This window comes from Peromyscus eremicus, chromosome X (genome assembly GCF_949786415.1).
Source record: "Peromyscus eremicus chromosome X, PerEre_H2_v1, whole genome shotgun sequence".
In the NCBI taxonomy this organism is placed as follows: Eukaryota; Metazoa; Chordata; class Mammalia; order Rodentia; family Cricetidae; genus Peromyscus; species Peromyscus eremicus.
The window spans coordinates 35,232,236-35,520,593 of NC_081439.1; the positions used below are offsets into that span (position 1 = coordinate 35,232,236).

The following is a 288,358-nucleotide window of genomic DNA, read 5'->3' on the forward strand; positions in this document are numbered from 1 at the left end:
TTTTTTCTGGATCAAGTTACTTATTTGATTATTTTTAACTTAGAGGCAGCACAGGTATGTCTTGAACTTTTTATTTTGCTTTGTTTTTCAAGACAGGGTTTCTCTGTGTAGCAGTCCTGTCTGTACTGGAACTCTCTTTGTAGACCACGCTGACCTACAGAGACCCACCTGCCTCTGCCTCCCGAGTGCTGGGATTAAAGGCGTGTGTCACCACCACCTGGATTGCACTTTTTTGCAACAAGACAGTAAATTGAGACATTTGTGGTACTCTTTACTTATTTATATTTATTTTCTGTTTTAATAAGGATCAATCTCTGATGCTTGATAACTAGTGGTTGCAAACTATTGTCCTATGCATTTCCCTCATTTTTGTTACATGAAATAAGAAATCTAGTCTGTTTTATTTGATTGTGCTGAGAAAAGGAATTGTAACTTACTTTTACCATTCTGTTACCACTAATTCAGTGAAGTTGCTTTGAAATGACTAAGATAACACCATCTTGTTCTGACTCTATTTTGTGTTTTCCTTGGACAGTTCTCAGCCCTAGTCCCCATCTCCAATGGTCATGGTCTGCTTTGACAACACATTTAGCATTTCCATGGTCTTAACCATGATCCGGATGTATTAACAAAAATAATTACAGTAAACTAAAATAACTAAAGAAGATATGAATAAAAAATAGTTGACATGTTTGTTGCATCTAAAATAATTGCTAAGTGTCAGGAAAGAAGATTTCAAGGTAACTCTGACTATCATCTAACTTTGAAGTAAATCATGGTCTTTGTGGGTTTTGCCTTAAAAACTCTGTATCATTGCCTAAGCCTGGGTACCAAGAGACTAATTTTTCAGAGACACAAGCCCCCTTTTTATCTGTCCATCAATAAAAAGGACTTAAATCGTTTGATTGGTGTAATCAGCATGGTTGTTAGTAATTATCTCACTTGCATTATTTCATTGGTGGTCCCAGAGAGATCTCAGACTCCATGAGACTCAGCCTTATTCCTAGCCTTCTCAACAAGGGAGAGGTTGCATGGGAGGTGCCTCCTGATAAATGTTCCAGGGCCCTACTCTTACTGAGTCCAGAGATGTCTGGAATGACAGCTGTGTTTTTTCTTTTTTTTTCAATGTTTAAATTTAATATTTTATTTAATTTTTCATATGTTTTTCTCTTTATAAAGAGAATTTTTATTAATTTTACGTATCAACCACAGATTGCCCTCTCATCCCTCCTCCAGCTCCCACCCAGCTTTCTCCACCCAACCAACCCCCACTCCCCTCCTCTGAAAAGGTAAGGCCTCCCATGTGGAGTCAGCAGAGCCTGGTACATTCAGTTGAGGCAGGTCCAAGTCCCTTTCCCCTGCATCAAGGCTGTGCAAGGTATCCCACTATAGGTAATGGGCTCCCAAAAGCCAGTTCATGTACCAGGGATAGATCCTGATCCCACTGCCAGGGGTCCATTAAGCAGATCAAGCTACACAACTGTCTGACTTATGCAGAGGGCCTAGTCCAGTCCCATGCAGGCTCCATAGCTGTTTATCTAAAGTTCATGAGTTCCTACTAGCTTGGTTCAGTTGTCTCTGAAGATTTCCCCATCACAATCTTGATGCCCCTTGCTCATAGAATCATTTTTGAGGTTAATGACATCTAGTTGGACCTAAGTCATCTATCCCATTTTAATATGCATAGAGATGACCAATGAGGAATATTTGCTGGATTGGATGGAAACTGACAAGAGACAGAAAGCATTTTCTTTTAGAATGCTGTGGAAGACAGAACACTTGATTTTAATGGGTCACCCTCTATTATCTTTAAATTTTATAAGGTCATGTATGTATGTATGTAAATCAGCATTTATGATTAAGCAAGATCAAGTTGACAGAGTTATCTGCCTTTACCAATGTCTAATTTGATATCTTCCCTGCCTGGACACAGGTTGACCAGTGTCTTGAAAGCGTATATCCATAGCTAGTTTATGTGTGCCTGCAGATCAGGGCACAAAAACTGAAAAACTTTACAAGCGTTTTCCTTCCTATAAAGAGATCAAGTTAGAGGATAATGCAATGATTCAATGATGAAGAGAGATTTTGAAGACTTCCATGGGAGAAAGAAACAGACCATCGTGCTAGTTAGGCCAATTAAGAGTATAAAAGGATCCCGCTCAGGCAGGTGCAAGCCACCCAAAGACCAGCCTGTGTCTTCAAGACCTGGGACGGTGGGTAGACATCCACAGGCTTACTGGCACCTTGTGGCACAGGGCTGGTGGGTCCCATTATAATGAGCAAGTATATGGTGGAGAAATGGGAGAGAAAGGGAAGTGGAATGGTTCATGTGTTGTGGAAATAGGTAGAATAGAAGAAGCAAAGGCAGTGAAGAATAGACTGAGGTGGGAGGCCTTCTTGCCACTCGGGGAAATGGTGACATCCAGGCCCTGGCTGCTGCCAAGGGCTTTATCTGGGTCTGCGGCTGTACAGGGGCCAGGGTCTGAGTTGATGTGTGTAGCTCCTGTTGCAACCAAGGGTTGTGTGGTTGCCTGGGATCTGATGGCCTACCTGGGACCAGGTTGATGTCCAGGGGCCATGCTGTATCTGGGGATATACAGTGGCACATACTGCTATACAGTATCATGGTGACATCCAGGCCAGGGGGTGACGTTCAGGCCATGGTGATGTCTGCAGCTGGGGGCCATGTCTGGGTCCACCACCTTACTGAAGCCAGGGTTTCTGTTGATGCCTGGGATCAGGTCAGCCACCTGAGTGCACGCTGGTGGCCAAGGGACATGCTGCAGCTGGGGTCATGAAGATCTAAGTGGCCTGCACTGCTACTCAATGCTATGGTGATATCCAAGCCAGAGCTGCAGCTAAGAGCCATGTCTGAGTCCATGGTCCCATTGCAGCCATGGTTTGTGTTGCCACCAAAGGTTACATGAAAGGTGAGATCAGGCCAGAACCTGTGACCTTGTTGGTGTCTGGGAGCCATGATATCACCAGAAACCTCTTGATCTAAGTGGTTTGTGCTTCCACCCAGAGCCAGGATGCTATATCTGGGCCCAAGCTGCTGCTAAGAGCCATGTCTGGGTTCCTTGTCCTGTTGCAGTTGGGGTCTGTGTTGATGTTTGTGGCCCTTGTTGCTTCTCAGGGCCATGCGAACCATGAATGATGGAATAAGAGGGCCATGCTGAGCTGGCCCTGATCTTCACTGGCCCTGAGATAGCTGACCCTGTCCCTCGCTGGATGTTGCAACAAGAGAGCTGGCCCTGACCTTCATGGGAGAGCTACCTTCTCCCCCCACACACTTGGGAGAGATATTTGCACCCCTCACCATTGGCAGGGGAGAGCAGACCCTGGTGGCATGGACATATAGGAGCCAACTGCACCTCTCACCTGAGGGGGAGTAGCCCCAGTGCCTGGACTGACCAGCTCAACTACCATCCAGGCCCACAGGCAGTCCTGGTGTTGGCCCATCCTAACATGTATCCTATCTAGGACCTTCTGGAGCTCTAGAAGGGACTGGTCCTGCAGGATCTCCATGACTAGAGGCAGCCAAGGGATATTCCAGAGGAGTTTCGATGAGGATCCAGTAATGATGATACACCAGAAACCAGAGACCTTGAACCAGACCAAGGACTCATGAACATTTTCAAGTAAAGCTGATTGGGCAAAGGGTATACTGTGTGACACACCTGCTCCCAATTGCATCAGGACAAATGAAGAGATGTTGGAAAAGTGAGAAAGATGAAGGAGGGAAGAGGTTTTTTGTTGTTGTTGTTTTGTTTTGTTTTGTTCATTTGGTTTTTTGTTTGCTTGTTTTGTTTTGATTTATTTTGTTTTGATTTTGTTTTAATTTTCATTTGGGGGACTGCTGCAGGGGGAAGGGAGAATATAGAGAGACTGGGAGGTGAGTGGAATTGGGGTACATGATTCTCAGATTAAATAAAGAAATAATGTTTTTAAAAAAAGAACATAGGAGTCCTTTAATTGGACTGTTGGGCTATAGAACTAAACAGAGAATTCTCAACAGAGGAAACTCAAACAGCTGAAAGACATTTAAGGAATTGCTCAACATCCCTAATCATCAGGGAAATGCAAATCAAAACAACTCTGAGATACCACCTTACACCTGTCAGAATGGCTAAGATCAAAAACACTGAAGACACCTTATGCTGGAGAGGATGTGGAGCTAGGGGAACTCTCCTCCACTGCTGGTGGGAATGCAAGCTTGTACAACCACTTTGGAAATCAATATGGCGCTTTCTTAGAAAACTGGGAATCAATCTCCCCCATGATCCAGCTATATCACTCTTGGGCATATACCCAAGGAATGCTCAATCATACCACAAGGGCACTTGCTCAGCTATGTTCATATCAGCATTGTTTGTAATAGCCAGAACCTGGAAACAACCTAGATGCCCTTCAACTGAAGAATGGATAAATAAAATGTGGTACATATACACAATGGAATACTACTCAGCAGAGAAAATCAATGACATCATGAGGTTTGCAGGCAAATGGATGGATCTAAAAAAAATCATCCTGAGTGAGGTAACCCAGACTCAGAAAGACAAACATGGTATGTACTCACTCATAGGAGGATACTAGATGTGGAACAAGGATGACTGGACTGCTACTCACATCACCAGAAAGGCTACCTGGAAAACAGGACCCCAAGAAAGACACGGGGATCGCCCAATGACGGAGAAATGGAAGAGATCTGCATAAACAGCCTGGACATGAGTGGGGGTAGTGAAGGGCGAGGGTCGAGGGAAAGAGAGCTTGGGGGAGCGGGAGATCCCAGCTGGATTAAGAACAGGGAGGGAGAACAAGGAATAGGAGACCATGGTAAATGAAGACCACATGAGAATAGGAAGAAGCAAAGTGCTAGAGAGGCCCACAGAAATCCACAAAGATACCCCCACAATAGACTGCTGGCAATGGTCGAGAGACAGCCCGAACTGACCTACTCTGATGATGGGATGGCCAAACACCCTAATTGTCGTGCTAGAAACCCCATTCAACGACTGAGGGATCTGGATGCAGAGATCCATGGCTAGGCCCAGGGTGGAGCTCCGCGAGTCTAATTATCGAGAAAGAGGAGGGTTTATATGAGCGAGAATTGTTGAGACCAAGGTTGGATAAAGCACAGGGACAAACAGCCAAACGAATGGAAACACATGAACTATGAACCAATGGTTGAGGGGCCCCCAACTGGATCAGGCCCTCTGAGTGGGTGAGACAGTTGATTGGCTTGATCTGTTTGGGAGGCACCCAGGCAGTGGGACCAGGTCCTGTGCTCATTGCATGAGTCGGCTGTTTGAAACCTGGGGCCTATGCAGGATTGCTTGACTCGGCCTGGGAGGAGGGGACTGGACCTGCCTAGATTGAGTCTACCAGGTTGATCTCAGTCCTCGGGGGAGGCTTTGCCCTGGAGAAGGTGGGAGTGGGGGGTGGGCTGGAGGGAAGGGGAGAGGGCGGGAGGGGGGAGAACAAGAGAATCCGTGGCTGATATGTAGAATTGAATTGTATTGTAAAATAAAATTTAAAAAAAAAAGAGTCCTTTAATTTTTTGCCAGCTACTAAGAGCAAGCTAATGCCTCACAAAGTTTATTGGTGTCAAAGCTCAAGGGTATATAATTTGTAAAGGCAAAAACCACAATTACATCAGTGTTAGATGGGTGTCAGAGTAACCTTGAAACATTTGTTTAGGCAGAACATAATAGTTATTTCAACACAACATGACAATTAGTTTTGACTTATATCTTCCGTTATTTTAGTTTATACTTAGTTTGTATAAACATTAATTATTTTGTTTAATACATCTAGATTATTATCAAGGTCATAGAAATCCTAAATGTGTTGCCGAAGTGGGTGTGGCTGTTGGGGATGGGTAGAGGATTGAGAAGCACCTAATCCAACACAAAATGGAGTCAGGACAAGATGACATTACCTTAGTCACTTCAATTTCAGTTACTTTGTGGGTGTAACCTCCAATATTCTTTAAATGTTTTATTTGACCCTTTTTCTCAGGCTGTAAGTCCATAGTACACTTTCCAGTCTAGATAGGAGGCAGACATGATAGCATTCAGGGTGAACTTTCTGCTTTAAGGAAAGTTATCAGTAAGGTTTCTGGGATTACAAAACAGAAGGAATACTGTTATTTACATCATACAGTCTTGGATTAAGTACCTGTATCCTGAAGAATAAAGAACTCAGAAAAAAAAGATGGTATCATTCTGTTTTTTCACTGAGTTTGTCTATGTTGTTGTAAGTGATAGCAGAAGTTAAAAAAAAAGAGTATCCAGGCTTGATGGTGCATAAGCAAAGGCAGATGGTGGTCGTAGTGCAAAGAAATCCCCAAAAGGAAGAGAATATAATCTATTTCAGTTAGAGAAAACAGGCTTGGAGATGCAAGCAGCAAGAGCAGGTATTAGTATCTTTATCCTCTCAAGTTTCGCACCCTAGCAGGAAAAACTAAGGATCTCTCCCTCATGAAGTGCCTGGCCTAGTTGGCAAGGCTGTTATCAAGGGCCAAGAGGGAGGCCTAAGGAGGACAGGCTACTCTGTTCTCTTAGATGTTCTGCAGGAACTGCATAAATTCCTTCCATAAAGACTGGGGTGAAGTAAGCACAGCCACCTCAGTGGAGCTGTCCCAGAAACCACCATGTCCCTGATGATGAGAGTTCCTCCAAGCTGCCGAGGTTTGGCAAATTAGACAGTGCCAGTCTGAAACTGCCAGGAATGTCTAAGCACCTAAGCTTCCAGCTCCCAATCCAGAGCAACCTCTCACTATTGGACCCTCTCTTCTGGCCTCCAGGGGTCTTTTTCTCTTTTGAGTGGATTTACATCTTTAATTATATAAAATACCTAAGTTTTCAGAGATAAAATTCTATTGTCTTTAAATTAGCACACTTGGGATACAAACTGTACTCATTTAGAACCCTCAGACTAACTGATGGACCAGAACTGTCTGATCAGGATTTAGTGCATCCTTAGGAGAAAGAAGTTCCAAATTTCAATTGAGGTTTCAGTACCAAAAAAAAAAAATAATAATAATAATTCTACACACCAGCAGGTTGTCCCTGGGGCACAGAGAGAATAATATTCAGGTGTAAAAAAAATTACAAACCATTAGATCAAGCTGAGCAAGTGGCTGATTTGCTACCAAAAAGTTCTTGTAACCCTGTAGGAAAAGGGCTCTTCGCAACACACATAGAGCTATCTGGCAGACCTTCTCAATGTTTCCTCCATGTGTTAGTGCTCAAGAGAGGGGAAAAAGTTCATTTATTCATTTATACATTCATTCAAATGTTAAAGCATTCCTTCCCATTTTTTCTCACCTTTTTGAAGATCCCTGACTGGTTGTCTTCCTTTGTGAAGACCCTTTAGGAGGCTATCTGTTGGGATCGCTACAACCACCAAGGTCAGCAGAGTGTCAATCCAAGGGAGGTAAGAAGAAAATCTGATTCAACATGACTCAGTAGCCAATGTTGATTCAAACTTCAAGAGTCTGATGTTGTGTAGTTTATTTCAGGTATATTTAAACACAGCACATTTTGGGAAAAAAAATTCCTGGTGATAATTAACTCAATGCTGTGTGTACAACAAAGCTTACAACATCATAATAATGTTAAAACTTCTTCCATAAAGATAGGTTTTGTAGATTAACTGGGAAATCAGGCTCAAGGTAAGCAATGCTCCTGATATGGGTCTTATGGAGAATAGTATTATAGATTGGCTGAGACAAACGTAAGAGTCTGGGATAGTCGGTGTGTCCTGGCCATACAGATAGCACAGAGGTAACCAGGTTATTAACCACATGGTTCTCAGTCTTCTGGGCAGAACAGGCTATACGTCTCTCCCTTTGAAGCAGCAAGCCTGCATGTTTAGCACTCCTGATTTCTCTAGTGAGCACAAGGACATACATACTTCCTACAGGGATCATTTTTCTCTTCTGTCCAATGGGAAGGGCCTGGAGAGCAAAATCCATGCCCAGGGCTTTATCTTGTCTTGTAGCCTTTATGGTGAGTTAGTCCTCTCTAGTGAGTCCATCCAGAGCTCAGCTGTCTAGAGGTTTGGAGCACCATTTCAATTAAGTACCTGAGAAACTGACAGATGGTGCCCTTTCTCACTTATCTTGGAGATCCTCCACCCCCTGTCCAACCAAGCTGTTGTTCCAGTGGTCCAGTGGGCTGGCATTGTTGGAATCTCATTGGGGGCCTCTGTATGTTGCAGAAAGCAGATCTTCAAGACGCCAAAGATGCATTTGGAGAGTTTGAGAAATCATCTTTTTTTTCCCTTAGTACATGTTTTCCTACAATACATTCCGATCATGGTTTATCCTCCCCATTCCTGCACAGATACTCCACACCTATCCAACTCCATGAATTCTGTCTCTTTCTTAAAAAATACAACAAAAAGCCCAGGTAAATTAAAAAATAGAATTTAAAAGAAAAAAGAAAAAGCTCCAAGCCTATAAAAGCACAAAATCAGAAACCATAATTTAAAAATATACAAGCAAATGAACAGTAAGATAAAAAAGATGTCGAACAAAGCATTATGAGACAAAAAATCTGCAAAAACACCACTGAGTTCATTTTGTGTTGGCCTCTTCTGCATATCTACCTGAGCCAAGAGGAGGGGTTTGATGAAGACTGGAGAAATTTTTATTATACTTGCAGGCCCAGCCACAGAACTAGTGAGCTGGAGAAAGACTGGGCACTAGTCTACCGTTACAGCATTTATAAGACATATAGCATGATTTTGCGGTTTGTGTATGTGGAATTTCATATAGCCAAGCAGAAAGTAACTGACAGAAGGAAATTATTATTATTATTATTATTTTGGTTTTTCAAGACAGGGTTTCTCTGTGTAGCTTTGCGCCTTTCCTGGAACTCACTTGGTAGCCCAGGCTGGCCTCGAACTCACAGAGATCCGCCTGCCTCTGCCTCCCGAGTGCTGGGATTAAAGGCGTGCTCCACCACCGCCCAGCGGAAATTATTTTTTCTAACAAACTGAAAAACAGTAGAGTCTCAGTGTACTATTTTCTTATAGAAATTTCTGTTCATAATTTCTTTGTATCCATTATGTTAAGATAGGGTAAAGGGGCCGGAAGACTTTAAAAGAGACTATCAGGCATGTGAAGAGATACTGTCACGAACCATCTGGCAGACATTTTGCCCCAGAATTTCTCATGAAGCACCCAATACTGCCACCAAGAAGTGCCAGAGAAAGCCACCCCAGGATTTGGAATTGTTTTGTTCAAAGTCAATGGATCAGCAAGGAAGCAGAAGGACCCAATACAAGCTGCATCATTTGTCTCAGATGAAAGATGATGCTGAAGAACATTTCATAAATTTGTTTCAGATGCCAAAACATGGCTGGAATCTGCATAAGTGGCCTCACTTGGGAAATCAAAGGGAAGCAAATAAGAAGAGCAAGCACGGGAAACACCTTCATAGAAAATTCAACCTGGGGAATCCAGAGAATTTCAGGTCATGTCAAAGAAATTTACTTCCTAGAAACACATCCACAAACAAGAATTTTATTGACTCTCTTAATTATAGATACACACAAAGAGGGAGTGACGGTATCTATGAATGGAATGAAGCACTGGGAAACTCGGATGCATTGCAAGAATTCGACATGGACCATGCTTACCAACCAACTTACAAGGACTCTGCAGACAAGAAAATCTGTCATCTTCCTTCCAAGCTCAAGTACTTCAGAGGGTTAAGCAAAGGAAAGGACAACATCAGATTCTCCAAACAGGCATCAATATTTGAGATGAAACTCCAAAATCTACATGATCCTTGTAAGTCCACCAAGGAGAAGTTTAAATATGGGTCACCATATCAGAAACCCAATCAGCTCAAAGCGCTAGCCAGTGAAGAGCCTATAACTGATCCCAAGAGTTTGCTTGAATTTCAAGGCAGAAGCTTTAGCAAGCCAGATGTACTTGAAATATCTATGGAATAATTGCCTTTAAGGACTTCATTATACACAAGGGCTATGATATGCCAGGCATACTCAGGAAGTTTTTTTATGAAGAAAGGATGGAACTACAACTCTGTTAATACTCCTCTACCAAGCATATTAAAAAATTATGAACTGATAATGCAAAAACAGGATGATGAAGATGATGAGGGAGAAATGGAGAAGGAACTTCACTAAAGGATTTTCCTATCGCCACCTACTTGACAGTGACACACTCTCAATTTTGCATTTGAGATATATTGGGGGGGCCACCCTCTGCCACCGCAAGCACAATTTAACACCTAACATTCAGAAACGTTCCCAATGAAGTTATGCTGTGCCTTCACCATTATTTTTGGTATCTTAGTGTGAAGCCAATGTTAAATATATTTTTTTTCACATATTTTTTCATTGACACTTTTATATCAGTCATTTGTAAAAACTACCTAAAACCATTAATTAAAAACAGGATTACTCTGAATAAAGAGACTCAGTGGTATTATTTTGCAGCATGGGTACATCTCAAAATACTGTAATTGTACTAACTGAAAGGAAACATGCGTAGCTCCCTCTAAGTTTCAATATTAATGAAATAATTATAGACATTCCTTTTCTCAACCAATCTTGAATTCTATAGCTAAAGTGATGGGCAGCTATTTTCATTCCTTGCACACCACAGCCTTTATTCTTCCAAATGGGAACTTTCCTCAATGATTTTAATGTCAAGTAACTCTAGTTCTTTTAAGATCAATTTACCAGTTGTGGGTAAAGCACATCTTCACAGAAATGCGTATTTTAATTTATTCTTTCAGCACGTGTATGCTGATAACATTTAATATTTAATACTTTCAAGAATAAACCTCTATCTCACATAGGGTCTGCAGATATTCTTTTTTTTTTCTTTTTAAAGCTTGAATTTTATTAAAAATGACTTTGAAACTTTAAACTCAATATTCCCATTTCCATAAGAAAGTATTCTTTATACTATCAATAATTAAATTATGTTTTTACAGTGTTTTAAATATATTTGTTGTGTAAATACGACACACAAACTGACAAAAAGTAATATACATTTAAAATTTTGATAGTTCTCTAAGTTTTAAGGGCCATGCTGTTTAGGAGTAAAAGATGTTAATAGAAAAGCCAGAAAAAGACCATCACTTTCACACAACCAGTGATAGATGATTAATCAGCATGTAAAAGGATGTTCAACAATAGACATAGAAAGCATGTTCTAAAATATGCTCTATTTACTGAAGGATAGCTAGCTTTCTTCCGAGTTTGAGGAATTACAAGTGTTATAAGTACCTACATGCAGGTTTTTGTATGGATGTAAGAGTTAAACATCAAGGAGATTCATCATATGCTCTTAAGACTTAACTTGGTGGTGCTGGGGACCTAAGCCAGGCCCACATAATGCTGCACAAATGCCCTACCACTGACATACATCCTTAGCGTTTGTTTTGAGACAGGGTCTTAACATGTAGCTCAGGCTATATTTGAATTTGTGATCCCCCTGCTTCAGTCTCCTATGCAACACAAAGTCAGCTACCAGGCTGTGTTTTGGTTGTATTACATTACTATATTGTATAGGGCTGGAGAGACGACTTAGCAGAACATACTGCTCTTCCAGGGGACCAGAGTTCAATTCCCAACACCCACATTGGGTAGCTCATTGCCCTTAAGTCTAGCTTCCAGGGAGATCTAAGAACGCTGGCCTACTTGGACACCCCCCAGACCACATTATTTTAAAAAGATATATATCTTTAAAAATTACTAAAAAAATAATACAAACTTCTATCACAAATCTATCTTTTATCCCAAGTGCTGGGCATGATGGTGAACACCTTTAATCCCAGCATTGCGGGGGGGGGGGGGGGGGGGGGGGGGAGGCTGAGGCAGAAGTAAAGATAAGCTAATTAAGAATTTATGAAAATATTGAAGATATGATGTAGATAACCAGTTACATCCCTCTTTTTTTTCTTTATTTTATTTTTTTTCAAGACAGGGTTTCTCTGTGTAGCTTTGGTGCCTTTCCTGGAACTCATTCTGTAGCCCAGGCTAGCCTCGAACTCACAGAGATCTGCCTGGCTCTACCTCCTGGGATTAAAGGCATGTGCCACCACCACCTGGCATATTTCTATTTGTTCATATTCTTTCTGTAGTGATAAGCCATATAACTGCATTTATCTTCTATAAATGGGAGAACTGAGTGGGTGGAGACAACGACTCTTCTATTTCAATCTGTATTTGGATATTAAAGCGACAGATACTACCCAAAGACAAATGACTGACCAAATATGTCATCATGGAGAAAGCCTAGACCAAATGTTCAAGTAATTCAGAGTATACAGGGTTTCAGATTTTAAATTTTTCCATAAGAATAAGACATCCTATATGCTTCCTCATTAAACTGAAAAGAATCTTTTTTTTTTTTAATTTTAACACGGAGCTAAGTGTTTAGGCACTGATCTCAGTATAGCCCTCAAATTATTTGGGAAAAGTACCCATGACCTCAACTTAATTTTCTTGTAAAGGCAGAAGAAAAAATAGGTTTCTTAGCTTATAAGCAACAGGACTGACTTTGCATGAAGGTTTTCAGTGTTTCAAAGAGCTGCATCTACTGCTCTTACACAGGTCTGTAGATATTCTTTATTTATGCCTTTTATTCCTTTGCTTCTTTTGTGCAGAACGTGTTATGCTGAATGCACTGACTTGTTTTTCTTTTGCCTTTAGCCTGTACTTGTTGTGGAATATTAGTTTAAGATGTGTTATGTTCATTTATGCTGTGGAATATTTGTTTAATGATGCAAAAATATGTTGCGTACTTGTATGTTGCATTTGTTTAACTCTGTAAAGCTGTGTTACTTTGCCTGTCCAAAACCTTGAATTGGTCTAATAAAGAGCTGAATGGCTACTAGCTAGGCACGAGAAAGGATAGGTGGGGCTGGCATGCAAAGAGAATAAATAGGAGGCGAAATCTAGGGAAGAGGGAGGAGGTAGAAAAGGAGAAGGAGAGGAGGACGCTAGGGGCCAGCCACCTAGCCAAAATGACCAGCCATGGAGTATGAAGGGAAGAAAGACATATAGAATAAAGAAAGGTCAAAGGCCTGGAGGCAAATGAGAAAAAAAAAGAGATTGGTTAATTTAAATTAGAAAAGCTGGCTAGAAACAAGCTAATAAGGTTGGGCATTCATAAGTAAGAATAAGTTACTGTGCAGTTACTTGGGAGCTAGGTGGCAAACCTACAAAGAGTAAAAACAAAAACACAACTACATGTACTTTTGATGTCATATCTAATAATTTGGTTGCCATTTGAATTTCAAATAGCTCTCTTTCTCTGCTCTTATTTTTTTTTAAATCTAGTGGTGATGTTATGGTTTAACACTTGTATTTAAGTCTTTGACCAATTTCAGTTTTAGTTTTTTTTCCCAAAAGTGTATCATGTTCTATACATTGAGCACACATATTAATAAATGGGAAAGGAGAACATACATGATGAAGGAAATAAGACAGTGTGAGTGTTTTAAAACCTGATGTTTACTGAGATTCTCCAGTCTTTCTCTCAGATTTAACAAATACAATTTCTACTTGCATCTTCACACTTTACACACATTGTGGTTCTGTGCCTGCCAGCAGTGATTTCTCCTTCCCCTAGAGCTCTTTTCCTAATTGAGCAGAAAGGATGACAGTTTCTTTCACTGCATTGCATAATTTTTATTTGAAATTTTTTTCAACACAATGTTTTTTTTAATCATATTCTGTCCTCTCCCAACCCCTCACAAGCCCTTCTCATTGCACAGCTGCTTCCAAAAACATTTAACAGTGGTTTTTCAACATGAACCATACCTGCAGAGACATTGATTTTTAAGGGTAAATTATAAGCAAAATGCCTCTTGTATGTTCCCCCTTCATGAAAGCCTAGCTAGTAGAATTTATGAAGCATCTGAGTTGTCAATTTCTTTTATACTTTGATTTTTTTCCATTTTATGCCTTTAGACCATGCTTTCTTCCATGTCAATTGCTCTTACATAAAATATAGCTTCCCTCTTCTGTATAGCGGTACCTCTCCAGCTATCTTCCATATTGCTCAGTAACCACAGAATTGGAGTCGTGGCCTCCCTGACAGTCAGTGAAGGTTGGGCCAGAGGGAACTCAAGTAACTATCTTGGTATTTAGACGTTAAGCATTTAAGGTTGACAGGGGCATGAAAATAACTATTTTTTAAATAATGAACAACAGTGCATGGTATACTGAATACTCCATTATTTCCATGAACTAAAACAATGTTGGTGTTACCAACTATAGAATTTTTCAAAATCTAGTGCAGAATAACACTAAAAGTATTTATTAGGCATGCATCCAATTCCCTAAATGTGTTAGGGTTCTTTATGCAATATAACATAATAGGTATCACATTGTTACTATAATATGTTATACAATATGAATCTTATAAGCTTAAAATAGGCCATTTCAACATCATGCTTTTTAAAGACACCAGTAGAAAAAGTTCTAGAAAAACAAAACTAAACAAAACAACAACCCAAATCCCAAACAAAGTGAAAATGCATACTTCACTTAATAAGCCAATTACTAAATTTCATGATCCTCAAAATTACAGTCTTTTTACGGACATGAGACAGGCATCCACAAACTTAAAAAGCAATGCAGCAGGGAAGAAAGATGGCTCAGTTCTTAAGAGAACTTGGTACTTTTATATTAGGCCTGGGTGGGGTTCCTATCACCCACACCAGACAACTCACAACTATCTGTAACTCCAGTTCCAGAGGATCCAACATACTCTCACGGCCCCACAAGGCACTTGCACCCATGTGGTGCACATGCACAGACTCGGACAAACATGTACATAGATGTAAACTAAATCTTTTCTTAGAAAGGCTATTTAGGATAACAATAGAAGAAATTCTATATAACTTCTTTATAGGCTACTATACTTTTCTTCCAGAATTAAAAAATAGTCTAAAGTAGACAAATGGAAATCACTCTTACATAATATAGAAAAAAACAGTTATACACAACGGACTTCTTCATCCATTTTAGTTGTGATATTAATGAATCCAGGTCAATGTTAGCCTCCTCTTAAGAAATTGCTCTAATGTTGCACATATATTCATTATGAAGACAAAACTACATTCCTAATGCTAATTTTAGTCACCTTCTGAATAATATTTGAATGATAAACAACAGAAGGCTACTTCATGGCCATGGAGCAACAAGAAGGTTGGATAGCGGTGAGTTCCCATGAATAATTGCACCACCCACAGCAATGGCATCAAAGTTTCTGTTTTTTAGGGACCCTCCTCATTCATTAAAACAAATCAAAACAGACAAAAAACAACAACTATCACTTGTCCTCCTGACAAAATACTTAACATCTTGTATTTAAAAGTCTGATATAGATGTGAAGTTCATGACACAGTGCCTGGATAACTGATGACCCTTCAACCTAGCTCTTGACCTTGTCCTCAGAGGGTCAAGTGAATGCTAGTTGAGGTCAGTAATGAGAGCTGTCATTCAAATAAAGCTTTCTGATACTAAATTTATCTAAAGAAAGCAAAGAGCAAAGAGTAGAACTTTAAAAGAAGTAAGATTTTGGCAATATTCAGCAAAACTGCTTTATAAAACCTCAAGAGGATTTAGTCTAACACTTTGGCTTTTATTTATACAGTCCTTTAAAATACATGGTGTAGGTCAGGTAGGTCCCAGTAGGTGGCCTTGCTATGGAAATCAGCACTCCTGTCCAGCTCTCTGCCCACTCTAAGTAAGCCCTGGCACTGAAATGATGTCATCATCAGGTGCCAACACTCATTTCTGGTGCTGCCTCAGAGCTGCCTGAGGCCTCTCTGCATTGCTCTGCTGAAGTTCTCCCTCTCTTCCAAGGGACTCCGGGACAGGGGTCCTTTCCCTTCCCACCCTGCCTGCCCCTCTAAGCATGTGCAGGAGCTGCTGAGACTGTCATGGTGTTCAAGTGCTCACCATGGCTGAAGCACCCTTGCTAGTGCTATGGAACCATGACCGCGACCTTGAGAATGCTGGTCAACACCCATATACAGCTGCAGCTCCAAGCCTCCTATGTGTCCTTGTCTATGGCCTTCTACTTTGACCGTGATGATGTGGTCCTGGGAAACTTCAAGCGCTTCTTCCTGAGCAAGTCACACAAATGCCAGTCCAGTGCCGAGATGTTCATGTTCCTGCAGAATAAGCATGAAGGCTGCATTGTCTTTTAGGGTCATCCAGACCATGGAATGCTCCTTCACATGGAGATGACCATAAGCCATATTGTGCTGAACCTTCATGAACTAGCCAAGGGAGAAGTGACATTCACCTCTGTGACTTCCTGTAGCAACACTGTCTAGTTGAGCAGGTCCAAGCTGTGAAGGAGGTGAGCAGCTACCTGACCAATATGTGCCAGATTGGGGCCCCAGAAGACCACTTGATTGAGTACATCTTTGACAAGCTCAGCCTGTCATAAAGTCCCCACTGGACTGTACTGGGATGTCTCAGTGCAGTGGGGTCTTCCTCTCCTTGTTTGCCTTATGTTCACATTGCTTTTGCAGCAAGTTCAGTCATTTTTTTTTGTTTAATGTTGTTTGTAATAACTTTGTTGTTACATAGCAAAATTAAAGTGTCGAGTTGATGTATGCAAAACTCTTACCAGTAGGGACTGGGCATGCAGCTTAGTTGTTAGCGTCCTTGTCTAGCATTCAGGAAACCCTGTAATGTATCCCAAGCATGACATTAAAACAGTGATGACACACACTTGAAATCATAGCACCATGGAGACGGGGGCAAGGAGACTGAATGTTCAAGCTCATTTACAACTTTATAGCAAAGTAGAGGACCTCCTGAGCTACATGAGACTCTCAAACAACAACAAAAACATCCTCTCACCTTGAAAAAACTAATGTGGATCTCACGAAAGTTTTAAAATTGATGTCCAGGAATATCTATCCATAGTCATCTCCCATTATTTTGCAGCTTTGTCTATCCAGGATGGAAGGGAAAGACAATCATTTAGCCTGTGGAAAAGTTCAAATTACCCCTTTGTCACTATTTATGTGTGCATGAGGCTTATAGTATATGGTTTTGTGTGATGGGTTGGGTAGTCAGGAGCACTTTTGTCTGTGCATGTTAACTATGTAAGCATTTGGTGCCAGTGGGACAAAAGATAAGAAAATGAGATGAGGAATCTAAGTAAGGCATAGTGAAACCACCAGACAAGACCACTCTGTAGGCAAAAACAATTCATTGGGGATAAAGTGTCCTATGTGAGTAGGAAGTACTAGTTCAGTGGGGAGGCAAGAAGATTTTGTACAATAATTAATGAGGTGGGGGTTCAGGTTGAAGCATGCTGTCAGTGTTAATCAGGAACTGGCTAAATGAACTTTACCTGCAGTAGTTGGCTGTTAGGGGCAGGTCAGGGAGATCACATATTTTGTTTCTTGCTTATTTTTATTTTTTCAAAATAAATGGAAGCTCACCTCATGTGGTTTCTGAAAAATGCTCAGTTTAGGTTTCTGTTTCCCAGCAAGAACTGGTTCCAGTGGGACCTATCTTAGGGCATTGTAACCAGCACTGCCATGTGGTGGCCTGCTTTATGACCTAACAGGGAAAATTTTAAAATGCAAGGTCTTAGGTAACTTATTTTTTTTTTTTCTTTTTTTTTTTTTTTTTCTTTTTTTTTTTTTTTTAATTTTTATTTTGCAATACAATTCAGTTCTACATATCAGCCACAGATTCCCTTGTTCTCCCCCCTCCCGCCCCCCTCACCTTCCCCCCAGCCCGCCCCCCATTCCAATCTCCTCCAGGGCAAAGCCTTCCCCACAGACTGAGATCAACCTGGTGGACTCAGTCCAGGTAGGTCCAGTCCCCTTATTGACAGAGTACTTTAGTAGCCTGTGAGTTCCATCATTCTATCCAAAGCTTTCCCCAGAATTTTTAAAAAAAGTATCTCAGATTTATCAGAAAACTTAGTAACATACATTAAAGTTAGTGTTTCTTCATTCCAGTTAGCAAAAAAAAAAAATTTGTAGACGTTATTATGACAGAGATCATACTGATTGGTTCTCTCTGGCCTGAAATGATAATAAAATGGGTCTTCAGCTTGGCTTCCCCATAGCCACACAGTGACTACTGTCACTGAAGACCAGGGAGAGAGACCCATATCCCCTTTATAACATATACTTTTCCAATTTTCCCAAATATGATATTTCAGCCACTGAAGTTACTTAATACTAAAATAATACATCAATCACGTAAAAAGAATGATAGAGCATGAGGCCATGAATACAAATCATATTTGAGATATAGAACATAAAGTTTTAAAAAGCCTCAAGTGTTAAAGTCCACAAGATACATACTTTGAATAAAGTAGATGTGGGTAGAGTTGAAGATTAAGATTAGTCATACAGTTATAAAAGGTGATATACTAGATTTGTTTATAGTATCAAAGGGGAAATACTGCTACAGTGGTCACCTGTAGGTTGAACAGCTAAGGGTATCAGTAGCTTTGCAGTAGTAGAAGGTGGAAGACAGAAACAAAAAAGCAACCTCAGCCCAAGGCTGAAGGCCTGGAAGCTTCTGTAATGTAAGTAGGAATTCAAAGATAAAAACAGAATATGAAGTCAAAGGCCCACCAGAGAGGCAGCTACAAATAACTCACCCTCTTGAGCAGAGTCCAAAATGTGTAGATGTTAGTTACAGTCTTCAGAGTTTTGTTTCATCTAAAGTTCCAGCCTATCTGATGGTGCTTTTCATACTCAAGGCAGTTCATTCCCACTAAGTGTGATTGCCCTCATGCTAACCTTCTTGGGAAAAGCCTCAAGACACACTAAATACGTGCTTACAGATTTTGCAGGTGATTCTCAATCCATGCCATTGACAGCCCAACTTTAACCATCAGAGAGTCATTGTATCCTATACAGCTGAGATACTGGAGTGGCTTGAAATATAATGTGGGATGTAGAAATAGAGATATGATATATTCCAAGTGCAATTCATACAAGGCGAAAAAGATTTGCTACATTAGGACAATAATGAACTGTGGTATGGGAAGTTAATATAGTTCTGGGGGTTCATCTGTATATGGCTTAGTAGTCAGGCTGTTGTTCATGACATTGAGAATGTTTGTAATAGAGCCCTGAGATGGTGAGAAGACCATGCCCTGTAAATCTGATGTTATTAAAACATAAAAATGGAACTGTAGTACAGAGGCTTGAAAAAAAGAATCAACAACAACTCTTTGCAGAAGTCTAGGTAGATTGTTAGTTTTGAAATAGACATATGGACATTTGAAACTGATACTACTGAAGTCATGTACTTGGACAAACTAACCAGAAAGATCCCATTGAGAAACTTCATCCCCAAGCCCAGGACTACCGATGTTTAGCAGAAGGTTCACATATTGGAACACTGTGAGAGCTGCTGCCCCAACCTTGGTCATTACCTTTTTACACTCTGAGTATCTAGTGTCTGCTCTAAGTTTATCTCAAAATCACCTGTTCATTTCAGGCTCAGAGTGGCCTCTGGCATCTCTTTTCAGTGTGTGGGGAGTGTCTTTCTTTTAATCTAAATGACAGTGGGTAGAAAAAAATAATTTCCCAGTAATAAAAAGGTGTTTCTCCAAGCTTTTTGTTTTGTTTTGTTTTGTTTTGGGTTTTTGTTGTTGTTGTTGTTGTTCTGCTCCTCTTCAAATACCTTCTCTACTCTCTAATCAAAGAAAGTAGATACACCTTCACCGGCCCAGGTAGGCATCATCCAATCTGTTGTCAGGATAGACAAAAATGATGGAGGTGGAAATTACTATTCATTCTTTCTTTGAGCTGGGGCAATCATTTTCTCTTGCCCTGAACATAGGAGGCCCTAGTTCTCATAACTCTAGAATGAGTTTGAATTATTCCAACAGTTTTCCTGGGTCTCCTGTTTATTAACAGCATATGGCAGGAATTCACAGTCTCTATATATGCATCCGGCACTTTCTGTCATCTACCTTATCATTTGTGACCTATTGTACTTGTTTCTCTGGAAAAGTCTCACCAAGGCAGGATTGAATGCATTTATTTTAAAGGTGAAAAGGAAATAAGTTTTTAGGTAGGCATGATAGAACATTTGTAACATTCTGACTCTCACCACATGAGTTGGAAGCCTACTACATACTAAATTAGTGGACAGTCTGATCTGCCTAGCAAGACCTTGAAAAGGAAAGAGACATCAAATTAGGGAGGCCATAGAGAGAATACTATAAAATTGTGTGGATTAAATGTACTGGTGATCAATTCTGACTCACCAATATTACATCAGTGTCTCATTAAGAATAAAAGGAAAAAAAAGCACAAGTCATTTAACCAAAAGCCAGTCAAGATTTGAATTCTCTACTTTGTGCTACTTTTGTCTTATGTTCTCTGTCTGTCTGTTGTATGAGTATAAATCTGTGCATGCCTGAAGGCTATCTTGTGAATCTGTCCCTGTATCTGGGTCTATTCCTGTATTTGACTCTCTCCCTCCCTCCCTCCCTCCCTCTTTCTCTCTGTCTCTCTCTGTCTCTCTGTCTCTCTCTGTCTGTCTTTCTCTCTCTGTCTCTCTGTCTCTCTCTCTCTCTCTCTCTCTCTCTCTCTCTCTCTCTCTCTCTCTCTCTCTCTCTCTCTCTGTGTGTGTGTGTGTGCGTGTGTGTTTCTTTTTGTGACTGTCCCTAACAAAGGTCTTTTCTGTGTATTTATTGAACAGCATAGAAGTCATTGAATAGGGAAGGAATGGGATACTATATAGAAATCTTTAACAGAGTTTTACAAGGGATTAAGTCCCTGGCTCCAACAGATCTCAAACAACCCTGATAACAAACAGTACTACAAACATCATGTTTTATTAACAAATATCCTTAAATGGATATTCACTTTTAATTTCTGTATTTATTGCTTTTAACAAATGATACACATGCATTGTTCTGAGTTGGGGGCATAGAAAAGTAAATAATTTAAGATTACAGCTATGTACTAGTTCAGGTTGTAAAAGTTGGTTATGTGGGAAATCCAAGACAAGTAAGTTTGACTGTTAATATAGTTCTCTTAAAGACAGATTAAACGAACAGGCTGAGTACACAGTAGGAGAGCAGTCTTAAGTCTTAAGTGACCTTGGAATGAATTATTAACTTTAGCTCTGAAGTTAAGCAAATGTTCCAGTCTCAGAACATACAAAATATTTTAATAATATTGCATTACAACATAATATGAACATTTCTGTCTCTTTCTCCTATGAAATTTCTTCACATTGTGATTATGATTGGAGATACCAGAATATCTGTTTGTCTTTCTTTCTTTATCTCTGTCCACACTCCCATATGTACAAGTTCTGTCAAAAAACCTTACTAGAAATGAACCATGTTGCTACCATGGTTTCTAGTTTCCAGCCCTGTGAGAGCTATTAGAAATACATTTCTATTGTTTTTGCTACTGAATCAATTGTATTTTCTTACGACTGTTAGAGAAGACTAAGAGAGCATGGATAAACAGGGAGCTGGAAAATACTGGTGGCTCCACTCCAAATCACTCAGTTGTAACTTCATATAACTATTGGAGCAGTCACAGTAGAAATTCACTGTCATTTCAACATTACTCAATTTTCAGATATTCAAAGAGACTTAGAAACTTATCACATTGACATGTACACACACTTTTGAAATTTTACCAATTTGTTTTATCAAACACTAATCTATCTGTTAAGATAGGCCCTGACAATGAGCTATTGATCTTCTCCATTAAAGAAAATGTGAAGGCTATTTCCAACTGAAAAAAATGTTACATGAAATTTAGAACTACAATTTAATGAAGACAGGTGCTACTCCATCCAGGGCACCAAAAATTGAAATGAACAACCTAAGATATAGTTTCTTGTCCATGGACAGAGACTTGACAGTTTTCTGGAGAAATCATTTGCTTACTCTTAAAATATGATGAAAAATCTCTGCTTGAAAACAATTCCATTCAGCTGAAAGAAGTGAGCACAGAGCCCATTCCTAGCCCAGAAGCTATCTCCAATTAATAACCACTTACAAATGAAAACTTGATTTTTTCTAAGGGAGTCTCACTGGGGAAGCAAACTACCCTGAAAGGGGCTGCATGCCCAGCAGTAGATGGTCACCAGCAACAATGACAATGAACTCAGAGGCATCTTTTGAGGTTCCTTGTTTTATGATGTCATATCAGGGCTTTTTTAAAAAATCAAAAACAAAAAAATATTCTTTTTTATTTTTGTTATTTTATTTTTTCTCTTCTTTTTTTCACCCTACAGGTCCTGTGAGTATATATTATGGCTTTCCATTTTTGCGTTTTTATGGGATTCCTGAGTGTGCAAAAGAGTGGGTGTCTATGTCTAAATTTGTTTCTTCTGCCTTTTCTTGGGCTCTTTTCCTTCTATTTGTTTTGTTTATTGTGATGTATTTGTTTTTTAAATCTTATATTTTATTTTATTATTATACCTTAGAAACCTGTTTGTTTTCTAATTAAAGACAGAAAGGGGGTAGATATGAATGGGAGGGTAGGTGGGGAAGAACTGGAAGGAGTAGCAGGATGAGAGACTGTGACCAGGATATATTATGTGAGAAAAAAAAATTATTTTCAGTAAAAGAAAAAAAATTCTATAATCTATCTAAGAGCTATCTGTTTTTTGTTAGGATCTTATGGAATTCCACTACTCCATGGGTATTAGATGACCTCACAAAATTACAAGTGCTGAAAACATATACTCCACTTGTGTCATAATGACAAAAAGATAAGGAGTTTCACAATCTTATGTGGTACAGTGAGGTTGTTCTTTCTTGTTACTTTGTGGATATCAAACTTACTAGCAAGTTTATTTAGCTACAGCTGAAAGCCTGTTTTTTCAGTCCATGTCCTATGCATCCTAGTGGCTTTAAAATGAGAAATTTAGCATAGTTTCACTTAATATTTGTAGGGTGTGGGTCTCTAAAGTTGAATACAAGTGATTGCTCAAAGGATAAAGAAACTTGGCTGTTTGTAGTGGGAATCTAGTAGAGTCACTGCATTTAGAGAAAACATTAGAATGTAACAGTTGTTTCTCACTGTGTCCAGAGTAATAGTAGAATGTACTAGTGTTTGTTGAAAGTACATAGACCTTGAAGAAATTATAGTAGAGAACAGTGATTGTTTTCTATGATTTGTAGAGCTGCTTTTTTGAAGGGGTTTTCCATGCATTGCATGACTTTAGTCTTAAGACTATCCAGGCACACTTGGAGGTCTTGAATTATTGGGTACTGCAAACAGTATGTAACAAAGACTGAAATAGCAGGGGTGTGATGATTTCCTTCTGAGAACATATAGAATAGATCGAAGGGGCTTTGGTATGAGGAATTTTTTGTACCCAAACACAACTTTATTGTACAATCAATAAATATGCTTCTGTGTGAAGGTTTGAGGATCAGTTCACAGAAACGGTTTCTTTCTCCTGCCAGAAAGCCTAAAATTACATTCTGAAGTTACACTCCTTCTTTGAACATCCCATGCAACAGAGAACACCCAGGATTTTGCACTCAACATCATGGGCTCCAAGAAGATACCCCATTACTCCTTTTCTGGAGGTAAAGTATGCTCAAATGTAGGTGAGACTCCAGGATAGGGGAGGGATATGGGGGTTCACCATCTCAGGAGCAGCAATACGTGATGTTACTAAAGTGTGGCGCATGCCTTTAGTCCCAGCACTCGGGAGGCAGAGGCAGGTGGATCTTTGCAAGTTCAAGGCCAGCCTGGTCTACAGAGCAAAATCCAGGAAAGGCACAAAGCTACACAGAGAAACCCTGTCTCAAAAAACAAAACCAAAACAAAACAAAACAAAAAAAGATGAAATGAAGTGAATGTGAAAGAAAAACATCTTACAGAGCGTTTGGTATTAGTCAAAAGACATTGTTATTGGTCTCAGACAACTCCTCCTGTTCAGTTAAAACTGAGAGTATGGGAGCAAGTGTTGAGAGCTTTAAGGAGAGCTTATCAGAGAGGGGAGCCTATAGCAAGATTTAATCTTTATGTAATTTGATCTCCAATGCTCTGGAGCTGAGGCAGAGTGAGGGGTCACAGAAGGTTCACTCCCATGTGGAACAGGGAAGTAAAAAGGAAAATATTCTGGCTGGAAATTGTCAGTCAGCAGAGGAGAATGTTTTTTCACAGAAAGATGGGAATGTTGTTTCAGAGCAAGAAGAAAGGTCAAGATAATGGAGATGAATCTCCTCCTCCTTCTTTAGATGAAACAGACTTAGAAATGAGAAAGGTTGAAACACTAGCTTCACCATTGCAATAATTAATGATACAAATGAAAAAACCTCCTGAGACAAAGAATAAGAGAAATTAAAAAGGGAAACTTCCTAATAGAAAAGAGGGAAGGAAAAGAAATTTAAAAAGAAAAATTTCCAGTAAAAATGGGGTGGCGGGGGGGGGGCATTTAATCAAAGACCTACAGTGCCACCTTATGGGGGAAATATAGAAATCATTGCCTAAGGTTATAAAGACACCTCCACAGGTGTTTCCAGTTACTATGCTCCAAAATCCTGCAAATAACCAATATCCTCAGGGCTGTGTTCAGATTGATTGGAGGCCTACAGACATGACAGATTTAACATGATTTAAAGAAGCAGTGGTGGCCTATGGAATGCATTCACATTATGTAAGACAGGTTTTAAATAATTGGTTACACAGAATACAATTATCCCACAGGATTGGACGGACCTAATGGCAGCTATACTAGAAGCTGATCCTCAATTGCAGTAGCTTACCTGGTGGAGAGAGGAAGTGGCAGCCGTGGAACAGTGTAATCAGGCTAGAGGGGTAAATATATTGCAGGCTCAATTTTTAGGTGAAGGTCCGTATGTTGATTTACAAAGACAGAGTTTGATGGTGCTACTATTGTGCAATGTCATTTAGTGGATTTAAGGTCCTGGGATAAGCTTAAGAAGCCAGGGAGAAGAACTACCTCATTTACAAAAATTACACTAAGTTCAGGAGAAGCTTATGCTGATTTTTTACAAAGATTAACTTCAGCAGTGCATAGAGCAATAGCCAATCCTGGTGTTAGGAAGGTTTTAGTTAAGTATTTGGCTTTTGAAAATGCAAATACAGAATTTCAGAAAGCCATAAGGCCTTTGAAAACTCAGGGAGCTCCTCTAGAGGAGTGGATTAGAGCCACTTCTGACATTGGATCTACCACTTACAGTGCCAATATTATTGGGCAGGCCTTGGCTTAAGGTCAAAATACCCAATGTTTTAACTGTGGAAAACTGAGACATTTAAAGAAAGAGTGGTGGCAAGCAATTTCAAAAAGAAATGTTTCTCTTGAACACAATCAAGGCAAAGGGCCTCAACCCCTAGGAGTTTGTAGGAGATGTGGAAAAGGCAGACATTAGACGAATGGATGCAGATCAGTCCGAGATGTACAAAGCAATCTTCTACAGTTGGAAAACCAGATGAAGAGCTTAGCTTGGGACCCAAGAATAAACAACACATGCCAACAATATCCTGTCAGCAATGAAATAGCTCATCAAAGAAGGAATTAGTTCAGGAACACTTAGATGCTAGACACATTGATGAAACTACACGTCCTTGGAATTCTCCTGTATTCTTTTTTTGGGAATTTTTTATTCATTTTACATACCAATCACAGATCCTCCTCTCTTCCCTTCTTCTGCCCCTCTAGCCTCCCTACCCAATGTACCCCCCCATTCCGTCCTCCAACAAGGGGAGTCAGCGGAGCTTGGCACATTCAGTAGAGGTAGATGCAAGCCTGTCCTCATATTTCAAGGCTGTGCAAGGTGTCCCACCATAGGGAATGGGCTCCAAAAAGCCAGCTCATGCACCAGGGATGGATCCTGATCCTACTGGCAGGGGGCCCCTTAACCTTTTTTTGTTTTTTCTTCTTTCTTATTATTATTAAGAGATTTTTTTATTCATTTTACATACCAACCACAGATTTAGGTCATCATACAAAGTACTGAGTTTCATAATGGCCTCTACACATAAACATATCATTATATTTACATATTATTATATTTTCTCATTCACTCCCCTCCCTCACTTTACTCTCCAACCTCTCCTACTCTTCTCTAGCTTGTTACCTTTTTCCTCCAAGTAAGTCACCCCTTCTGCTACCTGTTTACATGCAATCTAACACCCTCTTTACTTTCCACCTCCATTAAGATGTCTTCTTCTTTCCCTCTCATGATAGTCTTTCTAGTTTATGACCTGTAGACACATATTTCATATGTCTGCATGTATGTATAGCTTTAATAATTTTTAATTTATTTTGTATGTGTATAGTAGGGGTCAGAAGACAACTTGTTGGAGTACTAACTTTCAAAGAGGTTGTTAGCCTTGACATAAAGTGCCTTTATCCACTGAGCCATCTCTCCAGCCGTGTGTGTGTGTGTGTGTGTGTGTGTGTGTGTGTGTGTGTGTATTTAATTTAGGTTCTGTATATGAGAGAAAACACAGTACTTTGTTTTTCTGTAATTTAATTTAACATAATGATTTGTATCAATTTTCCTGAAAATAACACAATTTCATTTTTCTTTATAGGTGTAGAAAATTCCATTGTGTATATGCACTATATTTTTATTATCCAATCATCTGTTGATAGACAAGTTAGGCTGGTTCTAGCTGCTGGCTGTTTTGAATAGTATAGCTGTAAACATGTGTATAGAAGTATTTTGGCAAGATTGGGGAAAGATGAATACTTTTTTATTAAGAAGTTTTTTTATTCATTTTACATAACAATCACAGATCCCCCTCTCCTCCAGCCCCTCCAGCCTTCCCCTGCCAACCCATCCCCTATTCTCTCCTACAAGAAGTTAAGGCCTCCCATGTGGAGTCAGCAGAGCCTGGTATGTTCAGCAGAGGCAGGTCTAAGCCCCTCCTTATGCCTCAAGGCTGTTCGAGGTGTCCCACTATAGGTAGTGGGCTCCAAAAAGCCAGCTCATGCACTAGGGATGGGTCCTGATCCTACTACCAGGGGCCCTTTAAGCAGATCAAGCTACACAACTGTCTAGCTTATGCAGAGGCTCTAGTCCAGTCCCATGGAGGCTCCACAGGTGTTGATCTAAATTTCATGAGTTACCACTAGTTTGGTTTGGTTGTCTATGTAGGTTTTCCCATCATGATCTTGATGTCCCTTGCTCATAGAATCCCTCTTCTCTCTCTTCAACTGGACTCCTGGAGCTCAGTCTGGTATTTGGCTGTGGATCTCTGCGTCTGCTTCCATCCATTACTGAATGAAGGATCTATGATGACAGTTAGGGCATTCACTGATCTGATTACTGGGGTAAGCCAGTTCAGGCACCCTCTGCACTATTGGTAGTAGTTTAAGCTGGGGTCATCCTTGTGGATTCATGGGAACTTCCCTAGCACCGAGTTTCTCCCTATCCCCATGATGTCTCCCTCTATCATGGTGTCTCTTTCATTGCTTTCCCACTCCATAACTGTTCCAGCTCAGAAAGATGAATACTTATTCACTGCTGATAGGAATAAATTCAACAGCTATGAAGAAACTGACACCATGCTAAAAGAGCAAGTATTTTTCTTTTTTGTTTCCTTTTTTTTTTTAAATTTTTATTTTGCAATACAATTAAGTTCTACATACAGGCACAGATTCCCTTGTTCTCCCCCCTCCCGCCCCCCTCACCTTCCCCCTAGCCCGTCCCCCATTCCAATCTCCTCCAGGACAAAGCCTTCCCCACAGACTGAGATCAACCTGGTGGACTCAGTCCAGGTAGGTCCAGTCCCCTCCTCCCAGGCCGAGCCAAGTGACCCTGCATAGGCCCCAGGTTTCAAACAGCCGACTCATGCAGTGAGCACAGGACCCGGTGCCACTGCCTGGATGCCTCCCAAACAGATCAGGCCAATCAACTGTCTCACCCACTCAGAGGGCCTGATCCAGTTGGTGACCCCTCAGCCATTGGTTCATATTTCATGTGTTTCCGTTTGTTTGGCTATTTGTCTCTGTGCTTTATCCGACCTTGGTCTCAACAATTCTCTCTCATATAAACCCTCCTCATTCTCGCTAATTGGACTCCCAGAGATCCACCTGGGGCCTAGTCATGATCTCTGCATCCAGATCCCTCAGTAGTTGGATGAGGTTTCTAGCACGACAATTAGGGTGTTTGGCCATCCCATCACCAGAGTAGGTCAATTCGGACTGTCTCTCGACCATTGCCAGCAGTCTGTTGTGGGGGTATCTTTGTGGATTTCTGTGGACCTCTCTAGCACTTTGTTTCTTCCTATTCTCATGTGGTCTTCATTTACCATGGTCTCCTATTCCTTGTTCTCCCTCTCTGTTGTTGATCCAGCTGGAATCTCCCACTCACCCAAGCTCTCTTTCCCTCGACCCTCGCCCTTCACTACCCCCACTCATGTCCAGGCTGTTCATGTAGATCTCTTCCATTTCTCTGTCATTGGGCGATCCCTGTGTCTTTCTTGGGGTCCTGATTTCCAGGTAGCCTCCCTGGTGATGTGAGTAGCAGTCCAGTCATCCTTGTTCCACATCTAGTATCCTGTTATGAGTGAGTACATACCATGTTTGTCTTTCTGAGTCTGGGATACCTCACTCAGGATGATTTTTTCTAGGTCCATCCATTTGTCTGCAAACCTCATGATGTCATTGTTTTTCTCTGCTGAGTAGTATTCCATTGTGTATATGTACCACATTTTGTTTATCCATTCTTCAGTTGAAGGGCATCTAGGTTGTTTCCATGTTCTGGCTATTACAAACAATACTGATATGAACATAGCTGAACAAGTGCTCTTGTGGTGTGGTTGAGCATTCCTTGGGTATATGCCCAAGAGTGGTATAGCTGGATCTTGGGGGAGATGGATTCCCAATTTTCTAAGAAAGCGCCATATTGATTTCCAAAGTGGTTGTACAAGCTTGCATTCCCACCAGCAGTGGAGGAGAGTTCCCCTAGCTCCACATCCTCTCCAGCATAAGGTGTCTTCAGTGTTTTTGATCTTAGCCATTCTGACAGGCGTAAGGTGGTATCTCAGAGTTGTTTTGATTTGCATTTCCCTGATGATTAGGGATGTTGAGCAATTCCTTATATGTTTTCAGCCATTTGAGTTTCCTCTGTTGAGAATTCTCTGTTTAGTTCTATAGCCCATTTCTTAATTGGACTGTTGGGCATTTTGATGTCTAATTTCTTGAGTTCCTTATATATTCTGGATATCAGTCCTCTGTCAGATGTGGGATTGGTGAATATCTTTTCCCATTCTGTAGGCTGTCGCTTTGCCTTGTTGACAAGCTTTCATTCCCACCAGCAGTGGAGGAGAGTTCCCCTAGCTCCACATCCTACAAAAGCTTCTACAAAAGCCCTACAAAAGCTTCTCAGTTTCAAGAGGTCCCATTGATTGATTGTTTCTCTCAGTGTCTGTGCTACTGGTGTTCTATTTAGAAAGTGTTCTCCTATGCCAATGCGTTCAAGACTACTTCCTACTTTCTCTTCTAGCAGGTTCAGAGTAGCTGGGTTTATGTTGAGGTCCTTGATCCACTTGGACTTAAGTTTTGTGCACGGTGATAGATATGGATCTATTTGCAGCCTTCTACATGTTGATATCCAGTTTTGCCAGCACCATTTGTTGAAGATGCTTTCTTTTTTCCATTGTGCACTTTTGGCTTCTTTGTCAAAAATTATTTGTTCATAGGTGTGCGGATTAATGTCAGGGTCTTCCATTCGATTCCATTGGTCCACATGTCGGTTTTTATGCCAGTACCAAGCTGTTTTTATTACTGTAGCTCTATAGTACAGCTTGAAGTCAGGGATCGTGATGCCTCCAGAGGTTGTTTTATTGTACAGGATTCTTTTGGCTATCCTGGGTTTTTTGCTTTTCCATATGAAGTTGAGTATTATTCTTTCCAGGTCTGTGAAGAATTGTGTTGGTATTTTGATGGGGATTGCATTGAATCTGTAGATTGCTTTTGGTAAGATTGCCATTTTTACTATGTTAGTTCTGCCTATCCATGAGCATGGGAGATCTTTCCATTTTCTGACATCTTCAATTTCTTTTTTCAGGGACTTAAAGTTCTTGTCATATAGGTCCTTCACTTGCTTGGTTAGTGTTACCCCAAGGTATTTTATGTCATTTGTGGCTATAGTAAAGGGTGATGTATCTCTGATTTCCTTCTCCGCTTTTTTGTCCATTGTATATAGGAGGGCTACTGATTTTTTTGAGTTGATCTTGTATCCTGCTATGTTGCTGAAGGTGTTTATAAGTTGTATCAGTTCCTTGGTGGAATCTTTGGGGTTGCTCAAGTATACTATCATGTCATCTGCAAATAGGGAAAGCTTGACTTCTTCCTTTCCAATTTGTATCCCCTTAATCTCCTTATGTTGTCTTATTGCTCTGGCTAGAACTTCAAGTACTATATTGAATAAGTATGGGGAGAGCGGACAGCCTTGCCTCGTTCCTGATTTTAGTGGAATTGCTTTGAGTTTCTCTCCATTTAATTTGATGTTGGCTGTTGGCTTGCTGTAAACTGCCTTTATTATGTTTAGGTATGTTCCCTGTATTCCTGATCGCTCCAAGACCTTTATCATGAAGGGGTGTTGGATTTTGTCAAATGCCTTTTCAGCATCTAGTGAGATGATCATGTGGTTTTTTTCTTTGAGTTTGTTTATATGGTGTATCACATTGACAGACTTTCGTATGTTGAACCATCCTTGCATCCCTGGAATGAATCCTACTTGATCATGGTGGATAATTGTTTTGATGTGTTCTTGGAGTCTGTTTGCCAGTATTTTATTGAGTATTTTTGCATCAATGTTCATGAGGGAGATCGGTCTGTAGTTCTCTTTCTTTGTTGCATCCTTGTGTGGTTTGGGTATCAGGGTGACTGTGGGCTCATAAAACAAATTTGGCAATGTTTCTTCTGTTTCTATTTTGTGGAATAATTTGAGGAGTATTGGTATTAGCTCTTCTTTGAATGTCTCGTAGAATTCTGCACTACAACTGTTTGGCCCTGGAATTTTTCTTTCTTTTTTTCTTTTCTTTCTTTCTTTCTTTCTTTCTTTCTTTCTTTCTTTCTTTCTTTCTTTCTTTCTTTTTTTTGCTTGTGAGACTTTTAATGACTACTTCTATTCCCACAGGGTTTATAAGTCTATTTCAGTTGCTTATCTGATCTTGATTTAATTTTGGTAAGTGGTACCTAGCAAGAAAGCTGTCCATTTCTTACAGATTTTTCTAATTTTGTGGAGTACATGTCTTTGAAGTATGACCTAATGATTCTCTGGATTTCCTCAGAGTCTGCTGCTATATCCCCTTTTTGTTTCTAATTTCATTAACTTGGATATTCTCTCTATGTCTTTTAGTTTAGATAAGGCTTAGTGTATCTTGCTGATTTTCTTAAGGAACCAACTCTTTGTTTCACTGATTCTTTGTATTGTTCTCTATTTCTATTTTATTGATTTCAGCCCTCAGTTTGATTATTTCCTGCCATCGACTCCAGAGTTTTCAGCCATGTTGCTAAGTACCTAGAATAAGATCACTCCAAATTCTTTATGAAGGTTCCTAGGGCTGTGAACTTTCCTCTTAGTACTGCTTTAATTGTATGTCAAAGTTTGGGTACTTTGTGCATTTGTTTTCATTGAAATCTAGGAAGTCTTTAATTTCTTTATTTCTTCCTTGACCCAGTGGTAATTCAGTAGACAGCTAAATTAGTGTGTAGGCTTTCTGTTCTTTCTGTTTTTTGTTGAAATCCAGCCTTAATCCATAGTGGTCTAATAGGATGCAGGAGGTTCTTTCAATTTTCTTGTATTTGTTGAGACTTGCTTCAGTTTTGGAGAGTGACCCATGAGGCGCTGAGAAGAAAATGTATTCTTTTGTGTTTGGGTGTTCTGTAGATATCTATTGGTGAAATTATTAAGGCCACGCCACGTAGTTAAAAGGAGATTTATTTAATGGTGTAACTTACAAATTAAGGGATAGATAGGTTGCGGGGTCTGGGGAAGGTGTATCACAGTCCAACGGTGTTCTCTGGAGCTCTGCTTGGTCCACCTCCACTATCCAGGGTCCCGGAATCGCGAGAGCGCCAGCCGATCCAGATCTCCGGTCCTCAGGCGCCTCCCTTGGCCCCGCCTTGTAGGCGTGACAGTTGCCGAAGTCTCAATGGGGGTTGGAACTTCCAGATCAAAGCTGGAATGGCTACCCAGTACAGATATCTGTTAGGTCCATTTGAGTCATTATTTCTGTAAGCTCCAGTATTTCTCTGTTTAGTTTTTGTCTGGATGATCTGTCCATTGGTGAGAGTGGGGTATTGAAATCTACCACTATCAATGTATGAGGATCAATGTGAAATTTAAGCTTTAGTAGAGTTTCCTTTACAAACCTGGATGACCTTGTGTTTGGGGCCTAGATATTGAGCATTCAGACATCATCTTGGTGTATTTTTTCCTTTGAGGAGTATCAAATGTCCTTTCCCCTCTCTTTTGATTAATTTTGCTTTGAAGTCTATTTTGTTAGATATTAGAATAGCTACACCAGCATGCTTCTTGTGTACATTGACTTGCAAAATCTTTTTGATGCTGAGGTACATTTCTTGAATGCAGCAGGATTTTGAATCAATGCTGTTAGTCTGTATTTTTTTATTAGGGAATTGAGTCTATTGATATTGAGAGATATCAATGACCAATGATTGTTAATTCCTATTATTTTGTTGTAGTTGTTGATCATAGCTCGGGGTTTGTGTGTGTGTGTGTGTGTGTGTGTGTGTGTGTGTGTGTGTGTGTGTATGTGTTCCTTTTTTGGGCTTATGCTGGGGCAAGATTATTTTCCGCCAGTGTTTTTGTAGGTGTAGTTAGACTCCTTGGGATCGAGTTGTCCTAGTACCTTGTATAGAGCTGGATTTGTGGATAGATATTTTTCAATTTGACTTTGTCATAAAATATCTTATTTTCTCCGTCTACAGTGATTGAAAATGTTGCTGGATATAGTATTCTGGGCTGGATCTGTGATATCTTAGAGTCTTCAGCACATCTGTGCAGGCCCTTCTGGCTTTTAGAGTCTCTGTTGAGACATCAGGTGTAATTCTAATAGGTATGCCTTCATATGTTATTTGGACTTTTCCTCTTGCAGCTTTTAATATTCTTTCTTTTCTCTGTGCTGTTAATGTTTTGATTACTATGTAGCAGGGGCTCTTTCTTTTCTGGTCCAATCTATTTGGTGTTCTGTAAGCTTCTTGTACCTTTATAGGCATGTCCTTCTTTAGGTTAAGAAAATATTTTTCTATAATTTTGTTAAAAATGTTTTCTGAGCCTTTGAGCTGGGAATCATCTCCTTCTATTCCTGTTATTCTTAGGTTTTGTCTTTTCATTATGTCTCATATTTCTTGGATGTTTTGTGTCAAGAATTTTTTACATTTAACATTTTCTTTGACTGATACATCTATTTCTTCTATCATGTCTTTAACGCCTGAAATTCTCTCTTCCATCTCTTGTATTCTGTTGGTGATACTTGCATCTATAGCTCCTGTCAGCTTACTTAGATTTTCCATTTCCATAATTCCCTTCGTTTGTGTTTCCTTTATTGCTTCTATTTTCATTTTAAGGTCTTGAACAGTTTTATTCATTTCCATTCATTTGTTTGTTTGCTTTTCTTGGTATTCTTGATATTCATTAAGAGATTTGTTGATTTACTACAATATTTTATTGTCTTCTCCTTGATTTCTTTATTTTCATTTACTCTTCAAGGACATCTATCATCATCATAAAGTTGGTTTTAAGGCCATTTTCTTGTACTTCAGATGTCTTAGAATATTTAGGGCTTGTTGTAGTGGGATGTCTGGGCTCAGGTGGTGACATATTGCCCTGGCTGTTGTTTGTATTCTTACACTTATTGTCATTTGGATCTGGAGTGATTATAGGTCTAGGTGCCAATTTCTGGATTTGTCTTTGTTGGATAGGTGTTTTCTACTTGGTTTCTGTTTCCTCTCTGGTTTTCTGGCTGCTGTGTCCTGTGGATGAGTAGACAGTCTCCACCTACATTGGGGGCTGGACTTTTGATGGCCAGGGTAGCCTCTGGTCTAGCAGGTAGTTGCTACCCAACTTTATGGCTGGAGTTCTGGCTTGTGGTCTCTGATCTGGTAGGGGTTTCCTCTGGGGTTCAGGATCCAAGCCTGGCTTCTGGTGGGGTAGGAGGCTTCTGCCTGGTTTTCAGAGAGTTGTCCTGGTCTCCGGTGTACAGGACTTGGGCCTGGCCTCTGATTGTAGTTGGAGTCTTTGTCCCTCCTGGCCCACAGTTGGGACAAATCTCTCATACAAAGTCCCCAGATTTTTATAAAATAATCACACAGAGGCTTAATATTATTTATAACTGCTTGGCTATTAGCTCAGGCTTATTACTGACTAGCTCCTCCACTTAACCCATAATTCTTATCTATGTTTAGCCATGTGGCTTGGTACCTTTTTACATTTCTGCTTTTACATCTTGCTTCCTCTGTGTCTGGCTGGTGACTCCTGAGTCAGCCTTCCTCTTCCCAGAATTCTCCTTATCTGCTTATCCCACCTATACTTCCTGCCTCACTACTGGCCAATCGGCATTTTATTAAACCAGTGTACAAAAGCATTATTCCACAGCATCGTGGAAGGCTTCTGCCAAAGGTGTGGGCCATAATATTGTGATGAAGAAAGAGGGGAGAGCTGGAGTTATGATGGGTGAGAGCTGGCCTGGTGAGGGGTAGTCTGGCCTGGGTTTCAGGATGCTTCCCTAACCTCTGCTGGAGTAGGAGGCTTTTGCCAGAGGTGTAGGCCAGGATATGGTGACAAGGAGAGGAGAGACACAAGCAGGACAAGGGTTGGAGTGGGGAGTGGCTTAACTCATTTTCAGGAAGCTGCCCCGGCCTCTGATGGGGTGGAAAGCTTCTGTCAGAGGTGTGGGCCTGGATTTGGTGATGGGGAGAGGATGAGTGAGTGCAGGTGGGATAGGGGGCAATCTTAGCTGTGGTTCAAGATGCTGACCTAGCCTTTGCTAGAATAGGAGGCTTCTGCCAGAGGTGTGGCCAGGGATATGATGACAAGGAGAAGAGGGGCACTTGGGGTTCCCACTTTCTCCATTTCAAAATATACATTTAAAATATTATTTAATATTTTCAATGTCTTTGTGGGTAGACATGGCAGAGCATGACACTGCATACTCATGGAAGTCAGAGGACAACCCTCTGGAGTCAGGTCTCTCCTTCTGTCTTTACATGTGCTTCAGGGATTGAACTTAGCTCGTCTGGCTTGCAAAGCAAATGCTTTTACCTGCTGAGATATCTTACCAACTTAGCCAAGTTTTGAAGGTTTTGTGTGACTTGCAGTTTGGTGTTGAATTGGGCCCTTTGTGTTGGCCAATGCAAGCTGTAGACTTGACCCTTTTCAGTTTATTTCATCAATTTCCTGAGTATCCATCTCAGGTGTAATCGGTCACACAGATTCAGAAAACTCTAGTGGCTCAGATTGGCAACACACCACCGAACAATGACCATAGCCTGCTTTGGGTGCAAGTTGGAGCTTTAGAGCTTCTTTTTGTCGAACAGCTATCTCTTTCATGTTTATATTGCACATCACAGTGTGTTAGAGAAATGGTTCTTTGTTTGTAAGTAAAACCTGTCTAATTTTTTTTGTGTGTGTAACCAGATAGTAAGTTCTAAGAGAAGAATACCCGTATTTGTTTCTGTGATCAAATGTGATCAGCTATGTTTAGAGTGGTATGGCCAAAACAGAGGAGGCATATTTGTATTAAACTTAATGGAGTCGTCAACAATTACTTTATTACCAGCACAGAGCAGATGTTCTCTGTGTTTTATAGTCACCAGATTCCTTGTAGACCTTGAGAGTATGCTGTCTAAGAAAATTTGTGGGGATCAAAATTCAAAATGAAGTGTATTTTAAGATAATCATATTAGCACCCTGTCCCACTTGCTATAAGTCCTAACAGCTCATTGCAGAACATGTTCCTATTCTTTTCCATTTTATCTTCCCCTCCTGTATGCAATACAAGGACATAAAATAAACAAGTTCATTTTTTTTAATTTACCAAAAAAAAAAGTAAAACCTTCATCACTTAAAAAAGGGCAGTACAGCCCTCCAGTGGTGGCACACATCTTTAATCCCAGCACTTGAGAGACTGAGACAGGAAGAGTTCTGTGACTTTCAAGCTAGGCTGCCTACAGAGTGAGCTCCAGGATAGCCAAGGCTACACAGAGAAACCCTGTCTTGGAAAACTAAAAAAAAAAAAAAAAAAAAAAGGCATTATTTCCTTTCAGTGCTTGGGTTCCTGTGAGAGGCTCATATGAACCACCAGCAGATGTCAGTGTAGTACAGGACTTCAAGTAATTGAAGCAGTCGAATAAATGGCAAGACCGCAGCTGAATATGAATTTTCACATATACTGTTTATATTACTTCTCAGTAGTCTGCAGTAAAATTTAACAGGCCCTAAGGTGATGCTTTTAGTCTGTATCAGAATACTGATACCATGACTGCTTTTAGTATATGAAAATGCAGTGAGCTTATAGTTTTCTGATTGTTTTCCTTGTATTTACATTATATTTCAATAAGAAGTCAGAAGGCAAAAATCAAGTTTCATCAGTTTGGGCAGCTGTAAGATACCAACAAATGAGGAATGTATAAACAATAAAAAATGTTTTTATTACAGTTTTAGGGGGAATGAGGCACCAGATTGTATTAAAGGCAGAAACTTCACAGAAAGAAATTTTACTTAGCGTCCCAGAATCCCATGCAGATAGAGGGTATAATGAATAGGTTCTGTATTTTTTGGAGAGTCAGATAACTACAACTGTAGTTGCCTATGAAACAGACATAATAAGAATGGAGGGGACATGTAGACTTGATTCCTGGCTTAAGCATCCTTGCTTAAAAGTGGAATAGCATGCTACAGTGGCAAAATTCTCAGGAAGAACTTTGCTTGTGAGTAAAATAGTTGCTATCTGTAGAGTACTAAGCCTGCTTTTCAAGTCTCCTTCAATAATCTGCTTTTTCTGAAACAATCTAGACAATGTTATTCTGTTTATAGCCAACAACCCAGAGCCCCAGTCACTGTCCCTGTCCCTCAATCATTGGCCCTATCCTACAACACTGTTGTGTAACTATTTCTTTTGAGATTAAACCATTTCATCCAGCAGAGAAGCTTCTTAAGCAGGAAGTTAAACATATCAAAATAGCTTAAGGAAGTCACTAAAACTGACCAGATTCACTACTCCCTTTTCTCCCAGAGTAAGCAATAAAGCTGTTGAGCATCCCTCTCAGACAAATCAAGCTGCAAGGAAGACTGAGACCAGACTAACTGCCTGGAAATAGCATAAACAAGCCGAGCTGCCTGGAAGAGGTTTAGACCAACAGAGTCAATAGAAGGACACTCTCCACCATGCGGTGTCCTTCAGGTTCTGAGACTTGTGAGCTGTCACCCATGTTTGGGTGGGCCTTGTGATACAGCTGTCTTTGAGTCATTTCTGCTCCTGTAAGTAATCCCTCACCAATATTCCTGTAAGTAATCCCAGTAAAACTTATTGGTCCACCAAATTGGACTTTAGTGGTATCTATACTTTGAACTATCATGGGTTCCCTCTCTGGTATGTGTTGTAGCTCTCCAGGAAAAGTTTTGTCTTACAACAAACACACATAAAAGGCCCCACAAGGAACATGTTCAGAGACTACTGAATGAATGAATGCATCTCAGGGAAAACCTCACTGCATGATTTGCTCTCACTCAATTTGGTTAGCTGAACATACATGGCAGTTTGAAGTAGAAGACATTGTGGTCATTGTTCATGCCATGATAGCTCTTTATCATCCTGATGCAATTATGTTGTTGTGTGACTCTAAGGACTCTTGTGTTATGTTATTGATTAGGCATACCCATGTGTAATGTTCCACATTGCTCCCTACTACAACGGTGATTTCAGTTAGATGAGCTACATCAACGCTAGACAAGCAATAGTATCTCATTTACCAGGCAGGAAGTACAATCTTTGATCTCTTCTCTTAAGTCTTTTTATCATACTCCTGTTTGTCCAAGCATTCAAACAACTGATTAATGGACATATGAAGGTGGCACCAATTTAAGTCTTTAGACATTCCAGGTGTATGAACTAGTGAACATACTGACTTCTCAGATTGTAGCTAACTGAATGTGGCTTGTAAACTTAGTATTGCCTGTCCCAGAGTGCTCTCTCACTATGCAGGAAGTCCACCTGCCCCAATATAAGTGGAGCTGCAAGGAAGACACAGTTATAAATGTGTTCAGGTAGTAAAACCCCCAAAACTAGCACAGCTGATACTGGAAATGAAGATCAGTTGATAGAAGGGTTTCTTAACATACATGAAACCCTGAGTTTAATCCCAAGCACCTCACAAAATAGATGTGGTTATGTGCAACTGTAATCCCAGCACTAAGAAAGTGGAGGCAGAACAATCAGAAGTTTAGGTCATCCTTAACTATATAACAAGTTCTAGGCTGGCCTGTGCTACATGAGACCCTTTCTCCAAAAAAAAGAGGAGTGGGAGAAGAAACAACCAGACCGTGACTCACAGTGAAGCAAACTAGGACAGAGATTTTTGTAAAGTTGTGTGTATACTTATTTCCAAGACTACCATGGGTTTCTTTTCTGGGGTAAGTTGTGTGTATGTGTGTGTGTGTGTGTGTGTGTGTGTGTGTGTGTGTGTGTGTGTGTGTGTCTGGTGGTATTTTATTTGTACTGAAATGTGATTTTATTTGTATGTTAATAAATAAAGTTGCTTCGGGGTCAGAGCTAATAGCAAGCCATAGCAGAAGTCTGGCAGTGGTAGCACACGCCCTTAATCCTGATCACATGACAGGCAGATCTCTGTGTGTTCAAGGATACCACCAGCATGGAGACACACGCCTTTAATCTCAATACCAACCATAGAAGACCTGGAGGTCTGTATAGATGGGCAGTGAAGAGGAGGTCATGTGGTTGGGTTTACAACCAATGAGAAGGCAGAACAGAAAGTCAATAAAAAAGATAAACACACAGGAAGTAGGTCTCTTGCGGAGAGATAGGACAGCAGCGGCAGTGAAGGGTAAGGTTTTTAGTCTCATCTCTTAGCTATTGCTCTGACCTCTTGGCTTTTAACTCTGTATTTGGCTCTGTGTTTCTTATTTAACAAGACGGTTACATCTACATGTCTCTCTGTGTGTGATCTACATAGATATTGGTCCCCATGAAAAACACCTATGTGACCTGAAAGACTGGGAAAAGAGGAGTTCAGAGTGAACAAAAAAGAATAGTAAACTAGTTATGGAAATTCACACACTTGGAAAACATTTTATGGAGACTAAGCCTAGTATTTACATTTTCCCAGAAATATCAGAAAATTTGTCATGTAATAACTTATAATGATATACACTATACTACATATTCATTGTTATCTTCAAGTGCTTTTTGACATTTGATTTCCTATTTAATGTCTTGTCTTCCAAAAAAATGGTTTAATCCTTTGGAAATATAGCATATGAACTTTTATTTGGGTATCTTGTAGGTATTTTGATCATGTCACCTGTGAAACAGAAGGAATATGTAATCTTATTTGCGCTTTATGCTGCCATTTTAATGAGATTCAGTAAAATGTCAAAGGTCACACAGAGAAGCAAGTCAAGTACAGCCCAATCATAGGATTTGAAGTCATAGCTAGAACAATAGACAACTAAAGGAGATCAATGGAATACAAATTGTAAAAGAGTAAATCAAAGCATCATTTTTTGCTGATTATATGATAATATACATAAGCAACCCCAAAATTCTACCAGGGAACTCCTACAGCTGATACATACCTTCAGGAAAGTTGTTAGAAGCAAGATTAACTAAAAAAAATCTCACTAGTACTCTGTTGTGGAATATTATTTTAACTAGGCAAAGATGTGTTACATTTGTTTATGCTGTGGAATATTACCTTACTTGTGTAATGGTGTGTTACTTTTGTTTACGTTGCATTTGTTTAACGATGGAAGGATGTGTGTCTAATTATGTATGACATGTGGACCAAGGCAATCAAATTAAAGACATATACCTAGTCCATACACCTATGGATACTTGATTTTCAACAAACCTAAATTATAAAGTTTACAAAAGAAAGTGTCTTCAACAAATAGTGTTAGACCTAGATGTCTCACATGTAGAAAAATGTAAATATATCCATATATACCACCTTGTACAAAACTGAAGTTCAACTGGACCAAAGGCCTCAACATAAATTCAGATACATTGAACCTCTGATAGAAGAGAAAGTAGGAAATTTCTACAAACCCATTGACACAGAAGGCAACTTCCTGAACAGGACAATGATAGTGTGGGCATTAAGATCAACAGTTAATAAATGCAACCTCATGAAACTGAAAACCTTCTGTAAGGCAAAGAACACCATCAACAAGACAAAAATGGCAGCCTACAGAATTGGAAAAGATCTTCATCAACCTCACATCTGACAGAGGGATAATTTCCAAAATATATAAAGAACTCAAGAAAATTGACTTCAAAAAACCAAATAATCCAATTTAAAAATGGGGTACAGATCTAAACAGGGAATTCTCATAAGAAGATTCTCAAATAGCCAAGAAACACTTAAAGAAATGTTCAACATCTGTAGCTATCAGGAAAATGCAAATCAAAAACAACTTTGAGGGTCTATCCTACACATGTCAGAATGGTTAAGTTCAAAAACACAAGTGACAGCTCATGTTGGCAAGAATATGGAGCAAGGGGAACACTCCTCAATTCCTGGTAGGAGTGCAAACTTGTACAGCCACTTTGGAAAGCAATACTGTGGTTTCTCAGAACACTGGGAATCGATTTACTTCAAGACCCAGCTATACCACTTCTGGGCATATACCCAAAAAATACTCAATCATGACACAAGGCCACTTATGCAACTATATTCAAGCAACCTAGATGTCCTTTAACTGAAAAATGGATAAAGAAAATGTGGTACATTCACACAGTGGAGAATTATAGCTGGAGTTTTCTCCAGTCCCACCCAGGCCTGCAGCCGCTCAGACCCAAGTAAATACACAGACGCTTATATTAATTAAAACTGTTTGGCCTAATGGCTTAGGATTCTTGCTAGCTAGATCTTACACTTTAATTAACCCATAATTCTTATTTATGTTTAGCCATGTGGCTTGGTACCTTTTCCCAGTTCTTCTTTTATATCTTGCTTCTCATGGCAGCAGCATCTGGCAGCGTCTCCTGACTCAGTCTTCCTGTTCCCAGAATTCTCCTCTCTGCTTGTCCCACCTATACTATACTTCCTGCCTGGCTACTGGCCAATCAGCATTTTTATTTATCAACCAAATCAGAGCAACATATTCACATCATACAGAGTGATCAATATCCACAGCAGAGAATTTCTCAGCTGTTAAAAACAATGACATAATCATATTTGCAAGCAAATGGATGGAACTAGAAAAAAAATCATCTTGAGTGAGGTCATCTAGACTCTAAAACAAATATGGTATGTATTCATTTATAAGTGGATATTAGCTATAAAGTTAAGGATAACCATGCTACAATCCACAGACCAAGAGAAGCTAGGTAATAAGGGAGACTCAAGTGCAGACACTCAGATCTCACTGGGAAGGGAAATAGAAAAGATTTCATGGGTGGACTGGGGGCATGTAGGGTTAGGCACATGAGGGATCAGGTGGGGGATAGATGGAGAGAGCATGGATAGAGATGACTTTAAAGGGGGTGCATTTCAGGGCAATGTAGAAACCTGGTGAAAGGGAAACTCCCAGAATCTACAAGGATGATCCCAGCTAAGACTACAAGCAACAGGGGATATGTATGCTGAACTGGCCACCTCCTGTGATCGGGTGAGACTTCTAGTGGAGGGATTGGGAACCAACCCATCCATATAAACTTTGGCCTATAGTCTGTCCTACTTATGGGATATGCTGAGATAAAGGTGGCACAGAGATTGTGTACTTGGCCAGCCAATGACTGGTCCAGCCTCAGACCCATGCAATGAAACTTAGCCCATGCCTGACACTGCCTGAAGTACCAGGACCCACAGGCTGGATGGCCCAGAGACTGAGGATAGAACCAAACATGACTGAAGAAAAAAATATCAATGTAATGATGACATTCTGCTATACTCGCAGATTGGTGCCTAGCCTAATTGTCATCATACAGACTTCATCCAACAACTGATGGAAACAGATGCAAAGACCCACAGCCAAACATTAGGCCAAGCTCAGGGAATCCTGCTGAAGAAAGGGAGGAAGGATTGTAGGAGCCAGAGGGGTCAAATACATCACAAGAAAACCCACAGAATCAACTAACTTGGGCTCATAGGAGCTCAGAGAGTATTAACTGGCAACCTAGGAGCCTGCATGGGACTGACCTAGGCCTTCTGCATATATGTGACAGTTGGATAGCTTGATATTCTTTTAGGTCTCCTAACAGTGTGAGCAGGGGCTGTTTTGACTCTTTTGCTGGCTTTTGGGACCCTATTCCTCATATTGAATTGCTTTGCCCAACCTTAATACAAGGGGAGGTGCTTAGTCTTACTGCAATCTTGATATGCCATGTTTTGTTGACATCCATGGGAGACCTGACCTTTTCTGACTAGAAAAAGGAGGAGGAATGGATTGGAGGGCAAGCAGAGGGGAGGGGAAAGGGACTTGGAGGAGAGAATGGAGAAGAAATGGCAGCCTGGATGTAAAATAAAGAAATAAATTTTTAAAATAATAATCACAGCACATTTTTATAAATGTTACAAATTTTCAATTTATAACAATGTCAGTATAGAGAAGGAAACTAATGCTTTTAATCCAGCTTTAGGAGAAAGAATTAAAGCCAAAAGCTATAATATTAACTCAATAAATTAAAAAAAAAACAGAAAATTGAAAAAGAAAAACCAAATCCAAATAATAACAACCCCAAAAATAAGAACCCTGCAAAGATGCTTACTGAGTTGTCAATAATAGAAATGTCTGGGAGTAGGTAGGGGTAAGCAATGGATATTTTGATCTATTGAGGTGGCTCAGTGAGAAAAGGTACTTGCCACCAAGTCTGATGACCTGAGTTCTAATTCTAATTCCAGGACCCACAGGGTAGAAGGAAATAACCTACTCCTCTGACCTCCACACTCTTGGTGTAGCACCCATGCAGCCACCCCATGCCCATACACAAATACAAGTAAGTTTTAAAAACTTGAATGAATTGTTCAATGAAGTTTTACATTCTCCATTATTTTACCTGATTTCTTGCAAAGTGATTATCACTTATTCAAGTATCTACACAACCCTTTGCAGAGAAAATATCTCCTAAAACAGCAGAAAACAGAAAATACTTTACAAGAACTCATAAAATTCCAAAGCATGGATTTTTGTCCCATAGGAATAAGTGACTTTATTTCATATTGACAAAAAATGTTGATTTTAATGGATCCTCTTTTGATTGATAAGGATATGTTTGATCCTAGTTATTATAATTTAAAATTCGTAATCTAATAATCTAAAGCATTATTGGCAATTGGTGATTGCTGGATGATGGTGAGAGTCAGGTTTTTTTCCCCCAGGGATGTATTCCTTGAGAGAACTAGAGCCATACATGCTGTAGTAGATGATCCTACATTCATGTTCTAAGTGAATTCAGTGGTTTTTAAAAAAGGTAGCAAATAAAATTGGGAAGGAATAGTGTGGAGAAGATAGAGAAGGAGTTAGAAGGGAGGAAATAGAGGGTGGACTTTGTCAAAACACATTTTATGTATATCTGAGATTCTCAAACAATAAAACTTCAAAAATTCATATTCTAAAACTGCAGTTCTTTTTGCACCAACCTAATGTCATATGCATTAATTACCTATGTGGTAAAATTGGCTATTGTGATTGAGTATGTGATTTCTGAGACATAATGGCAACACTAGACTTGCATGAATTTAACTCATTAACATCTCATAATTTAATTCATGACAGTGTCTGGTGAGAACATTTTCATGTTGGGAAGCCTCTGCAGGCAACTTCTAACCAAGTAGACTATGGATACTAAAGTCCTCCGGGCTCTCCTATCTCTCCCAGAAATGCTAGAACTTGCACACCTTTGGAATTCAGTATTGTGGCAGAAGCCATGCTATAACCTCCAGCATCAGTGCATGAAAGTTTTGTGCATGAAACTCCTCATAGAAAAACCTTTGGCGATCCCCACCCACTTGACAAGTACCTGTAGATTTTGTGGACTCCTGAGCATCTCCATGGGAGTGCACATGCTTCATGTCCTCCAGGCTTTAGCTGTGTTTACCTTTATGGTAACTTTTAGTTTCACTTTGTCAATTATGATTGCGGGTGAGGTTACTGGGAACAAAGCCTCTCAGGTAAGTCTTAGTATTCCTAAAGTTTCTACAGGGGAATTAAGTCCTCTCTGTAGTTTATTGACGATTCAGGTATGATAATGAACCTGTTTTTTTTTTCTTCTTGGAACACAGAAACCAGTTCCCCTGGTATCCCTGGGTGCCTCTGCAGTCATCCTGAGTAGGCAGGAGGATGTCACTAAAGTTAATAATTCTTGTTTACTCAACTGCTATAGAGAAGAGAACATTTCAGGAACTTAGGAGGTGGCTTCTTAAGAGACGGCATTAAAAACTTATAGGAATATATAAGGAAAGGATAAAGGCATGAAAGTTCAGACATCTCTCTGGTGCCAGGGCAAGAAAGATTAGACATTTTTCCATTGACAAAATATCAACAAATGATTCTAAATCTCCTAGTCCCCTTGAAAGTAACATGCAAGTAGAAACTGGCAGGAAGAATAGAAACATAGTCCCAGCAGGTAAGAGTCAGGTATTTATCAATACCATTCTGGAAATGTATACAAAAGAACTGCTGTTGATAAAATTGATATGTAGATTATTTAGAAATTATTAGACTTATACCTGGAAAATATTATTCTAGGTATGGTATCCTGATGGGAATGTCATTCTGTATGCTGTGAATGTGTGTTGCTCTGATTGGTTGATAAATAAAATATTGATTGGCCAGTAGCCAGGCAGGAAGTATAGGCAGGATAAGCAGACAAGGAGAATTCTGCGAAGTGGAAGTCTGGGTCAGGAGATGCTAGCCTGCTGTCCAGGGAGCAGCATGTAACCACACACAGGTAAATCCACGGAATATGTGGCAACATATAGATTAACAGAAATGGGCTGAGTTTAAATATAAGAGCTAGTCAGTAGTTAGCCTGAGCTAATGACTGAGCAGTTTTAGTTAATATAAGCTTCTGAGTGATTATTATTTTTTTTTTTTTTGGTTTTTCGAGACAGGGTTTCTCTGTGTAGCTTTGTGCCTTTTCCTGGAACTCACTTGGTAGCCCAGGCTGGCCTCGAACTCACAGAGATCCTCCTGGCTCTGCCTCACGAGTGCTCACCACCACCTGGCCTGAATGATTATTTTATAAGTGGCTGCAGGGTCCGTGAGGCTGGGCAGGACCAGAGAAAACTTCAGCTACAGTATCATGCCCTCTGCTGACTACAAAAGTATAAGAGCACCATACTATCAAAGGCTAACTCAGGCTTGAATGTCTTTCCTTTTTTTGATTACATGTGCTGCCAGCCTGGGCACAATATGAATAGGATGTGCCTGGTTAGATATAATCATTTGGCTTGCAATATAAAAATCATACATACCAGGTAGGTCCAGTCCCCTCCTCCCAGGCCGAGCCAAGGGACCCTGCATAGGCCCCAGGTTTCAAACAGCCAACTCATGCAATGAGCACAGGACCCGGTCCCACTGCCTGGATGCCTCCCAAACAGATCAGGCCAATCAACTGTCTCACCCACTCAGAGGGCCTGATCCAGTTGGTGACCCCTCAGCTATTGGTTCATATTTCATGTGTTTCCGTTCGTTTGGCTATTTGTCTCTGTGCTTTATCCAACCTTGGTCTCAACAATTCTCGCTCATATAAACCCTCCTCATTCTCGCTAATTGGACTCCCAGAGATCCACCCGGGACCTAGTCATGGATCTCTGCATCCAGATCCCTCAGTAGTTGGATGAGGTTTCTAGCATGACAATTAGGGTGTTTGGACATCCCATCACCAGAGTAGGTCAGTTTTGACTGTCTCTCGACCATTGCCAGCAGTCTGTTGTGGGGGTATCTTTGTGGATTTCTGTGGGCCTCTCTAGCACTTTGCTTCTTCCTATTCTCATGTGGTCTTCATTTACCATGGTCTCCTATTCCTTGTTCTCCCTCTCTGTTGTTGATCCAGCTGGGATCTCCCACTCCCCCAAGCTCTCTTTCCCTCGACCCTCGCCCTTCACTACCACCACTCATGTCCAGGCTGTTCATGTAGATCTCATTCCATTTCTCTGTCATTGGGTGATCCCCGTGTCTTTCTTGGGGTCCTGTTTTCCAGGTAGCCTCCCTGGTGATGTGAGTAGCAGTCCAGTCATCCTTGTTCCACATCTAGTATCCTGTTATGAGTGAGTACATACCATGTTTGTCTTTCTGAGTCTGGGATACCTCACTCAGGATGATTTTTTCTAGATCCATCCATTTGTCTGCAAACCTCATGATGTCCTTGTTTTTCTCTGCTGAGTAGTATTCCATTGTGTATATGTACCACATTTTGTTTATCCATTCTTCAGTTGAAGGGCATTTAGGTTGTCTCCATGTTCTGGCTATTACAAACAATGCTGATATGAACATAGCTGAACAAGTGCTCTTGTGGTGTGGTTGAGCATTCCTTGGGTATATGCCCAAGAGTGGTATAGCTGGATCTTGGGGGAGATGGATTCCCAGTTTTCTAAGAAAGCACCATATTGGTTTCCAAAGTGGTTGTACAAGCTTGCATTCCCACCAGCAGTGGAGAAGAGTTCCCTTAGCTCCACATCCTCTCCAGCATAAGATGTCTTCAGTGTTTTTGATCTTAGCCATTCTGACAGGCGTAAGGTGGTATCTCAGAGTTGTTTTGATTTGCATTTCCCTGATGATTAGGGTTGTTGAGCAATTCCTTAAATGTCTTTCAGCCATTTGAGTTTCCTCTGTTGAGAATTCTGAGTCTACCAGGTTGATCTCAGTCTGTGGGGAAGGCTTTGCCCTGGAGGAGATGGGAATGGGGGGCGGGCTGGGGGGAACGGGAGGGGGGGCGGGAGGGGGGAGAACAAGGGAATCTGTGGCTGATATGTAGAACTGAATTGTATTGCAAAATAAAAATTAAAAAAAAGAAAAAAATCATACATAGATATGAGGTAAAGGTTAATTCATTCTTAGGTATGGGGTAAAGGTTAAAATGATACTAAGAGAGTGGGGGAGAGGAAAAAAACTAAAACGGATAAATGTTAATGATTCTTGGATAAGGATTAAAGAGAAATGAATTGAAACTGCTCATGCTTGGATGCTCTAGAACTTGTGTAAATAAAAACAGCTCAAGCTATTCAGGGCCACTTGCTTGAATGACAGCTAGTGGCCAGCGTCATCATTCTCACTGACTCCACACCTCTGTCTCACTGACTCCACACCTCTGTTCTGGAAGCCTGCTGGAACAGGACTATGGAAGTATTATTGATGTCCTCTAACCCAAGAAACTGCCATCTTAGAGTTTTCAGCTGTGTTCCTTTGTACAAGATCATGCTGTCTGGTCTTGCTGACAGTTTACACCCTCCCACAATACATACCCCAGTATGCAACAGCCCCTATCAGCTGGCAGCTCTGCACGTTGCTTGGGGAGGTACTTGAGTATATGTAGGCTGGTGAAGACTGGAGTGGGGTCTCCTCCTATACAGTCAGGGGAAGCCTCATGCCTTCTGGGTAAAGTTTTCTTGGTGTAACTGCTTTGCCGGAGAGTGCCCACACCCCTATAAGTTACCCTTTATCTATGCTCTGTAAGGAAGCCCAATAAAGTCATTGGTTCTCCAGAGTGAACTTAAGTGGGACCATGCCTCAGTTTGTCTTTCATATCTTAGGAGAAGGGATAGATATTGCTTATGTTTCCCCCTGGGAAGGAATTTTAGCAGCACTTGGCATAGCCAGCAGGATACAACAAAACTGAGACTGGGTTTTGGAAGAACAATGGTGTACTTGATATGGCAAATGATATAAGCAGATGAAGAGATGTTGTATGAGGAAGGCATGATTGGAGAGGAAATTTTGACATGGTGGTTTGTCCCTATAGTTCCCATGGGTAGTATAATGGCCAGGGCATAGACAGTGCAGAGAGTAGGGAGGTATGTAGCTAAGCTGAGGCCCCTGGGGCAGAAGTGGTCTGTCACTCAGGAAAATACCAGGATGGCAGTCTTCTTCTAGATGGTATGAAGTGGTGTTTCTGCTTAATGGGTAGGTGTGGGTGTGCCGAGCACATGTCGGGCTGCAAAAGCCAAAGATGGTGCTGAAAGGAAGTGAGCTGGTTGGGGACCTAACTTGTTTACCCAAAATTATGATTGGCTCTTGGGATCAGGAGAGATAATGAAGGTGCATGGCCTCCTCATGACCATCATGCTGAGTTATGCCCAGAGAGGCTCATGGATACCTGACCTTTGTGGTAACTGGTAGAAGGAAAGCTGGCTTGTGGTTTAGTTCTTTATAAAGGGTGTGCTGACGCTAAATAAATAAGTTCCTGCTTGACACAGCTCCCCACTGTGTCTGATTGTCTCTGGGTACCCGGAGGCTGGGTGACAGGCCGGTGGCTCACTACCCCTCCTCAGTCAAGGTCTGCTGCGGGCAGTGGGCCTAATTCTTCAGTGGGGTCAGGGGAACCCCACAGGTAGGGTCCACGCTGGGAATATGGAGATGCTTTGAGAACTCCCAAAGGTCTAGAGCAGACATTATGAGCCCTGGGAGAACAGCATCAAGGGCCAAGATACCAGCAATCAGGTTCAGAGGAGGCATGGCCACTGCTATGGGTAATCAGTGGTCTATCGAAGGCTGAGGGATAACCCAGAGGGAGACTGATATAAGACAGGAGATTACAGTGAAAAAGAAATATGAGATTGGTGGCTTCAGCCTTGGTCTCAGATAAACTGGACAAAAGACACTGAGAGTTGGAGGTGTTGCCTGTCATTTTTTTCAGCTAAGGGGCCTAAAAGGGCAAGCAGGCTCAGATTAGACTAGTATTACAGAGCCCCTCCAGAGATTCCTAAACCTGGAACCTCTGGTAGGAGTATGGAAATGAGGATGAGAGTAATCCAGAAGTGACAGAAGTCCAACTTTTGGTATAGAGAAAGGAAAAAATCCATGATCCAACATGCAGATAAGGGTCTTAGCAATAGTCTGGTGAAAGAGACGATTGTAATTAAGGAATATTTTACACTGGAATTGCTGGACTTAGAGGAAAACTTTAAATAAACAGCCTGGCTTGTGAGGTTATTAGATATAGGGCAGATGGTATCAGCTGGGGTGCTTCAGAAAACTGAGCAATACAACTGCATGCATGTCTATGAGATACAAGCTGCATAAACTGAGGCAGTACACAGGGAAATAAGTCCCCACTGGACTAGTTCACAGGAACCTTTGGAGATACTTGGTCCTCTCCAGTGGAAGTCCCCATGGATATCAGGGGCTGGAGAACAGTAGAGGTGTAGAGGCACACTAAGGGAACTGGGAATGAGGAAAGCAATGTATAATGGCTAACTCCCAGGGGCTGATAGGACTGTGCTCATTAGAGACATAATGAGGAAATGGATTCAGGAAGGACTTCTAGAATGGCATGGCTTTGCTGAGACCTGTGGTGAGGCAGGATCTTTATGCATCAGGATTTAAGTGACTTAAAGCATCAACGGGAAAGTGTCTGTAAAACACCAGCCTGCATTATCATGGGCAATTCAAAATAACTTGGAATGTATTATAGTTTCTATAATTTCTCCAGTTACAGTGGGTAATTACACTGTCATGGAAGCAATTATCCAGCCTTATAAAAATAAGAATAGAACCTAATCATGAATTCCTCATTACACAGAGAAAATTAGGAATCATAAAATTTCAAATCCTGAGAGAATGCAAACAGGTGCTCTCAGTCATTGGCGCCACCTAGTGCTGAACACGTTGTAATAGCAGCTTCTTAATAAAGCTCAGTTGCAAAGGAGGGCAACATGTAGAATACAGAGCCACCTAGTGACAATTTTAGCAGCTCAGCACTGTAACATCTGTTAAAATGGATGAAGAGTGCTAAATATCAGATGTTCCATAAATGCACAATATTTTCAGTTTATCCCATAAATCTTTACTTTCTAAAATATTTCTCAGAATTCACCAGAACCTGTAAACATTATTCAGTCTATCACATATTTTGGTACAATATCTGAATTAAAAATGTTTTACATTTTTGTGTGTGCATGTGTGCATGCATGCGTGTGTGAGTGTATGTGTGTGTATGCATATGTTTGTGACTGTGGAGGCTACAAGTCAACATTGGGTATCTTCTTCTATTTCTCTCTATTCTATTTTTTGAGATAGAGTTTCTCACTGAACCTGGAACTTGCCATTTCAGCTATACTGGTTGGACAGTGAGTCCTGTGGATCATCCTACATTAATTTCCCCAGATCTGGGTCCCAGGGTGACATTACCACACCCAGCCTTTCACATGGATGGTAGGAATCTTATGCAGGTTCTCATGCTTGCACAGCAAGCAATTTCTCCACTGAACCATCTCACTGACTCATGTTTTATATTTTTATAGGGTTAAAAAAAACCAAAAGAGGGATAGCATCCTGTGACATATGAAAACTGTATAAAGTTGCTATTTTATTGTCCATAAATAAAATTTAAACACAACCATGCCCATTTGTTTATATGCTGTGTGTATTTGCTGTAAGCCTGCAATGAAAAAGTTAAGTAGATGAAATTATATGGGCAGTGGAAACTCTGAATACTTTCCAATTGGCCCCTTAGAGAAAAAGCTTTGTTGACCTCCCTCTAAAATAGATTGCAATAGAAAATTGAAAGATATCTCATGAAAATAGTGTGTGGCTTTATTTACAATATATGATATGTGTTCATATATACCTATAACTGTAACTCTGGTTTCTTTAATATAGGTATTGTTTGTTTCATTTATTAATTTCCAATTAAACATCACATTCCGCAAGTATATATATGATTATTTACACAGCTTTACTCTGGAGCATTCTAGGGTACAGATTTCAAGTTTGGAATCCATTCTTATTTTTTTTCCCCCTTTCCCTGTGGGTGTGTCTCATGTCTGAGTGCACAAGGGCTCCATGAGATTCAGGCAATCTCCTGCATTGTGCTGTCCAAGAGTGCTTTATGCAATCTGAATATTGTTTTACAAAGACTCTGAAGTGACAAGAAGTGGTAAATCATTGCCTGGGATTTCCAGTGTGTCAGCAAAAGATATTGAGGATCTCTGAGTATTACATGAGGAGGTAAGGCCAACTCCAAATTCTGTTGTCTAGAGATTTCAATAACATGATGTTTCTGTAAAACAGAAACAGACTCAAAGAAGACAATGATGCTGGTGGTAAAGGCTAGAAAGTTCCTGTAAATTTACCCTGAGAAACAGAGTTAGTATGGCGGTTTTTTCCATGTGAAAAATGGAAAAACTAAAACTCCTAAGAGAGAGATGAAGTAAGGAATTACTGTTATAGACATTAACTAGGCTGCTGTGATTGTCACAAAAAGATCTTAAAATATTCTTATAACTTTACTAATACTGATACTATGAAAGTAATTCAAATAAGATATTACATAAACAGAAAGAAATTGTAGAAACTTCATAGAGTGCCCATATTGTAACCTATCTAGACCCATAGAATATTCTCCTCACCAATAGTTTTGGCAACACCTGTTAGGAAACAGAATGACTAGAGTTCTAATTTCTATACATACAAGAGATATCTTTTATTTAAAAAACAATAGCCATCTTAATAAGTGAGAGATGAAATATCATTTGTGGTGTTGATTTGCATTACCCTCATTGTTAGTGCAAACACACAAATTTAATCCCTGAAAAATGAAAAGTAGTACAATATTATCAGATAAGAAAATTAAAACAAGAATAATTAAATTATCTGCCCAACTTAAAAGAGCTTATAGATAGTGATACTGTATTCTGAATCAAGTCATCTTTTTAAGTTAATGAATACAGTGCTGAGTATCAGTTATTAAAATTTATTAAAATAAATATTAAATAAGTATAATTATTAAAATAAATTATTTATTAAAATAATATGTTACATTATGTTTATAGTTATTATGCATATAACAATTCAGGTACCTGTTATAAAAATAAATGAAAGAGCTAGGAATCCACTGGTGAATTGTCTTATGGTGGTGCTGAGCCAAGGACCAAGAATTACTTTTCTGGACTAGTAAGATCTTCCCTATCACCTTTCCAAGGACGATGCATAAAAAAATACAGAAAAGAATGACATCTTTATCACTCAAGAGGTTCTAGAGCTAAATATGAAAGTAGAGAACTGCAAGATGATCTAGGACATGGAGGTACAGGTCTATAATCCCTTGGTTTAAGAGAGAGAATACATAGAAGCTCAAACTCAAAGCAGGTTCAATAGTCTTCTGGCTTTCAGAGCACCACAAGCAAGTTTTTGTTGTTCTTCACTACTTTGATTAAACAAAAGGCTTTACCCAATTTTTATCTTAAATCTGGACTTTAGACTCAAATTTGATGAGCAATAAAGTAAAAAAAAAAATACAGAAGTAAAAAATTCTAACTACCTAGATATCGTGTGGCAACTTTTTCTGGGAATATACAACACATGTCTGCTAACACCATCTAGGGAGCCCATGACAGACTTGTATGGATATCACCAAAATCCATCTTGTTGAACTATGTATTTTATTGGGATTACTTACAGGAATATGGATGAGCTGCTATGGTACCAGAAAGGACTCAAAGACTGCTGCATCACCAAAGCCCACCCCAGCATGGTGACAGCTCACAAAAAGCTGGGAACCTGGAGCACACTGTAAATCCTTCAGGAAGTGCAACAGTTTGGAGAGTATCCTTTCCAAGTGATTCAGTTCCTCTAAACCTCTTCCAGGAAGCTGGTCATGCCTCAGGATCTTCTTTGCAGCTTGGTTTGTCTGAGAATCTTCTTTGCAGCCTCTTCCAGGCAGCCCAGCTGGTCTAGTCCAGGGTCTTCCTTGCTGATTGGCTCGTCTGAGAATGATTCTTAGTATTCTTTACTCCTTATATAGCCTTGGTAAAGAGGGGACCTTGAGACTCTTGTCAGTTTCAGGGGTCCCCTGAAGTTATTTGGAGTTGTTTGCTCTCTGTCTTGAGCTTCCCTGCAGGATTGAATGGTTGGATCTCAGAGGAAACTGCTTTACAACACCAGATGAGGCAAATCCTGTGGGTGGAAGGTAACAGAGTTCAAGGTAGGAAAAAATGCCAAATTCATTTCAGCAAGCCATTTAAGAACTTAGAACAGTGAAGGTAAAAAAAATAAATTAAATTAAAAAATAAAAAAGGCCTACTCCATGAGAACATTTGTGTACTGGTATTTTGTTGTTGTTTTATTTGCCTTAATTCAAACACCTTTTTGACAAAAAATTAATGAGGAAAAAGACATTGAGTGTTTCAAAGACAAATAGTAAACGCTAGTGGGTACATTGTCTTTTCACTCATCCGGACACTTAGGGGTTCTACTCTCACTGATTCAAATTCTGCTGTTTCCCTTATAATTTTCTCTCTGCCTTCTGTAAGGATATGGATAAAAATAACAGAACAAACAATTGTTCATAAGCTGCTGGATTTAAAAGATTTACTGTTGACCATCTGAGATGGAAAACTTGTTCAATACTCCTTCTTCATATGCATGTATGCAGAATGCAGAAGATAAAACTTCTGTTCATCACTAGAGGCATGGCCCTGAATTTAAATGAGTCTGATGTCACCAGGTCAGGCATGGGGTGCATGAGCAACAGAAACCCTAACTATGACAGCAATGCGTTTTTAATATTCATTTGATAGTTTTATTAACTTTTGTCATTCCTTTGTTTTTCTTAAAGGAGTCATCTACCTGCTGGGATTTGCTTTTCTAATTTTGGAAATTGTATTGATTTTAAGTACATCAATTCATATAACATAAGATTTATCACATTAATGACTTTAAACTATGCAATGCAATTGTTTATAGTGTACTTTAGAATTCTGCACAAAAATCATCAGTATCTTAATCAATAATATTTTCTTCATCCCCAAAAGAAACCCTGTACTCATGAAGCATTCATTTCCATTTCAACCCCTCACCACCATTAATCCACTTTCCATCTCTGCGAATTTGCCTATTGTTAGCATATTGAATGAAAGGGATATAATTCCTCCACTTAGCATAATGTTTTCAAGGATTGTCCATGTAATAGGATATATCAGCATTTCATTCTTTTTATGATTGAATAAAATTCTGTTGTATGGGTGTACTACATTTTGTTCATTTGTTCATCAGCAACTGGAGGGTATTTGAGTTGTTCACAATTTTGGCTACTATGAATAACATTAAAATTTATATAATAACATTTGTGTAAATATGTTTTCAATTCTCACTCATAGAGTTTACTCCATTACTAAAATTTTTTAAGGAACTGCCAAAATACTGTTTAAGAAACTGAGAAAATATTTCCCAGAGTGCTTTGCTTTATTTGATAATATCCTTGACTGTTTTTTATTAGCTACATGTTTGTCTTCTTGGGTGAAATATCTATGTCCTTTACAGTGATATTGTATTTGTGCTGAAGTGTGATTTTATTTGTATGTTAATAAAGTTGCCTGGGGATCAGAGCTAAGTGCAAACCATTAAGCAGCACACACCCTTAATCTGATCACATGGCAGGCAGAATCTCTGTGTGTTCAAGGACACAGCCAGCATGGTGACACATGCCTTTAATCTCAGTACCAACCATAGAGACCTGGAGGTCTGTATAGACAGGCAGTGACGAGGAAGTCATGTGGTTGGGTTTAGAGCCAATGAACAGGTAGAGCAGAAAGGCAGTATCAAGACAGGACACAGGAAGAAGGTCTCTCTCTCTCAGGGGAAGGACAGCAGCGAGTGGTAAGATAAGGTGGTCTTACCTCTTTGCTACTGCTTGTTCTCTGGGCTTTTAACTCTTTATTTGGCTCTGTGTTTCTTATTTAATGAGACTGTTTAGAATTATATCTACACTTCTAAAGTTCCAATTTGCAATTTTTGGTTTTAGCTGCCAAGTTCTTGTTAAGTCTATCCTTTGGAAACAGTTACTGGCTCATTATTAAATAAAGATTTCCTACTACCAGATGAAAAGTGCAGTTTTATACATTTATAATCACACTTCTCGTTGTGGTATATCAGAAAGCTTTCTCAGGATTTCCTTTAACTGTTCACTGATGAACCATATGAAATAATAGTTCTGTGCCAATAGTTCTAATGCACAGAATATTAATTCCATGATTCAAATGTAGTATATTCATATACTTCCTACAGAAGGAAGGTGCAAAATACATAGCAATAATTATTAATTGGATTTACAAGTCACTGTTTCTAAATGGAAAGTCATGATTTAAAAGAAAAAGCTTAGTTATTTAGATCACAATTTTTAAAATAATCCATCAATGTTAAAAATCTTTATTATGTAACTCTTGTATACTTGTATTGTACCAGAAATATGAAATTTCTGGAACCAGTCTTTCTGGGACACATATATGATTGAAACATTTTTTACAAGATGATTTATTATTCACAAATGAGAACTACAAGTTGTTTTCTTTTAACTAAATCAACAACATAAAACTGACTTGAGAAAGCAAATTGAAATCTCCTTGAATCCTGTCAACTCTGAAGATTGGTTCATACAGTTAGAAGGAAAAGGACACTTCGCTTTAGAGCTGTATTTTGTATTAAATGTCAATTTACTCAAAATGGTCTCTTAGGCATGATCACTCATATGGAGCAAAACACACTTTTGACAACAAAGTATTTTTTGAAGGTGACTACAGTTTCTTTCAATTTATAGAAGTTAAAAGAATATTAAAGGGATATTTTTGATGCATAAAATAATACAATGTCTTGTTTCTTCAAACGAAATGAAAAAATAGGAAAAGAATTATATCATCTTGAGATAATAGTTACTCATAGTGGGAAATATGAACATAAGAATTTACTATACTACTCTACCTACTTTTGTGTATATTAAAAATGACACCTATTCAATAAATAATTGAAGCATATTTAGGTAGACAACAACATTTGTATTATTCTGCCCAAGTATAGTATGTTTCAAAATGTAATAAAGAAAATAACTTCATTTTAGAATGATTATTTAGATCATTATATAACAGTGTTGTAAGGCCAAGAGTCTTATTCATCTTAATATCCATAATGGTTTAGCAGTGATTAATTGATTTTACCTGTTAAATATAATAGAAAACAAAAGTTTTTGAGTGTGCTGCAGGATAGGGGCAAGCTAGATAGTAACTTCAATACTGATTATAGAGGGCCATGGTGGTTTCCATTTTGGAGAAGTACTTGTTTGTTTAGGATGAATTAATTTATCTGACGTTTCCTAACATCGGATTCATGCCATGTAAAGGAAGGCAGTTCAGATTGGCTGATATACAGGTTTAGAAGGTTATTATGAGTTACTGTGTATGTAATTTGTATGCAAATGAGTGTTATGCAAATAAAAAATACAAATAAGGGCAGTCATGATCGATCAAAGTTAACCTAGGTCAAAGACTGGAAGTGGAGGGGATAATGTTGGGGAACTGCAGCTCTGTCGTTTCAGGTTATAACATTTTTGGTTGCAGTTTGGCTGGAGGAGAGGTTTTCCATTAGAGATTTCTGGACTAAGTTTACAAAAATTCTACAAAAAAAGTGGTTCCATTTTCTAGCCAATTATTAATGGCTTTCTCATCACAATATCAAGAACAATTTTAGAATACAGTCTAGATGCTTCTCTGTGATAACAAATGAAGAGTCCAATTTTATTTTATTTATTACAGTATATTCTAGTACCTTCTCTGGTAACATTTCCAAATATTTAAACATCACCTTCATTGGATAGCTTAATCATAGGAAGAATTTTACAACAATGACACCAATTTTTTATTGCATACAAAAATATACTAACATACAGATTTGAAAAAAGGGAAAATTAGTATTTTGGTTTAATGTACAAACACATATTGTTATGTTTCCCCTAAACTGTTGATTAATAATATGAAATATGTGATTAAGTATAACTTCCAAAAATGACCTTATTCATGCCAATTTTCTTTGACAAGTAGGAGTTCAAAAGTTGTAGAGAGGTAATGATTTGGCATCTCACTTTACAAATGTTGCTTTTCAGGTTCACTGCTCAATCATCCACTCTAATATGTAAGTCACAGTCATTTATATAATTTATCAGTTCTACAAAAGCAATATTTTTACTTTTTCTGGAAACTGATCTTGCCATACAGGGGCTCTGTCTTCCTTTTTTTCTTGTAAGTACTCATCTATGAAACTGTAATAAATTTTTTTTCTGAAACTGCCACTTTGTGGTCTGTGGATTTCACACTTTTAATTCATGATGCAAGAAGAACCCAGAGCTGCTGACTCAGTGAAAACTTTGTGTGATGGTATGTTTGCTGCACCCTGACTCCTAAGTTAAAGGTCATCTGAGGCAAGAGACAAAGCTTTTAAACACAAAGGCCCTTACTTTTCTCACTTTTACTGTAAAGGGAGTTTCTGGTGAGACTCAAGAAAGTCACAGGTTCACAGCTGAGGAGGGAGAAAGGCCTTTAGCAAATATTGTTAATTTGATTCTCAGCAAGCAAGAGAATTAAGCCAGACAGTGAGGTGACTTCCTTTCCTTCCTGTGTCCTCCTGCCTCATTCAAGACTTCTCCCAGCATCTGTGTATTCTCATTTCCTTCCTCTTGCTTCACAGATACAGCCACCTGACATTTTCTTGTCCAGCTGGTGTGGGCTCTTGGAATATAACAGAACCCTTCCTAGCTCCTAGTTTAACCAAGGGAGCTTGAGTAATGGATGAGGAAGAGTCATCAATGTGATCCTAGTCAATGGTTTCCCAGTTTGTTGACTTAAACCAAGAAGAAGAATAAAAATTGACTGGGAATGAGCAAAGCTAAACTTAGACTTATTAAGTAAAAGTGAAAGCAAATACGGAGTAGTAGGAGGCGTCTCAAAAGAGGGCTACTACAGTGCTGTTCTGTCCAGTGGAGACTGGGGTTATCTTTATTGAAATTGGTCATTCTTTGAGCACATCATGAGAAGAACCAGTTAAGAGTCCACACATTTTTTGCATGCCTACTTGATCCAACTGGAGAGGTGATCATATGCTGTTCATCTATCATGAGAGTAGTCACGTGTCAAGGGCATATTTGTCCTCTTTCTCTCAGCTCATTTCACCTATTCTATAAGCTATTGATCAAGTTCATTTTCTTTGGACTATGGGACTGGCTTTTAATTTATCACTGGCCCTTGTTCTTTCTCACTATGGGAAGCTACATCCTGTTTTACAACCAAAGACTAGGAATGAAAAATTATCTAGCATAGTTGAGTGATAGTGATTGAAGAGTGTGGAAGTAATGTCAAAGCTTTGGCCTATGGTGCTATAGTGTGACTCCTTTTCATATAGTAGATCCAAGGCTTATAGCAACTTTCACACATGGTATTAAATAATCTCATTCTTTATTCACTGTTCACAGCTCTTTATCATGACCACCAAAAGTGATATGGATCACTTAGGTCCATAAACCTACTGCCTCATTTCCTTTCCTTCTTTCCTTCTTTCTTTCCTTCTTTCTTTCTTTCTTTCTTTCTTTCTTTCTTTCTTTCTTTCTTTCCTTCCTTCCTTCCTTCCTTCCTTCTTTCTTTCTTTCTTTCTTTCTTTCTTTCTTTATTTATTTATTTATTTATTTATTTATTTATTTATTTTTTCTTTCCTTCTTTCTTTTTTTTGTTTTTTGAGACAGGATTTCTCTGTGTAACAGTTCTGGCTGTCATGGAACTCACTTAGTAAAAGACCAGGCTGGCCTTGAACTCACAGAGATCTTCCTGCCTCTGTCTCCCAAGTGCTGGGATTAAAGGAATATGAGACGATTCTCAGCTATTTCTATAAAATTAAGAAACAAAACTCAGTAAAGGAAAGTGCAATCATTTATAGCTTGGCCAAACCAGGTGAGAGGGATCCAATTTCTTACCCTGAACTCATGCCTGTGGCCGCATAATAATTCATAGAAAGCTCTTATATACAGGCTAGAAGACATATAAGTTTATCTGTGAGATAAATTTGCTGATTCTGACATGAGAAGATTTGGGTGTCTGAGAATTATGAAGTCTTATTGGTAAAGTTAGTTAGAATCACAGAAACTTTTTGACTCTCAAACCTGCCTGGTGTCAGTGGCTTTCAGGTTCTTGTCCTGTGACTCTAATGACTACAGAGAGGGAGTTTTAAAGAGAAGTATATTATAGACTCATAGGTGGGAGGGAGAGAAGGAGAGGCAGGACAGTGTGGTGTCTTGGGGTTTCTATTGCTGTGAAGAGACACCATAACTATGGTAGCTCTTACAAAGAAAACATTTAATTGTGGTGGCTTGCTTAGAGTTCAGAGGTTCACTCCATTATCATCATGATGGGGAGCATGGCAAGGTACAGGCAGACATGGTACTAGCTACATCTTCATCAGACTACAACAGGACTGTTGGACTTTGTCAGAAGACGACAGGACAACAATGAACTGTCTTACTATGGGTAGCTTGAGAATATATGAGACCTCAAAGCTTGCCTCCATAGTAACACACTTTCTCCAACAAGGCCATATCCACTCCAACAAAATCACACCTACCTTTGGGGGTCATTTTCTTTCATATATTATTGGGATGCTAGGCTAGGGGATTTTTTTAAGGACTTATGGTAAAAAGGGTGGTAAAGTATGGGGAGGGGCATGAGCTGGTGTCCAGGTACCACCTCTCAGTTTTGGTATAACCTAGGATACATATACCCTTTAGGCAGAGGTGCTAATTTAGGAAATAACGATGAAGTCATACCAGAATTTTCATTTGCCATTCCTGGACTTCATCGAGGATATTCTGCAAACTCTTTTATTTGGTGTTCAGAACTCGCTGCTGTAAGCCTGTTAAACACATTAGCTTTTTTAATTTAGAACTTTTTTTCATTTTAATTAAAATCTAATTACATCACTCTCTCCTTCCATTTTTTCCATCCAGCACCTCCATATCTACCCACTCTCCCTCAAATTGATGGCCTCTTTATCTTTGATTATTATTATTACATGTATGTGCATGATTATATAAATACAACTTGCTGAATTCATTTAGTGTTGCTTGTATATGATTTCAGGAATGACCATTTGATATTGAATAACCAATTAGGGGGTCTCATCCTTAGGAAAGACTAATTCTTTTTACCAACAGCTATTGTCTGTAATATGCTGTCTATGGATGGGACCCCATGAGATCTTCCCCCTTCCATGTTAGCATGTCTATGTATATTGTTATCATTCAGATCTTGTTTATGTAGTCTTACTGTTGATGTATTATGGGGATAGCTTTTCTGTCATTTCTAGGAGATGCAATTGTAGCTAGAATTTTCCTGCCTGGCCCACAGTCAGGACAAATCTCTCTCACCTGCCAGTCCCACAGCCTCTCAGACCCAACCAAGTAAACACAGAGACTTATATTGCTTACAAACTGTATGGCCGTACCAGGCTTCTTGCTAACTGTTCTTACAGCTTAAATTAATCCATTTCTATAAATCTATTATACCTTGCCACGTGGCTCATGGCTTACTGGCATCTTCACATGCTGTTTGTCATTGTGGCGGCTGGCAGTGTCTCTGACTCAGCCTTCCACTTCCCAGCTTTATTCTCCTCCTTGTCCTGCTTATATGCAATACCACAGTAGAATTAAATAGTAATAGTGTGATAGCCTCAGGAAGAGGTGTGAATGCTTGACTTTAGAATATCATTTGATAACAAGGCTTCATCATAGGAGCAAGGTTGCAATGTATATTGTTAACCACTTTCATCAGAACAGAATAGAATGTCCAAACTGTACTCTAGATGACGTTAATGGAACTAAATTATTGTTTTAACCTATTTAGTAAATTTCTATCTTAATCAATTTCTGAATGATCAGACTGTTCAAAACCTCCATTACTTTAATAATTTGACTCTATTATTTTATTTAATGCACTAGTAAATGCATGCATATTTAGAGGTTGTATATCTATATATTCTTTCAGGAGACATGCCCTTTATATTTCCTGGCTACTATGTAAAGTATGTGTTGTTGTCTTTAATGTGAACTGAGCCATATTTTTTTAGGCTTTAAAGGATGTTCCTTTATTTTAGACATTTGAAAACAAATATGTCCAAATTAGCTTTGTCCATGTATACTTGTGGAGGTCTCCTTTACTTTCATGGTCCACATAGCCACCAGTCCATGAGAACAAAGGGGCAGAAGCGATAACAGAGATCCTTGGATGGGCTATAAACATGACAGAGCACTGTGGGAGATGACTTCTGTAAATCAGCTCAACTTTATTCCAGAGTATAGGCAATATAAAGGATTAGAAAGCCTGGGGACAAACCTTAATTTTAATTAAGTGGCACGTTCAGATCAGAAGGCTTCATATGTGGCAGCAGGGTCCTATAGCAAAGCTCATAGTACAGGTCATAGTTACTGTATGTGCAACAGAGGAAGGCTGCTAGGCAGGAAATTGTGCCAAGGGTCACACTAGAGATAAAGTAGGCATCCAGGCTTAGAGACAGCTTTTAGACAAGGTCAGTCCTCTGGGCCTAGAGAGACTCTCCAGATAAGAGCAGATAGAGAGCAGGAAGTCTCATTGGGGAGGGAGTCCCTCATGTTGTCAGCTTTGGAGACAACTGCCAGGCCATGATAGACTGAAACCTCTGACCATCAAGGCCTCTCAACACACACTCATATTTTATAAGTTTTAATTTTATTCTCTTCCCAGTGCCTGCCTTTTTAAGAGCAAAAAATCTGGAGTAAAGTACTGTAACTTAAACACATTGCTGTTACTGAAGATTATTCCAGCCTTGCCTATGTCCTATATGAAGTTTACTGTGAGAAAAGAACAATAAAAACAGAAAAATCAGGGTACATTTCTGAAGGGGCTTGTGGTATTTTGAAACCAAGTCTAGGATACATGACTTGATATTTTTTTGCTTGTTGATTTGTTAATTTGATTTTTATTTGTCTAATATTTATTGAGCTACAACTGTGTAACATGCTTTGTTCTAAGTACTGATTTAAGTGATGGGATTTGGGATTGATATAGTTAAGTCTGTTTTTCTCAAAGAACATTTAATTAACTAATTCATACAAAATTCTTAGATCCTGTATAGTCAAAATGTGTAGTCGAAATCAGAGGAAAATAAGATATGCAGGTAATATAAAGTGCACTTCCAGAAAGCTCCCACCCCACACCATGCAGCTGGGGTGGGTGGAACTCAGTCAAGCACAGGCCTAACCCAGGCCCACCTCTGCACTCCAGCATAGTCCTCACCCCATACCATGCAGCTGGGGTGGGTGGAACTCAGCCAAGCAAAGGCTGGGTATTCTAACCCTGGCCTGCTGCCAGACTCCAGCATAACCCCCATAGCCATAGGCACCAGGCGGTTTGTCACTATAATGATCTGTTTGTGATGAAGAAGCATGGCCCAGCCCAACATCATGGTGACCTGAGTGGGACAAGGAGACCTACAAGCAGGCCTGGGGTTGTCTGCCCCAGCCTCTGAGGAGAAAACATGGGCCTACCTGGTACTTTGCAGCACCAGCCAGATGGGCACTATTAGAGTGAGCAGAGGTATGGTATGTTGTGGTATGGGGAAGAGAGAGAGACAGAGACAGAGAGACACAGAGAGAGGTTCATGTCCTGTGTACAGAGGCATATCTGAAGAGATGAGAGAGGAAGGAAGTGCGCTGAGATAGTGAGGGAGCTGACCCCTTGACCAGCTGAAACACACAGGAAAGAGCCCTGCACTTAATCTGGGCAACACAGCAGAGATGATCCCGTTGATAAAAGCACAGTTAAGCAAACCTGGAGAACATGAGCATGGGAGACCTAGCCCCACCCCTCATCTGCCACATAGCAGCATGGGCTGGGGAGACTTGCCCTTCCCCCAACCCCACCCGTCAATGCCTAAGGCAGATGGAAGAGCTGACCCTGAGGTAACAAGAGTGGGAGAGCTGTCCTTGTCCCACAAAAGCTGCAACCCACAGGAAAGCAGGACTTGCACCTCTCCAGGGCAGCACAGTAGACTAACTCTTTTAGCAGAGGTGTGGGTGAGCCAGCCTCAAAGTTGTGAGCATGGAGAACTGTCTTATGAGCCAATAATAAACTTGTCTCTAAAACATTCTGTAGTCTGTGAATTTTTTTCTTCAAATTCTCGAAGCAAGAATATGAAAGCCACTGACTTGGGATGGCTTGAGTGCCTATTTTACTTCCAGGACACAGCACCCCAAGATAGACCCCATTGTTCTTAAAACACCCCAATATTCCCTGACCATGACACAAGCATATAATTCAAGCAGTCACTCAGCACTCATAAGGCTGAAGCAGAAGGAGAATGAGCAGTATTTTCAGCTCCATGTTGTGGGTTATCTTTCTGTACGCTGTGAATATATGTTGTTCCCATTGGTTAATAAATAAGATACTTTGGCCTATGGCAAGGCAGCTTATAGGCAGGCAGGAAATCCAAGGAGAGATACTGGAAAGAGAAAGGCAGAGTCTAGAGAGACGCCAGCAGTCACCTAAAGAACAGCAAGATGCCAGTAGATCGGTAATGCCACAGCCACGTGGCAACTTATGGGTTTATAGATATAGGCTAATTTAAGATGAAAGAGCTAGCTAGAAAGAATTCTTAGCTATATGCCATGCAATTTGTAAGTAATACAAGCCTCTGTGTGTTAACTTGGTTCTGAGCCACGTTGGGACTAGGCAGGACACAGGAAAATCTCCAACTACAGCTCCATGTTTTTGAGTCTGAGTTGTCATAAGGAATTACCATAGACCCAGTAGCTTAAGCAACAGAAGTTTATTTCTCACAGTTCTGGCATCTAGAATTATGAGATCAGGTTATCACCATGTTTCTAACATGAATTTTCTTTATGATTTGTAAATGGGATCTTTTTCACTGTATGAACTCATTGTGGGAAGAGGGTGAGGGAGAGAGAGAGAGGATTCTGGCCTTCTGCTGTTTCTTCTTATAATAGCCATCTAACTATGGCTCCATCTTTATGATAAAATTTAAATATACATTTAAATATACTTATATCCTGAATATTCAATCTAGAAATGTCTTTACAGTTAGAGAAAGCTTCAACTTCTTAAAAAAAAAACAAAGTCTTATTATATACCACAGGCTGGCCTCTAAGTCACTATATAGAAGAGGTTAATTTCTAACTCATGATTCCTATTTAACCCCAGGCAAAAGACCTGAGAACTAGGTGATCCAGTGCTCATAGATGGGTAGGTGAAGATGGTTATTCCAGGCAAGGTGAGAGAGGAAGATTCTTTGTATTCCTACATTTTCTTCTAACCTTTGTGAACTGAAGTTGTCAGGGAGTAAAAGATGCTCCCATATTTAAGATTCCACAAGGCTAATTGACTGATTAGAACATCTGTGATTATGGATAATAGGAATGACACAAGTTCAGAGCCAAATTACCTCAGGTTATCTTTAGCTCCCTTAACAACTATATATTCCCCATTTCTATGTTTAATCTAATATCTATTTGTGTGATTCTTAGATGAATGCTTGTTTGGAAGGTACAAACAAACCATTAGCTACAAACCCAAAGCTAAGAGTGTCATTGGATAGCATCTAAGGCCTATAGCAGAGATTGCTCTGCTTTGCTGTAACTTAGTTCTACCTGATATTCTCACCTATGTAATTTTAAAGTGTCTGGTTATTAATAACTTTGTTCAATTACTATGAAAACTTCATGAAACTCTTACCACGTTAAAACATGGTAATTAGGTTAATGTAAACCAGTGTTTCTGGTCCATGGTCACTCATATTTGGCTTTAGAATAAACTATGTTTTACTATCTTTGAGGTGACTGTTATATTTTTTGTGCTGACATCTGATACTTAACAGATGGTACTCTTTGGGAGGGTAGATCTACTTCACATAACGGGTTGATCCAAAAGCTAATCATGAACTTCCTTACAGACATATCCCAAAAGAGTGTTCTAATAGCTGTCTGGATAGGCCTTAGCATAGTCAAATCAACACCTATGATTAACTACCACAGAGTTCAAGAGCCTCCTCATATTTTAACTGATTCAAGCATCAACTATAAAGTCTAAAGTTCAAATTGCCATAGGTGAGGAAACAGATATGGTTGAGATATAAGGTATGAGTCATTCCATGGCAAAATTTCTGTTCAGTGTTAAGTCGGTGAAACTAGGCAAGTATTTTTTTAATGACAGTCTTGTTTTAGAATTACCCAGGAGATAAAACTCTGGGAAAGTATGTGAATAAATTTCTCAATTAGATTAATTGAGGTGGGAAGTTCTACCCTGAATATGAATTATACCATCTCATGGACAAGAATCCAGGACTGAATAAAAAGGAGAAAGTGAATTATGTGGCAGTGTTCATCTCTCTCTCTCTCTCTCTCTCTCTCTCTCTCTCTCTCTCTCTCTCTCTCTTTACTTATTTCCAATGCAATGTGACCATCTCCTCATACTCCTGCTTCCATGTTTCTTCACCATGATGGAGCAGAAATATATATAAATCTTCCCTCCCTTAAGTTGCTTGTGTCAGATATTTTATCACAGAAACAAGAAGAGCAACTAATTCAGTTTCCACTGTTGAATCTGATATAGCACACCTATTCCCATTACAGTAAGGACAAATAGGAAAGAAAGAAGAGTTGATGGAACCCAAGAAAGTCCAAAATGGAAGGCAAATTCTACTGTGTTTTAAGGAGTGAGAATAATTTTCTTTGATCCCATGCTTTGACCTGCATACCCACCTTACTACAGTGTCAGTGTCACTATAATGACTTTCTTTGTTTTTTGATTATTTGGCAATTTCACATCATGCACCCCAATCCTGCTCACCTCCCAGTTGCTCCATATTCACCCCTCATCCTTGCAGCATCCCCCTCCAAAATTAATTAAAAACAAAACAAAACAAACAAACAAAAACACCTCACTCCTTAGTCTTCCCAACACCTTTTAATTTATCCTAGTGACCTTGGGAGCTGCAATGTGCCATATAGCACATCCCTCTGTTCAGTCAGCCCCCCCACCGCAAAATGTACATTGCAATGAGTCAAGGCCTCTGGCATATCATCATCATTGAGTCATCACCGAACATGCCTCTCAAATATATGGTGATATTTATTTGTGCTGAAATGTGATTTTATTTGTATGTTAATAAATAAAGTTGCCTGGATGTCAGAGATCAAAGCGAACCATAAGCAGAGTCAGGCAGTGGTGGCACATGCCCTTAATCCAATCACATGGCAGGCAGAGTCTCAGTGTAGTCAAGGATACAGCCAAGCTTGGTGACACGAACCTTTAATCCCAGTACCAACCATAGAGACCTGGAGATCTGTATAGACAGGTAGTGATGAGGAAGTCATGTGGTTGGGTTTAGAGCCAATGAGAAGGCAGAACAGAAAGGCAATAAAAAGACAAGTCAGACAGGAAGAAACTCTCTCTGGGGAAGCTACTTCTGGTGGTAAGCTAAAGTTAGTCGTGGCTATTGTTCTGATCTCTTTGTCTATTTCCTCTGTATTTGGCTCTGTGTTTCTTATTTACTAAGACTGTTTAGAAATTTGTCTACATAAATATCCTGCTGTTGCCTGGAGGTGTGGAGATCCTATGGCTATCATGCTGCAGGACCAGTCCCTGCACACATTCCAGCAGGTCATAGATGGGGTAGATGTTAGGGTGAATGTGGCCCAGGAGGTGGGTCTAGGTGGTACTTGAACTGGTCCATTTGGGCCACTGGGACTGCCCCTCTCATGCAAGGAGAAGAGCTAGCTCTTCTAAGTCCATGCCATTGGGGTCAGGTCTCCCATGCCTGTGGTGAGGGGTAGAGCTATCTCTCTAGACTATGTGGGTAAGATATCCCATGGAGGAGGGCAGGACCAACTCTCCTGCTACCATGTCCAACCAGAGGACAGCACCAGCTATCCCAGGGCCAGTGAAGAGCAGGTCTGGCTCAGCACGGCCTTTGGATTTCAGCATGTGTGGTTTCTATGCCCCCTGTGGTAACATAGGATATGAGTATCATCACAGACCCCAGCTGCGCAGAAACAAAAACCATGACATGACCCTCAATAGCAGTTTGGGCCCAGATGTCACCATGGCCCAGTGGCAACACAGGCAGGCCACCCAGATCAGTATGGCCTCAGCAGCAACAAGGCCTTTGGACACCAACATGGTTTCAGGTGACTATCCAGGCCCTAGGCACTCGCTCAGCCCTCAGTGGTAACAGAAGCCATGGACATCAGCTCAGACCCCGGCTCCTACTGGCTTTGGCAGTAGCCTGGGCCTAGACAACACCATGGCCCTGTGTGGCAGTACAGGCCACCCAGATAGGCATGGCCCTCAGACACTAACATGGCCATAGGTTGCAGCCTAGACCCCAGGCATCTGTGTGGTCATTGGTGGCCATGGACGACAACACAGAACCTGGCTGTGGTAGGATCATGAACTCAGACATTGTCCCTGGTAGCAGCCCAGACCTATATTTCACCATGGCCCCAGGTGGCAGCATAGGTCATTCAGACTGATATGGTTCCCAGCCTCAGCATGGCCCTTGGATACCAATACCACCCCAGGTGATGGCCAAGACCCCTGGCATCAGCATGACCCTCAATGGTGTCAGGAGCCACAGACGTTAACACAGACTCGGGCTGCAGTAGGGCCACAGACCTAGACATAGTCCTGAGCAGCAGCCCTGGCCCAGATGACACCATGGCCCCAGGTGATAGCAGAGACCACTCCGTTCAAGGTGGCCCTAGCAGTAGTATGGGCATTGGGTGTCAACATGGCTACAGGTTTTGGCCTAGGTCCTGGGCATCAGTGTGGTGGTACCTTTGGTGGTACCATGGGCCACTGACATCAACACAGAACCTGGCTGTGGTTGGACCACAGACCCAGACATGGTCCTTATCAGTAGCACAGGCTCCGATGTCACCATGGCCCTAGGTGGCAGTGCAAGCCACTCAGATTGGCATGGCATGGCCTTTGATCAGGAATCACAGTCATCAACACAGACCCTAGTAGGGTCACAAACCAGGACATCACCATGGTACCTTGCGGCAGCAAAAGACACTAAGATTTATATGGCCCCAGCTACAGCATGACCCTCAGATTCCCAGATGGCAAAGTAAAAAATAGGAGTCAATAATAAAGCTGTTCATGTAAGCCTAGTAGAAAAAACTCTGTTAAAGTATAAATAAAGACAGTGAAAAGGTCAGGCAAATACCTAGACAAATAAGACTTAGAAAAACTCTAGGCCTCAGTAGGCCCCACTTCCTGCTTCTCAAAAAAAAGGACCTTAATCACTAAAGCCCCAGGTAACAGGGACAAGAGGGACAGCAAGTACACAGTCTTAAACAAATAACCAAATAAAGACAAAGCCTGAAACACATTCAGGCTTATCCAAAAATAAAAGACTATATCCCTGACCAGCTAACTTTCAGCCAATAGACATTACTAACAATAATTCCTACCCACACAAACCAATTATACCTAAGTTGAGCTAACTTCCTTAGATACTCCCCTATGTTAGGCCTGAAAAAACTCATCACTCCTTCCCTGAGGTCGCTGCCATTCTGTCTTTGGACTGGGCAGACAGCTCCAGTATACTGGAACAATAAAAACACTCTTACCAATTGCATATGTGGATGGTGGTCTTTTGCGGGACTTCTCCAGGATCCTAACAGATGGCTAAGCTATTCAGGGCTACTTGAGTGTAATATATTTGGTGGTTAGATTTCTTCCTTATGCTGACACCCCTTCCCCACCTCAGGACCTAAACCTGAGCCAAGTCTGGGATTCTGGCACAAACCATTCTGTCTCTATTTCTCTCTCATTTCTTTACCATATACTTGCATCACTGGGAGGGCCTGTGGATTCCTTCAGCCAGCCTGGACTGTAAGTACCCAGGTTGCCTCATGGGCGTCTTTCACCCACCTGAGCCAAGTGGTATCAGGCAGGCCAGTGGCTGCCTTCAGATAGCCCAATCATGAGTGGAGGGTTTTATCTCTATATCTCTGCTGGTAATTGTTAGGGTCCACAGATTACCCCACAAAGACCACCACTCACATATACAATCAACAAGAGAGTTTATTTTTTGAGACAAAGTTCCTGCATGAGGGGGGGTCAGTCATTCAGGCAAAATGGTGACCTCCAGAGGAGCATGCAGGCTCCTTTTAAGCATAGCTAGGGGGATTTCAGGAACAGTTAGTTCATCTTTAATGTGATTGGTCAAGTAGGCAACAGTTACATTAGTATATTTTTGATTGGCTGAGGTTAGTTTTACCATGTATGGACATACTTGGGCAAGTCCAAAAAAGTCCACACATGTTTTGAGGGGTTTATGGAAACTGTCCTTATTTGATCATTGCTTTGAGATACTGTAGGGTAGGCTCAGGTGAGTGGATAGTGTGGAATCTGGTTCTAGGTAAGCTGTCAGCAAGAGATCACTACTCGCAAATCTTGTCTCTCTGGAAAAAGAAATTGAGAAGAATCTTGAGTGAATTAATGTTTGCAACATTTAGAAGCAAGTTGTTTCTTCTGTGTCTTCCTATATGTAGATAATGGGCTTATGTTTCTATAGAGACTCTCCAACATATAGTCAGAGGTCCACAAAGCATACAGACAAGGAGGTGCAGGGGAAAACTTAAGTAGGGTTGAGAAGTGTGAGGAGATAATAGCATTTTGTAGAAACTGAAACAATAGTGTGGTTGTCCTAACTACCATGAAAATGTCAAGGTGGAGTCATGGTAAAATATGAATATAATTACAGCAGCGCTAAAGAGATTTATATTTTAATTAGAGTTCAAAGCAGTTGGCTACCTTTAAGATCAAAACAACTGATACATCTTTGCAGATTTTATGGGCAAATTTTTATTTTTGAGACTTTTTTAAAATGTATTATGCCTGAATGTGTGTCTGTGCACCTTGCACATGCAGTGTCAAGAGAGGTCAGAAGAGGATGTCAGTTACCCTGAAACATCAGTTACAGAAAGTTGTTAAAAGACATGTAGGTACAGGGAATCAAACACAGGTTATCTGAAAGATTAGTCAGTGCCATTGACCATTGATGCTGCGAGCTGCAGAAATATATAGAAGGAATTCAGCTGAGGATGGCAAAAGCTAATAACTGGAAGAGCAGGGCTCTTCCAGAGGATAAAGTCAAGCCCCAAGGAGTCTTGGTAATACTGGCTTTTGAATATATTAGCTGTGTCTTACAATGAATTTCTTGTGTGCTATTGTAGCTTTCCCATTTGATTGATCATTCATTGGTCACAATTTTCCCCTATTGGAGTATTTGGATAACATCCTCAGGCTTTTGTTTTCCTGTTTAGCATTAGACCCAGAAGTCTGCCTTCCTCTAATTCTCTCCATTAGCATGTATTCAGCCAGGGCCATCTCTAGACAAAAGCATTTTATCTGAGATACTTTTCAAATATCCAAGGACAAACTGCAGATAGATTAGCATTCAGACCATAAGCTTGTCTCCTAAAATAAGGTAAATATACATACTGAGACAACCACCAAGGCCAGGTGGATGTTAGGTACAAAGCTTTGTTCTTGTGCAAAGCAAGCATAAAACCTCCTTTCTCCCATAGCCCAAGTCCCCCTTTAACAATTAACTCAGAACAAAAGGGCTTTTACATACCAGGTACATCAAGTTGTGACACAGGCTATCTAGCTACTGAGTTCACTTCCCCTACCCTGGCAGAAAACAGCACAGCTAAGATTAGGCTGAGACAGATATAGCTCCAAAGGGAAAAAAGGCAGTTTTATTTTACTTATGACTTAGTGACATAAAACTCCTAACATTTTACATAACCACTTCTAAAATAGAGTTTGAGCACATAAATTCCCCTTTTTGATCTAATAACTAAGAATTAAGATAGAAATATCAGACAAGAAAAGAGGTAAGTATGAGAGCAGAAAAGAAAGTTGTGTAGAGAGAGAACTGACTCAGAAGAAAAAAGTGAATGGATTAAAGAGTTTTGTGTACATAGATTCATTCAAGAATCCCTCAGATTAATTAATTTGTCACTGGTAGCATCTCTTCTGGAACTCTGGGAAAAGACTATACAGGTGCTGAACCCCAATAGTCTTTGTTATACTGAGCCATCTCTCCAGCTCTGGAAATTTTTATTTTTATTTTTGAAACTCACACGTGGCACAAACATAAGAAAATATTTCAGATTTTTATTTTCACTGATTATGGATTATAATCAGTGGAATTTCATGTACATACAGTAAGAGTGGATTGAGAATAGCAAATGATTTTAAAGAGAAATGAAAATTATCTGGAGAAACAGGTGTGACTTATTTGTGGAAACTTTTAATCACGTGAAATAATTTCTAATTACTACTACTAAGAATAAAAGGAAAACCTTTCCTCCACATTTAAAGGGGAAAGAAGAAGCTGCTCTGAGACTGACAGTAACAAACTGATTTCAGAATGACCTTGTAGCAGTAGCTGTTTCCAGTGTGGCCTTGAGCATCCAGACAGATCTGTGCCTCCCATTTGGTAGGATTAAGGGTGTGTACCACCACTGTCTGGCTTCTATGTCTAATCTAGTGGCTGACTCTGTCCTCTGATCCCCAGATAAGTTTATTAGGGTACACAATATATTGGGGTACATAATATATTGTGGTGATATTTTATTTGTGTGTACCCTAATGAAGCTTGTCTGAGGATCAGAGGAAAAAGCCAGCCACTAGATTAAACATAGAAGTCAGACAGTGGTGGTATACACCTTTAATCCTATCATTTGGGAGGCAGAGATTCATTCAAACTTCTGTGAGTTCAAGGACACACTGGGAACAGAGCCAGGCTGGTGGCATAGGCCTTAAATTCCAACACTAGTTAACCATAAAGGTTTGGAGGTCTGTACAGACAGACAGGAAGTGACAGAGCTAGGCAGGAAGAGGAAGTGATGTAGGTGGACAGAGAGAGCAAATGAGATAGCAGAACAGAAAGGCATACAGGTGTGAGTATACAGGAAGTAGGTCTCTCTTTTGGAAGCTGAGGGTCGGTAAGGTGAGGTTGGCTTGTATTTCCTATTCCTCTGTTCTCTCAGGTTTTATCCCTGATATTTAGCTCTGGGTTTTGTATTTAATAAGACCATTAAGGAATTTGTCTATACTATATCACCACAGAGGACCTGGGTTCATTTACCAGCTCACACATCAACCATCTTTAACTCCACTTCTAGGAAATCTTACTCCCTCCTCTGGTCTCCACCACCTGTACAGAGATGGTGCCCAGACATACATGAAAACAAAACACTCATTCACATAAAATGATAAAAAAAAATAATAAAGAAAACTAAGCAAGCCAGTAAGAACACTCCTCTATGTTCTTTGCTCCAGTTTTCTGCTTGAGTTCCTGACCTAACTTCCTTCGATAGTGGATTGTTATTTGGGAAGTTTAAACCAAATAAATCCTTTCCTTTCCAATTTTTTTTTGGTCATAGTGTTTATCATAACAATAGAAAGCAAACTAGGGCAATTGGTGATTGATAGAAACTGCTGATTAGTGGGACTTTTAAAATTATCCAGAGGAGTGGAGATGTAGATAAGGGAAGAACACTTGTCTAGCATGTTCCAGGCACTAGGTTCAATCCCCAGTACCCAAAATCAAACTAAACACTTAATACAAACTAAATACTTAATCTACATCCAACATAAATATGAACATTCAAGACAATCATATTTTATTAAATTAAATAACTTGGAGTGAAATCGTGTTGCTTAAATTTTTCTACTTATTTCTTTAGTAACATTAATTTGTAAACTAAAGTTCATTTTAGTGCTTAATGTATGGCACAAGATTTCATTCCAAAGCAGTACCAATTTTCTCTAAGTATAGGAATTTTAGTTTCAGTAGTAATTATATATTTAAAGGTTAAATATACTTACCAGTTACAAGATTTATGAAGGTGTAACAATGTCAACATAAGATCATTAAAGACTCAATATCTATGTCTCATAAATAATTTCTTAAGGATGTCTGGCATCTGTAGCTTCTGCTTATGATGAAATCCATAAAGGTAAATGTCCCATAGAAATTTTCAGTTGTGTGTGGTTTACCAGGCCTTCCAGCTTGACATTAAAATTAGGCCCCAGTATCAAGCAAAGGCTCATCATTTATTATTTTCATTCCTGGGCTTCAGGTATATGCCTCATACCCAATCTTCTCCCTGTAAGGTTTATTAGTATCTTCTGAGTTTTGGAGTCTCATCTTAGATTTTTATTCCTGGGTAGAAGTCTGATGTCCTTCACTTTGCATAGCCTACTACAGTTTCTGAAATCAGAAAAAAGCATGAGGAATTTTTTTTTTTTGTGAAGGAAACTTCTTGGCTTGGTTAGCATTTGTAGCCAATGTCAAATTATTACCTCATGTCCAAGTTGTCAGAGTTTAAACACTCTTGCAGAAGGCATTGCTTCCTTCCTAGGTGTTTTTCTCTACTATAAAGAGAATCAAGCAAATTCTGTTAACTGGGGTTGTTTTTATGAAGCCAAATGTGCTGATAACAATCCTGGGAGGTTCCAGGTTGGGTTTTTCTATGATGATGTTTCCCAAAATTGGTAGAATCTCTGATTGGATCTCACAATAAGGGCAATTGTTACTTCTCTTCCTACTAGAGTCTATAACTCCCAGCACCTTTAAAAAGAGTTCTATAGGAATATCTTCAAGTGATCCAAAAGCCAAGGTATGCTGGGTCAGATGGTCCTTAATGTTTTCGATGAGAGTCCTGTATGCCTGGTGGTCCAGTGAAACTATGAAAAAACCAAGCAACCAATCAACAAACAAAGAGGTTTACATCCTTCAATAGTTTCTGTGACTCATTTAGTAGAAAATATGTAGAGAAACTGTGGGGAGAAAGACTTCTTAGAGCTTGTGAGTGATCTGACTTCCAGATGGTAGGCAGCCTCTCCTGATGCTGACGATCTCTTCCTTCACAAATAGCCAGCTCATGCCATCAAGGGAGGTTGGAAACATGGCTGCTGCCTCTGTTGCTATGTGAAATGCTTAGAATGCAGCTAGATCTTATATACTAGGAGGCACCATGTGCTGGTTGTATTCTTATTTTTTCAAGGGTTTAGAAAGATGTTTTTCATGTGATAAAACTGCAGACAATTTTTTTTTCCTCAGCAGTTTTCTCACTTGCACAGGTTTTGATGAAGAGTCTGGTGTCACTCTAGCTTTGGTTTCTTTGTATCAAAGTCATCTTCTTCTGTTTGGTCAGAGCAGACATTCTCCCAAGTATTGTGTGGTTGCCAGGGACTGTTCCCTATCATTTTTTAAGTGATGCTTTCCACCAATCAAGTTTCTTTTTCTTTTATTTTTAAGATTTATTTTTATGTACACATATGTGAGCCTCAGTGCATGTTTGTGCATCATGCATATGAAGGTCCCTGTAGAGGATAGGAGAGGTACTCCTGGACCTGGATTTATGTTTGATTGTGAGTCACAATGTGGGCATTGGGAACTGAACCCAGGTACTCCACAAGCAACAAGTGTTCTTAAACACTGAGCCATCTTGCCACCCCACTAAGTTTCTTATCTTAATATTTTCAATGTGCTGAGAGTGCTGGCTTCTTTGTTGGTTTTCTTACTTGAGTTCTTGCCTAGAAAGTCAACAATCTAGGGAGATCACAGGGCTCTCTTCTTAACAACATAAAATAACGAAAGAGTGTATGTGTTCTTTGATTATATCAAAATTATGAAATGTGTAATTTCACTTTATTCTTTATCCCACTTTGAGTAACCAGCTGCTTTTAGTGTCTGCTTCTGATTTAGTCTGTATTTTTTAATTCAACTTTTATGTCTAACCTCTATTGATTTTTTTAAATGTGTGGTAACATTTTTCATGTTCAAGGGCTTTCTCTTATACTCTATTTTTCCCTTTTGTAACAACAGTGCTTACTTTATAATTTTATTGGTGTCCACAAGATTGTGAGATTATGCTAATTTCTGGTTAAGTAAGTTCCCTTCTGTTTCCTGTAACGTATCTGTTTATGTCTCTCAAAAATTGCTAATATTTATTCACTCTAGTCTCTGGAGGTTGTTTAAAAATCTAGTCTAATAATTGGAAATTAAAGCCCCATTGGATTATACAAGGCTATCAGAATGATCACAGCCTGCAGATGTTATGCCAGGCTTCACCAGTGAGTGGGATGCCAGTGAGGCTATCATTTTCTTCTTTGATGGTACATGACACAGATCTTGCAAGTATGAGAGAAATCATTTCACTTGCCAAAATGTCTATAGTATCATTGGTATTGGTAGGCGTCAACACATCTCTTTTCTAGTTCTATGTCCTTCTATTTTGATGTTCTCCCATTTCCGTTTTGACTTGAAGTTTCTTTCTTTCTGTGTGCAAGATTTTTCAATACCATGGAGAACATCATTTCTTACAGTTTTGGAGGCTTGTATCTTCAATACCAGTGTGAAGACTTTCTTTCCTTACTTTGAGCACTCATATTTAGACTGTTCTAAAAATAGCCCTTGTGTTTCTCTCAATTTTAAACCTATGAATAAAAAAATAACTCAGCTAACTAAAGTATAGACTTTGGTCTGAAGCCAAATAGACGCTTATACCTCTCTATTTCAACCAATTTAAAAACTATATGACAGGATGAAAAATAAATAAAAATATTTTAAATTTAGGCCGGGCGGTGGTGGCGCACGCCTTTAATACCAGCACTCTGGAGGCAGAGGCAGGCGGATCTCTGTGAGTTCGAGGCCAGCCTGGGCTACCAAGTGAGTTCTAGGAGAGGCGCAAAGCTACACAGAGAAACCCTGTCTCGAAAAACAAAACAAAACAAAAAATTTAAATTTCATAGCAAAGGAAAAAAAAAGAATCCAGGATGCTTGAATTTTAAAGATTGAGTCATGATGCTATCATGGGAGTGGATGTTGCATAACGATTTGCAGATGTGCTGGTCTTGATTTCTTGGAATGAATTAACTCTTTAATTTGCTTCAAGATAGTTGGCATTGTAAAAATCTGTGGACCACAGGGTTCTTCACCCACCACTAAAAGTGTGTAAACAGAATGAATTTCACCTCATTTAATAGAATAAATCAACATGGTAACAAAAAAATAAGAGGACAGAGTATTATTATGTCTTTTTCTCTTCATCACATGACAAGCATATTACTCTCACACTCTTAATTTTGTGGGACTATATCATAATTTCTACCTAATGGAAAAGGGGGAGGATTAACTGTATAATCAGGAAATGCCTGTTAAATATATATGCTGTATGTAGAAGAGGAAGTGGCCCTATAACAACTCCAGTGTGGAAAGATTTTGGAACTTTGAATGGCATAGGGAGAATACCACTCCCTTCATTACTGCCACCTCCACCTCCAACCTGCTTTAGAAATTTTTCTTCTTTTCTTTTTTTACTTTGTTTTTTTTTGAGACAGGGTCTCACTGTGTAGCCTTGGTTGTCCTGTAACTCACTCTGTAGACCAGGCTGGCTTCAAACTCAGAGAGATCCACCTGCCTCTGCCTCCCGAGATTACTGGGATTAAAAGCATGAGCCACCACCACCCGGCCGGCTTTATATAAGTATAACAGGCCCTAGTGGTGTGGGTATGGGTCAGCAGGCCCCAAGTGAGTGAACGTAGAACTCACTCTGCTTCTTATTGACCGCTGCAGTGGGTGAGCTCGCCAAGGCAATGCTGGAGAGCTTGCCCTGGTGGTGTTGATGAGGGAAAGCTTGCAGGCTGACCAACGTAGCTATTACTCAGGCGCAGAACCAGGGGTATGATTTGGCCTATCCCAATATCCACTTCATCTATGAACTGCTGGAGCATGTGAAGGGGTCATCTCTTCAGATCCAAAGCTGCAGGATCTCCATGACACAACAGCAACAACAGAATATCCAAGAGAAGTCCCAGTGAGGGACCAGTATCAATAGTGTAGCCAAAGGCAGAGGCATCAACCAGACCAATGTCTTATTGCAATAAACACTGACAAGTAAAGATGTATGGACTGAAGGGTATACTGTGTGACTCACTCTGTCACACTACAGCTTCCACACAGGAAGGTTGTTTTTTTTTTTTTTTTTTTTGTATGTTAGTTTGGCTGTTTTTTTTTTTTTTCTTTTGAAAATCCTTTAGTTTTGGGGGGAGGTTGCAAGGGCAGAGGGCAGATATGAATGGATGGGGAGATGGAGGAGATCAGGATGCTGATGTGAAATCCACAAAGAATCAATCAAGAAATCTTAAAAAAGAAGTACAATTTACTGTGTTCAGTCTGCAAAACTCTCACTCATTTACTGAATCAGACTGAAGTTTATTTGATTTAAGTTAAAAAGCCGTATAGCTTTAATTTAATTTAATTTAATGGTCAATACATCTGTAAGTTACAAATCAACTGTAACATAGTTAAATTTGCAAGGTTTCACAAAAAAAAAACCATACAAATAACTTATAATAAGACAGCGTTCTAAAGAGACAATGCCTGCCTTTTCTAACATTTTACATTTTACGGAAGCATCACCAACATTCCTTATGCATGCAGTGAGAGCCATTGAGATTCCTAGAGGAAAAGCATTTCTGTGAAGAGAGCTGCTGTATGCCTTGTAGGGAGGAGAGAGGAGCAGTAGAAATCAAGAAGGTGAAAGTAATAAGAATCATTCTGGAGAGTAATATTCAAATAAACTGTTCATTGTTTCACTTTAGGGACTGTAGCACCAATAAAGAGAAAAATATTTCAGTGATGATTACAGCCAGCTCTAGGAGGAACACCTGTAGTTTTCTGCATATTAAACTTCAGGAATCACAGAATGATGTTGTCTCCTTGGTTACAGAAGATCCATGGGTATCTTATGATTAAAAAAAAAGTATGTAATCAAACCTCAATGTGAGGAGGTAGAAATCTGACTGGCACAATAAAGACCAGTATGTGAAAGTTCAAGGATCCTCTAACTTCCACATAATGAATTCATTGTTAAATCCTGTAAATATTTCTTCTTCTAAATTTGGTGCATGTTGCCAAATAGTTGATTATGTATATGTTTTATATTGTATAAGATTCTTTGAAATCTATCATTTCCTGCTTATTTTGCTGAAAAAGTTTATGAGATTAAATTTTATGAAGCTAAAGCCAATTTAATGTTAAAACTCACTAGAAATTCTGAAAATTAATTTTGTGGGCATGTACTATTGGATTCTGATGATACATGAATAATGTGTTTGCCATCTTTTCTGACATAAAATTTCTCTTAGTAAGATGGATGTCATGAAGTGTTCTACATGAATATATTGAGTTCCATTTGTTAATTGTTTGTACAAAATGTATCATGATTTCACCAACAGCATTTAATAAATATAAATGTTATTTTAGTTCAGTGGCAAAAGCTGTTAAAGGGACAGAAATCAAAAGGGCCAGAAGATGCTTCTTGGCATAGGAACAAATGGAATCAGAAGAAACATTAGTCCAAGCTCCTCAAAATAAAATGGAAACAGTCAAGTCCTAGACAGATTGACTAGGTTGTGACCCTAAATCCAAGCCCAGAACATGAATTAAATTTAGTGGTTGTTTGATTCCAAGACATCTCCCAGTGATCCTTACCTCCTGGTGTTCCTATCCTTCTGAAGTTACATCCCATTGTTGAATAAGGAGTTGACACCAATGTAGCCAATAATGTTAGGGCGAGTCCATCAGAGATGACCACTCAGTCATAGTGTATAGCCAATTAAAAGTCTTTATTTCAGCCAGGTATAGTCCAGGACCAAAGTGTGACCCAGAGGGTCCAAAGGTCTAGTCCAGGATGGAAGTGTGGCCCAGTGTACCCAAAGGTATAGTCCAGGACTGAACTGTGTAGTCCAGAATGTTTAGGTGTAGTCCGGGACCGATGTGTGGCCCAGAGTGTCCAAAGCACCAGGGCTTTGAAGGCAAAACAACAACAACAACAACATCAACAACAAAACATGCTGCCATCTCACTAGGCGGCTGCAGTGGGTTTTCATAGAAGCAAACAGTTTAACAGAAACTAAGATGAACAATTAGCTGTGGGAGTTCTACACAAACAGGCAGTTTTAACAGGAGCTAAATTAGCTAGGACACTCTGATCTTTGATTCCTAGAACAGACTTGGGTAATTTTCCATGGGATTCTCCATCAAGGAGATCAAATTCTAGTTAAACCTGGAATGGCCTCAGCAAGAATGCAAGTTGGAGTGACCTCTGCACTATCTTGCCCCATCGCAATTGGATGTTATGGAAGTGGCACTTTTGAACTCAAGATGCCAGACTATGTCTTAATAAACCTTGAATTTGATTTGATATTATTGGAACACTCACTTTGAGAAATCTTCTATCAAGATCCAGTTGCCAAGTTGTGAGCTCAGGCCACAGGAAAAATGCTCCTCTTGTCAACATATCTATTCACATTCCCTGTCAGCAGCATTAATTGCTAGCTTTCTGAGTGCATCATGTTACACATTCATCCCAATCAAGCCTTTCAAACAGCACTAGTAGACTCTGACACTGACCACACGAGAACTTCCTAGTGGGACATAACTGAACAAGGTGGCAAAAACTCCCAACACAGTGAGGGACTAAAATATATTATCTTGAGCCACTAAGTTTGGGGATAATCTTTTTGTGTAGAAATGGATGCTAGAATGGAGATAGAACTAAGAAAGCATGTAGAAGTCTATTCTTTCACTCAGACCCACAATACATTTCCTTATTCCAAAGAAATGTTTCCTACTCTACCTACCCTCTCTTAAGGTAAGTCTACTTGACTCTGACATTCAAATGCACTTTAGCTCCTTTTCTCCCTCCCACCTTCTCTAATCTTCTACTTCCCTTGCAGATTGATCATGCCAAGAACATCAGAACACGAATGTTTTCATTGCTAATTCTTGGTAACAATCATTTAAATTTTACAGAACTACTCTGAAGCTGTTCTGCTACTGTCCCCATGAATTAGTAAAGAAACTGAAAAAAAAAGAGTAAACTTGTCCATTCTTTTTAATTCTAATTAAATTGTCCACTTTAACAGAATAAGAACCCCAATCTAGGAGTCCACCTAGAGTCTGTATCTTTAACCAAGAATATATTGCTCCATTTTTACTGTTCTTAACACTTAAAGAATAAATTGTATACTATGCCCAGAAGACAGTAATCTCACAAAGGAGGGGAACAATACCTGTGTTATTCTTCATGGAGTTTTCAACACTGTATTACTGCCACATAAGTTTCTTGTAAATACATTCTTTATTATTATGCATTAAATAAATATTTTATATTAGTTAATTATATATTCATTAGTTTACCAGTGGCACTTAAGGACATTTTGGCTGAGAAAATTTAGGAGGATCAAAATTTTACTGTAGTTTGTTTTATTTTTATGTGCATATGTGGGTGGTATGTGAACACGAATTCAGGTGCCCATGGAGTCCAGAAATGGTGTTGGATGTCCTAGAGCTGGAGTTCTGGGCAGTTGAGCCACTTGATGTGGGTGCTGGGAACAAAACCAGGGTTCTCTGCTAGAAGAAAGTCAACTCTCCAGTCCTAGGATCAAAATTTTAAATGCACAACATTTTAAAATAATCATGGGTTAGTTCTCTTTCACTCTTAATCATTATAGACCATTCTGTGGAAGTTTAATATCTATCCTGATGATTTTTCTCTCATACATGCATTTAAATTGATGTAGAAAAAGAATGAATTCAATCACATCCCAAAGACCCTACCTAAGATCATTTTGGCCATTAGGGTTTCAACATATATACTTTGAGGAGACATGAACAGTAACAATCGAACAACTTTGGATAGAGGTGACCTAAATCATGCTCAGAATCTTCTGCCCAGACTATCCAGTCAGCCTTTTATTGAGATAATGGAAGAAAAGCTCATTCAGACTACTTTTGCCATTACTATTAATTATTTTTTCCTAAAACAAAACCAAACTTGATCTAGCATTCAATTATACTTGTTTATCAGAACATTCTAAATATTCAAACGTATGAGGAAAATATACACCCTTAGCACTGGGATTTTTCATCAATGACTTTATATCTTCTAGGCTTGCATTTTTATCACGCATACACTATGCCTTCTGCATTTAAATGTCTTAACTGCTCTAGCTACATTTACTGGAATAAGCTTTTGTAGGGTTTTTTTTTTTTTAATCATCTTGTGTAGTATTATCTGTACTTAACCCAACCAGAAACCTTCCAAAAGTTTAACTGCTGTGCCTGATTCTTACACTGTCATTCTGTCAGGCATGCATATTTTTTCAGATGCTATTTAAGTCTGCAAGACACTCGAGTTAGTATTATGTAAATAAAACTTTTACAGAATTATCAGGATTTCTGGAGGGGAATCTTCTATTCTAAGTACTCATGCAACAGACATATTCCGTTATTTGTTTCAATTTATTCAGTTAGTCTAACAGTGGTGAAAAATGGGCATAGCTGTACATGCAGTCCCAGGATGTGAGAGGTAGTGGCAGGAATTCATGGTAATCTTCAACTATAAGTAAGTTCCAGGTCAACCTGTATGTGTTAGGTTAGCTAGAGTTCTCTAGAGAAGCAGTGTTGATAGACTGAATATATAAAGGGGATTTACTAGAGTGTCTTTTGGGCAGTGGTCTCACTTGTCCAACAATGGCTGTCTCCTAACAGAATGGAAAAGCTGCCATGAAATGTTTGGTTAGTGCAGCTATTATTTTCTATGAAGTAGTGTATTCTCTGACCAACAATCTAAATAGCTGTCATTAAATTGATCAGTAGATCAATTTAAACATTTGGCTTCTGTTCCAAGAATCATCAAGTAGTCTTTCAGTCCATGAGGCTGAATGTCATAGCTAGTCTTCAATCTTTGTTGGAATCCTGAAGAAGTAGGTTCTAATACCAGCGAAGTAATGCTTCAGCAGAAGGATAGATGAACTTGGCAGAGAGACAGTAAGCAGTCAAAAAGCTTCCTTTTTCTATGTCCTTTTAATGTAGGCTGCCACCACAAGTTGTAGCCCAGAATTAGGGTGGGTCTTCTGACCTCAAATGATCTATCAAGAAAAATTCTTCAGAGGTGTGCCCACCTGCTTTAGTTTAAGTTGATTCCAGATGTAGTCAAGTTGATAACCAGGATTAGACATCACACTGCCTAATGAAAAATGTCTCAGAACCCACCAGTGTTGGGTAAAGTGACATGCAAGAAAGGCATTACTTAATTTATCTCTGTATAACCCAGCCACTCTGGGGCAATGATGAGAATGCTCACCCAGCCCCACTCCTAGATGTGGTTTTTCACTGTTCAACCAGTTCAAGCAGGGCTGTATTTTGTGTGCTACATCTACTGCTCAAGTTGGCTTTCTGCTTTTAGTCTTCATAGTCCATAGCTTTTGGGTTTCATCTGCTCTGCAATCTAGTACTTCCTCCCTAATAGCTGTTTACTCTCTCTTGACATTTGTGGAAGTTTATTTATCATGTCTAACTTAGTAGTAGAGCATGTATAAGGTCCACACGGTTCTATCCCCAGCACAAACACAAGCAACCAAACAACCATAATAATTACAGCTAAAATATAAACATTAAGAACATTAGCTGAAAAACTGATGAATTTGATGAACTGATAGCATAACAAAATGAGGCCCTTGCTTTTAAACACTTCATGAATTTGGATAAATTAAATTGATTAAATACATCTCTTGCCTGAAAACAGCATTAGGGATGTAAAAACGCTCAAAGAAAATACAATTTTATGATAGACTTAAGAGTAGTGTGATTGTTAACTATTCCCCCTTAAGAACCTAGCTTTAGGGGTTGGGGATTTAGCTCAGGGTCCCTGGGTTTGGTCCTCAGCTGGGGGGGGGGGGAAACAAGATTTATTTACAAAAATGTTGGGGTATGCAAAAGTAGTATAGTAGTATCTCTCTTTGGTAAAATGTGATAAACTGTGCTAATATCATAGGTACTAAATTGAAGCTATTAAGTACTATGGTACACAAAAAGCTAGAGCAGTTACGTTGGCACATCAAAGTATATTTTTAAATAAAATATTGACAGCATGTATATTATTTATAAAACAGAAAACCAAGTTAAAATTGTGTGTGTGTGTGTGTGTGTGTGTGTGTATGTGTGTCAGAGAAAAGCTGGTGGATGGTGTCAGGATAGTAGTAAAGGAGCAGGCAAAAAACAGGTCTACGGAAGCTAAAAAAAGGACTATTTTGAAATTGTTGAGGCTGAGAAGCAAAAGGAGAAAGGGTGAATAGCAAGGATTGTCAGAAACCAAATCCACAAGATACCAATCCCAAAGCTAACCTGCAGATGAAAGTCTAAGAGGAGTTCTTAGATGTGCTCAAGTGACCAGTAAGTTAGTGAGTGAATGTGTGTGTGTGTGTGTGTGTGTGTGTGTGTGTGTGTGTGTGTGTGTGTAGAGCGAGAGCCCAGTGTTATGGATAAGAGGAAGTCTTCTCGGGTATCAAAGTATCAAAACATGATTCATGGTTGCCATAATCAAGCTGAAAGATTTTTTCCAGAAATGAAATATATACTTAGAATTAATATTTAAAATTTCACCCCAAATATAAATAACTTAAAATTTTATAGCAGAAAATTCAAATCATATCTACAATGCTTCCTTTACACTATTGGTATCAGTCTTTGCTATCTTAAGTTAGCTACACTTGGGGAAATGTCATGTGGTCATAACATTTTAATAATGTGTTATTTTTTTTTCTCATGGTAAATGTCAAAAGCAACTTATTTTAAGCAGGAAAAAGCCAACATTTTGATATCTGTAGACATCATTCTCTATTCCAATGGATTGACAAAGTACATAATAGCAAGGATCTCATTCCATTCACATGAAGCAGGTGTTTCCATTTCTTTTGGTTGTTTAGAAAGTTTTTAATACTGAGAAAACTCTGGGGTGTTCTCTAGGTTATTCCTGATTTCTCTACAGTGATATTATGCAAATTCATAAGAAAAATATAATAATTTTACCTAATTAAAATGTAATTTATAATAGTATATGCAATATTTTTACCACCTAATCACATGATTAATATAAGACAGAAAAAATAATCCCTTGGGTTTACAAATAGCTTTATTTAGCATACTAAAAACACAGAAACATAAGAAAATCGTATCTAGTATAAACATAAAAAGTTAAATATCATAATTTAATGTAAACCAAGCATTTGAAAATGTGAAGTATTGTCATAAAATACGTGCTATTTACATAGAACTAAGTTAAAACTACCTCTGTAGTTATTGGATCAGATCAATCAGTCTTGAAGTTTTCATTAGCAATTAACAAATACAACATCTGCATTTTGCTTGGTCAACAGGAAAAGAAGCAATCATTTCATTTATTTAGAACATACAGAATTTACTATGACATTTAGAGCAGAGAAGCATAAATTGCCAGTTCAAGGATTCCAGGCACAAGCACTGCAGGTTGAGGCTTGAAAATCATTCTACTCAAGGAACCATGAGCAGATCCTTCTATTTAAATATAAACCATTTAATTCCATTTACTTACTGCTTAGAAAGGTATTAATTATATTCTGCAAAAATAAATCTTCATTAAAAATGATCAAAGGCAAATGCAGTATCAATCAAGTAGGAAAGGCAAAGCATAAAAATATATATTATTCCAGATAAGCCCCTTAATTATAATAAATGTTATGAAACTCACACTTTACAAAACCAGAAGGGACAGGAAAGGAGATTTTCAAAGTATGAAACCTAAACTGTACTCAAACACAACAAAAAATGTAAAATAAAATTTCATGAAGACAGTAATTTGATTATTCTCTCATTATCATGGAAAAGCTGCCATGAAATTTTTGGTTAGTGCAGCTATTATTTACTATGAAGTAGTATATTCTCTGACCAACAATCTAAATAGCTGTCATTAAATTGATCAGTAGATCAATTTAAACATTTGGCTTCTGTTCCAAGAATCATCACTTATTCTTATACTTCAGTGCAGGAAGTATTAAATCCAATATTCAGAATTCAAAATGTGAAATCACATTACAAAAACAAAAACCTAACTTAGTGACAGGATGTCCTATTTTTTTTGTCTAATCCTGTTGATCTTAAAATTTTGGTTTTTGGATCACCCTTTACTTTCTTGGGGAACTCTAGATTCCAAAGAACTTTATTTTTAGTTTTATATCTATAACTATTTAGCATGTTAGAAATGAACTGAAAAAATTAAAAGACTAGCTCACCTAAAAATTTAAAAAAAGTCAATAAGAATGAATACATTTTTATGAAAAATAGTTATATTTTCTTTTTTAAAAAGATGTGTGGAAAGACTGTATTGTTTTCCATTGTTCAACTCTGTTTTGAGAGAATTCGAATAAAGAGAGAAATAACGTCTTCAGATAGGATGAAAATATTTTGATTACACAGATCCCCTGGAAGGCTGTCAGGAACTCCCAGGGTCTGTGGGCCACAATTTGAAAATTATTGGTCTCATCTAAAGCCTAATATTAGTGTCTCATACACACACACACACACACACACACACACACACACACACACACACAGACACAAATATCCCCACAAAATAGCCTAAATTTTCAGTTATAAACAACACATATCTCCTCGTCCACACTGAATCAAACATCTCTAACTTCAGATTTAATTAGAAAGGAAAGATTATATAGTCAGAAAAAATTCAAAGCAATATTTTTGTGCTAAGACCATTATCAAGATATAATATTTTTCATCTATCAGACCTAAAACTAATTCATGTACTTTGGTGTAATTTCCAGCATTTATTCATCCTATGCTGCATTGGCAATTGTACTTAAATTGGCACAGCTTTTGTACAGTCCAGATTATGTCAGAAGGTAAATAATATCCTGTACATTCAGATTAGGAAAATATTAGCTATTTATGGAGAAGACTGCTCTATTTCTCAATATGTGAAAGCTCTGATCAATTCTAGGGAAACACTGAAATGTCCCCTTGGAGCACAATATTAATATTAGCGTCTTAATAGTTGAATAGTTCTTCACATTGCACAAATTACTTGTACATATACCGTTTCATTTGACTGTTTTTATTCTTCTGAAATAGTTTATTTTGGCAGTTCATTCACAACCTGCTCCCTCTACTCAAAAGGAAAGAAATAAAACTACTGCAGCTAAAAAAAAAAAAGATGAGTATAAAACAAAACAGCAACACTAATGAGATCCATGTGGGACTAAACTAGATTTAGTGTGCACCAACTATAGCAGATACTGTGTAATCACCTTCCATCAACACAGGATCAATTCAAAAATCACAGCTTATAACTGAATGGAAAATTGTGTACTAATAATTTTTAGAGTAAGATTTCAGCCTGTATAAAACATTAAGAAAATATATCAAAAAATTGGTTTTAGCTAAACTCTTGAGCACATGAAGAGTATATGATAGCAATGAGAAAATACAAATTAGTGTAAAAGAAAAAATATTACCCAACACAATGAGCAAAGGGGTAGTCAGAATCTACTCCCTGTCACTAACACATACATTATTCCATTACCTAGAAATTCCTACAAACAAGATATTAATATGACTAGCATGTAACACTCAAAGATGCTTTTAACGGGACAGTGAGTGGTACTTAGCCAAGAAGAAAAACCCTAGTACAAAATGAGCTAAATGCTGCTAATGACTAATGATTTCCTTGTTATACTCTACAATCAGTCTGTCTCTCTCTGTGAGATGTTTCTAAAACTGAGAATGAATCCATGTATATTTTTTCCTTTGAAGAAAGAAATGGGAGGTTAACCGATGTCTATAATAGTTAGAAAACATTGCATGTTGCTGAGTATCACATAAACTGTTGGTGCCCACCCTGTCCTTTTCAATTTTGGGGAGTAATGCTGTCTTTATGGGTGGTATGGTGGAAGTTAGTTAATTTTACAAGAGTTATACACATACTGGATGATGCACATGTCGCTATATGCATATATATGTATATACACATACATACATATACATATTTGTACAGACAAGTGTATGTTATCACAGCACATAAAGACCTTCACTGGCATGTCTTTCCTTCATGTTTCCTCTTGTAAAAATGAATGTGGATAATACTTTTATAATAAGAAACAAAACTAAAGATAAATCAACCAGTAAATGTGAAGTGGTATGCTGTAAGAGTCTAATAAGATAAGTCAATGCACATTTATGTAGTGGTAAAGTGCTAGAAATTTCTTCCATTAGTATTTTAGAAATGATTAGAGTAAAAAGAGGTTTGCAGCTTCATTTGATGGTGGTGACCACAGGCACCATAGCAATGGCACTAGCTGAGCTGGAGTTAATTATGTCTTCATATTCTGGTGGTGGGTCTAAATGAGGTTCTGTTTCACTTCTTCTCAAGTTCATCTGGCCAGTGGCTTCCTCATAGGTCGGTGGGGGATCACAGTTGGAAAGGCGAGTGGAGACAGAATCTGAGCGCCCAACAACGTATTCCAAAAAGCCTGGAGACAATCCACTGTTATCGAAGACTTCATCTGGTGGAGGAGGTGGAGTAATAATGTTAAGATGTTGAGGAAAAGGAATGTGGCTTTCAGTTACTGTTTGTCTCCGAGTTTTGTTTCTTAGAAAGCATCTCCAGATTAAGAAGATCACAAGGAGAATAATGAAGAGGCCAAAGATTAATGGAAAAGTAAGATAAAATTGAAACCAGTCACTTCCTCTGTTGGTCTCTCCTTGTTGTGCTTTTGTGTAGGTGCTCCAAAACTCTTTCTGAAAATACAAAACAAAATAAATAGGAAAAAAATCAGTATGGTCAAAACATGGTGAGTATGAACAAATTCCTGTGTTCTCATATTGACAAAAACCCAGAATCAGATGTGCTGGTTCAAGTGACAAAGCCTTATTTTACATTCCATCAAATAACAAATATAGAAGCCTCTCATTAGAATGGAGTTATTCCCAAAGAAACTGATTATCATTTGAAAACATCATTAATTTGTTGTATTTAATAAACTTAACTACCAAGTATCATAGCTTATAGATAAGTACACTGAAGTTTCAGGTCTCTTATGGTTGCATGGCTGACAAAGGTAATGAAGAGCTGCAGCTTTTAATATTGTATACTTTTGGTATAATTGGTCAATTTTACAACTACTAATTTTCATTACATAAAATGACATTTACAATACAGATTTTAAACTAAACAGCTAAAAGAGAAACAAATTACTTGCAATTTTATCACAAAGACATTAAACATTATTAATATTTTGGTATCTATCATGCAAAAATACTTTGAGTCTGTTCAGAGTAAGTTTTCTTATATCTTCATGTGAAATTTTTATCATCTTCCTAGTCCCTTAGATTATCACATCCTGTTTCTGCTTTATCAATGAATATAAATGTGTAAATATGATTTTGAGAAATTACCTGTCACCTTAGATAAAAACAATAAAATGTGGGGTTGGGGATTTAGCTCAGTGGTAGAGCGCTTGCCTAGCAAGCGCAAGGCCCTGGGTTCAGTCCTCAGCTCTGGAAAAAAAAAAAAAAGAAAAAAAAAGAAAAAACAATAAAATATGTTTCTAAAATATGAAAATGATTTGGAGAGCTAGCTCAATGGTTAAGAGCATTCGGTACTCTTGCAGCAGACCTGGGTTCATTTCTCAGCAGCCATATGGTGGCTCACATCCATATGGTGGCTCACAACCATTGGTAACTCCAGTTCCAGTAGATTCAATTCCCTTTTCTGGTCTCCATGAGCACATTAGATATTCATGTAGGAAAAAAAAATCCGCGCACTTAAAATATACATGACTAAAAGTTAAGCAAGAAAGAAAAGAGAAGGAAAATGAGTCATTTTTACATATACAGCTTGCATAATTCAATTTCTTGTTTCTTCAATATGATGGGAGCTTAAAATCCAATGACTAATACTCTTGTTTGATTTAGAAAAGTTAAAGAAAAACAAACTTTTATTTTGAAAAAAGAAAAGAAACTTTTAGGCAAAAGCAGATTTGTTAAACCTATTTTTTTTATTTTATATATAGTAAGAGTTTTTCCATACAATCAATAGTGTATTGTTGTATTGTTTATCATACCTATCTTGCAAGTGAGGAAAGGGAGGCCCACAGTGGATACATAGTATTAAACTTTTAATTTGTAAATTTGAGCTGGAATTTCAACTAGGAGGCCTGGAACCAGAGCAAACTAAGAAGCAGTCTGTGTTAACATGACATAACATAAACCAATTTGGCCATCTGTTGGAAAATTAAATGTTTCTTTTATATTTATTGTATAATTAAGAGTCAGCCAACATATTTTACAGATAAAATATTCTCAATTAATGCAACGATGATATAAATATAAAGGTACCGGCAAATTATTTTCTGGGATGTGGAATTATTTTGTCCTTGAGTCCAGTTCAGAGAAAGAAAGAATTACTAAAGGTAATTTATATTTTTCTGTTTGTTTTGTTTTGCATTGCTGGAGACTGAACTCAGGGCCTTGCACATACTAGACAAGTACTATACCAATGAACTACAACCCTAGTCAGGGAAATTCATAATTTTAGAGCAGGCTAAAATTATTCAAAAGGCAAATATATTCTAAAGCTATCAGAGAGGTTGGAAAATCATTCCAAAGAGAAGAGGACCATGGGGGAAGCATCTTATTATGGAAGGGAAATTACAGAGGAGAATTCAATAGGATAACGATTCTTTGAAAGAATATTTGACTCTCTTTAAATATGTGATTTTCTATTTAAATTTCCTCACTGCCACTTATGAATAGGATCTGAGTGATTCAAGCAGGCCTTAACAGCTCTACAAATAATTGGAAAGAGTAGAACTGCTTACGTTTTTTAAGATTAAAAAATATTTATGTATATGTGTGAATGCATGTCATATGTGGAGACTAGAGATCATGTTGCAATCCATGCAGATGAGGTTACAGTCAATTCAACTGCCTAACATTGGTGCCAGCCCCATAACTGTTCATGTTTTACCTTCTTTGATTATTTAGCTCAGAACCCATCTGGGAAGGCAGAGAAGTGGGTGATTTCCCAGTTCGTTTGAACTGCTGAGGATAGCTTAAAAGTATTTACTACAATTCTTTCTTGAAAAAGAAGCACATGTAAGGGGGTGGAGAGATGGCTCAGTAGTTAAGAATGTTTTCTTCATGCGGAGTCCCCTTACAAGCAGGACAAATGAATAAAAGCAAGTATCTTGAAGGGACATGTTTCTTATATCTGATGTAGATGGATTGTGATTTATTGCTTGAAACTGGACATACTGTCACTGTCTCCAAATCACTGTTGATTTAACAAGGAAGGAATAAAATGGCTATTTGATAATGTCACAGTTTAAATCTGAACTATTTCCTAATGGCTAATACTTTAAATGTCTGTTTCTTAACTGTTATGATTTAGACCTTTTAGACCTTTAGTCAAGCTGGTTAGATTTAGAATCACCTAGGACACATTTTCAGGAAGGTATTTTCAGGGAGGTTTTTTTTTTTTTAATGGAAGAAAGGCCTACCCTGAATATGGAAAGCTAGGGTACTAGACTAAAGAAAAAAGAAAAAAAGAGGAAGTCAATTGAGTACCAACCAGCATTGAATATCTTTCCCTGTTTCCTGGCTATGCAATAAGACCAGCTTCCTAGTGATCCTGCCACCACAGATAGAATACTGTGGCCACCATGCCTTCCCCATACAAATTTTAAGGTAAAATAAACCATTTCTTCCCCAAGTAGTTTTTTGTCAGGTATTTAATAGCAGCACCAAGACAGTAACTAACACAGAAAAATGGTACCAAGAATTAGGCCAACTCCTGTCATAAATCTGACCATATGATAGTTTATGGGAAAAAAATTATGGCAAGAATGTAGAAGAGTTTGCAGTTGTGGGCTAGATAGACAAACCTTACCATGCTATAAGCAGAGATTAGTGGGCCATGAAGCTGAAATCTATAAAATCATACACCAAAATAAAATAATAATAAGGACAGGGGAGGCCCAGTACACAGGTTTCAGAGTGGAACAAGGATGCCACTGAGAAGTTAGATTCTGGCTACTTGTACTACACTCTGGCAGAGTCATGTAGCATTTTACCAGTGTCCTGAAAATTTGTGTGAGGCTGAACGTAAAAGTAATGGAGGTTATTTAGTGGAAGAAATTTTGGGAGATAATCTAACATTCAAGCTGTGACATAGTTACTGCTAATTGCTCTTATTCAGATTTCCAGTGAAAGAGAGAACAGCAAAATACATGCTTTGGGGAAGAAAGGAACAAATCAGAGTATGAACAAGTTATGGGAACTTAGAACCAAGTTGCAATCATAGGGTGTGCAGAAAGCAGCTAAAGAGAAACCCTACTGCTCAGCACTGGAACAATAGGAAAGGTACCCTGAAGGAGAGACCCCATCCATAAGAACTGACTGTTTATAAAATGCAAATCCAGTCAGGTGTATTGGCACATGTCTTTGATTCCAGCACATGGGAGGTAGAGGCAGGTGGATCTCTGTAAGTTCAAGGCCAGGCCTGGTCTACATACTGAGTTCTAGGCCAGCCAGGGATACAGTGACCCATCTTAATAATGCAAATTTACTTGGAGAGAGCGCCAGAGACAGAACATTACTTGAAGGGTTCTCTGCTCTAAAACCTAGGGATATATTTTCCCAGATTCAGAGACTGTCTTGGACTATGTTTAATCTGCTGAGTGGAACTTTTCAACAATCTTTAAACTGTGAAGGCAATGGGAACTTCTGAAATTGGAATTTGGTATTATAAGCTAGCCATATGCCTTTGAGAGTTAGGGGTGGAATGTTATACTTTAAAGTGATATGTTTAGCAACCAAGTTAACATTTGGTAGAGTTGCAGTAATTAGCTAAAAAGATTTATTATTTATTAATTAATTTATTTAATATTATGTGTATGAGTTCTTTGCCTACATGCATGTATATGTACCACATGCATGCCTGTTGCCCACAAAGGCCAAAGAGGGCATTCGATCTACTGGAAATGGAGTTATAAAGGTTGTGAACCACGATATGAGTGCTGGGAACCAAACCCAGGTCCTCTGCAAGGGAAACAAGAGCTCTTAACCACTGAGCCAACTCTCTAGGCTCCATGGTAGTCAATTTCAATTACTGACTTGACTGGATTTATAATCACCTAGGAGACACAACCTTTGGGTGTATCTGTAAGGCCTCTTCTAGAGAGATTTCACTGGGGTGCAAAGAACCACCCTGGATGTGGATGGTATCATTTCATGGGCTGGGGTCTGGGACTGAATAAAAAGAGAAAAGGACAGACTCAGGTTAAGCATTCATCTCTCTGCTTCCTGACTGTGGAGGCAATGTATTCAGATACTTCATGCTTCCACCACTACCACCACTACCACCACCACCTCCACCACCACCACCATGCTTTATCATCAAACTGTGAGACAAAACAAACCCTTTCTTAACTTTTTTCTTGTAACTTTATTTTGTTGTTGTTATTGTTTTTGTTTTAAGAGACAGGGTCTCAGTATGTTGCTCTGGCTACCCTGTAACTCACTCTGTAGATCTCTGTAGGCCTTAAACTCAGAGATCCGCCTACCTCTGACTCCTGAGTGCTATGATTAAAGGTGTGTACCACTATGCCAAGCTTGTTAGGTTGCAGTGATAAGACAGTAACTATTATACCAGCCAATGGTATGTCTGAAAGATTGTGGAACATTTCAGGAAGTGGGTCATTCGGAATGGGCCTTTGAAACTTATACCAAGTCCCTTTACCTGGTATGTTGTGTTGTGAAAAGCCTCCACTATAAAGCTTACACTGAGCTCTTCTACCAGGTATTTCTTTCCCTGACAAACTGAAATCTGAAACCATACGCCAAAATGAATTTTCCTCTTTTAAATAATTTTTATCTGGTATTTTTTGTCATTTCCATGGAAAAGTAACTCACACAGGTAAGTAGCCACGTGTCTACCATACTTCTAAGGACTAGAGAATGAAATTCAACAGTATCATCTTAGGCTAAATGTATGTAGTACATTGTTTTTCTTTCTGTCAGATAATACCTACACTATAGAAATCATCTGCGCACATCATAGTGATAAAACAGTTGTACACTGAGAATTATTTGTCAGCACCAGGTAAATTTAGATACTGTTATAACTTACTATAAAATAGTATCAGTAAGGGGCTAAAAAGATGGCTCGGTGGTTAAGAGCACTTGCTGCTCTTGCAGAGGACTCACGTTAGGCTTCCAGCACCCACATGACAGTTAATAACTGTTTATAATAAAATGATTAAAAGTGTGCATGTTTAGTGTTTATATGTATGTATAAAACATAAATGGAAAGCAGAAATTTTCTAGTTGCTAATTCAATTGTTATTGAAGTATAATACATTTTCAGTGTTTGGTCCAGTATTTGCAAGAGGCCCTGACTACATAAGTGATTTAAGCACTCTTATTTTTCAGCATCCTAAGCTACCTCAAGGTATATCATGTTTGACAATCAGGGTGCTAAAGAGTACTTCACAAAAGTGATTTGTTAAGGTGTAGATTCTAATTCAGGAAGATGGGGCTTGAGAGTTTGCCTTACAAACAAACTGTGAGGCCAAATAGTTGATGCTAGGTCACAGACCACTCTCTGAATCATTATATGCAAAGCTGGCTTTCAACACTTGCCAACCAAGATGTCTCCCAGAGGTTAAGGCATTCAGTCTGATAGGGACCTACAGGATGATATTTCTAAAATTCTTTAGGTAAGTTGTACGTATAGAATAGCTAGAAAACCTCTATGCTAAAGCTCATGGTGAACTATTACTTTTATTTATGATGATATTAGTGGCTCTAATGTCCCTTTTGCTCATTTACTTCCCAACCTGACCATCCATTCCCATCTGTTTTAAGTTCAGATGACCAGGGTTAGCATTGCAACTTTTTGCTCTTTTTCAACTTAGGAAGAGCAAAGGTGGCAATCTATCTTCCTGTCAAGCAAAGCAATAGCTAAGGACTTTCCCTTTTAAATGTGCAGTGATCTTGTTAGTTGTAACACGAGAGACCTCCAGTGGTAAAATAATGGATGTGTACTCCATTTCCTAAAGCCTAAGTACCAGAAAGAAACCTAGAAGTGAGTGTAAAATGACATTGGCTGCCATGGTGATGGAAAATAAAGGAAATGCAATGTGCTGTGAATTATCTGATTTACATACACAATCTCCATAATGAAAAGGGATTAATATTTTTGTTATTCTGTTTTACATAGGAGGAAAATAGAGGCAGAGATTTTAAAGAATTTACCTAAGACTACTGAAGACATGTAGCTAAAGTGAAACTTTCACCCAGCAATCTGTAGATAAAGATTACTATAGCAAACTGTTCCTCTAAAACACAGAAACAAGAAGGATCCATTGAATTGACAGGTTTTTAAAATACAAATAGATGACTATTTTTCCTCATATGTACAAGGGAGCAATGTATTGACATTTTCATATGGAGGGTGAGAGAGAATGTAAATATGAATATAAAATATTATCCCGAGGCTCATGTATTGGAGGCTTGGTTGACAGCTTCTAGGAACTGGTTGGATCCTGAGGGCTCTGTCCTAATCCTTTGTTTGATTCAAAATATAATGACATTATTGGGAAGTGGTAAAACGCAGGTAGGTGGTCAGGCCCAGCTGTGGGAAATATGCTACTAGTGGTGTAATTTTGAAAGATTTACATCGCTCCCAGCTCCTCCTCTCTCTGCCCTCCACGCAGCCATATAGCCTCAGTAGGGCCTGGATCCTAATCCACTGGCCCCTCCCATAATGTAAGCAGACAGTTGTCATGCCCTTCCACTGTGACATTCTGCCTCACCTTAGTCCTAGAAACGTGAAGCCCACTGAATATAAACTAAATATGCAAGCCAAAAAAATTTTTTTCACCTTGAAATTGTTTTGCTCAGTTTTTTTGGTCATGGCATTGAAAAGCCTAAGACAGAAGTTTTCAAAACAAACAGCTAAAGAAAGACCAAGTTAGACTAAGAGTGGCAAAGGAGAAAGAATACTTTATGGAAACTTGATTAACACGGCTTGAGGGATGGCTCAGCAGTTAAGAGAACTGACTGCTCTTCTATAGGACTCAGGTTTAATTCCCAGCCTTATAAACATCTTTAACTCCAGTTTAGAGTATTCCATACCCTCTTCTTGCTTCCTCAAGCACCACATGCACATAGTACATAGAGATAAAACAAAAACAAAAATTATTGAACCAATCAAGATGTCCATCAACAGACGAATGGATAATGAAAATGTGATACATATAAAAAATGGTATTCAGCTTTACAGGAAGTCATGAAATGTGCAGGAAAATAAATGGGCCTGGAAAGTACAATATTAAGCAAGATGAGGCAAACTCAGAAAGAATGAAATAACAACAAAACAAAACCTGCATACTATATCTTATATGTAGATGCTAACCCTATAATGTGTATATGTATACATATAAAGAGGTCTAATTGTGGAGTAAAGTAAAAAAAAAAAAGAACAAAAAACAAACAAACAAAAATCCCAAAAAAACAGAAAAAGAAAACAGAAAGAAGACCAAGACAAAGTAATAATAGATAATGAGGAAAGATGAGGGGTGAGCAAAAGGATGTATAGTATATAAAAGAGGAAGAGACATGAAGCTACAAGGGAGCTAAGAGTAGCAGAGGATGTGGTGGGGGGAAGGCAAATCACTAAAACTTAACTTTGCTCAAAAATGTCATAATGATATTTAACACGTTGTATACTAATTTGAAAAATGACAAGAATGTGAGAAAAAGACTTGCAGGGAGGGGATAGGTAAAAGGAATGGAAGGGACATAAGAGAGTGAGGGTGATAGTAGTAATCAGAGTTACTTTATATATGCATTAAACTGTTAAGGAAAAAATTTAATAAAATATTTTTTAAAAAAGAGAATCACTGTACGTATTGTCTTAGCTACTTTTCTATTGCTGTGCTAAGATACCATAACCAAAGCAACTTATAGGAGAAACATTTTATTGGGGGCTTACAGTTTCAGAGGGTGAGTCCATGATCACAGCAGAGAGCATGGCAGCAGGCAAGCAGGCATGGCTTTGGAACAGTATCTTAGAGCTTACATCCTGACCCACAATCATGAGGCAGATGTGGGGGGCTGTTGTGGGATGTTCTGTATGTTGAAAATATGTGTTGCTCTCATTGGTTGATAAATAAAATGTTGATTGGCCAGTAGCCAGGCTGGAAGTATAGGCGGGGCAAGCAGACAAAGAGAATTCTGGGAAGAGGAAGGATGTGGTAATATTGTGTTCCCTAAAATATTGTGCACCCTAATAAACTTATCTGGGGTCAGAGAACAGAACAGCCACTAGATATAGAGGCTAGAAAATGGTGGTGCACACGCCTTTAATCCCAGCACTCCGAAGGCAGAGATCCATCTGGATCTCTGTGAGTTCAAAGCCATACTGAAACAGCCAAGCATGGTGACACATGCCTTTAATCCAAGGAAGTGATGGCAGGAAGCAGAAAGGTATATAAGGCGTGAGGACGAGAAACTAGAAGCTTTTGGCTGGTTAAGCTTTTAGGCTTTTGAGCAGCAGTTCAACTGAGATCCATTTGGATGAGGACTCAGAGGCTTCCAGTCTGAGGAAACAGGATCAGCTGAGGAATTGGCGAGGTGAGGTGGCTGTGGCTTGTTCTTGTTCTGTTTCTCTGATCTTCCAGCATTCACCCCAATACCTGGCTCCAGGTTTGCTTTTATTAATAAGACCTTTTAAGATTCATGCTGCAGAAGGACAGAGTCAGGAGTTGCCAGCCAGCCAGAGAGGAAGTAAGATGACAAGACAGAATTGAGAAAATGTACTGAAAGGGAAAAATCAGTAGCTGTCTTGAGAGATGCTTCCCCCTCCCCTCCTCCAAAGGTATTTGCTGACCAGTAGTTTTAGAAGTGATCAGAAGTTGAACTTAAGGCTGGGACAATAAATCTATGTATCTTGGACTTTGCAAAACAAGATATGGGGAGTAATGGACTCAACTGACCAGAAGTTGACCTTAGAGGAGTGTAGGACTGCAACAATAAATCTGAATGTATCAACAAAAACAAGACATGGGGAAGAAAAATTTATGTCTGTATAGATACCCTGAATCTTGTTAGCAATTAGTAACCTTATGCTTACCTCACCCCTAGCCCCCTCGTCCAATCCCAAACTGCATGTAAACTTTTCCTATATAAACCCCTTAAAGTGAGTGCTGGGGGCCCTTCTCCTCCACCCATTGTGTCAGATGTTGGATGGCAGACCAAGCTTCTTTGTTTTTTAAAATAAAAATCTCTGTGTGCTTGCCTGGGATAATGGCTCTGTGGTGGTCTCACTTGGGGGTCTTGTGACCTGGGCACAACAGTACCAAGCCACTACGTGGCTAAACATAGATAAGAATTATGGGTTAATTTAAGTGTAAGAGCTAATAAGTAATAAGCCTGAGCTAATGGCCAAGCAGTTATAATTAATATAAACTTCTGAGTGATTATTTTATAAGCTGGCTGCGGGAGTGCAGGGGCTTGGCAGGATCCAAGAAAAACTTCTGGCTACAGGGGAGGGGTGTTAGCTAACTGGGAGTGGCATGGGCTTTTGAAACTTCAAAGCCTATCTCCAGTAACATACCTCTTCCAACAAGACCATACTTCCTAATCCTTCCCAAACAGTTCTACCAACTACAGAACGAGCATTCAAATATTTGAGACCACAGAGGCCATTCTCTTGGCCTCTTAGAGTCCAGGTGGATTGTCAGGTTTTCAAATAGACATTTGAGAAACATCATGGTACTGATGTCTTGTGCCTGGATAATCTCACTAGAAAGAAAACAGAAAACATTGAGGGTACTTGCACATTTAAAGGAGGTATCCAGAAGAGCTGTTGGCCCCACCTTGACTATTACCTTATTAAAAAACTGATAAAGTACAGCCATAAAATGTGTAAGCTACTAAGTATCTAAACATGTTCACAGTTTATCTAATATTTAAACCAATTAGTTAGCTGGGGAATAATAACCTCAAGCTACCATTATAACTTTGAATTAATATTCAGTCATTTTTGTCTTACATGGTTTGATTATTTTTTTTTCACAAAGCCTATCTTAGAATTTACACACTGATTTCACCTGGCTAAGTAGAGAATAAAGTATGCCAGAAGATAGTTAATCAAAGGATATTAAAAATATTTATCTACTAGTTCCCCCCAAAATGTTCTTTGCAGTAGGAAATATTTTTTTTCTACACATGGCCAAGAGACAGATAATATGTGAATTTTTCTCTACACACCCAAAGATTATACTAAAATCAAAACCAGGCAGATACACTGAGAGTGAACAGCAGTGCAAAGTCAAGGTGAGAACAGCAGTTCTTCTGGGTGCCTCCTCTAAATGAGCAGGTGACCTGACTGTACTTGTAATATTCTGTTTTCTTTCTGGAGAGCTTTTCTAGGTACATCAGAACCATCTGTACAAATATGTTTCTCAAATGTCTATTTAAAAAACCCGGCAATCCACCTGGACTCGTATGGGAAGAGAGTGCATGCTCATTGTTCCCAACTCAACCCTGACATATCTACTTTTATGTGGAATAGGAATACCAAATTTTATATAGCATAACGTATTTTCTTCAGTGCTCTAGCCTAGTTGTGCTCATTGCAAGCATTTCCAAGTTAATGATAGCATCTTCACAACAGTTAAACTGCAGAACCTATAATTGTACCATCTCTTATTCATTACTACCAATTCATGGACAATCATATTGACTTGTCCCATTTGAAATATGCCTATTATTCTACAACCCCTCAGTTAGCACAGTAATTCAAGCCACATTATTTTTGCACCTGTACTGAACACAATGACTGATGGCTATCAATTTGACTGGCTAGAGAAAAGGATATAAAACTGGTAAAGTACACTTTGAGTTGTGTCTGTGAGAATTATTCCAAAAGTGATTGGCAAGCAGGTAAGCAAACAAGGTAAAAATGAGGTTATTTTAATATGAGAAGTACCATCTATTAGCACAGACATATCCACAGACAAATGCCCATGCATATACAATGAATAATTTTTAATTAAAAAGACAAACTTCACTTTCTCAAAATGTTGTCTTGCTGCAACAATGGCCTACATGCATCAGATTCCAGATTCTTCAGCCCTGCACTCCTACTTATAGCGTGGGATGGTTTTAAAAGCTTAATTGATCCCGCTTTTCTACAGATTCTAACTTCTTGAACTGTAACCAGTCGGAGGACAGATGAGGACCACTGGGGTTTGCTGGTTACCAGTCTAACTCCAGATTAAGCAAGAGACCCTTGTCACGAGGGATAAAGGCAGAGAGTGGCAGAGTAAGCTGTTTAATATCTCCCTCTGTTTTCTGCACACATGCACACATATCATACACATATACCACACACAGAGAGACATGCACACACATACATACAGTGAGATCCATATACCAGATATATTTATAGGCAGACAGACATATAGACAGACTGAGCATTAGTTCTTTGGACAGCATGATTAGGAAACAGATAGTGAATATAAATTACCAATATCAGGAATAAGAGATAGAAAATAATAATAGTCACTAACTTAGTTATGATTTATATTGATAATTAGATATATTTTTCACTTCTAAAAATGAGGTTCTCTCAGCAATAAGTGGTAAACTAGTTTTCAGATCACTGATCAAATTTGCCTGTTCTCCTCATCACTGACATAGAATGCAGTAACTCAGGGAACTGTTGTCTTTTCTCCCAGGGTTGATGTTGGTAGGGCAATCAAGGATCAAATTGCAATGAGCACAGAATTTATATGATAATGTAAGTAAGCAATACAGTATATGGTAGAATGCAGATAGCAAAGTTGTGAATGATGGCAAAAGCACCTGTTATTAATGGTTAGAGATGCTAAGCTCTTTTTAAGACGACGAGCTGTATTTTGAATACAATTTGTGACAAGTTTAAATATTTAAAAATAAAATCCCTTCAAGTAGAATGGAATAGCTGAAACATAAAAGCTAACACATTATGGGCTGGGGTAAACATGGTTTGTGGTAGACAATACGCCTAGTATGTGCAAGGCCCTGGGTTCCATGAGGAACAAGTGTTCAAATACATGAACCTGTGGGAGACATTTCTCATTTCAACCCACTTCAAACCAAAAACTTCGATGTCATGTTTCTATTCCCCAGCCCCATTCCCAATCCCTCCTCATCAACAACATACCACATAGATGCCACACTCACAACACAACATAGGATATGTGGAAGAGAAGGAAACCTAACAAAGCCAATGCAAAAGAAATATAGAAGTTGAGTATTGTTTCTAAAGCTATGAACTACTATTCAGAGTGAAGAAAATTTAAAATGTCATTCTAGCCTGCTATTTTAAAAAAAATATGTACATGTCAGAGATGGCTAAGTGAGTAAGGTACTTGCCACTAAGCTTGTTGACCTGAGCTCCAGCCACAGAACTCACATGATGTAAAAAGAGTACTGACTTGTTCAACTGTCCTCTGACCTACAAAATAATAAAGAGGAAACAAAGTTGAGTGGGCAGGGAAGGGAAAATGGATCTTGGAAAAGGTGGGGAAGGTAGGAAATAAGACTAGATTGTACAAAATTCTCAAAGAACTGATGAAGAAATGAAAAAATTTTACCTATGTGGAAAGGATAAATATACACTTGAGATGGTAGTGGTGATGTATTAATCATACATTCTCTGTTGCTGTGGCAAATACTTGAAAGGAACAGTATGAAGGAAGGAGATTAAATTTTGTTTATGGTTTAGGAGGTATCAGTGCATGGATGGTTGGATACATTGCTTTGAGTCTGAGGCAAGGCAGAATATCATGGTAAAAGGAACATGCAGTGGAGGTTATTCACCTTATGGTGGTCAGGCAGCAGAGAGACAGGAGGGGCCAGGAAGAAGCTATCCTTAAAAGGTGTACCATCAGTGGCCTATTTCTTCCACTGAGGCCCTACCTTCTAAAGTTTCCAGGAGGTAGAAACCAAGCTTTCAACACATGAGCCTGTGGGATCACTTAGTATTCAAACCATAACAAATGGTTTTGTTGTAAAGAGGCAACAAGTACATGGGTGAAGTTACTACTTACCATGGCAAGAGCAGATTATTTGGGAAGGAGTGCAAACTGAAAAAAAATCCCAATAAAAATACTGATAAAATACTTTTCTTATGCTAGACAATTTAATACTAAAGTTTACATGAAAAAAGCAGCCCATTGTCTCCTGGGTAGGTAAGAAGAGTTCACAAACTACTGTAGAATACCCTATCAAGGTAGAACTACTTTAATTTACATTAGCACACACAACATGTCTTCTGAAAGGAGAAAGATAAACTAGAACAGAAAATCCAAAAATAAATGAAATACATATGGAAACCAGGAGAAATAAATATAACTAAAGGAAATATATACCTAAGGATAATTAAAATGGCTATGGTGAAGAGGAGCTGCTTGTTGAATGGTGTTTGGACAATTGGACAGCCATGAAAAAAATCATGTCATTCTGTATATGACAATAACTGTAGGTAAAATCAGCAAAGCTGATGAAGATCAAGTTTGTTAATTTATAAGCAGATTTTGCTTTTGCTTTGGGCCCTTCTTTCTCTTATCTCTGGAGCCTTCTTTACCAAACAAAATATCAAATCCTCCTTCTTCCAAAAATGTATGTACTCACTGTTCCTGCAGCTTATTTGATGTCCCTATAGCACATTGTATGCCACTTATTTAGCATATAGTATTATTTTCTTGGTGCATAAGGCATGGATCTTTATACAACAGCTACCTCTGGTGTTGGAATTCCCAACTGTAGGGCAGACCTGTATAATTAACATCCTTGCTTTTGCTTTCCTAACCCTGCTCTCTTAATAGCTTGCAGTCAGAGTAAAGGAAAGGAAAGCAGTCTTGTAAAATGTGGAAGAAGAGACCAAAAGCATAGAGAACTAAAGAAATTTTCTCTGGTACGATACTTGGAACCAGGAATCTCAAGCACGCAAGGGAAGCATCCTACCACTGAGCTATAGCCCTAGCCCAGGAGAAATACAATATTGAAATACTCACAGTGTTCCTTACTTTCCTCATTCCTCTCTCTCTCATTAGGCACAGAAAAGTAAAGACAGCATCTACTTTCTGGATCAAAACCTTGTGTGAACTGCATGTCTTGCCACTATAATAATTTCTAGCTAAGCAGAGCACTGTAGAAATATGGCCCTCAAAGACAGACAAATGCAGAGGGAAGTAAATTTAGTTCTCTCGTATACACAACACTATTCAATAGATGTTACATGGAGATTACTTCAGTAACTTAGCTTTTAGTTGAAAGCAGTACATGTACTTTGGGAATAGAGAGTTCAAAAATACATCAAAAGGTAGGCAATTCTGTGAACATGTTTTAAGTTGCCAGCATACTTACAGTTTTTTCATGATTTTCAAAAGCCTCTCTGGCTTCTTCATATGTGCAGACTTCTTCTTTGCACTCACGCTCAATGTTGCCCTGTCTTATTTCTTCAAAAAGCCCATTGGCTCTTGGGTAGCGTTTTAATACTGAGTTGGCATTTTCTCCTGTGAGGAAAACTAAAAAGAGATACAATAATAAGCATAAAAAAGCAATAAGAAACTCATGTGGGAAGTCGATATATAAGAAGAAAGCTGCCAGATGTTCCTCAGAAGACACAGACATTATAAACATCTTTTAGTAAACCAGGAGTGAAATAATGTTTAACTTCAAACAAAAGTATTTGATAGCTTCTTCATAAAGGAATATGTGCTTTTAGTCACTGTGGCCCTGGGAAGGAACAGTAGCATAATTAACCATGTTATATTCAGACTTTAGCACATTCTTGACCACCTGGTTGTTTAAAAATAGTAATAATGATAGCACTACTTATATTCATTACTGTAAGTGGATACCCCAAGGCATTCTGCAACCAAACCAAAAGCCAGTCTCTGCCTACCTAAAAATAAATACAAGTCCAACTGACCCAGTAATATAAACCTAGAGAACCATTACTTAAAAAAAGACTTAACATGGTGAAAGTCTCATTATAGATCTTTCAAGTTTGTAAAGAAAAGGGATATATTCCAAAGAACTTTCTGAAATCAATGAAATATAAAAGATAATTTTATCTACACCACAGTCCCAAAAAACAGTAATAATAATTTCATTCTAAATATAGTGTAGCTATACTTCAAGGCATTCAATCTCATTTCATCATCATTAAAGAAATTTTTTTCCATGAATATCTTAAAAAATATTTAAAATGCACTTGTGAAACCCAGTAGAATAAATGAGTCACAGCAAGTGCAATACCACTCTGGGCTATACAGTGAGGGTAGATCTTGAAAGACAAACAAACAGTTGGTTGAGAATACAGTTCAATGGTAGTACACTTGCCTAGTGTGTCTATGGCTCTGGATTCAATCCCCAGCACTGCAATAAATGAATGAATGAATGAATGAATGAATGAATGAATGAATGACTCAATTTGAAAAAGCAAACACAGATTAGATCACAGCCATGCTTACCCTTATGGGGGATGCATTTACTTTTATATACAAGAACATTTAAGTTCTACTTTCTGTTTTTCTGAAAGTGTCTTACTTGCCTCGTATATAAATGCCATCATAATTTCTGTTAATGTAAAAATGTTAGACACTTTCTATTTTATAGACTTCTAACATGGCAAAAAGCATACTACAAGGGTTGAAAAGATGGTTCAGTGGTTAAGAGCACTTGATGCTCTTGTAGAGGATTAAAGTTCAGTCCCCAGCACTCACGTAATACCCCACAACTATCTGTAAGTCCAGTCCCAGAGGCTCCAACCTCCAACACCCTCTTCTGGTCTCTATGGACAACTGTGCACATGTGTATATACATATACATACACTAAATTATTATTATTATTATTATTATTATTATTATTATTATTATTATATTGAATTTTATTTTCTTCTTTTTGCACTAGGTCTTCATGACCTGGTTTATATTTTACATACATGATTCATTTCAATTCACATGCTAAATTTTAACTGACACAACTTGATCAGTATTTGAATTTCATAAAATGTAGTCTTCAAAATATAGTCACATAGCAAGGCTGAAAAGTTTTCCAAAACTGAACCTAGTCATATAATTATCTTCAACAGGTGCAGTCATATTGACAAAATGGATTATCTTTTTCAAGATAATTGATTCCTTGAAGCAAACATGGCAATTTTAAAATCACATCACTTCAAGCTACTCTCCCTTCCCTCTCCCCCTCTCCCTGCCTTTCCTCCTTGTCACAATACATTTTTAAAGTTGTATTTGTAATGAACTCCAGGCAATCCTCCAGTTACCACAGTCTGAGAATCACCACCATAATATCAGTTCCTCAGAAGACAAGTTCTGAATGTTTATGGAAAATTTGGATTAGCAGATTTAGACATATTTTACTGCGTGACTTTTAAGGTCTTTAAAATCTATTTAATATATACCTTATAATTCTCTTGAAAATGAATGTGTCTGGTATTGGTTTGACTATGGTATTCTTTTTCAAGATACATTTCACTGAATTTCAACATTTTAGCCACTGGTCATATTCATATCTTCTAAAATAACATAGATGTCTCCCTCAATTAATATAAGACAGTAACTGACTTTTACTGAAACATCTTTTTTCCAAGACATTTTTTTCCTTCTTCATCTGTTTGCCATGTAAGTGAATATGATTTTCTGGATCAACCTTCTCTCATAAACCAGTGTCCTGTGCTCAATGTACTACTCAGTAAGAATCAGAATTTGATCGAACACAATACATATGGTAATTCATTTTAAAATATGTTTTTCTGAGCATAAATCAAATAATCAAGAATAAGAGATTTTGAACTTTCAACAGGAAAAAAAGCAAAATATCATGAAGAGGAAACTATCTTCTCATATGCTAGCTAAATGGAAAATGAGCATTAAGAAAAGTAGCTAACTCATAAAAGTAGAAAGCAAAGTAACTGAAAGGTGATATATCAGGACACAAACTTCTAATCCCAGACTAATCAAATTACCAGGAGCATTCCACATAAACATCTCTTACGTATTTCCTCTACCAAGAAGCAAGGTAATATAATACTATGAACTCTAGATGTTGGCAAGTAATCTTTATCTCCTTGCCAAATCTACTTAATTAGAAGATACTACATGAAGTAAAAATTTAACCAATTTCGAAAAAAGAATAGTATCAGAGATAAGTTTTATCTTCTATGTATCAGGGAAGAAGAAATGAGAACTGAGCATTCGACAGTATTTTAAAAAGTAGTTTAGAAATCTAATAGACTCTGCATAATGATAAAGAATTAGGGGGCTTATGAGATATTCATCAGGTGCTTGCCAGCAAGCCTATCAACCTAATTCTGATCCCTGGAATCCACAGTGGGAGGTGACAACCTTCAAATCTACACCCCATAGACCATGTATGCACACATGCATGCTCATGCACTCATACACACACATACAAATAATTTTAGTTGTTTTTTTTAATAGAGTAGAATATGGCAACTATGACTTATAGGATGAAGTCACATTATCTCTTTTTTTGTATTGTTTTTCTTATTGAAAATAATTTTTTTCATATGGTTTGCCATCCCTCAATGCCTCCCAGATCCTCCCTAGACACCCAATTTCATGTTTTCTTTCTTTCTCTTTAGAAAACAACTAGGTAAATAAACAACAAAAACAATTAAAAAAAAACAAAGAAAAAGCACAAGAAACACATCTACTCCAGCAAATACCATGAAAACACAAAATTGGAAACCATATTAATATACAAGCAAAAGACTAGTAAGACAATAAATGCCCAAACAAAGCAATGAGACAAAAAGTCTACAAAAATACTATTGAGTTCATTTGTGTTGGCCACCAACTGCTGGGCATGTGGCCTACTCATAAGTGTGGTTACTATGCCCAATGAGACTCCATTACAGAAAACTAATTTTTCCTTTGCAAGCAATGTAAAATACAAATATCTTCTTGGTTCAGGATGTCCACTTTCCTCTCTCAATGCTGGGACTCTGTCTGGCTTGAACCTGTGCAGGCCAAACATTGGGCATTGTCCAGGCTGCAAGGCTTACCTTGGGACTTTTCCTGACTAGATAGACTTGCATTAGGAATTTCAAATTCAAACACAGAAGCTAAGGGTATAGCATGGTGTTAATTCTCAGCATATGTAAGGCTCTGTGGTCAATCTTCAGTTTAAAAATAAATTAAGATCACCCACACCACTCCTGGGCCCTGGCTGCAACCCTGGAAGAATTCCACTGCTCAGGTACAGGCCACACCAGTCAGAAGAACAGGTGAGTGATCTGCCTGCCAGCTGAACTGCCCCACTCCCTAGATTTTGTTCCCCAAGACCCATTCTAACACCTGCTCCTCCAACCTCATTGTCAGCCACAAGACCAGGCCCTACCCATGAGGAACTCCTGCTGCTCAAGTGGAGATCACACTAGTCACAAGGACAGATGTAGGCTACACCAGTCAGTAGAACACAGACCCTTTGCTGAACCAAAGGCCAAGCTAACCTCCAGAAGGCCAGATCCCAAATTGGACAGAGATTTCGTACTAGATCAGAGGTCATACTGACCCCAGAAAATCAGACAACAAAGACTAGAAGACCAAAGGGAAACAGAAAACAAGGAACAAAACACCTACCCAACAAAGACAAACTCAGAAATCAGGACCTAGACCAAATCATCCCAAACCAAAATGCCTAAATGCCAGTGTAAGAACACAATAACAGCCAGGGCAATAGAGCACCACCAGAGCCCAGCTATCCTAGAACATTAAGACATGAATACTTTAATGCAGATGCAGCACAGGAAAATGACCTGAAAAATTTTTATGAAGATGATAGATGTTCTTAAAGAGGAAATGAAAAACTCCCTTAAAGAAATCAAGAAAAAGATGAGCAAAAAAATGGAGGAAATCAATAAAGCCCTTAAAAAATGCCAAGAAAGCCAAGAAAAAACAAACATGTCAAAGAAACTATTCAAGACCTGAAAACAGAAACAGAAGGAATAAAGCAAAAACTGAGGGAATTCTGGAAATGGAAAATCTGGGTAAAAGAACAGGAACTCCAGATGCAGGCATCACCAACAGAATACAAGAGATGGAAGAGAGAATCTCAGGTGTTGGAGATAACAGTAGAAATAGATTCATCTGTCAAATAAAATGTTAAATCTAAAAAAAATCTTAACACATAACATCCAGGAAATCTGGTACACTATGAAAAGACCAAACTTAAGAATAATAAGAACAGAAGGAGGAGAAGAATACCAACTCAAAACCCAAGAAAACATATTTAAGAAAATCATAGAAACTTTCCCTAACCTAAAGAAGGTACAAGAAGTTTACAGAACACCAAATAGATTGTATCAGAAAAGTAAGTCACCACGCCACATAATAATCAAAACATTAAACACACAGAACAAATAAAGAATATTAAAAGCTACAAGGGAAAAAGGATTAGTAACAAATTAAGGCAAATCTATTAGAATTACACCCACATTCTCAATGGAAACTCTAAAATCCGGAAGGGCATGGACTGATGTCTTGCAGACTCAGAGATCACTGACACCAGGCCAGACTACTACACTCAGCAAAACTTTCAATCACTACAGATGGAGCAAACAAGATATTCCATGATAAAGTTAAACTTAAACAAAAGTTATCTATAATTCCAGCAATACAGATAGTCCTAGAAGGATATAACACCCTGCACCTTATCAGACCACCATGCATTCAAGCTGGATTTCAAGGAAAACAGAAAGCCTACAAAACAATAGAAACTGAACAACTCTCTACTGAATTATCACTGGGTCAAGGAAGAAACAAAGAAATTAAAGACTTCTAGAATTCAATGAAAATGAATGCATAACATTCAAATTTTGGGACACAAAGAAAGCCATGCTCAGAGGAAAGTTCATAGCACTAAGTGCCTTCATAAAGAATTTGGAGAGATCTCATCCTAGTGACTTAAAGCCCTAGAACAAAAAGAAGCAGACACACCCAAAAGGAGTAGATGGCAGGAAGTAATCAAACTAAGGGCTGAAATGAATAAAATAGAAACAAAGAGAACAATACAAAGAATCAATGAAACAAAGAGTTGGTTCACTGAGAAAAATCAACAAGATAGACTAATCCTTATCTAAATGAACTAAAAGGCAGAAAGCGAATATCCAAATTAACAAAATCAGAAATGAAAAAGGGGACATAAAACAGACACTGAGGAAATCCAAAGAATCATAATGTCATACTTCAAAAACCAGTATTCCACAGAACTGGAAAATCTAAAAGAAAAGGACAAACTGGATAGATACCACTTACCAAAGTTAAATCAGGATCAGATAAATAATTTAAATAGACCTATAACACCTAAGAAATAGAAGCAGTCATTTAAAAAGTCTCACAATCAAAAAAAGCCCAGGGCCAGAAGGTTTTAGTGCAGAGTTTTAGCAGACATTCAAATAAGAGTTAATATCAATACTCCTCAAATTATTCCACAAATAAACAGAATAAACACTGACAAATTCTTTTTATGAGGTCACAGTCACTCTGATACCCAAAGCACACAAAGACTCAACAAAGAAACAGAATTACAGACCAATTTCCCTCAAGAACACTAATGCAAAAATAGTCAATAATATACTGGCAAACCAAATCCACGAACCCATCAAAAAAAAAAAAATCATCCACCATGATCAAGTAGACTTCATCCCAGAGATGCAGTAATGGTTCAACACGCAAAATTTTGTCAATGTAATCCACTATATAAACAAACTGAAAGAGAAAAAACAACATGATCATCTCATTAGATGCTGAAAAAGCCTTTGACAAAATCCAACACCCCTTCATGATAAAAGTCTTAGAGAGATCAGAGATACAAGGGTCATACCTAAATATAATAAAAGAAATATACAGCAAGCCAATAGCCAACATCAAATTAAATAGACAGATACTCAAAGCAATTCCACTAAAATCAGGGACAAGACAAGGCTGTCTACTCTCTCCATATCAATTCAATATAGTACTTGATTTTTCAGCTAGAGCAATAAGACAACTAAAGGAAATCAAAGGGATAGAAACTGGAAAGGAAGAAATCAAAGTATTGTTATTTGAAGATGATATGATAGTATACATAAGCACCACCAGAATTCTGCCAGGGAACTCTTACAGCTGACAAGCACCTTCAGCAAAGTTTCTGGATACAAAATTAACTCAAAAAAGTCAGTACCCCTCCTATATACAAATGATAAAGGGGCAGAGAAAAAAATCAGGGAAACAACACCCTTCACAATAGCCACAAATAATATAAAATATCTTGGTGTAATTATAACTAAGCAAGTGAAAGACCTGTATGACAAGAACTTCAAGTCTTTGAAGAAAGACATTGGAGAAGATAACAAATAATGGAAAGATCTCCCATGCTCTTGGACCAGTAGGATTAACATAGTAAAAATGGCCGTTTTACCAAAAGCAATCTACAGATTCAACACAATCCCCATCAAAATTCCAATACAATTCTTCACAGATCTTGAAAGAACAATACTCAACTTCATATGAAAACACAAAAAACCTAGGATAGCTAAAACAATCCTGTACAATAAAAATTTTTGGAGGTATCACCATCCCTGATATCAAGCTGAACTACATAGCTAGCTATAGTAATAAAAACTGTATGGTATTGGCATAAAAACAGACAGGTTGATCAATAAAATAGAATTAAAGAACCAGACATAAATCCACACACCTATGGACACTTGATTTTTGACAAAGAAAGCAAAATTATACAAAGGAAAAAGGAAAGCCTCTTCAGCAAATGGTGCTGGCATAACTGGATGCTGGCATGTAGATGAATGTAAATATATCTATATTTATCACCCTGCACATATCTCAATTCCAAGTCGACCAAAATCCTCAACATAAAACCAGATACACTGAACAAGATAGAGGAGAAAGTGGGGAATAGCTTTGAACATATAGGCACAGGAAACAACTTCCTGAACAGAACATCAATAGCACAGGCACTAAGATCAGCAATTAATAAATGAGACCTCATGAAACTGAAAAGCTTTTGTAAGGCAAAAGACATGGTCAAAAGGACAAAATATCAGCCTACAGAATGGGAAAGGAACTTCACCAACCCTACATGTGACACAGGGCTGATTTCTAAAATATATAAAGAACTCAAGAAACTAGGCATCGACAAATCAAATAATTCAATTAAAAACTGTGGTACAGATCTAAATAGAGAATCAACAGAAGAATCTCAAATGGCCAAGAGAAACTTAAAGAAGTGTTCAACATCCTTAGTCATCAGCAGAATGCAAATTAAAATAACTCAGATTCCATCTTACACGTGTCAGAATGGCTAGGATCAAAAAGAGAAGTGTCAGCTCCTGCTGGAGAGGATGTGGAGCAAGGGCAGCACTCCTCCATTGTTGGTGGGAGTGAAAACTTGTATAGTCATTTTGGAAATCAGTACGGCATATACCCAAAGGGATGCTCAATCATACCACAAGGACACTTGCTCAAGTATGTTCATAGCAGCTTCATTACTAACAGCTAGAAACTGTCCCTCAACTGAAGAATGGGTTAAGAAAATGTGGTACATTTACACAAACAATGACATCATGAAATTTTCAGGAAAATGGATGGAACTAGGGAAGACCATCCTTAGCAAGGTAACCCAGGCCCATAAAGATAAACGTGGTATGTACTCACTCAAAAGTGGATATCAGCCACAATGTAAAGGATAACCATGTTACAATCTACATACCCAGAGAAAGTAACACGGAGGGCTCAAGGGGAGATGTATGAATCTCACTTTAATGGAGAAATAGAATAGACATCACTGGTGAGGGGAGGGGTCTAGATGGGGGAATGGGGATGGGAACAGGAGGGATCAGGTGGAAGGATCAAGTTTGGGAAGGATGGAGGAAGAGAGTACTGGAAGAGACAATTGGGGTTGGGGGCATCTCTGGGATGAGCTAGAAGAAACCTAGTGCAATGGAAACTCCCAGGAATCTATGAGGGTGACCCTAGCTAAGACTACTAGCAATGGGAGATATGGAGCTTGAACTGGCCATCTCTAACCAGGCAAGGCTTTCAGTGCAAGGGATTGGAATACCAACTTAGCCACAAAACATTTGACCTACAACTTGTCCTGCCCACAGGAGGTGCTGGGGTGAAGGTGGCAATGAAATTGTGGGAGTGGCCAAGCAATGACTGGTCCACCCTGAAACCCATACCATGAGAGAGAGCCCACCCCTGACACTGTCTAGAGGGAAAGGACCCAGAGGTGGGATAGCCCAGAGTCCTAGGATAGTACCAAACATAATTGTCAAAAAAAAAAAGTCAATGAAATGATTCTAACAATACTTTTTGCATTATTAAAGCAAATGTTCCACAGCATAAACAAAGGTAAAATAATATTCTCCAACATAAAGCTTCTTGCTGTGCCTTGATTACAGACAGTCATGCATCTCCACATGGGTACTGGGAATCTCCAGGCCTCTGGAAGAGAGTAGCAAGTCCTCGTAACTGCTGAACTCTTTCTCCCACCCCATATTGTGGCTTTGATAAGAAGGATGAAGGTTAGTCCTCTGCACAATCCACTCCTATCACTCAGTCATAGAGTATTTTCACCTAGTATTTCCTCAGCCACTTTAGTTCATAGCCTTGCCTGAGAATAAGATAGGCACTATGGGTTGTGTGCTGCTTGCCTGTCAAAAAGTTTATGTGTTAAAGGCTTGGGTCTCATTCAGATAGAAGGAAGTAGTAGACCTTTGAGTGGTGAAGAGTAGCAAGATATCCTTAGGTCACTGGAAGAGTATCCTAAGAAGGGCTTGTGGAAACCCATTATCTTCGTGGCTCCCCATTTGAAAATACGATTTCTGTTATAGGGTATTATAGCAATTCACCCTGAAGTGACTCAGCTAATAGAAGTTTTAAACTGTGGGCTAACCAAAACTATTTTTTTTATAAAGTTACTATACCTTAATCATTTCATTACAGTAACACAAAACGGGCAATAGTCAAGGGTATGGAAATTGAAATGTCAGGATCATTATTACTGTGCTATGGATAAGCATGGAAAAAATGAAATTCTAGGTAAAATGGTGTCATACAACCATTGTTGTAAATTACTATCAGCCCGGTTGGACAACCTATGCATCAGGAACTGTACTGCTCATTTTAGTGACATTGGAACTATTCTGAGTACCAGAAAGATTGGTTTGCATGCTCTGTTAATTTTCTTTTTGCTATCTTCTTTTATTTAAGAGAAAAACAGTCTTGTTACATGTAGCCCAGGCTAGGCTCAAACTTGGGATCTTCCTGCCTCAACCTCCCAAGTGCTGGAATTACAGGCAAATGATCTGTTTTGCTGTAAGACTCTTACCAGCACAACAAGAAAATCCAGATTAACAGAGAAAGGCAACTTTCGACAAATGAACTGTTGAAAAGTGGAGGGTCTACCCCTATAGACTTAATGTGTTTCTTATGGGAATATTGTTGAAATGGAAAGAAAAAAGAATTCATTTTTTTCATTATTGGAAGCTTATAGTTGTTTGGGTAACAAATATGATCTAACTAATATCTCAAAGTTGTTAAGTGGCGAACAAGGTAGAAAATAAGACAAAGTGTCCCATCAAACAGCTCTGTGAAAAAAGAGAAATCCTAAGCATTCGTTCTTCAGTAAATTTAGAAGAATAGTATCAATCTCAAAATTACTCATGAGATACTATACATAGATGAAGGTTTGCTAAGTTCAAGGCTTAGCAAATACTGGATGGCCAATAAGTAGTAATCTGACTTATGGCAGTTATTCCATGTAAATAAAACAACAGATTTACTCAACTGATAATAAAATTTACAGTGGAAATATAGAATAAACACAGATAGGGCTGGCTTACACTAAGTCTGTCTTAATTCCTTTCAATTATCCATTGTTGTATGCTTGCTAGAGTATGCTGTGATGAATCATAAATATTTGGGGTGAGATAATCAGGATCAAAAGTTTCAGAAATTATTCTGAATGTAATTGAGGACTAGTTTTGTAAACGCCATGTGTTTGTAACAAAATCATGAAGAAATATCCTTTACCATAATTTATGTGCTGATTTTTAATTTTATTTTTGTTAGCTGTTTGTTGATACGCTCATCTTTGGAATTTTAACAACAGGCCACAAAAGTAGCTGTTATGAAAGGAAAAATACATATGCAACAGGTATGTAGGCTTTGAGAATTATGCATAGTTACAAGAAAAATAATACTGGATTAATTATATTTTTTTGAATTTAGGTGGATAATCCAGATGTGTATTCAAATATTTTATGTACTAATTTTGGGCATAATAGTAATATTTCACTTATTTAGAAGTAGTCAAATAAATCCAATCTCACATGCAAATGTGCACATTTTATGCTTACCTTACAGTGAAGCCCCATTCCTTTAGACAAATCAAGAGTCCCTTTATTCTAACCATATCCTCAAGACAGACTATGAGATTTGAAAGACACATTGAACATTAACACTGAAAAGCACAGCAGGAAGATGTAAACTGAACTAGATCAATATGCTGACAGGAACAAGAAGGGAAAGCCAATTAATCTAAATGCAGGGTAAAAGAAAATAAAAGAAAGCCCTTCAAGGGTTAATTAGAGAAGCATCTAACTTCTCTCACACTGACATGTCTCAAAGCAGTAGTCATCACTATTTTTATCATGATGAATGAGTCACCAATAAAAGAACATATCATGTTCAGGATAATGTTCATAAAGACAGTACATTTATACGATCTAATTTAGAACCGTTTGCACAAAAAATTAAGCGCATGGCTTTGTGCATAGTAGGCCAGTGCTCTGCCTCTGAGCTATACACCCAACTTAAAAGTAAGTGTTTTTTAGAAATTTTAATTTTTTTTTAAATTTTTGTTGTATTATCAGGCCTTGAACTTGATGCTGTACTACACGCTAGGAAGGTTCTCTACTACTGAGCTTCACTTTCAGCCCAGGTTTTCAAGCAATCATCAATCTATGCTAGTGATGCAAATGAAAAATTTGTTCCCAGATAATGAGTAAATGTTGGTATATCAGACACTAAATCTATAAGGAGTCCACAAACCAATAAAAAAAAGCTTAATATTTTTTCTGGAATAAATCTCTGACGTCTTATTTAGTTGTGAATTTCTTATGCGAGACTGGACAACACACAAAGGTATCAGCTTATTCAAGTTTCCTGATTGTCACACAAAGCTGCCTTTAGTGATGCATTGTTCAAATCTAAGAACTCCATTCTCACTAACCTTCTTTTGAGGCAAGTGAAAGTGAAGAATGAGAACAGTGCTGTGGTAAAAAGGCTCTGCATTTGTAGATAAGTCATATGCATTCCTGTTCCTGCTTTGGTACTAATCTGACTGCATGATTCTAATGTCTGTTACTTAGTTTATCAGAGTTAGCTTCTTAATTATTGAAGTGAAAGTGCTGGATGAGAATTCTTAAAGTTGTGACAGTAGAGACCCACCACTGGAAAGACTTTGAAAAATTGGAATACTACTTCATATACAAATCTTTGGGGGACATATACATATTATTTTTTAGCCAAGGTTTCACCATCACCCAAAACAACAAACATATGTACACAGAAGAAAAATCAGCAAAGTATCATCCTTGTCTAATTCTGCACTGAGATTTTTTTGAATCTTATAAAGTAGCCAGGAATGTGTTGCATGCCTTTAACTCCAGACCTTGGGAGGCAGAGGTAGGTGGATTTCTGAGTTAGAGGCTAGCCTAGTCTACAGAACAAGTTCCAGGACAACCAGGGCTACACAGATAAACTTGTCTCAGAAAAAAAAATGTTATGAAGTGTCACACTCATAATCCCACATTTACTTCCTCATAAGCCAGAATGATATCATTAATTACTCCATTGTATTTTCAGGAAATACAATGCCTGCAAGCTTATTTTTTTATGTCGACTTAGGTATTGAATGAGTACTTATCAGACTGATGGAAATAGCTATCCTTAGGAAAACAAAGTCTCACATTCTGAAGCAACATTATACTTACTAAAATAATTAAATTATGCAAATAAAAGATGCTTCTTAGGCCATCCTCTTTGACTTACAATTGTAGGAAAAGAATATATTTCAATATTATTTTAAAACAATAACCTATTTATGGAAACCACAAATTGGTATTTATGTGACTGGTAAATACCAATCACACAATTGTAATTCAAAATGCCTTGTTATAACCAATCAGGTTATCATAACTTATTCAAGAGTTCAGGGATTTAAAAACTAACTTGAAGTTGTAGAAGTTCTCATAAGCCCAGAACGTCTAAAGATATTAGAGAAAAAAATAATTGTTACAAAAAGCTTTAATGTCCTAAACCTGGCTCCTAAGGACATGATGGGTATAAAGACTACCTAAGACTTCAAAAATTATCATGTAATGCAAGAGGCACACAATAAAATATCAAATAACAGGCAACGTTCCTGGAATAAGTATGGAGAATGTGCCAGGAATGGATTTGTATAACAGAGAAGACAAAAGAGGTAATGGATATCTATAAAGTCAATATTCTTTAAAAGCAAAATACACATGGTTCATCAGCAGTGACACTAACTACTTCAATAAGGTTTTCATAAAAGCTACATTTTAGGTCGTATATTCAGATGTCTCTTTTCTAGTGATTTTATGCTGCATCAAGAAAAATGAGATGCCCAGAAATTGTCTAATAGAGTCTCCCACAAAGGAAAGTAAATAGTTGATGACTTTCGTTTGAAGGAGTTTTAAAATGTGTAACCTCTTACAAAAACAATTCCTCATGAAAGGGCAGGTGATAGTACCACTAACAATTCTGCCAAATTTCTAGCAATTATATCAATCGATTTAAAGATACAGTATGTTAGTACATGGTATTTCTACACTAGAGACAATGGCTTACCTAAAGAAATCAAATATAAAAGTTCAATGGTCTAATTTGGCATAATTAAATACATAACAGAGTGGAGTCATCAAAACAGGACTATTCCATGATGGCTAGTTCTCCTGTAACTAATGTTTCAATTGTATCATCAGTCTTAGTGCTTATACACACTACCACAATATAACTTCTATTTGGATTTATGGGTCTTGTCTATACTGATTATTTTTCTGTCCCAAACAAAAGAACTATTTACCTTTATTTAACAGGCAAAAGGAAGCCACATATATCTCATTAAATCTGAGCTACAGTTCTGAACACATAGATTTATGCTATAGTGATTGCTTTACTATCCATCAACATAGACAGTATAATATGTATTCTATTTGACAGCGGCAGTCTAGACTCTAAGAGTGAATAATTGTCCTAGTCAGACCCCTAATACATTCAATCAAAATGTCACATTTCATAGCTACCACAAAAACATTCAGCTACACTTCTCTCTAACCTACAAATACAGCACAAAACAAATCAGGGAAGTGAAGTTTCAGTAACAAATGTGTTCTTGTTGTTGTTCTTTTTTTTTTTTTTAGAACATGGATTTCTGTGATTTCAGGGATTTTAGGGGTGAAATTAGCTCTTAAAGGTTAATTTGCTCTGGACATGATAGCATGGAAGTTCAGCTTGAACACAGTATTCTTAAGAAGGCTGGTCAGTATTAAGCTTACAAGGCCCTGTGTGCAGCTGCTGACTTGAGTATTGCTGGTCACTTTTAACTAACTAGAGGGTTTAGAGGAATACCATTGCTAGAATTCTGTCATATGTCTCAGAAGAATTTTTCATCTAAGACATTGTGGTATTATCTAAAAGGGTAAAAAATGAGATTTCAGGGAGTTTAAAGAGTAGGACATATAACAAGTATATGCCAAAAGATTTTTATTTTATGTGTATAGGTATTCTTGCCTGCATGTATGTCTGTGCACCACATGTAAGTCTGATGCCCAAAGACACCAGAAGACAATGTCAGATCCCCTGGAACTAGAATTACTGGTTATAAGCCACCATGTAGGTGCTGGGACTCAAACCACTCTGAAAGATGAGCCAGTGCTCTTAACTGTTAAGCCCCCTTTCCAGTCTGCATATGTGCCTTCTTACTGATAAAAGTCTTCATGTAGCAAAATATGGTCTAAGACCTTAGTTGTGATCTGGTTAGTAGATAGCAGGGAGGCCTATATCTTATAAGCCTTTAACAAATAGATACTACAAATATTTACTAAGAAACAATCTAATAATCATTAAAGCCAAATTGATCACCAAAATTGTGGATTTTTTTTCTCTTTGCACACTGAAATAACTTCAGTAGGTGCAAATTAGTGTTCATGAATCACAGGATCTAAAATATGAACAGCATTTTTTGAGATTCATTTAATCAAGTGGTGGTATCCTAAAGTTAACTAGTCAAGGAATCCTCTTCAAATCAAAGCTATAGGAAGAAAAAAGACAGAAAAAATTCTAAAATGGAGTTATTCTGTCTGAAGTCCTTCCTTTTCTCCCTTCTCTCAGGGGCACCTTTAGAAAACTTAATGCTTCACTGAGTGTAAGAGAAACCACTGATCCATCTCAATCCTTTTATTTAACTGACTAGGAAATGGAAATGTACAAGCTAAGTGACTAAACCAAAAACACAGACATTTGATTATAGGGTGAGGATTTGCCTCAGTCTCTAGAACCATCTGCTTCTCTGTCTTTGACTCATAAGAAACATAATCATATCATAAGGATGAAAGACAAACCGCAGGCTGGGTAACAATTTTACAAATTATATGTGATAAAAGACCGTTACACAAAGCAAGAGCAGGAGGAGCGCAAGTTCAAGGTTAGCCCTGGCTACATGCTCAGACCTTGAGTCAAAAATTCCAACAGAAAAAATCATTTCATTACATGGATAAACAACTCTTAAAACTCAAGAATAAAATACCAAACAGATGGACTAACAAATGTGCCAAAGACCTTAACAAATACCTCACCAAAAACAAGTATATAGATATCAAATGGATCTATAAAACAATACTACTGTAGCAGTGATTCTCAACCTTTCTAATGCTGTGACCCTTTAATACAGTTCCTGTTGTGGTGACCTCCAATCATAAAATTATTTCCGTTGCTACTTCATAACTGTAATTTTGTCACTGCTGTGAATCATAATGTAAATATCTGATATGTAGGATATCTGACATGTGACCCCTGTGAAAGGGTTTTTCGACCTTAAAGGAGTCATGATCCACAGGTTGAGAACCACTGTTCTACAGTATATATCATTAGGGAACTCAAGTAACATACCACATGATTCCATTTATATGAAATATCTAGAATAGTTGAATCTGTAGAGACAGAAAGCAGAATAGAAATTTCCAGGGTCTTTAAGGTGGAGAAAATATACAGTTAGATATTACTGGGTATGGAATCTTCTTTGTGACTGATCAAAGTGTTTTAGAAATTGTTGGCTGAACTAAATGTGAGGTTGGTGGGTAAATACCCTGCGGAATGGCACCATGAAAAGGTACTAAAGACAAATGAACAGGGACTAAAGACAAAGGAATAGGATCTAAAGACAAAAAAATAGGAACTAAAGACAAAGGAAAATAATAGTTTTATACAGAGTTTTTGGCGACAATATTGAGTTAGATCTGGCCAGTGGAAAAAGGGACATGTCCGGTGTTGTAATGGAATATATGTGTGTATACACACACACACACACACACACACACACACACACACATATATATATGGGGGGGTTATCCTCAAGAGAAAAGGAAAAAACGGACTGGAAGGATGTCCGATGCTGCAGCACAAAAATCTCCTCTATCAAGATTTCTATCTTCTATCTCTTTCTTAATTTCTACCTGTGAAAAATAAGTATAAGGTATAGTGTAGTAATATAGGAAAAAACTTAGACGTGTAAGAGTGTGTAGAAAAAATTATTTAAGATAAGTTAGGCAACTATACAGAAAAACTTTAATTTTCTAACTTTGGGGGCTATGCATGCAAACTGGGAAAGAAAAATCTTTCTTTGAGCTTTACGGGTAGTAAACAGGCTCTTTGAGTTTATCAGACAGAAAAAAGTTTCCTATGGAAGCTTTTGGTCTGGGGACAGTTGAAATACTAAGTCCAAGCAGCAGGAGAAAGTGATTTCTCCCTGAGGCAAAAATGTGGGTGTAAGAAGCCAAAATGTTTAAAATTCAGAAGTTTTGGGAAAAGTTGGTCTTTCTCTTTTGGGGGAAAAAATTCTTTCTCTTAAACTAATAGCTTTTCTTGGAAAAATATCTCTCTAAAAAGTCTTAATCTTTCTCAAACTAAAAGCTCTCTTAAAAAACTTAAACTAAAACCTTTCAGAAATTTCTCTCAGAAGTGTGAAAAATTAGAATCACCTGAAGATTAGTATGGGCATCACCTGAGATTAGCTCTAAGGGAAAAACAACAAACCTCTTAAAATAGCAAAACCTCTCTAAGTTCTGTCTTTCAAGCCAGAAAAATCCTCCCTGCAATGCAGAAGGCAGGGATGGAGTTCCCAAAAACCTCTCTAAGCTCTGTCTCTTCAAGCTAGTAAAAGGCAGCAGGTCAAAATCCCCTGAGGAAACACTTGGGAGAGTGTGGGTGAAGAGCTACAAAGAGCCCAATGGGGCAGAAAACTGTTTACTTGGGAAAAGCAAAAAAGCCAAGCCTTTCAGTTACAGGTGAGCTGAGGCATCAAGGGTTTTGTTTCTGAGTGAGAATTTGTTGGAATGAAAGGGTGCTCCCAATTGCCCTAACACAAAGATCCCCTGAAGCAATGAGCTGAAACTCTCTCTGTTAAGTGTTGTATCCTCACTTCTAACCAACAACTGAGAAGCAACTAGCCAGTACCTCCAAGTTTGAGTGCATTCTGGGGATACCAGAGTTCCTGCAGTTGTGAATAACTTCCTGGAGTGCAGAGCTGAGGCAGGAAGGTGTAGGACCCAGGGGAAAATTGCTAATGAACAAAGAAAGCTAAAGCTGGCAGGAACCGCACAGTTGTCCGCTTTCCTGCGAGTCCTGGGTTGTTAGGTGGGGCTACACGGTGTCCACAGCTGCAAAAAGAAATCTGAGAAAAGCTTTCCTAGCAGAGAAAGGACCTTTCTGGAAAAGCAGTAAAGCCAAACTGCGTCTGCAGTTGGGCTGCCGAGTCAGGAATGTTGCCTGCGGAAAGAGCCCAGCCAGCGCAGAACAGAAAACTATCCAGGAGTAAAGCTTCCTTTTCTATCAGAGATAGCATCTTTCTGAAAAAAACTTTGTTTCAACTGACTCCGGGTGAGATGAGGGAGTCTAGTCCTAAGGGGTGATTGCCTCTGGCATATGCTCTGTCCTTGAGCACCCGGACAAACAAACACAACCCACTAGGGGACTGGGTCAGGAGAAAGGCCTGTATACCTATCCTAATGTGATCTTAGAGATGGCAGAAACCTCCTTGTTAAAAAAGCAAAAGCTTGATTTTTCAGTCTGTACGCAAATCACACAGACCCTGAAAATAGAGATAGAATAAGTAGAAAATTATTTGTCTTATTAGAAAATGCTAAATCTCTTCTAAGTATTAAGAAACCTTTAGGTGTTTGCTACGTTAGATATATGCTAATGGTAGCTCTGTAGAGTTTGCTTAATAGTTCTTATAAATATAAGTTTGTAAAATAGATCTATAGAATTTAAGAATATAAGCTTGCAAGAAGTATCTAAGGTAGTTCTATTATAAGCTTGTAAGAAGATGCTAGTTGTAAATATGTTTAAGTAAGAATATAAGAAGTAAGTAAGTAAAGATGCTAGTTGTAAAAGAATATAAAAAGTGAATAAGTAAAGATGCTAGTTGTAAAAGATGACTATAAGAAATAAATATATATTTGCTAAGGTAGTCTTAAGAGAGTTTCCTTAAGGATATAAGTAAATAAGAAGTATATAAATAAGTAGATGTTAATATGTTATATGTGAGTTTGTAAAAAAGTGTAAATGTCGAATGTAAGTCTAAATGCTTTGCAAGATATATGTGAGTTTGTAAAAAAAAAAAGTGTTAATGTTAAGTGTGAGTCTATTCGTAATGTATATGGTGAAAAAACCCGAGACACAGTAGTTATTGTCCTAGTAGACTGCAAAGCAGGCAGTCTGAGTGGTTTCAAAAGCCTGGTGGCCAGAAGCCACCAAGAAGCTAAGAATGGCAGACACCAGAACTAGCACAAGGCATCCGCAGCTGAGATCCATGGAAAATCAATGCAACACAGAAAAACCTGAGCTAACGTGAAAAACGGTGCGGTTTAAAATGTTACTATACCTACAAAGGTCTCTGGCTTGAGAATGAAAGTTGCAGACACGCTTGTTTGAACTAAAACTAACTGCAAAAAGTTTTGGGTGTAAAACGTCTCTTCATATTTGGAAGTGAAAGTCTGATACCAGAATTTACTTTTTTTTAAAACATTTTGAACTTAAAAAAATGAGATTAAACTACAAAAAGGTCTTTGTTATGGATGTCTTCATATTTGGAAGGCTAGTAACCAGAATGTATTTGAATTTGGGGACTTAAGAAATGAAATGAACAATAGTGATTTCATTGCAATGGGACAATTTTGAATTTACTTATAGTGATTACCTAGAAACTTTTCTGGAATTATTTGTGTTAAAAATGGAACTGTTTAAATGAAGAAATTTATTGTTCCTATCTAGACTCAAGATACAGTTTTGTGTATACATATATGCTTTATTAACTGATTCATGAATTGCTTTGTGTTAAAAATGGAACTATTTTATGGAACTGTTTATGTAAAAATGGAATTACTTATGGAACTGGTTTTGTGTTACAAATGGAACTGTTTAAATGGAAAAGTTTGGGTTTTCTAACCAGGCTTGAGATTTTGTTTTAAAAAATTATAAAGAAAAGGGAGAAGTAATATTCCTTAGTCTATTTAATTAAAAAATATTTTCTTGTTATTTGAGTGGATTAATGTTATGTTTTGTTAGTAAGAAATGCAAATGGGGTATACTAAGAGACTACTTTAAAGTTTAAAGAGTTTTATTAAGAAACTGCTTTTGAATGTTTTGCTAAAAGTTTTCAAAGTGTTAATGGTTAGATTGAGAATACTGCTTTTCAATATGTGTTTGTAGGAATTGTATAAGTTTGGGTTTTTTCTAACTAGGTTTGAGATTTTGTTTAAAAAGGGGGGGAGTTATGAGTGAATTAAGGTTGAATGTATGTTTGAAGTTAAGGAAAAATTTAAGTTTGATGTGAAAGCATCAGAAGTTTTTCCTATGTTCTGTTAGTAAGAAATTCAAATGGTTCTATTAAGAGTTTAAGTTGTAAGACTGAGGAAATAGTAACTAATGTATAGCAATATTTATGTTAGCATGCTACTGGGAATGATGAACTAAGATATTATTTAGGTTTGCAATTGCATTAAGAGTTTTTGGTTTAGAAAGGGCTTGATGCAGCTAAGACTGCTATAGTCACCTTGGACCTAATCCAAAAAAGAAATGCCATCTTTATCATCCTTTACTCCCATACTGGGAGGTGTAACAGCTATGGAGATTGCTGTGAGCTCTTAATAACGAGTTATTTTTTATATATTAAGAAAGGGGGACCTGTGGGAGCCCATTTTCAGGTTCCTAGTGGCTTTACCCGGCAGGTCTACATAGAGAGGATGATTAGGACCACGGGCCTGAGTGCAGTTGTCTGAGATGGTCTGCACTTGGCTGTGCTGGGGGAAGTCTTCTGCTCCACCCCTTGGCGTCTCTGTAAATACCCTGGGGCAGAGACAGTCAGGGCCCTTTGGAATAGGTTCCAGGCCCTCTCAAGGCTATCCTGTACTTTCTGTTTATCTCCACAATATAAATCTTTCTATCTAATATTTCCTGCTGCTCTCACTCAAGAAAACTCTGGGGAGCTGTGGGGTTGGTGGGTAAATGCCCTGCACCTACATACTTTAAAATGACTACGCTTGGCCAGGCAGCAGTGGCACATGCCTTTAATCCCAGCACTTGGGAAGCAGAGCCAGGCAGATCTCTGTGAGTTCCAGGCCAGCCTGGTATACAGAGGGAGATCCAGGACAGGCACCAAAACTACACAGAGAAACCCTGTCTTGAAAAAACAAATAATAAAGATAAAAAAAAATAAAATGGCCATACTTATGTCACTTTTGACTCAATTTTAAAAGGTCAATTATTTTGAGATTAAGAAAGCATTAAAAACACATATTTTGATAAATAGCTATGCTTATACCCAGACAAAAGCTACTCCTAACCTTAATCAGAGCAGCCTCCTCTGACAATGAAAGGTAGTGAATGCAGAGCCTCATGGCTACCCAAAATGTAGAGAATAAACAATGGTTGTAGGCCCAGTCCTAAACAACCCCTTCTAAGGCTAAGAAAATACTGTGCAAGAGGGTATTAGGAAGTATGTAAAAGCCAGACTAGATGGTGCGGGGCTGTGAAATACCATTCTCTGGACTTCACACTACCTTTGCAATCAGTCAAAAGATCAGGGTATAAATAATCTGTGAAGGAAAAGGGAAGGAGAATCAAGGAGCCCTTCACTTTACCCTCTGAACTATTGGTTTATTGACAGGTTCTAGGAAAGGAATAAAACACTGTCTTAGATTGTATACCTATTGCTGAGCCCACCAACCTCCAGGCATTAGCTCCAAACCCATGATCATACAGATGCCCTGGTTAATCTCAGTGCGTCACCGTGGTAGTTTGAAAGAAAATGGTCCCTAAAGGGAGAAGCATTATTATGAGGTATGGCTTTGTTGGAGTAGGTATGGTCTTTTTTGAGGAAGTGTGTCACTGTAGAGGCGGGCTTTAAGTTCTCATATATGCTCAAGCCACACCCAGTGTCTCAGTTCTCTTCCTGTTGCCTTTGGATAAAGATGTTAAGGACTCTCAGCTCCAGGACCATGCCTTTCTGCATGCTGCCCTGCTTCCCACCATGATAATGGACTAAACCTCTGAACTGTAAGAAGCCACCACATTAAATATTTCCATTTATAAGAGTTGCCATGGTCGTGGTATCTCTTCACAGCAATAGAAACCCTAACTAAGTTAGACATAAAACAAAATGAATAGATATAAACATGAGAGAGAGAGAGATTTGTAGGGAGGGTAAGAATTAACAGAGGTGGTGAGGAGGTGGGAGTTTAAAGTGGACACTATGCATTGTGTACATGTGCAAAGTTGTCTAAAAACAAATTTAAATAAAAAATTTAAAAACTCAACTTATGCACTGAGTGACTACATCAATGACAAAAGATCTCTTCAGTGGGTTTTAAAAAGTAGCATGTCCGCCGGGCAGTGGTGGCGCACGCCTTTAATCCCAGCACTCGGGAGGCAGAGCCAGGCGGATCTCTGTGAGTTCGAGGCCAGCCTGGGCTACCAAGTGAGTCCCAGGAAAGGCGCAAAGCTACACAGAGAAACCCTGTCTCGAAAAAACCAAAAAAAAAAAAAAAAAAAGTAGCATGTCCATTAAACAGCCCATTTTTTTTTCTAGTGGAAAACACTTGCCAGGAATAAATAATGGTAGCTGTCAGCCCCAAGTAGATTTGTATTACTGTTATAAAATTAGGAAGATAAGTGCTTACAATAAACTAGTGACATCATCTAAACTGCAGCAACACAAATGTCACCATAATAAAGAGACTCTAAGATCTAATAAAGGCAAGAAAATGAAATAATTAATTGACATTAAATAAATGTCATTACTTGAACTATACAAATCAGAGAGCTTCCAAATAAAATTAGGCCATATGTTAAGAGACTGTCAATTTACAGCTTGTCAATTGAAGACTCATTCCTTGTTTGAAAAATATGGAGCTTTATGCCAAAGTTGACATTCAGAATTGCAAAGAATTGAAATGTACTGTGTCCGTAGTAAGCCATCTTTCCGCATATTGTCATGCTGCATAACTCTTGGCTTAATTCATATGATTGTCCTTTTTACCGCAAAGAACTCAACCATGTTCCCAATGTATCAAGACTTTGTATGAAGATAGATCACTATGCAGGACTACCAGTGTTTGTTTGCTTGTTTTGTGTTGTTATTTTTTTTAAGTATTTTTTTCTGAGTTTAGGGATTTTACAGTATATCCCTTAAGGGATCAGAATACTGGCTGGAGAGATGACTCAGCCCTTAAAAGCTCACAACCAAAAAGAGAACAGAATACATTAATTGTTTTGTGTTTGTTTCATTTTTATCAAACTGTTCCTTCTATAGTTGGGAATAATAAGCCTTAAACAACAGCGGAGCTCACAAACAGCCTATGAGCTATGAAATATGAAATCCCGAGGCTCATGTTCTAAATCATTTCTTCTTTTAATTAAAATATTTTGAGATTTTTATACCGGGGTTCTTTCTTTTAAGTTTTTTTAATCTCTTTCAGGAGTTCTTAATCACCATATTATTACTATCATCAGGGGAGGGTTTTTTTTGTTTGTTTGTTTTTGTCATTTGTTTTGTTTTTTGAACAGGTTTTCACATAGGGCAAGCTGGCCTTCAACTGTGACATTGACTTTGAGCTCATCTTTCTCTCTTTACCTTCTGAGTGCCTGGTTTATAGGCTTGTGCCATCCTCTCTGGCCCAAGGCATGCCACCATTCACAGCTGAACAGCAAGGGCATGCTACCATTATGTATGGACCATGAAGTTAAGAAGTGACTTTTCAGACTCAGATTTTATAGGTCTAAAACACTCTTTTAAATTTACAACTCTGCTTCTTGCCTCAGCATTTAAATGAACTCTGAAATCTCAATACCAGAAAAGAAAAAAGAGAGAAAAAGTTAAACTACTTTCTCACTTTTTCTCTTTATCTTCCCAAATAATACCTGCTTGCTATTCCAGATATGTTAGTCTCTGTAAAGAAAAGCAAAAAAAAAAAAAATGTGTTTAAAGATGCATGGCCATACTTCCTGTTTTGTAAAGGATGGATGGGTAAGGGCACCTATGTCTTACTGTTATTGAAACACCACGATGAGCCTCCTCAGCACCTCTGTTCTTTTTTTCTATTTATTCTATTTGTCTTTTACATCATGTATCTTGAACCCATTCATTTCCCTATCCCTTCGCATCTTCCCTTTGCCCCTACACACACACACCCCAAATAAAACAAAATTTAAGAGAAAAAAATTTTAAAAAGGGAAAAAAATTAAAAAATCTCATCATGGAAGCTGCAGAGTGACAGTGAGTCACGCTGTAAACTCCTCTGTTCATAGATCTTTATTTGCAAGTGTTCATTGCAAAGAGTCATTGGTCTGGTTTGAGGCCTCTGTTTTCTACTACACTATCTATGCTGGGCCCTCACTGGGACTCTTCCTGGATGTCCTGTTTTTGCCCTGTGTTGTGGAGATCCTGTAGCTTTGGGTCTGTGGATCAGGTCACTTCACATGCTCCAGCAGATCATAGAGGGGGTGGATGTTGGGGTGGGCCAAGTTATAACCCTGGATCTGGGCATGGGCAGCTGTAGGGTTGGTCCAACAGCCAGTTCTCACCTGTCCTCACCACCAGGGTGAGCTCTCCAGCATTGCCCCAGCTAATTCACCTCTTGCAGCAATGAGAGAGGGATAGGGCCAGTTCTCCTGCTTTCACACCCTCAGGAGTAGCTCTCCCACTCCAGCTCTATTATGTTGCCCATACAAGGTACAGGGGCCATTCTACCGAGTGCTGCAGCTGGTGAGGGGTAGGGAGAGCCCTCCTGTTCTTATGACCCCAGGGCCAGCTTCTCCACCTGTCTCAGGCACTGATGGTCTGCAGGTGGTGGGGAGGGCATCTCTCCTCTGCTCATTCTACCACATGTCAGGTGAGTAATGGGGACAGCTCTCCTTTGTTCATAACATCAGGGCTGGGTCACCCTCACCTCCAACCACTGAGCAGCTCTGCTGTACTGCCTAGGGGAGAGGCAGGGCCCATTTCCTGAATGCTGTGGGTAGTACATCAACTCTCCCCAACCCATGACACCACTAAGTAGATGGGTAATGGGGACAGCTCTCCCATCCTCACAATTTTGGGGCTTGCTCACCCACACTTGTGCTAACAGAGTTGGCTCTATTGTGCTGTCCTGGCGAGAGAGCACCTCTGTTCTTAAAGTGAAGACAGGAAAATTAGCCATGAATAACAAATAGATGCAACTAATACTACAAAAGCACTTGTAGATGTGATGAATTCTAACACAGAAAAAAAATTTCATATGAATAGATATATTTTAAAAGAATCAGAATGCAGGTAATAATAAAAATCACAGTAAAATCAATTTGTGTTTTGGATAAAGACATTATTCAGAGTACTGTGTTTTCTAAAAATCATTTTGTTAGAAATGTACTAATTAGGGGAAGAATAGTAAAAAATAAAACTTTAAGTTTCACCTGAAAAGGTAAAGTCTTCCCATTCTCTTCTTTGTAAAAATGCTAATTTTCTACTAGAAGTTTACATATAATCATACATGGTTCTTTTTTTTGAACCAGCATCTCATAATTTCATGTCATAAAATTATGGGTTACATGACACATTATATTCTTTTTTCAAGAAAAGGCATAAAGATAAAAGGTCTTTAGTCAAAAGGGTAACTTTCACATAGGACATGTGAATAGTGCTGACTGAGCCTTTTCTTTTATGGGCCTTCGCTTGTGGAATGTTCAGAACCAAGTTTGTGAAGTGAAATGTCTTGACATCTGCTATGATCTTTGACAAACTGTGCTGCTGGCCTTTGAATTTCTGCAGTCCTAGGTCATTGTTTGTTACAGGATTATTATATTTGTGGCACTTTGCTATCTGAAACAGCTGTGTGATTTTGCTGTCACCAAAAATGTTAGTGGACACTGAGCTATTTCACTTTGATTATCTGTCTATCCCCCCATGATATTAGAATATCATTATGGATCTGAAAAAAATAATTACCCCATACCTTTCTCAGCAACAGAGGGCTCCTGTGATGTAATCAACTTCACAAATTACTAATAATTAGGATACTCAGAGTTCATCAGAAGAAATGAAAACATGATGACATAAGACCTAGTCCTGCATTTTCACTCTCTAATATATAAACTATTTATAGGCTATTCACTATAGATATTTTCTAAATCAGTTTCAGTTTATATATAAATATATAAATGGAAATTATTACCCTAACTTTATAATAAGAGTTTTCTTACAACACAAGACAAATAAGATAACTGTCAGAGGAAACATCTGTGAGTTACAAAGTACTGCAAATACTTATTAATATAAAAATAACTACAAATTCTTGAGTCCTAATTATAAGTCCTAATTAAATACTTCATAAAGAGTAAAAGCAATTTCAATACTACACACAGTAAACACTATAAACACTGATTATAGTCAAATAAGAAATTAAATATACATGTCTTTTCTTTACCTGCCCTCCCATTTTATTGTGATGAGGTCTCATGAATTACAGGCTGGTGTCAGACTAGCTATATACTCAAGGTTATTCCTGAATACTTGGTCTCATATCCTTCATTTCCCAAGTGCTAGAAGTGCCAACATGTACTGACTGCTCATGCAATGCTAGGGACTAAATCCAGGCCTTTGTATATGCTAGGTCAGCACTCTAACAACTGAACTACATAGTCCCTGCTCCTCCTTTTAAAGATTTAAACTTTATGATCTTTCGTGTCCCATTAATAAAAGTTTCATATACATGCAAAATATTGATTTGTCTTTATTAAAGAATAGTAAAATAAATTAACTTCAACTTAAATTTCTCACACAAGTCTGGTCTCATCTTTGCAATTATGTCCTGTTGTATGATATACTGAGTTACATTTGTAAGAATGTTTACCAAATGCAGTAAAAATTTCATTATACAGCACCAAAAAAGAAAAACATAAGCACATATAGTAACATTCTCTTTTTTTCCACTAAAAGTATCAGCAATTAACAATATAATCGAGCAAACCTAAGCAAAGCTTAAAGAATGAAGGACGGTGTCTCTTTGACATTTATAAGAATGCTTTCAATGTGGTTACCACCTGCAGTCAAAAAGCAGCTCTCACAAGCTTCCTGTGTTTGTAAAAACAACATTATGTGAAGCACTTCCTTTTTTCAATCTCCAGACTGGAAATATGCCCATCTTTGCAGACTACATTACTATATCACAGTATGCTAACCACATCCTCCTGAGGCTGGAAGTACAGGATGCATTAATTCTACTTCAGAGATGAAAAAAATCCCATTTAGGGAATCTTTGAGATTTAACTGAAGTAGTGGCTATGGAACTTGAATTCAGGCCTTTAAACTCTGGATTCATATGTTTCTTAGCATAGTATTCCACACGGCATCTTCCTCAATACCCTTTATAGCATGTTGCTTTTTTGGGAGGGGGGACGGCAATGGTTCAAGACAGGGTTTCCTTTGCTGTCCTGAAACACACTTTGTACACCACACTGGCCTCAAAATTGGAGATCCAACTTCCTGGCTTTGCCTCCCAAGTGCTGGGATTAAAGGCATGTGCCATCACCACCCAGTTTAGCATGTTGTTTATACTATTAATATGGACTAGAATTATTTATGAAGTCATTGTTATGGATGGTCCATATTAGTAATGAAATGAACCTAAATTTCTCTATTGTCTACTATCCATAATAACTTCATGTAAAAGCAAAAATAAGCACAAAGAATTCATGCAATGGTTCTTAGTGCTGACTTTTTCACTTTAAAAGAAACTAAAAACACTGGCTGCACAAAAGGAACTTTTTTATTTGTTATTATTTTCTTTAAAAAATATTTAGTAACTTATTTGCCCGCGCGCGTGCGTGTGTGTGTGCGTGTGTGTATGTGTGTGTGTGTGCGCCCAAATGAGTTTGTGTGTTCAACATGCACACACATGCCTACAGAGGCCACAGGTATTTGAAAGACCTGAAATTGGTGTTACAGTCAATTGTGAGTTGCCTGGTGTTGGTACAGGAAAACAAAACCAGGTCCTCGAAGGAGCAGTAAGTAAATTAAGAGCTCTTAATTACTGATCCAGCCCATTTGTGTTACTATTAACAAAACTTAGATATCATCAAAGCATATGGGTAACTCTGGCAAGAGTTATAAAGAAGCTGGAATTTGGGAAGATTTATATAATATCAAATTTGAACTATTTCTACCTGTACTGCCAGATACACACACACACACACACACACACACACACACACACACACACACACACACACTACTATCACCACCACCACCACCAAAACCAAATATCATAAGAAATAAATGAACCAGTGAGTAACACAAAGTATGTTGATCTATTTCTGCATAGCGTTGGATGTTGGATCACACCAAATTTTCTATCACTAAGAAATAACACAACATAAGTATCTACAAACATATTTCTAGTCTCAATTTCCCTGGAACACTAGATTACTATTAAGAGAATCTAAATCATTTCAAAAGAGAAGAGAAACTTACCCCTCCCCATTTTTTTTCTTGTGGCTTCTGGCAGGTCCTGGATGACGATTCTCTGTACAAAACAGAGCACATACACAGTCAGATTCACAGAGGCTGAGTCACTACATCAGATAAGCTCCATTACAGCTGATGTAGTCAGTGCGAGCATTTCATTTCAATGCATTCTAATCTTACTTCCTGACAAAACTCTTTTCTTGATCACAGATACCTAACCCCAGAGAACAGAAACAGTATTTTGGAAAGCATGGGCTGTCTATATCAACTTAACTATGACCTTCTTTATCTGGTATTAGTTTTTGCCCTTGCCAAATAAAACTCATCAAATTGAAGACATGCTTATCTTTTAGGACAGCCTTATCAACAAAAGATGACAGGCAAAAATGCCAAAGGCTGGATGTTAATAACCAGGCTAGCATATTATTAGCTTGCCTGTCTCTGCCTTCCCTTCATTGGCATTCTGTGACAAGTACAATACCCTTTACCATGTAACATTTTCCTGAATGGTGTCAAACAGCAGTGCCCCTAATCAAATTATCCTTGAGGCAAAGCAGCCCACAATTATTTCCAATAAACATCATGAATCAAGGACCATGGATTCCCGACAACAAAAGCATAAGAGAAACAAAGGAAATACACAAATTGCAATTGTAGTGGGAGGAAAGTATATATGGCAAAAGAGAAATTCTGTTTTATAGATGAAAAAACACAACATATACAGAAGCCAATGTATATAATTAATGCTTCAATTTCTTACAGGTATAAACCATGAAGCTACTAGTTACCAGTAACTTGTCAAGCTCTCAATGTGTAGTTAAGCAGCTGAGTGCAGGTGTGTGTGTGTGTGTGTGTGTGTGTGTGTGTGTGTGTGTGTGTGTGTGTAGTGAAAAGATATGATCTATCAGCCCATTAAGAAACTTACTTGAAGTTCAGTAGGGGAAATCAAGAATAAATACTAGACTGAAACTTGATAACTAGTTGTATGGCACCAGATAAACCATTTTCTATTTCAAATTCTTCACAAAGTATACTCTGTGTACCTGTAGGGTGTTAAAAGTATATGATTCCAAAGCAAAGGCTCTCTATTAAAATAAATCTATAAAATGCTGACATAAGCCTATCACATTTTCTTGTCACCAAACTTTTCAGATATTTAACATGATAGTGATGGGCTGGAGAGAGAGCTCAGTGGTTAAGAACACTTGCTCTTACAGAGGCCCTGCATTCAGTACTCAGAACCCACATGGTGGTTCACTACTATCCTTAACTCTTGTTTCTAGATGTCAGACTCCCTCTTCTGACTTTCACAGGCACATGGAACATATACACTCATGCACATAAGATAAAACAATCTAAATTTTTAAAAACAGGTATTGATAAATGTAGAAAAACTATAACAACTTATTTGGCATTTTACTATGAGCAACATTTCTCTGCATTTGATTCTTTAGAGCATTTTGTATTATTTCATCTTTTGAAATCAGCTGAGGTTCCTCAAAAAATCTTTATACAGGGAAGGGTCAGGTCTTATGAGCTCCTCACAAAAACACCAAACAAAGAAAGCAGAAAGAAAGGAATGAATGAGCCAGGCAGTGGTGGCGCACGCCTTTAATCCCGGCACTCGGGAGGCAGAGCCAGGCAGATCTCTTTGAGTTCAAGGCCAGCATGGGCTACCAAGTGAGTTCCAGGAGAGGCGCAAAGCTACACAGAGAAACTCTGTCTCAAAAAACCAAAAAAAAAAAAAAAATAAGAAATGAATGAATGAATAATGAGTAATCGAGAAGAAGGGGATTGGGGAAGTGGGAGAGGAACAAAAGAGTATAATGGAGGGTGAATATGACTAAAATGCATTATATACATATATGAAATTATCATAATAAAATCCACTATTATATAATTAATATATGCCAATAAAAAGGTTATCTTAAACTTTTATGAAAAACACTGGTTAATAAATAGGTTGACTCTTCACACTAAATTAAGGTACAGAATTACCCTAGTCCCACTCACTGGGATTTCTCCTTGAAGTCATCTGTATATACTGTCGCCAGAAACCAAGAGTCTGAAGTCCCAGTTGCCTCCTGACCTTTCAAGTGAAATTATTCTGGGATAGCATTAGAAAAAAGGCCATACAGCAAAGGGTAATCCATCCATGTACAAATCATGACTTGAAAGAGTTAAGTGGGGTAATGGTGGTATGCCACAGTTTGGATTTTAAGAGGGTATCATTGGCAAATACGGGGAAAGGAGAATTAAGGCGTGAAGATAGCTTGGCTGGAGACAGTGATATGAAAGATGCTAAAGAAATCTGGCAGGGTTTGATTTTATTTTTTTTAATTTCTTGTTTGTTCTTCTTTAATATTTAATCAATCTCTTTAGAAAAGAATCAAGCCTATTTCTGTTGTTAGTGGGAACCACAAAGGAAAGGACTATGAGGCATGGGCTAGGATTTTCAAAGAGCAGCTGCCTCCTCAGAGGTCAGAATGGTGGGGGTAAGAGATATCATCTAGGATTGCTTTCTTCCTGGAGAAGATGAAACCAAGGAAGCAAAAGTCAGTATCTACCCTAGTCAATACCTACCTCACCTAGACATCTACCTGCAACCCTCTAAAGATCACAGTTTTATTTTAAACAAAATGATTTCCTTAAAGATACAGAGTTTCGAGCCTACTATGCACATTACCCCAAGCCAAGCTCTCTATTTCAAGTTGTCTCTTGCTTTTGCTTCTGCTGCCAAGGTTCAATGTGTTTCTTCAACTCTGATCCTTTCATCTCTGGTCTTCTTTCATCTGAGGGGTGTGTGTGTGTATGCATATGTGGTGATATTGTGCACCCTAATAAACTTATCTGGGGTCAGAGAACAGAACAGCCACTAGATATAGAGGCCAGAAAATGGTGGCACACACACCTTTAATCCTAACATTCCAGAGGCAGAAATCCCTCTGGATCTCTGTGAGTTCAAGGCCACATTGGAAACAGCCAGGCATGGTGACTCATGCCTTTAATCCCAGGAAGTGAGCCTTTAATCCCAGGAAGTGAGCCTTTAATCCCAGCAAAAAGCAGAAAGGTATATAAGGCGTGAAACCAGGAACTAGTGGTGGTTAAGCTTTTCAGGCTTCTGAGAAGCAGTTCAGCTGAGATCCATTTGGATAAGAACTCAGAGGCTTCCAGTCTGAGGAAACAGGATCAGCTGAGAAATTGGCGCGGTGAGGTTAGCTGTAGCTTGTTCTGTCTCTCTGATCTTCCAGCGTTCACCCCAATACTTGGCCCTAGGTTTGTTTTTATTAATAAGAACTTTTAAGATTCCTGCTACATGCATATATGTATGTTTGAGTTTGTGTTCTGTGTGAGGTACTTCTCAATCTTGTTTCCCAGTCAGGTCCCTATCTTAAACTAAATAGCACTCGCAACTCTTCCATTTATTTACCTAGCCTAGCACTAAATAACCTCTATAACAATGGTTGTAAACCTGGGGTTGCGACCCCATTTGCAAACCTCTAGTTCCAAAAATATTTACATTATAATTCATAACAGTAGCAAAATTACAGTTATGAAGTAGCAATAAAAATAATTTTATGGTTGGGGGTCATCGCAACATGAAGAACTTCAGTAAAGGGTCACAGCATTAGGAAGGTTAAAAACCACTGCTCTATAACCAGATCCTGTTTTCCTGAAAAGTAATATATCATCTATTAGTGGTAGTGCACACCTTTAATACTAGCACTTAGGAGGCAGAGTCAGGTAGATATCAGGTGAGTTTAAGGCCAGTGTGGTCTACACAGCCAGAGATACATGTGAGACTCTATCTCTCTATAATATAACCCTTTCAAAAAGGCCTCTAGTTGCCCCTTAAATATGCTTTGAACAGTTGTAAGTCTATGCCTCAGATAATTTGATCTGTATTGTCTACTCTACAAAAATTCCACTCATTCCTCAATATAAGTAGTGACACCTTCCCTCATTATCTAATCTAGGTGTACTTTTTCTTTGAACCCACAGTCTGAAGTTTAGGCCCTATTACATACAGATATGCATACTTTATAGTACCTATCAGACTAACTCTCACAAAGTAATTAACATTTCTTCTATATATGTATGGAGTCTGCACAGGGTAAAAGATTATTCCCATTGAAAGATCTAATGGGCTACACAAACAGATTTAGGGTATGATCTTCTAACGAATATATTCAGGACACAACATTTACCTTAGTTTCCCTTAGTTTAGATTAGTGGCTAAAAACTCTAGTAACTCTATATGCCATATTAATGAATTTTAAAAATTGTTAAAAATATTTTATTTACTATTTTTTAGATTTTAGATTTTTTTTATATGTATGGGTGATTTGCCGGTATGTATGTGCACCACATGCATGTCTGGTGCCCAAGGAGACCAGAATAGGGCATTAGATCGCCTATAGCTGTCATTTCAGTTGGTTGCAAGCCATCATATGGGTGCTCAGAACAGAACTTGGGTCCTCTGTAAGAACAGCAAGTGCTCTTAACTGCTGAGACATCTCTCCAATGCCCAATATTAAGATCTCTTACAAAATTCATCTATTTACACATAATTAATGGTCTTTCAATTATGTTACATTTTTACTTCAGCTTTTATTCACTTTAGATTTGTCCTTTAAATTAGTATTATTTCATTGCTTTTAGTAGGATTAGTACAATTTAGAAATGACAATTTGATGGAAATGTCATGTTCCAGATAGTATTTAGGTAAACTATTATATATATCCAGATCAATCTTTGTCAATATCTGGGAAGTACTATTATTTTAATTCACCAAATACCAAACATAAATTAATAATACTCAGCAGTTTGAATACAAATTAAATAATTAGTTCATAACAATATATTAGGCAAATTTTTAGGCTCTTTTATAGTCCTAGTAGTTAAGATGTCCTCAATTTGGTAAAATAATTGTAATTATGTAGCTTACCTCATATTTTCTCTAATTTTAGTTATATATATATAAAATTGTTATATACATGTATATATATATATACATATATATAAAACTATGTTGTATTTTCTGCTTATTTTCAACTTCTGAATTTTTTATTATTGTATTTTTAAACTGTCTATGTTTAACATATAGAGCACAATGTTATGACATATATTTCTTGACAGAATATGCATAAAATAATTACTACAGGAAAGGATAGCCCTTTAAATAACAAGGCCACTTTTTTCCAAAGGCTGGGGTATCTGGCCACTGAGGTAGGGAAACTAAGGATTGCTGTGGGACATTCTGTATATTAAATGTGTTGCTCTGATTGGTTAATAAATAAAACACTGATTGGCCAGTAGCCAGACAGAAAGTATAGGTGTGACAAGGAGAGAGGAGAATTCTGGGAAGTGGAAGGCTGAGGCAGAGAGACGCTGCCAGCCACCACTATGAAAAGCGAGATGTAAGGTACCGGTAAGCCACAAGCCACGTGGCAACTTATAAACTAATAGATATGGGTTAATTTAAGATATAAGAACTAGATAACAAGAAGCCTGCTGCAGCCATACAGTTTGTAAGCAATATAAGTCTCTGTGTTTACTTGGTTGGGTCTAAGCGGCTGCAGGACTGGCGGGTGAGAGAGATTTGTCCTGACTGTGGGCCAAGCAGGACTGGAGAAAACTCCAGCTACAAAGGGTCATGGATATTACTCTAATCCAGTTCCATATAGATATCCAGCCTCCCACGTGGCCTTCCCAACCCCATGATGACCAAGAGAAAGGTCAGCTTGGAAAGGCCTAGGAGGAGCCTAAGTGCCACCACCCCCGCTACCCCACCCCGCAAGGCTGTCAAGCCAAAGCCACTCCTGCCAAGGTAGCAACAAGAAATATTGTGAAAATACCTAAGTGAAAGAATAAGCTCAAAATTGATTGTTGTAGCTACTCATTGTACATAAATTAACTGTAGCAGGATAGCCAACATGATCTTATAGAATAGTATGTTGCTCAGAATAAGTCACCAGACAAAAAAGTGCAAACAAAAGGAGAAAGGATAGCAAAGGGCAAACAGGCTGGGGTGACTAACCAAGAAACTAAAGAAGATTTACCTCACATAAAAGGAGACACTGAAAACTAGAGTCCTGCCTCCAGAGCAGAAGAGAAAGAAGCCAAATCCAACTGAGCATGTGTCATGTCTCTCAGTATGCCCTGTCTTCCTTTTTCTACAAGCCAGAGGAATGTTCTTATACGCTATTTTATAAATGTTGAGTTTCTTAGGAGCTCTAGAAATATTTTTTAAAAAGGAGGAAATCCCACCTCATCCCAATTTTAAGTGTAAATAATTATTAAGAGGTGAGGTCATTCACTGTTTGTTTATTTTTTGGTATAACCAGAAGATAGCAGGATAATAAATCAAGGAAGACTGTCATTGTCTGAGAGTCCAGAGGGGACTAATTTTTATATTCTTCAATATAAAGCATGCTAAAGAACAATTCCGAGTCTAGTAATGTATATGTATCTAGATTGTTTTGAATTACTTCTGGTCTGATGTTTTTAATAGAACAATTTACAAACAAACAAACAACAACAAAAACACTTATTGGTTCTTGCCCTGCCAATACTTTGTGTCCCTTTATTCTGGTTATTATAGTCAGTTTTCCTAACAATTTTGATAATGTTCTACAAGAAAGAAAATTTGAGGATATGATGTATGTGATATAAAACTATGAATAGGTGGATGTAAAAGATTATACACATTTGACAGTTATGTGAGATCTTCTTTAAGGAAAATGTGTGGACAAATCAGAAACTGGAACATTAGTGTAAAAACTCTTTAAAACAAACTGGCTGGAGAGTTGGCTTAGCAGTTAAGAGGACTTGTTCCTCTTGCAGAGGATCTGGATTGAATTCTCAACACTCACGTGGGGGCTCCAGTCCCAAGGTATCTGACACCCTCTTCTGACTTTCACAGGAACCAAGCACACATATGGTACACACATGTACACTCAGGTAAAACACCCACATATATAATATATATATATATATATATATATATATATATATATATATATATATATAAACACTAAAATAAATAGAAACACAATGCATGGCTCTTCAGATTTTTGGTATGTGTGTTAGGAATTGTGTATGAATGGAAATGTCTATGCACTGATCCTCAACCAATAAGTTCTAAGTTACAAAAGAGAAAAATAAGTGAATGAATAAATAAATTAATGGCAGGTTATATATAATTTGATAAAGAGTTCTAACAAAAGGTGAAAGCACAGTACAGGCTTTGGAACTTAGGCCTTGCCTGTCAATTACTATCTGATCTTAGGCAACTCATTTAACCTTTTCAGCCTTTCTTTCACCATATTGGGATTATCCATGGAGTCTCTAACTTCATAGGCCTTGAGGAGAGTTTAAATGAAAACAGCTATATAGTTCTTGGGATCAGTAAGTAAAATTATGAAAGTGTTAACAAAGGTTTGGCAACTCCCACCCAAATGGTTTGGTTCCATCTGATTCTTCTGGTTTTCTTTTCAGTTGGTCAATCTGGTTTAATGCATTCAGAATTAATAATTACAACTTAAGACAGAAAGGTAGTATAATGTTTATTTTATTAGTAGGATTAAGAAAATTAAAATTTGATTTTTAAGATTTTGCTTCAGGTATAGTATTAAACTTTGGGATGGCAATCTTTAAGCATGTCCTTTATTGTTTCTGCAAATACTTGCCCTCTTTTCCCCTTGTAGTTATTCTTCTAAAAATCCCCTGAGATTCAATTACAATTAGCTATTAGTTTCAAATACTGCAGGCTACATTTTAATTTGTGGAGATGCACACGGCTTTACTTTTCAGTCACAAGGATATCATGGATGGTTAGGCAAGCTGCTCACTTCTCAGCCCTCCCCTGCATGTTGATACACCATAACAATCACCTCTGGCCAACTGCTTATAGCTTTACCAGTCCTAATGTGTAGTTTCTTTAACACATCCCAAGGCCCTTCTAATTTCAAGGTTTAAAAGGCCAAAGGGCCCTGTAGTGCACCCTAGAGATGAGGTAGTCCCTGGAACCCTTCCCTCCTATGGTATCTCCTAAAGCTTTAGACCCTTTCAGCTGTCAGGGGGTTCATCTGTTAGACCTTAGTCTTGAGACAGGGTCATACAGTACAGCCTCGGTTAGCCTGGAACTCACAGAGATACTTCTCCCCCACCCAGGGGTGTAACATGTACCGCCATAAATGGATAGGTTTATTCTATTAGGCCTCTGGAAGCTTCACTTTCATAGGTTTTTTGATCCCATATACTACAAATAATAAAGTTTCAACTGGTATTTGTTGCATGTATGTTGTTGTGACAAGGCAATTTCTCTTAGGTCAACTTATCAGGGCCCAAAACAACCCTATGAGGAAGAAATAATAATATCTATTGATAAATTTGAAGAAATCAAATTCCTCATGTTTACATAGTTAGTATGTAAGAACATTTCAGGATTTGGTTAACATCTCAACACATTTATATTGAAAATGCTACTATTGTAATTTGTTAATCTTCAGAGATACTTGGGATGGTCTGGATCTGAAAACGATCCACAAAGGCCATGTGTTAAAGGCTTGGTCGCCAGCTAATGGCATTACTAAAAGGTTGCAAAAACTTTAGGACATGGAACCAAATGGTATGAAATAGGTCCTGCGAAGCATGTCCCAAAAGAACATATTGTGTCCCTGTTCCCTTTATTATTCCCTACTTCCTGGCAGCCATAAGAGTACAGCATTCTTCCATCACAACCTTCTGTTATAAGGCACTGACTTAGCACAAAAAAAGAAACAAAAGAGCCAAGTGACCATGGACTGAAACTTGTGAAACAGAAAGAAACCCTTCCCCCTGGCTGATTTTCTTAGCTATTTCATTACACAGAAGGAAAGCTGACTAACACAATACCAGTGTTATTAACATATTGATCAAGATTTAGAATACATTTCAAGATCTTTTTGTTTGTTTGTTTGTTTGTTTTTTGTTTTTTATCAAGACAAGGTTTCTCTGTGTAGCTTTGGAGCCTGTCCTGGAACTCACTCTGTAGACCAGGCTGGCCTCAAACTCAGAGATCCGCCTGCCTCTGCCTCCCAAGTGCTGGGATTAGAGGCGTGGGCCACTACCACCCAGCACATTTCAAGATCTTGACATAGGGTTTCTGACAGCAAATCTGGTATTCTTTCAGTTAAGTATTTAATCATAAAATAGGTATTTACTTTAAGGCTAGAGCTATAGTTTAACTGGTAGAGTGTTTGCCTAGCATGACAAAGGGTCTGGGTTCGATTTCCAGCCCCATGTAAAACTTAGCATGGTGGTGCATACCTATAATTCCAGCACTAGGCTGTGCAGACAGAAGGTTCAGATGTTCAGGGTCATCCTTGTCTATATAGCAAATTCAAGGCCAGCCTGGAATACATGAGATCCTGTTTCAAAAGTCAAAACCAAATGTTTACTTAATATCATATTTCAGTAATTTTCCTGAACATTAGAGTGTTAATGGTAAATAAGACAGATGTATTCACTGCCGAGTAAAGCTTAGACTTTGTGGAGGGGGGTGTGTGTGTGTGTGTGTGTGTGTGTGTGTGTGTGTGTGTGTTCATTATATTTATTTACTTTTTTATGTTCATTATATTTTTATAATGAACTTAAAGAAACTTAATTAAAGAAAAGCTAAAAGTCCAATGCAACGTTAGCATGGTAAATGAGAGAAGGTTAAAGATAAAAGTAAGTGGTCAAATTATACAAAGCTTGTGAGTTGGTACAGCATTAGGATATCTGTTCTCACTGCAGTGAAAAAACCATTAACCAATTCCCTTGTGTCCATCAAACAACCTACTCCTTGAGAGCTTAATGAATTCTTCTAAATTCCACTAACCTTTAGCTGCTTCCTATTCACTTCACCAGCTCCATTGTCTATAATGTATAAAAGCAATAACTGATAAAAAAGATTGAGATACAGATACACATCATAAGTGAATACTATGTATTAAGTGAATACTATGTATTAATATTTACTTTTTAAAAATTCATAAACTATTACATTAAAATACCATGACACTATAGATACTTTAGTATGCAGTAAATAATTCATATAGATATATACATATATGTATATGCATGAATGCAATTCCTCACTAGGTAGAAGAAGCACCAAAATCATATCAAATACTGCTGAATTTTGAGATACACTGTAGAATCTGTGGCACAATACTAGCCAAGTTATACAGTTAAACAAAGAGTACTTTCAGCCTTGTTTTCCAGTTTTCTTCAGATTAGGGTATAGTAATATGTAAGAAAATCAGCACAATCATCTTTTTAATTCAACAAACTGCCTACCAGATATATATTGTGTGTCTGTTAAAATGCCTAGGTCCCTGGTAGTGCAGCAGTACACAATACAGACAAAAATCTATGACTTTATGAAAGTTACAACCTAGAAGGCAAAAAACAAAATTATTTCTGTGCCAGTTTATTTAAATAAGTAAAATATGTAATACTTTAAATAATGAGAAATAGTGGTAGACATTAAAGAGAAAACAATTATGGAGGAAGAACAAAAATTATTTAAATAATAATTGTGTAAGATAAGCATTTCTGTTACTTTTATTCTTGCTCTTTGTGTGCTTGTTTGCTTGTTTGAGACAGGGTCTTAGTATAAAGCCAAGGCTGATCTAGAACTCATGATCCTCTTGCCTCAACCTTCCAAGTGCTGGAATTACAGAAGTATACCATCTTTCCAGACTCACTTCTGGTCTTCTGCTACTTGTTTGTTACTAGTTTCCTTATGACACAGCAGTTGGTATTACCATATGTGAGTGGTAAGTAGACTTTTTCTATAGCACACTCAAGAGTAAATATTTGTATTTCAAAGGTCTCTGTTATGACTAATTCTTCTGTTATAGTATTAAAGCAGGCATAGAAGTAAATTTGTATGTAACTATGGTTTAAGTGGGGGCAGTGAGAGGGTTCAGTGGGTTAGGGAACTTGTCCCCAAGCCTGACAACCCAAGTTCGATCCCCAGGACCCATACAGTTAAAGAAGACAACCCATTCCTGCAAGTTGTCCTCTGACCTCCACATACATTCTGCAGTATGTACCCTCTCCCATCCCCACAGGCAGACAGATAAATAAAAATGCAAAAAGTTTGCATTTTATGCAAGGATATTAAAATTTGAATTTTGTATAACTGTCATGTGTCACAAATTTTTAAATATTTTTCAATCATTTAACATGACTCTTGCCTCCTAACTATACAGAAATAGGCAGTAGGCTGTTATTTTCTAACCTCTGGTTAATTCAGAAAACTCATAAACAAGTCAAAAGAAATATAAGGCTACTCAGTGTAAACATTATTGAAACATAAAGATCCATAACCATCAAAGCTAAAAATTCTCCAATAACTTTCAAGTGAGAGATACTTAATTTTATATGACAATGGTTAAGTTTCAAGTATATGATAAAATATTAAAGATAATGGTATAACAATCTAAATCATGACAAAACATGTCAGTGAATACAAATTAATCTTTGCATACTACATCAAATAATCTAGATGCCTATAAATCACTTATTGATGTCAATTGTATTTCCTAACAGAAAGTTATTTTATCTACTGTACTTCAGTAAATACTTACATTCCAACAAAATACAAAAGTTTATATTCAGCCTTGTCTTCTCCCTTCAATTCCACAATTTCAAATGCCTCAAAAAATCTATAAAGATATTTTACCACCATCTGAAATACTACAGGTTCAAATTCAAATATTTTTCTACTATACAAGTAAATTAGCTCCTCCCCAATTTCATTATATTAATGACACATTGGACCATAACCCCCCCCAAAAAAAAAAGTAAAATGGCACACTCTGGGCACTCTGGGAGTGATAGCAGCACTGGTTTTCATAGTAGTAAGGGCACCTCTTGGACTAGGTATGAGGAAAGTACTGTTAGGTACTTATAACCACTAGCCTGGTTCCTTTTTATTATACATGAATTTAAAGTGTTTATGCTCTTTACATAAATGGGATCTGTTGTAGCTTCTTTTGCTAAATATTTTGTTGTCTTCTTGTAACATTTAATCTGTAATGTGTTTATTTGCACAATTGATTCATATGTACTACTGTTTAACTTGTGCTATGGTGTGGTCTAAATATTGGTATTTCCATAAAATCCTATGAAGTTCTAGTCTTTGAGCTCTATTCTCATGAACAGGATTAGGATCCTTATAAAAGAGGCATGAAGGTGTCACCAGCCCCATCCATCATATGAACATGCAGCAAAGTGTCATCTTAAGAGAATAAGTCTTCAGAGACCCTGAAACTACTGGTGTCTTCATCTTTGACTTCCCAACTACACAGACTGTAAGTAATACATCTCTAAAGTTTATAAATTACCCAGTATCAGGTCATTGGTTATAGAAAATTTTGATATATATACGCAATCCACATTTTGACTTATTAGTTTATAAGGCCTTGGATTTTTTTTAAAGCATCTTATTTCTGATATCTGCAAGCATACGAAATGACCCTAAGGCCTATCTCTCTAATACTCCTCTCTCCCTCTTCAGCAATATGCTAACAGTGGGACAGTATTGAAGTGAAAATAAAAAGGAAGAGTTCCTTTCTGGTAGATACTTTCTGGTCTATTTAAATGCAAGGCCCTGCAAACTATAGTTTTAGTACTATCAGGAGAAATTGAAAAGAAGACTTTAGCATAAGAACTCATGAAAATAATAGCAGCAGATAAGATAGCATACTCTTATCAGATCATTACATGCAGTTTATTTGGGTAATCGTATGACTTAAACACAGTACTATCATTACTCCCATTCTATAGATAAGGAATTGGGCATATAATGGTTAAGTGATTTTCTCAAGATCATAATAGTATATGAAATGACAGAGTTCAAATTATAACACGGCTTGAGGCAACCCAGTAAGAGGAAAAATATGCCATGTTCAGTTGATATCTCGGGAAGACCTGTTTTTGTTTGTTTGTTTGTTTTTTTAAGGTAAACTGAGGAGTGGATCTGGGGCAGAGTGCAGATAGTGCGGGAGGACTGGGAGGAGTTGTGGGAGAGGAAACTGCAGTAATGTAATGTATGTGATGATGAGAGAAGAATAAAGGAAAAAATCTTCAAAAAAGAAAAAAACAAACAACAAAAAAGAAAAAAATATTGTAACATGGCTCAATGATATCAATGACACCATAAATCTGTTGAAACCAAAATTTAGCTTGAGCTCTCTGTATAAGTGTTGATCTTCAAGATACTCTCCATATAGAGAGAATTATGATACATACACAATAGATAGATAGATAGATAGAGATAGAGATAGAGATATGGAGGGCGAATTTACTCACAGATAATAAGGTCAGGTAAGGTGGTACATGCCTTTGATCTAAATACTAAAGAAGCAGAAGAAATAGAACCATTTCAAGTCCAGTCTTGGGTGACATTAGGAGTTTGTGCCAAAAAAAATGAGCAATGAAAGCAGATTACAAAGGAACAGAAGGAAGCTCTTTGAAGGTGGGTAGGGGAGTGTAGTAGCTTATTCATTATCTTGATTATGACAACAATTTCATGAGTAGATACATACATGCAAAATGTTTCCAATTTTATCTTGAAACATAAGCATGATACCAATTTACATGACAATTATACCTCAATAAAGCTGGACATAAAAAGCCTGAACTAGACTATTCAATACTCCAATCACAAAACAAAACCAAAAGTATTTCCACATAGTATTGATTGAAGAACAAAACACTTCAGAAGAGTAACTGTGGTATCATTTCATTTATTATATACATATAAACACATATGCAAAACATTTTATATGCATGGTTCTGGACTTACAATGGATCAATTTACTGGTTTTCAACTTCATAACTGTATGAAAGTGATACACATTCAAAAGAAAAAGCATATGAATTTTCAATCTGGATCTTATTATATTGTATGTTACCAGGCTGGTAATATATAATCTGATCCTCTCTTGTTTTTGTTAGGCAGTGGCAATGAGCCACAGATAACAGCCAGCCAAGCAAAACTGCCATGACTCTATGTGGCTGAACTATGATATGTGACTGTATTTTCAACCTAAGATAGTTTCAAGTCATGATGAGTTTAATCTTTGTGTAACTCCAATGTAAGATTGAATATAAAATGTTACCTCTCTGTGTCTATATATGTGCTTTAGCTTTGGTTAGTACAAAGAGCTTTTGCTGAGGCTTGCCTCAATTATGTATGTGAGTCAACAATCTTGGAAGCAGATTCTCAAACCCTTTCAAGCCTTCAAATAACTATAGCCCTGGCCAACATCTTGATAGTCATATGAAAGTAATATGCTATACTAAAACCAGACAGTTATATACAGCTCCTGAATTTCTGATTCTCAGAAAAACACATTTGCTAATTGAAGCTGCTAAATATAATTTATTGTACAGCATGACATAGATAATGCAGCACACATCATTCTTTTATGTAATAGTTTTAAATACAGCATATATATCACATAGGTAAGGGAGACCCAACTCTTTGTGGGGCTCTAGTGCAGGAGTTAAGCACTGTTAAGCATTGTTAAGTACTATTAACTATTTTTACATGTATTAGAAATGTTAGTTCTATGTTGTTTTTCCTGTCTTAGCTAGGATTTCTATTGCTGTGAAGAGACACCATGCCCACGGTAACTCTTTTTTGTTGTTGTTGTTGTTTGTTTGACTTTTTTTTCGAGACGGTTTCTCTGTGTAGTTTTGGTGCCTGTCCTGGATCTCGCTCTGTAGACCAGGCTGGCCTCAAGCTCACAGAGATGCCCCTGGCTCTGCCTCTCGAGTGCTGCGATTAAAGGCATGCGCCACTACCACCCGGCTTCCACAGTAACTCTTATAAAGAAATAACATTTAATTGCGATGGCTTACATTTTCAGAGGTTTAGTCCATTATCATCATGGTGCAACATGATGTCATGCAGGCAGACATGGTGTTGGAGAAGTAGCCAAGTGTCCTATACAAGTGGCTTGCAGGCAACAGAAAGTGGTCTGAGTGTCACACTAAGTAAAGCTTGAGCAAAGGAGACATCAAAGCCCACTCCTACAATGATACCTATTCCAACAAAGCAACATCTCCTAATAGTGCTACTCCCTATAGGCTTATGGGGGACAATTACATTCAAACTACCACACTACTCTATTTGCAGTACTACTTTTAATGTTTTCTTTGAGTGATTAAAAGTGCCAATAATATGGGCTGCTCAGTGGTTAAGAGTATTGATTGCTCTTGCAGAGGACCCAAGTTCATTTTCCAGCACCTACATGGCAGCTTACCACCATCTGTAACTCCAGTTCCAGGTGATCTCAGGCCCTCTTCCTGACTTGCATGGGCACCAGGAATGCATGTAGTACACATACATTCAGGCAAAACATTCAGACACATAAAATAAATAAATCTAATATTTTAAAGTAAAAAAAGAAATATGCCAATAATAGGTAGCATTTCACAGGCCTCTTTCTTATTTTCCTTTTATTTATTTATTCTTCTCTCATACAATGCATCAGACTATAGCCACCACTCCCTCTACTCCTTCCAGTTTTTCCACCTCACCCCTCACCCTCCCACCCCCATCAAAGAGGGAGAGGAAGGATTGTAGGAGATAGAGGGCTCAAAGACACCATAAGAACACAGCCCACAGAATCAACTAAGCAGGGCTCACGGGGCCTCAGAGACTGAAGTAACAATTATGGAGCCTGAATGGGTCTGTGCTAGGCCCTCTGCATAAATGTTATGGTTGTGAGGCTTAGTGTTCTTGTGGGACTCCTAAAAGTGGGAATGGGTGCTGTCTCTGACTCTTTTGCCTGCTCTTGGGTCACTTTTCCTCCTATTGGGTTGTCTTATCCAGCCTTGATCTGAGAGTTTGTGTCTGGTCTAACTGCACTTTGCACCTTGTTATGCCATGTTTTGTTGATATTCCTGGGAGGCATATTCTTTTCTGAAGGGAAATGGAGGAACAGTGGCTCTGGGGGAGAGGGGAAGTGTGTGTGTTGGGGAGAGGGCTGCTTCTCCTGGTGTTGCAACATTGGACTCATTAAGAGGCTTCTCTCTAGTGTTTTGTCATTGGCAGGACAGACTACATTGGTAATATGAGACTATACAATGGAAGCAGCAGCAGAGCTGCAGCAGTGATGAAGGAAGCAGCAGCAATGCTGCCATGGGACAGATGTAGAGTTCCAGAGAGAGAAGAGGACAATGCTAAAGACCATGAAAGTCTGCAAGAAACCAACTTGTTCTTGGTCATTGGAAGTGACAACAGTCATTGTTGCTGGAAGCCAAGGATTAGAACAGCTGCAGAGTGCCAAGTGCAGATTAGGACACTGATCAAAATTTTATGGGCAGCCTAGAAGCCCTCCACATATCCAGTCCTTACATTCCTACAAGGATAGTGACTAGGCTGATTGCGCTCATTTTTACACTGCAGTTTAGTTTTACATAAATTTTAGAAGGGGTAGTTAAGACAGGGTTTTACCACACAGTCTAAACTTGCCCTGAACTCACTATGTATCTCAGGCTAGCCCCAAACTCAGAATCTTCCTGCCTCAACATTGCCTCTTCCTGCTCTGAGTGCTGGGGTTACAGGTGTGTGGCAACATGCCTAGCATAGTTTTGCATGTTTTAGAATGTCTCATAAATGGCATCACAGTGTGCACTCCTTTACATCAAGGTCCTTTGGCTCATTACCACACTCATGAGATTCATTCACATTGTATGGATCTGGGGTACGCTCTTTTTCACTACTGATTCTGTTAGGTGCATGTTAACTTTCTACTATCAATGAACATTGAGTTATTACAGATATGTTTGCTATAAATGGAATTGTATACATTCTTATGTCTCTTACTGAAAATGTCTGCCTATTTCTTTTGACTATATGCCTATAAATAGAATTATTGATTCATAGACATGCCTACGTTCAGTTTTATTCATTTGAATGAAGCCATTTTCCTGTGCAGTTGTACAGCAGGCTTCCAGTTGTTGTACATTCTTGAAGACTTTTTTTTCAGTACTCTGATAGAAGGAAGTAGTATTACATTGTGCACTTTGTTAATGAGTGAGAAATTTGAACATACTTTCTGTGTGTTAATTGATCTTTTGGAGATCTTTTGTTTACTAATTGTTTCAAGTCATATGCATTGAAGTATATATTTTTGTTTGTGTTTTAACATTATTTGTATATGTAAACATGTGCACATGCCCATATGTATTTGTGGCCAACTGTGCCATAGCACATGTTTAAAGGTCAGAGAAAAACACTGTAGAAACAGCATTTTACTTCCACCTTATGTAGATTCCAATGAACAAAGTCTGGTCACCAGGCCTGCATGGCAAGTACCTTTATCCACCAACATTTCACTGGCCTTGTTTTTTGAGACAGGGTCTCATTAAGCTAGGCTGTCCTCAAACTTGCTATGTAGCCAAGTTGAAGGTTACCCTTCAACTCTTGGTCATCCTATCTCAAACTCCCAAATTCTGGAGTTACATAAATGACACATGAATCTGGGCTGGAGCATATTTTTAAAATAAGCAAAGCGTCATAATTTTATAAAACTCTATATGGTACTATGAAAATAAAGGCTTGAGCAGTAGAACCATCATTAAGAACGAGAGGGCTGTTGAGATGGCTCAATGGGTAAATGTGCTTACCACCTAAGCCTGGCCAATCCTCCGAACCCATATAAAAGGGAGAAGAAGAGAACTGACTTCACAGAGTTGTCCTCTGACCTCCATATGTACATATGCTAACATACAAATACTATGGGCACATAAACTATAATCTTTTTAAAAAGAAAAAGAACATCTAGTGGGAACATCACTAGTTACCTCTTCCAAATTATAAAGATTGAGAATGAAAACAAGAAAAGCAGTAAAGAAAAGGAAACTATAAAGCAAGAACAAGACAAGTGGTGGATATTATAAAAAACAAAGCATGTGAGTTAAGATCTTCATCTTTTTATTACATAGGAAGTAAACCACAAACAGGAAATAGGTCAAGAAACATGTTAGCCATAGTCAAAGTCCAGAAAGGCTTTTCTGAATAAAAGAAGAGGTTACAGATGGTCTTTACTCCCATTTTATAGTGATGTGTAATTCAGGGCAGTTCAGCATTCTTAGGGTAAAACACTAATAAATTTTCCATAAACAGAAATGTATACAACCTGCAAATGGTATACATATCTCAAGGGACAAAAATCCATCCTTTATAGATACTATTGAATTAGTCAGCAAGGATATATTAACCTTTCTTCAACCTCAAAAGCCAACATTAGGCTTTACTTTCCTTCTTCTTATTATTTTTCTTTCTTTTATGAGTTACCAGAATGTACTATGGCATTAGCTGCTTATTTTAGTTTACTTATTAAATTTTAATAAGACTCTTCAGAAAGCAGAACAATCAGTAAAAGAAAGTTAATATTACTGAACAAGATCAATGCCTAATGGACACCACATGCGAGTGAAAAAGTAGAAGAATAAATAATGTGGCTTTGGTTTTAAAATCTTAGGCACATTACAGCACAAAATTTTGGCCCAAAATGCCAAAAAAACTAGTATGTTTTAAATACGGTCTTATAAGAGATTCAGATACTGTATTTTTTTAAATGAATTAGATCATATATAACAAGAGCTCAACAAAAGCAATTAAACCAGGAGAAACAGATTGTCACAATTAAAATGCTGGCATTATCATATTCTGAAAGTATGTCACCAAAACAGACACTGAATAATCACTGTAAATAGCATATGAAACAAATTTCCTAGGTTTCAGAGGCCTTAAAAGGAAAGAGTCCTTCCTAAGCTATATATTGCTATTACATCACTATATAACAAATCATGCCACTGTAATAAAAAGTACTTAAGGATATTACACGAAAGCTATTGGGAGAACCAAATTTCAGTTGCCTGACATACACAATTAAAACATTAACCTCAATTCCCATGACAAAATATGAACCTGCAAACATGGCTCCGCAGTTAAGAGCATTTTAGTGCTTTTGCAGAGAACCTGGGTTCAGGTTCCCAGGACCCATATCAGATGGTTCATAACTACCTGTAATTCTAGTTCCATGGGATCTGATGCCATCTTCTGGCTTCTGTGGTGACCAGGAGTGCACATGATGCACATATATACTTATCCATGTGCAGTTACACATACACATAAAATAAAAAAAATCCATATACCTTCAGAGAATGATTATTTTGAAGGATTAAATTCTGAAATAAACAAGATTTATAATAACTTCAATAATTGTTTCTGCTGGATTAGATATCCAGCACACACAGAAAAAAAATTATTTGAGGGCTGGAACTATAGCTCACAGTAGAGTGTTGCCTAATATGCACAAGCCTCTAGCATCTCAAAAAATTTAATAGTGTAGAGTTTTTTTCTTATCAAAGATCTATTTCCTACAAACTAATAATACCCCACAAACAGTAAGAATTACAACCCATAAAAACACAAAAGTAGGTTTGTTTATAAAAACAAAATTTAAAATAATCCTGAGGAAGTGCTATTTCCTTTTGCAAACTAATAACTTGTCCTGCAAAAGCAGCCCAAAGAGATTCATGCTGGATTCCTTGAAGATTATATTATTGTGACACTAACCACAAAGACAAAGAAAACCTAAAAGATGATGGGCAGTACTAGGCTTCAATTGTCTGTTTTGTTTTTAAACTCTTTTCTATCTATGAACTCTATCTATGAACTGGAAAGTTATAAAGCCTCAGGAAATAAAAAGAAGAATTATGAATTGAGGGTCAAAGAAAATTCTACCAACTAGAAAATAAGCTTAATCATATTTAACTAAAAATTACAAATTCCTAAAGGGAGATATAATTTCATAAAGTCTTATTTTGTTTAACATTGGCAGGAATCACATATATCTGGTTTGGTGTTATAGACTTATGTTTATCACTATACTTGAAATATACTAATATATATTAATAAGCTGAGTTTATATGATATTCTATTTTGTGATCTACTTTTTAGAACCATTCACTCTAAGAACTTTCCTATAAAATTAAAATTTAACAAGTGTTAATGGCTACAGTATATTCATGTATAATAATTTAACCATGTCCTAAATGTATTGCTCTTTGAAAATAAAGTTTGCTAAATCTAATCATTTAAAATGGGCATTCCGTAAGAACTGACCTATTATTTGCTGTTAACAATAATGTAGCAGGAGGCTGGAGAGATGCCTCAGCAGTTAACAGCATTGGCAACTCTTACAGAGGATCTGGATTCAATTTCCAGAACCCACATAATAATGGCTTACAATGGTCACTAACTCTAGTTCCAGGGGATCTGACACACTCTTCTAACCTCCCTGGACTACAGGTATAGATGTGGTACAAAGACATATGTGCAGACAAAACATTCTTACACATAAAATGATAATTAAATGTTTTAAAGAACCTCCTCTACAATAAACAAATAAATAAATAAATAAATAAATATAATGTAGCAGACCAGGCATAGGGGTGCATGCCTTTAATCCCAGCACTTGTGAGGCAGAAGCAGGCAGATCTCTATGAGTTCCAGACTAGTCTGGTCTACATAATTTTAGGCCAGCCCTAAATGAGATCTAATTGAAACTACAGTAAGACATTGTAATAGTAGTAATAGTAGTAGTAGTAGTAGTAGTAGTAGTAGTAGCAGCAGCAGTAATGTAACAGTATTTTAAAATAGCAATTTTAATTCTCACTTCTGATTACTTCCTTGGGACAAATAAATGAGACCACCAGATAAGGAAATCTGTAGATCCAGCTATCCTATCCTTTGAAGCAAGCACATATATACTTCTGGGAAAATTAAACAGATGACTAATAGCTCTTTATATATAAGTAAATTAATTGAACCAATTTAAGGACTAATGCTGAATGAAGACAGTATGACAGTGTCAGAGTTAGAGCATAGATTGTAAGTATAAGGTAATTGACACCAAATGAGGCGACTCCTATCAGGTCAGTGTGTTCTGTTTCTTAGTTGTGAAATATTTGTAGGACACTGTTTCATCTTCCATTGAAAGGTTTCCTGGTTAAATGTATTAAGACTCAGGGAAGCTTGCAAAGGACAACTTAAGGAGTTGCTTCATATACTTAATGTGTTCACTGCAGGAATTCTTGTATGCACATGATAGTTGTCTCTATAACTCTCAAACTGTTGTATTTATAGGCCCAATTATATATTTTTGATCTCACTTAATTTGGTACCATAGACTATAGCCAAATAAAAAAGAAATAGTGTACACTAATTCAACACATTAAACTTAGCATTTCAGTATCAAATGCACTTTATCCACCTGCTGTGAGATGTCTTTCTGTATGCTGTGAATATGTGTTGCTCTGATTGGTTGATAAATAAAGCTGTATTGGCCTGTGACAAGGCAGCTTAGAGGCAGGCAGGAAATACAAGCAGATAGATAGGAATAAGAAAGGCAGATGGGAAGAGATGCGAGCCAGAGCCCAAGGAGCATTATGTAATGGGACGCAGGTAAAGCCACGGAACATGTGGTGATACATAGATTAATAGTTATGGGTTATAAGATATAAGATATAAGATATAAGAGCTAGCTAGCAAGAGGCCTGCCATAGACTATACAGTTTGTAAATAATATAGGCCTCTGTGCTGAGAGGCTGCACACTGGGTGGGCCACAGGAAAACTTCTGACTACATCCACCTGGTTTTTCTGAAGAATTAAAAATGATGTAGGTTAAATGATATAATAAAAGAAGATAATATGAAGTTTATAAATACAAAGCATTTGAAGAAAACATGACACAGAAAAATTTTAAAAATATATAATACAAAAGATTCAAGTTTGTACACAAAAACTAGCTGAAAGGTTTTGTAACATTGATAAAAAATATAGTAGTAGATAGTGCCAAGAAACATAGTTACACAAACCATGGTATCACTAACATAAAAATAAACTCATTTCCCAGAAGCTACATCACTTATGATTTGAGACAAAAAGGAAAAAACTTACTCTGCTATCCTCAAAAGAAAAGCAATGAAAAGTCTTCAATATGCACATGAGCGGATTTTATAGTAAGTTTCTTATGGCTTTTATTTTTGAAGTAGTCTAACAGCAATACAGCACAGAATATACAATACATTTATATATTTATAAATTAGCCCACACAAATGGCTTCCTAAAATTGCCTAGACATAAAGTATAGCCAATGGAGTGACCACGACTAAGACAATACTTTGGACTTACTTGATCCAGAATAATGCCTGATGGCTATTCTATAAACAAAACCTGAAAGATCTGACTCATTCTGCTGGCCCTTCTCCAAAAATGGAAGCAAGCAGTCCTGAAAGAAATGCTGATAAGCAAGCAAGCACAGGGGCCAAGAGACTTTAGAATGCCATTCCATTCTAAATTAAGGGCAAAGTTTACAGTTCATTTGAGGGAAGCCTTGGACCCTAAGAATTACCACTTAACAACAGTAGATTGTTGAAAGCTTGAAAAGTTGATTCCCCAAATCTGTACTGCCCTGGAAGCCAACAATCAAACCAAATCAGGATATCTGTTATCATAAAGTCTCAAATAAAAAGAAACCTCTACACCTTGTGTTGGAGTTCCATCTAGAAATGATGTACTACTGTTTTGGTATTTTTTTCCTGGATTTTTATCACTTTGGTATTCCACTTTCAGGTGAGTGAGAAACTATTTCTGTTAATCCTTTATTTTTCTTTGATACACACTATTCTTTTCATTGGAATTGAAGTAAGGAATAGGTGCAAAGCAGATTTGATTTGAAAATTTTAGTTTTGCTGTCTCTGCCCTACATTAAGAACATTATACTATTTCACTTCATCTGTGTATTAAGATCCCTGTAAAGTCAGGCACAGTGGTACATGCCTTTAATCCCAGCACCCCAGAAGCAGAGGCACACAGATTTCTGAGTTCAAGACCTTCCTGAGCTACACAGTGTGACCCTGTTTCAAAAACAAACAAAGCAAACAAACAAAAACAAAAGCCCTATAAAGCCAACATGCCCAAGAGGGCAGAACATGCTTATAATCTCAGCTCTCAGGAAGTAGATAACTCTTTTTTTTCCTAGGCATTTGACCTCATAAATTTACTTGGCTCAGTTTCTCTATATTCTAAAGGAATTAGGAAACAAAAATTGGTAACAGAAAATGGTTTGAATTACAATTTGGCCAAAGGGAAGGTCTAATTTCCTACCCACTGTGCCTATGGCTATTTTACAATTTATAGAAATCCACACATGGGGCAAAGGCTAGAACACCTACATTTTTGGTGGAAAGCAGAAAAATGACATGTATTCAATGTGGCCACATTGGGAGGATGGAACTAGAAATCCAGTGAACATCCCCTGCCACCACCACTGCCACCAAATCCATCTTAGGGTCCTGAAGCAAGATTAAAATTTAAGCAGAAGGTCAAGAACACACAAATCTAAGAAGTCCCAGTCTAGGTGTAGTCCTGCTCACCACTGAACTGAGTTTTCATTGAATGGACTTTAGTCTAATCCTTAAAACTGTGAAATCTCTCCAGGGAGACAAGTTTCCACTCTGGCTAGGGCCTTTTCCTTCTCCCAGCAAGAGATTTCTGGGGAAATTACCATTCCTTTGAGATTCATTGTTTCAATAGTCTAATAAATAGAAAGACTCAAATGTGTCTAGACTATCATCATTTCTGTTAGGCCCATTACATTTCCCCACTTTCTGTTTTAACACCTCAATTTTGAGGTAGAATATGTGTATGTCTGAAGCAAATACAATAAACAGAACACAAGTAGGGACTAGAGTTAGAACAAAGTGCTAGGTAGTAGCCATGTATTAAGAACCATTTTCATAACCTCTTGGCTTTTAGTTACTTCCAGAAGGGCTGGTACAAGCACCACCATCTTGTTGGTTTGAAACAAAGTCCTGTCATGAAGCCTAGGCTAGCCTCAAACATATGATCCTCTTGTTTTCACTTCCCAAGTGCTGGACTATAGGCAAAAGCTGCATGCCTAATGTGACATCTACAAATTTAACTGTGACATACACTTAACTGCCTATGCTGGTTTGAATGAGAATGACTCCCATAGGCTCATATACTTGAATGCTTGGTCCCTAGTTAGTGTAACTGTTTGAGGAAGATTAGAAGGTATGGCCTTCTTAGAGGAGGTGTATCACTTGGAGTGGGCTTTAAGGTTTCAAAAGTCCATACCAGGCTCATTCTTATTCTTTCTCTGTCTCCAGCTTGTGGATCAGATGTAAGCCTTCAGCTACTGCTCCGGCACCATGCTTTCCTGCCTGCTGCCAAGCTCATCCCTGTCATGTTTGTGGACTCACCCTCTGAATCTGTAAGCAAGTCACCAATTAAATGTTTTCTCTTACATGTTGTCTTGGTCACAGTGTCTCTTCACAGCAACAGAAAAGTAACTAAGAAGCTGTCCTTTGCAGAGGAGAGAATTATGGGTAAGAAAAATGGGGTTTTAAGGATTCTCCATTTCAAAAGATATGATGTTTGGGGGAATAGAGGAGTCCTACCCACTCAGTCTTCGTAGGAGCTCTTTGTCCACAAGTCTATTACTTTGGCAGGTAAGAACTGGCAACGTTTTTTGTCTTTTCTTTGGAGACTTGCTTCAAGCCCTAACCTCCTTAATTCCTGTTGTACATACCAATTTTGCAAGTAAAAATGGGTACCTGATGGGTTAAAAGAGGAACAAGTGTCTTTCTTTAGAATATATCTTGTCATGACAGGGCTTTTACATAGCATCAGAGTTCTGTGAGCCCAAAATGAAAAATAATATTACTATTTCACAAGTAAGAAAACCAAAGGTTGGCTTTGGGTTTTTTTCATAAAACCACTACATGATTAGTACTACTACTGTGTCCCAGGTCAGATTCCTACTCAAATGCTATCCTTATTATAACATTAAGCTAACAATGGGAAAACAATCAGGTTTTTTTTTTTTTTTGCCTGAAAATAGATTCTAGTCTACAGTAGATGCTGATATTTGAAAGGCCATTTTTGCAAAGCTGAACCACAAGTCCTAACCCAAGACTTTCAAAAATGGAATCCAGAGATACTCTTCCAAGACTATAATGTGAATATTATAATTGAATCAACCCAGCCTTCCACATATGCTGAATAACCTTCCACTTCAAAGACTTTGCTCATACTACGTGCCTTTATTTAAATGTTAGTCCCTCTTAAAAACTTAATTGATTGTGATTAAGAGCAGTACAATTCCCTTCCTCCTTAGAAAAGCATGTTAGTTAGGCAGCAGAAATTATCTCTATCCTCTGAATTTCGATAGGATTCAAATCAAATGTACTCATTCTTATTAGCAAACTTTCTAACTGTGCACAGTATTTTCCCTCAGATTGCAAACTACTTAAGAGATGAGGGCACGATGGGAGCTATTGTCCAGAAGGGAAGTCCGGGGCAGGATGGGAGCTCTTCTCTCTCTCTCTCTCTCTCTCTCTCTCTCTCTCTCTCTCTCTCTCTCTCTCTCTCTCTCTCTCTCTCTCTGTGTGTGTGTGTGTGTGTGTGCTCCAGAAGGGCTTGTTTGTAATAGCCAGAACATGGAAACAACCTAGATGCCCTTCAACTGAAGAATGGATAAACAAAATGTGGTACATATACAGAATGGAATACTACTCAGCAGAGAAAAACAATGACATCATGAGGTTTACAGACAAATGGATGGATCTAGAAAAAATCATCCTGAGTGAGGTAACCCAGACTCAGAAAGACAAACTTGGTATGTACTCACTCATAGGAGGATACTAGATGTGGAACAAGGATGACTGGACTGCTACTCACAACACGAGGGAGGATACCTGGAAAACAGGACCCCAAGAAAGACACGGGGATCGCCCAATGACAGAGAAATGGAAGAGATCTACATGAACAGCCTGGACATGAGTGGGGGTAGTGAAGGGCGAGGGTCAAAGGAAAGAGAGCTTGGGGGAGTGGGAGATCCCAGTTGGATCAACAACAGAGAGGGAGAACAAGGAATAGGAGACCATGTAAATGAAGACCACATGAGAATAGGAAGAAGCAAAGTGCTAGAGAGGCCCACAGAAATCCACAAAGATACCCCCACAACAGACTGCTGGCAATGGTCGAGATACAGCCCGACCTGACCTACTCTGGTGATGGGATGACCAAACACCCTAATTGTCGTGCTAGAAACCTCATCCAACTACTGAGGGATCTGGATGCAGAGATCCAGGGCTAGGCCCCGTGTGGATCTCTGGGAGTCCAATTAGCAAGAATGAGGAGGGTTTATATGATCGAGAATTGTTGAGACCAAGGTTGGATAAAGCACAGGGACAAATAGCCAAACGAATGGAAACACATGAACTATGAACCAATGGCTGAGGGGCCCCTAACTGGATCAGGCCCTCTGAATGGGTGAGACAGTTGATTGGCTTGATCTGTTTGGGAGGCATCCAGGCAGTGGGACCAGGTCCTGTGCTCATTGCATGAGTTGGCTGTTTGAAACCTGGGGCCTATGTAGGATTGCTTGGCTTGGCCTGGGAGGAGGGGACTGGACCTACCTGGACTGAGTCTACCAGGTTGATCTCAGTCCGCAGGGAAGGCTTTGCCCTGGAGGAGGTGGGAATGGGGGTTGGGCTGGGGGGAAGGTGAGGGGGGCGGGAGGGGGGAGAACAAGGGAATCCGTGGCTGATATGTAGAACTGAATTCTATTGCAAAATAAAAATTAAAAAAATTAAAAAAAAAAAAAGATGAGGGCATGACTTGGCCTATGCCAGCATCATTCAGCAAGCAACTGGCACAGAAAATGCTTAAGAGCTGAGAACTCAGACACCAAATCTCCTCAGCAATCTAAATAAACCAGGTGTCTGCTTCTCTACGTTCCTTAACTATAAATTCCACTAATCTTTTTATTCCCTTGACAAACTATTGCTTTCATTGTCAACAATAAACAGTGAAATGTGGGCAATATATCACATACTTGGTTTTCTTCTTTATGTTGCTTTGCTTTTTATTTAAATTTCTTCTAGTTTCATATAAAATAATTGGTTTCCTTAAGACATTTTCATACATGTATATCATTGTACTTGGATTTCCCATTTTTCTTTACTTTTATTTTTCTACTTTGTCCCTAAAACAAAGCCATCTGTGCTAGCACTGAACTAAATATAGATTCTTGTGTGGTATGGCTGAAGAATATTTTCTGTTCATCAAACTGATTTACAGCCTTTAAGGTTGTCAACTCATGAAATGCATACATTTTATTAGCTACTTTATAACCCCTTACATGCAGTTATTTATTTAAGCAGTCCTCAATGTTTGTTCATTTAAGATGGTTTCATTTCATTATAAACAAGAGAAAAACACATTCCTCTATATGTTTATACACATCTGTTATTATTTTCGAATATTAAATATCTTGGGTGAATCATCATTAGGTAACTTGCCGTCCAGAAGGATGTTATGAATTTCATTTTACCACCAGTATAACAAGAGTGTTACATTCCAGAACGGCAGCGAGGGTACTAGTAACCAAAGAAGGAAGCAAATCAAATTAGGGAAGAAAAAACCTTTACAAAACATATTTAAAATCAAATGGCAAGTACAGATGTTTCTACCATACTGGTGTTTCTACTTTGGGGTACCTTGATCTTCTACATTTAAAAGAAAGAACTTTTTGTCAGGCATGGTTGAACATACCTGTCATCCTAGCACTTGGAAGATGAAACAGGAGGACTGCTGCAAGTTCAAGATGAGTGTAGTCTACATCGTGAGGGCTATAAAGTTAGACCATGTCTGAAACAAGTAACACCAACAGCAACAGAATTCTTTCTTAAAACAGTACCTTAACACATGTGAGTGAATATTTGTTTTTCAACTTTAACTCAGTAAGTTAAAATATGACCCCTCATTAGTTTACAATTCCTTGATCACTCATTGAACATGCACATATAGGCTGGACAAAATTATCTCTCCTGCCTCTTTCTGCATGAAACCTTACAGGTTTTTTTTTCATGGGTATGCACATTTTTGGTTAAAAAATTGGAAGCATTCAAGGATATTTTCTATCTCAGAAACTTAAATCTTCTACAGACATGAACTACGCTCTTAGAATCTTCTTACATATATGGTCTTTTTATTCTTTGGTGGTGTGGTCTCAGATAAGTTGCCCTTGCTCTACTCAATAACCTCCTACCACACAGAACACATCACTCCTATTAAATTCAGTGGGGCAGACACAAAAAGATGGCATGAAAGTAGAAGGGAAATTTCTTAAGAATGATTCCAGAAACAAAGAGTAGAAAAGAATAGAGGGGTGAAAGTGACTAAATTCATTACATAAATATATGAAATTGTAATTAAAACAAATAAATCTATGAAAACTATTTCCCTCTATCACCTACTTTTTACATCTCCCCAGAAAAACAGAAAGAAGCATTGTTTCTAATAAGTCTGCAGAAATGAAGATATTCTGTGACTCTCGGTCTGACTATCAGACTATTGAAACAATGGGCTCCAAAGAAATGGAACATGCCGGTAGAAGGAAAAGGCACCAGAGGGGTAACCTGTCTCAAAGGAAAGTGATTTCAAAGAGTTCTAACAACTTCCCAGACCACTTTACACATGAAATTGAAGCCTAAACAATGACGGGTCAATGGTGGGTAGAACCATGCTTTGGTGGGGACTGCTTAGATGTGAGTGTCCTTGACCTTCTATTTAAACTTCAATCTTATTTCAGAACCAGTTCACTGGGTCTCTTTTTTCCCCTCTCCCCAAGGTTGCCACATGAAATAAATCTCCCTTTTCTGCTTTCTACTATTAAGTGGGCTCTTTTCATTGATGACAAGTGGTCAAACCTGGCTTGGGCACAGGCTTTGATCCCTAAGTTTGATAACATACTGAGTAACTATATCATTCTATGGAGAATTGAAATCTTTGGTCACAGAGTTAAGAGCTGTTAAGTTTCACAGCCCAAAAAGCCTTCTTTAAAACTATATAACATCTTCTAAGGCCATTACCACCCTGAACACACCAAATCTGGACTGAAATAACCTAACATATGGAGTCTTGTTCAATCTTTTCTTCCACAATGTGTTCCTTAATGGGAGAAAATGCTGTACTATGAAACTGGATACAATTTTCTGAAAATAAAAAAAAATACAGAAACATTCCTAAGAGCTCTTTTTTTTTTTTCCAAAAGCCTATAGAGGGAACCACACAGTCTCTGAGGGAAAAGATTAGTCTAATAGATATCAATATCAAATGGCATTTTCCTGTTAATGTAGCAAGGACATAGGAATTCATGTAAACAAATGTTTTGTATATAAAGAAAGAACAATAAGACATAAGAATTGACAACTATCTGAAGAATGTATTAAAAATACATGTAAACTCAGAAATTACAGGAAGGAGGCCCTTAGGTGGAAAATATAGCCGGGCGGAAGTGGCGCATGTCTTTAATCCCAGCACTCGGGAGGCAGAGCCAGGCGAATCTCTGTGAGTTCAAGGCAAGCCTGGTCTACAGAGCGAGATCCAGGACAGGCACCAAAACTACACAGAGAAACCCTGTCTTGAAAAACCAAAACAAAAATATATATTAAAAAAAAAAACAACAGAGATATAATAACCCACCCAAAACAAGCAAACAAACAGAAAACATGGATCCTAAAGTTTTCCAAATGGCCCAAGCCTCATTCCAACCAGATGAAAAATCATTGATAACCAGAGATTCTGTTGGGTGCATCTATTAAACAAATTCACCACAAACACTATCACCAAGTTTTGCAACAAGGGAAAGGATTAGAGAGTTATAACAACTCAGCTGGTAAGCACTTGCCTAGCATGCACAAAGATCTGGGTTTGATCCTTACCATGAAACAAACATGTGAAGATGCCTGTTACTATAGCTCGCCTCCAGGAAGTGGAAACAACAGAATCAATTCAAAATAATCCTTAGTTATATAGTGAGTTCAGAAAAAATCCCTGTTCAAGGCCAGACTAACTGCACAAAACCAAAACAAAAAACAAAAAAAACTTTCACACAAACAAACAAAACAAAACAACAACAAAAAAACAGGGCATTTAGAATTCTACGAAGCACAATTATTTTAATATTCATAGATTTAGCTTTTACAGAAATGAATGTTTTCCATACTGCTGTGACTCTTATGGAGTTGATCACTTACATACTTATAAAACTTCTGTATTACTAAGGCCAAGCTCTTGGAATCATATTACCTTCTACTACTGACATCTCTATTTCTTATGATATTCTTCCATCTTAGAAATAGTCAAAGTAACTTTAATTTGAAACTATGTGCCAGATAACACTTTAAAAATAAATACATTTCTCTGATGGCTACTGATGTTGAATATTTTTCATATGTCTATTGGCCATTTATGCTTCATCTTTTAAGAACTGTGTTCTCATTTCAATAGCATATTTATTGATTAGGTTACTAAATTTCTTGGTTAGTTTTTTGAATTTTTAATATAGTCTATATATTAATCCTATATCAGATATGTAGCTAGCAGTATTTTCTCATTCTATAGACTATATTTTCACTTGATTAATAACTGATTCTTTGCTATGAGGCAGTTATTATAATTTTCTTAATTCCCATCTGTGTCAATCATTGGCACTATTTCACGAGTGAATAGAGTTCTATTCAGAACTGTTTGCCTATGCTAATATACTGAAGTATTTTTCTTCTATTAGTTTAAGAGTTCTAATCTTACATTAAGGTCTTTGATCCATTTTGAATTGGTTTTCATACAGAATGTAAGACAGGGATCTACTTCCATTATTCTACATGTGGATAATCTATTTGTCAGCACCATGTATTGAAGAAGCTATTTTTTTCTCCAATATATGTTTTTGGCATCTTTGTCAAAAATCAGGTGTCTATAATAAAAACCACACTGAGATACTACCTTACCCCTATCAGAATTGTAGTCATTAAGAAAAATAATAATAATAATAAATATTGTTAAGGATAAAAGTAAACCTTTATACATTGGTGGAAGGAAAGGAATGTAAACTAGTCTGGCTGTTATAGAAATATGTATGAAAGGTTCCTCAAAAAAACTAAAAATAGATTTACAATATGACTCACCTGTACCATTTTTCAGTATTTATTCAAAAGATTCTAATTCAATAATTTACAGAGACACTTGCATATCAATGTTTATTGTAGCACTATTCACAGCAATTAAGTCATGGAACTAACTTAGGTGCCCAGCAACAGAGGAATGAACTTAAAACTGTAGTTTATACACACATAAAAAAGAAAGAAGTTATATCTTTTGAAGGAGAATTAATACAACTAGAGATAATCATATTAAGTCAATTGAGTCAGTCTCAAAAAGACAAATATCATGTTCCCTCTTATTTATGGATCACAGATACATAAAATCATATGTATACCAATGACATGTGCATAGAAATGAAACTGGTGAAAAGTGGGGACTAGTGCAGAGATAAGGGGTGAAAAGGATGGTAATAAAGTATGGTGGATGGCTCAAAGTACATTATACACTTGCCTGAAAATGGCTTTTTATAACTCAGTATAATAAAAACAAAACAATAAATGCAAAGATTTGAAGGAATACCAAAGAGAGATGTTGAGCTTGAGATTTAACATGGTATGTCTATTTCTAAAATATATATTTAACATAATTGACTGTACACGTGTCATGGCCTATTAAGGAGTGGGGAGCAACCATTGCACATGTTTCTTTAGGCCAGTTCTATAAATGCTCTTTACAATGCCTTTCCCCCTTGCCTTTTTCTAGTATAAGGGCTGGAAATTTTTTCAGATTTCTGTATACCCCAATTTTGACCAAAAGTGATGTAAAAAAGGCTTCTTTGTAAGAAATTATTATTCTGACACATCCTCCTTCTATTTGCCCACTTTCTTCCTGCATGGAATAGAGTCATCTGAACAATTACAGCAATGAGAGAGCCTGAGGCTATGACTGCCAGACTGAAAAAATAGAAAAGCATCATCCTTGAAGACAGTCATTCTGAACTATGCATTTCCAAACTTACTCTATGAAATAGCTACATACCTACCTAAGGCTCTATTGATTGCACTTCCTGTTTTCAAGAAAGGTGGCTGCAACAAAGATGGACAGATGAGTAATAATTAAGCTCTCTACTTGCATGAGAAAGGCAGATACACATCTTATATTCTACAAAAGAACACACTGTGAAAAAAACAACAAGGTTGGCTACATCTGGAAAAAATTATGAAGATAAAGACTTGCTTGCCAGGAGCAAAAGGGAAAGAACACATTATTCTGTCTTCTGCCCACCTCTATTCCCATGCTAAAAAAGGTTGGAAGCCTAGAACATTGTAATGAAACATAATTTCTTATCTTCACAACAAAATTTAAAAAGAATTTACCACAGCAACTACTGTGCCAGAGCTCAATGATTACCAAAATGAATATAAAACTTATCCCATACTGTATACACTGTAATGGACATAGCCAAGGCTACTTCACTAAACTAACTAGTCACAACTCAGTGACTACATAAGTATGTATCAGATACACTGTTGCATCTAATCTGAAGTCTGATTTTTCAAATCTTCTGACTAAAACCTATTTCATTCCTTACCATGTAGTAATCACCTCACTTCCAGAATAAAGAGAAAAGCATCATGATGTCATTTGTGATCATTTAAAAATCTCAGTGCAATTATGATTTCTGGCAAAGATCCCAGGAGACTAAATCAGACTATTGTGTAACTCACAGCTTCAAAGTTCAAAGTCTTTAGAGATTAACTGGATTTAAGAACTTTAAAAAGTTACCTCACCATCTATTCACTTCCTTGAAAACTGCCTCTGAAATGTCTAGCTGCAACATTAACTACCAAGAAAAGTCAGTCTTAGGAAATGCTCCTCCTACAAACCAATGTTTCTACTAATTTGAGGAGAAAATTCTCTTTGACCAAGTATTTGCTAAACTCCATCACATAATGTGGTTCTAACACGTTATATGATTAATTCTAAAACAGACTTTCTGTCTGTAACACAAAAATTGAAATAGGAGTCAAGTCCCTTGAAAGCACATGCCCTTATTTCTCATTTAACTGAGGCATTCATCTACCATAGAGATGTGAGAGTAAGGCAAAGAATAGTAATTAATACAGTTTTTATAGAGAATCAACAGAAATGCAACTGGATCCTCAGAAGAATCAAAACACTCCATTAAATTACAATGCTGTGGGATTTCTTTCTGTACACTGTGAATATGTATTGCTCTTCCCATTGACTAATAAATAAAGCAGCTTTGGCCTATGGCAAGGCAGCTTAGAGGCAGGCGGGAAATCCAAGCAGAGATACAGAGAGAAGGGCAGACAGGGAGAAGATGCCAGGCCGTCATCCAAGGAGCAGCATGTAAGGGACACTGGTAAAGCCACAGAAAACGTGGCAATACATAGATTAATAGGAATGGGTTGAATTAAGTTGTAAGAGCTAGCTAATATAAGCTGAAGCCATAGGCCATACAGTTTGTAATTAATATGAGCCTCTGAGTGATTGTTTTTTATAAGTGGCTACAGGACCATGGGTGGGACAGATTTTTCCAGACCGCAGGGCCAGGCAGGACTGGAGAAACTCCTAGCTACTTTTTGATGCGCAATGTGGTAGCAAGAATTTCCACCCCAAACCTGGGAAAACTTTAAAAAAAGGGTTCTAAAATGGAGCCAAGAGCAACTTCCTAGTTTATGTCACTCATGGTGGGCATCAGTACAGAGACATGTCCCCTGGCCACAGCAGGTTTCAATAGCAACATGGCAGACTCCTGAAGTCTCTGATGAGCTACGCTGTGATACAAAGAGGCTTCTGCCAGCCACTGCTTGCTGGTTTGGGATCACTGACTCGGGCTTAACAACACAGGCATACTACTTAATACTGCTTCCCAGAATTGGGGAGGTAAGCGTGACTCCTTGGTACCTGTGCCATGTTGAAAAACCAAGTAGGGAGGAGCCAGCAGCCAGGGATGCTGCCGCTTTCATCCAAGTCACGCAGCTTAATAGTTTAAAATCTCTCCTGGTCAAAAAATGATTACAGATACACAATAGGGCAGATTCAGATGGAAAAACAAACTCTAAACAGGTTACATTGTATGTAAAAAGGTACATAGTCTTGAGAGAGAGAAAAAGAAAGGATATAGATAGTCATAAAATAAAACAAAGTCTTAAAAATAAAATAATATATAAAAATATAGTAAGTCACATAAAGATGGAAATTACACAGTCTGGATTATGTTGTCTTTGGGATTTTTAACTAGAGAGAGATATTTGATTGTAAATGCTGCTGAGTTAAACCTAATATATATATATATATATTAAAGGTATCTTGACTTCAAAATTTGGGTCTAAGGATATGTTACTTTGAAAAAGAGGTTCTACTTTTGTTTCCACAGAAAATGAGAAGTTGTGGATTCCTTCCAGGTTAATATGGTTCCATCAAGGAAGACCCCTGAGAGGTCTCCAGATGATCCAACATCCAGAACAGCTTCAAGGCAACTGGCTGAGATGATCCAGCCTCAAAGACTACTCCAATCAGTGCCCCCAATCATCAGGAAGTAGCCTAGAACACTATGCCCACATTCCCTAAAAATGGATTATGCATATTTGTCTTTGTTTAGGGGGTAGGTTAAAAAATTTACTGGTCATAGTCAATCTCTCTCTAAAAGAAGAAAGGGGGATATAATACAGAAATGCATGATATGGAAATGATAGGATAAAAGGGTAGATTATTGAATCTAATTTAATCCAAAAAATAACTATTAATCTTACATACCTTACATTAGTATGGATTTTGGTTTATTGATACAAATTTAATTTTGTTATACTGTATGTATATTTGTACTCTTGCTTAAGGTATTATGTTTATGCAACTAATTTAAAATTGTAATATATAAGTAGGAAATACAGATTAATAGTCATCTCTGATAATCAAGCTTATAATTATGTTAGTTAAGTTTTTTAGGTACACAAAGATATATTTAAATTAGGTAGATAATCTTCAAACACTTCAAAGACAGAGTGTGGCATTTAAAATGTTTTAAGAACTTAGACTTTTCTGGACAGTGAGACATGTCTGTTCCTAGCAGCACCAATTGCTTCAAAGAAGATATGGACATCGAAGAAACTCATCATAGGGTTTATCTTCTTGGCAAAACTAGCCATTTGGGCAAGAAACTGCTGCTCTTGCCTGGACTGCTTGACTGTTTGTTGTGTAACCTGGGCATGCAGGACCCATGGGAAAGTGACCACTGAACTTTGCAAGGCAAGGTGGTCCTTCAGGTTCCTGCTTCGCAAAGGAGACTGCAAGACATTCTGCAGGACACAGGGAGAAGCAAATGATGAATTTTGCCAATAGGCGAGACAATCCTTTAAATTTCCTGCTTCACTAAATAGTTTGTCAGAGACTCCAGACCTGTAGGCTGAAGATGGATGCCTCAACGTTACAGAGGAATTTGGATGACTGTCCAGGTAGCTAGATGTCTCTGTCATTTCTAGAACTATAGAAAATGCTTGCCATGCACTTTCTGTTTACTCAGGTAATATCATGTCCTTCTGGGGTCTTTGATGTAATTGAAGACTAGATAGTTATAATTTTCCCTGGTTACGATAAAAGATAAATTAGATATAAAGCTTTAGACTCACAAAAATAGGATAGATGATAAAATATTTTCTTTAATTTTGCCAAATACTAATATACTAGATATTATAACTATAATTCTTGCTTGATAACTGTATTGTTATATATAATCTTACTATGTTAAAGTTAAAACCTTCCTTTATGATTAGATAGAAAAAGGGAAGTGCTGTGGGAAGTCTTTCTGTATGTCTTGCCCCCATTGGCTAATAAATAAAGCTATTCTGGCCAATGGCAAGAAAGCTAACACCCAGGTGGGAAAATGAAGAGAAATAGAGAAGAAAGGCAGAGTCAGGGTAAATGTGATCCAGCCATTCAAGTAGGAGGATATAAAAGTACTGGTAAGCCACAAAGCCATGTGGCAAGACATACATTAATAGCAATGGGTTGAAATAAGTTGTAAGAGCTAGCTAATAGAAGCTGAAGCTATAAGCCATACAGTTTATAATTAATATAAGCCTCTGAGTGATTATTTTTTAAGTGGCTGCGGGACCACAGGTAGGAGAGATTTGTCAGGACTGCAGGGCAGGGCGGGACTGGAGAAACTTCCAGCTACATTACCAATTAATCTTTTTGAATCATATGGAGGGAAAAGTGTACCATTGGCAACATGCATGAATATCCATTAAAAACATTCTTTAGCCTTACTTGCCTTGTTATTTTCGTCTTAAATTGTTTTTCTCATTTTCAGTCTTCACTGATGCAATTAAAGCCTGAAAGTAGCTTAGAATGCTTTATTTGAACTCATGATACCTGAGAGAAAAAGAAGCTACTTATAAGTTGAATATATAGCTATGGATCACAAGAGCCAACAGCAAAACGATTACTTAAGGAACTGAGAAATGCCCAAGTATTTTCAGGGTTCCCCAGTCTACCTATATCACTAAGTGCAGACCTAGGGCAAAGAACTGAAAGCACTTTCTGGTTTATGAGGCTGAATACTTGAGTGAATACCAGAACAGAGTTTTATACTTGCATCTCCTTTAAATAAATCATCCTAACAAGTCAATGCCAAATGTTCAACTTTAGTGAGAATTCAACAAGGTAATTTTGACTCCATTCCCTTTCAGTACTGAAGACTACACTAAGGACTTTAATTTACCATAACAGTATCAAGAATTGATAATCTCTTACATGTGTATTAATGTGATAGGTAATGAGCCTAAAGTCAAATGGTAATTTAATAAATTTTAATGAACATGTTAATCTCCAAATCAAAAATAAAAACCTTTCCTTCTTTGCTGTTCTACACTTTTAAGTCTGTGATAATTTTCTCAAGTCTCCTATTTCTATATGCATCTTCAAGGTATTCCCATAAGTAAATTCTCATTCACTTTGCCTTTTGTCTATAAGGCAGAAACTACAAAATGAACTTTATTTAATTACCTAGCTTACTATTCCCTACAGTCCTCCAGTAAATGAGTTAGACAGACATACGAAAACATCATTACAGGGATTTCCCCAAAACAGTTCATTTACATAGCACTATATAACAAAGCATATCACAATAGGCTAGTGTTTACTTAACATGGTTTCAACATGTCTGTTTAGATACATGACTACAGTAAAACTTAAAAATATTTTTCTTTAATGTTCACCCTTAGCTAATGGGTAATTTATTAGGGCAAGTGCATTGAATACCCAATTATCCAGTAGGCCTTGTATTAGATGCAGTTTCTAAAAAGCAAGCATTTGTCTGAAAACAGCTGTAAATAGTTTTCTTTTTATTTAAAAAAATCTTCAGAGTCTGTGAAAAATATTTTCAAATTCAATATAATTTAGAGAGGTGGGATTACATAAGGTGCTCATAGCCTCCAAAGGGTTATTCTTACCTCTAAAAATTGTCATACTTACTCATTGTTTTATGGAAACAAAAGACTTGAAGATTAAAGAATAGTAACTAAAGGTAATTTTGAGAAGATGATTCAGTAAAGCAGAGGTGGGTGTTTCCTTCGGTTTAGTTGGATTTTCCATCCTAAGGGAAAAATGGGCCTCAAATCTTTCTACTTCTGGATCTACATAGGATCCCCATACTTATAGGATCCCCACATACAAACAGGAAAGAATTATAAAGTCTAAAAATCCAAATATAATAAAAAGATAAATGAACTTAAGGTAGAGGACAGAGGCATACAGAATCTGAAAAGGAACTCAGAATTTCTAGGAGGGATGGAAAACACATGGAGCTCTTAACATTGGCTTTTGGCCAGGGCTATGCATAGTGCATATGGTGAAAGCAGCAAGGGAGAGCACATGGGATAAACTTCTCATTTTTCTGATCTACAGAATCATAAAAGTCATGCTGGAAAATACTGAAGAGTGTGGAAATAAAAGGAAGAAGAGTCAGGGAGAGTCTACAATATTTTGTCATCCAATATCTCTAAGTGAACCTTAGATTAAGTTCCTGGAGAATAGCTATGAAACAAAATAATGTAAACTGAGGCTAGAACTGCCACAGAAAATTCACCAATATGTGCAAAGAAGTAGGTCGACACAGGTGTAGGGTGTACACTTACTTGGTGGAAGGGAGATGGTGTGTCTTTTAGCATGGGAATTCTTACAGCCAAAATATGTATGATAAAAGTAAGCACAAAAGAGAAAATTCATCAGCCTGGCCTTAGAAAAACAGAAAAGGGATTCAAGGAATCATGATCATTCAAAAGAAATAAAGGGTAATACCTTAATCTCTAACTACTGATATCTCTTACTAAACACTGAACCACATTTATACAGACCAGAATGTACAAACCAAAAACTAGATAAGAGCTACTTCAAAAGTAGTAGTCATTATCTCTGTTTTTCTGTCTTTCTCTGTGTCTCTGTGTGCCTCTGTCTCTCTGTCTCTGTCTCTCTCTCTCTCTCTCTGAGAAAAGGAGAACTAGGAAAACATTTCCCATTGGAAAGTAAAAATGAGATGAAAATTTGGAACTATAGGGTAATGAAACTACATCAGGATCTGTAAAGTACAATTAATGGTGCTTAGAAGGAAATTTAAAGTCTCAACTATGTTTTAAAAGGACATAATGCAATATTAACAGTATATTAGGTTTTCTTTTGCTGTGATAAAAACATCATGACCAAGGCAACTTATAGAAGGAAAGGCTTATTCAAGGCTAACAGTTCTAGAGGGATAGGAGTCCATTACTATTATGGAGGAGAATATGGCAGTGGGCAGGCAGGCATGGCACTGGAGCAGCAGCTAAGCTCACATCCTGATCCATAATCAGGAAGCAGAGAATGCGGGGCACATTGAGAATGGCTGGGAGTTTTGAAATCATACTAAAGCCCACACCCATTGACACACTTCCTCGAATCCTTCAAACAGTTCCATCAACTTGGAACTAAATATTCAAACACATGAACCTATAGAAGCCATTTTCATTTAAACCACCATAGATAAGTATTACAGAAACATTTCTTTTAAAAACGTAAAATTTAGAAAATATTTTTCATGAATCCTATTATTTTCTAGAGATAATGGCAGAATAGGAATACCTACAGATGCTTATACAGTAAAACCTTGCTTTCTTAGAGACTCAAAACACTGCAGATTGAACAGATCACTGGATAGATGAACAGGCGGCAAGAACATATTTAAAGGTTATTAGTCTGAATAGACCCAAACACGGTCACTACTATTCCTTTCCTACCAAGATTCAGATAAATGTTTCTAGAGGGAGTGGCTTCAGAACTGCCATACTTCTTCCAACTTTGAAAACAAGAATTTCTAATGAGGGAGATCTTGTTGTTTAACTTAGTGTGACAATGTAAGAAAAGCATTTCAGATTAATTCTAATAGAAAGCTCTTCCCTCTGTCTACCTGTCAAACTGAGGGTCCCATTCTGCCCAAAGGAATATCCCAAGGCATACACGCCAGCCCAGCTGAGTTGTTTGACCAATGAATGTTTTCCTGTGTCACAAAAACATCATTAATGTGGTAACACAGTGGCTTACAGGCCCATGTGCATTACTACTGTACCTGTCATATTACCTTAATAAAGGTACACCACTTATTTAGCTGTTGAAGAGACAATTTATTACTTATACAGACAGCAAAAACCAAAATCAGAATGGTATTACTTTCCAAAAGCAGAAAGTCCTTCACTCAACTGAAACTAGGAAGTATGTGAGGAATGACCTTAAGGTAGTTTCCCATCCATTTCTCCATCCCTGGGCAATCCATGCGTCCTTCCTAGGGTCCTCTTTACTAGCTAGCCTCCCTGGAGCTGTGAGTTACAGTCTGGTTAGCCTTTGCTTTACATCTAGTATCCACTTGGTGAGACACTTTGCACACAGCCTTGGTGTAGGGAGGAGGGGTTTCGACCTGCCTCAACTGAATGTACTAGGCTCTGTTGACTCCCCATGGGAGACCTTGCCTTGCAGGAGGTGGGAATGGGGTGTGGGTTGTGGGGGAAGGCTGGAGGGCGGGAGCAGGGAGGAGAGGGGAATCTGTAGTCGGTAGGTAAAATGAATAGAAAATCTCTTAATAAGAAAAAAAGAAACACGTGGGGGAAAAAAGGTAGTTTCCCATTTAATAATATAAGAAAGGAAGGACACATGGACATAAATGATGAGAAGAGATAGGGGAGGTAATGGGAGTAAGGATTAGGAGTATTGGGGAGATGAGAAGAAAGGAGAATCTTCTAAAACATACTTAGTTCAAAATGTTGTAACATAATCCAATACTTTGTATAATAAGTTAATAATTTAAAAAAAATAAGCAAACAGGGGAAGGGATAACAGATATACAAGTGAGGAAGGAGGCAGGGGAAGAATTTCTTTACTAAGTGATTTTAGTTTAGGTAGGCAGTCATGTCTATGTTCTTCAGTCTTCATGGAAAAGATCTGGTTAAATAAATTTTCAATGCACAAAATGAGTTTGAGTCATGAAGATAATTGATTGCATTAGCCAAACAAAGGATAAAAGGTGAGGAGGGCTTTAAGAGAAAACTCCAGTTAAAAAGTATAATACTTTGAGTGATCCATCATAGAAAAAACACTATTAAAAATTATCTTTCTACGTTCCCCAAGTTCACACAATCCCAGCTAGTCCCCAGCCCCAAAAAAACTTCCACCAAGCAGACTCAGGTCACACAAGCCAGAACAGGTGAATGGCAGCCATATAAGGGGAACTGTACCCCTCCCTGGATTCTGTCCCCCGTGATCCTCCCCCAGGTCAATGCCATCCCAGTTTGTCCCTAGCCCTGCTACTGCTGGACCTCCACCCCCAATCCCAGTAGACTTCCACTACTGAGGCACAGACCACAACAGCCACAACTGCACTCATCAGTTAACAAGTGGCCCTTCCCCAGAACTTAAGAAGACTCCATAGGCCCAGACACAGTCCACACCAGTTAGAAGAACACAGGCCATAGGCCTACACACAGCCCACACCAGTGGAAAGAACAGCCCCAGCAGCTCTACTGGAGGCCAGGCTGGTCCCAAGTGCCCCAGAAGAAGACTCAGGCTTTACTGGAGGCCAGACTGGATCAAGGGACACAAGGCCCCCCAAAATCCCAGCAGAAATACCCTACTGGACCTGAAGACTCATCAGTCACCAAGACCCTTGGCCATTTAGGTCAGAAGACCAGAGAGGAAACAGAAACCAAGGAACAAAACACCCATCCAACAAAGACAAACACAGGAATTAACACCTAGACCTATAATCACAGCAAAATCCAAATGTCTATTATATCAGTGTAAGAACACAATCAAAAACAAAAAGGGCAATAAGTCACCACCAGAAACCAGCTCTCCTAGCACAGCAAGATCTAAACATTACAACACAGCTGAAGCGCAAGAAAAAAACCTTAAAATAACTTTATGAAGATGACAGATGTCTTTAAAGAGGAAACGAAAGAAAAAACCCTTAAAGAAATGGAGAAAAAGATAGCCAAAAAATTGGAGGAAATCAATGAATCTCTTAAAGAATGTCAAGAAAACCAAGAAAAAACAAACAGTTGACAAAAACAAATAAAACTGTTCAAGTCATGAAAGTGGAAATAGAAGCAATAAGGAAAACAAACTGAAGATATTCTGGAAACAGAAAACCTGGGTAAGCAAGCAGGAACTACAAAAGCAAGCATCACCAACAGAATACAAGAGAGGGAAGAGATAATTTCAGGAACTGAAGATACAATAAAGGAACAGATTCATCAATCAAAGAAAATGTTAAATCTAAAAAATTCCTGAAAAAAAAAAACATCCAGGAAATCTGGGACACTATGAGAAGACCAAACATAAGAATAATAGGAATAAAAGAATCCCTGCTCAAAGGCTCAGAAAATATATTCAACAAAATAATAGAAGATATTTTTCACAAACTAAAGAAGGACATACCTAAAAAGATACAAGAAGCTTACAGAACACCAAATAAACTTACAGAATACCAGTAGAAAAAAAGTCCCTTTGGCACATAATAATCAAAAGACTAAACATACAGAACAAAGAAAGGATATTAAAAGCTGCAAAGAAAAAAGAGAAAGTGACATATAAAGGTAGACCTATTGGAATTACACCCAACATCTCATTGGAGACCTTAAAAGCTAGAAGTGCTGCAGACTGTAAGAGACCACAGATGCCAGCCCAAATTACTATACTCAGCAAAACTTTCAATTGCAATAGATGAAGAAAACAAGACATTCCACGATAAAGTCAAATTTAATCAATATCTGTCCACAAAACCAGCTCTACAGAAGGTACTAGAAGGAAAACTCCAACCCAGGGAAGTTAGCTACACTCATGAAAACACAGGCAATAGATAATCCCACACCAGAAGGAAACACACACACCACACACCACATCACCACCACAACAACAACAAAAACAACAACAACAAAATAAGGGAAATTAACAATCACCAGTCAATACCTCTCAATATTAATGGAATTCACCAATTAAAAAAAAACACAGGCCAAAAGAATGGATATGACAACAGGGCCCATCCTTCTGCTACATACAAGAAACATACCTCAACATCAAAGACAGACACTACCTCAGAGTAATGGGTTGGAAAAAGATTTTCCAATCAAATGGACCAAAGAAGCAAGCTTGTGTATCTATCCTAACATCTAAAGAAATAGACTTCAAACCAAAATTAATAAAAAGATATGGAGAAGGACATTTCAAATTCATCAAGAGAAAAATCTACCAAGATGATGTCTCAATTCTGAACATCTATGCCCCAAATACAAGGGCACCCACATTTGTAAAAGAAACATTACTAAAGCTTACATCACACGGCGAACTCCACACATTAATAGTGGGAGACTTCAAGACACCACTCTTACCAGTGGTCAGGTCGTCCAGACAGAAACTAAACAGATAGATAATGGACCTAACAAATAGCTACAGAATGTTTTTCCCAAACATACACAAAAAAATACCTCCTTCTCAGTATCTCATGGAACCTTCTCCAAAAATGACCACATACTTGGTCACAAAGCAAGTCTTAACAGATACAAAAAAATAAAAAATAAAAAAATAAAATAATCTTCTGTATCTCTTCAGATCACCATGGATTAAAGTTGGAATTCAACAACAACACAAACCACAGAAAGCTTAAAACTCATGGAAACTGAACAAATCTCAACTGAATTACCACTGGGTCAAGGAAGAAATAAAGAAAGAAATTAAAGACTTCCTAGATTTCAATGAAAATGAATGTACAACATACCCATTCTTATGGAACACAATGAAAGTTGTGCTCAGAGGAAAGTTAATAGCATAAAGAATATGGAGAAATTTCATACTATCAACTTAACAGCACACCTGAAAGCCTTGGAACAAAAAGAAGCAAGCACATTCAAGAGGAATAGATGACAGGAAATAATCAAACTGAGGACTGAAACCAATGAAATAGAAACAAAGAAAACAATACAAGAATCAATGAAACAGAGTTGTTTCTTTGAGAAAATCAAAAAGATAGACAAATCCTTATCCAAACTAACAGATGACATGTTAGTATATATAAAAGACCCCAAAAATTCTACCAGGGAACTCCTACAGCTGATAAACACCTTTAGCAAAGTGGCTGAATACAAGATTAACTAAAAAAAAAAAATCAGTAACCTTCTTATATACAATTGACAAAAGGGAAGAAAAGAAATCACGAAAACAAACCTTTCAGAATAGCCACAAACAATATAACATATCTTAGTGTATCTCTAACCAATCAAGTGAATGACCTGTACAACAAGAACTTCAAGTCTTTGAAGAAAGAAACTGGAGAAGATACAGGAGATGGAAAGTTCTCCCATGCTCATGGGTCAGTAGGATTAACATAGTAAAAATGGCCATTTTACCAACAGCAATTGAAATCCCCATTAAAATCCCAACACAATTCTTTATAGACCTTGACAAAATAATACTCAATTTCACATGGAAAAACAAAAGACCCAGGATAGCCAAAACAATCCTGTAAAATAAAAGGACTGCCAGAGGTATCACCATTCCTGATCTCAAGCTCTACTATAGAGCTATAGTAATAAATACTGTATGGTACTGACATAAAAACAGACACATTGTTTAATGGAATCAAATCAAAGACCAGACATAAATCCACACACCTATGGACACTTGATATTTTACAAAAAGCCAAAACTATACAATGGAGAAAAGAAAGCATCTTTAACAAATGGTGCTGGCGTAATTAGATGTTGGCATGTAGAAGAATACAAATAGATCCATATCTATCACCCTGCACAAAATTCAAATCCAAGTGGATCAAATAACTCAACATAAATCTAGTTACACTGAACCTGATAGAAGAGAAACTGGGAAGCAGCCTTGAATGTATTGGCACAGGAGACCACTTTCTGAATACAACACCAACAGCACAGACACTAAGATGGACAATTAATAAATGGGACCTCATGAAACTGAAAGCTTCTGTAAGAAAAAGGACACTGTCAATAAGCCAAAATGGCAGCCTACAGATAGGAAAAGATCTTCACCAACCCCACATCTGACAGAGGGCCTATCTCCAAAATACATAAAGATCTCAAAAAACTAGACATCAAAATATCAAATAATTCAATTAAAAAATGGGGTACAGACCTAACCAGAAAATTCTCAACAGAAGAATCTCAAATATCTGAGAAACACTTAAAGAAATGTACATTATCCTTAGCCATCTGGGAAATTCGAATCAAAACGACTCTGAGACTCCATCTTAAACCTATCAGAATGGTTAACATCAAAAATACAAATAACAGAGCCGGGTGGTGGTGGCGCATGCCTTTAATCCCAGCACTCAGGAGGCAGAGCCAGGCGGATCTCTGTGAGTTCAAGGCCAGCCTGGGCTACCAAGTGAGTCCCAGGAAAGGCGCAAAGCTACACAGAGAAACCCTGTCTCGAAAAACCAAAAAAAAAAAATACAAATAACAGCCTGTGTTGAAGAGGATATGGAGTAAGGGAAACACTCCTCCATTGCTGGTGGGAGTGCAAACTTGTAGAGCCACTTTGAAATCAATATGGCGGTTTGTCAGTAAACTGGGAATCAATCTATCTCAAGACCCTGTGATACCACTTTTTGGCATATACCCAAAGGGTGCCCAATCATACCACAAGAACATTGGTCAACTATGTTAATAGCAGTATTATTTGCAATAGCCAGAACAGGCAAACAACCTAGATGCCCCTCAACTGAAGAATAGATAAAGAAAATTGGTACATTTGCACAATGGTGTATTACTCAGACATTAAAAACAATGACATCATGAAATTTGAACGCAAATGGATGAAACGAGAAAAAAAAAATCATCCTGAGGGAGGTAATACAGACCCAGTAAGAAAAACATGGTATGTACTCACTCACAAGTAGATATTAACTGGTAAAGGATAATCATACTACAATCCACACACCCAGAGAGGCTAGGTAACAAGAAGGACCTAAAGGGAACCCATGGATCTCCTTGGTAAGGGGAAAAAGAAGAGATCTCATAGGTGGACTGGAGTCAGATGGGCATGAGTGTTAGTTATTTGGCGGCGCTCTTACCCTGCTCGAAAAGGACAGGGGTGCTCAGGCCTGTTGTCCTTTTTTCTTATCTTAATAAAACTCTTGTTAGTGGATTCTGTCATGTTTCATGACATTTCCTAACAGGGTAAGAGCGCTGCCAAATAACTAACATCTAGTGTCATGACCAAGCGGGCGCTTCCGGGTGCCCTGTGTCTAAAAACCCGTAAACCGGGGACTGCTCCACACAAACCGGGGACTCTGCTCCGTACGAGACAGACCGCTCTCCATTAGCCTGGCCTCACAAAAACTCCATCCAACACTGCTTCTCCAATTGGTGAGTCCCCCACTTTTTGGCCAGTGTAAATGGTTTCCTGAATCTGTGAGAACAACTGTTGAGCATCCGGCGCCTCACTAAGTATTCTTGAAACCAGGGCCACCCCTGGCCACGGTCTTTATTGGCTACCGTCAGTCCCTATCACAGACCTAAATTTCTAGCCATCTCCCACGTCTGCAGCCTGAGATCTTCTCAGCTGATGAGCCGTTTAGCAGCCTGTGCCCGGTATCCGTCCTTTGCCTTGGGGACGCCTGGGGCCTTGGCTCCGGATCACGTTTTTTTTTTTTTCTGCCTCTCTGCTGCAGACATAGGAAACAAGGCTTCCAACCCTATTAGTCCTTCCTCTCCCTTAGGCTGTCTTCTTGAAGCTTTAAAATCTCTCAGCTTAATGCCTTACTTAAAGATTCCTAAGCTGATCTGTCTCTGTACTAAGAAATGGCCCAGATATGCTTTAGAAAATAACAAAAAATGGCCACCGAGTGGCTCCTTAGATCCCGATATTTTACGGGAGTTATCTAATTTCTGTCAGCGAGCAGGCAAATGGAAAGAGTTGGCCTACATCATAGCTTTCTTCTTTCTGAGCGCTAAACCGTCTCTTCTGGATTCCTTCTCTCCTGCTCATATGCTCCTAGCTATGTTTAAACCGGAGGATTCTCTGACTCTGGAATCTCTGATTCTAATGAACCTCCACCTATCCGACCTCTGGCTCCCACCCCTACTCCTAGGGTGACTGTTCCTTCAGCTCCTCTTCCGGATTCTTTTCCCTCTAAAGCCGATTCTTCCTCGGCAGCAGCTGATTCTTCCTCGGCAGCGGCCGTTTCCAAAGGCCCTGCCCTGGCTCCAACCTTCACCCCTCCTACCACCTGTTCTTGAACTACTAAATTGCCTGATTCCAGCCATTCAAACCCTTCCACTGTTCTCCCTTTGTGAGAGGTGGCTGGTGTGGATGGACTGATTAAAGTTCATGTTCCATTCTCTCTCGCAGAACTCTCTCAGATAGAAACTAAGCTGGGTTTTTATACTTCTAATTCTGCTTCCTTTATTAAACAATTTCAATATATAACTCAATCTTATAGTCTCACCTTTCATGATATATACATGATACTTTCTAATAATTTACTTCCTGAGGAGCGCAGACAAGTTGGGAACAGGCTAGGACATGTAGATTAAGGGGAGGGAGGGTTGGCAGAGGGGAGAGGGGAAAGGAATGGAAGGAGAGGAAGGAGGGAAAGCTGTGGTTGGGTGCTGCAAGCTGCAAGAATATATTGTAGTGATTCAGCTGTATATAATAAGGCTGTACCTAGAAAGGTCAAGGAATCTTTTCTAGAGGGAAGCCATTTATCAGGGATTATTTGGTGTTATTCAGCTTTTAATACATCAGCTGTCTTCTGCTATGAATTTCTTGTGTGCTTATATACTACTAGGCCATATGGCAAACAGTATTAGCTTCTCAACCCTACTGCTGATCTAATAGGTAACACCTCTACAGAGCCTAGGAGACAACGGACTGTAGATGCATATCGTTGTTTCTTGTGCAAATGAAGCTCAGACCATCTCTTTCCTTCAGGCCTAGTGGCTTGCCAGAGCTACTAATTCAAGATAAAAGAGTTTTTTGCATAACCAGGTGCAGTAAAGACTGGAGCAATATGGTGCTTTCTTAGAAAATTGGGAATCAATCTCCCGCAAGATCCAGCTATACCACTCTTGGGCATATACCCAAGGAATGCTCAATCATACCACAAGAGCACTTGTTCAGCTATGTTCATATCAGCATTGTTTGTAATAGCCAGAGCCTGGAAACAACCTAGATGCCCTTCAACTGAAGAATGGATAAAAAAAATGTGGTACATATACACAATGGAATACTACTCAGCAGAGAAAAACAAGGACATCATGAGGTTTGCAGGCAAATGGATGGATCTAGAAAAAATCATCCTGAGTGAGGTAACCCAGACTCAGAAAGACAAACATGGTATGTACTCACTCATAAGAGGATACTAGATGTGGAACAAGGATGACTGGACTGCTACTCACATCACCAGGGAGGCTACCTGAAAAACAGGACCCCAAGAAAGACACAGGGATTGCCCAATGACGGAGAAATGGAAGAGATCTACATGAACAGCCTGGACATGAGTGGGGGTAGTGAAGGGCGAGGGTCGAGGGAAAGAGAGCTTGGCGGAGCGGGAGATCCCAGCTGGATCAACAACAGAGAGGGAGAACAAGGAATAGGAGACCATGTAAATGAAGACCACATGAGAATAGGAAGAAGCAAAATGCTAGAGAGGTCCACAGAAATCCACAAAGATACCCCCACAACAGACTGCTGGCAATGGTCGAGATACAGCCCGAAGTGACCTACTCTGGTGATGGGATGGCCAAACACCCTAATTGTTGTGCTAGAAACCACATCCAACTACTGAGGGATCTGGATGCAGAGATCCAGGGCTAGGCTCCAATTAGCGAGAAAGAGGAGGGTTTATATGAGTGAGAATTGTTGAGACCAAGGTTGGATAAAGCACAGGGACAAATAGCCAAATGAATGGAAACACATGAACTATGAACCAATGGCTGAGGGGTCCCCAACTGGGTCAGGCCCTCTGAATGGGTGAGACAGTTGATTGGCTTGATCTGTTTGGGAGGCATCCAGGCAGTGGGACCGGGTCCTGTGCTCATTGCATGAGTTGGCTGTTTGAAACCTGGGGCCTATGCAGGGTCGCTTGGCTGGGCCTGGGAGGAGGGGACTGGACCTGCCTGGACTGAGTCTACCAGGTTGATCTCAATCCTCGGGGGAGGCTTTGCCCTGGAGGAGGTGGGAATGGGGGGGTGGGCTGGGGGGGAAGGTGAGGGGGGGCGGGAGGGGGGAGAACAAGGGAATCCGTGGTTGATATGTAGAACTGAATTGTATTGCAAAATTAAAAAAAAAAAAAAAGACTGGAGCAGAATTCCTGGTCTGGGCAGAGTCACATGGTCGGAAAGAAGAGAACAAGGCAGAGTTTCTGTAGATGCTAAGGCAGACTGGCTCAGGTCAAGAATAAGGAGCAAGGAAAAGTTTTACAGACTGTAGGTGGATCTGAATCAGGTCAGGAGAGTAGAAGAGAAAGGAAAGATGGAGGATGAAGGAACAGAGGACGAAGATGAGATTGAAAGCATATGAGCTTAGTTATGGCTATGAGAAGACAGAAAAAGAGAGGACAGAGAGGAGCTAAGCATGAGGGCAGAAAAGAAGCTGTGTAGAGAGAGAACTGACTCAGAAGAATAAAGTGTATGGACTGAGTTTTGTGTACTTAGATTTATTTAATACCATCAAAGATTAGATTATCAGCGGGTTGTAGATTCTTCCTGGCCCCTGGGAGTGGGCTATTGAGGGGTTGGACTTCTCATAGTCTGCAATAGTTGGGATGTAAAATAAACAAATAAATTTAATTTTAAAATTAGCTTACTCAGTTGGATGTGATGGCGCACACTTTTAATCTCAGCACTGGGGAGACAGAGGCAGGCAGATTTCTGAGCTTGATGTAATCCTAGTCTACACAGTTAATTCCAGAGCAGCCAGGGCTATAAAGAGAGGCATTGTCTCAAATGAACAGACAAACAAACAAATAATTAATCTTGCTTTTCACCAGAACATTGGACATGTCATTCAAATACTTATATCATTAGCATATCTGTTTTAATAGAAAAGTCAAATGGGTATCATTAACTCAACAATACTGGGATGGAAAACATCAATGTAAATATTTTGAACATTTACAAATTTCTGACATTATAGGTAGAAGACTCACAATGAGCAGGAGACTCATAATTACAGGGAGACTGCACTTTTTACTACATAGTATTCATTTGGCAACATACCAGGTAAAACAGTCATATACATAAAATAGAATTTTTGTTTCCTTGTTTTTAAGAGTAGGTTTGTTGTCACTGAGAAAAATACAAAATCTCATTGTATATGGGATTTTTTTCCAGGCACTTTACTTTTCTGGTCTGCTGAAGACTCAGCAGACAGAGGCAGGCAATTTTCTGAGCTTGAGTTAATCCACTGAAGCACTGAAATGTGTCTAAGAGTTTAAACAGTTATTTCAATTTTGATCCATTTAATTGTCAAGCCTTTCAAGAAGATAATACATATTATTATCAAAAATTCATCACAGGTCTTTGAATGAGCTTGAAAATAACTATACCAACTACTGCCATATAATATAGAGAAAGCAAAGCCACTATGAACATTTTAAGATCTGTGATTACCCCATCTCATGGCTCTTTGGCTACTTCATTATGCCTGATAACATTTTAAGTAGTATTTCTGCTTTTAAATTACAAAGGATAAAGCCTGTATAAGACCCTTTGTACTTCAAGGGTACTTAATAAATGCTGAATTGGAGTTTATCATATATAATTTTTTAAGATGTACCTCTTTTTATTTACATGAAATATTTGCTTATATGTATGTAAACACATCATGTGCATGCCTGGTACAAACAGAGGTCTGAAATTGGAGTTATAGAAACTTTATGAGCCACCATATGGCATTGGGAACTGGACCCAGGTCCTCTACAAGAACACCAGTGTTCTTAACTGCTGAGCTGTCCTTCTACCCCCTAATGTATATATTCTTATCTATAATTCTTAAGTCTGAGCTCCTATTTGCAATATAAAATGGCACAGAGTAAACCATCTCTATTCTGAAGTGGAAAAATGGAAGCAATGAAAGGAAGACATATGACCAAAGGGAGACCAAGATCAAGCCAAGAAAGCATCAAATCCTGTAGCTGCATGTCCAAGAATCTGAGGGACACAGCGTGAGATGAACGTCAAAGGACTTGGAAAACCCTATCCCTATGGTCTTGCAATCAGCAATTCATATGGTATCTCTCTTGGAATAACTCAGTTTACTGCCCGTAGCTTTCCTCAGCAGTAAACCCACCTTCCTTCCCTCTCCAACTTACGAGTCTCCACTGCATTCATATCTTACTACATTATCTTCTCAGGGACTAACTGCAGAGATCCTGACTCTGCCACATACTGCCTGCACACACACACACACACACACACACACACACACACACACACACACACACACACACCTACCTTTATTTTGAAATGTGGGTAAGAGCTTTCAGGACTTCTCAAATCTTGCCTCCTTAAATGCCTATGAAGTTAACACCATATGCATGACAGCGAAGTTTTCTACCAGTTCAAGCAGTAGGCTGAGCCCCCTTGAATAATGATTGCAAAGGCTTCTGAGTGTTTATACAACTGAACAGATGGAATCACTTCCTTATATGGCCCTTTGCAAGCAGGGCACCACAGTGTAGAGGGATAATTTGCATTTGTCAACATAACTAGATATGCTATCACCTAGGAGGCACATCTCTGGGCCAACCTGTGAGGGCACACCTAAAAAGGCTTTAGAATGGAGAAGAACTGAACATGGGAAACACCATCCCATGGACTGGTGTCTCATGCTTAATTAAAAAGAAAAAAAGGGTCAACATTCATTAATTAATAAAAAGGGGGAAAATGAAGCCAACATTCATTTCTCTGCTTCTTTTTAAAAAGATTTATTATTATTTTATGGGCATGAGTGTTTTGCCTGCATGTATGTATGTGTACCACATACACACCCGGTACCCAATGGAGGCCAAAAGAGGACACTGAATCACGCAGAACTAGAGTTACAAATGGCTGTGAGCTGCCATGCAGGTGCTGGGAACTGAACCTGGGTCCTCTAGAAAAGCAGCAAGTGCTCTTAACTGCTGAACTATCTCTCAAACCTCATTTCTCTGCTTCTTGACAGGTAAAATGTGACTAGATATAGCAGGATTCAAGATGGCAGTGGTGGCTGGAAACCCATGGAGGCTTTGAGGAGAGACTCAGTAGTGAAGGATGAACCTGCAGAGCCCGCAGTACCTCTAAAACAACTAAAATAAGGTAGATCTTATGGGAAGATACTTTAAAAAAGTGGTCTCTCATTCCCAGCGGTGAGTCTGCAGTCATCATACCACTGCAAAAGAAGCTCCCTTGCCCTTTGCAGTAAGCAGCAGCACAGAACATGGACTTGCCCGTGGATTCTGGTGAAAGCACCCCCTCTCCCCCCTAAGAAAAAAAGAAAACAGACAGGAAGCTATTGAAGAGAGTCCTTAAAAATTGTGACAAAGATGCTCAAGTATAGGTCATCACAATTGACGGTTTCTGGCAGGAGTAGGGGAGTGGGGGGTTGGGGGTGCAGGGAAGGACTTAGTTTTTAAGGGGCTGGCCACTGGAAGTTTGACCATGCTCCAGTGAGTATATGGACAACACAAACTGGACTTGCTGTATTTTTTTCTTTGTGTGTGTGTGTGTGTGTGTGTGTGTGTGTGTGTGTGTCTACAAGAGTGTGTATGTGGGGAGTGGGCCTAGGAGGACTAGGAAGTAAGTTTCATTGGGGTGCATTATGTGACATTCCCAAATTATCAATATAAATATTATGTTGAAAAAATAAGTGGTCTCTAGCTGGGCGATGGTGGCACACGCCTTTAATCCCAGCACTCGGGAAGCAGAGCCAGGCGGATCTCTGTGAGTTCAAGGTCAGCCTGGGCTACAGAGTGAGTTCCAGGAAAGGCGCAAAGCTACACAGAGAAACCCTGTCTCGAAAAAACAAAAACAGTGGTGTCATGGAAGTGGAAAAAATGATGACAGAGCAGAGCAGCATGTAGCACAGAGACTCGGGAGCAGTGACGCGGACAAAGGAGCGTGCCGTTGCCAAGTAAAACTGGTCCTCGGCCTGCCAGGAGGCTCAGGCCAGTGGGCCCGGCCCAATAGCATAAAGCCACCACTGCTGCAGAAGAGCTCGGGGCCATAGCACTGCCCATGGGCTGCAAAAACAATAGTCGTGCCTGGTGTGGGAGGACGTGCAGAGGGCAGAGAGCAGTGCAGCTGCCTGAAGCTCAAGTGGATTCTGCCCCATACAAGCTGTCCAACTGCAAGATCACCCTGACTCTGGGCAACAACAAGATATCTGTGATGAATCTCAGCAATAGTCTAGCATTTACCAGAGACCTTGAATCAGATCAATGACTTGCTGCGATAAGTATTTGCATGTAAAGTTGTTTGATCACAAAAATATACTGTATAACACACAGTGGTTTGCAATGCTACTTTAATAAATGAATATGCAATAGGAGGTGAGAAAGATGATGGGATGGAGGGGTGTGAGAGCTGAGGAGAGAGGCAGAACTATGAAAGTGTTGCTGCAGCAGACAAAAGAGCATGTCCTTGCTGAGTAGGGCTGCCAGGGTGTTATACAGCAGACTGGAGCTAATGCAGGCTGTGCTGTCCAGCCACACAATCACCCTGGCTCTGAGTGACAAGATATCCAATATGAAGAATGGTTCATTTTCTGGATTAAGCCTCCTTGAAAGATCTTCATGGTATATGCTGCTACCAGAGGTTATATTGGTGTTCATGGTCCATGCTACAGCTGGGGCCAGTGCTGGTGTCTATAGTTCATGCTGCTACTGCAGGCCATGTTGATATTTGTGGTCCATGTTGCCACCGGAGGTCATGTGGATGCCTGTGATCTATACTGCTGCCTGAGGCCATGTTTGTGTCTGTGATTTGTGCTGCCACTCGTAGTCCATGTTAACGTCTGTGGCCTATTCTGCCACTGGAAACCATGTGGAAGTCTATGATCCATGCTGCTGCCAGCTGTTATGAGCAACAAAGCTTCTTTTGCAGGGTTAGCAATGACAGCAGACTCATAATTGAGAATGAGAGACATGGAAGGCTTCTATGTCAGCCCCCCCCAAAAAAAAGCAGTCTAGACAGGAAGCTACTGAAGAATTCTTAAAAATTGTGACAAATATGTTGAAGTGTCCTAGGTCCATGTTGGTGTCTGAGGGTCATTCTGCCACCAGGGCCATACAGATCTGAGTGCCCTGCACTGCCACTTGGGGTCATGGTGTCACTTTCACCTGAGCCACAGCCTAGGACCATGCCTGGGTCTGTAGTCCTACCACAGCGAGGGTCTGTGTTGATCTCCATGGCCCATGCTGCCACCAAAGGCCACAAGGATACCTGGGTTGTGGCCATGTTGGGGTCCAAGAGATGTGCTGCTAGAGGGCCATGCTGATCTGGGTAGTCTATGCTGCCACTCAGGGACATGGTGTCATCTGAGTCTGAGCTGCTGCCGAGGGCCATGTCTTGGTCTGTGGCCCTACTGTAGCCAGTGTCTGCATCAATGTTTGTGGCTCCTCTTACCACCAAAGGCTGTGCGGAGCTCAGGGTCTAGGCTGACACATGAGGCTATGTTGGCTCCTGAGGGTGAGGCTGCTGCCAAGGCTGTACAAATTGGGGTGGCCTGCACTACTCCCCCCCCCCGGGGGGTGCCATACTGATGTCAAGGCCTGAGTTGTGGACAGGGCCATGTCTGGGTTCATGGCCATACTGCAGCCAGGGTCTGTGTTGATACCTATGGCTCCCGTTACCATCAAAGGCTGTGGGACAGTTTGGAGTCTGGGCTGCCACCTGGGGTCATGTTGGAGTCCTGGGACCACGCTACTGCTGGGCACATCCCGATATGAGAGGCCTGTACTACCACCTGGAGCTATGGTGACAACTGGGCCAAAGATACTGCTAATGGCCATGTCTGGGTCTATAGCCCAGATGCAGCCAGGGTCTGTGTTGATGCCATTGCCCATGTTATCACAGGGACCCATGTGTTCAACCATGTGTTGAAGTATGAGGACCATGCCCAACTCAGCTACCACCTTGGCCCACATCCAGTACTTTGAGTTGGCACTCCCAAGCATCTACCCCATCTATGACCTGCTGGCATGCATGAAGGGATTGACCCTGCTGAACCATAGCCACGGGATCTCCATGAATCAGCACAACAGCCGGATATCCCAGAGGAGTTTTGGTGAGGGTACAGCATCGATGGTATACCAGAAGCCAGAGGTCTTGAATCTGACCAATAACACACTATACAATGAACACTTGCAAGTAAAGCTGTTTGGTCAAAAGAGTATACTGCATGATACATAGCAGCTCCCAACATCACTAAGACAATGAAGAGGTGATGGAGAAGTGAGAAAGATAGAGGAGCAAAGTGGTTTTTTTTTCTAATTTGTTTTTTTTGAGGTTTTATTTTGTTTTTGTTTTCTTTTTCTTTAATATTCTTATTTTTATTATTTCTTTTTAAGTGTTCCTTGTGGGAGGATGCTACAAGGTAGAGGGACTGAGAGATGAGTGAGGCTGGGATGCTTGATATGAAATTCCCAAAGAATCAATTTAAAAAATCATGTAATAAAAGAGATGCTGAAGTGTAGCTCATCACAGTTAATGGTTTCTGGCTGGGAGAAAGCGAAGGACTCAGTTTTCTTTAAGGGGCTAACCACTGGGTGTTTGAGCATGCTCCAATGAGTATATGGGCAACACAAATTAGACTTGGTGTGTTTTTTCCTTTTGGGGGGAGGGCACAAGGGTGGGAGTATAGACCTGGGAGGAATAGGAAGCCAGTGTGATGGGGTATATTGCATGAAATCCCCAAATAATAGGAATATTATGTTGGGAGGAAAATAAAGAAAAAATTTAAAAAAGGAAAACGAATAGTATAGCAACTTAAAGGAACACAGAAAATAAACTTCATTTGTTATTAAAAACTGTGACTAGGTATCTGATGTTCTCAACACTGTGCCTTCTGTAATGAACTGAACTCAGGTTGTTTTCAAGAGCAACAAGTACTCTTAACTGCTGATCCATCTCTCCGGCCCCCCAATACCAGCGGTCTCTCCTCAAAGCAAAGTCTTTAAAATTAGTTAACTCTTTATACTCTTGACCTGTGATAAAGCATCTTTACAACTGTCTTGCTGCAAGTAGTTGGCTTGTTTTTAGATGTTTGATTGTTTATGTACTGGGGGAGGGGTGTCTATCTATCTCTTTGTCTGTATCTCTATCTGTGTGTTTGAGTGTTCTTGTATGTGTGGTAGCCAGAAGGTGTCTGGTGTTGTCCTCTATAACTCTCCATATTTTCCTTTTAAGGCAACGGTCTCTTCCTGAACAGGTGTTTTCCTGTTGAGGCTGGAAGCCAGCAAGCCTAAGCAATCCTCTTATTTCTTCCCTCTTAGAGTTGGATATGTGATTTCAGAATAATCACCACTGAGCCACCTCTCTGACCCCTAGTTGACTTGTTTTTTATTAAGCTTAGTCTCTTTAGCAGCAATACTTCTCTTGGTCCCAGTTTTACAAAAGCTACACCTATCTTGCCCCAACTTTCAGGAAAACTGTAGGTTTTCAATTATTTTTTCTTTACTTTTTGTTCTCACTATAAATCTCTCTAAAAGTAGCAAGCAAAGCCCGCATTTCAGAATGAATACCGCACTGTGTAGAAATAACTTCTACCAGGCTAATTAGTCTATCACCTTCTAAATTAACCTCTCATAAAGGCTTAGGGCATAAGCAAAATGTAGAAAAGATATTTGCCACACATGAAACATGAATATCCTCTAGTCTAATTATCAATGGAATCCTCATTTCCATCTGAAATGGCCTGAGCAGTTTTTGCTGCCCACATCCCTATCTGAGCTAAGGTTCTGGACAAATCATACACTTACCTCTGGTTATAGAATTCTGGGGCTTTCCTTAATCCTCATCTCTATTTTTCTCCAAATTCTTCCAACAAACATGTTCTAAAACCATCTTAATCACAGCAACAACCTCATCTCTGGTATTATTTTCTGTGCTAGCCTTTTTCCTTTCAATCACTGTGATAAATACTGAAAGACTAAACTTAGAGCTCACATTTTCAGAAATTTTGGTTGAAAATTGGCTATGTTCGTATTTTGGGGCCTGTAATAAGGCAAAATGTCATGGCAGGAAGGCACAGTAGAAGAAAGCCCCTCAGCACATATGAGTCAGGAAAGAGAGACTATGGGCCTGTGCTAACAGCACTCTTCTTTTAATTTATTCCATCTGGGCCTTCAGTTTATGCTGATGCTGCTCATATTCGAGGTGAGTCTTACTTTCCTTAATTGCTTCTCTCTGAAAATTCCCCAAGAACACACCCAGAAACATGTTTTATCTCCTGGACATCTTTCAACCCAATCAAGTTAAAAGTGAAGATTAATCAGTACAGAAGAAGACTTCCTTAACTTCACATAAACAATCTGTTCCTAAAAAAAATACTAATAACATTATATTTAGTTGTTCGAAACAGAAAGCATTCCCTCTAAACTCAGAAACAAGGCAAATATGTCTCCTTTTACCACTGATTTTTATATCACACTGGAAATTCTACCAAGGGGAATTATTGAAGGAAAGGAAGTAATATGCAGTTAGGACCAAGAAATAAAACTGCCTTTGTTTACATATGACATGAGTATCTCAGGAGAAAATATCAAAGAATTGACAAAACAGTTTCTAGAATTAGTACAGCTAGATTGCATAAGGTTAATAAACACAACTCGAATTTCTTCCTACTTTATCAATAATAAACAATCAGAAATTGAAACTTAAAACACATCACAATTTATATTGACATATCTTTGATATTAATTTGATAACAATCTAATAACATTTATATAAGATGTCTATTAGGAAAACTCGAAAACTCTGATGAAATATATAAAAGGACCAAACAAATTAAAATGACTTTGGAATCAAGGACACAAAGTACTTATAGTTTCAAGGTATTATTAGTTCTTTCCAACTTGATCCATAAATTCAATACAACCTCCCCCCAAAAAACCCTAAACAACTTATTTTATGACTATAAAATTGGTTCTGAAATTTATATTGGAAGGCAGAAGATAGGGAATAGCCAATTCAATATTAGGAAAGAGTAAAGGCAGTGGAACATTACCACCAATTTCTAGACTGTATTGACTACTCATCTCATTCCTGTGACAAAGTATCTGGCAAAAGCAATGTAAGGAAGGATTTTTTTCCCATTACAATTCCAGGGGATATAATCTACCATGGCAGGAAGGAACAACGGCAAGAACAGGAAACAGCTGGTCAAACTGTGTCCACAGCAGAGAGAAAGAGAATGATGAATGCCTGTGCTCAGCTCACTTTCTCCTTTTTATTTATTCAGTCTGAGGCCACAGCCCATGGAACGGTACAACTCACATTTTGGTTGATTTTTCTTATGTCAGTTAACTTACTTAATCAGGGCAATACCTCACAGACATGCCCAGAGATTTTTTTTTCCCATGGTGATTCTAAATCTCATCAAATAGAAGAATATGGGGAAATAGAAAGCATGACCAGAGTATACTGTATTAAATTTCAGTTAAAAAAAAGATTAACCCCCACAAGGACTTACTATAAGACTAAAGTAATAAAACCAATGTGTTATTTGCAAAATAATAGACAAGTTAATCAATGTAATAGAATAAGTTTCCATAAATGGATACATATTAATACAGCTAACTTGTCTTTGACAAAGGACAAAAGAAAACATAATGAAGAAAATATAAGTCTTTCAATTAATGCTACCAGAACTGGATAACCGCATGCAAAAACAAAAATGAATATAGAAAACCAGGCATGGTAGCTACACATCCTAAGTCCCAGCACTCAGGAGGCAGAGGCGGGCAGATCTCTGTGAGTTTGAGGTCAGCGCTGTCTACAAAACAAGTTCCAGGACAGTCAGGTCTTTACAATGAGATCCCGTCTCAAATAAAATGAATATAGAGCTGATACATGTAGTTCAGTTGGTAGAGTGTTTGCCTAACATACATGAAGCCCTGGGTTCAACTTGAGCAATAGACAAAAAGTCTAGATGCAGACTTCATACCCAGAACAATTAACTTTAAATGCATTGTTAACCTAAAATGGGCCACAATGTTAGGTGTAAAATATAAAACATTAAAACTCCTAGAAGATAACATAAAAGGAAATCTAGATGACTTCAGGTATGATGATAATGATCCATAAATGAACAATTAGTAAACTGGGCTTCATTAAAACATAAAACATCTGCTCTACAAAAGATACTGTCAAGAAAATTAAAAGAAAAGCTACACATTATTAGAAAATATATTCACAAAATAAATATTAAAGTCTATATTGTGCCAAATATAGAAGTACTTGGTTTAAAAATAGCTAAAAGATCTGAAGAGATGTCTCAGTTAAGAAGAAATACAGATGGAAAACAAACTTATGAAAACATGCTCAACATTATGTGTTTTTAGGAAGCTCAATTTAAAGCAACAATGGAATACCACTATACAGCTATTAAAATAGCCAAAATAGAGAACACTTACACTACCAAATGTTGTTAAGAATGCAGAACAGGCCTCTCATTTGCTACCAGTGCAACTGAAAAAAGTAGTACAGTCACTGTGTATATTGTCAGTTTCTAGCAAAACCAAACTTATGCTTAATATAGAATACAGCTCTCATACTCCTTGGTATTTACTCAAAGGAGTTGGGAAGTTATGGTGTGGGAAGAGTGGGGGGGGTTACAGAATATTGATATTTACAATAGCTTTATTTACTATTGCTAAAACTTAGAAGTGACAAAGATAGTTTCTTAGGAGGTAAATAGATAAACTGTGACATAGCCAGGTGAGGTATTATTACCCATCACTTAAGATAAATAAAAAATCAAACCATAGGAAGACATGTAGGAAGTTTAAATGCACATTTCTAAATGAAAGGAATGGGGGGACCTACATATTATATGATCCTAAGTATACAGTATTTTGCACAAAGTGGAAGTATGGGAATAGTGGAAGGATCAATAGTTACTAGAGGTTAGAGAGGTAAGTGATAAACAGATGTGTTGTGGAATAGAATATTTGTTTAACTATGCAAAGATGTATTTGTTTATGTGGCATTTGTTTAATTATGTAAAGGTGTGTAGCTTTTGTGACGCTGAATGTGTTTAACTATGTAAAGATGTGTTGCTGTTTTACCTTGCCTGCCTAAGGTACCTGATTGGTCTAATAAAAAGCTGAATGGCCAATAGCTAGGCAGGAGGGATAGGTGGGGCTGGTGGGCACAGAGAAAAGGAGGGCCAGCAGGGGACTGAGTGGGGGCAGCCAGTTAGACACAGAGGAAGCAGGAAAGCAGGATGGACAGTATGTAGATGAGGTAAATGCGCCAAGCATTCATAATTCGTAGTAAGTGTCTGTGTCATGATTTGGGAGCTGGCAACCCAAGAATGCCTACTATACAGATGAAGCAAAGAGGATTTGTGGGGCAGTTCAGTTATCTGTATGATATGACATTGGTGAATGCAAGTGATTATAATTTTGTCCAAACCTATAGAATGTTCAACCCAAAGAGAAAAGCCTATGTAAACAATACACCTTAGGTGATAATGATGTGTCAGTGTAAAAATCAGTTGAAACAATGGTACCACTGTATATTTGTTATCCTAGTACAGGAAATACAGGAGGCATATAAGAACTCTATTTCCTACTTAATTTCCCTGTTAACCTGAAACTTCTCTAAAAATAGAACACACTAATTAAAAAATTAATAACCTCTGCACTTATGATTTGATTTATTCCTAGAGTTTTCTATTCAGATATACCTACAAACTTTACCTGGATATTAAATAAGAATCTCAAATAGATTTACTGAGAAATAGTATTCATCACTTAAATAAAACACACAAAAAGAATACTGTCAGCTTCATCCATCTCTACTTTTAAATTTATGTTTTAAGTCATTCTTTTCTCTTCTCTCTGTGTGCCTATTCTCACTGCTCCAGGTTCCCTGCTCTAGTACTCTATTCCATTAATATCTTCGTGCATTACACCTTCAGCCACTCCTGCACTCTAACAGGCTTTTTAACTGTCTTTGGTGCATTCCCATTGTATTGAACTCTTTAAAATCCTCAAACTGTAATGTTTGTCTTAACTTCTTTTGTCAATAATTTACACACAAAAGTAGTTTATTTTCACTGTCTCCATGCCCTGACTTCCATTACTCAAAAGTGTTTCTGAAACAGAGTGGACCTCAAAAATCTCCCAAGGTTTTGCTTTGTTTCGTTGTTGTTTTAGTTTCTACATCCGTATTATTAATTTAATGTGTTTATATGAAGGAAAGATAATAAATATAAACATGTTTGTTGAAAGAGCTTCCTAACAGCAGAGTATTATACATATGCCAAATTAAAAACTATTATTCCAAATACCTGCAATGTCTTTCTAGTCCTAAGAATAATAATAGTTCACCAACTGAAGGATATAATTATCAATCCTCTGCACATAAACCAAAAAAGTTGAGAGAGAGAGAGAGAGAGAGAGAGAGAGAGAGAGAGAGAGAGAGAGAGAGAGCGCACCTCTTTGGTTATTAAATACAAGTATCTTCCCTTGGTTATCCACCCACACATGATATGACAACCCCAGCTTTAAGCACACTCGGTTGTTCAGCTATAGAAACACAGGAAAACACCAGAAACACAAGGAGGAAGTCTGGATGAGAAAAATTCAAGGGAGAAAGGTATAAAGTAATCAAAGTAGTTTGGTTTCAAATTTTTTTTCAATAAATGTGTTCATGAATCAGAAAATATCAAACACGTGAAGCGCTGTTTTTGGGAGGGTGATTATTTTAAAAGTCACATGAAAAAAACAACTTTACATTTAGGTGGACAGGGGAGAAGTTAAGTAAGGGAAGAAAAACAGGGGTTACTAATGACTAGGACAAGTTCTCTGCTTTTCAGGCATAGAGACTCTGGATCAATCAAGTTGCCATATCCTGAGTCACTTTTAAACAAAAGAACAAATTCATTCTTTGAAAGCCAGTATTTGCTTAGGATACTCTTGGCAATGAATAAATCCATTCAGGAAATGAAAGTTGAGGAAAGGACTGCTGAAACTGAGTAGAGGTAATTGGAAGGTCAGTAATATTGTTGGAGTTAAGAAAGATGTCAAAAACAAGCTAGCAGAAATAGTCCGACCAAGCTGATCAAGGGTACAGTATACAAAAGTCCCATTAGCTAAAGGCTCAAACCACCTTAAGACTCAGGAGTACAATATAATGTAGGTTGCAGTTTTCTTTATTCGTGTGTTAACCTTTACTAAATAGTACCTAGTGTGCTGTGTTCATTTTCAGTATTTCCTAAATTCAAGCAGCACCTTATTCATGTCTTTCTGCGAATGACAAATTACACATTCCAGTGTGTACACTGACTATTCACTAGCTTAGTTCTCTTTTAAAGTGCGCGTTTTTGTGATTCTCATTTTCCTTTTCACCTACAGATTTTTACACCTCTTTTATGTGGATAAACTATCACTAATACATGAGAATGTATGTATGTTCTCACTCCTTATCCATAGTCAAAAATGTTGCTTAAACATTAAATAAAAGTTCAGAATTTCTTCTATTACTCCATGAACTCCATCCAGGATGATTTATCTTTCTAATAACATTTAATAATATGCAAGTTTATTAATAACAATAAGTTTATTGGGCACTCCCCACATGCAAGGCAGCTATTTGGACAGCAAGAGAGAAAATAAGGCTAGTGCTATCGAACAGATAAAGCATGATTACTTCTAAGGGAGCGGACAAATTTTCGCACTAAGTTAATAAGAATGAGTCTGGAAGGATAAATAGGAGTTTACTAGGTTCTTGGAAAATGCAAAAGGAATCCCTAACATCCCCCTCACAAGATTGATAATATCATCACCAAAGGCCTTTGAATAATTGGAGTAAAGAAATGAATAAATAAAAAAAAAACAAGAAAACATGAAGAAATTCTGTTTAAACATTTCAGATCTGAGAGTAAATGTTTATAAAATAGAATTCACAATCAAGAAAAAGGGGTGGAGGAGGAGGAAACTAATTTTATTATGTTGTATTAAGTTAAAACAAATGAGTTAAAATATAAACATCTGCGCTTGGGACCACATATACCATCTTTCATAAAAGTTCATAAAAAGTTAAAATGAAAGCATACAGATCTTTATCCAAGACTTTTGCTAATGTTTTATATTCTTAACATCATTTTTAAAGTTTCTAAAGTGAGTCTGCCTAAGTATCTGGCAGCACTATATCACTAAGAATACACTCTTCATTGAAACAATGAACACTACTTTAGCTAAAATTTCAGTTACTGATTTGTACACCTTCATAGTTTTCAAAGTCTGGCCTTATACTGTGACTATCAAAAGGGATTCGTCTAGCTCTAAGGTTTGCCACTCCACCTCTTCTCACTTTCATTCACTTATTTCTTCTCAAATTGCATTAGTTATGTTTTTCTCCCATTGGAACTCTTAAAAATATATATGAATAACAAAATCACACACACACACACACACACACACACACACACACACACAAAATGGCTGCAGCCAGAGCATGAACACACACCAATATCCAGGCACATTCCTATGGGGGATATTCTTACTCAAAATCAACAGACTAGGAAAAAGAAATGGGGCCTCCGCAGGAAAGTTGCTAGGTCTCTCCATTCCTCCAACTCTAGGCCCTCTTAGATTCCCCACCCCCTAGGGCGGCAACGTGACTGACTTCTGCGCGCGCGCGCGCGCGCACACACACACACACACACAGACACACACACACAGACACACACACACACACACACACACCCCACACACACACCCCACGTGTGTGTGGGGTGTGTGTGTGCGCGCGCGTGCCCGCGCGCGCGTCACCCGCTGTCACCCGCCACTGCCAACAAAACAGTTATAGCCTTTGTTAAAAATGTCCAGGCACAATGCATCAGAAGAGTGGCACATTCCGGAGGAAAGGAAAGTCGTAGGAACGCCACACCCTCTATTACAACAGCCCAGGCCCTTAGCCCACCTCTCCCCAACCCTCTCCCCAGCGACAGGAAACATTCCTGGCAACTCTGCACCCCGAGAAAGCCGAGCGAGAGTAGAGAGTAAGCAGGAACATCGCTCAGGGGCACCAAGCAGGGGGGACCGAACTTGAAGCTGGGCCACCCTTCTCGGCCCTCAAGCAAATTTCCCGGCCTGGCCAAGCCCAAGTGCGGACTTCCAGCGTCTACACTCCCTTCTTCCTTCTTCTAATCCAGCCGCTCCCACACACCTTGCCGAGTCCCGCCACCGCTCACTCCTCTGCCCACGCGGCAGGAGCCGAGAAACCTCGGGCAGCGCCGCCACCGACCCAGCTGCACGAGTTTCCCTTAACCGGGTCAAAGTCCTCCATACACACACTGGCCCACCTCGGGCTGCAACCACCTTCTCTCGGAGGAGTCCCGCACTGCAGCCGCACTCACCGAGAGTCCCGCTCCGCTACTCGGCGCTAGGAGAGCCGCAAGCCGCGCCTGCGCCCTTCCGCTACTGCCGGGCCAGGACCGCAGAAAGGAGTCAGCAGCTGCTGCGAACCGAACCGTCGGCAGCTGTGGGGAGGACTCCGCCACGGTTAAGGAAGAAGGGGAGGGGCCAGGAGGTGTGGGAAGCAAGGGGCGGGGCCGGCAGGGCGGGAAAGGGAAGAGTGGAGCCTGGGCAGCGCCTTAGGCTATTCACTCTCAGTGCCTGAAAACTGCCTTTGGCCCCTCTGTGTGTTCCCATATCCACCCACGAGCAAACCTTGCTTGGAGCAGGATCAAACAGTTGTCGGAGCAGCCGGTCTCTTTCTCAAACCACATTGTCAGTTTCAGTACAAGAGCATTATCCCACAGCACGCCACCCCATTAATTCTTTTCCTTTGTTAATTCTCATTCCACATTTTCCTCGGCCCTCTTCAAGAGAGTGAAATGAAAATTTCTCATCTACAGACCTCCTAGGAAGATATGTATGTGAGCCCCGTCCAGGACTAATGACTAGCCAACCAACCTTTGGCTGTTGTCACAGCTCAGGGAATTGCCCTCTCCCTGGGGTCAAACTTGCACTACTTCTGAACAACTTGAGGCCAACAATCTGCATTCTCTTTAAAACAAATTTTATTTACTTACTTATTTTTGAGACAGGGTCTTGCTTTGATGCCCTGGCTTTTTAAAAATACTCTGAATATCACCCAGGCTGGCCTCTACCTCATAAGGAGCCTACCTCAGCCTCCCAAGTGCTGGTATTATAGGTATGTGCTACAGCACACTGCTCTGAATAATTAACGTTGGTAAAATCCATCCGAATGCCTCGGGAAATGAGAACACAACTTGTCAAATAAGACCTACTTTTAAAATGTCTTTAGGTGTTTGTTTTATAATTTGAACACTAGAGGTCTAAAAGCCCCTCTTAGATATGGGATACAAGGCCATGTTTTTGTGTAGACTTTCCTGTCATAATTAGAAGCCTTCTGGTGGTTAGCAATTCAAGGAGCCTAAAGTGATTATTATTCTATGCTGCATTCATGCTTACTTTTAAGTTCTGAGCTTTTCTGTTTAAGACTCTGGTCAGCTGTGGCATCCATCTCACATGCTTTCAGATCAGCTATTAAAAAAGCACACCTCAGTGAACACAAAGTGAATTGGGTGTGGCTTGAAGTGATTTATTCCAAGCTAATTTGCCCCCATCCCCTTTTTTACTTTGGTCAGTGATGGATTTAGGGCCACACTAGTAGGCCCTTCCCAATAAATACTTCAGTTGTGACTGGAACATTTTATGGGGCAGTCTGGTCATTGTCACTAAAGATCTAAATATAACGAAATTCCTCTCATTAGATTTGTGGTTCTTTCATTTGGGTATTTTACAAAGTAGACTCTCCTGAGCTCCTTTCTACTTTGCATTTGTAAAAAAAATAAAAAATAAAAAAAAAAGACTTAGGGGGATTGGGCATTGTAGGAAGTGCTTATTGATGAAAGGTATGCTGGCAAGTTTTGCAGAATGAATCTTTAAGTGGCTGAAACTGTAACCTTGTTTCTATTCCTTTTGCTACTAAAACATTCCCTGTAAAGAAGGTGCTTTAAAAATACAGTGAGTCAAAAGGGTGATTTTTACACATCTAATAGAGGTAGGTATGTGGGAGATTTCACTTTTAATTTGATTGCTGGCATATTCTTCTTTTTTCCCTTAATGGTTATTTTGGTGGAAGTAACAAATACTAAATTGAAATAGCTTAAGCAAAATGACAAAGTTATTGTGTAACCCAAATTGTGAAAGGGTAAGTCTGTTGTTAGCCATGAGAATAAATAACACCAAAAAGTAGAATGTTTGAAATTCCATCTCAGGCTCTCAATCTTTCCTCTCTCAGACAGGGTCACTCTTTCAGAACCTCCCAAAGTCACATACTACAGGCTTGGAATCACAGCCTCTGACCAACACTGGGTTCAAACTATCATGTTGGGCCAGATAGAAGATGTTTCTCTGCCCTCAGTTCAAATTTTTAAAGCACCAGCTGAAGTGTTTGATTGGGTAGAATATCATAACTGATTCTGGACAGAAAATATACAGATAATATGTAAATAGGATCCTGCACACACGCGCATGCGCGCGCGCGCACACACACACACACACACACACACACACACACACACACACATACACATACACACATGGAAAAAAGCAAAGAAAAAATTTCTGATTGAAAATATAAGATAGGAAGAAATGTTTCCAGACTGCCTCTGACCCTCAGATCTGAAAAATGACAGGGCACTTGAGTTTTGTTTTTAAATTTTTAAGTTGTAGTTTATGTGTATTGCTGTTTTGCCTGCATGAATGTCTATGTACACCCATGTATGCAGTGTCAATAGAGGTCACAAGAGAGCTCCAGATCTCCTGAAACTGGAGTGACAGACAGTTGTAACCTGCTGCGTGGGTGCTGGAAATCTAACCCAGGTCAGAAGAATATTCAATCTTTTTAATCACTGAGCCATCTCTCCAGCCCTGAGATGTTGTTTACAGAAGAAAAGAAAAGTATTAAACAGACAAAAATAAACAAAATGCACACTGGGCTGGAGAGATGGCTCAGAGGTTATGAGCACTTGCTGCTCATGAATAGGACCCAGGTTCAATTCTCAGAACCCACACAGTGGTTTACATTTGCCTATAATTCCAGTTCCAGGGTATCTGACACCCTCTTATGGCCTCCACTGGCACCAGGCACACACTTGGTACACCTACATAGATACAGGCACTCACACATGCACATAAAATAAATAAATATTTTCTTAAAAAAGAAGATACACAAAATACAATATCTGTATTTAAGGACCACAGAGTTGGAATATTTGCAGATTCTCTGTCTCTGTCTCTCTGTCTGTCTCTGTTTCTTTGTCTCTCTGTCTCTCTCTGTCTCTTTCTCTCTGTCTCTCTCTGTCTCTCTCTCTCTCTCTCTCTCTCTCTCTCTCTCTCTCTCTCTCTCTCTCGTCTTTCAATAATGTGGGTGTTTGTTTTCTATGGCTGCTATGACAAGCCATAATACAAACTTGCTGTTTTAGAACACAAATTTATTGAAGACCACCTTCTGCTCGTGCCGAAGACCCAGTTTGGAGCACCTACATCAGGAGATTCAAAACTACCCTACTTTCAACTCCAACCACAGGAGATCTGGTGCCCTCTGACTTCTTTGAATTCTTGCTACACAATAAACTAATGTAGGCACACACATACACATAAAAAGTTCAAAAACATATTTAAAAACTCAAATGAAGCAAAAATTAATTGCGTTACATTTTTGGAGACCAGAAGTGAGAGTGGAGTTCCTTTTAGGAGACTCCTTGGGACTGCCTTGTTTAAACTCAAAATGTCATGAATAATTTGTAGTCAGCTTAATTTTCCTCAAATTACTTTCCCCTGATTTACTTCTTGCTTAATAAATGAGGCAGATTCAAAAGTAAATTTTAGAGTTGGTGTTGTAGATGTAATATCTGTTTCACCATCACCCCATATTACATTATTCCATATTCTTGTACTCAGAAGACTCCAAGGAGCAACCTCCAATATTCTAGTCTCAGACATATAAAACGTGTAGATCCAATCTTCTGCTTGATTGATGTCAGTGTCAATTACTTGTAAATCATATACCTGGCTCTAAATTCTCTACTGATTTTAAAAATCTATAGATTCAACTAAGTAGTGAATTATTTTTCTGTAAGCTATAAAAAACAAAGGTTAATTTTTCTCCCCAAATCTTTTTTTCTTGAATTTCCTTTCCTTGTTAGTGAAACCACCATGAGTACACGTATTTGAATTGGTAAATCACTTAAAGATGCTCTTTTCTGAAGCCTTTGTATTTGATTCATTTTTATCTCCTATATGTGTCCATATTGTTTTCTTTTTCCTTTTGACTAATCTCAACCACCTGAGCTATAATATGGCTGTAGCTAGAGTTTTCCTGGTTCTGCCTGGCCCACGGTCAGGACAAATCTCTCTCACCCGCCAGTCCCAAAGCCGCTCAGACCCTATCAAGTAAACATACAGAGACTTATATTACTTATAAACTCTATGGCCGTAGCAGGCTTCTTGCTATCTGTTCTTATATCTTAAATTAACCCATTTCTATTAGTCTATAAGTTGTCACATGGCTCGTAGCTTACCGGTACCTTACATCTCACTTGTCATAGCGGCAGCTGGCAGCATCTCTCTGCCTCAGCCTTCCACCTCCCAGAATTTTTCTCCTCCTTGTCCCGCCTACCCTATTCTTCCTGCCTGGCTACTGGCCGATCAGAGTTTTATTTATTCACAACATACAAGACCTCCCACAGCACTTCCCCTTTTCTGGGTTTTTTTTTTTTTTAAGCTGGAGTTTTCTCTCCAGGGCCAGTATTTTACATGTTGGTTCTAATGGCGTCTGCTGGCAGTGTCTCTTGACTCAGCCTTCCTGTTCCCAGAATTCTCTTCTCTGCTTGTGGCACGAATTCGTGAAAAAGCTACTTGCCTGTGGCCTTGTGGGCCCCAGCTCAGGCCCAAGCTACACATTGCCGGTTGTGGTGGCACACTGGTTGGATTTACTGAAGGAGGCAGAGGCAGGAGGATCCCGAGTTTGAGGCCAGCCTAGGAGGCTTGCTAAGGAGAAGCTTCAGCTGGGACCGAGCCACAAATGGTGGTGGGACTATGGAGGCAGCTGCTGCTCTGAGTTGCTTGCTGCTTCTCATCGTGTTGGTGATGGTGCCACCTGGAACAAAGGGTTTACTGCTGCTTATTCAGAGAAGAATTGCCAGGACCATCATGTTAAAGAAAGCATTGCCAAAGGTCAGTTTGGAAAAGTTTAGCAAGAGAATTGGTGGGGAGAAATTGCTGTGAAGATTTTCTCTTCTAAGGAAGAACATTCATGGTTCCTAGAGACAGACATTTATCAGACTGTGATTGCTCCAAACCACAGAGAAGGCAAAAAAAAAAAAAAAAATTGGGAACCATGACCAAACCTAACAGCAACTTTGAAATCTTCAAAAGGATGACAGCCCCCACAAAGATGATTCCACATGGACTATGAAAAAGTCATTAAGCTGATTAACACCACAGAAAGATCGACTTTGGACTACAAACTGGTCAGGACAATTTCGAGATGGCTAGCTGAGATGATCCAGCCTGACAAACTACTCAAGTAAGGACTTGTGATAAGCCCTGCACTTTCCCAATATGCAGAGACTGAACAAATGATACAGGACTTGACACATGGCCTTCCAATTCTTTTCCTCATCTTTAGTTTCTCCCAGATCCAACCTGTCTTGCCCAACTTTTGCAATTGTTTTAAAAACAAAAATATGATTAAGTTACAGATCTGCTCACATATATTCCTGGGGCTTTCCGGGGAGTAATGTGGATGTTCCATTTAGACCCAAGCACTCCACGGTCACTTCTTTTCAGCATTTTTACCAGTTGTGAGTGTGTTAGCCCTTGCCCTATGCCAAAAGAAACTTTTCTGACACAGTCTGACAACAGCAATAGTCTATAGGCATAAACATAAATGTTTAGGAGGCATTTAGGATCCAGGGAACCTCATTGAAGAAAGCCAGAAAGGTTTTAAGAGATGGAAGATGGAGAGAAGTGCTCTGAAACTGTATCTTCTGGATGTGGTATGACTACTGCAATCACAAACACACTGTAGATGTTCGATCTGCACAAGACCTGTATAACATAAGGATGTAGAAAGAAGAGGCAGCCAGACCTCTGTGAGTTTAAGGCCAGCCAAGACTACATAAAGAGAACTTATCTCAATATTTTTTCTTCCTACTCACTTTAACAAAACAAATGAAAACTTCTTTAAAACAAACAAATCTTCTAATCTTGTTCTGTTACATCATTAGAAATGCATATTCTTAACACACACACACACACACACACACACACACACACACACACACCTTGTTACTAACTGTGTTTGTAAAATATTCCCCTCCCTCTCTCTATCTCTCTAGATAAGTTGGATTTTACTTATTAAACAAATTAAATACCATTTGGAATTAGGAAAGAGTTCTAGATTTTATTCATAGTTTTTTAGTCATTATTGCAGAAATACACAGAGCTACAAATCAAGACTAAAACAAGAAAGCAATGAAGAATTCCAGAAACATCTTGGAAATTTCCAAAGAAGTATACAGATGTCTAAGTCTCTTAAGTTAAACCCTAATTGCCCAACATGCTTTATTCAGTTATATACTTAATTTCACAATAAGCTAGTCCTTATTGTCATAATTATTATTTCATTTCTTTGAAGAGACACCATAGCCAAAGCAACTATTATAAATGAAACCTTTACTGGAGCCTTACTTACAGTTTTAGAGGATTAATCCATGATCATCATGGAAGGAAGCAGAGAAGCATGGTGTTGGAGCAGTAGCTGAAATTTCCATCCTGATTGGCAGGCAGCAGGAAGGGGAGTTGGGGGAGCTGGGCCTGGCATGGGCTTTTGAAATCCCAAAGCCCACCCTTAGTAACACACTTCTTTCAAAAAGGCCACAGCTATTCCAACAAGGCCACACCTCATAATCCTTCCCAAACAGTTCTACCAACTGGGGACAAATCATGAGAATATATAAACCTATGGGGGTCATCCTCATTCAAACTACAATAGCTATGTATTCTTTCATATACCTTCTACTTTGTCAAAATTTAACTCTGCAGTAAAAAAAAAATCTATTTTTGTTTAGTTTTGTTATTGTGCTAAACCACACTTCCCTGGATGGTTGTGTCACCCACCTAGATGGTTATGCCATTAGCTTCACACTGCCTTGATAGCGATGACATATTTTGTCTGTGTTTTTGAACTAATAATAATATGCAGATTTCCATAGAGTCTTGTAGAATATTAGTTGAAGATGTGTTATATTTATTTATGCTGTGGAACAGTTGTTTAACGATGCAAAGACGTGTTGCATTCTTTTATGTTGCATTTCTTTAACTCCATGAAGCTGTGTTACTATGCCTGTCTAAAACACCTGATGGTCTAATAAAGAACTGAATGGCCAATAGCTAGGCAGGAGAAAGGACAAGTGGGGCTGGCAGGCAGAGAGGATAAATAGAAGGAGAAATCTGTGTGGGAAGGAAGAACGACCAAGAAAACAAGGAGAGGAGGATGCAAGGGGCCAGTCACCTAGCCAGCCATAGAGTAGGAGTGAAAGTAAGATTACAGAAGTAAGAAAAGGAAAAAGCCCAGAGGCAAATGTTAGATGGGATAATTTAAAGTTAAGAAAAGCTTGGCAAGAAACAAGCCACTCTAAGGCCAGGTATTTATAATTAAGAATAAGCCTCTGTGTGTGAATTATTTGGGAGCTGGGTGATAGGCCCCCCAAAAGAGCAAAAACAAACAACATCAGCTATCAACTTTTTATTAACAATGAGAACAATACACGTTCACAGTGTACAGAAGGATTATTCCAAGCACCTAGTGACATACTTTCTTTAGTAAGCCTGAACCTTGTAACCCTCCCCAAACTGTGCCACCAAATATGTAGAAAGTATTCAAATATGGGAGCCTCTCTAGGGACACTCTTATTTAAACCTTGTACTTGACTTTATGACCCTCACATATGGGCATGGAATGAAAATTGTATTTCTGTCACAGTTCATAATCTCCTTATGCACATGAGTAAGAGTAGCAAAATTATGTATGTGGAGATTTGTTGTTGTTCAAGGTCATAAAACATCTGTACTTCCTCATGATCTTGTACCTGTCTCACAATTTCATGCTGTTAGGATATCACTATTTTGGGTTAGCCAAAAGGACACTCATTTTGTAAGTTCTTTTTGGTGTCACTCCAGCCAAAGTAAAGGCTGATTATTTTGCTGAGTACCAATCAAGTGGCTTACAACCAGAACATATTTTATAGATTTCTTCAACATTTCTTATAAAAACAAAGGAGAGATATAAACACTAATTATGTCTTTACAGTGATTTATGTTTTCCTCTAGGACTTTTAAAATCATTTCTGTGCTTAATCCATACTGACAATGAAATTTTAGCTTTTGCTAATTTTGTCATATTGTTCTACATGCTTATATACTTTCTAATCAAATATGTGTGTGTGTATGTGTGTGTGTGTGTGTGTGTGTGTGTGTGTGTGTGTGTGTGTGTGTGCGTGTCTAGATGTGTGTATACCATGTGTGTACAGGTGTCACTCAAGGCCAAAAGAGAGCACTGAGGCCCTGGAACTGGAGTTACAGGTGGTCATAAGACCCTCAACACTGGTTCTGAGAACTCAACTAAAGTTTTCTGAAAAAACGGTAATCACTCAACTCCCATCTCTTAAGCCCAACAAGCTTAGATTTTTAATTTCAAGTGATTGAAAAACTGTAAGAAAGCAGGATATGATCCTTATATTTCTTTTGCAACTTCTGAAAAAAAAAGACATGACAGATATCCATGAGGCAAGATAGATCATATTACGGACCACAAAACTAGAATTAATAAATATAAAAGAAATGAAATTATACAGACTATGTGCCCAAAATACAACAAAATTAAAAATCAATATCTGTATGACATTTAGAGAAACTCACAAATAAAGAAAATAAATAACATTAAATATTAGAAAATAAAATTTAAAAATAATTGTATTTATAGTAATATGAAAACTTAAAAAATTTCATATAAGAAAAACTGCAAAATCTCTATTATAATCTACAAAACACTGCTAAGAGAAACTCACTGAGAACTAACTAAATGGAAGGATATACCATGTTTTGAGTATGAAGACTCAACCTTGTCAAGATACCTTGTTTTAATTTTCTATTGCCTTTGACAAAACACCATGACCAAGGCAACTTATAGAAGAAAGTATTTAATATGGGCTTACAGTTTCCTAAGTCAGTCATGACCATCATGACAGGGAGCATGGCAGCAGGCAGGAAGGCATTGTGCTGGAGCAGTAGCTGATAACTTACATCTGCTTCACAAGCAGAGAAAGACCTAACTGGGAGTGCCATGATCTTTTAAAACCCCAAATTCTGTCCCTAACAGCACATTCCCTCAAACACAGCCACACCTCCTAATACTTCCCAAACAGTTCCACCAACTGGGGACCAAGTTTTCAAACAAATACAACCATTCTTAGAACAGAACACTTAACTGGAATGATCAGATGTAGGCTTGAATATTACTGCTCAAGTATTTAAAGTTAATATGTTTCAATATTCAAATGTTATTAATTGTTCCACAACAGTTAAGAAAAAAAAAAAAAAAGATCAGTTAAAAAAGTTCTGCTACATTTAAATTCTTCTATTTTACAGTGGTTTACTGATATTGGATACTATAAGAATACATTCATATGATTACAGAATAAATATCCTCTAATAATTCCAGCCAGAAGATAAAAAACAATATTAAAATAAAGGGAATTTCTCACTTTTATAGACTTTAGAGCTAAAATTGAAAAGGCAACCCTATTGTTTTACACTACCTTGAAGCTGTTATAGGCTAGAGGTTTAGCATTTCAGGAAAGATACTAGATAGTATATAAAACATTGCTGATCCCCTCTGTAGGGACAACAGATGTGATCCAACAGTGTTTTAATTATAGAAAACAAAAACTTTCAATGCTTTTCTAACATCATTATTCATCATGCAAGTATTTAATACATCTTTGGTTTTTAAAATTGCTAATTGAGATGCTTTTTGAGTTTCATTAAAAAACAATTGTTAAATGAATTTTGCCTTGGGATTAGGGCAGAATTTCTAACAATTTCTGAAATGGCCCTTAAAAACGCCCCCTGTCCCCTATTTTGTATGGTATATTGTGTGAAGCAGTATTCTCAACATTGTCAATTACAAAATCAAAACATGTTTAACTCTGAAAGTGTTCTACAACCTACAGTGCCAAATATTTTGTCACTTAGTTTGCTTTTTTTGTTATTGCTGTGACAAATACCATAACCAAAAGTAACTTGGGTAGGGAAGTGTTTATTTCATCTTGAATGTTACAGTCCATCATTGAGGGAAGCCAGGGCAGGAACTCAAAACAGCTGTTCTGGTTAGTTTTTGTTTGTTTGTTTGTTTTGTTTTGTTGTCAACATGAAAGAAGCTAGAGTAATCTAAGAAGAAGGAACCACAACCAAGAAAATGCCTCTATAAGATTGGCCTGTAGGCAAGTCTGTGTTGAATGACTGATGTGGGTGTTCCCAGCCTACTGTGGGCTGGTACTATCCTTGGGCAGGTCTTAGAGGGTACAAGGAAACAATCTGAGCAAGCCAGGGAGAGCAAGCCAGTAAGTAGAGTCCCTCTCTGGTGGTTTGAAAGAAAATGGCCCCCATAGGGAGTAGAACTCTTAGGAGACGTGGCTTTGTTGGAGTAGGTATGGCATGGTTGGAGGAAGTGTGTCACTGTGCAGGTGGGCTTTGAGGTCTCCTATGCTCAAGCTATGCCCAATGTGGGCACTTTTTACTTCCTGTTGCCTGAGGGTCAAGATGTAGAACTCTTAGCTCCTTCTCCAGCACTATGTCTGCCTGTATGCCACCATGTATTGCCATGATGATAATGGACTAAACCTCTGAAACTGTAAGCCATCCCAATTAAATGTTTTTTTATAAGAGTTGTGAGGTCATGGTATCTCTTCACAGCAATAAAACCCTAACTAAGAAACCTTCCGTGACCTCTGTTTCAGTTCCTACCTCTAGGTTCCTGCCTTCAGTTCCTGACCTGACTTCCTGTTATGATGGACTATAAGCTGTAAAAGCTGAAATAAACCTTTTCCTCCCCAAGTTTCTTTCATTCATAGTTTTTATCACAGCAGTAGAAAACCAGAAGACACTAGTGTAAGAGCTAATTCCTTTCATTTATTTGCATTTAAGAGAAATTATTAAATTAAATAATAATTCATTTGTGCTAAACAATTGGTTGCTTTCTCTTGCCTATGGGTACCTGGGAACATGTTTCAGAATACAGACAAAATCAAATTGTGCCCTCTTCTTCTTACTAGAACAACTTTGTTAAGGCCCTTATTGTCATTCATTTTTCTTTCCTTATCATCTCACTCTAATGCTATCTTGTGCATAAAACAAAAGAAGACTCTATTTTTCCATAACAGTAGAAAGACTTTTGTTGTTCTTTTGTAATGAGTTTTTACTTTGTTGTATTTCTCTTAAAGATACATGGAGAGATGACTTGGTACAAGACCTGGGTTCAGTTTCCAGCACTCAGACAGCAGCTCACAACTATCTGTAACTCCAATTACAGGAGATCTGATATCCTCTTCTGAGCTCTATGGGTATCAGGTATGCACATACATACATTCAATCAAAACACTCATACACATAAAATATAATAAATATTTCTAGAAGAGAGAAAAAGAAAGAAATACCATGAAGTTGAATAACTACAGTGGTGGAGAGGATCTGAGAGTTGTTGAGGGAAGGGAATGAATATGATCAAAATATAATGAATGAAAAATTTTAATAAAATTTTTTAAAGATATGAACTAAAGTATATTAATATACATATTTACTGAACAATAAAATCAATGTGTACAAAAATTGTCTTAATTATCTGTAGCTAGAGTTTTCCTGCCTGGTCCACAGTCAGGACAAATCTCTTTCACCCGCCAGCCTCGCAGCCGCTCAGACCCAACCAAGTAAACACACAGAGACTTATATTGCTTACAAACTGTATGGCCGTGGCAGGCTTCTTGCTAACTGTTCTTATATCTTAAATTAACCCATTTCTATAAATCTATACCTTGCCACATGGCTTGTGGCTTAACACTATCTTACATGTTGGTACTCATGGCAGCGGCTGGCAGCATCTCCTGACTCAGCCTTCTTACTTCCTGCCTTGCTACTGGCCAATCTGTGTTTTATTTATTAACCAATCAGAGCAACACATTAACATACTTTCTTGTTCCTGCCTGGTCCACTGTCAGGACAAATCTCTCTCACCCGCCAGTCCCGCAGCCGCTTAGACCCAACCAATAAACACACAGAGACTTATATTGCTTACAAACTGTATGGCCGCAGCAGACTTCTTGTTATCTAGTTCTTATATCTTAAATTAACCCATATCTATTAGTCTATAAGTTGCCACGTGGCTCGTGGCTTACCAGTACTTTACATCTCGCTTGTCATAGCGGCGGCTGGCAGCATCTCTCTGCCTCAGCCTTCCACTTCCCAGAATTCTCTTCTCTGCTTGTCCTGCCTATCCTTCCTGCCTGGCTACTGGCCAATCAGTGTTTTATTTATTAACCAATCAGAGCAACACATTTAACATACAGAACATCCCACAGCAATTATCTTTGCCATTTGTGACTTAATTTTTCTTTTTAAAATGTAATAATTTTATTTTCTTCCTTTTTTAAAAAGGGCTGGCATAAATTTCAGAGTTCTAGTGCATTATGGTCATGATGAGAAGCATGGCAGCACATAGGCTGACATGGTGCTGGAGAGGTAGCTGAAAGTTCTACATCTGCATCATTAGGCAGCATGAAGAGAGTGAGACTCTGGGCCTGACTGGGCATCTGAAACCTCAAAACCCATCCTTTGTAACACACTTCCTCCAGCAAGGCCACACCTCCAATTATGCCACTCCCTATGATTCTATGGTGACCATTTTCATTCTAACAGTCACACTGCACTCCCTGCCCCTATAGGCTTGCAGCCATATCATTTAGTCTAACTTCAAAAGTCCCTGTAGACTTTGACAATCTCAACCCTGTTTAAAAGTTCAAAGTCTCTTCTGAAACTAATTGTAATCTCTTATCTATAACCGTGGTAAAATAAAAGTAAAAAAGAAGATCATATACTTCCAACATACAATGGCATTGAATATACATTACCATTCCAAAAGGGAGGAAAGGGAGTATACTTGGACCAAAACAAGACCGAAAGTCAGCTGGGAAAACTCCAACCTCTGCATCTTCATGTTTGATGTCAAAGTATTCTTCAGATGTCCAACTCCTTTCAGCTTTGCTGACTGCAACACACTTCTTTCTCTTGAGCTAGTTCCACTCCCTGTTAGCAACTTTCCTCAGCAGGTATTCCACAGCTCTGACATCTCCAACATCTTAGGGACTCCAAGGCAACCCAGGCTTCACCTTTTTAGCTTCAAGAAATGGCTTCTCTGCACCTCCATGCAGGGACACCCCTGACACATATCTGACCTCAGTGGCTTTTCTGAGTCACAGAGGGAGATTCTAGAACCCCTTTCTTGTATCCACGTGGCCAAAGCTGCCAAGTTCTGCTTTTTGCTGGGGCTGGAACATGGTCCCCTCATTCAAATACATTTTCACCAGCCTTCTGTTTTTGATGTCCTTCACTGAGTAAGCTTGGCTGTCCTAAAACTTGCTCTGTAGACCAGGCTGGCCTTGAACTCTGAAATCAGTCTGCCTCTGCCTCCCCAGTGCTGGCATTAAAGGTATGTGTCACCACACTAGGCCCTAATCTTTTCTTCAATTCCTTTTCACAATTTGGAAGATTAGCTGGGTGGGGTCTTGCCCTGATGTCATCACTCCATGTATTCCTTCTAGCATCAGGCTTTTTTTTTTCATCTTTTAATTGCCTAGAACACAGGATTGAGTTCCAATAAATTTCCTGATGCCCCCTTTCTCCTCAAACTGTACATGTTCTATTTTTCCTTGCTCACCTTGCTCCTTTTCATTATCAGATTAATGACCATCTGATAAGACTGGTCATTAATAACCACATGACACAGTCGATGTTAGGCTGTTTTGAAATGTCCTCTGCCAAAGCTGTTAATCCAGAACTCTTCAATTTAGCCTCAGGCAGATATTGTGACAAGGACAGAAAAGAGCCACGTTCTTCACCAAAATATCACAATGATGGTTTCCAGATCACATACTAATATTCTTCTTTGCTGAAACCTCTTGAGCCAGTCCCTCACAGTTCAAACCACCCTCAGCACCACTGCCTTCCATAGTCCTACTAATTTGTCTCATTAAGCCCCACATAACATGTTGAACTGCTTTTCTAATCAGAAGTCCCAAAGCTCACATTGCTCCAAATAAAAGCATGGTTATGCCTATCATAATACCCTAGTCCCTGGTACCGTAACTCCTGAAACTGGAGTTATAGATAGTTGAGAATCACCATATGGGGACTCTGCAAGTGCAGAGCATTGAGTGATCTAAACTGCTGAGCCATCTCTCCAGACCCTATGAAATTGATATTTTAAACAAGGTACTAGAACACCTAACTACAAGAAATTAAAAAGCTATCTCTTTTGCAAGTGATTTTTTGATTTGCAAGTTTTTGATAGTATATAGTTTTCCAAATTGAATTTTAGGCCTTGTACCATATATGGTCCACTTCTTTAAAAACCATTTATATAAAACTTTAGAAAAAAAACCCTTGTATCATCTACCTTTCCTCTTGCCCTGCTTTGCTCTTATTTTCTGTTTGCTTCCTTTCCTTGCCTCATTCATAATCACCAATAAATTTATCGATGATTCTATGCAAGTTCTTGAGTCTTTGCACTAATTTATTATACAGCTTTGGCTCACTAATAAAATTGGGCCTAGTTATACATTTTCTTTATTGTCATTCCTAAATAGAAAAGTGTACTTAATTGAAAAAGGTAATTATTAGAAATAATAACTGATGGCTCATTTCCCAAGGTTTCTTGAACTATCTTAGGTCCAGCTAGAAATGAATAGAAACTACATATTTCCCATTAATGTCTGCTAGTTTGGCTAGGTCTGTTTATCCCAGCCTTGGTAACCTATCCCCTACACAAATTAAAAATTTAAAGTGGAAAATTACTAACAGCCAAACTTGCATACAAGGTCATGAATCTGATACTTTTTCAAATAAATAGGATGTAAGATATAGAGATATACCCACACACAGTTTTTGTAGAGAAAATGTCAAATACAATCAACAGAGAGAAAGATAAGAATATACCCCCATGATTACTCCAATAACATGAAAAGAATAGAAGTAGAAAGGAGTTCAAGGTTATTAAGAATTGTTCTCTGCCTCAATCAGTATGCCTGCCATTCTAGGCTGACACCCAGCTTTGCAAGGTCATAAAATGAACTGCTTCACTCTCACTACTCATAGAAAGTGTATCTTTGATAGGTTCATCTTTATCAATTAGGTTGTTTAAATTGTTTTATTATAACAGTCTATTAGAAAAAATGCATAGAAACCTTAAACTTGTTTATAAAGTTCACTTAAAGTTGTATTATGGGAAATTATATTGAGCTTTAGAATTTGGATAATTTGTTTAATTCCAACAGAGGAAATAATTTAAAAGTTGGCAAGTAATCCAAAATTGTGACTTGGAGACATAGAAGAATAAATAAAACAAGTGGGGACTGGAGAAGACAAGAAATTAGAAAGAGTGAAAGGGTCAGTCTTCCATCTTACAGCCTCATGGTATATTGAAGATGGCCCCACACTGTATAGCTAGAACTCTGACAGAAAACCTGTAACATTACTTTCTAAAAATCCAGAAGACATTGTTCAGAAAAGTCAAGAGAATTGGAAATTGAGGTGATACTAAAAAGGAAAGATAGGATGAGTTCACCAAATTTTCTCTATAAATGTTCTTCAATTTTATGGCTAACCTCTGAACCACAAATTAATACAGCTCAAAAATAAGAACTGAAAATTGAATGCTGCCACTTCATATTTAGACTATCTAATCTGAGATCAACACACAATATGTTTGACCCAAAACAAAACAAAACAACAACAACAGTAACAAAGCCATATCAAAATCAGCTTTTTTTTGAGACATGGTCTCAGTATGTATCCCTGGGTGTCCTAAAACTCATTATTTAATTTAGGCTGACCTTGAAGTCACAGAGATCCTTTGCCTCTGCCTCCATAGTGCTGAGATTAAAGGTGTGTGCCAAAGTGTCCAGCCTTCAAATCACTTCTATTTTAACAACAGATGATGTTCATAGGGATACCATGACAATTACTTTATACTTATGATTTTTTAAAATCTGTATTTTTCAAACTATTCATCATTCTCATTGTCTTCCTTCTTCCAATTCTGTATTATTGCCATTTCAAACCCCATTTCCCTTTAAGGCTACTCTTTTAACTTCTATTAGGATAAGAAGTCCCTTAGTTTACACAGAAAAAAAAGAAGTTGCTGGGAAGGTTAAAAACCAAGGGGAACAGACACCAAGAATGCATGTATGTCACAGGAATCTTGGTTAAAGGGAACAGAATTTGGAGTCCCAGTCTCAATAGATTAAATCTCTCTCTCTTAAATGATTACTCATTTTCTGGAAACACTCTGAGAAATAACATAAAATGTGTTTAACTGTCACAACATCGCAGTTTATGTATTCTCAAGTAAGTCCCATTGTTTAAAAACATGTACATGGAATTATTGTTTTCTGATGCTTTTTATTATGTTACAGTATCTCTTTGGGATATCATTTATTGAACTTACATTTTAATTCAGTCACATGGTAGAAACATATGTATTGAATATGATGATCTCTGAATACTCTGCTTTCTTCTTTTGCTTTCAATTCAAATTTAAAATATACATGTGGAATTTTTCCCTTCTTTTTTTCTCATTCAATGGCTACCCTACAGTTAAAAGGAAAAGCTGAAAAAGTACACCAGTGTTGCTACACAGGTAATGTTTTTGCAGTTTTGAAAGATGGAATTCATTAATAACATGGCCCTTCTCTATGTCTTTCCATTTTATCTTTCTACTGCTATTTTTGTGTTTTGGCAGCAGATCTTTGCATGGCTTCTTAGATTATTTCTCACAGTTCTCAGAACAAAGAATAATTGTGTCCCAAGGCTGAAGGAACAATGACAGTTGTCCTTCCTTTGATTTAAAAGTGCATCATTGTTTCTACTCTGTGTATTTGCTCCCTTCCTGATTTCATCCCAGAGTTTCTTATCATGTAAAATGTTTGTTTCCAAGTTACTGAAACACACATTGTAAAGAAGAGTTTTATTTATCTCATCAGTACAGGTGCCAAATGCAAGTCATTCAACAATTCTGTGATAAAACATACTCAACACACAATGCTATTATAGTGTTCACGAAATTGATGTGTAACATGTTTACAAAAAGTACCTGTGTCAAAGGTCTCCACAAAATCCCTTACATTTGAAGATTCACCTGAAAGGTTCACAGGACTCAGTACACAAGATTAAAGCTGAATATATTAAGAAGACACAGCTAGATCATAAAAGAAATAGTCTTAAGGAGAATGCGGAAGAATTCATGTACAGACCTTCATCTATACACACTCCTCTCCCTCTTCTTCCCTCCTTCCTCCCTCCCTCGCATCCTTCCCTCCCCTGCCCTCCCTCTCGGCGTTTAGAAGGGATCATACAGGATATTATTTTCCTTCATCAACAAACACTCAGCAATCTTTGCAAGGTTATTCTGCTCAAGGAATCCCGGTATAAACAGTACCTAGGATTGGATTATTACTGATAGTTGTGGACGTAGATATTCTCTACTTGTTATAATAACAACATATCAGAATACCAAAAGACAAGCAAGATTTCTGTATTAAGAACAATGTTGAAGACAGGCGACTGGGGAAATGCCTCAGTGGGAAAAGGCACTTACTGCTGCGCTTGCTGTCGCTGTCCTGAGGTCAATTCCGGAAACCCACATGATAAACAAAGAGAACTGACTCCTGCAAGTTGCCCTCTGACCTCCAAATGTGAGCGCTGGTATACACATCCCACTCCAAACCTTTCCCACACAAATAAATAAATAAATAAATGTAATAAAATTTTTAAAAGAGCATTGTTTATACAGATTAGGTACACGGAGCCACTTTAAAAAATTCTGGGAATAGTGAGTTCCCACCTGCCATTCAAGAGGCAACCCTTACAAATACATTTCTTTTTTAAAAAATAGTATCTTTGTTTATTTTTTGAAAATTTCATACACTTATGAAATATATTTTTTTATTTTATTTTATTTTCAAAATCAAATATAATTAAATATAGTTGTATCATTATCTCCCTTCCCTCCCTCCAATGTGTTTATTCCCTCTCTCATGTATTTATTGCCTCCCCTAACTCTCTCTCAAAATTCGTGGCCCCTTTATCTTTAATTGTTGTGATATATATCATCTTTATTCTTTAATTTTTGTGATATATATATATATGAATAAATTATATAGATAGCTAATTGAAGGGCTCTTCCCTAGCGAAGACTATTTCTCCCAATCTCAGCATCCTTTAGTTGCCTTTTCCTGACTTAGACTTAATCGGGTTATGGGATCAAGAAATGAGCAGTTTGAAAAGAAAAAAATAAATTTCAACAGGTCTAATTGTACAACAAGTTAAACATAGTTAATGGCAATATGCTGTTTGCTTGGAAAAATGTAAAGAGAGTTTAAGTATGTGCTACCACTATAAAATGATAAGTACATAAAATGATAGGTTTGTTAATTAGCTAGATTTAATTTTTCTACAATGTGCATATATTTCAAAACACCATGGTGTGTGTATACACACACATATATGACAGAAACTTGTATTATCTGCGTTAATGCATAATTTCATATTTTATTACAACCTTCAGTTCTAGTTTGATTTTACTTGGCTTTAAGTGATTTCCTGTATTGTGTAAAATTGATTTCATATCAATAATCTTTCTTAACTAAAAATAGATTTTCTGTTCTTATCCTAAGAGCCCCTTTCTCTGATAATATGCATTCTTAAATCTGCATTAAAATCTTTTCTTAATAAACTACAACTGTGCTTAATGAAAAAAATGCATTTGCTAAAATTTAACTATTATTTTATGATGTAAGTTAAGCTCTTTAGCTTTCTGCATCCATGGGCATATATTTTAAGGAGCTAAAGTTTTGTATTTTCTTTGTGCATTATTTATTACTTTTTGTAATATCAGTATTTTATCAAGAATTGACATTTTAAACCATGGTGTCTTTTCTGTCTTTTTTAACATGTATTTTGTTTTCTAATGATGAATAAAAGTAGTGAGGGTAGATGTCTTATTCCTTTGCCAGGAAGAAAAGATTTGAACTTTCACCATGAATTATGATATTAGCATTGGTTTTTCCTATGATGCCATTTAGCATATTGAGAAGGTTCCCTTCTTTTCAGTTTTTCGAAAGTTGCTATTAGGAGTGGTCATTGCAATGTCAAAAACATTTGTCTATGTGTATTGAGGTAATAGTTTGTGGCTTTCATTTATTTATTTAAAGTGTTTTAATATTAAAATATTTTATAGACAAATTGTTTGTTGAAGTAAATATATAACTAAGCCTTTATTTCTGTATGTTGTTATAGTCCCATACTTCTGTGTAGTATATAAACATTTTTCCCATGTGAACTTATATAATCCTTAAAATAATACCATAGTATAGAAATTGCTATAATTTCGAGATGAGACACTGAAACACTAAGTGACTTGCTCAAGCTTACAGTTTGTCAACAGCATAAGTGAGGTCCAAGCAGCTCTCAGAGAATGTATTTCAGAGTTACTGCTTGTAAAATATCAAGAAAATCCATTTCTTTTGGTCTAAGAACTTCCAGAACAACCAGAAAACAAGATAAAACAAAAACAGAAGGATATAGTCTCAGTGAAAAGGATGTCACTCTTTATCTAGGAAGGAGAAAGAGGGTAAAGTCTCAATCCTTTTAAGCATAGTTCATTCTTCTCTACAGTGCCCAGGCAGATGTATAAATTCAACACGCCCTTGACTCCACTTCCCACACACCCTCCCTGCTTGCTACATTGACTCACAGTAAGTTTGTGCACCATCTAACAGACTGAACAGCTTGTCAACCTCATGTACAAATTCAGCTAAAGGAATAAAAATTCAGTATACCAAGACAGGTCTTACTTGCTGTGTGTATATTTAAAGTTAACTTGTACTTGCTATTTATATAGCAGATAAACTGGTTTTTCATAACTTCAGTTATAACGATAATAGTGGCAGATCTCTATACTGAGTTCCTAAGGCAAAAAAAAAAAGCTCTAAGTCACAATGACCTAGGCTCAAGGACTCTTCAAAAGCGGGGGGGGGGGGGGGTTGGAGGGGCACGCAGATAAATAAAAGTTGGAAGTTAAACAGGAAAAAAATCATTTCAATGTGACCATGTAGAAGTATAAGTCTAGGCCGGGCGGTGGTGGCGCACGCCTTTAATCCCAGCACTCGGGAGGCAGAGCCAGGCGGATCTCTGTGAGTTCGAGGCCAGCCTGGGCTACCAAGTGAGTTCCAGGAAAAGGCGCAAAGCTACACAGAGAAACCCTGTCTCGAAAAACCAAAAAAAAAAAAAAAAAAAGAAGTATAAGTCTAAGAACAGTCATGGATACAAAAATAGTGGATTTGAGCTTCCATAGAAGAGGAAAGCAAAAAGATAAGAGTTGAGGGGGCTTTCTTATCATAGTCTTATTGGTGCCAAGGATGTTATTGTAGCTAAGTTGAAATCTTCATTTCCTTCACAGAATGTTCATCCCCAAGTCCTGTGATCATGAAAGAGGATAATCTTTATTCTGCAGACTGTTTGTCTCTCAGACTCAGATCCTTAGAATGTCAGAAATTTGAGGGAAAGAACTCACAGGAAAATAAAAAAGGAGTCAGTTAAGTTAATAATTGGATTTTCTTCGATCTGAAGGGCTTCTGTTGAGTGATGCCCTTGGAAATCTGAACAGAATGGAAAAGGCAACACACTCTTCAGTGCTTTTCACAAAGAGCAGAGGAGTGATTAAAATCAATTAGAATTTCTTGAGAGATAGTTTTCAAAATATAAATGTTACTGCTGTGGGACATGAAGTATAACCCTAATTTGTTGTAGTATGAAAATATTCCCAGGGGTTTTCCATGATAAACATTCCTGTTCTAGAGGAAATTGTCTTACTTAATACTAGCAGACTATGCCTTGTTTAATTCTGTATCCAGACCTCAAAAAATCACTAACAAAGGGTTGGGAGATGGCTCAGCAGGAAAGTATGCTCATTGAATAAGTATGAGGAACTGAGTTCAAGTCCTCAGAACCTACACAAGAAAAACTGAACATGGTCACATATTCCTATAACTCCAGTTCCTGGGGGTGGAGAAGCAGAAAGAGCAAAGATAAGAGGATTGCTGGAGCTTACTAGCCACCAGCTTAACTCTAGATTCAGTGAGAGACCCTGAATCCCAGTGAGACTCCTTCAAGGGAAAAAGTAGAGAGTAATAGGACAGGACACCCAATATTCTACCTTGGGCTCCACCTGCGCACAGACACAGGCATCCACACATACATATGTATCTATAAAACAGACACATATACCACACACACACACACACACACACACACACATACACACAAAGTCACTAACATAGTGTTCCTATATAAAAAGTGACTCAGAATGTAACATTTCTATATTATACCTTTATCTCCTTCAATTTATTGTGTAATAGTGATCTTACAGACAGATACTTAAAAATATCAAAACTGTTTCATTTCTCTGCTTTAACCTACACACATCCTTCTTTACAAAGGGAAATGATTTTACAATTACTGTAACCTGCATTGGAATGATCTAGAGAACACCTTGAAACACAGCATGCTTGGCCACACCACAGTTTCTGATTCAGTTAGCAGAAGTTGGGGCTCTAGCTTTTTCATGTATAACAACTGCCCAGGTAATGCTGGTGCTGGTAGTTTAGGGATCATACTTGAAAGGCCACTACCTCTTTTCTGATTCCATGCAGAAGTTGCTGCAATAGGTTCACCCCTATTCACCTTTATATAATTCTTACCTAGTAGATCTTAGCTTCATAGAATGCTTCTGCTATATTTTTTGGATGTACAGTTTTGACAGCAATACTCTTGTGCTGCCATTTCCTTAGCATTGTGCTCATAATGCATCCTTTTATCCTACCTTATAAATGAGAGATGAGGACATTGTTTTCCACTGTATGATTTTGATATTTACTAGACATTTTGGTAGCAGGAAACACACCTCAGCTCTCACTCTATGATTTTTATCCTCTCTTTTTTATTCTTTAAGTAAGCTCAAATACTTTGACCACCCACTTTCCTACTCTTACAGGCAAAATTTGGTTACTGCAAGACAGGAAAGCATTAAGACTCAAAAGCAAAGAAAGAAACCTCAAGTGGCTGACTATAACAATTTTGAAAGGCAGTTTTGAAAAGCATTCATCTTTTAAAGCAGGGGGAGGATTGTGGATGTTATTTGAAGGGTGCTTCAAAGCTCCAGCATATCCTTTTCTGGTTATTCAATCAAATATTAACCTAAGTACTTTTGTGAAGGGATTTAAAAAATATAGTTACAGTTAGAAACTGATTAACTTTAGAAGAATAACCTTAAGATTCAATGGAATGAGATGAGCCCAGAAAAAAAAAAAAAACAGAAGAGAAGGCAGCAAATTCCAGAAGGAAGATTCAAGTAGCAGACAGAGCCAGAGGAGAGTTATGGTAGAATGTGAGGATGGAGAAATTCAAAGTGCTATAGAAACACAACCTGCTATTACTGGCTTTAAAGATGAAAGGGACCACAAACCAAGGAGCTCAAGCAGTCTCCAGAACTGGAGAATGATTTCTGGATAACACCCAACATAAGTAGAAACAAGGATCTCAAGCCTACAACAACATGGAACTGAATTTTGCTGACAGTCTGATTAAGCTGGGATGGAGAATAACTCCTAAAATATCCAGAGAAATGTACAAGACTGCCAGTACCTTGATTTTAGTTTTCTGCATCCCCAAACAGAGAAACTTGCTGACCTAATGTACAATTGTTTTCTTTTTCTTTTAATTTTTCAGTACCCAGAACCAGGCCAGCAGTCCACCAATTGACGTTTTTTGTTTGTTTTTGGAGACAGGGTTTCTCTGTGTAGCCTTGGCTGTTCTAGAACTCAATCTGTAGACCAGGCTGTCCCTGGACTCACAGAGATCTGCCTGCCTCTGCCTCCCGAATGGTGGGATTAAAGGTGTGTGCCACCACCACCTGACTTCCAATTGACATTTTATCTTCAGCCTCAATCCATGCTTTTGACCTACAGAACTATAATATAGTGAGTTTGTGTTTATAGCTGCAAATTTGTAGCATTTTCTTAGGATACTCATTGAAATCAAAAGGACAGTAGAAATAAAAATGAAACACATTTAAAAAGGTATTTGTACTTACATATGTTGAGGAATGTTGACAAGGTAAATAGAAGTCTAAGGGAGAACAAAACTTCAGTGTTCATGAATTAGACTACTGTACCAAAACACAAATTAAGAAGATGCAACTGTGCACATTTGTTTAATATAATGTACCACACTGTGTTGAGTATTTGGAACCTAGAGCCAAGCATATGTTAGACAAACAATTTACCACTGATCCATGTTCCAAACTCTAGTAATGTATTGTGTGTCACATGAAAGCATCTAGAAAAGAAGACCCAGAACCCCCAAGGAGAACAGTGCATTTTATGCTTCTCTGCTGGATAAATGTGGAGAAACATGATTGAATGAAATAAGGGCATGGTTAAATGGATATAAGAGGGAGCAGGGGGGACTTAGCAAGGCCTCTGGTGATTCTTCTTTGAACCCCTATGTGACATTCCTTTCCTCTGGGTATAGAGTAAGTTCTTTTTAAAATGAGACTTATTTTCAGGACAAGGTCAACTAGGATTTATGACCTTATTCAGAATGTAGTAAAAAAGGGGAATTTTTTCTCATTTCTAGTATTACTTACTTATGTTGATTCTACAAATGCCAAATGTCTTATTTTTAGGCAACGTGTCCTAGATTCCATAAGGAGTCAAAATGTGGTGGAGCTGGATAAATAGCTCATCTGTTAAGAATGCTTCCAAAGGACTCAAGTTCAGTTCCCAACACCTATGTAGAGTGACCCACAGCCATCTATAACTCCAGATCCAGCAGATCGTGTCTTCTTCTGTCATCCATGGGTACCTGTACACGTGTGACACACTTTTACACAGACACACACATATACATACATTTTAAAAGGATAGTGATCTTGAATATATGTAAAACATTCAAATGTTTGTTCAAGACAGTAAGACACTATGAATCCTTTCTAACACCTTTTTTCCGAGATATGGTCTTGTGTATCCCAGGCTGGTTTGATATCATTACGTAGATGAAGATGACCTTGAACTTCTGATCATCTTGCCTCTACTTCCCAAATGCTGGGATTAGACACATGTGCCACCATGTCCAGTTATATTTGGTGCTGGATGTCAAACCTTGGACTTTGTGTATGCTAGTCAAGCACTCTATTGAACCACATCCTCAGTTTCATAATAATCCATTTTGTTAGTTGGTTAGTTAGTTGGTTAATGATTATTTTTTAAAATTTATGCAATGAATTATAATCATATTCTTTCTCCTTCCAGATACCCACCCACCCAACTTCATGACCTTTCTTTCTCAATTTCTAATGAAACTTGTGATTAGCTAGCCATTTCCTTCTTTTATTAGCATCATCTAATAAAATTGGATTCATGTCTTTCATGTAATTCAGAATTTCTTCTCTTGTCAAAGTAGCTCCCAAGTCTTGCAGGAGTGTCACTCTACTGCATTCTGTGTTGAGGATTTGGATTTTGTTATCTGAATATCAGATATTAAAATACTATAGTCCAAAGACTGACTTTGCTGATGTATCTATTCTTTACTAACATTTCTAACCTTGGTTGTGTGAAATGCATGAGTATTTTGCTTCTCTCCTAGCATTGACTGAACCAAACTGGAGAAGGCACTACTATGGCAGGAACAGCCTCTCAAGTGAAAAACATTTATTGAGAATTTCTTTGTTGTTGTATGGTGAGCATAAATCATCTATCATTCTAGATAATTAAATGCTGTAACTTGTCATACCATGACAATGGGCATAATGTATATTGTTCTTCCAAGTTAGTATGAATGTTTATCTTGGCTATATTCCAAGTGGCTATATTCCAGTGTCTTGGATAGTGGCAGGGAAAAGCATAGGCAATGCAAAAATCAGGGCCCTCTGGAGCTTACAATATGCTAGGGATGTCAGACAGTAAACAACTAATGAAGAACAATGTGGTGTAATGTTAAAATACTGTTAAAGTGCTATGGGAAAAACAAAACAAAGAAGAATTCCCCCATTTCTCTTCTCTCTGTCTCTCTCTGTCTCTGTCTCTCTTTCTGTCTCTCTGTCTCTCTCTCTCTCTGTCTCTTGGTCTCTCTCTGTGTGTTTGTGTGTGTGTGTGTCACTGTGAATGAAAATGTGTTCATTTTTAAAAAGTCTCAATAATGTTACTCTTTTATTGAGGTGGACTCTCTTCTGTGGGATGTCTTTCTGTTTGCTGTGAATATGTGTTGCTCTGATTGGTTGATAAATAAAGCTGCATTGGCCTATACCAAGGCAGCTTAGTGGCAGGCAGGAATCCAGGCATATATATGGGAAGAAGAAAGGCAGAGCGAAGGGTAGATGCAAGGTAGCAGCCCAAGGAGCAACATGTAATGGGATGCAGGTAAAGCCACAGAACATGTGGCAAAACAAAGATTAGTAGAAATGGGTTAATTTAAGATATAAGAGCTAGCTAGCAAGAAGCCTGAGCCATTAGGCCATACAGTTTGAAAGTAATATAAGCCTCAGTGTGTTTACTTGGGGCCAAGCGGCTGCGGGACATGAGTGGGAGAGATTTGACCCTATCCGCAGGGCTGGCTAAGACAGGAGAAACATCTGACTACAACTCTCTGTATGTTTTCCAATCAGGTCTTGAACATCTGGGCCCAGGTTGTCCTCCTGCTTCAGAGTCCCATGTATCTAGGAATACAGGAAGTACCACCACACTGGGCAGAAATTGGGTTCTGAACAGAGATATGTAGAGGGTATGGTAAAAACAATATAGGAAAATCTTGGAGGAGAAAGTTTGAAACACAGAGGAGAGAAAATACACAGGATCAGAAGAGGGAGTGTACATGCTGTCAGAATTGTTAGGGTCAGAGCCTGGGTCCTGGTAGACCTAACAAGCCAGACTCAGCCACCCATCTTCAATTGGCCAATTAAAAAGACAAGTAATAGAAAGAAGCAGAAAAAAGACGTATTCTTAATGTGTCCACATTGGGAAGAAGAGCAAAGATCCAGTGACCCACCACACCTCCCCAAGTCCATCTTCAGGTTTCTGACACGAAGTTTAAGTACAAGGAAAACACTATTCATCACTAAGTAGTCCCAGTCAAAGTATGGTTCTGGCAATTGCTGAACCATCATTGTCTTGGCTCTAGTCTCTAATGTAAAGTGGTATGACAAGTTGTCAGAATCATGAGAAATCTCTTCCCAGTAAAAAAGTTTCTGTTGGCCTGGTATCAGGCTTCAGACTTTTCCTTCTCCCAGTATGAGATTACTGGAGAAATCTCATATTTTTCTTTTTAGATTTATGTGTGAGCATTTTGCTTGCATGTATATCTGTGCACCACATGTGTGTCCCATGCCCACAGAAGTCAGAAAAGGGCATCAGATTACCTGAAACTGGCATTATTAATGGCTGTTAGCCACTGTGTAAGTGCTGGAAACTAAACCTGAGTCCTCTATAGGAGTATCAATGCTCTTAACCACTGAGCCATCTCTCTAGCCCCAAATTCCAGTTCTTTGGGGACCATTGTCTCAATAGTCTGATAAGCAAAGGGAAAGGCACAAGTATTTTTTCATAATAACTTTCTTGATGCCAGGATAGTTACATATATATCTAGTGTGCCCCAGGTAACAGAAGGGCAGGAGTAAGATCGAGGAGGTTTTTTGTGAGGCATTATGAAGACTTTATCTTTGAGAGACAGAATGTAATGAGGGTGAGATCACTGCAGTAGTAATGATTTGACTCTGGTTTCATCAGAATGCACTGCAGCTACTCTGTTGAAAGTAGACTGTTGGGGTAAGAACAGAAGCAGGGAGACTGGTATCTTGTTCACTTGGAATAATAAAGTAACAAACCTCTCAAGAGAAGTCCTATGAAATATGGCACATGTCTCTATGAAACATTAGATGAATCCTGTGTCCATTGGGAGCCTACTCTCACCAGTCAAAAATGCTGTGAGTAGATAGCTATAGTTAATTGAAACCAAAAACTAGAATTAAATATGAAGCAAAGCTATGAATATATATTTATGTTATAAATGTAAAGCAAAATATCTTATCATGCCATAATGAGCATTTCACATTAAAACTGATCTTCATGGGATGTTATATGATAATAAAATCTATATATTTTCTCTGCCTCTAGTTTCTAACTTAGAGTTCCTAAAAATATGTGCTGTTTCTTGACTGATAGGGGTCTTAGGTTTATACTTTGATTTTTACTTTTGTTTTTATTTTCATTTTCTAAAAAAAGACATTCATTTTTATTGTCTATGTCTAAGTGCTTTGCATGCATGTATTTATGTGTACTATGTGCATGCCTGCTGCCCACAGAGGCCAGAAGAGGTGTTATATCACCTGGACTTACAGCTCGCTGTAAGCTGCCTTGTAAGTTCTGTAAACAGAATCTGGGTTCTCTGGAAGAGCAACAAGTGCGCCTAACAGCTGAACCACCTCTGCCATACTATGTTTTGATATTTTATCTTTGATAGTATCCCCCAACTTAACTCTACCAGTCTCTTAAGATTTCCTGGAGTATCCTTTTCTAATAAAGTGAATCTTGGATGGATTATGAATTGGGACTGGTCTTTCATGACTAGAAGGTTTGAAGTTTTCAGCTTCACCCACTCATCCTCCATGAAGAGGAGAAGGACTGGAATTCGAATTAATAATAGATAATGAAGCCTCTATAAAAATCCCTGGGGATTTTGGAGAACTTCTGACTTTGTCAACACATGAAGGCAGTAAAAAGGTGATGTACAAACCTCTGCTTCTACAAACCTCTGCTTCTACATAATTTGTTGTATATATCTCTTCATCTGACTTTTAAAATCAGTATCATTCATAATATCCTTTACAAGGACTCATTAACCATAAGCACAGTGGATAATTGTATCCTCTGATTTTGTCAATGATAGCAGGAATGGTAGCAAAGTGCCCTCTCTGGCAGTAGCCTAAGAAGTTGCCTTCTCACTATGGGACTTTCACTCAGGCAAAACTAGGATTCTTGGCTTCACTGAATAAAAGAATTTCAGATTGAGCCACTGTGAAGCAGAACTGGATTTTATCAAAAGACCTTTTAAACATGGATCTTAAGTACAGGCGTAATATAAAGAGAGATGCTCTCAGGGAACAAATAAGATACACCCAAGCATGATTATGGATTTCTTAAGAGATGATCACACTTATGTGTCTTTTCAATGGATATCTACATCTATCTCTCGATATATGTTTTAGTAGCCTTTAATTCCATCTTTAAAGATTTTCAGAAGCCATTTTATGAAACAAAATCAAATCGAAGAGTGTAGTCTACAAGTTTAGAAGGTCAGTTTTTCTTTGTAGACAAACTTGACTGTGCTAAATTGACAGATGAGAAATGAGTGCTAAAAGTTGATGTTACATGTTATTCTGGCTCTAAGTAAGCACAGATAGGTTCCCTATGTCATACATTGCTCCTGTGGCATTTTTCCTTATGAATGTTGCGTTAAGCTGCTCAGCTCCATGACACTATCAGGAGGGGAGGCAAGTTGGATGTCAGAATAAAGGAGCATCTCTTCTTTTGGTGGTTTTCTTCCTATATCTTTCTACCCTGCCTCAAGTGACCCAGCAAACTACTGAACAGGAGGAAGAGGTTGTGGAATCCTGCAATTTATACCCAAACTGGACAGACATTGTTGATTTGTTGGGAAATTCACCACTTGTGATTGGCATTTGGAAAGCAGGAAACAAAATTGTGGAAACAGCTCTTCTTTGTTCCTTGTTTGTTTATTTGTTTTTTGAGACACAATTTCTCTGTGTAGGCCCGGATGTCCTGGAACTGGCTCTATAGACCAGGCTGGCTTTGAACTCAGAGGTCTGCCTGCCTCTGCCTCCTGGAGTGCTGGACTAAAGGCATGTGCCACCAGCATCTGGCTGGACACAGCCCTTACTATTGTGTCTGAATATTATGTCCAGGTAGACAGTGTCAGAAGTTCAATGATAAGCTATTCAGACAGTGTTGGAGAATCAGCTAGTAGAGAATAGCAGGTAACTATACACATCTGGGTCATACAAATGTGCTGTGGTATTGTAAATGATGTGTTCTGAGAAGATGAAGACTATTGAGAGTATAATAGGAAGAAATAGGTTATTCTGTTTCACATGGGTACTTGTTTTTGAAATTGAAATTTTCACTGAACAGCTATATAAAATATGCAAATGTCCCAGTGTATTTGCTAAGTCAAACCAAGCCAATAGTTTTGTGCCAAAATTGTTCTTTTGTTTTAACAAAAAGAAAAACATGCTCTCTCATGCAGTCTTTTGAAGAGTGACAGAATGTGCTTGAGATAACAGGTAACCAAGTGAAAATACAGGAGACACAACATACACGCGTGCGCATGCACACACACACACACACACACACACACACACACACACACACACACATGAATTTGATGAAAATCAAAATGAAGTCTTTTCTTGAAGTGTGAACATCTGAGACATAAGCTAAATTAAAGTCTGTAAGGATATTGTTGCAAATACAGCCTTGAAGCATCTTTACCACAGCAATTTAGAAAAGTGATCCCTACTTCTTAACCAGAAACAAAATATCCAAGCAAAAAGGAAGTTCATAATTAACGATTTTCAATGTCTGGTCTATGTTCAATGTTAACAATATTCAATGCTTTCTTCTGTACTCATTTTTTATTTTATAATTTAATTTAATTTTACATATCAGCCACGGATTCCTCTCTCCTCCCTCCTCCAGCCCCCCGCCCTCCTCCAGCCCACCCCCCATTCCCATCTCCTCCAGGGCAAGTACTCATTTTTTTATCTCATTTAAATAGTGACCAAAATACTATACTCTGGTTTCCTAAAGTAAGAGGTAAACTTAGGAGAAGCTTCACTGAAAGGCATCTTCTGCATTTTGTCATGCAGTCATTAAACTGGAAAAATCATCTTGTTTTCTACAATAGACATCTGCAACTACAGATGTCAGTGGAATACTACACTCTTTAACTGAGGATTATCCATGAAAGATGAACATTTTTCCACACTTTCCTGGGCCCAAACCACCAATTTGATCTTAATTCTATTCTCAGTGTGGTCACATTAAATAAATCTCTTCTGCTTTCCTTTATTAATTTGACTGAGATGATGTGACTTATCAAGTTTAATTGGTTTCCCAAGGACAGGTAGCTGAACCTGGCTTGAGGCACAGGCCGTGACACCCCAAATTCAATAACATAAATTATGCAGACAGTAAGATCTTCTTGTAATTGGTGATCTCTTAGGTTCAATAACATATAGTTCTTATAACAATACTGCTCTTAGTTGTGGGGTGAAGACAGACTTCAAGAGAGCAAGGATATCAAGCAGATGATTAGAGTGATCCAGTCACCCTGGATCATATGGTAAAAAAGGACGTCAGACAGTGCATATCAAGTAAAGCAAGTAGTATTTTCTATATGATGTAAAGAAAGAAATATGAGAAGGATTCCTCTGAAGCTTCTGACTTTAGCAATGGGAAGAGTTTCATAAGTTGAGATGGGAACATGTGACATGGTGGAAGAGACTTTGGTGACCATATCAAGAATTCACTTGCAGGAAACTTATTTTTCAATGTTTATTAACAGATGAGAAGGCAGAATATGTGTTTCAGAGGCTGAGTGATATATAGACGAAGTGCTAAGAACTATTAAATTCCTCTTTAAAGTTCTAAGGCTCTCTCAGGGCATTTGAAGTTGGAAAGTAGCTGGCAATAGGAAATTGGTCCCTTTGAGGTTTGTGGCAAGAATTTAAAGAGAGTCATCAGCATAGCTGTAAGCGTTTTTCAACTAAAATTTGCAATAAGAAAACATGTAAAGCAGAAAAAAGGATATGATCAAGGTTATAGTTGTATTAAGGAAGTACCTTCGAATGAAAATTAGTCAAAGGAGTTGAAAATACATGTAAATAAATGAAGAAACACATACTGGAGATACACATTTAAATACTTTTTTTTTTTTTGGTTTTTTGAGACAGGGTTTCTCTGTGTAGCTTTGCGCCTTTTCCTGGATCTTGCTCTGTAGACCAGGCTGGCCTCGAACTCACAAAGATCCACCTGCCTCTGCCTCCTGAGTGCTGGGATTAAAGGTGTGCGCCACCACCGCCCGGCGTCCAAAGTAAGTGTTGTCAGAAGTGGGATTCGAACCCACGCCTCCAGGGGAGACTGCAACCTGAACGCAGTGCCTTAGACCGCTCGGACACCCTGACATAAATACTTTTTACTGATGTACACACAGCACAAAAACTTTAAAGATGCCTAGTTTACGTGATTGTAGCTAAAGTAGTTCTTTCCTGAGATGGTATTTCCTTTTAACAGGATTTCCTGAAAGTCAACCTATTTGCAAAACACATAAGAATGATTTTTTTTTTTGGAACTTCTTGTAAACCAAGTATTTCCTTGAGGTACTTGATGTGTATTACAAATTCATCTTAAAGATTCATTCTGGTGCAGGAAATTTGAAGAGTGATTATTGCCAATGTAAAATCGTTTTGTCCAAATTTAGAGCTCTTCTCTATGAAAAAAGAATTGTGAAATAAGTTCATAGTATTTGTGGTCTTTCTCATAGTACCTGATGTGATATTCAGAATAAAATTCAGAAACGTTGAACCAAGGCCACTCTTTTGCTTCGGATATTAATACAAAAGATGTAGAAGACAGGTATAAGGGAAATATTCAAGTAAATAAAACCATACTTTTAGGAATTCTTGACTGTAACGTTATGTTATTAAACTTTTGGGGTTGCAAGCTGTGCCTCAAGTCATGTCTGGCCATTGTCAATATACCAATTAAAAGACTGAAATTAAAAGTAAAAAAAAAAAGGAGATTTTTGCCACTGTGGAAATTTATGAGAGGCACAGTAAAGTAATCAAAATGGCCAGTCCATGGGTGGTAAGGGAAAGTTTATTCCTAACTGCCAACGATGTCTTAGGGAAAGCAGAGAGATGTGAGACAGAAAAATCTCTACATTTATAAAGAGAAAGGGTATCTGGGGAGGGACAAGTGTGAGCTGAACCAGTCTGGAAGTTTTAGGTTAGAGGCAGGGATGAGAGGGGCCAGAATACTAGTGTAGACTTTGAAATGCATAATGGGCACTTGTGAGAAGGGACCTAGGAAGTATGGAGGTTATCATGAACTTCGATATGCTGATAGATGTAGTGGGTATATGTAAATAGAGAGCCATATGTCTCCTTTTGGTGGAGGTAGGTGAAATTACTCCTTTATGGGGGAAGGAAAACCTATTTCACAAGTTCCTGAGGGATGGTGACTGTTACTTAAACACCAGAAATCCTTCTACTTTTACAGTCCAGCTTGAGATGGGCCTATACCCAATTTTGGAGCAAATTAGTGGGCCTGCCATTTAGTGGGGAATAGGATACCCTTTGGAAAGAAGGACAAGTAAGACTTAGGGGGTTCACTGGATTTTTTTGGCTCCTTAGTTAATTGACTTATTGAAGACAGGTGGCCAGACGTGGCTTTGGATACAGATTGTCATTTCCAAGTTCAGTAACAGAGAATCTGGAGTTCATTGGGCTCAATTGTTCTTCCAGTCTAGAGATAAATGCAGTCATTAGGATGTGTCCACTATTGAAAAATAACTTTCCTGTATAAATCAGCTAATTCCATAGTGAGGCCTTACTATTTGCTTTTTGTAGTGATTCTGGTTTTGTTTCTCTAAATCTGTCAGTATGGGTCTCAAATCTTCCAAATCAAGCTCAAATAAACAATCAAACAACCACAATTCACTGTCAAATTTCAAAGCCATATGCAACAAATATAAAGACATGTCAGAGGTCAGCATCAGTCTAGCAACTTACACTGACTATTGGACTCTGTATTCCTATTTGTATCAGAAATATAAAGTCATATTTTTGCCCAAAGATGTTTAAACATTTCATAATACATTGAGAGTTTTAACTCTATTGATTAACGCACAACACATTAATTTAGAGTAAGATTCCATTACTTTTTCTGATGGCTCGGTTAACACTGTTAATTGATATTGAACAACAAGCCCCTTGAATATTTTTCACATTAATGCTATCAAACTCAGTCTCCTGAATCCTGTACTAGTAATCAATCCTTTGGACTTTGGTGCTAAGCTCTTGCTTTCCCTTAGTAGGCCTCACCTTGTTGATTTTACCAACTCTTTCTACTCTACTGGGTACTTTAACAATTTTGATTTAACTTTCTGAGTTCTTAATCAATGTTTCTGTGCAAAAAGTAGTTAATATAGTAGGTCTCAAACTATAGTCTATCTGAAAACTTGAATTTATGAAAAATTCTTAACATTTCGTAGTTGATTAAAGTGCTTTAAGTCCTCAGATTGTTTATGCAACAATGTGGCCATATATTATCTTTTGAGAGTCTGAACTTTTTGGCATATGATAGGTAGAAGTATCTATGTTACCAACTCCATTAGAAAAAAAAAAAACAAGATGAGCTTGATAGCACAGGAGGGTCAGGGATTCAAGACCAGTAGTCAGTTGGTGGTCAACATGGGCTACTGAAAACAAACAAATACACAAACAACCCTAAATTGAGCCCTAAAGGCCTTTTCCTGGATCAGAAATACTGTATGCACATACCTGTGTTGGTGGGGAAGAGGATGCTCTACATCAGAAGCCTGAATGTGGATTCCAAGTTCCTCCACCTGTCTCTCCTCTTATGGTTTAGAAATATTAAAATACCTGTAATAAATCTTAACTCTGATTATAAGGACATAATGTCTCATGAGTCCTTTCTATGAATATTTTAGATAATTTCTAAATGTTGGCATGGCCTTACAGACCCCAGAACACATCCCAGCTTGAACAGCTGCAGATATAAATTGCCTGTCCCAGCTATCAAGCAAGTGTGATAGTTTAAGTATGATTGTGATTTATAAGCTTAAATGTCTTCACTTATGTAGAGTCACTAGTAGTCATTACATGTTTGGTTAGAGTTTCCACTGTTCTTCAAAACAGTACTTTATTTTTGTCTTTTAAAAGTGCTCATTACTCAGTCTCCTCTTGAAAAGAAGAGTCTTGGGGTTAGAGAGATGGCTCATGCTATCCACTGAGCAAATCGCATACTGCTCTTGCAGAGGATTCAAATTCCATTCCCAGTACCTACATTGGACAGCACAACCACCTATAACACTAGCTCCAGAAAATCTGACTCCCTTATCTGGCCTCCCTGAGCACCAATCTCATGCATAGAACTCTCTCCTCCATGCACATACACAATGAAAAAGGAAAAGAAAATGGATTGGGGAATTTTCAAAACAAAAGATTCCATAGACATTGTCAGCATCCCATGACAGACACACTCTCTGAGCAGAGAAAAAAACAAAAACAAAAACAACTTCTTATCTCTAATTATGGACTGTTTCTACCACACAAGTAATATAGAGACTAATATAAAACTTCACCAATGTAACACTACTAAGATATAGTCAGTGTTAACATTTTGCTAGTACTCCAGTATGTTTTAATTTTAATGATTTACTTATGTTTTTTGTTTTGTTTTGTTTTGTTTTGTTTTGTTTTTGGCACAAGGCCTCATGTATCCCAAGCTTCAACTGGCTACATCGTCTAAACCTTCCTTGAAGTTGTGATTCTCCTGCCTTCATCTCCCAAATTCTGGGATCACAAGCATGCACTGCCATGCTTAGTTTAGCATTTTTATTTCCCAATAAACTAAATAATAATTGTGAATGCCTACAATCCCAGCACTTGGAAGGCAAAGGCAGGAGAATCACAATATGAAGGACAGCTTGAACTACATAGCAAGACCCTGTGACATAAACCAAGTGCTGGGCACTATGGGATTCAGTATAAAGGTGCTCAAGAAACAAATGAAACAAAAACTACCACATTGTCCAGCTACTGTTATGTATACCTGAAGGCATCTAAATCAGCATAAAGTAGATATAACTGAATACACATGTTGGATGGCAATATTTACAATAACCTTGTTATTGAATCAGCCTAGATATCCATCAGAAGAAAACCGGGCACAGCAAATATGCCATATATATATATATATATATATATATATATATATATATATATATATACTGGAATTGTATTCAGCCATAAAAGGAAAATTTTTATTATTTGCAGGAAAATGGATGACCCAGCAATCATCATATTAGTATGCCAGTTTTACAAAGGTTAGTAGTTCATACTTTCCCATATGCAGAAGCTGTACATGTGTATGTATGCATATATATATATATATATATATATATATATATATATGTATGTATTACATTCATCTATTTTGTGTGTGTATACCACATGAGCTCTGTGGCTAAAACTCATATCTCCAGGCTTAGCTTGGTGAGAAGCACCCTTATCTGCTAAGCAGTCTTGCTAGTCCCATAAAACATTAAAGTCAGCAATGGATGGTTTGGAAAAAGAAGGGAACCAGAGAGGGTAATAAATTGGAGTGAGTATGAAAAAAGTACATGATAGATATATATGAAAGTGTCATAATGAAATCCATTATTTTCTATTGCAAATACATTCTAATTCTGGAAATGTGCATTTAAAAAAAAAGAAAAGAAATTAAGAATGTACCACCATTACTTTGTGCTGTATAAAAAAATGATACCTTCACACTGTGAATGTGTGAATGATTAATGTAGTCTGGGTTGCATATTTAAAAATCATATTAAAGATACAAAAAGTAAACAGTGGCTGAGGCTGTATTTCAGCCTAGTATGCTGAAGATCTTTGATTTGTCCCTTGTCACTAAAAATAATAAGGAAAGATGAAATTGAATATTTTTAGAATAAAAGCATTTTTATGTGTTCTCTTCAATGACATCATCCAAATTGCTTCCTCTTCAGTGGTAGTCAAGACCTTTAGACATATCTGTTTATCAGTCTTTCAGTATCCATTTAATGTAGAGTTGTTTGCAGTGTGTTTAATCTTTACTGAAGTGTTATTGTTGTGTTACAATGTGGTTGTTTTCTATACTTTTCTCTACTGATAGGTAGTATCTTCTATGTAGATCATGAAGCCTCAGCATATATATTTTCTTTGATCTATATTATGCAATGTTACACTATACAACTAACTTTTAATATATATTTTATAGGCCAAGTACTATATTTCATAAATCAGAATTTCTTGAGGCTGAGATGCAGCTTCAGCATGTTTAAGAACTAGCCACTATATAGGTAAATGGATAGAGTGAAGAAAAAAAGGCAGCTAGATCAAGGCTTGCACATAATTCAGTTTATTGGGGACATGCATATAGAAGCATGGTCAAGGGTAGAAGCAGAAGCCATGGATCTCCACCATTTGTGTGAGAGGAAAGAGGCCTAGTGAATGGACAGGCTTCATACATGCCACAATGTACCTGGATTTACTCAAGCTAATCTCAAAGATGTCAGGAGGTGCTGCTTGTAAAACTCCACAGAACACTCTAATAGTTTTGTTTATTTCCAGTATACTGGAAAGGTGTGGGAGACAAACTGACCAGGGTTACTTAGGGACATTCATAGCAGTTGCATCTTAAGATTTAGTTCAAGCTAGGATGCACTTGAACCATTGTACTGCCTTGTTTTTTAGAAAACATTGAACATATTCTGTAGGCTTTCGATAGTAAATTGAGATAAATTTAAAGTTTATTTCACTCCAGCAGCACATGCTCACTCCAGCAGCACAGTTACTACAAAATACAAAATTTGGAAATAAGTGAGTGAATACAATCACATGTAGCAGGAATCTTAACAGGTCTTATTACTAAAATCAAACCTGAGGCCAGTTATTGGGGTGAATGCTGGAAGATCAGAGAAGCAGAACAAGCCACAGCTACCTCACCTCGCCAATTCCTCAGCTGATCCTGTTTCCTCAGACTGGAAGCCTCTGAGTCCTCATCCAGAATGAATCTCAGCTGAACTGCTGCTCGAAAGCCTGAAAGCTTAACCAGCCAAAATGCTAGTTTCTGGTTCTCACACCTTATATATCTTTCTGCCTTCTGCCATCACTCCCTGGGACTAAAGGCTCACTTACTGGGATTAAGGCGTGTGTCACCATGCCTAGCTGTATCCAAAGTGGCCTTGAACTCACAGAAATCCAGAGGGATTTCTGCCTCTGGAATGTTAGGATTAAAGGCATGTGCTGTCACTGCCTATCCTCTATGTTTAATATTGTGGCTGTCCTGTTCTCTGACCCCAGATAAGTTTATTAGCATGAACAATATTTTGGGGAACACAATACCACCTCAACCACAATTCTTTGCATGTATGAATTTCTCAAGGAATTATGAAAAGCATTTTAAAAATTCAGAAACAAGATTTTTATTGATTGGATAATTTTGGCTAAGTACCAAGGTATTTGGCTAAGTGCTAAGGACTTTATTTATAAAAATACATTTGTACTCAAATTTTTTAATTTGAAAATACAACAGCAAACATTTATATCCACAGATAAAGTTTTCTTAGAATACAAACACATTGATAGTTTTAAATATATTCTCTGGGATTATTTTTGCCCACAAGAGCTTTTAAGTAATGGTGAGATCATTGTCTTATAAGTGCTAAAATATTTAGTATCTGAAACTTTTCCACCTCTGATCTAGAGCTTTATATATACATATGTGTGTGTGTGTGTGTGTGTGTGTGTGTGTGTGTGTACACACACAATTACTTAAGTTATTTTTATTTTGTTGTTTTTAAAATTAGATTTATTCATTTTATTTAATTTGTTTTTTGAGACGGTGTTTCTCTGTGTCCCTGGCTGTTCTGGTTAGCCTCAAACTCCAAGATCTGCCTGTCTCTGTGTTCCCCATGCTGTGATTAAAAGCATGTGCCACCGTGCTCAGCTACTCATTTTTTTAAATGTGTGAGTGTTTTGTCTGAATATATGTATGTGCACCATATACATGCCTGGTGGCCTTGGAGGTTAGAAAAGGGCATCATATCTCCTGGAACTAGAGTTACAGATGGCTGTGAGCCTCCATGTGGGTGCTGAGAATTAAAACTTGGTCCTCTGCAAGTAAACAAGTGCTCTTAACCACTGAGCCAACTCTCCAGCCCCTAGTTAACCTATTCTTAACTTGAAAGGTTAAATTTGTATAAGAGTAAATTTTAAAGTAAAATTAGGCAATTATTTACCTTTTAGAACCATAATTTTTCTTTATGTTAATTGTATTAAAGCATATTTGGCCGGGCGATGGTGGCACACGCCTTTAGTCCCAGCACTTAGGAGGCAGAGGCAGGTGGATCTCTGTGAGTTCGAGGCCAGCCTGGGCTACAGAACAAGATCCAGGAAAGGCACAAAGCTACACAGAGAAACCCTGTCTCAAAAACACCAAAAAAAGCATATTTGTTGTACAATTGTTATGGTTTTGGTAATATTTCTTATGGGTACATCAGGTATTTTTCTCTTCTTTTCCTTCATTACCCTCTATTGTGCCCCTCCTCTCTTGCACTGTGGCGCTTCCTCTTCCCAAAGCTACTCCCTTTCTAGTTAGGGTGTTTAGAAGAAAACTAGAATATGCATATGAAAAAAGGTATACAGTATTTGCTTTTCTGCGATGGCTCAACAGACATGGATTTGTTCCTTCAGTTAGTGTTTATCTTGGAAAGTCTTTATACTTCCATTGGTTTTAAAGACTAAATGCTAGACATAGTTAGCAGTTATTTACTTTCAGAGCTTGACATACACCACACCACACTTTCCTGGCTTTTAGGGATTCTGCTGAGAGGCCTGCTGTTAGACTGATATGTTTTCCTGTGTATGTGAAATATCAATTTTCTCACATAGCTTTTTATATTTTTTGTTTTGCCTTTCTGACATCCAGACTATAATATGTCATGGGGAAGTTCTTCTCTGGTCACATTGATTTGGATGTCTAAATACCTTTTGTGTTTGGATGTTCATGTCTCTAGATTTAGGAATCTTTTTCTTATAATTTCATTGGTTACATTTTCTATGTTGTTGGTTTATAGCTCAGTTCTATTCTTTGAACCAGAGTATCTTAGGTTTGTTTTTTTAATCTTGTCTCAGAAGTCTTAAAATTGTCATCTTTCTTGTTATGATTCTTATTCCTTTCTGGGTGTAATATTTCCTCAACTTTGTCTTCTATGTCTAAAAACTCTTTTTTTTTTCTGCTTAATCTGGCATATTGGTGATGTGTTGTTTATTTGATTTATTGTGATTTGCATTTCTACCACTTCTTCTTCCTTCCAGAAGCTCAATTTCTGTATTGAATTTCTCATCCATGTTACTGATTTTCTTGTGTAAGCCCTGAATTGACTTCTTTACTTGATTCACTTACTTTTTAAAATCCCCTGTGGAGTAATCAATTGTTTTTAGAATTAAACTTCTAAAATCCACTTCAGTTTCTTAGAATTTGATCTTTAAAGAACTGTGAATTTTAGAAGAATTGTGTTTCCTTGATTTTTCATATTTTCTGTGTTTTTGAGTTATGAGTTGCACATCTACTGAGGCACATGTGTCTTTCAGTTTTATGTAGAGGTCTTCATAACGAAGAGCCTTTACTCACAGTTCAATGCTGAGCACCACTGAGAAAGCAGGATACAAATCACTGCAACAGCAACAACACTGAAATAAATCAGTTATACAAACACAATTAAAATCATTTAAGTCCAATGACACTACCAATAAAAATAAAAATTGGCAAAATAATATATTTGTGATTTATGAGGCTCAAAATTATTTAAGGCAAAATTAGTAATAATGACTGAATGAAGTAAAGGAAGGGACAGGGCGATACCCTCTCCTGGGCTCCATATCCTGGCCTACAACTTTGGAAGAAGACTTTGCCTTCACCAGAGGCCAGGCAGGATCTAGGAACCCCAGGTAAGACACTGCCCACCACCTATTAAACCTCATTAAGTCAGCCCAACAACCCCAGACTGCACCCCTTCCCTTGGGCTCCATACTAGGGTCCATAGCCCCAGCAGCTTTCCCTGACACCAGGCTGGTCCTAGAAACCTGTAAGGACACAACCCAAAGCCCACTAAATCTCTTTAAGCCCACCCAACAACCCCAGACTGCATCTCAACCCCTGGGCTCCATATCCTGGCCCACAACTCTGGGAGAAGACTTTGGCTTTACTGGAGGCCAGGGCAGATCTAGGGACCCCAGGCCTAAAAAAGCCCAATGGAGACACCCTACTAAACCTGAAGACTTGCTAGTCTCTAGAACCTTTGGCCACTTAGGCCAGAAGAACAGAGAGGAAACAGAAATCAAAAAACAAAACACCCATTCAATGAAGATAAACACAAGAATCAACACCTAGACCCATATTCATCCCAAATCCAGATGTCTAAACACCAGTATAAGAACACAGTGAATAACAGAAAGGGTAATATAGCACCAACAGAATTCAGCTATCCAATAACAGTAAGACCTGAACAATCCAATGCAGCTGAAGCACAAGAAAACGACCTTAAAAATAACATTATGAAGATGATAGAGGCCTTTAAAAAGGAAATGAAAAAAAAACCCTTTAAAGAAATTGAGGAAAAGACAAAGAAAAGATGAAATCAACAAATCCCTAAAGGGATGCAAAGAAAGCCAAGAAGAAAAAAAAAAAAACAAATAAACAGGTGAGGGAAACAGTTCAAGACCTGAAAATCGAAATGGAAGAAATAAAGAAAGTAAAAACAGAGGAAATCCTGGAAATGGAAAATCTGACCATAGTCACTCTGATATCCAAACCACACACAGACTCAACAAAGAAAAAGAATTGCAGACCAATTTTCCTCATGAATATCGTTGCAAAAATACTCAATAAAATACTGGCAAACAGAATCCAAGAATACATCAAAAAGATCATCCACCATGATCAAGCAGGCTTCATCCCAGAGATGCAGGGATGGTTTCTGTCAATGTAATTCACAATATAAACAAATGGAAAGAAGAAATCCCACATGATCGTCTTATTACATGCTGAAAAAGCCTTTGACAAAATCCAATACCCCTTCATGATAAAAGTGTTGGATATATCAGGGATACAAGGGACATACCTAAACATAATAAAAGCCATATACAGCAAGCTGATTGCCAACCTCAAAGTAAATGGAGAGAAACTCAAAACAATTCCACTAAAATCGGGAAGAAGACAAGGCTGTCTGTCCACCCTCTCCGTACCTATTCAATATACTAATTGAAGTTCTAGCTAGAGTAATAAGACAACTGAAGGAAATCAAACGGATACAAATTGGAAAGGAAGAATTCAAAGTATCTCACAGCAAACTCCCTGTTCCACTAACTCTTAAAATCTTTCTGTCCACTCTTCTGCAGTATTCCCCAAGCCTTACAGTCAGGAGTGCTTTGTAGCTGTATCCATTGGGACTGTGCTCCACAACTCTGCAATTTGATTGGTTGTGGTTTTTGGTACTAGTCTCTGTTGCAAAGAGAAGCTTCTTTGATGAATGGTGAAAACTACATTTACTTTGACTTCAGAATTTATGATGATGTGGTTTTAGTCTGAACTAAATGAGATTTTTTTCAATTCTACCACATGCATTAAAATTTATTAAAATTGTATTGTTGAAAGGGAGTTAATTTCACTGCTGGACCATGTAACTCAGTGGTAGACCTCCTGACCAGAATGCATACAATCTTAGGTTCAATTCTTCATATAAATAAGTAAGTAAATAAGTTTCCTTACAGTTGAGTAGAGTAATAAAAATAAATAACAAAAACACTATCAAGGGGAGGTTGCTCAGTGTTTAAGAGCACTGGCTGTTCTTCCAGAGGGCCCCGGTTCAATTCTCAACACCTATGTGGTAGCTCATCTGTAACTCCAGTCCTAAGGGATCCACCACCATCTTCTGGAACCTCCTAAGTCACCAAGAGAGCACATGTTGCACATACATACATGCATACAAAATATCCATAAACATAAAATAAATAAATTAATTAAAAATACTATCAAAACTAACCTTTACAAAATCTATCTAGGAGGTTAATGAGTGACTGGATACAGATAATTTGGGATTTTTCTGTCTAACAAGTCTCCCAGAATAATTTTTATATCTTAATGCATTCTAAATAACCAGCTAGAGTACAAATGACAAAAGATGTCTTCTTATTAAAGAGGAAGACAATTCCTACTTCTGTAGATATTATATAATAGCTTATCATTGAGAACTCTCTATGTAGAAGAAATAAGAGGGTAACTAAGCTCTAGAAGAAACAATTATCTCTCTTCCAATAAACAAATTTAGTGAATTCTTGAAATGGTGACAACTCTTACCTACTATACAAACTGAACTCTTGAACAGATGACACAAAATAATGTGTAAAAAGTTCACTGTGCAGTTCACCAACTTGTCTGAGTGCACTTATACAAAATATCTACACACATATACACAAGTAGCCTTTTTTTCTTAAAGATTGGCGTGGAGGGAGACCAGAATCTCAGTAATCCCAGGCCCTAGGATTCTAAGTCAGCCCTCCAAATCAGATTAGACCTTGTTTACATGTGTTCTACAAATACAGCAGTTAAGGGATCCCAGAAAGCAGCCCACTCAGGTTTTATATCCCTGTCTCTGTGAAATGTTAGGCTAAACATTAAAGGATTCCCTGTGTCTGGGGGCTGCAGGACAACAGGAGCAGAGCCTGTGCAGGCCCTTCCCTCTGTCATGATGTTGCTTTTCCAGCACATGCCGAAATTAAGGAAGAACTGAATTGTTTCAAAATCACCTAGTTCTGTCTTGAATGTAAAAGACTTATTGTCCAGGACATTTTCTGCAGTTGAAGCACAAAATAAAAGGATTGGTGAGAAAAAGGGGTATAAACTTTGAATAGACACTGTGAAAGTATTTTTTCAAAGACAGAAAGTTCTTGTAAGTGGGACAACAATCTTAGAAGAATAAAGTTTCAAGGTCAAGGTAGTCTTAAACTTAGACTATCAATACATGACATTTGGAATAAAATGTTTCCTTAGATTTTTAATACTAGTACCATCTGGCCAATGATAGTTATTTTTTTAGAGCTGCAGACATAAGGGGATAGTTTACTTCAGTGCAGATCTCCAGTCTTGAAGCAGTCTGCAATGGCAATTCACTCATTGACTGAGATCTTCTTTTGGCAACAGAAAAGCTCCTTTTAAGTTACCAATTCTAAGAGTGTTCTTCAGACTTTTAACTGTTTAAATTATGAGACCTGTGGTGATTTGAATGAAAATGGCCTCCACAGGTTCATATGGAGTGACAGTATTAGGAGGTGTGGCCTTGTCTGAGTAAATGTGGCCTTATTGGAGCAAGTACGTCACTAGGGGGTGGCCTGTGAGGTTTCAAATGCTCAAACCAGGCCAGTGTCACTCTTTCTTCCTGATGCTTCCTGATCCAGTTGTAGCACTTTCAGCTCCTTCTCTATCACCATGTCTGCCTGCATGCTGCCATGCTTCCACCATGATGATAAGGGACTAAACATCTGAAAGTGCAGGACGGTCCCAACTAAATGTTTTCATTATTAAGAGTTACCATGGTCACGGTGTTCCTTCACAGTAATAGAAACCCTAACTAAGGCAAGACCCTTCAGAGATGTTCTACATGCATAAATATAGACAATAATTCAAAGTTCTTTGGAGAAATCCACTGATAGATATAAATTCATTTATTTTGTGACCTTAGAGGCCCCAGTGTCCTATTATCTGCTCACTGTCTTAAAACTGAAGAACTGGGAAAGTTGGTTGTAATAATTTATTTTGAGTAAAGAGGGCAGGGAACCAAAGGAGTCAATGTTTAAAGCAGCAGAAGACAAATGTCTCAGTTCAATATGAGAGAATACATCTAATCTTTCTACATCCTTTGATTCAACTTGGGCCTGGAAAAAGACTGGATGATGCCTGGCCACATTGCTAACTACAGATCGTCTTCACTGTGTCCATTGATTCAGTTATTGATTTCTTCTAGAAACACACTCATACTCACAAATAATATTTTACAAGTTATCTGGGCATCCTTTGGCAGAGTCAACTTGAAGCACAAAATTAACCATCAAACATATGTAAGTTATTCTGATACTCTATTTTTACTATAATAATTCCAAATTATGTAAGTTTTCTTTATGAAACTGTTTTGATTGCATATGGTGATAGGTTATTCTTGGGAATTTGTAGTTGTTTATAAAATAGTCTTTTTTCCATATCTTCTGTACACATGCCTACTTCTCAATTGTAACTATTGCAGTTAAGATGACAGAAGGGTGAGAGGCTACCATCCTGGGTATCGTCATGTCACTGGGAGCCAGAGTGCTTCTTTTGAAGGAAGAAATAATATATTCCCTCCAGTGTGGAGCTTTTTGCCATGCTGAGTCTCTTATATCCTATGCAGTTTATCTTAGTTCATGACTTTGTAGAAAATAACGACTGTCAAAGATATGGGTAACATAGAATTTCAAGACTACAAGGGCTTTAAAGACAATCTAACCATCCCACAAACACCACTTCTGACTCCTTCCTTAGCATCTTCACCACAAATGGCCATTTGAATGTATCTTTCCCTTAGAAGAGCTGGCTCTATCTACTTGAGAATCTTAGGAAGAATGTTCAGGCATTGGCTTAATTAAATGTGACCAACATGTCTTGAAGATCTTTTATAAATTGTAAATCATGGTTCCAATTTAGGTCAGATTTTCATGGTCTATCATAAAACTAAAGATGAGAATGTGTCTTCTAGAGAATAAACAGGAGTTAGACTTATAAATCTTTAAAAAGTATCAGTTCTGACCAGTAAACACTGACCTATTGTGATTTTAATCTTGTCAATTTATTAGATTAAAAAGCATCTGAGAGACTATTAAAACATACTTCAGGGTGTGTCTGTAGAGTCATCTCAGGAGAGGATTAAATAAGCCTAGAAAACCTGACCTGAATGTGGTTAACATCATCTCATAGGTTGGATGCCCAGATGGTTAAAAAAAAAAAAAAGGTAGAACTGAGAACTCTCATTAGCACTGACATTCTCTTTCTGCTTCCCAGTCATAATGATTTTAGCTGTTTCACTCTGCCACACCTTATCCACCACAATTTACTTAAATATCTTAAACTGTGAGTCAAAAGAAACCTTTCCTCTGCTAAGTTTTATGTGTCTTGTCACAGCAACAGAAAAGTAATTAAAATACCTATTGACACTTAACCACCAATCCATGCCTGTGGGATGTCCCATTTTGTCTATATAGAGAGGAGCAAACAGAAGCTTAGAAAAGTTGTTAAGTGTTGCCCAAAGATCTATGACAGAAGTCAGAAGTCACATGATCAGTGATTTTTCCCCTAAAATTAATGGTATATAAACATATACATAGTTCTTTAGAGTTAACAGAATTCTTTCACATTTTATTTGCTTTAGATTTTTTATTCTGTGTGCTCAGGAGTCTGTTCCACATGTATCTTGTCAGCCATTGATTTTTGTAGCTTTCATTAGAGAAAACATAGACAAAGAATATTTGTTTTTTGAAAATCATTAACTTCTGAACATTATTGACATTGTAGAAACAACAGTCAAGTTTGGGCCTACATTCTACTTCTATAATTTGTTCTGGGCCAAAGAAAATTCTCTATCCAAGTTTTAGTAGAGAATCAGAGTGTCTGTCTAACCTTCTTAAGGTACCCTTAAAATCATTAGCAAGATACACAAGATAAATCATTCTTTTATCCCCTTCCTCTGTTCTCACTCAAGTTATAATTAAGTCAGGCAGACCCTAGAGCCAAGAGGTCTGACAACTAGAAGCCAGCAGCTTCAGTCAGTAAACTCAGATGTGGAGGGTGCTTTTTCTTACAGTAGGTTTCTAGTGGTTTCAGTATGAGAAAAGTGATCTGGAATGTTTGTATGAGGAGAGATAGTTTCAGTGTCTACCAATTAGAGGCCTCTGATTTGAAAGGATTCCCAATATTTCCATGAATATCAGTTTTAACCAATTTAGGCAAGCAGAAAATGTATATCTTTTGGATTTCCTGTGTTCCTAAACGTTTTTCTTTTTTCCCCTCAAGTAGTTTTATCTCCTAGAAGCAGTAACCTCTTTCCATTTCATCTTTTAACATGCTATGACTCTCCCAGCCATTCCCCTCCTAGACAAAGTTTCATGTTACACAGGCTATCCTCTAACTTGCTGTGTAGCTGAAGATGACCTTGAACTCTTCAATCTTCTTCCTTTACCTCCCAAGTGTGGGTACTATAGGTAAAAGTCACCATGACTGGCATTTCCTGGTTTTCTTTTTATTGTTCTTTAAAAACTCTATTTTATGACTATAATAATTATCATATTTACTTTATAGAAAAATGGTTTTATATTGCAAACCTGCTTTATCAGTGAGTTATATCCCAGAGCTAGTCTTTTAAAATTTTAATTGTGGGATAAAATATAAATGGCTATAGGTACAGTGTTCACCCCTTTTCTCTCCTTTATCTTTCACATTTAGAGAGACATACATAACCTCACTAATTTAACTGCCACTGATGAGCTGATAACTAACAGGCCTAAGAGTTTTTTTGATGACTCCAAGCTTTCTAAGTTCCTTTATTCATTGAATGGTGGGCACACACATGGAGATGAAACCAGGATTTTACTTCAACTTCTGCCGTTCCTCATGTTCTAACTACTTGGTTCCTAAAAAAGGACTTCGAAAAATCCTGCTGAATTCAAGTGTGGACCTGTTGTTACTCCTGAATTGTCATCCCCAGATGCAGAACACTATCTTTAGGCTATGTATTTTCCATATCAGAGAATCTTTCATGCACTGCTCAGACCCATTGAACCACCAAGTCAAAGAGTTCTACCCATTCCATGAAACATCAGTTTTACTTGTCTTCTGAAATGTCACTCAAGTTCAGCCTGTCTTCCCCATTTATACTATCTTAAGGCCTAAGTTACCTCTTGTATGAGCTCCTATGAGACCTATAAATGTGGTTTCCTAGCAGATAATTCTGGAACTATTCACCCACTACACAGCTGTATGGATCTCAGCTTAGGCACACAAAAGTCATGGACCTAAGTGTAAACCAATAGGCCTTACTCTTGGTTGCCAACCTGGCGTGGTTCCCTATCCTAGGTGAGGATGTCACTGTCTCAGGATCTTGGTCAGGTTTGTTTTCTACTCCTTCTAAAGAATTAAAAAGTAAGAAAAATAATCTCCAATATAATAGGTAGCAGCAGGGAAAATCTCAGACACAGTAGTTAGGATCATCAGGTGGAAAATATTTTTATCAAAGGTAAACTATACACACCACACAGCAAGGCACCTAGAGAGAAAGATCCCCTGAAAAACAGAGGGATGAGTTGGGAAGCCAAAGCTCAGTCTTTCTTCTAAGGCTGGGGTTATAAGGGTCTTTGGTAAGCTGGAATGAGGGTCTTTTCCTAATTTATGATTGGTCATTTTAAACAAAGAAGGTTGTGAGTAGGTCACAATTTTGGGTAAACATTTCCAGGTCTGATCTTTAACTTGTCAGAGTTGTCTACTGGAAAGGTGGGTGGAGGTTACTGGTGGGAAAAATCCCTGCCAGGCATTAGTTACAGATCAGCAGAGTGAGGAAAAAGCTGGAAGCTAGCTAACTTTTGAAATCTATTTGTGGTCCCATTTCCTCGTCTGTCTAACTTTCAGGGATCTGTCTAACTCTTAGGCTCCTCATACTCATTGGGGTACTATATCCTTCCCCTCAAGGCCTTACTCACCTGGCCAGCCTCATCCCTCCCCCCCCTTAGTTAAAAAAGAGTAGTATTTTTCCAAATGTACTCAGCTATTTCTTCTGACTGATTTGTTTGTATTCGTCCCTGGCTGACCCCCTCTAATTCTGACCCCTTTCAGCACCCTTCAGCATCACAATCTTCTCATCATCATTTCAAATTCACACAGAGACCAAGGGAAGAATGTGGCATAAAAATGACTAAGGTAAGACAACAGATAACTATGAAGGCAGGACTCAAATTCATTAGGCCCCTTACAAGGTAAAGGGATAAAGGTCTATTATTTCCAACTAGATAATTTAAATGATTAACATAAATGTCAGTAGTTTCTATTGCTGTGAGAAAATACCTAAGAAAATTAACTAAAAGAAGAAAAGATATGTTTGGGCTCATGCCAAATGTTTTAATCCCTTCTCACTTAGCTCTGCGTTTTATAGGCAATTAGTAAGGCAGAACATCATGACAGGATGTTCTATATTGCATGAGAGAACAAAGCTGATCACTTCATGGCAGTCAGGAAAAGGAGGAGGGAGAAAGCTGATGTAGAGAACAAAATATCCCCTACAGGTGCACATCTCCAGAGACTTGCTTCTTCTAGTCACGTCCTTCCTCTTTAAGTTTCTATCACCTCTTATTAATTCAGTAAGCTCTAGATACATAAATAAATTGATCCTCATGATTCAATCACCCCCCAAAGGCTCCACATCCGAGCAGTGCTACATTAAGGCCATGCTGTCAATACATGAGCTTTTGAAAGAAATTCCAGATGCAAGCCCAACAGTAACAGATACAAAATTTCTTTGAATATGGCATAAATAATTTGTGTAATCAGTGAAGGATGAAAAGGAGAAGGGTGAAACTCCAATTTAGGCTCCCTGAATTCTGGTCACTCAGCAATAAAACATTTGAAATATATCAAGTATATACAAAGAATCCAGAGTTCCTTCTTGTCATGTAAAAATCTACTGACTTTAACTTTAGAGTTCCTGGTGAGTATTATTTACATTCCTTTTAATCTTAAGAACAATTTAATTATTTTGCTATGTAGGTGGCACAATTAAATTGTTTCTTTGTTTCCTATAAATTCCATATTTTCGTAGCTAGGCTCATACTATGGACTTCAAGGGGCATCATGATTTACACAGACAGTACACAGGCACATATTTCAAGATTTGGACACTACGGATATAAATAAAAAGCAAAAGCACCCAAGTCTTTTTATAGGCTTACAATGATAAGATACACAAAGGAGAAGGCCCACACAGCTAAGGTTTCTGCTACTAATAAAAGTTAAGCTCAATTGTTTCTAGTAATGATGAAAGATATGTACAATGAAAATGTTACAATTTTGTATGCCACTAAGGTTACTAATTTATCAACCTTACCAAGTACAGAATCAGAAAAAAGTCAACCATGCTATCCTTAGCTCCATGTTTTCCCTTGTTTTGTGACAAACAGCAAGGATAAGAAAATGGCTAATAGGCAAAGTCAGTGGGTGAGGCCTGGTATTTGGAAAATGAGGTCTACTCATATTAAATGTATAACAAAACAGTACTTATTAAGAAGGCCTGGGAGTGGGAAGATAGCTCAGTCAGTAAAGTGCTTGCTAAGCAAACATCAGGACCTGAGTTGTGTGGCATGCACTTCACCGACTAAGACATCTTACCAGTCCCATAGAACTGTTTTGGCCGGGCGGTGGTAGCACATGCCTTTAATCCCAGCACTTGGGAGGCGGAGGCAGGCGGATCTCTGTGAGTTAGAGGCCAGCCTGGTCTACAAAGTGAGTTCCAGGAAAGGCGCAAAGCTACACAGAGAAACCCTGTCTCGAAAAACAAAAAACAAAAAACAAAAAAAAGATCTGTTTTGATTTGAGAAAGACAGCCATATTGGCAAGCTAGAGCCACTATGGAAGAGGGAATCTCAAAGGAAGTACTGTCCTAATCAGATTAACCTGTGGGCATGTCTGTAAGGCATTATATTGATTAATGATTGGTGTAGAAGGGCCCAGTCCACTTTTGGCAGTACCATCCCTGAGCAAGTGGTCCTGGACTACATGAGAAAGCTATCTGAGTTTGTAAGTGAGCTAGAGAAAGAGCAGGTGAACAATATTCCTCTGTGGTTTCTGCTTCAGTTCCTACTTGAGTTCCTGCCCTGGCTTCTCTCAATGATGACCTGGAAGCATATAACAAAATAAACTCTTTCCTCCTCAGGTTTCTTTTAGTCATGGTGTTTATCACAGTAACATAAAAGCAACCTATGAAAGCATGCAATGTTTTAGCTTATATGTATATTAATTAGCTAATGGTTATCTTCAATAAACTGGGTAAAATTGTTTTATCTGATATTGAATTAGCCATGGTTCTCCAAAAGAAATGAACCAACAGAACATATGCAGATTTCTATCAAAATGGAATTGTTGGATTGCTATGTGACAAGGGCTAGGTAATTCAACAGTTGCCACCTGTCTCTATGCTGGAGTGGCACACAGCTATTCAGTGCTGATGTCCTAGAAATCCCTCAAATAGTTGCTGGTATTGAAGTCTGGTGGGAGCAGGAAAAAAAAAAAGACATTCAGAAAGCAAGCCACTTGCAAGCATTTATACTCTGTCTTCCTCTGACTTCTTGCATCTGGGAGACTAGCCACCCTATGCTAAAGAGGTGGCTTAGTGACTAGTCTAGGAGCATGTACAGCTCTTGTGAAGGACCCCAGTTTACTTCCCAGCACCTATGTCAGGCAGCTTACAGACACCTGTTTCTCAGGCTCCAAGGGATCCAGTGTCTCTGGCCTCTGTGTGTACTGTGCGTACATGGTATTCACTCATCCATACACATAACTAAAAATAATAAAAATAAAATCTTAAACAGTATTTCTGAGGTCAGCGTTTATGTCTATAAGAAATTACCGTGTATATATTTACAAATAAAGGACACAACCTTGAGTCATTTCTTCTCACTTTTTTGTTTTATTTTTCTTTTTTTAAAAATAGGTTCTCATCCTGTTATGAATACCAAAATGCTTTGAGATCATGGTCTTTCTGCATCTGTTTCCCAACAGCTAGGAATGCAAGCTTGTACCAGCATTCCTGCAGTCTTTGAGTTTTTCTTAATCTCTTTGGATTTAATCACATATAAAAAAGAATAAAGTACATTTTATTGCTGGGTGGACCAAAATAATGTGAATCATTATGATCCTTTCATAAATATTTGAAAATCTGTATGGACAGGAATATGAAAATGTCATCTTAATGATGTGTAAATCAGAAACAAAAAGCTTTAACCACACAACAAGAACAGAATGAAGTTCTGCTTATTCCTTGGAAGTAAGCAGACTTTGCAGGAAATGAGAAAAATATTAAGATAAACTTTTTCTGTTTGTTAGGGTGCTTTATTTATAAGAAAACTAAAGCTGTCTTTCCAAGTATTAAGCTTTTGCCTAATTTACTCAAGGCCGAGGCTCCATAGAAGGACGTAACTGAGCTCCTTTGAAGTCAGAATTATTTTTATTATATTTTTTTTTTAGTTCCAAGCCCTCAGGAACTATCTTGCCAGAGGCAGAGACTGTCCCCACAGAAGCTCTGGCCTGTGGCCCCAAATGGGTACAAGAACTTCAAAAGCCAGTTTTGCCCCCTGGTTTATCTTCCCAGTTCAACTGACTGGAACTTACAGCTAAACTTTCACACACCTATGTCCTGACTGTTGCTCTTTGTCTCTGCAAATTGTACATCTTTATAGGACATGGGGAAACAGACTGAGAATGTCTGCCAGTACCTAGAGTAGAAATTTCTGCCTCTAATGTGGGTAATTTCTTATAGATACATAAATGCTGACCTCAGAAAGTAATCTTCTCATGGAAGATGATGAGATTCAAGTGATCATAGATATAATATTCTTGGGAGAGTACCAGTGGAACAAGAACTGAGATGTTGATCAATTAGACCGGTAGCCTCATCAAGATTACCTGCCCTGCCAGGTAAGCACACTTCAGGTTCTTCTTTATGTTTTCTTTTTCTCTAAACCCCCAGTGTTCCTGTTAGCACCTTCAGGATAGTTTTGTCATTGAATCTCTTTATTTGCTCTTACCAACTTTGCCATGTTTATTAATCTTCTTTCTCTGCTCCTCATGGCTATCTCTTTCACTGGCATGTAGGAATAGGTGCCTCATCTGTTAGGACTCATGGAGATGAGGCTTTTGCTCTAAATCTCTGCTTATAGCAAGTAGATGGTGACACATTAAGGACAAAACTGAAGAAAAAAGTAAAAGCTCATTTGTTTCTCAAATATAATTGATAGTATGTTTCGGTCATATCAACTTGTTCTCTCAAGAGTTGGGCGATGTGACTATGTACCTATTCAACATGTTCACATGACTATAGGAGATAAAAGACAGTCATAGACTGCCAAAAGCCCTCCTCCACACCACTGCAGTGACAACCTTGGTGTGTACTCTTAGCTTCTGAGGTTGCTGATATTTTCTACTAGATAATGGGTCACATTGCTTATTCATTTCTTTCAAAAGAATTGCATTGCATCCCCAATTGCTCCTGCAGCTCTGAGTGCAACCTTCTGGCAATTACTATTTTGTAGTTCTATACTGCCTCCACCAGAGTGCCTAAGTTGGTGTAAAAGTGGCCACTGAACTTTAGTTCAAGGTCAGCTTCAACGACCATATGAAGATGGTACAGCCTCCCAATGACCACCACTTGGTGCTCATTGCCAGCTAAGAAGTACGTAAGTGAAAATTTGTGTTCATGTCTTTTCCTTGCCAGCAGATTTACAGAATATTAATACAAGGTTTGCTGGCTGACTTTCATCCTTCACAAACTGCCATGTTTGAACCACGATGCTCCAAGATGTCTGGCAATGGGAATCACCTATGGAGAGATAATTAGGTGCAGGAGTCAAGCTATGAGTAACTTTGAAAATGGGAAGTTCTGTCAGAAGAGAAAGCACCATTTAAGGCCTACAGAAATGCCTAAAAGGTGATATATACATCAAAATCAAAAGTGTTTTCCTCAAGATTAGTCTGGTGTTGGTGCCAAGCCAGAGGAGATACTAGCCACCTCCAGGGAGATGAAGTCTTACCTCTTTCTCTGTCTAAGTGCCTCCAGCATTAGCTGTACCTAAGTAGCCATTGGAGTGAAAGCACACATGGACTCACCCTGATAACCATCACTTAGAAATCCAGATAGCCTATCTACTCTCCAGCAATACCTTCATCTCAGAGGTCTAGGAAGATTCTTCTTATTGGGATAACAGAATCAGCAGTAGTGACAGCCAGTTACTTTCTTCTTATACCCTGCTCCCTCTGATAGGGGTCAAAACAGGCCCTTCGGCAGACTTAGCTACAGCTTCAATGTGAGCAACAACTTTATCTATACATAGGTGGGCTCTAAATTGTAGAGTAATACTTCTTAGGCTTTAATATGCATACCTGGAGATCATAGTTTTTGAAATTTTATTTTTCAATATGGCGGTTTCTCAGAAAATTGGGAATCAATCTACTTCAAGACACAGCTATACCACTTTTGGGCATATATCCAAAAGATACTCAATCCTACCAGAAGGACACTTGCTCAAAGATATTCATAGAAGCTTTATTTATAATAACCAGGAACTGGAAACAATCTAGATGTTCCTCAACCGAAAAATGGATAAAGAAAATGTACATTTACACAATGGAGTATTACTCAGTTGTTTAAAAAATGACATCATGTAATTTTCAGGCAAATGGATGGAACTAGAAAAAAAAACTTGAGCAAGGTAACCCAGATCCAGAAAGACAAACATGGTATGTACTCACTTATAAGTGGATATTAGCTGTTAAGTAAAGGATAGTCATGATACAATCCACAGACCCAGAGAGGCTAAGTAACAAAGAGGGTTCTATAGGTGAATGAATGGATTTCCCTGGAAGGAGAAATAGAATAGATTTTGTGGGTGTATTAGAAGCAAGTGGGGATGGGAACATGAGGGATCAGAAGGAGTAGAGAGGGACAGAGGAAGAGTACAGGCTGGAATTGACTGGAATTGAGGGGCACTTAGGGGGGCATATGTGGAAATCTATTGCAGTGGAAGGTTCCTAGAACCTATGAGGGTGACCCTAATGAGGATTCCTAGTACTGGAGGATATGGATACTGAACTGGCCGTTTTCTATAACCAGGCAAGGCTTCCAGTGGTGGGACTGGGACACCAACCAAGCCATGAAACCTTCAACCTATAACCTATCTTGCCTACAAAATGTGCTGGGGCAATAGTGGCTCGGAGTTTATCAGAGTACCAACCTATGACTAGTTTAGCTTGAAGCCCAACCCACAAGAGGAGCCCACATGGAAGCTGTACAGCTCAGAGACCTAGGGTAGAACCAAACACGAGAAGAGGTGTGTGTGGGGGAATTGGGAAGAGTTGGGGGAGGGGAAGTTGGAGGAGGATAAGTAAGTAAATAAATAAATAAAATACTTATTTTTTTATTTTATGTGAATAAGCATTTTTTCTGCACAGATGCATGCATACCTGGTGTCTATGGAGGTTAGAAGGGGGCATTAAATCCTTGGAAGTGGAGTTACAGATGGTTGTGAACCACCATATGGGTGCTGGAAACTGAAGTCAGGTCCTGTGGAAGAGCAAGTACTAATAACCACTTAACAAGCTTTCCATTTTGTTGAGATATGTTTAAATGCATATTCTGGTTCCATAAGTCTGGATTACAACTTGAAGCTCTGTGTTTACTCAGCTGGAAGGTGATACATGTGAACCATCATGAAGTAGCAATAGCATAGATAATTCTTTCTGTAATCCAACAACTATGCATAAATTTCAATGGAAAAGAACCTCTCTAGAAAAAAAATCACTTTATTCTATTCTAGAATAGTTAGATTACTAGGCATACCAACTCAAGAACATTCACTACTTTGTCACTATGTACAGGCTCACATGTATCCAGATTCTGGTTAAAAATATAAATAAATGACAACCTAGCTAGTCTGCAATTCTTGTCTAAAAGGATTTGTATGAAGATTTTCATAATGCAGAGTCAACCTCATCCCCCTATGACATAGTATCTGGCAGAAAATCAGAGAACTTGTGTTATAAATAAGCTTTAATTATGATGATGTGTGGGAATCAGTCCTCAAGAAAAGCAAATTTTGTGTGATTCTTTGGAGTCTGAGTCTCCTCCTTTATGGATGTAAAAAGGGAAGAATATGAAAAAATATAGTTTGAATATTAAAAACCCATGGCTATAAATAAAAATTATAAAAAATAGCAACAGTTATAAGTGGGAATGCATAAGGAACAAGTGGTAAGGAATGGCTACCTGAGGCCAGCATTAGATATATAAAAGTTAACATTCTGATTTTTCCCAAAGAGCCAAGTATCTGGCCTTTTTTAAAAAAAATATGAGCCACTTAGTTTATCTGTTACTGCTTCTGATTTAAACATTTCAAACACTGCATTAAAAAAAGGCACCAGTTATATTTTCTGGTACTTGGTAGATAGTGATAGATTCAGTATACACTAAAAAATATGACACTTTAAAACTTCTTTATTAAAGATTTGTTTTTATTCATTTTTATGTATATCAGTGTTTTGCCTGTATGTAAATAAATATGCCATGTATGAATACACAGGGATGCAAAGAAGAATCTAAACAAAAGGCTTGCTAAATTCCTGCCAGTTTCTTATCATGAGATTATTCCCTCATTGTCCAATCACATTTCTGTATCACTGTCCTGTCATCAGATCTTAGTGCAAAATGTGTAGGTTTCTCTGTTCTTTTGGGTGTTCATGTTTGAAGCACACCATGTCACATGATAAGGACACTAAACAATTGGCATTCTTTTCTTTTAAGTCTTCCTTTTGCCCTGGACTCCTCAATTATGAACCTTGGAACAAATGAAGAAAAGAAGTGACCCCCCACATAGTTCCTAGTAACACAAATGGTAGAGCAGACAGCAGATTTATTCTGGACTCTGCATATAAGAGCCTAGAAAAAATGATATATCCAGTGAAAGATAAGATGTCTTCCAAAGATCAACTCTCCTGAGTTTCTCCTTTTTAAATTTTATTTAATTTTTTTTTAGTAAAAATACATTTTTTTCATACAATATATTCTGATCACAGTTTTTCTACCACATTTCCTCCCAGGTTTCCCCACCTCTGCACCCATCTAATGCCACAGCGTTTTTTCTCACACTCTTTGGAAAACAAAGAAGCAGTCTCAGTAAGGGTCTATACCCAATCACTTCAAAGTACACTAAACCACAGCTGGAATTCCCCTAAGCAGGCTTAAAAGGGGTTGACTCATCCTCCCCTGGGGTCAAAGAAGCCATTTTGGGCAGGCCCCAGCATACTGATTTTTCTTGAGAATAAAGCTGCTTTCTGCAATTGCATATTGGATGTCTTCTGGGCATTTGGAGCAATCTAAGAACCCTACATCTAGTAAGTCTTGTTTCCTTGGTGTCCTTATTTTTTTTTTAGGAATTATACTTGAGAAACACTCAGGAAAACTTCAGTAGACATTTAAAAAGCTAGACATTATTTAAGTTGTTTCAGATAATATAAAAATATAATAGATGGCTTACACCTGTAATCTTATCATTGGGAAGACAGAGGCAGGAGGATTACTACAAGTCTGGGGCCTGATTTGGCACAGAGCCTATATCTCAAAAAAACAACAATTTAAAAAAATCACAGAAACAAACTAAAACCCACAGTTCCTCCCTCCTCCTCCTCATCCTCCTCATCCTTCTCCTCCTCCTCATCCTCCTCCTTTGCCCCTTCCCTTTCCTTCCTCCTCCCTCTTTCTGTTTTTCTTTTTTCTTTGTTATGCTTGATACACATCCAGCAATCACTTTGCTGACAGTATCAAGGATCAATGTCAGGGTTTTCTGCATGACAAGCAAGCACTCCATCACTGAATAATAGCCAAAGGCCCCTGGAAATAGAGTTAACAGACAGTTATGCTGCCCTTTGTGGGATCCAGGTGGTCTTTTGAAAATAGAAAAGTTTTATTCTATTAGACTATTTACTTGTTTATAAAGAGAAATTGGTAAACGTATTTTCTTTACTTTTAAAATAATCTACCTAGGAAAGAGGGATTTTGCGTTCTACCAGATTAATTTCCTGTGGTTTATGTTAACCTGTATCATATTCTTGATTATTTAACTGAACTTAGATTTTACTTAATTATGTATAAACCCATATGTTATTATTATTGTTGTTGTTGTTGTTTTTTATTTTGTTTTTGTTTTAAGGCTGGGTGTGGTGATATTTTATTTGTACCCTAACAAATAAAGCTTGACTGGAGATCAGAGGATAAAGCCAGCCACTATATTAAATATAGAGGTCAGGCTGTGGTAGCACACTCCTTTAATCCTAGCGTTTGGGAGGCAGAGATTCATCTGGATCTCTGTGAGTGTTTAGCAATTTATGTTACAGCTTGGTTTCTTCATGCCCTAGAACTCATAACATAGACCAGGCAGGCCTGGAACCCACAGAGATCTGCCTCTGTCTGCCTCCCAAGCTGAGATTAAAGGTGTGTGTCACTATATCTGGCTCATTTACTAATTTTTAAAATATACCTTTTGATATCTATGACAAATCTCTCTGTCCCTCTCTCTTTCACAGAGACAGGGTCTCTCTATTATGTAGCTCTGGCTGTCCCAGAACTCACTTTGTGGACCAATCTGGTCTTGAACTCACAGAGATTCACCTACCTCTGTCTCCAGAGTACCGAGATTAAAAGCCACTATGCCTGGTTGATACAAATTTCATAAATCAAATTCTAAATTAAATATTTTTATAACAAATTGATTTGGAGAGCATGTAGCTGGCCCCTGGAATATCTCAAAAGAATTTGTTCTTTCTTGTTTTTATAGAAGAGATGTTAAATAAATTAGATTTCTTTGGCAAACTGCATTATATGGAAAGCCTCATCAAATAATGAGTGATGCAAAACTTTCATTGAGTTATATATTTGGATTTATTATTAATGTATTCCAGAAATTCTGTGAAAATCCTGGCAGCATACAATGTCTGATATGTTATAAGCCTTAAAGTGTTATTTTAAAATATCACATGTTGCATAAATAACAACTATATTTCCTTATCAGTTTCATCCTTATTATTGGAAAAAGGAAGAAGAAGGAAGCCTTACACCCAAGCTATAAATATTATACCGAATACTGGTGATGATGAATCCTTGGCCTGACTTATTAGGCTCTATGTCTTTGATGAAATTTCAAAAATCCAACCTGAAGGCAAGCTACAACCATGAATACCTACTGTCCAGTACTCAAAAAGCTGAAGCAGGACGATTGTGTTAGACAACAACCCAGTCTATATGGCACATGCTATGTCATCTTGAGTAACACATAGAGATCTTGTTTCAAAAACTTAAAAAATAAAAATAAATTCTGAGATTCCTCACTACAAGTTCCACCAGATTTAAAAAAGAGTCTTTGTGATCCGTCACCACGTTTGCTCTATTTATGTATAGTCAGTCAGTCATATGAAATGAAGATGTTTATTTTTTTACAAACAAATTAGAGTTGTATTGTTTATCTTTGAAATGACATGACTTCAGAGGAAAAAAATCCTGTTTTGTAGAAACACATTTTTCTCCACCATTGTTATTGGATTCTTTGTTTATCCAGGTTTTGAGAGGAAGAAAAGTGAAATCACAATGTACTAAAATTTGTGGAAGGTAGCTAAAGTAACGCCTAGAGAGAAGCTGATGGCTGTAAGCCCATAAGAGAAAAACAATTATTTCCAATCAGTAGCTTTCTGCCTAAAGGAAGAAAGCGGGGGGGGGGGGGGGGGGGGGGAGCAAATGAAAGCCAAATAGAGTAGAAAGGAGGATATAATGCAAATCAAGGCAAAAAATAAATGGAACTAAACAAAATTAACAGACTCCAATTGGGTCTTGGTAAAAAGCAAAAAAAAAAATTGATAACATTTAGCAACATATAAATCAAATCAAAGATTAATAGAAAAATAACACAATTAAAAATGTATAAATGCTCTGAATACACATTTCTTTAAAGATATGCAGATGTACGTTTGACATGAAGAAATTCTTTTTTTGTGTGTTTGTTTGTTTTGTAGTCCCAGCTGGCTTTGAATTTTCTTTTAACTATCTTATCATCGCTCCCCTAGGGATGATTAATTATTATCAAAATAGTTACATAAGTGATTATTAAGAATGTAAGCAGGAACTAAGTAGATGACTAAATGGTAAAATTGCTTGCAGTATAACTATGTGGACTAGACTACAAATCCCCAGAAACCATGTAAATATGTAAATGTTAGGTGTGCATGATGGTCCTCCTGTTATTCCAGCCTTAAAGGCAGAGACAGAAGATTCCAGAGCACACTGGTTAGCAAGACTAGCCATATCCTTGAGCTCAGAGCTTGACAGAGAGAACTTACCATGATGAATTAGGTGGCATGAACACCTAATATTTGCCTGGATTTATTATTAACATATTTCAGAAAAAAACATGTTAAAATCCTGGAATATACTATACCTGATATAATGCTACAAATCTATGGCTATTTGCAGATGATATGATAATATATATAAGTGACCCCAAAAGATTCTATCAGGAAACACCTACAGCTGATAAACACCTTTAGTGAAGTGGCTGGATACAAGATTAATTCAAGAAAATCAGTAGCCCTCCTGTATACACATGACAACCACACTGAGAAAAAAATCAGGGAAACAACACAATAGCCACAAATAATGTAAAGTGTCTTGGGAAACTCTAATCAAGCAAATGAAAGACTTCTATGGTAAAAAATTAAAGTCTTTGAAAAAGAAATTGAAGAAGATATCAGAAGATGGAAAGCTCTCCGATGCTTGTGGATCGGTAAAATTAACATAGTAAAAATGACTATCTTACCAAAAGCAATCTACAGATTCAATGCAATCTCCATCAAAATTGCATCACAATTTTTTACAGACTTTGAAAGGACATTACTCAACTTCTATGGAAAAACATAACAACAACAACAACAACAACAACAACAACAAACCCAGGAGAGCTAAAACAGTCCTTTACAATAAAAGAACTTCCAGAGGTATCATCATCTCTGATTTCAAGATGTTCTACAGAGCTCTAGTAATAAAAACCACATAATATTGGCATAAAAACAGACACATTGATAACAGAATTGAATTGAAGACCAGGAGGTAAATCCACCCACTTATGGGCACCTGATTTTTGGTAAAGAAGCCAGAAATACACAATGGAATAAAGAAAGTATTTTCAACAAATGATACTGGCCTAACTGAATGTTAACCTGTAGAAGAATGCAAATAAATCCATACCTATCACCCTGCACAAAACTCAAGTCCAAGTGAATAAAAGACCTTTACATAAAACCAGATACGCTGAACCCATTAGAAGAGAAAGTGGGGAATAGCCTTGAATGCATAGGCACAGGAGACAATTTCCTGAACAGAACACTGATAGTGCAGGCACCAAGGTAATCAATTAATAAATGGAACCTCATGAAACTGAAAAGCTTTTGTAAGACTCTGTTGGGAGTGTAAACTTGTACAGCCACTATGGAAATCAATATGGTGGTTCCTCAGAAAGCTTGGAATCCATCTACCTCAGGATACAGCTATAACACTCTTGGGCACAGACTCAAAGGATACTCCACCCTACCACAAGGACACATACTCAACTGTGTCTACTGCTGCTCATAAAAGCCAGAAACTGGAAAAAACTTAGAAGTCTTAGTGTGGGTTTTATTGCTATGAAGAGATACCATGACCATAGCTCTTATAAAGTAAAACATTTAATTGGGGCTGGCTTACAATTTCAGAGGTTTAGTATGTTATCATCATGGTGGGAAGCATGGTGGCATGCAGGCAGACATGGTGCTGGAGAAGTAGCTGAGAATTCTACATCTGGATCCACAGGCAGCTGGAAAAGACAGAGACACACAAAGCCTGGCTGGAGCTTCCAAGCTCTCAAAGCCCATTCCCAGTGACACACTTTCTCCAATAAAACTATACCTATTTCAGCAACACCTCCTAATAGTGCCAGTCCCTATGGACCTATGGGGGCCATTTTCATTCAAATCACAACACTAGATGTCCCTCAACAAAAGAACGGGTAAATAAAATGTGGTACATTTACACAATGGAGTATTACTTAGCTGTTTTAAAAAAATGACACCATGAAATTTGCAGGCAAATGGATAGAATGAGAAAAAAATCATCATGAGCAAGGCAACCCAGACCCAGAAAGACAAACATGATATGTACTCACATATAAGTGGATATTAGCTAGTTAAGTATAGGATAATCATGCCATAATCCATAGACCCAGAGAAGTTAAGTAACAAAGAGGTCTCTAAGGGGTATTATGGATTTCCCTAGGAAGAGGAAATATAGATTTTTTTTTTGGTGGACTGGGGGCAGGTGGGGATGGGAACATGAAGGATCAGCCGGGTGGGAGCAGGATGGACTGGAACTGTGGGATATTTAGGGGGACAATGTGGAAACCTAGTACAGTGGAAACTCCCTGGAATCTATGAGGGTGACCCTAGTGAAGACACCTAGCAATGAGGAATATGGAGCTTGAACTGGTCATCTGTAACCAGGCAAGGCTTCCAGCAGTGGGACTATGAAACCACTCTAGCTATAAAATCTTTGACTTACAACTTGCCCTGCCTGCATGATGTGCTGATGTGCTGGGCTGAAGGTGGCACACAACTTGTAGGAGTGGCCAACCAATAACTGTTCCAACTTCAGGCCTAAGGTACAAGAGGGGGCCCACACATGATACTGCCTGGATGGCCTGGAACCAGAGGCTGGATTGCCCAGAGAACTAGGATAGAACCAAACATGACTGGCCAGAACAAAAGAAAATCAGTGAAATGATTCCTCAAGATATTCTGCTATACTCATAGATCAGTGCCTAGAACAATTATCATCAAAGAGTCTTCTTCTGGCAACTGATAGGAGCAGATGCAGAGACCCACAGCCAAACATTAGGTGAAGAGGAGGAGGAAAGATTGTAGGAGCCAGAGTGGTTGAGGACAATTGGAGAACACGGCCCACAGAGTCAAATAACAGGGCTCATAAGGGCTCACAGAGACTGAAGTGGTAATCATGGAACCTGTGTAGGTCTGACCTAGGTCTTCTGCATGTACATTATGGTTGTGCAGCTTGATCTTCTTGTTGGACTCCTAACAGTGGGAGAGAGGAATGTCTCTGACTCTTTTGCCTGTAATTGAGACCCTTTAACTTCTACTGGGTTGTGTCATCCAGCCTTGATATGAATGTTTGTCCCTTGTATTATTGTAACTTGTTATGTGCTGCTTGGTTAATATCTCTTGGAGACCTGCTCTTTTCTGAAGGGAAACAGAGGAGGAGTGGATCTGAGGGAGAGGCAAATTGAGGTAGAGACAGGGAAGAGTTGAGTGAGGGGAAACTGTAGTCAGGATGTAATATATGAGAGAAGAAGAAATAATAATAATAACATTGTAAATATACACCTATACACCATATGCAGGAGAATGGAAAATGTAAAAATGTGTAAACATACATGTTTATGAGAATACTGAAAAACCGGAATCCTCAAAGTAGGTCTGCATCTTATTAGGGATGAGAATGAGGCTTGAGGATGAGGATATCAAATCTAGCCTAGTCTACAAATTGAGTTCAAGGCCAACCTGGAAATCTTATCACTCAAGTGAAGTGTCTAACATGTACAAGATATTTTATTAAAGATGTATTTGTTTTTCTTTAATATTTTAATTATTTGATAATTTTGTATAATGTGTTTTGAACATATTCACCCTATTTCCCTCAACTCTTCCCAGATCCACCCATTCTCTACCCACCTAACTTTATGTTCTTTTTTTTTTTGCGTCTCCTGAATAATCCATTGATTCTAACCTGTGTTGCCTATATATGTGAAGAAGAATTTTATTTGGCCAAGAAATTATATAACAATGGTATAGTTTAAGGACTAAGGTAGTTTCAGTGAAGTGCATATGATCCACACTTTCAAATTCAATAAGATGTGATGAGGGATTTGATATTTAAAAAGACTCTGTGACCTTAAAGAAAGTAGCATATGGATTGGTAGGGACAGATCAATAAAAATCATGGTCCTGTTTCTCACCAAGACAGAGATCATCTTTATACTTTGAAATTAAGAAACAACAAAGAAAATGTATAAACAATAATTTGAAAGGCACTAGCCATGAGAAAGCAGAGACTGATCCCCTATTAAAATGGGAAACATGTGAAATGAGGTCTGTGATTGTCCTCCATTGTTTACTGACTTCAGACCATAGCTCATGAAAGAGGAATCCAGGCAGAGACCCTGTACTCTTTATAAATTTAAGAGATTAGGATAAGCATCTTGGTCTAGGAAAAGCACCACCTAAAAAGATAACAGGAAGCAGTGCCTTGCAACCACAAAGGCCTCTAAGAGTATCTGTTCTGATAAAGGATACATGAGCAAGGTTTAATGCAAAGATCATAAGCCAGAGTTACTGGAACTTTTCATCTAAAATATTGCAAGTGAGGGCCTGAGGAGATGGGTCAGGGATTGGTTCAGAGCAGTGGCTGCTGATCCTGGGTTTTCCCAGCACCCAGATGACAATTCACACCCATTTGTAACTCCAGTCCTAGGAGATATAACAGCCTTTTCTGGACTCCATGGACACCAGGCACACACATTATGCACAGACACACATGCAGGCAAAATACCCATACACATAAAATAAAGTCATAATAATTAAAAAAATAAAATACTGCAAGTGAGAAAACAGTACATCTGCCTCTTCAAAGCACTAGTAGAAAAAAATCATACTATTGGCATAAAATTGTATATAATTTTATACAAAGAGAAAATATCTGTCTAAAAACAAGTCAAGGCCACGTGTGGTGATACACACCTGTAATTCCAGCCTTCTTGAAGAAGAGTTTGATGCTGACCTGTTCTACAGAGTAAGTTTCAGGCTGTCTTAGTTGGTGTTTCTATTGCTATAAAGAGACACCATGATCATAGCAACTCTTATAAGGAAAAAAATTAATTGGAGGGTGTGGTTCACTTATGGTTTCAAAGGTTCAGTCCATTATCATCACGACAGTGTGCAGGCAGACATGGTGCTGGCTACACCTTGATCAGAAGGCAACAGGAAGTAGACTCCATGTCACAGTGAGGGAAGCTTGAGCAAAAGAGATCTCAAAGCCCACCCCCACAATGACACACTTTCTCCCACAAGGCCATGCCTACTCCAAGAAGGCCAAACCTCCTAATAGTGCCACTCCCTTTGGGGGCCATTTTCTTTCAAACTGCCACACAGGCCAACCAGCACTAACTACACAGCAAAACTTTGTCTCAAAAGAAAGAGCTACCACAACAAAAGCTCACACAAAACAAAACAAACAAAAATCAAGCCAAAAGGCAGTAGGAGGAAGAAATGTAAGGCAGGCTGGTCTATATAATGAGGCATTGCTTTACTCTTCAGAAAGGGACAGATTCATCATCAGTAAGCAAGTAGTAGAGTACATGTGTAGCTAGAGTTTTCCTGCCTGGCCCACAGTCAGGACAAATCTCTTTCGCCTGCCAGTCCCACAGCAGCTCAGACCCAACAAAGTAAACACAGAGACTTATATTGGTTACAAACTGTATGGCCGTGGCAGGCTTCTTGCTAACTGTTCTTACAGCTTAAATTAATCCATTTCTATAAATCTATACCTTGCCACGTGGCTCGTGGCTTACCGGCATCTTCACATGCTGTTTGTCATCATGGCGGCTGGCAGTGTCTCTGACTCAGCCTTCCACTTCCCAGCTTTATTCTCCTCCTTGTCCTGCCTATACTTCCTGCCTAGTCACTGGCCAATCAGTGTTTTATTTATTGACCAATCAGAGCAACACATTTGCCATACAGAACATCCCACAGCATACATGCTTTCTCAAAATTTATTCTCAATAAATTTTCTCAAAATTTATTCTCAGTGCCACTTATGACAGTATCAAAAACATGAAATTTCTGGAAAAATCAAGGGGGAGGGCAATGTGACAGACATGCACTAAAAATGACAAAATAAAACCAAGACAAATAAAAGAACACATAAACAAATGGAGAAATACCTTTTTATAAGTCACAAAATCCAGTTGTTGAAATGAAAGTATATGTATACATAAAGTGAATACAATATTCATAGAAGAATTCTCTAAAAGTCCAAGAAGGAAACAGTTGGAAAGTCCACCCCCTAGTCCAGTGGAGCTGGGAAGTGTATTTAGTTCTTGGCCCAAAGAATGGAAGGAGCCATTGAGGTCAGAAGAGGGGGACGGGGTGTGGGGGGAATGGCGTAGGATACTTGGTTTTGCCCATTGGAATTTCAGCCACATGGTCCTTGTTTCTTAGCAACCTGAGTAGACCCAGGAAAACAATCCCTTGAGGCTAAGACAGTTGCCTCAGATCCAGGGGTACCATGGGCGAGCAGTGGATACCATGGAATCGCCCCCGGCAGGTACTTCAGCCAATGCCTCTGGGCATGACCTGCAAGCCCTGGTTCAAGGACAGGCTGCCTTCTAAGTGTTTAGCGAAGCACAAACAGGCAAACCTGAAGTTCCCTACTTCTCTGGATGGACGGCGCTGGGTGTTCGTGAAGGAAGGGCTAGACGATTTCAGGAAGGGCTGTCTGCCTTGTGAAGGTATGATCCTTCGTGGCTCCAAAGAGGGCTTTCTCCCCACAATTTCTCATAGAGTCAGGCACAGGTCCTGGAAGAGTCAGAAAAAGCAGGGCCGGGAGTTGAAGCTGGTTTCCCCGCAGTCGCTGGCCCAGCAAGAGCGAAAGTTCTTTGTGGAGAGAACCAAAGCAAACCTGACCCAGCATCCCTTGACTTTCTGGCCCCTGGAGGAAGGAATTCCTGAAAATCTCTTATTAAATGTGATGGAAGAGGTTGACCCTGAGCGGGAGTTGGAGGAGAAGTGGGTTTTTTGTGAGGGCCACAGAAAATCGATCGATCTGCCTGCCGTTGCAGACAAATATCCTCAAAAAAAAATTGACTTGGATCCTCCCAAGTTTCCTGGGTCACGCAAACACGGTGTGCTTCATGAAAACAAGCCCAAAAAACAGGAGTCTGATGACTCTTTTTATTACCGGTACATACCCAAAGGAGTCTATGACTTCTGTGAATGGGTTGACTCATTCGGAGATTTGGGCATTGACGAAGATTTCATGATGAAGCAATTTGACATTGGCTATGAGTGCAAACCAAGCTATGGAGACTCTGCCATCAAGAAAATCAGCGTGCTTCCTTCTGAGCTCAAGTACTCCAGGAGGCTGAGCAGAGTGAAGGAGATCAGATTCTCCATACAGGAGTCTAACTTTGAAAGGAAACTCCGAAAACCACTTGATCCTTACAAATCCACCAGGGATAAGATTAGATATGGAGCATGGTACCTGAAGCCTGGTCTGTGGAAAAAGCTAATAAATGATGAGCCTTTGATGGAACCTGACTACTTACTTGAACTTGAAGGTGGAAGGTTTGGTAAACCAGACATCATTGAAGACCTTTATGGAACAATTGCCTTTAAGGATTTCATCATAAGCAAAGGCTACGATATGCCAGGCATCCTTGAGAAGCTGTTTATGAGGAAAGGATGGGATTACCAAACTGTCAACACTCCAATACCAAGAGTACTAAGAGCACATGAATTGATCATGCAGAGAAAGGATGAAGATTATGATGATGAAAATGACTAGGTGGTTTTCCATTTTACTTACTTGACTTTATTCTGTTCTCATTTCAAATAGTGAACAGAATATATATGAAGATACACCATATGTGAACATCTTTTTGGACAATACAAATGTTAGACTTAATATTTATAAACATTTCTCAATGAACTAAAATATACTTCTGCTATGCCTGAACCAACATTTTATCAACTACAAGACCAACATTCATATGTACAGTTCTCAAATTTATTTACTATTGAGAATATGGCATTCTTACATCAGTTAATTATAAGAATATGTAAAGACAATAATAAAAGCAAAGCAGAATTACTCTTTAGATTCAGTGACATCAATTACAAGATAAATCTTAAAACATTGCAATTGTTCGTATAAAATTAGAGAAAACTTCCATAGCTTCAGCTAAATGAAAAATTTAAAGAAATAATTACTGAAGGAGACCCCTCCTCCCAAATGGGGGCTTCCTCCTGGACCTCGGATTAGGCACAAATCACACCCAAACACCAGTTTTCGCAGAGAGATCCTTTATTAAGTGCAGAAGAAAAGTTGAAGTGGCTGCTTTCTGACTCAGGCAGTAAAACAGCAGCCAGCAAATGACCTTTCAGGTGTCATTTTAACAGCAGAAAACGGGGAGGTCTGTGTTAGAATGGGTTAGGAGATAGGTGACAAAGGAGAAAGAGAAGGGGACAAGGCAAAGGGGTATTTATTCCAGAGGGATAAAGGACATAGGAAAATGGCAATTTATAAAGGTACAAGGGGAAACCCTGTGTTAGGATGAGGCATTTAATTTTAATTGGGCATGTTAATTAGATGTTTAATTTTAACTGGGCATGTTAATTAGGACAGCAAAAGTGGGCTTCTGATTGCTGGACTTCAACACTTTGGTAGCTGGACTTTGGTAGTCAGCCTGGGACAAATAAGAGAATAGACCTTGGTGACTAGTTTTAGGAATGTCATCTAACACTTTTTAGCAAGGCAGAGGGAATGGGGAGAATGGCCAGACCTTCCAGAGCCGCATGCTCAAGTGGGCTAGTGTCCTTTCAATTTTAGTGATTATTTTTTAACCAAACTTGAAGCTACAGCTAGAATAATGAGTTTTATTGTTTTTCATTCTAGTTTGATACTTTTAAGAAAAGTTTTATTTCAGTTTTAGTCATGTGTATGTGTGTGTGTGTGTGTGTGTGTGTGTGTGTGTGTGTCTGTGCAAGTATGTGCCACATGTGTGAGTGCCCAAGAAGATCAAAGGTATCAGATGCTTGGAGCTGGAGTTACAAGTGATTGTGAGCCATCTGATGTGAGTTCTAGGACTCAAACTCTGGAAGAATAATACTCTAACTGATGAGTCATCTGTCCAGTCCCACAGTCTTGATACTTTTAAGATGTAACATTTAAAGATTTTAGTTTTAAGTTAATTTTGTTAAAGATTTTAGGTTTAAGTTCATTTTGAGCCTTTTATATCCGCAAACACTCATAGCACATTTTAAAATCAATGAATATTTTCTATTTGTATATGTATGGTGGTAAAGCTTAATATTTAGTATTTTCAGTATTAAAATCATTTTCAGAAATAGTTTATAGATTTACAAATATTTGATCTTCTTACTCTTAATTTTCTTTTCCTGTGCAGAAGTTTTTTGTTGCTGTTAATTTGTTTTTTGTCTGCCTTGTTTTTTGAATCGATAGGCCATGATTTTTCATGTCACATCCAAGAAGCTAACTCTCATACCAATATCAGGAAGATTTTTTCCTATGTTATTCTTTTTCATACTGGCAGTATTAACGATCTCAGGTGTTATGTCTTTAATCCATTTTATGTTCCTATTTTCCCTTGTTGTGACAAAATTCCTAGTAACTAGAATGTGAAGAAAACAAACTGAATCCTGGGTACATATTTGGTGAAAAAAGGGACAAAGAGAAACTATTTTAGAATGTAAGTGTTATTGTTATTTTCCAAACATTTCCTTACATTTTAACAATCCAAATGCTTTCTACCCTTCATCTTCTTAGATTAAAAACTAGGAAATTCTCCCTGCCACTGGTGATTTCTGCTTCCCCAAAAGTCTTTTCCTGAGTGATCAGAATTTATGGGTTTCCTAAATTAGATTATGTGCTTTTCTCATCATTTTTACTCTAAGTATATAAAAAAAAGTTTGTGTTTTAGGTGTTTTGTTGTTGTTGTTGCTGTTGTCTTTTCTCCCCCAAAACACAGTCTCACTATGTAGCTCTGCCTGTCCTGGAATTCACAATGTAATTCAGACTGGCCTTGAACTCACAAAGCTCTTCCTGCCTCAGATGTCCAAGTGCTGGGATTAAAGGCTTGTGCCACTTTGCCTGGCTCAGCTAGGGCAGTAAGTGTGTTAATCCTCTCCTTCATCTTTAAACATATCATCTCAATTTTGGGTAACTCTTCACATATTTCAAGGCAGAGCTGTATGGATTTCCTTGAAAATTAAGTTTCAGGTAAATGTAACAGTAGATAAAAATGTGTCAGCTATCAGTGACTTACTGGAAGAACTGTGATATTCAACAAAGGTGAGAAAGGAGATTAAATCTCCTATTTTAGCAAAAATATAATTAAAAGCTAGATCTTTTTTTCTTTTGTAACAATTCATTGAACATATAGCACTGCATTCTGGAAAGAAAAATATTTCAGTGAATACTTACATTTTCACTGTGGTTATGAGACCTCGAACTTCATAGAGACTGTTGCTTTGTGTATAAAATGAAAATCACACTTCTCATCAAAATTAAAAGTCATTTTGATGAGAATGAATGGAGTTTTCAGAGTTGCCTGATGCTAATGACATTATAGAGCTTTCAGTATTCATTTATAAAAGAGGAGGGAAACAGGACGAGAAGAGGGCTATGCAATGGCCCAAAGGAAATATGGTAATGGAGGAAAGGAAATCTTTCATAAATTTAATCCAGTGTGATAATCTGTAATTTTCTTATATGCAATCTTTGTTGGTAATGCAGCTGTGTAGTTGCTTCTGCTCTTGCACCTGTCCCTGCTAGGCTTGTTTTTTCCCAAAGTTGGGGTTGGGGCAGGTAAGAGTGGAAATGACTTCAAGGAAAAGGACAGGTGCCCTTGGGAAGATAATGCAGCAAAGTTTCTGTGACATATGATCACATAGCACACTGTGTGTGAGTGTAAGTTGTCCTTGAGACTGAACAGTATCATTGCCCACCCCCCATACATCCTACTTCACATGGCCCATACAATAAGGTAGGGTGGCAGAAATTGGACACTCAAGGTATTGGCAGGAGCAGCAGTGACTGTAGGATCCTGCTTTTTTAATGAAATCCAAGTCTGGCTAGATGTGAATCTATAACCAAGAGGACATCAAGAAGCTGGAGACATGTCTGTACTTAGAGCCAACAGCATATGAAGTGTTGTGGATGACTAGTATGTATACCCAAACCAGGGGATTTTCCCAAGAGGGAGGAATAAAGGCTAAGAGCAGGTTGGATATGCTGATGTGAGGCAAAGTGAAATTAGGTAGATGGATTAGTTACTTTTCTGTTGCTATGATGAAATGCCATGCCCAAAAGTGACTAATGGAAGAATTTATTTTGGTTTATGATTTTGGAGTGAGAATTCATGACAATGAGGGGAATGCATGGCAGCAGGTAGCTGGAGCATGAAGCTGAGAGGTCATAACTTTTACCAAAAACACAAAGGGGAGAGTGGGGGAGGGAAAAGAAAGAGAAAATATTGGGAGTGGAGTGAAGCTATAAATTCTCAAAGCCTGACCCCTCATGATTCACTTATTCCTGTAACGCTACACTTACCACCCCAAACAGTACCATGGAGGACAAAGTGTTTAAGTATATGAGCCTATGGGGGACATTTCCTTCAAACTACAACTTTCTACTCCCTGGTTCCCATAGGCTCACGACCGTATCATAGTGCAAAATGAACTTAGTTTAACTTTAATAGTCCCTATAGTCTTTCACAGTCTCAACACTCTAAAAGTTCAAAGTCCAAAGTCTCTTCTGAGTCTCAAGGCAATCTCTTAAGTGTGACCTCCTTTAAAATAAAGTAAAATAAAATAAAAAAGCAAATAAAATATTCCAACGTACAATGGCACTGCTCCACAGTTGGAAATTATATCACCAGAACTAGCCATTATAGAAAAATCCAATCCTATGGACCATAAAAATAACATTAAATGCTAAGCAAGTGATGACAGATACATTAAAAAAACAATCAAATTAACCTCTCTATTTTTTAATTTAATAATTTGCTTCATCTGATTTTGTATAAATAGTTGCATGAACACATGTATGAGCATTTATCAGTAGGTTTTCTGTAGCCTGATAACAGGTTTCTCCACTGATGCAGTAAGCCAGGTCAAGTGAAATTGAAAAAAATAAAAGAACAAATTTTTTTGAGCAAAGCAATTCCTGGGTGAGTTCTCCAGTCCCAGAGATTGAAGCTGGAGAAGTCACAGTATGAACTAAAGCAGGGAGGTTATATAGCCTGTAAGACATGGGCTATGAGTGTCTGCCACAAGCTGGGTTTGTGCCCAAGTATGGTCAAAAACTTAATGCTTTAGGTGGGGTCTTGGGCTGCTGGCAACTTCAGAGGAGGAGCTGCAGAACTGAGCTTTTTGGAACCTTTTCTTTGTTGGAGATTCTCTGAGAGGGTGGAGTTTGGAGAGAGATGCGGCTTCTCAGACCCTGAAGGCTTTGTGTCAATATAGCCACTATCTTTAAATAATCATGAGCTATTAGATACTTTAGAATTAAGAATTATAAATGTGACCTAAATGTTGTATCATGGGATGTCTTGAATACAATATGGCTCATCTATTGAAAAGATGAACACATCCTAGTTTTCATATTGTACATTTATCCTAAAAAATGATTATTTATGTATTTATTTGTTGTTTATGTGTATGGGTGTTTTGCCTGCATATATGTATGTGTACCATGTAGATGCAGTGTCTACAGAGCTCAGAAGAAAATATCAGAACCCCCAATATTAGAGTTACAGACAGTTGTGAGCTGTCATGTGGGTGCTAGGAACCAATTGCTGTCCTCTTCAGAAGCATCAAGTAGTCTTAACTACTGAGCCATCTCTCCAAACTTCATATTGTACTTTTTAAGAATATTATGATTTTTTATAAATTTAACAACTGTTGTGGAATATTACTTTAACTATGTAAAGATGTGTTACATTTGTTTATGGTATATTTGTTTAACAATGTAAAGATGTGCTGCTTTGCCTGCCTAATGCACCTGATTTGTCTAATAAAGCCAAATGACCAATAGCTAGGCAGTAAAGGGATAGGCAGGGCTGGCAGGCATAGAGAATAAGTAGGAGGAGGAATCTAGGTTCAAGGGAAAAGGAAAATGAGGGAGAAAGAGAGGCTGATGCACAGGGCCAGCAAGCCAGGCAACAACCAGCCAGCCAGACACAGAGTAGGATATACAAAATGAAAGAAAGGTAAAAAGCCCCAAGGCAAAACACAGATGAAGAGAAGCATGTTAAAATAAGTTACAAGCGCTAGTGGCACAAGCATAAACTAAGGCCAAACATTCGTAACTAATAATAAGTCTCTGAGTCATGATTTGGGAACTGGATGGTGGCCCAAAAGAAAGCATGGTACAAATGACTTTTCATCCTACTTTACCATTCTTTAAATAGAAATGCAATTTTTTGTTTGAATTCACTGTATGAGAAAAAAATGTCCATTGGTACATGGTGTTTTTTTTAAGCAGGGTCTCTCTACATGTAGAGCCCAGGCTGACCTGGATCTCACCCTGTAGACCAGGCTGGCCTTGAACTCAGGAGATCTACCTGCCTCTGCCTCCCAATTTCTAGGATCAAAGGTATGTGTAACGATGTCTGGTAGGAGCACAGTATTTGAAATTAAGACCCCTCAATAATTTAAAACTTTCATAGTAGTTGAAGGAGTAATACAAAACAAACAGGAAAAAAAGAAAAAGAGGCAAAAAGTCCTTTCCCCAAATTTACCCATTTGTAACATCATATTTATTCTGTAATCCTTCTTTATAAAAATATATTTGAGCTGGGCGGTGAGCTGGGCGGTGGTAGCACACGCCTTTAATCCCAGCACTCGGGAGGCAGAGCCAGGCGGATCTCTGTGAGTTCGAGGCCAGCCTGGGTACCAAGTGAGTCCCAGGAAAGGCACAAAGCTACACAGAGAAACCCTGTCTGGAAAAACCATATATATATATATATATATTTGATGTTCATGTATGTGAACATGAGAGTATTATGTATGTGTGCCATATAAATGCAGGAGCTGATGAACCCACAAAACTCAGAAGAGTGCTTCAGATCCCTTATAACTGGGGTTACTGACAGTTATAAGCCCCCATATATATAAGTAGGCATTAGGAATTGAACATGGGTCTTTTGTAAGAGTAACAAGCAATCACAACTGCTGAGCTATCACTCCAGCCCCTCAAAACAATTCTTTACACGTATGTAAACACACACTTACACTTTTTCCACTCATCTTTTAGTAGTAATTTGTAGACCATGACCTTTGTCCTTAAATACTTCAGGGAATATTGGTTGAAAATACTTCATCACAATTAATATTGACTTTAGCAAATCACATAATTTAATAATACTACAATGTTATTTAATTATAAAATATTATTTGCTCTAAATTCAATTGGACAAGCATTCAATAACGATCTTTAAAGCATTGTTTCCACTCAGAGATCCCTTTGAGGCATCAATTTTGTCCTGGAATGTCTGGCAATGGGAAACGTTTCTAAGCTTTTAGTGCAGGCTGAATAAATTCCAGGCTTCTGTGATTGCCTCAGGGAGAAAAACGGAAAAGAAAAGAAGAGGAAAGAAAAAAGAAAAGGAAAGGAAAAGAAAAGGAAAATAAAAAAGAAAGAATGAAAAAGAAGGAGAGAAACACAAAGGTATGGCCTAAAAAGAAAGGCACTCAGGGTTAGGATAATGAGGGTTAACTGGTAACCAAAGACCACAGAGGGAAATGGGCCTTTCATGCTTCCAGCTCTCTATATCTCCTCAAAATAACACCAAGTGAAAAATCATCTGGGGAAAAGCCAGGTTAAGTGGAATAGTACAGACAGAAATGTGGGCCAAGAGGAAAACTTTGGCAAATTGCTCTTAGACAGAGGGTTGGGAAAGGAGAGGACCAGAGCAAAGAACCCATACATCTTGGATTTGGGGTATTTAGCTTGTTTCTGTTTTTAGCGGGGATATGGAAAGTGTTGCATCTTTTACACAACCACGTGGTTTTCAACTTCAATGATAACAATTGTTCAAAATAGCATATGTGTTACTCCAGAGGATAAGAGATGGCCAAGGGAGGCGGAGGGGGCGTGGCAGGTCTCCAGAGTCTTGGCAACTAGGACCATTGGGAGAGGGGAATATGTAGGGGCTTCTTAAGGCCCAGGGGTCAAAGGAGGGCAGAGGAGGGGAGAGGAGGGGAGGGGAGATGGCAGCAGAGGAACCATGGGCAGCAGGGCAGGAGCAAGGGACACTTCGTAGGGGACCTCACCACTGCCGAGGGTGGGCTCACAATGCCAGAAGTCCAGATTGACAGGCTTTCTTTTCAGCAGGACCCCCAAAGGGACAGGCAGACTGGGCTATGCATGGATCCTAGTTCCAGCTATGGCACCAGGAAGATGCACATGAGCCCGACCAGCTTGAGCCAGCTCGGTATCAACAGATTCATCTCTTTCATGCTGCTGTCCCCAGTAAAGCAATGCTCTAGTCCCATTAAAGCGGTGCTGTACTGTTTGCTCCTCCATGTTCCCCACCCAGGTTGGGTTCCAGAACCAGTGCAGCCCCTCATTCATGAAGCTAGCTGAAGCCCTTCGCCAACAAAGCTCCAACGGAATTAATAACCTTTGATGTAAAGGTTGCTAACATATATACACTATTTTTCTTTCTTTTTTTGTATTGAGAATTTTTTATTCATTTTACATACCAGTCAAAGATCCCCCTTTTCTCTCCACCTGCCCCTCTATCCTCCCCCTCCCAAGCCAACCCCCCATTCCTTCCTACAAGAAGGTAAGGCCTCCCATCGGGAGGTACATTTAGTAGAGGCAGGTCTAGGGCCCTCATCCTGGCTCAAGGCTGTGAGAGGTGTCCCATCATAGGTAGTGGGCTCCAAAAAACCTGCTCATGCACCAGGGATGGATTCTGATCCTACTGCCAGGGGCCCCCTTAAGCAGATCAAGCTACACAGCTGTCTTACAATGTAGAGGGCCTAGTCCAGTCCATGCAGGCTCCACAGCTGTTGATCTAAATTTCAGTAACTCCTACTAGTTTGGTTGGTTTTCTCTGTAGGTTTTCCCATCATGATCTTGATGTCCCTGCTCATAGAATCCCTATTCTCTCTCTTTGACTGGACTCCTAGAACTTGGCCTGGTGTTTGGCTGTGGATCTGTTGATCTGCTTCTACCAGTTACTGGAAAAAGGCACTATGATGACAGGTTATTCATCAATCTGATTACTGGGGTAAGCCAGTTCAGGCACCCTTTCCAATATTCCAATATTGCTAATAGTCAGAGCTGGGGTCATCCTTGGAGATTCCTGGGAACTTCCCTAGTACCAATTTTTCCCTATCCCCATGTCTCCCTCTATCATGGTATCTCCTTAATTGCTCTCCCACTCCATCCCTGTTCCAGCTCGACCATCCCATTCCCTTATGCTCTCATCCCCTACCCTCCACTGCCCACCCCTCATCCCCAGTTTACTCATGGATATCTCATCTATTTTCCCTTCCCAGGGCAAAACATGCTTCCCTCTTTGGGTCCTCTTTGTTAGCTAGCTTCTCTGGAGTGTGGGTTGTACTCTGGTTATCCTTTGCTTTAAATTTAGTATCCACTTATGAATAAGTGCATACCATGGTTGTCCTTCTGAGTCTGGGTTACCTCATTCAGAATGATATTTTCTAGTTCTATCCATTTACCTGCAAATTTCATGATGTCATTTTATTTCCCTGCTGAGCAGTAGTCCATTGTGTATGTACCACATTTTCTTAATCCATTCCTCGGTTGAGGGGCATCTAGGTTGTTTTCAGGTTCTGGCTATTACAGATAATGCTGCTATGAACATAGTTGAGAATGTGTCCTTGTGGTATGATTGAGCATTACTTGGGTATATGCCCAAGAGTGGTATAGCTGGGTCTTGAGGAAGTTTGTTTCCCGATTTTATAAGAAACCATCATACTGATTTCCAAAGTGACTGTATAACTTTGCACTCCCACCAGCAGTGAAGGAGCGCTCCCCTTGCTCCACATCCTGTCCAATATAAGCTGTCTTCAGTGTTTTTCATCTTAGCCATTCTTACAGGTATAACTCAGAGTCATTTTGATTTGCATTTCCCTGATTATTAGGGATGTTGAGCAATTCTTTAAATGTCTTTCAGCCATTTGAGCTTCCTCTGTTGAGAATTCTGTTTAGCTCTATAGCCCATTTCTTAATTGGACTGTTGGACATTTTGATATTTTGATGTCTAGTTTCTTGAATTGTTTATATATTTTGGAGATCAGCCCTCTGTCAGATGCAGGGTTGGTGAAGACCTTTTCCCATTCTGTAGGCTGTCATTTGGTCTTATTGACCATGTCCTTTGCTCTACAAAAGCTTCTCAGTTTCAAGAGATCCCATTGATTGATTGTTTCTCTCAGTATCTGTGCTACTGGTGTTATATTTAGGAAGTGATCTCCTATGCCAATGCATTCAAGACTAGTTCCCACTTTCTCTTCTATCAGGTTCAGAGTAACTGGTTTTTTATTGAGGTCTTTGATCCACTTGGACCTAAGTTTTATGCACGGTGACAGATATGGATCTATTTGTAGCCTTCTACATGTTGACATCCAGTTATGCCAGCACCATTTGTTTTTTCCATTGTACAGTTTTGGCTTCTTTGTCAAAAATTATATGTTCATAGGTGTGCGGATTAATGTCAGCGTCTTCAGTTTGATTCCATTGGTCCACATGTTGGTTTTTATGCCAGTCCCAAGCTGTTTATATTACTACATCTCTATAGTAGAGCTTGAGGTCAGAGATGGTGATGCTACCAGAAGTTACTTTATTCTACAGAATTGTTTTAGCTATCCTGGGTTTTTTGTTTTTCCATATGAAGTTGAGTATTGTTCTTTCCAGGTCTGTGAAGAATTGTATTGGGATTTTGATGGGGATTGCAGTGAATCTGTAGATTGCTTTTGGTAAGATTCCCATTTTTACTACATCAATCCTACCTATCTATGAGCATGGGAGATCTTTTGATTTTCTGATATCTTCTTCAATTTTTTCTTCAGAGACATGAAGTTCTTGTCGAACAGGTCTTTCACTTGCTTAGTTAAAGTTACCCCAAAGTATTTTATATCATTTGTGGTTATTGTAAAGGGTGATATATCTCTGATTTCCTTCTCAGCCTGTTCGTCAATTGTATATAGGAGGGCTACTGATTTTTTTGAGTTGATCTTGTATCCTGCTATGTTGCTGAAGGTGTTTATAAGCTGTATCAGTTCCTTGGTGGAATCTTTGGGGTTACTTATGTATACTATCATATCATCTGCAAATAGTGAAAGTTTGACTTCTTCCTTTACTATTTGTATCCCCTTGATCTCTTTTTGTTATTTTATTGCTCTAGCTAGAACTTTGAGCAATATATTGAGTAGATATGGGGAGAGTGGACAGCCTTGTCTTGTTCCTGATTTTAGTGGAATCACTTTGAGTTTCTCTCCATTTAATTTAATTTTGACTGTCTGCTTGCTGTAAATTGCCTTTATTATGTTTAGGTATGTTCCCTGTATTCCTGATCGCTCCAAGAACTTTATCATGAAGGGGTGTTGGATTTTGTCAAATGCCTTTTCAGCATCTAGTGAGATGGATCATGTGTTTTTTTTCTTTCAGTTTGTTTATATGGTGTATTATATTGACATATTTTCATATGTTGAACCACCCTTGCATCTCTGGGATGAAGCCTACTTGGTCATGGTGGATAATTTTTTTGATGTGTTCTTGGATTCAGTTTGCCAATATTTTATTGAGTATTTTTGCATCAATGTTCATGAGGGAGACTGGTTTGTAATTCTCTTTCCATCTTGTAATTTGTTCCATCTTTGTGTGGTTTGTGTATCAGGGTAACTCTGGCCTCATAAAAGGAGTTTGGTCATGTTCCTTCTGTTTCTATTGTGTGAAACAATTTGAGGAGTATTGGTACTAGCTCTTCTTTGAAAATCTGGTAGAATTCTGCGTTGAACCCATTTAGTCCTGGGATTTTTTGGTTGAGAGACTTTTAATGATGATTTCTATTTTCTTACGGGTTATTGGTCTATTTAAATTGTTTATCTGGTCTTGATTTAACTTTGGTATGTGGTACATATTCAGAAAAATTGTCCATTTCTTTCAGATTTTCCAATTTTGTGGAGTACAGGTTTTTGAAGTATGACCTGATAATTCTCTGGATTTCTTCCTTGTCTGTTGTTATGTCTCCCTTTTCATTTCTGATTTTGTTAATTTGGATGCTCTCTCTCTTCCTTTTGGTTAGTTTGGATAAGGGCTTGCCTATCTTGTTGATTTTCTCAAAGAATCAACTCTTTGTTTCATTAATTTTTTTGTATTGTTCTCTTTGTTTCTATTTTATTGATTCCAGCTCTTAATTTGATTATTTCTTGGTGTCTATTCTTCCTGGGTAAGTTTGCTTCTTCTTGTTCTAGAGCTTTCAGTTGTGCTGTTAAGTCACTAGTGTGAGATTTCTCCAGTTTCTTTATGTGGGTATTTAGTGCTATGAATTTCCCTATTAGCACTGCTTTCAAAGTGTCCCATAAGTTTGGAAATGTGGTATATTCATTTTCATTGATTTCTAGGAAGTCTTTAATTTCTTTCTTTATTTCTTCCTTAACCCATTGGTGATTCAGTTGATCATTATTCAGTTTCCATGAGATTGTAGGCTTTCTGTAGTTTTTGTTGTTGAAATCTAACTTTAAGCCATGGTGGTCTGATAGAATACAGGAGGTTATTCTAATTGTTTTGTATCTGTTGAGATTTGCTTTGTGGCCAAGTATGTGGTTAATTTTAGAGAAAGTTCCATGGGGTGCTGAGAAGAAGGTATGTTCTTTTTTGTTAGGATGGAATGTTCTGTAGATATCAATTAAGTCCATTTGAGACATAACATCAGTTAAGTCCTTTATTTCTCTGTTAAGTTTCGATTTGGGAGATCTGTCCAGTGGTGAAAGTGGGGTGTAGAAGTCTCCCACTATTAATGTGTGGGGTTTTATATGTGATTTAAGCTTTAGTAATGTTTCTTTTACATATGTTGGTGCCCTTGTGTTTAGGGCATAAATGTTCAGAATTGAAACTTCATCTTGGTGGATCTTTCCTGTGATGAGTATGCAATGCCCCTCTTGATCTCTTTTGATTGATTTTAGTTTGAAGTCTATTTTGCTGGAAATTAGGATGGCTACACCAGCTTGCTTCTTAAGACCATGTGATTGGAAAGTCTTTTCCCAGCCTTTTATTCTTATGTAGTGTCTAGCTTTGAATTTGAGGTGTGTTTCTTGTATGCAGCAGAAAGATGGGTCCTGCTTTCATATCCATTCTGTAAGCCTATGTCTTTTTATAGGTGCATTAAGTCCATTGATATTAAGGGATATTAATGACCCATGATTGTTCATTCCTGTTGTTTTTTGGTGGTAGTGTGTGTGTACTTCTCTTCGTTGGGGTTTATATATATATATATATATATATATATATGGGCTTAACTCAGCAGCATTTACAATCAAATTTCTTTCTGTAGTTAAAAATCCCAAAGACAATACAATCCAGACTCTGTGGTGATTTCCATCTTTGCATAGCTTATTTTTTATATTATTTTACTGTCTCTTTAAATACTTTATTTTTTTAACTATTTCTTTATATAACTGTCTACTCTTCTTTTCCTCGCTCTTCCAAGCCTATATGCATTGTTACACACAATGTAAACTATTTAGAGTTTTATTCCATCTGAATATGTCTTTTGTATATCTATTACTTTAAACTGTAGCATGGCTAGAACTGTAACAGCAGCTTTGGCTGCTGGCTCTGCCTACCTCAGCTTCCCAACATGGTGGAGGTAATTCATTGCCAGCTCTGGGAGCCATGCTCTCTGCCAACTCTGGGAGGCAGTGGGTCTATGCCTCTATCAAGGAGCATGTATCTAGCCTAGAAACCTCTTTTTTTGGTCTGCACTAGCAAAAGATAAATCCACCATGCAGTCCACTTGGTGGCTTGGAGATACCACTGTGTACTGTGGTAGAAATCTATTATGCTGTAGGTCAAGCCCACATGCCACAAACCTGCCATGGCGAGGGGACACATCACCGTACCGCGCCTGCCATAAGTAACATGAACTATGATGGTGCTCTTAGCTACATTTATAATCTCTTCTTAAGCTCTCTTAGGTTTCAGGTGGAAACTTGAGCCAACACGTTGGGCAGCAAAATGTAGTTGAAAGTTTTCTCTAGTCCCACCTGGCCCTGTGGTCCTGCACCCCACTTATAAAATAATCACACTCAGAAGCTTACATTAATTATAACTGCTTGGCCATTAGCTTAGGCCTATTGCTGACTGGCTCTTACATTTAAATTAACCCATAATTTTTATTTATTTTTAGCCATGTGGTTTGGTACTTTTTCTCAGTTCTGCCTTGTCATCTTGCTTCCTTTATGTCTGGCTGGCAACACATCAAAGAAAATTCAACTGCACTGAAGAATCAATCATTTCTTTTCCTTTTTAAATGTTGTACTGCAATGTAACAAATATGAATTCTCCTGTTTCAATGTAAAATAAGTTTTAGGGAGGAAAGATTTATGTTGAAGAATGAAAGAGGACTTCAGAGCTGGGAAGATAGCTTAATCGAGGAAATGTGTGCCACAAAGTATGAGGAAGAGAGTTAAGAGATCCAGAATACATAATCACTGAGTTGGACATGAGACAAACTGAGTGAATCCACTTGTAATCACAGTGCTCACTCAGATGGCAAAGCCAAGTAATCCCTGTATCTAGCTAGCTAGCTAGTCTAGCTAGAATCAGTAAACTTCAGGTTCAAAAGAAATCCTCTAGCAGTAAATAAAAGTAGATAATACATAAAAATATTTATCTCTAGCCTCTACATGTACACATACAGACACATAGACACACATATGTGCCCACACACACCCACACATACATAAACATGCGTATGTACATACACACACATATGCAAGCACAGAGAACATATAATTATGTGTAAAATAAAAGAAAGAAAAAGGGACTTCAATAATCTTTTTCTCAGAGATGGAGAGATTTGCTGAGCATATTGTTGCTCTTCCAGAGGGTCATGGTTTGATTTCCAGCATTTACATAGAGGCTCAAAATATCTATAATTCCAGTTTGAGGAGATGTGATCTTTCTCTTGTGGCCTCTGTGGACACCAGACAGGCATATGATGTACAGATATGCACGTAGGCAAGACAGCCACATGTATACATTAAAAATAAATGAATCTTAAAAACAAAACAAGGCAAAATCTGTCAAGCTGACATGCCTGGATTTAAAAACAAAATATCAACTGTACTGTGCCAGCAACACCCTCCCCATAGCAGAAACAAAAACAAAAAACAAAACAAAAAAAAACCTAACCAACCAACGAAACAAACAAACAAAAGAAAAATTCTTGAAGGCTTAAAAACCTATTACATTAAAATTCATATCTCAAATCCTAAGCATGTTGTAAAGTCTTTCCAGGAGCTGTGTTCTGCTCTTCTCTACAGACATTTCTCACTCCATTTCCCAGATAACATCTTCTAGATACTATTCATTCCTGACTGCCTTTGATTCCCTCAAGCATTCAACATTCTTACCTCGGGGCCTTTGTACCTTTTCTTGTTCTTTCCATGCCTGGCTTCCTTTCATCCTTCAAGACATGTAATGCATGATTACTTCTCATAGAGGCCTTCCTTGACATTACTTTTTAAATTTTATTTTTTACAACCATTTTGGGTTCATGAAAAAAATAAGAGGAAGAAACAGAGAACTAGTACTTTCTTCATTAAATTTGATGAGCCCACACTCATCCTTATCACCCAGTCTATATTTTTTTGTTAGGGCTCTCTGTAGGTATTGTACATTCCACAGGATTGGGTAAATGAATATTGTTATCTTTCCCCCATTATAGTCTCACACACAGTCCATGCCCTAAAAATATTCTGTATTCTACTTCTTCATTTCCTTGGTCCTCAGCCCATAGCAACCACTGATTTTCTTTCTTTTCTTCCCAGTGTTTCTATAGATATTGCCACATAGTTTGAATCATTCAACATTCAGCTCTTTCTGGTGGGCTTCTTTTTCTTACTGATATGCATTTGAGTTTTCTCTCTGTTCTTCCATGGCTTCTTACCTCTTTTCCTTTTGGTATTGAATCATATTCCACAGTTTATCCATCCATTCATCTACTAATACACATTTTTAATTTTGTCTAAGGACTGGAAATTGTGAATTTAGTCACTATAAATATCTTTCTGTATGCTTTCATGTAATCCTAAGTTTTCAATAACGTAGGAAAATGTCAAGGGATATAATTATTAAAATTTGTTATGTTTAGATTTGTAAATGAAAATAAAAAGTCTACTTAATATTTTTTCCAAATTTAAAGTGCCATTTTGCATCCTTGACAGAAATATTGAGGGCACCCGTTGCTCCACGGCCTTGGCTGCTAGTGCTTGGTGCTTTTCGTGTACAAGATTTGCTATTATAAAGCTGTGCAACTTTCTTCAGGTATTTTGACATGAGGATATGAGAAGCTGACTAACATGAAGTGAATGTTAAATCCCTCCTTTGCAGCAGGCCTCATATCTAATTAGAAAATTTGTGGTTACCTCTTAACCATCATGCTACTATTTCACCAATGGGCACATCTTGTCAGACAAGTTAGTAATATAGCATGCAGGTTCCAGTCCTTTGTAAGACTATTAATGTCTTTTCTTCCACAGCAGCTTGCCTAGCAACTTCTGGCACTATGAAAGCTAGCCAGCAGGGAGAATATTTCCTTGTTACTTTGAAGTGTGTTTCTCTATGTTCTGCATCCAAAGTAATGTCTTTAGTAATATAGCATTGCCATCTAGTTATGATGTGCAAACATGGGCAATCACAATATCCTGTATTTGGGGTTAGGAGCTCTGGGATCTACCTGGCTATTTATAAAATAAACCTTGGAAACCTCATTATCCTTTTGAATCCAAATTTCAAAGTATTCATTGGCTGTTTTCACTGTGTAGCTCAGGGAGTGATTTCCTACTTCCCTTCACTGTTAAAGCTGGCTCTATCAGTTCTGGCTCAAGTGACTCTTCTGCAAAATAAGATTTAACAAATTTTAATTTTTATAAGAACAGTTTTATTGGAGCCTTGTCAAAAATCTATCAGGAAAGAAGAAGTCCAGCCAACATAAGTCAACTCAGCAAGTATTTTAGCTATGTTCTGGATGTTTAAAGCCAGGAATACTTGCTGCTGCTTACGAGGAAGAACATGTTTAGAGTCTATTGAGACAACTTCATCCACAGTTTGCTAGCTACATGGGAAAAAGTACCTATTGCAGACTGCAGCCAGGATGGCTAAGCAAAGAGGGAACAGATACCAAAGCCAAAGTTCTGCTTCCAATTTAAATTTATTTATTCTTTCTTCATAGAGCCTTCCAAAGAAAGCTCAGAAATATTAACGACAGAGTAAGTCAACAGAACTATTTTTCATATTTCCTTTCATGTCAAAACTGGCATCATTTCTAAGAGACAAAGATTCTCATCTTAAATGAAGGTTAGAATTAATACACAGCAAATCTATCACTCCCCACAAAGAATTTCTATATTCATTAGCTCACTTGATATTCACAATCAGAGTGCAAACAATACATTTTATAGAACCTTATTTTTATTTGTTGGGGTCAATTCCAGAAGAACTTCAAAATCAAGGAGCAAACTTTTTTGAAACTATCATGAGTTTATTTATTACTGTAAATGAAAACAGGAAGAGTAAAAATTACTGATTGTATTCTCTTAAGAATAGGGTTTTTTTTTTATTCATTGTTTAGGGTGTGTATGATTGTGTACCTGTTTGTCTTCTGATTAATGACTTCTTTCTTACAAAATGTAGTCTAGGCATAATCAATTCAATCATTATGAAACATTCATGGTATTATACAATCTCATTGTTTTTAAAATTTGTTTAGATTGAACCTAATGGAGTTGTTGCAGCATTACCAGTAAGGATTGTCTGTTCCTACCCTGTGGGCCCACTTGCTTGGAGTTTTCACTTTGCTGCTCGCCAAAAAAATCATTGACATGACCAAATCTCTAAAATTCCAAGCTGAATGCAGAAGATTACTATTAGTATGCAATGCCACATGGGGTTAAATACAATTGAGAATAAATATTGAATGTGGAAAACATTAGCTTTTAACTTTCTTTCCTCAGCATGTATCTTTGTGGTACAATAGGACATATGGTTCTATCTGTAGTTGGAGACAGAAACATGATTTATGTTTGGATTTTCAGGATGTTCTTCCCAAAAATAACATGCTGTGAGAAGTAGCACAGCTGCCAAACTGAAAGATGATAGCAAAGCCACCCTAGTGTGTGGTCCACACATGTAATCAGATGTTTCTTTACAAATCCCAGCCGTCAGTCCCAAATAACCATCACAGGGGCTTAAATTACTTGTAAATGCTTGGTCAATAGCTAAGGCTTGTTACTAGCTAACTCTTACATTTTAAGTTAACCCATATTCCTTATTTACCCTCTGTCACATGGTGGTACTTTTATTAGCATGTCATGTTCATCTCCTGCTCCCTCTGTATCTGCTGGGGACTCTCTGACTCTGCCCTCCTTCTTGCCATCATTCTCAGTTTGGCTTTCCTGCCTAACTTCTTGCCCAGCTACTGGCCTGTCAGTTTTTATTAACCAATGAGAGTAATACATATTCACAGTATACAGAAGGATTATTCCACAACACATATGAATTTGAGGAAGCTGTATAGCAAGGCCTGAGAAAAGGATGGAAAACAAGATCATGAAATCACCATGAATAGGGATCTATAAAGCTAATCCTTGGTTATTATCTGTCAAACTTCAGAGGAGATTGCATGGATGCCAAGATGCTGATTTGAGACCTTCTACCAGAGGAAGATGGAGTGGTCCAGAGTGCCCATATCAATGAAGAGCTAGTCAGTGAAACAGAGGGATTAGAAAGGTGGGTGCCTTCCATTCAAGTCCTTAGTGATCACAATGCATTGGGTTGATATGATGTTATTTATCCCTCCTTTGTCAAGGGAGTAAACAGTGGCCAAGAGGTATCGTCCATGTATTCTGAGGATACATGGATATTCCTGGTCCCAAATAAAGGGCACAAACCAGGAACTTGGCAACTACAACAGGGAAGTGGGGGGTGTTTAATCTAGCTTAGAACCTCCAGAAAAATACTGATACTGCAGTCCTAAGGGTTAGATGAGAGGTGGAGACAAAAGTGAGATAAAAGGATTGTCAGGATGAGTCTCCATCAGAAATTATTTGAGTCTAGCCTGTCCACAGTGAGTGGCTAGTTTGCAGAGGACAGTTTGGCAGTGGTGTCTTTCTGATGCCAAGCTAGAGAAATGCAGAGAAGCCAAACTGACCCCAGATTCTGAGTCCGTCAGCTGCTAATATTTCTTATCCCCTTTAACTTGTTTTACATTTCTTTAAAAATTAATTCTTCTCTCATACAATAATCCTGACCACAGTTTTTCCTTCCTTCTCTCCTCCCTGTTTCCCCTCTCTTCCTTCCCTCAGATCCACTGTTCCTCTATTTCTATTCAGAAAAGAGCAGGCCTCCCAGGGATATTAATGAAGCACTGTATTACAAGTTACAATAAGATTAGGCAAAAACACTCATATCATGACTGGACAAGGCAACCCAGTAGGGGGAAAAGGGTCCCAAGTGTAGAAAAAAGAGTCAGACTCTCCCACTTACATTGTTAGGAGTTCTACAAGAACACCAAGCAGCACAATCATAACATCTACACAGAGGACCTAGATCAGACCCATGACGGCTCCATGATTGCCGCTTCAGTCTCTGTGATCTCCTATGAGCCCTGCTTAGTTGACTCTGTGGTCTGTGTTCTCTGAATGTTTGACTACTCTGGCTCCTACAATCCTACCTCCTTCTCTTCCATAGGGTACTCCAAGCTCCACCTAATATTTGGCTATGTGTCTCTGTATCTGCTCCAAGCAGTTGCCAGAGAAAGTCTCTCTGATGGTGATTGGGCTAGACACAGATCTGAGTATAGTAGAATATCATTAGGAATCATTTCATTGACTTTTTCTCTTACCAGTTGTGTTTGGTTCTATCCTGGTTCTCTGGGTTGCCCAGCCTCTGGTTCATGGCTATCCAGGAAGGGTCAGCTATGGACTCCCTCTCATAGTATGGGTCTCAAGTTAGACTAGTTATTGGTTGGCCACTCCCAAAATTTCTGAGCCTCCATTATGCCAACACATTTGCAGGCAGAAAAATTGAAGGTCAAAGGTTTCATAGCTGGCTGTGTGTACCAGTCCCACCAATAGAAGCTTTGTCTGGTTACAGAAGATGACTGGTTCAGACCCTGTAACCCCCATTATTAGGAGTCTTCACTAGGGTCACTCTCATAGATTCAAGGAAGTTTCCACATTGTCCCCCAAATGCCCCACAATTCTAATTTCTCTCCCAGGACTCTCTCACTCCAACCCCCAGGCCCGATCCTTCCTCTTCCAGGTCCCACCTGCACCCAGTCCACCTGAAAAATCAATTCTATCTCCCTTTCCCAGGGAGACCCCTGTGTCCTTGCATGAGCCTTCCTTGTTACTTTGCCTCTCTGGGTCTGTGGATTATATCATTATTATCCTCTACTTAATGGCTAATACTCATTTATAAGTGAGTACATGCCATGTTTGTCTTTCTGAGTCTGGGTTACCTCACTCAGGATGATTTTTTCGAGTTTCATCCGTTTGCCTGTGAATTTCATGGTGTTATTTTTTTTAACAGCTGAGTGTCTTAGTAATGGTTTCTATTTCTGTGAAGAGACACCATGACCATGACAACCCTTATAAAGGAAAAACATTTAATTGAGGTGGCTTACATTTTCAAAGTTTTACTCCATTATCAACATGGTGGTATGTAGGCAGACGTGGTGCTAGAGAAGTAGCCAAGTGTCTTACATCTTGACTTCCAGGCAACAGAAAGTAATCTGTGTCATTAGGCATGGCTTGAGCATGTATGAGACCTCAAAGCCTGACTGCACAATGACAAACTTCCTTCATTAAGACCATACCTACTCCAAAAAGGCCACACCTCCTAATAGTGTCACTACATTTGTGGACCATTTTCTTTCAAACCACTACATTCCACTCCCTAGCCCCATAGGCTTGTAGCCATACCATAATGTAAAAATGCATTCAGTCTAACTTCAAAAGTCCCCATAATCTATAACATTCTCAAAGTTATTTAAAAGTCTAAAGTTTAAAGTCTCTTCTGAAATTCACGCAATCTCTTAAATGTAATCCCCTGTAAAGTAAAAATCAAAAAGCAGATCACATACTTCCAACATATAATGGCACAGGTTATACATTACCATTCCAAATTTGTAGGGAAGACAGCATAAAGAGGAAATACTGGACCAAAGTAAAACCTAAAACCAGCTGGGCAAACTCGAAACTGCATCTCTATGTCTTATGTCAAAACACTCTTCAGATATCCAACTCCTTTAAGCTTTGTTGACTGCAACATACTTCTCTCTCTTAGGGGTTTCCACTCCCACTTAGCAGCTTTCCTCTGCAGGTATCCCACAACTATAGCATCTCTAATATCTTGAGGTCTCCAAGGCAATCCAGGCTTCAACTTCACAGTTTCACGATGTGACCTCTCTAGGCCTCTAACTGGGGACATCCCTGACACATTCCTGGTCTTAGCAGCTTTCCTTATTTGCAGAGAAATATTCCATAACTCCTTTCTTCTATCCTTAAAGCCTAAACGACATGGCTGAAGCTGCCAAGTTCTGCTGCTTAGTGGGGCTGGAACATGGCCTCCTTGTTCAATTACATCTTCACCAGCTTTCTGTTTTCCATGATTTCCTTCACTGCCTAAGCTTGGCTGTCCTGGATCTGAATCTGTAGACCAGACTGGTCTCAAACTCAGATATCTACCTGTCTCTGCCTTCTGAGTGCTGGGATTAATGGTGTGTGTAGCATGAATCCTAATTTGTCTTAACAAAAACCCAGAGTCAGATATCAGGGCAAAAACTGAAAGATCAACAAAGAAGAGCAGCCAGCCACTAGAATGATTTCTTACCTCTTGGAATCCTCATACTGTAAGGGGCCCAGTTCCTGTATTCACTCTGCCTTATCACTTCCTCTCTCTGCCCAGCCAAATCATTTCTTGTTTCCTCCTCCCAAGTGCTAGGATTAAAGGTGTGTGCCTCCCAAGTACTGGGATCAAATGCATGAGATCCCAAGTGCTGAGATTAAATGTGTGTGCCACCACTACCTGGCCTCTAGTGGCTAGCTTTGCACTCTGATCTCCAGGCAAGCTTTATTTGTTAGAGCACAAACAAAATATCACCACAGGTGTGCACCACTATACCTAGCTCTAAACTTTTAATTCCTTTTCACAATTTGGAAACTTAGATGGGTGAGATCTTACCCTGATTTCACCACTCCCTATATTCCATTTCTTAATCTGTTTATTCCCTTGAATACAGGACTTATCTGCACTTTCTGGTGCTCCTTTTCTCAAATATTTTTTCTTGCTCAGTTTGCTCTTTTTCATTATATATCTTCATTAGAATTAACCCTACTAAGCACACAACAGAGTTTATACTAGGCTGTTTTGAGATATCCTCTGCCAATGGAATGCAAAACTCTTACCTTTAGCCTCAGTCAGATTCTTTGGACAAAGGCAAAAAGCAGCTACATTCTTCACAAAGATGATTTCTAGGCAACATGCTAAAATTCTTCTCCTCTGAAACCTCTTGATCCAGCCCCCAATATTTCAAATCACTCTTAGCTTCATTGTCTTCCATGATCCTACTGGTATGGCCCTTTAAGGTGAACTTAAAGCATTCCCCTGCATTCCTAATGCAAATTACCAAAGTCCATATTACTCAAAACGAAAACAAAAACAAAAACAAAAACAAAAACAAAAACAAAACATGGTCAAGCCTTTCTCAGCAATACATCAGTCTCTGGTACCAACTTCTGTCTTACTTACTATGTCTATTGCTGTTAAGAGACAACATGCCCATGGCAACTCTTATAAAGGAAAATATTTAATTGGAATGGCTTACATTTTTCAGGGGTATATGTAGCTTGAGTTTTCCTGCCTGGCCCACAGTCAGGACAAATCTCTCTCACCTGCCAGTCCCACAGCCGCTCAGACCCAACCAAGTAAGCACAGAGACTTATATTGGTTACAAACTGTATGGCCATATCAGGCTTCTTGCTAACTGTTCTTACAGCTTAAATTAATTCATTTCCATAAATCTATACCTTGCCACATGGCTCGTGGCTTACCAGGATCTTCACATGCGGCTTGTCATGGTGGCGGCTGGCAGTGTCTCTCGGACTCAGCCTTCCACTTCCCAGCTTTATTCTCCTCCTTGTCCCGCCTACACTTCCTGCCTAGCCAATGGCCAATCAGTGTTTTATTTATTGACTAATTAGCAACACATGTGACATACAGAACATCCCACAGCACTTCCCTTTTTTTTTTTCAAAAAGGAAGGTTTTAACCTTAACAAAGTAAAATTATATATAATTTGGGAATTTGGGCGTAGCTTCTCTTACTACTTCCTGCTGGAGAGGGGCGCTGTATCTTATGGGGAAACAAACAAAATTTTAGGATCATGGAGTAGTCCGTGAGGCTGTATCGTCTGAGCCAGTTGCCTTGAAACCATTCTGTATGTTGAATCATCTGGGCCATGGTGTCATCGGAGACCTTTCAGGGAGTCTTGGCTGGTCAAACCTGATGTATCTTAATCTGGAACAAATCCATAGCCTTTGGCTTTCTGTGGGAACAAAAGTAGAGTCTCCTTTCCAAAACAACATATCCTTATATCCAAATTTTGAAGTCAAGGTACCTTTAAAATATACATTTTGGCATAACTCAACAGCTTTTACAATCAAATGTTTTTCTGCAGTTAAAAATCCCAAAGACAACACAATCCAGATTCTCTGTGTAATATCCATTTTTACGTGGCTTATTTTTTATACTACCTTTACTGTCTCTTTAAAGACTTTATTTTTAAAAACTATTTCTTTATATAACTGTATATATTCCTTTTTCTCTCTCTTTCAAGCCTACATACATTTTTACACACATTGTAAACTATTACATCTGAATCTGTCTTATTGTGAATCTATTGCTTTAAACTGCACCAGCTGTGGCTGCTGGCTCCACCCACCTCAGCTTCCCAACATGGCTACGTTTACCACCAGCTCTGGGAGCTATCGTGGGTCTCTATGCTTTTATCCAAGTAGCTGTAGCCCAAAAACCCCTTTTTTTGTTTTGTACCTACAAAGGCTAAATCCACCACGCAGCTTAATGTGTCACTTGCAGAGGCCTCATTCCCACCATAGGGCAGGTCCAGTGTGCACACCAGAAACCCACAAGTAGCTCAAACTGGCAGCTGCCGCTCATTTGAGAGAGACAATTAGGAACTGTTTTTAGCTCCATTTTAGAATCTTTTTTCTCAGTTTTTAGGTGGAAACTCTTGCCACCACGTTGGATGCCAGGTATAGTCTATCATCTTCATGATGCAACATGGTGGTGTGCAGGCAGACATGGTACTGGAGAATTAGCCAAGTGTCCTACATCTTGAGTTGCAGGTAACAGGGAGTGGTCCATCTCACTAGTAGTGACTTGGGCATATATGAGACCTCAAGGCCTGCACCCACAATGACGCAGTTCCTCCAATAAGACCACACTTGTTGGACATGACCAATTCCTTTAGGGGGCATTTTCATTCAAACCACTATAGCTGTGTAATACTCAATTGTATAGATGTACCACATTTTTTTTATCCATTCTTCGGTTGAGGGGCATCTAGACTGTTTTCAATTTCTGACCATTATGATTAAAGCTGCTATGAACACAGCTGAACAAATAACCTTGTGGTAGGATGAAGCATCTTTTGGGGATATGTCCAAGAGTGGTATAGCTTGATCTTGAGTCCGATGGATTCCCAATTTTCTGAAGAACCACCATATTGATTTCCATAGTGACTGTATACATTTTTACTCACACCAGTAATGGAGGAGTGTCACCCTTGCTCAATATCCTGGCCATCATTATCTGTCACTTGTGTTTTTGATCTTACCCATTCTGACATGTGTAAGATGAAATCTCAAAGTCATTTTGATTTTCATTTTCCTGATGGCTAACATTTCCCTGATGTTGAACATTTCTTTAGGTGTTTCTAAGTCATTTGGACTTTTTCTGTTGAGAATTCTCTGTTTAGATTTGTATCCCCTTTTTAAATTGGATTATTTGGTTTGTTGATGTCTAGTTTCTTGAGTTCTTTATGTATTTTGGATATTAGCCCTTGGTTGGATGTGAAATTGGTGAAAATCTTTTTCTATTCTGTAGGCTGCCATTTTATCCCATTGATTATGTCCTTTGCCTTATAGAAGCTTTTCAATTTTAAGAGATTCCATTTATTAATTGTTGATCTTCATGACTGCATTATTAGTGTTATGTTCAGGAAGTTTTCTCCTGTGCCAATGCATTCAAGGTACTCCCTACTTTCTCTTCTATTAGGTTCACTGTATTTGGATTTATATTGAGGTCTTTAATCCACTTGAATTGAGTTTTTGCAGGATGAGACATATGGATCTGGGCAGTTAGACCAGCACCATTTGTTGAAGATGCTGTATTTCCCCCCAGTGTATATTTCTGGCTTCTTTATCAAAAATCAAGAGTTCATAAGTGGATGGGTTTACTTATGGGTCTTCAATTTGATTCCATTGATCAACATGTCTGTTTTTATGCAAATACCATGTAGTTTTTATTACTATAGCTTTGTAGTAGAGCTTGAAGTCAAGGATGGTGATACCTCCAGAAGTTCTTTTATTGTACAGGATTGTTTTAGCTATCCTGCTGGGGGTTTTTTGCCGTTGTTTTTTTCATATGAAGCTGAGCATTGTCCTTTCAGAGTCTGTAAATAATTGTGTTGGAATTTTGAGGGAAATTGTGTTAAATCTGTAGATTGCTTTTGGTAACAAGGCCATTTTTACTATGTTAATTGCTTTTGGTAACAAGGCCATTTTTACTATGTTAATTCTACCAATCCATGAGCATAGGAAAGCTGTATATCTTCGGATATCTTCTTCAATTTTTTTCTTCAAAGACTTGAAGTTTTTGTCATGCAAGTCTTTCACTAGCTTGCTTAGAGTTACTCAAGATACTTGATATTATTTGTGGCTATTGTGAAAGGGTGTTGTTTCCTGATTCCTTTCTCATCCAATCTGTCATTTATATATAGTAGGGCTACTGATTTTTTGAGTTAAGTTTGTACCCAGTCACTTCCCTCAGCTGTAGGAGTTCTCAAGTAGAATTTTTGGTGTTACTTATACATGCTATCATATCATCAGCAAGTAGTTATACTTGGACTTCTTCCTTCCAATTTGTATCCTCTTGATTTCCTTAAGTTGTCATTTTGATCTAGTTAAAACTTCATGTACCATTTTGAATAGAAGTGGAGAGAGTGGACAACTTTGTCTTGTTCCTGATTTTAGTGGAATTTCTTTGAGTTTCTCTCCATTTAATTTGATGCTGGTTATAGGCTTGCTGTAAGTTGCATTTATTGTTTAGCTATGTCCCTTGTATCCCTAATGTCTCTAAGACTTTTATCATGAGGGGTATTGGATTTTGTCAAAGACTTTAACAGCATATAATGAGATGATTATGTGGTTTTTCTTTCAGTTGTTTATATGATGGATTACACTGACAGATTTTCTTATGTTGAACCATCCCTGCATCTCTGGAATGAAGCCTACTTGTTATGGTAGATGGTATTTTTGATATGTTTTTGGATTCAGTTTGTGAGTATCTTATTGAACTATGAAAGTGTTCTCAATGTATAAAACATACTTCAGGTGTCCAATGTCAAGTTAGGGAAGTAAGATAAGGTTAAAATCCAAAGTAATAAACAAATAACATCAAAATTTTCCTGGGAGCACTGGACCTTCAGGTAGGTCTCCCTGCTCCATAGCTAATGCTCAATTGAGTCACAACAATCTTTCAGAGGCTAAATTCCTCTGCATTAAATAGAAGGGACTTAACTAAGAACATTTACTAGGTAACTGTTTTGTCTTAGGAATTCATTTATCTTTTAAATTATAGCCTAACTTCACAGATTTAGAGTTTACGAAAGAAAATACATTTTTACAAGTAGTAAGATTATACATCCCCACACCATATTTAAAATGTCTAAAAATGTACTGTAGAAGAGAAAAAATATGTAAAATACTTTTTAGAACTGTGGTAAAAAGTGGTACTGAATGTGGCTTTCAGGTGACAGAGAAGGCAATATTAATTTTGTCTTAAAAAAACTGGTATTATGTTCTCTCTGATGGCTTTGTGAATGGAAGACCTCAGGGGCTTGCTTTTATTTGCTCACCATGAAATCTTTTCTGGGTTTGTCTGGCTTTCTGTTGGCATTTATAAATACATTTAATGGCCCTAGATGAATGATAATATATGGGGATAGGCAATATTCAGATGGAAAAAATCCTGTAAATTAAAAGACTAGTGAGGAAGAAAGATGGGAGAATAATAGCTTTGGAAAATTCTCACCAACAATGGAGAATGTAAAAGTTCACTTAAATGCTCAAAACTGGATTTGTTTTCAGAAAATACCCATAAAACCATAATCTGTCACTCATAAATGATATTTAGACTCCATAAAAACAAAAATCTAAGACAGAGATATAAATTGTGTAGGTATAATTTGAAATAGTGAATCCAAAAAAAATTCAAAGACTTGGAGATGCTCTTTTGTTTCCCCTTGCTCTTTTTCT

General features: G+C 38.3%; 2 protein-coding genes, 1 long non-coding RNA gene, 1 other non-coding gene and 2 pseudogenes across 8 annotated transcripts; 4 read left to right on the top strand and 2 right to left on the bottom strand.

Annotated features, from left to right (window-relative positions):
* The first annotated feature begins 2,896 nt into the window (after positions 1 to 2,896).
* On the top strand, positions 2,897 to 10,274 carry LOC131899997 (protein FAM47A-like; annotated as a pseudogene).
* A 5,690-nt stretch (positions 10,275 to 15,964) lies between these two features.
* Positions 15,965 to 16,459, top strand: LOC131899953 (ferritin heavy polypeptide-like 17E; annotated as a pseudogene).
* Positions 16,460 to 84,248: 67,789 nt separating this feature from the next.
* Positions 84,249 to 194,918, bottom strand: Prrg1 (proline rich and Gla domain 1). 2 transcript variants are annotated; one of them, XM_059250635.1, is made up of 4 exons: positions 194,786 to 194,918; positions 130,608 to 130,659; positions 102,608 to 102,768; positions 84,249 to 87,922 (listed from the first exon to the last, which is right to left on the bottom strand). In XM_059250635.1, exons 2-4 carry the CDS (start codon positions 130,615 to 130,617, stop codon positions 87,437 to 87,439), a joined length of 657 nt encoding a protein of 218 aa, XP_059106618.1. In that variant the 5' UTR covers positions 130,618 to 130,659; positions 194,786 to 194,918; the 3' UTR covers positions 84,249 to 87,436. The 2 variants fall into 2 exon arrangements, with proteins under 2 accessions (XP_059106618.1, XP_059106619.1); XM_059250636.1 differs by lacking the exon at positions 194,786 to 194,918 and adding an exon at positions 139,914 to 139,997.
* Positions 194,919 to 226,021: 31,103 nt separating this feature from the next.
* Trnal-cag (transfer RNA leucine (anticodon CAG)) lies at positions 226,022 to 226,104 on the bottom strand. Its single transcript has one exon. It is a non-coding gene; the product is annotated as a tRNA-Leu (tRNA).
* Positions 226,105 to 246,313: 20,209 nt separating this feature from the next.
* On the top strand, positions 246,314 to 252,979 carry LOC131899913 (uncharacterized). Of its 4 annotated transcripts, none has more exons than XR_009376146.1 (4): positions 246,314 to 246,523; positions 247,138 to 247,277; positions 248,277 to 248,341; positions 252,664 to 252,979. It is a non-coding gene; the product is annotated as an uncharacterized LOC131899913 (long non-coding RNA). The 4 variants fall into 4 exon arrangements; XR_009376148.1 differs by lacking the exon at positions 252,664 to 252,979 and adding an exon at positions 249,053 to 251,300; XR_009376147.1 differs by lacking the exon at positions 252,664 to 252,979 and adding an exon at positions 248,715 to 249,027.
* Positions 252,980 to 259,969: 6,990 nt separating this feature from the next.
* On the top strand, positions 259,970 to 261,611 carry LOC131899222 (protein FAM47A-like). Its single transcript, XM_059250637.1, has one exon. The coding sequence runs from the start codon at positions 260,028 to 260,030 to the stop codon at positions 261,303 to 261,305; it is 1,278 nt and encodes a 425-aa protein (XP_059106620.1). The 5' UTR covers positions 259,970 to 260,027; the 3' UTR covers positions 261,306 to 261,611.
* The last annotated feature ends 26,747 nt before the right edge of the window (positions 261,612 to 288,358 follow it).

Coding starts and splice junctions, on each gene's coding strand:
- LOC131899222 (XM_059250637.1), top strand. CDS start 260,028: ATGGGCGAGCAGTGGATACCATGGAATCGCCCCCGGCAGGTACTTCAG.
- Prrg1 (XM_059250635.1), bottom strand. Junction 87,923..102,607: donor TTGAAAATCATGAAAAAACT/GTAAGTATGCTG, acceptor TTGTATTTTCAG/AAAGAGTTTTGGAGCACCTA.